Source organism: Lates calcarifer, linkage group LG5, assembly GCF_001640805.2.
Source record: "Lates calcarifer isolate ASB-BC8 linkage group LG5, TLL_Latcal_v3, whole genome shotgun sequence".
Classification (NCBI taxonomy): domain Eukaryota; kingdom Metazoa; phylum Chordata; class Actinopteri; family Centropomidae; genus Lates; species Lates calcarifer.
Genome location: NC_066837.1, coordinates 18,434,872 through 18,690,011, shown reverse-complemented (window position 1 = coordinate 18,690,011; position 255,140 = coordinate 18,434,872). Strand labels below are relative to the sequence as shown.

At 41.2% G+C, this 255,140-nt stretch overlaps 13 protein-coding genes across 17 annotated transcripts; 5 read left to right on the top strand and 8 right to left on the bottom strand.

The window, feature by feature from the left end:
• Nucleotides 1-1,584: 1,584 nt before the first annotated feature.
• On the bottom strand, nt 1,585-20,429 carry pkn1a (protein kinase N1a). The gene is given in 24 exon segments (XM_018664999.2): nt 1,585-3,409; nt 3,866-3,946; nt 4,138-4,245; nt 4,821-4,963; nt 5,085-5,161; nt 5,499-5,561; nt 6,052-6,228; nt 6,587-6,678; nt 7,222-7,297; nt 7,843-7,922; nt 8,384-8,510; nt 8,815-8,950; nt 9,461-9,536; nt 9,895-10,038; nt 10,189-10,298; nt 10,780-10,983; nt 11,267-11,480; nt 12,328-12,417; nt 12,419-12,474; nt 16,024-16,144; nt 16,679-16,827; nt 17,656-17,761; nt 19,203-19,397; nt 20,252-20,429. Coding segments are annotated over 24 exon segments (2,871 nt in total). The 5' UTR covers nt 20,294-20,429; the 3' UTR covers nt 1,585-3,205.
• Nucleotides 20,430-51,140: 30,711 nt separating this feature from the next.
• lg5h19orf67 (linkage group 5 C19orf67 homolog) lies at nt 51,141-55,930 on the top strand. Its single transcript, XM_051070705.1, is given in 9 exon segments — nt 51,141-51,307; nt 51,483-51,587; nt 51,905-52,103; nt 52,188-52,332; nt 52,834-52,934; nt 53,101-53,331; nt 53,429-53,474; nt 53,476-53,582; nt 53,734-55,930. Coding segments are annotated over 8 exon segments (1,053 nt in total). The 5' UTR covers nt 51,141-51,307; nt 51,483-51,490; the 3' UTR covers nt 53,861-55,930.
• Nucleotides 55,931-56,410: 480 nt separating this feature from the next.
• On the bottom strand, nt 56,411-92,374 carry prr36a (proline rich 36a). 2 transcript variants are annotated; one of them, XM_051070704.1, is made up of 6 exons: nt 92,243-92,374; nt 74,004-74,661; nt 73,746-73,839; nt 63,988-64,167; nt 61,147-63,822; nt 56,411-59,017 (listed from the first exon to the last, which is right to left on the bottom strand). In XM_051070704.1, exons 5-6 carry the CDS (start codon nt 62,873-62,875, stop codon nt 57,921-57,923), a joined length of 2,826 nt encoding a protein of 941 aa, XP_050926661.1. In that variant the 5' UTR covers nt 62,876-63,822; nt 63,988-64,167; nt 73,746-73,839; nt 74,004-74,661; nt 92,243-92,374; the 3' UTR covers nt 56,411-57,920. The 2 variants fall into 2 exon arrangements, with proteins under 2 accessions (XP_050926661.1, XP_050926660.1); XM_051070703.1 differs by lacking the exon at nt 92,243-92,374 and adding an exon at nt 89,455-89,739.
• A 1,369-nt stretch (nt 92,375-93,743) lies between these two features.
• mcoln1a (mucolipin TRP cation channel 1a) lies at nt 93,744-111,731 on the bottom strand. The gene is given in 16 exon segments (XM_018665072.2): nt 93,744-95,942; nt 96,254-96,384; nt 96,502-96,666; nt 96,668-96,709; nt 97,500-97,622; nt 97,818-97,919; nt 99,048-99,197; nt 99,468-99,574; nt 99,796-99,895; nt 100,430-100,526; nt 100,970-101,051; nt 103,095-103,224; nt 103,226-103,252; nt 103,920-104,087; nt 104,296-104,573; nt 111,531-111,731. Coding segments are annotated over 16 exon segments (1,770 nt in total). The 5' UTR covers nt 111,562-111,731; the 3' UTR covers nt 93,744-95,905.
• Nucleotides 111,732-112,419: 688 nt separating this feature from the next.
• trappc5 (trafficking protein particle complex subunit 5) lies at nt 112,420-115,458 on the bottom strand. Of its 2 annotated transcripts, none has more exons than XM_051070702.1 (3): nt 114,922-115,458; nt 114,095-114,385; nt 112,420-113,387 (listed from the first exon to the last, which is right to left on the bottom strand). In XM_051070702.1, exons 1-3 carry the CDS (start codon nt 115,000-115,002, stop codon nt 113,091-113,093), a joined length of 669 nt encoding a protein of 222 aa, XP_050926659.1. In that variant the 5' UTR covers nt 115,003-115,458; the 3' UTR covers nt 112,420-113,090. The 2 variants fall into 2 exon arrangements, with proteins under 2 accessions (XP_050926659.1, XP_018520681.1); XM_018665165.2 differs by lacking the exon at nt 114,922-115,458 and adding an exon at nt 114,597-114,666.
• A 177-nt stretch (nt 115,459-115,635) lies between these two features.
• pglyrp2 (peptidoglycan recognition protein 2) lies at nt 115,636-119,349 on the top strand. The gene is made up of 4 exons (XM_018665164.2): nt 115,636-115,855; nt 116,407-117,267; nt 117,887-118,097; nt 118,280-119,349. The coding sequence occupies exons 2-4, from the start codon at nt 116,424-116,426 to the stop codon at nt 118,581-118,583; spliced, it is 1,359 nt and encodes a 452-aa protein (XP_018520680.1). The 5' UTR covers nt 115,636-115,855; nt 116,407-116,423; the 3' UTR covers nt 118,584-119,349.
• A 1,943-nt stretch (nt 119,350-121,292) lies between these two features.
• LOC108875955 (lysozyme g) lies at nt 121,293-124,362 on the top strand. 2 transcript variants are annotated; one of them, XM_018665194.2, is made up of 6 exons: nt 121,301-121,741; nt 122,342-122,389; nt 122,491-122,568; nt 122,665-122,879; nt 122,985-123,135; nt 123,214-124,362. In XM_018665194.2, exons 1-6 carry the CDS (start codon nt 121,489-121,491, stop codon nt 123,348-123,350), a joined length of 882 nt encoding a protein of 293 aa, XP_018520710.1. In that variant the 5' UTR covers nt 121,301-121,488; the 3' UTR covers nt 123,351-124,362. The 2 variants fall into 2 exon arrangements, with proteins under 2 accessions (XP_018520711.1, XP_018520710.1); XM_018665195.2 differs by lacking the exon at nt 122,491-122,568 and having other exon boundaries at nt 121,293-121,741.
• A 1,158-nt stretch (nt 124,363-125,520) lies between these two features.
• On the top strand, nt 125,521-128,136 carry LOC108875858 (lysozyme g). The gene is made up of 5 exons (XM_018665025.2): nt 125,521-125,682; nt 125,849-125,926; nt 126,101-126,297; nt 126,402-126,552; nt 126,645-128,136. Exons 1-5 carry the CDS (start codon nt 125,679-125,681, stop codon nt 126,776-126,778), a joined length of 564 nt encoding a protein of 187 aa, XP_018520541.1. The 5' UTR covers nt 125,521-125,678; the 3' UTR covers nt 126,779-128,136.
• Nucleotides 126,703-135,066, bottom strand: LOC108875857 (zinc finger protein Gfi-1b). Of its 2 annotated transcripts, XM_018665023.2 has the most exons (7): nt 134,649-135,066; nt 134,412-134,454; nt 130,857-131,171; nt 130,409-130,590; nt 129,664-129,789; nt 129,390-129,555; nt 126,703-128,844 (listed from the first exon to the last, which is right to left on the bottom strand). In XM_018665023.2, the coding sequence occupies exons 3-7, from the start codon at nt 131,122-131,124 to the stop codon at nt 128,666-128,668; spliced, it is 921 nt and encodes a 306-aa protein (XP_018520539.1). In that variant the 5' UTR covers nt 131,125-131,171; nt 134,412-134,454; nt 134,649-135,066; the 3' UTR covers nt 126,703-128,665. The 2 variants fall into 2 exon arrangements, with proteins under 2 accessions (XP_018520539.1, XP_018520540.1); XM_018665024.2 differs by lacking the exon at nt 134,412-134,454.
• An 851-nt stretch (nt 135,067-135,917) lies between these two features.
• Nucleotides 135,918-170,771, bottom strand: evi5l (EVI5-like protein). The gene is given in 21 exon segments (XM_051070701.1): nt 135,918-140,725; nt 144,249-144,344; nt 144,513-144,608; nt 145,148-145,294; nt 145,643-145,819; nt 145,939-146,079; nt 146,934-147,050; nt 150,027-150,167; nt 151,379-151,411; nt 152,025-152,078; nt 152,225-152,285; nt 152,531-152,628; nt 153,938-154,027; nt 154,159-154,302; nt 154,479-154,514; nt 154,516-154,605; nt 154,917-154,991; nt 155,584-155,808; nt 156,772-156,961; nt 159,611-160,011; nt 170,328-170,771. Coding segments are annotated over 20 exon segments (2,571 nt in total). The 5' UTR covers nt 159,853-160,011; nt 170,328-170,771; the 3' UTR covers nt 135,918-140,407.
• A 1,738-nt stretch (nt 170,772-172,509) lies between these two features.
• LOC108875855 (ATP-dependent RNA helicase DDX39A) lies at nt 172,510-177,348 on the top strand. Its single transcript, XM_018665020.2, has 10 exons — nt 172,510-172,641; nt 173,541-173,748; nt 173,950-174,077; nt 174,636-174,912; nt 175,056-175,174; nt 175,585-175,716; nt 175,936-176,045; nt 176,211-176,355; nt 176,547-176,694; nt 177,087-177,348. The coding sequence occupies exons 2-10, from the start codon at nt 173,541-173,543 to the stop codon at nt 177,101-177,103; spliced, it is 1,284 nt and encodes a 427-aa protein (XP_018520536.1). The 5' UTR covers nt 172,510-172,641; the 3' UTR covers nt 177,104-177,348.
• Nucleotides 177,170-183,702, bottom strand: LOC108875856 (CCN family member 1-like). The gene is given in 7 exon segments (XM_018665021.2): nt 177,170-179,003; nt 180,020-180,201; nt 180,355-180,445; nt 180,447-180,500; nt 181,264-181,511; nt 182,271-182,484; nt 183,488-183,702. Coding segments are annotated over 7 exon segments (1,146 nt in total). The 5' UTR covers nt 183,539-183,702; the 3' UTR covers nt 177,170-178,697.
• Nucleotides 183,703-198,479: 14,777 nt separating this feature from the next.
• Nucleotides 198,480-199,495, bottom strand: LOC108875816 (C-type mannose receptor 2-like). Its single transcript, XM_018664954.2, has one exon. The coding sequence runs from the start codon at nt 199,471-199,473 to the stop codon at nt 198,730-198,732; it is 744 nt and encodes a 247-aa protein (XP_018520470.2). The 5' UTR covers nt 199,474-199,495; the 3' UTR covers nt 198,480-198,729.
• Nucleotides 199,496-255,140: the final 55,645 nt, after the last annotated feature.

Below are 255,140 nucleotides of genomic sequence, written 5' to 3'. Positions count from 1 at the left end.
TTTGGGTTGCCAAGTTGTGAAAAATCCCCCTGCAGTACAAAACTTGTCTTGGTAACTGTTAAATTCACTGTGTTGACCACTTATCTTCTGGAAAAGGACTGCAGGAAATTTGGACCTAAATCAGTTTAGTTATTATTTATTTATATTAATATCTACAAATGCAGACTCCCTACAGAATTTGACTGGCTGCTCATGCACATTCAAAACTTTAAATTGTACAAATGAGCAGAGAACAGTGCAGTTTCCAGTCTCTTGTTTAATAAAGACTCTCATGCATCACTATGTCCTGTTTAAATCAAATGTTTTTGTAATAACATGGCTGCATGTTTCTCTTCAGTATTAGAGGAATTGTAAATGTTGGCAAACCATTAAAAGGCAGTCATGAGGCTTGCAGATATAAATCTTATGACATCAATAAAGGGTCTTTGGTTTTGCCATTTCTAATGAGCCATGAACAACAGTTAGTCAGTCACCTGCAATTATAAATGTTAATAAATCACAGGCTCTACAATCCATCAAGTCTGCAGGATTTTGGTCCAGATGTCCTGCAGCCTGTTTCCAGAGGGCAGTCTAGTTGAGGGGACAAAACGTTGAGCCTGACAGTTCATCTTGGAAACAACAGGGGACCCTTAAATGTGATCACTGAAGCAGTATGTGTTGTTTTGACTCTGTACACGCTGCCGTGTTGTATCATATTCAGTAGAGGGTGTATCCCTACAGCGAACATATGTGGGTGTACTGCAGTGTTGAGAGGTATGGCCTGTTATATACACAGGTGACATGTGCATACTCTATGAACCAGAGGATGTTTTTCCATTAGTGATGTTTGCTTCTTCATGAGGAGGTCAGAGTTCGTACTACAGAAAAGCAAATACAGGGTTCAGGGACACTTCACCATATGATCACCCAAACAAATCCAAACTGTAAACTGTTAATTTTTGTTCCTCCGAAAATCCAAGAATTCAAGCTTGAGCATTATTTTTGAACTCAGTATTGCAGTATTATGTTTCTGCTTTTGATAATATGCAAAAATCACATATTGCTTTTTAAATGATGTTATGATCAGAATACTGATTTTTTGTTGGTTACCTGATTTATCAATTCATCAGCAAAAAGTTTAATAATGGTTTAATTAAGCACAAATTCCAGACATTCGATGGTTTCACCCTCTCCTCCAGTGTGAGGATTTGCTGCTTCTCTGCTGTTTGATATAATTTTCAATGTATTATTTTTGGACCTTAGATTGTTGGCTGGACAAAACAAGCACCATCCTCGGCTCAGGCAAGTTGTTGTGATATTATCACATGAAGATTCCACTGAAAGTTGATGAATGATAATGAAATGTTGTCAAACCACAGCTGAAATCAAAAGCAAGTCAGTGACAAATTTGGATCTTGACCCATTCATTCAAAATGATGCAGTAAAAATGTATTTCTGCAGTTATGGCCTTCAGTAACAAATACACTATAGACACAAATATAAACTAATGAAACAGTTGAGGTGTTATTGCTATTGTCTTTATGACTCTTTCTGTCTTCTTGAATGATAAACCCATGCCCATAACAACAACAAACAGACATGATGTTCACTCGAGGTTTTCTTTATAAAATAAGTCATCTCATACTCTCAAATGGTTTTATATTGTCATACACAAGATAAGTAAAATCTACACCGTCATACATCCAGCATCACAACAAACCTCAGAAACGGTTATGTGTCACAGATGTTTATACCACTGGCTCATATTTTTTCTAACATTTATCAGTCTGTTTCCCTCTACTGATAGTGTTCATTTAGACGTGTTGCCAAGAAAACTTGCTAACTTGGCTCTAAGGCTGTGCTCACTGCAGCGAGCTCTCTAATTCGTTCTACTGTGGAAGTGGCAAGTGAGGTTTGTTTTGCTTGTGGCGCCACACAGATTTTCAAAAAGTACGAAGATATCAATCAGTTTTGGTTAAAACAAAGATGACTTTATCACTGTGAGGGAAACCAAACCCTACAGTGACCACAATGGGTAGATTGGTGGCTTCAGTTCTTAAAAACAGACAGTAAAAAAAACAACTGCTACAGCCAGTGTTTGATGAGTTTAAAATCTGATTTAACTGTCTTGGAGGGAAATTACTTCATGTTCACAAAACTCTCATAGCATCTAGATAAAGTGGACAGTCTGTTACTTGTGCATCAAGTCTTAGTGTTCAGATTTTTTTCTGCTTACCACATAGCTTTTATGCTGACGGTCGTGTGTGTGTGTGTGTGTGTTTGCTACACATTTGTATCAAATTATGTAAATACCCAAATATCAAGAGGCATGTGCAGGGTACTGAACATTTCACTGACAGTCATCAAATATGATTCATTTGCAAATTGTTGTTGGATTTTGTCACAGAAATTAAAATCCAAGCAGCACAGATTTTAAAAAGTGGTTGACAGACGTCCCATGAAAAGTCCATTGCGGCTAAGTAAGACAGTGGTTCTTTACCCCGTAGTTAACTCATAATTTGCCTAACATCGGTCAACGTGACTGACGGCCGTCATCACACGACTACTGGACAAGCTCTGAGCACAAATTTACTCTGAACGTCACTAATTCCACTCTGACAGGCAAATCTTCTTTTTAAAAACAGATAAGTTGAGAGTATTTCTGCAGCAAGTCAGCGTCACTCTTCCTGCTGCTGTACACAAAGGGTCACAAAATAAAAACAAAACACTTTTTCTGTGGATCAAATAGAAGTATAAATGTAAGGCATCGGTATAAGAGGCCGCTGAGTGACCTCCGAACAGTCAGCGGCATGAAGAGCTCGTCCTCTTACAGCTGCACAGGTGACTACACTGACACATACGAGGATGGGAGGAGGCTTTTTATAGGCTAATGTTTTCAAGATACACAAGTCACTGGTATGTTGTACAATGATTGGAGTATGAGTTGGTGGGGACTCTGTTCATCCTTCATTTGTGATAGAATGATTTAACCCCATTAGCTATCTGTCCCAGCTTTAATGTCCTCAGTCCTCCATGTTTAAAACCCTGCAGACACACAAAACACAGACCGACTTCCTTCGGTCTCTCCACATTCATTCACAGTGTAATTAATGGCAGACAAACAGTCACCAGACAGCCAGCAGGGACTGTTGGTCCGCTCTGATCGAAACCGTCGTGAGGCCCTCTCAATTGAACATTCCTCGAAGTCTGTGGGCCGGCAGCCCGACTAGCAGAGGTCAGAGACGTAGTCAAAGTCCCGGAAGCTGTCCTGGTCTTTGCGGGAGAGCACGCGGGGCTCGCGAGGCGGTGTGAGGGTCGGAGGCTCGGTGGTGAACTCCTCGTCAAAGTTACTGACGTCTTCTTTGCTGCCGATGGAGGGGACGAAGGGAGGGGGAACCTTTCTTTGCAGCAACGCCTCCCAGTCCACATTCTGGAGGGAGATGGAGAAAAAGAGACAAGAAATAAGTAAAAAGGGTTGGTTCAGAATCTACTGATCTTCCTTAGTTCTGCATATATTTCCTTTTCAGTGTCACAAAGGACAAATAAAGCTGCTCGTTCTTTCTCTAAGGGTCTCTCTGCCTCTCTGTGTTTTGCTCAAGGACACTTATCAGATCTGTTTATGCTGCTGCTTCACATTAGAGTGGGTCTACACAATGAGATAAGGGTGATATCTGTGCTAGCTGGTCAGCAGATCAGTTTCAAACATGGCAACCAGCTTAGAGAAAGAGCTGCATGGTGACAGGTTCTTACTGCAGCTGGGTAATCCAACACACCAAGACATCGAGGGAAACGTTTTCTTTAACCTTGTCATGCTCTCCTGTGGAACAACCCTTGCACTGTGCCAGCATAAAAAAAACAACCAAAAAAACAGCATGAGCGTACTTACTCTGAAAAATGGCTGCTTTTTCACCTCCTCTGCGTCCTTCTCACCAGAGCCCAGTCTTCTCTCTGGGTTCCTCCGTAAAAGCTGCTCGAGACAACACACATGCAAGAATAAGAAATTGCGAGGGGATGTTACAGTCAAACATTAAAGTGGTGTGTGTGATTCTGAGTGAGCAGAATCACCAGTTTGTCGACTATGTTAGTGAGTAAGTGTTTTATGTATCGTGTTTGTCACTGAAGTGCTGTTGTGGATTTACTGTACGTGTGTATTCTTACCCTTCTCATGATGCCAATAGCCTCAGTGGAGAGGAAGCGTGGGTAGCGGACTTCATCATTCACAATGCTGTCAAACACCTCCTCTTCATCATCCCCTGGGAATGGAGACTACACACACACACACACACACACGATACACAAAACAAAGTACACTTAATGCAATAAAATCCATTTTAGAGATTTGAGACTCACAAATGAACATGCTAACCACAGTGAACATGTGACATATGAAGCACATTTTCAATATGCTTAATTCTTTTATTTCCCCATTTTAAGGCCACAATCTTCATGATGTTATAAATATACCTTTAAGAGACATGAGTTTGACAACAACTACTTTCCCATGCCAAATTTGAATTTGATATGCTGCACGCAACATACATTAAATAATTCTTAGACCACAGTGTCAACAGACCACTTCATCTTTTATAATTTTTGGGTCTCATTAAATTTGGTGTGTTGGACAAATTGCAAAACATTTCAAGAACTAGATGCGATCAAATTCATCCTTCATACCTCCACTGTGTCAGCTACAGTCTCTGCTGTGAAAGCTCAGTGTGACATCAGATAAACGTGATATCAAACACACACGTCTGTAATGTGTGTTCACACGAACATTCGGTCAGCTATTACCCCACGAACACTGTGCAGTCAGAGCTTTGTGTATGTGGATTAGTTCTCACCTCTCCCACCAACATTTCATAGATGAGGACCCCCAGTCCCCACCAGTCCACTGCTCTGGTGTAGGATGTATCTGTTAGGACCTCTGGGGCCAAAAACTCTGGAGTCCCACAGAATGTGCTGGTTCGGTCCCCAAAGCCCATTCCTACAGACAGACAGAGGCAGAGAGGTGAGACTGCTGGTGTCTGAAAGCTTTTAGCCAAACTGGAGTCAGATAAAATATGAGAAACAAAATGAGCCCATTTATCAGTAACATCAATATCCACCTTCTTTACACAGTCCAAAGTCGGCGATCTTCACATAACCATCTGTGTCTAGCAGCAGGTTGTCAAGCTTGAGGTCTCTGTGTGTGAGAGAGGGAAGGTGGAAAGATGTGGGTGAGAATCGGTGTCTAATCACCAAGCACAGCAGAGAGTACATAAGGAGTTTAAGAGACACAAGAAAATATCACTTAGTGTATGCATTTAATGGGAAAGGGATATTTGAAGCTGGAAATGTATTATTCAGGTCATTTCGGTTAATTAGTTCAAAAATCTCAAATAAAAAGAAAGAACACAGAGCATGGTGGGGGTGTTAAGAGATTCTCCATTGGACACCACTTAAGATTTGAGTAGGTAGGTGTTTTTTATTTAACACCTCAGCTGCTGTGCGATGATGAGGTTTGTGTGGGATCCACTCACCTGTACACAATCTTATGGTCGTGAAGGAACTGAAGTCCGAGAACCACGCAGGCCGCGTAAAACCTGAAGTCAGACCAAAGAAACTTCATTACACAGCTGTGCCATCAGCAGAATAAAATTCGAGCCACATAAACAAATACCGCCGACTCTGCTTCCAGACCACGGGCGACCACAAACAAAACCACTGTCTGAGAGCTGACAAACAGCTGCTTGTCAGCTGTTGTGTAGTTTATGTTACAGCTCTGGGAGGCACACTGGCACTACGACTGAGGGGCACTGCCTCTGTGTTAGCAGAACAAAAATGGATACAGTACCACTACGACAACCACTATTATAGCAAACACGAATCTTCAACGTTTAAGTTGTGGGCTTCTGGTATTGGCCATGACTTTTTTTTTTGATTCAATTCATTTTGCCTTCTATCAGACAGACTTGACGCTTGACAGACTGGACTAGGAGCCTTAATTTGTGGAATATACAAAAACTCATCACGCAAACAAAAAGTAAAATGTATAATACAAATAAAACAACAAACAAACAACATGTTACGTACACGGCTCGGGGCTCTGTGAAGACGTCTGTGTGGATGTGCATCATCAGGTCGCCTCCTGCTGTGTACTCCATTACAAAACACACGTGCTCTGGTGTCTGGAAACATGCAAACAGGTTGACCAGGAAGGGATGGTGCGACATGTTCACGATCTCAAAGATGCGCTTCTCGCACATCAGACTGGAGGGGGGAGGAGAGAAAAGGTGAAAAGGAGGAGGAGGAAGAGGCGAAAGAAAGTGAACACGAGGAGGAGGAAAGAAAGGCGGTGCAGGGATGTGGAGGAAAAGGCAGAGAGGGAAAAGATTAGAAAAGGAGAAATGAGAAACATATACACATAATTAGATAGTGTTTATTTTGGTCGATGAGACACCCACACACAGCCCACAGATGAACTGCAATCATGGTGGTTCAAGGCACAGCAGCACAGATTAATACTGTGCAGTCAAATGTACCACTGGGGCTCAGAAGATGCAGGCTGAAAAGCAGCAAACCAATCACAGGAACACGCAGAGTAATCATCAAACACATCAACACACACCTTTCCACCTCATCCCGGGCGATGATATCTCCTTTCTTCAGAGCTTTGATGGCGTACATCGTGCCCGTCTTCTTGTACTCTGACAACAACACCTTGAGAAACAGACACAAGCAGCAAAAACTTTGTTTAGTCTCTTAAAATGTACAAAACCTGAAGAAGTGAAACTTGTAGATGTGCAGGTTTATTGGTTTACTGAGGAGGAAAAACGAAACCTCTTTAAATTCAAATGTTTGAATAACGTTGAATTTGATGTTTTTTTGTGTTTATACTACACCTGCTTTTTGAATGAGCATAATCAATACGTATGAAACAATTTCTATCAGGTTTTCAGGCTCCTGCAGCCATGACACTTTGCATGTAAAGTTAAAAGTTTCACAAAGAAAATACAGAAGCTAATGCAGGAAAAGTGGATAAATATATTAGGTATACACCTAATGTCTTTTATTTAAATACATCAGCTGGAGCTAAGTAATTCAAAAAGTAACTATAATTGTGCACATATTGAGGATTTTAAATTCAACAACTCCTTTGTTTATTGTGTTGATGCTGACCTGTTTGGTTGATTCCAAGTTAAAGATTTCACTGATTTAAAAAAGAAAAAAGAAATAAAGGAAGACCCTATCGTGAAACTGTACCTTCCCAAAGTGTCCCCTGCCCAACACAGCAATCAGCCTGAAGTCCTGGAGGGACAGAGGACCTTTCCTCTGCTTACTGGACAGACGGACACACACAGTCAGCAGGAATATTTTACAGTGGACAGCAAAATACAAAAAAAATAAAATAAATCATATCGACCTGGTCAGACTTCATGAGAGCATGACAGTGGGAGACTGAGTGTGAGTAGAGCACTCTGTAAAGTATTCAAATATAACAATCTCGTGCTAATGGACAGGCCTTTTTCAGAGAAGAAATACTTGTCATAGGTATGAAAAGCACTGGTGTTACTAATGACTTTAACACAGGCTCTGTTCTATTAAAGTAAGTCATGACAGTGTGACAGTGAGTCAGTGACAGTGAGCAATACCAGGAACCTGAAATTGAAGAAGCTAAATGGAATTCAGCCATTATTCAATTTACCTCTGACACTTGTTTTTCTTACTATAACATCAAAATGTCATGAAAATGAAAGAGCAGAATATACACAGATCATCACATTAAACAGATGATATTGTAGTTATTATACCCCCCCCCCAAAAAAAAAAAAAAAAAAAAAGTAAATGCATATGGATACATTGTTTCTGTGTGTGAGTGTGTACCTGCTAACAGACGGGGTTCGGACAGGGCACTCGGGGGTGAGGTCTGGGGGGGAGAAGGGCTCGATGACTGGGGGTCGTTCCTGATGGGGGGACGTGCGAGGAAAGAGACGCAAAGGAAAAGATGCAGAGAGACACGTTGAGACAAGATGGAAGACAAGAGACACGCTGGTTTTATGACAACAGCTCAGACGTAACTGACAGACAGCACATTCACTGATTCACTCTTTGTCAATGTCGCTGTATTTAAAGCCTGATGGGCATGTTCTCAAATGACTGCAGCTCAAAATGTAATTTTTTGTACTTACAGAAATCCAAGCTGAATTTGTCTAACTTCAAAATACAGTCCAAACTTGGTTTAAATTGTAATTATCATGGTTTGGATTAGGGATTATTACATCCTCACTGATCAAATAGATTAACAATTACTCTTTTCTTTACTTGTGGAGGCTTGGGCCTTTAATTTCATATTCAATGGATGGATTTCCTTCATGCCATTGCTAACAGTGGACTTGATGTAGTAGACCCCGCCCCTCACACACACCTCCCCCATTTCCCGGGCTTCCTCTCTCTCCGTCTGTCTCACCGGGGTGTGTGTGTCCGTGTCTCTCCTGAAATCGCCTCTTATCGGAGAGTCGCTGTCCAGACTCAACTTCTCCACTGAGATCTCCCTGAAAGATTCACACAGACAGACACACACAAACAGACCGACACGGCGATGCAGACAGACAGATGAACAGACAAAAACAGAACACAGAAGGGTTGTTAGACGTGGGGCAGAGAAAGCATCACGTGCTTTATTCTTTGCCAGGAAACACAAGGAATAAGGTTTGAGGAATGCTGCGGCTGTCTGATAGCGCAGTCTGGCTGACAGCTATCAAACGCAGATCACATGTAGATGTGTGTGAGAAGTGTGTGCACCTCTGCAGCTTATGCAGCATCTACTTGTGCTCGTTGTGCGTGTGTGCGTCTCACCCGGAGTTGAGTGTTAGGTTGTGCGCGTTGGGACTGTAGGTTCCTGAGTTGTTGACAGTAGGAATGGCGTTTCGAAGCAGCCTCACCCATGTGCCGATGTCCACGTTCATCTGACGAGCCCGAAGGAACGCCTTGCCTGGAAACACACAAACACACGGAGAGTCACTGATGTATGTGTCACACAGCAAATCACCATCCCTTCTCATCAGTCATCTCAGTGGCTGAATGACCACTCCAGGCGTCGGCTAAAATTTTCTTCCACCTGATTAATTTCGGCTTTCTGTGGCTTTTGCCTTAATTTAAATATCTGTTTTACATCTTGTTTGAATGAGGTACTTTGTAACTTTGTTTAGATAAATGCTGTATGAGAAGATTTGTCATCATCATGGAAAAACAAGATTATTCACCACTAGAGGGTGCTGTGGTCTTAATGAAAATACAGTGGACCGAGGGCGTAACAGCAACTGTGTGCAGCTGTTTGTCCCAAAAGTTGCTCTATATAAACTGTTCTAGGGGTACAGAGGGGGAAACAAAAACAAAAACAACTAACTAAACAACAAAACTAACAAACAAACAAAAAAACACTTATTTCCCATTTCAGCTTATCTGTCTTTTTTTCCTCATGTCTGCTCTGTCTCCTCCTCACCTTGCTGCTTAGAAAAGACCTTCTTCTGCCTCTGGAGACGAGGAACTCTCTCGATGACTGGGTTAAAAAAGGTCACCTGGAAAGCACACACGAACGTGAAGCATAAAAACACAGAGGCATGGAAACTACGCACACACACATTTTATTTTCAGATATCGCACTCAGACGGTTGAACCTTTCAAGTATGATATATCAAAGCAGTGTTTTTTCAGCACAGGTGCATCTGACAGCTTGTGTGGATGTGAGTGAGTAGGTGTATGTGTGCACATTTGAATATCTGTGTGTGTATTTATAGATGGGCGTCATGAATCCACTCCACTGTGTGTGGCTTTCTGTCTTCCCATCTTTTGTTGTTCTGTGTCAGTTTATGTTAAGATTTGTGTGTGTGTGTGTGTGTGTGTGTGTGTGTGTGTGTGTGTGTGTTGGGAGTGTACCTCAGCCAGCAGCAGGCCCTGAGGCTCCAGCTCCAGCTGAACTCTGTGTTTCTGGTTGTCCAGGAACTCTTCCAGCTTCAGGTACTTCAGAGCACACAGTGAGCGGTAATCCTTCCAGTAAACCGCAATCTCCATCTCCCTCGACTAAAACACCCACAAACACCCAACAGTGGCACACAGATACACAAAAAGAGTCGCATGAAAATTTGCTTTGGATAAAGGGAAAAGAGCAGTTTCTCTTTATTTGACACTGACATGCACTGTGCTGGTTTGTGTGTGTATATATGTACTGACCCTTTCCAGCTCCACGGTAAAGGTCTGGTCCCAGGCTTGTTCTCCCACAGTCCTCCAAGCTGTCTGACCCACCACTGTGTTATCCAGCTTTAGCACGGCACTCACCTCAGCTGCAGACACACACAGCAACTTTTATTTCCTCTGTAGGTGACAGTCCAATACAGCCCTGACCAGTACAAAAATGAATGCTACTGGATGCTCACACTGCAATACATAATAGAATCTTAGTATTGATTAATGAGTGTCATTAATTTCCTTGGAGACACGACAGAAAGTGCAAGACTTAAAAAAAAAGCTTGTGCCTACTCAGGGCATTGAAGCAATTCAGCTTAATTTGCTGATGCTGCTGTGCTGTGATGTGTGGAGTGCTGAACTGCAGTGGCCAACCTCACCAACCTGAGGCAACTACTGCCCGTCTCACTACAGGAAAACAAAATCAGCCAGCTGCAGCTGTATCTTAAAACAGTACATGGTACATTATTTGTTATTGTCAATGAAAAAAAAAATCATTAACAATGTTGAAGGGGCTTATGTAATTTTAAAGCTGCTGAAATAGATTTTATACACCCTAAGTGAGTGTTCATTACACACACACTTACACGAGAAGCTCGTCTGTCTTGCTGGGTGTCTTCCCACTGACTGAACCACTCCGTCCGTAGAGTCCCTTGCTGCCCCGCATGAAAGACCTTGTGTCTCCAGGGCTGTAGCAGGGCAACATGACAGCTGTCCCTTTATTGCGACCTGGAACCACCTCCAACAACCCCACGCAGCCCAGCAGCTGCACCTGCAGGGTACCTGAAGACAGAGGGAAACAATTCAAGCACAGCTTACTACAGACCAAAACAAAGTGTTTGTATCACAGATTTGATGAGGATGTGATACCATTAACAGCAAGACTCGATTCTGAAACCAAGTAAAAATGAACTTCATCACTTGACTTTCCTGCTGAAGAAGTTTCTGCTTTCATTCAGTTGCTTTCTTTATTTCAAAAAGCATGGGGGGAAAAAATCACACTCCCTTAGTTAATAAACTGGCACTAACAGACACTAACTAGGGGCTTTGTTTTGTAGAGACGTACCAGTGAGGGGTGAGGGTTTGTTGAGGGTGCTGTATTGGTTGTGGAGGTAGGGGGCACCGTGGCGGGAGCTGAAGGCAGGGGAGGAGGCCAGGACCATCTCCTCTTTGATGACGCTGGCCTTGGGGTGGTCCTCTGGCAGCTCTGCCAGGCGCTGGTCCAGAGAGTCCCTCAGCAGGTCCAACCTCTGAGACGCCTCGCTCAGACGAGACTGCGCCTGCACAGCATCGACACAGAGCAGCTTTAATACACATTCACATCCACTGGGTGATGGCTTAAATTGTTGGGTGGGCATTAAGTAAACTATTAACAATCTATCTAATCATTTTAGTCGCATTTTACAGCAGTAAAATACTGCTTTGATATTTGCTTCTCAGGCTCATATTTGTTTGTAAAAGTACCATATTTTAAAAGTGAAACCTAGGGTGCTTCTGTGATGTGTTTTTGTTTCAAAACACTACAGGCTCAAGAGCGAGTTTTAAAAGCCAGATATCTCGGCACATGGTGAAAGAGCCGGTGTGTCACTGGATACTGATCAACAATGCTTTCAACACCAAAACAGATACAGTTATTTTAAGTGGTGAGGTAGAAGGAGTAGAAGGAACTGAGACTGTCTGTGCAGTAGCTGAAACTGTTCTGGGAAATATATGACTTTACAGAAAACTGCTTTGGATTTCGACACTGCTTTGTGCCGCTGATGGACCCATAAAGATAAAGCCAATCGCAGTGTGACACTGTATAATGTCATGATGCTGTTATATTTTTCTGTAGCACAAAAAAAGAGAAATGACACCAAAGGTAACTTAAGATCCAGATTACAGTATATGTGTAACAAATAGTTGTACAGGCAAATTTCTGAAGCAATGGAGAAACAATAGATGGGATACAGGAGTTAAAATGTTAGATAGCACAAAAGAAGATGAGCATATAATATGACTGATACAGCTGATGTCTTACAAGTGTCTCACATGTATGCTTTGAAGTGTATGAGAGGAAACTCTTTGCAGGATGTGTGTGTGTGTGTGTGTGTGTGTGTGTGTGTGTGTGTGTGTGTCCGGTCTAACCTCAGACAGGGCTTTCTTGTCCTGAACCTTGTTGGCCCCAAGAAGCCTGAGCACATTTTTGGCCCCCTCAGCGACAGCATGTTCCACCCTAGTAGTGATGCCGCAGCTCTTCAATACGCAGCTCCACCCCGCACATGTCCTGGTTACCTGCAGCAGTGGGTCAGGCAAATAACATTACTGTGGACAGAGGATAATATAACATGCAGGTCTGGCTGTGATTGAACGAGACACCTGCACTTTTTAACCAGTTATATTCTACAGTTTGATGTTGAAACTACAGTGGTTTGTTTTGGCAGCAGTGTGTTATAGGGAACCCTCCTGGGCATACTAAGTTAGGTTAATGCCTTAATGCATGTCATGCATTACACAAGAGTCAGACAAAGAAAACATCAGCAGTGCCTGGAGGGAGGTAAGCAGCCTCTGACATCTCTCTAGTGAGCAACATTAACTTTGGCTTCCAGCCTTTGTTTCCAAATGGCTCTCTCCTCCTATCTCCCATCTTTAAAAGCAAACAGAGAAATCCAAACACAACCTCTCTGGTCCAATTTTATTCTTATAAAATTTCCTGATTGCCCCCTCAGTTTAGCCAGCTAACACTAATAAGACAGATATGCAGCTGATATGGAAATTATTAAAATAACTGTAAGAAATCATATACTGGCAACAAAAAGGGCAAAAAATTGAACAGATGTTCATTGTTTGACATTATACACATTTTCATATTTCCAGTCTCTCTCCACTAGACTAATGAATCCATAAAATGCAACCACTGCCCTAGATAAAACCCTGAAAATTGCTTATTTCACCCCTTAAATGTGAGGACCTGGAAACATTAAATAGATTAAAGCAGAAAATTAGGTGTGACACAATCAGTCAAAAGGAAAAAAACAAACACAGGCTCCATAACTTAGAAAAACAGACACGGGGTCAGCCTCAGAGTAGCACCCCTGAATTACAGGTAAGTGGTTAGCTTAATGGCACAGTAGCAGCCTCTCGCAGCAGGCAACAAACACAATACAGGAGGAGGAGAGAGGAAGCGTGAGATAAGGAAAAGGACAATGGGATAAACAGCATTCAAAAAAGGTACATTTGACTTTCAAATGTCGGGTTAGTGAGGAGGAAGGACAAAAGGACACGGAGGAGTGATTAGACATGATTTTTATGACTTATGAGCTGTTCAGAGTGCTGCATGAGACAGGGGAGAAAGAAAGGAAAAGAGGGGGTGGTGGTGGGGGGGGAGTGGGGTGGAGAGGTGGATATGGATGCTTTTATCTCCTAATAAGGTGCTCTGCCTGGAGCCCAGACCCTGCTAGATGACCCCTCCACCGGGTGTGGTGCCTGGAGACTGTCTGTCTGTGTACACAATACACACAACCCTGTGTGTGTGTGTGGTTCAAAAGGAGAGAGTGAGAATCACCAAGAAAGATCCAGAGACAATGTAGGAAACAGGTATAACAGAGGACAAGTTAAGTGTTGCAGTTAAGAGGGTTACACTGAGGTCACCATTACAAGCAATAAAGTACCTGCGGAGAGACACTTAAGGTGTATTTGTGCACAACAGAAGTTAAGATTTTGAAGAATTAAACTAAAAAGAGCACTCCACCCCCGTAACATTGTCAGACCTATGATGGACAGTTTTAAAAAAAGGCTGATGCACCAGAACCAGACATATCCTCTTTTTTATTCCACACATTCTTCTTCCTTGTCAAAACCTGGCACCTACTTCACCCCACAATGCAGCCAGCTGGAGATTTGGGTTACGCTAACAGTGGCTGATGTAGCCTAGAGCTGCTAGCATAAAACAAGGATGAGGCGTGGGCTACAAAGGTCTGGCAAGCTCACTTCTTTCTAACTGCACACCATCAGGCTTGTGTAGTCCAACCATTGCTGAAGCAGTTTATCAGATATTCCACAGCTCCCCGTGGAGCCACAAAAGCCTTTAAACAATCTTTTTTCACATATGCAGTGATACTAACTGAGACCTATAAACAGACCTTGATGTGTAAAATCAGTGGAGTTCCCCTTTAACTACAAAATCATTGCAGCTCAGTCTGGTCATTAACATGTATAATGCTATTTTTAGCATATTACAGCAGTGGAAGGAACTCCAGATCACTGAAAACCTTGCAGGTTTTCCACATGCACGACACAGGGGGATAAAGTCTGGCCTTAAAAGGCCCATAAATAATCCCTCTAATGTCTTTTAAGGCCATTATCTTCTTGGCCTTAAAAGACACCCACTTTCTTACCAGCCCTCAGCTCCCTCAGTCTGACATGAGCAGAAAGAAATATATGGCCCCAAAGGGAACACGCCATCTTTAAAATCTGTTTTGTACTTCTATCCCCTCCCATTGCTCTCCCCCTGCTGCATTTAACCCACCCACCCACCTCTCATGACCGTCATCAATGTTTTCCCATCATGGCCCACAGCACTCACTGCCCTATAGAAACTCATTCACCTGCCCTGAAATGGCATTGATCTCTCCGCCACAATGTATGTGAGTGAGTGTGTGTGCGTCAGAAAGAAGAGAAACAGGACAGGAACAGGACATCACATTTGTTGGTTTGATTGTACCAGTGTAAGAGTACTGAGGTGTGTGCCTGCCTCACATGTTCTGCTCAACTGCATCAAAACAGCAACATCCATATGAATGCACTTCCACACATTGAATACGTGCAATCAACTGGCCAGACAATGTTGCTGCTCTGCCTCTACACACAGCACAATAATACTTTGTGTGTGTGTGCGTGAAAGAGACTTTTCATCTGCCGGTCCTTTTATTGGAAGGTTGGATTTTTTTGGTCTACATCTGTGAGTGAATTTGATTGATTGTGGTAATGTGCCAGGTGGGCCATTTCACAGGCTTTGTATCATTCTCACACACACACACACACACACACACACACACACACACACACACACAAATGACAGCCCATTGTGCGTCAACCCTAACTATCCTCTTCATCTTCTTCCCCACAGAACCCAGGCTGAGAGAGATGTGAAAACAATGAGACGGCTCTTGATCGATCGGTTTCTGCTGCTGCTGTGTGTCTGCTGCTGCTCAGAACAAAATGTTTGACGTGCAGAGAAAAAGAAAGCAAGACTGCAGGTCGCATGAGAAGACAAAAAAGCTCGGCGAAAGCATCCTGCCATGTCAGTGCCAGCTGCCCACTGTCATAAACCACAAAGTATAACACTTGAGTTCAAAATGTCTGCTACCACAGGCAGCGTCTGAAATGAACAGTTTAGTTTGACAGGTGAACAAAAAACTTCCTCTCATGAATAATTGCAACATGTCTGTCAAAGTTAATACTGTGAATGTTTTGTAAATACTTCACTTTATGTCTGTTCCATGTATTTTATGTACAGTATACACAGTATTTTGCCTGTACACACGCTTTTCTCCCTCTGCTATGAGACTGTTCACCTTCGGTACATGCACTTAATGCTACTTTGTGAGAAACTTAAATCCAACATTGCAAGCATTTCACATCACAACCACATACTGCACCACAGACCAAATATTGGTCAACAGCATTTAAATGTTATCTCTTCTTCTTATGTTATATTTTGCAAGACACATGGTGCATGCATGGTCACAAGTGTGTTTTGCAATACTGGTACAACATAATAACACAAGTGTCAGCTATGCTTTGTACACACTCATTTGGCCACAGTTAGTCACTCAGACTTACTCTGTGTGTCGTCATTGTGCTCAGTGGCCTGCACGGCCTTGCGGATTTGCATGCGGATGATATCGATTTTGGTCTTACTGTCCTGCAGCATCTGCTGGGCCGTCTGCAGCATCTTCTTATCCTGATCGAAACAGGAGCAAAACAATAAGCAAATTACATGATGGGAAGCTGAACAGCCACTTTATGTTGGTTTTACAAAAACAAAACACGTGACAAGAAAGTTAAATGCGTTGATTTATTGCATGGGGCTCATAATCCTCTTTAAGGGTCTTTACCCAGTGAAACACAAAAAGGAAGTGGAGGTGTGAGTGCAAGGTGATGTGGTAAGGTGAAACTGATGCTGCATTAAGAAGGGGGAGGGGACATTTGAAACAATCAGGAGATGAGGTGTGTGCACAGGGGAAGAGTTCTTGTGTGTCAGAGGTTATATGTGTTTAGAGATCAACACCCGAGTCAGCAGATTTCAAGGTTGTGGATCATGAAGGTATGCACACAAACACAGGCACACACTGTCAGCTATCAGCCTGGCTGGGGGAGGGGTATAATATGTGTGTCCTGTACCCTTCAAAACGTTTTGTTAAGCGTCCTACACTTTGTCTTGTGCTGTGTTCGGGTGCGTGTATGAGCAGGTATGGACAGAGTCAACATCCTGTACCTTGGTGGATCCATTGGCGTAGATGGGGATCATGTTCTCAACTCCTTGTTTGACTTTGAGCTCGATGTTCAGCTGTCTCTCCAGGGCAGCGATGCGTTCCTTGTGGGCTGACGTTCGGCTCTCGGCCCCGGGAGACTGAGGACACTCATCTGTGGAGAGAGGGAAAAGGTTGGATATGATATAAAAAGGAACAAGATGAGGGTTCACACAGTGTGCTCCAAACTGAAAAAGCCCTTGAGGGAATTTTATTTGATGCCAAATAATATTGTAGCAGAATGTACAAGGTTAATATCCTGGAATATGGGAACAGTTTTGATGACTCTGTCATGGTTGTCTGTGCAATTAGAGATCCACTGCAGCATTTACCAGCTGGCAACAAAGTGCAAGCCTGAAGCAATTCTTTGGCTTCTCAAAATGTGTCCCACCCAGATGGAATATGGAAGACAAGTCATCAGGTCATTTTATTTTTCCACTACTCAGAGGCAGTCCCAATTTATCAAGAATATGTTAGAAAGAACCTAAACTGACTATGAAGACCATTTACAATGTTTATTGTGAAGCTATTTAACAAATATATGCATGATTTTCACAGGCGCAAATGTAAAGTCTCATTTATCTATTTAAAAAACTTTGACACACAAGTGGGAAAATACATGGAGCAGATGGAGAGTTGTTTTATTCTGATAATTGGCTATTAGCTAAAATAAGTCCTTGCTCATGTGTGGTGTGTCCCTGCCCTGGATGAGTGAATCTGACTGGAACACACCTGTTTACCCTGCAAACAATAATATAATGGTATCCAGTGGGTTTAATACCGGACAACCAAAGGTACTTCATCACACTGATGCAAAAATCCCATTAACTAAATATTGCCCGACAGTTCTGCTCACTAATCTGAAACTTTCTGGGTTATAACAGAAACAAGGGAACACAAGGACACGGTGGATTTGACAACAGGAGTTTCTGACATAACATACCTTTATTCTCCTCTCCTCCCTTTACCACAATGTGAGCATCCAGTTCCTGCAGCTGAGCATGCAGGCTGTCCAGCCTGCGGTTTGAGGACCGCAGCTGACTGTCCACCTGTAGAGAGAGAGAAAAAAAAAAAACATTGCATGAAGCCTTTCTTTTATGCCTTATTTGGGAGATTAAATTATAACACTGCATCTCATTACCTGGGTGCAGTAAATAATAACAAATGCAGACATTTAAGAACATAATGAGAAGCAAGAGAGCAGGTGTTTGTCTTTGAATCACAAGAACACACTAAGCTTTCAGTACTTTTCCTGAAACACCAACAGATCTATTTGATCCTGAAAGTCAGTTCTGACAGTTCTTCCTATCTTGATGTAGGCTTTCCGTCTTAATCTTGTTTAACATGCTTAAATCAGACATAATATCATTCTGCAGGTAGAAGGCAGGCAAGCCCTGTTACTATAAACGCTGCTGAGTAATGTGTTGAGCAGCAAGTGAAGCTATTACAGATAAAATAGTCATCTTTGTGTGTTAAGTCACTCTAACCAAACTGGTATAATTACTATTGTGCCTTTCCTTTGGGCAATCCCGACTTTTAGTAGTAGTTTTATGCCAACATATCCTCAGACTGTCTTACTAAAGCCTTCTGTCTATAAAAATATGCCAGTATAATGATCCAGGCAGATGTCTTGAATGCTCAATGAGCTGTTGCTTCAGTCTTCAAATAAAAAAATTACAACTGCAGACAGCAGGCAGCCTTCAGGAAATACTTTTTTATTGACAATAATTTGTTTACAGAATCTAAGTAACTGCCATAAATTCCTCCCTTAATACCTAAAGATGCCCGTAGGCAAAGCATTTCATCCACCCACTGGTCGAGTGTTGCTGCTCACTTCTACCAACAGACAGAGCCTGGCACTGCTGCTGCTGCTTCCCAGCATTAGCACTGGGCAGCTCCAGGAAGTCAACGTGTGAACCGGTGTCATTGTGAGGCAGGGCGCTGTGGGAATGGCCCTGCCTCATAATGTGGAAATTTATGCTCAGTGAGCCTGTTCGAAACATTGGTCATCTGAGGATTTGAAAGCATTTTTTTCCCAACCTTCTGCAAAGACAAACAGGATAAGAACTTAACATACCAGCGTCTGATTCACCAGCCGCTGTTCCAGAGAGCGGTCATTAAACTGGTTTCCTGCGGTGGTACTGATGTAAAAGTCTATGACTATCAAACTTTAAGGCCTCAGAGAGCTTCAATGATCTTATCATTTTTTTTCCTACCCTGTTTGTTGATGTGTGATGATTTGTCTGGGGGCATAAACTGTTGGGTTTCCACCCATTTCTGTGTTTGTTCTGAAGAAAAACAAATTGAAAGGTGCATTCTCTGCTAAACTATGTTCTTCCCTGACATTCCCTGTTGATACCTCAGATCTTCTCTTACTAGTGGGAAATCTGTTTAAAAGCTTGCTTCTACTAAAAATGAGACTTTTGGTTTTGGTGTGAAAAGAAATAAAATTAGGAAGCAACAGAGAATCTAAGGGTAACTGTGGCTGACCTGCTGAGCGTTCCTCTTGTCAGTCGTCGCCCTGCGCAGATTCTCGGCTCCTTCCTTGATCTTCAGCTCCTTGCGGATCTCTCTGCGGATCCGTTCCCGCTGCTCATCCAAGAGCTGCTGCACGCCAGAGTCTGAGAAATCCGAGTTCTGGTCCAGACCGAGCTGCTCCAGAACCGAAAGCCCACCTGGGTCACTCTGGAAGGAGAGAGGGAGGGAGGAAAAAAAAAAGGAAAGAGAAATTAAGCAATGCAATTATGAACAGGTTAAAAATCTTTGTCATGAAAATACAGAGGCTTAATTTAGTTTAAACATAGTCAGCCTGGTAAGAGGAGGTGTTGAGAGGGAAGCAGACAGAAGAGGAAGAGATGGTGAGCAAGATAAGGCGGTAAGGGGAGGAAAGGGGGGGGTTAATGGGTGGTGGAGAAAAAAAGAGCAAAGCTGGGTAAAAATGAAAAAAGCTAGAAAAGGAAGCAAGAGGATGGGAAAATGGACACAGGAGGAGCAGCAAGGAATGACAAAAATCTTGTTCAGCCAGTGTTTATAATATTTCAAAACAAATCTGCAACATCAGACCTGTTTACAACAAGAGCTCTTGTATTACTGAACTTCAAGAGCACCATTTAGAAATGCCATTTTCAGGAGTGTCTTCCTGCCAAACAGGCTAAAACTCAACACTATGCACAAAAATCAAAGTGAATTACAAACATGTCCCATGACCTGTGCTGCCCATTGTTCTTTTTCTTTTTTTTTTATCACGATCCAGTTCATCTCTACTGTGAGAGAAATGCTGAAGGTTGTAACTTGATAAACACATTTTCTGGACTTTGGGACATAGTCTTGCTTAAGTTTTCTAATAATGTTTTCCTGCCTACTACAAACATAATCACCTCCAGTAGAGCTACAACTTGCCACAGAGTTGAGACTCAACAAGCCACAAGACACACAGTCAGGAACACAGCATGAGAGAGAACAAGCGAGCAAGCTAATCACTAGAAATCGCAGCCACTATTACAGGAACACACAGATCACACAAGTCAACAACACTTCACCTCCGAGCTGTCTTCATCCTCCTCGTCGCCATGCCAACACATAGTTCTCAGATTTGATAACCCCCCCAAAATAATAGTAATTGAAAAAAAAAATACAACAACAGAGGAAGAAGAGAAATCCTTGGTTCGCTCCTGAGTTTGGCCAAACAGTTAATGCCACACACTAAAAGCAAAATGGGTTGGGGGGCAAAAAAAAAAAAAAAAAACGATAAAAAGAGATAAAGAGAGGGAGAGGGAGAGTTAAGTGAGGGAGGAGGGGGAACGCCTCCAAAAGAGGATATCCGTCCTAACACCAAGCTGCTCAGGCCTTTCCTGTTTCCTCTGCGATTTTTGCTGCTGTCAGTTGAGAGTGAGACACAGAGAAGAGGACAGAGAGACTCTGTACATCATGAACACATCCTCCCTCTTGAAGGCTTTGTAAATCACTCTCAGATCTGTGGACTGTGTGCTGCCAAGTCTTCCTCTTATACTCACTGATTAATCAGATCTGGCTTGGGGTGAATTTGTGACAGCTTTTTTTTTAAAAAATTATTTTGCTCTCACTTGGGTCGGTGATATAATCTTGAGGGCGGAAATGAGGGAAGGATGCGTTTTCTAAGTATTGGATCAAAGCCAGAGAGTAAGGTTGGGACGCATTTCTTCTGCCCGCTTGACTTCTTATTTCCTTTGGGTTCCACATCTACAAATCCCAACGGTGATTTCCCTTCCCCTATAGAAAGACCATGAGATCGAAACATCTGAAACTATGATAACATCTCTATATAAGCAGCAGCGGGTGGGTGGAGCTGATGTCCGAGCACAGTGTACAGGGGCCTTTACTTTGTTCATCTTATTAAAAGATGTAAAAAATGGGCTTACAATATAATCTTGCCTGATGGCTGCTCGACAGCAGGAAAAGATGAAGGAGTGGTCTGTGACGTCACTAAAGATGACCAAAAACAGGGAGACATTAATGACAGGCTTTCCATGATTAAAGACCCTTAATAATCGCTCAACATAGTCTTTATTAGGGGTGGGATTTGATTTCACTAAGATTACTTTGATGACCAAACTGGGGAAACTGGTTTTATTGTCGAGAAAGAAAATAGGATATTGGATATATAACAGTTACACTGATAAAACAAAAAGCAGCTCATGCTGTTAAGGTACAGCCACTGACAACTTATGAGATTTGAGAAAACAGTCAAGGTTGGTGGGAAATGTTAAAAGTATTTTCTTGTCACAGCAGAAGAATTTGAGCGCACACAAAATGGGCTAATTATGTCTGTAATTTCATGGTCATTTTGTGGTTAAGTCTGTCTCTACACATGACACTGACTCATCTCTCTCTAGCCCTCAGTAGATCTGTGTTAAGCCCAGAAAAGAAATGTGACATCAACTGAGGACAGGGAGTTTTACTTCCTGTCATTTGAAGAGCCAAACAGAACCAAACAGAAGCTCTGTCAATATAGGGTGAGCAGACACAATTAAGTCTGTGGCAGCTGTCAGTTTATGTTAAGAGGTTGGAGTGTGTCAGTTTTACTGTGCATTGTTGTGTTTCTGCTAAGTTATAGTCTTACTGCCAAGTGCTTGTGTAACTAAACTGGAGAGAGATTGTTTGAGTTCTTCCTCTATGCTCTTATACCCCCTCTTATCCTGATTCAGACATCCAAAATAACTCCTCACAAAATAAGTGCTTGGTGTTGTTAGTTTAAAGAGTGACTGACACTGACACTTGAACAACTCAAGTGAGTGAATAGCAGGTTGTATCTTGAATCCTTAACAAATTGCCTTTAACTTAGAATTAGCATGACTAATTTTAAGATAAGGGACTTTCTTTGCTACCATTTCAATATATATGTGTTCAGTGTTTCCAGATTTTGGTGTTGTTTTTTTTTAAGCCATGTTAGCAACATGATTCTAAATACGGCAATGTTGGTCTGTCGGCCCACTGTTTCAGTGCAGACTGAAATATCTCAGCAACTACCGGATAGATTGCCATGAAATTTTGACAGACATTCATGTTTCTCGGAGGATGAATCCTGCTCAGTTTGGCAAAGCACAGACTTTTCTTCTAGTGTCACCATGAAGCTGACATTTCTACTTTTGGATGATTGCTGGATGAATTTCCCTGAAATATGGAAACAGACAATTAAATCCCCTCAGGATGAATTCAAATAACTTTGGTGATCTTCCAACTTTTCCTCTACCACCATCATCAGGTCAGCTTGTCCAGTACTTTGGTTTATGACCAGATACCTGCAAAACTAGAGACTGTAGACATTACGCCTCCTTAACATCAGCATGTTAGCATAGATATTGTGAGCATTTTGGTATGGTGACATTAGTATTTAGCTAAGAGCACCGCTGTATAGACTCACAGAGGTGCTACAGTGGCTGCAGACTCTCAAGTCAACTTAAAGACCACGTTCCAGTGAACTAGCCTGGCCCCTCCTCCCCTCTAATCAGAATAAACTGAGATCAACTAGGACGCTGTCACTGTGTACAGTCAAGTCATAACTTGAAGAGGAGGAAAAACAGAGTCATTTCAAAGGCAAAATATATAACATCATATATAAATATGTTGAAAGGGTAAAAAATCCACATGTATTGCTCCATGTTAATACATTAAAAAAGCTAGATATGATGATTGGACAGGCTTGAGGCTCTGACTGGGCTGTTTGGCAGTCCCATGTTCTTTCTATAAAAGGAGTAACTTGACTACACTCTTATCACTTTTGTTAGAAAAACAGAGTGTTAACCTCCCTTTTAAAACCAAATTGTACTTTTATGGAGAAATCTATCAACCCTGACCCTGACATTAAGACTGTGGCTGTAACATAGGTTTATAAGATCAAATGACACCAGAGAAGCGTACCGTCTCAACATTAGCAGATAGTCTAATGACACTAGGCTCAGTCCAGCACCCGTCAGGATGTGTCATTCGTCCAGTTGGTAGAATCACATCAGCTGTCACTCCCAACACAACATGTGTTAACAGCAGCAGATGTTGACAGAATGTCTTCTGACACATGTGCAGATGAGTTGTCACCATCCAGTCATACAAAGATGTCAACCTGACACACTTTACTCAGACTGACACCTTTTCAATGAACTGAGCTCAGCAGTTAAAAGAGAGGAAAGTGGTACAACCCTCAACTTCATCCTCTCGCTGTTGACCTGGTGGAACACTACAAAGATGGCAACAGCTAACGGGCAGGAGTGACTCATCCCACGCAGCTTGTTAGCGAACTAGCCCAGGGAGGAACATTCAGCAGCGGTGTCCAGGGAAGTAATGACGGACTAATTCAATAGATAACGGCGCCAAGCAGAACCTAATTCAATCAGACTGTGTGAGCAGCGTAGGGGGGGCCTAGGGCGGGACAGAGAGGGACAAGACAGAACTGCATGGGTAACATGTGTGTATGTGTGTGTGTCCTCAACTGTGAGGACAACGCCTGGGGTTTTCCTACTGACCCCTCCGGACAGAGATTGTGTCCACATGGAGGTCATGGAAAGGCATGGTTGTGCGAGCGTGTATGACATGGGACAAAAATAGGAGAGATATTTACTTTTAATGAGCACACACACTGATGCATGTGCATGTGCACACACACACACACACACACACACACACACACACACACACACACACACACACACAGACAGACAAAACCCCTCTCACTTTCCAATGAAACGTGAGGACATTTCTCCCAGGGAAGCCACAGAGCTCAGCCCTTTTCTGACTGAGGCCTGTGTTATTTTAGAGGGTGTGTACTCTCAGGGCTCCAGTCCAGTCATTTCAAAATCCACTTTGTTGTGTTCTTGTGCAGCTGTTGGATTTGAAGCTAGGTGAAAACAGCATTGTAACTGTTGCTCCATGTTTGCTCTGTTGTCACAGATGAAGGACAGTGGAGCTCTTTTTTTTTGGCTGTGCTCAAAGTCACAGACAATAATAGAGGAGGAAGAAAAAAAAAGAAGAAGGGAAAGAGAAAGAACTGGTTTTGGTGGCACTGTATACAGCTAGAACAGCTGATTAACCTGCTGGTGGTGCGAGAGGAAAAGTCACCAAAACTTTAAGAATTCATCATCAGGATGTCTGAACGAAACTTAATCTGAAACTGTGCTGTACTCGTTGAGATATCTGAGTCTGGACCAAAGTGGTGGACTGACTGACTGACTGACTGACTGACTGACTGACAACACTGCCATCTGTAGAGCCATGCTACTGGTACGGCTGAAAATTGTATTTCCATATAAACTGAACAGGAAAGCTATCAGGTATCTCTGACAAACACACACATACACACACCAGCACATACAGTATGACAGCAGCATGAGTCTGCAAAGTCTCAAATGGTTTTACAGTAACTTGCACATCATTTCCTGTTGACTTCTTCCACTGCCACATGGGCCACTTTGTATTATTCTGCTGAGAAGACAAACCTGCGGGGAAATAACCATTTCCTATTCTTGTCAGACGGACTGACTGAATGGCAGAGAGGTAGGGAGAGGGAGCGAGGGTAAATAAGTAAATAAGTCCCAGCTTCACACTGCAGAGTGTGAAGCCTGGAATAGAGAGTGGACAAGGAGGAAGCGGGAAATAAAACCCAAACCAAACATTCACTGCTTCCTTCATTGGGAAAGTTGGTTTAACACTGGCCTTTATGTTTGTGGAAAACACTATGATACTGATAAAACTGTTGAATTCATTCACAGTAGTTGTCTGTTGCTAGCAGCACAGAAATACTCATATGCAAACGGACCATCTGCAATGGAGAGTGGAAAAAAAGAAAAACACACACTGGCGGGAGCAAAAGCCAGTTTGTCCAGTCACGCTCATGAAAAGGACGGAGGGAGAGAGAGAGAAGTGGTTAGCGAGGGGCTGAGAGGGAGAGAACGATAGACGAGGCAAACAAAGAGAGAGCAGCATGGGGACAGGAAGAGAGGGAGGAGAGAGACGGATGAGGCACAGCTGAGAGGGTCACAGGGTTGAAACAGACAGACCAGACAAATAAGCAGAGAAAGAAAGAAGGAGATGGAAATGGGGCAGAGAACAGCAATGAATCAGCAACGACTCCGCAACTACAGCGTGCAACAACTGTGGCACTCACGAGTCAAACAGGAAAGCATCAAATCCTTGCTTGAGAAAATGATTGACAAAATAGTTGCAGGTTAATTTTCTGTCAATTCACCAATGGACTAATTGTTCCAGCTCTACGTGATATACAGCAGCAGAAGTAGGAGGAGGCAGAAAAATGCAAAAATCTCGACAGGGTGAGTGGACCCTCCTCAAAAATGTTCCACATACACAAACATGCTCTTAAGAATGAGGGCAAAGACAGCCATTGTTTTGACTTTAACCCCTTTGGCCATGTTACACACCCACATCACCTCTCATCCTACTTTTTCCCCTCTCTTTCCTTTCTTCCCATCACTCTCCATCTTCTTCGTAGACTCTGATTCTTTTAATCCAAACCATTGTTCTCCCCTAACTCCCCCTGTCTCTGCTTCCCCCTTCTTCCCGCCCTTCCATTGGTTTAAGGCAAAGTTGTCTGGCTATAAATCTGGTGTATTCTTCTCATTCTTCTGTTTCCACAATATAACCACCAATTTCTATGTTTCACCACCTACCCCCTCAACAGGAAATGCATATATAATAGGTAGCGCTTTTGGCAAGAAACATTCAATATAACAATGTCCCTTGCTTCTATTACGGCAACTGGGTCTATCATTTTTAATAGTATATTATTCATAAAACTTGGCTCAACCTGACAGCCATTGTTTTCACCACCTACTTCATTCCTCCAGGTCTGTATGAACTTGTCAGCTTGGCAGTTGTGGAAGAAACCTTACTATTTGAGCTGCATCCAATTTTTCAGTGACAGGACAAATGTGATAACTAAATCCGTTTGCCTTACACACTACTCATGAGTTCTTACAACAAATAAAAGTGGGACTCAGGAGTACCTCACACTGGCCATGCTCGTGTCATGTTATTTGATGTGAGTCAACAGATTCACAGTAGCACACAACAGAATTATCCCCTCGTAGTTGTATGTGTTCATCCTTGAGTCCAAATGAATGTTTGTCCCAGATTTAATGAAATTCCCTCTGGCTGCACTGAATATAGCACATGTGAGGAATGTGAGGTCACTGCGACCTTTGACACCATCCAAATCAAATGAGTTCATCTCTGAGTCCAGGTGAACGTTTGCGCCAAACTTGAAGGGAGTCCTTCGTGGGGTTCTTGAGATATCACGCTCCCTGGACCAAAAATGTGTTTTGTGAGTTCACAGCAAACTTGAACTTTGGCCTTCTGGCGGCATACGAAGATATATGACACAGAGTAGTCAGGAGAGAACTGCTGACATGTGTCAATCCAGGCTGCAAATACAATAAAAGTGCTGCATATCTGAAGAGATGCAACTGCAAATTATTGTCATTCGTGATTACTCTGCCAATTGAAAGCAGCAAATTCTCACCTTTGAGAACCTGGAACTATTGAAACAATGAAGTGCTTATCAAAATACTCGCTGCTTATCTCTAGCTGCCTTGTGCTGAAGCTGGAAAATAGGACTGTGGTGGAAATCTGCAAAGACCCACATCCATTGTTGCCCATTTTCTCGCTGTCCCATCAATATACAACTTTTACTGTCTTCATCCTCTAAACAGAGGCAGAACAGACAGAGTAGACCAAACTCTGCATCAGAAAAAGAGACACTGCCTCAGATATGGCTTTTTTTATCAATCAGTGCAAGTGAGTTATGGGGTGAAGTGGGAGAAGGAAATAAACTCCTCCTTTACCTCAGATATCAGCTGATAGATGAAAGGCCTGAGGGAGGAAATGGGGAGAGGTTTCGTTTGGAATTTTGTCTTTCCCCATCTCTTTCCCAAACTCTCCTGACATGTGCTGAAGCTGCTGTTTTGTTATGCAAACCTTGGGTGGAGAACTTCAGTCTCACCTGGATTATTGCTCACACGCTGCAACACACACAAACAAAACCACAAGCGAAACACGTGATGTGTGTGTGAGTGTGCAACATCAGCTGCAAAACATTCCAGTGAAAATACTTATCTGATTTTCTCAACGCAAACATAAATGGGCTGGAAAAAAACTACATGAAAGAGTTTGGAGTCTTCTGCCTGTGTGAGTTATAAAGTGTCACTGAGTCTGCCTGTTCGCTGGATCCATTCAATATGACTGTAATCAATCAGTCCTACCAGGGGAACTGCACAATGTGTTTGTTCCAAAGCATGCAAAGGGTTTCAGATTAGCGCTGAGTCACCATCCTGGGTTTTTGATTATCTTAGGTACAGACAAGAGAACAAGATGGGTTTAATAAATTCACAGATGAACTCCATACAATCTTTCAGCAAATACATCTGTAGGGTCTTTGGTGCCCTCCCATGATCCTGATCTCATCTGGACCTCACACACACACAATATGTCTGAGAAGGACTGGGAGAATCATTCTCAGACATACTTTATAATTTTATTGAAATCCATCTTATGCATTTCTCCAAGTTGAGCCCTTGGTCTTGTCTGGTGGATCCAAACCAACCTCTTTAAATTCCCTGACACAAGAGGGAGCAGAGGATATCACTCCAGGTAGATCATTGCTAATTTAGGGCACTGAAAATCTCAAGTAAACCAAAACGCATCACTGAAAAAAACATGTGAGAACGTTCTCTCCGCTCATTGGCTAGATGTGTCTGGGACTGGAGCGAGAAAGTAAACACAGGGAGAAAGTCCTGAAGAAGATCCTGTCTTCCTGGCTTAGCATCCATAACAAACACACATTGACACAGCAGAAAAGGCTGCAACAGACTCACAGCTTAACTGGTCAATTGGTCCACAGAAAGAAAAGGATTGAAAAAGCAAACTAATAAAAAAAAATAGATGACATTAGCTGCTTTTCTTTGATGTATAGTGAAGTGAATGTTTTGGGATTTTTGTATGTTGGCTGGATATAAAAAGACATCTGAATATATCACCATGAGCTGTGGGACACTGTCATAGGCATTTGCCATTATTTTCTGACATTTAATAGACAAGGTAATCGGTTAAAAGCAAAGCAAAACAAAACAAACAAACAAAAAAGGCAGATTGATTGGTAACGATAATAATCATTAGTTGCAGCCCTTCAAACAACAGATCTTAGGAGGATAAGCAGCAGGTAAGAAGAAATTAAAATCTAAGTCTGAAACCAAGGGAGGCTGACAATGTTTAGAGAGGAAGAGCAAAAGATGAATCAATCACAAAGAGACCTCTGCAGACAGAGGTAGATGTTAAACGATAAACATCCCCAGGTAGGAATGTAAACACAGTCTGTCCGGGGTGAAGTGGCTCCACATCCATAACCAATGAACCTTCCCTGGGACAGAGAGAGAGAGAGGGAGAGGAAGAGAAAGATGGCTACTTTCCTGCTTTATTCTCCTGACAATAAACACACAGCGGCTGACATTCACTCCGGCTGCATTAATCTTCCACATCAGCAGGGGGAGGATTCTCTGCACAGCGGGCCACCTGTCAATCACTATCTGTCCCAGACGTGCTTAGTGAGCGGACCAGGCACATATCAATGATTGTGCAATCCATGCCCTGCTGAGTCAGTGAAGAGGCTTTACAGCTGTCAGTCATCCTCAGGCTAGAGTCCAAAACAAGGCCCACATGCAGTGGGAGGAGCTTACAAAAAACTGTTTTGATTCTGCTGCGTAGAGATAACACAGATGTAACCTTTTCAGTAACAGACTAAAATGAATCCAGGTGGGAATGTAAACACAAACTGGCCTGAAGTGGAATATTTGGCTTTTACAAAACATCTGCATTTTTTAAAGATCTATTTATTCAGGGAGGATTTACTGAGTATGCTAACTCCCTGCTTCTCAACACCTCTGCAAAGAGACGAGCACCAGCACAGCGAGGGAAAAAGCAGCCATTAGCTTCAGTCAAACTGTCAACACTGATACTGTGTTAGAAACACGGAGCAGGTTCAGTCACTCTGATCACACAGAGATGGGTACATCCTGTATTTTGTTTAAACACAGAGAGAGAAGCATGAAGACATACGCATAGCAGTTATTTAAGACGGACTGTCCAAGATACCCATGAGGGTGTAGCTTGTGAGCAGGGCCTTCACATGACAACTTCTGTCTTGAAGTTTCAAAAATAAAGCCAAGGACATCAAGCAGAAACAAACAATGTTCAACTGAATAGCAAAACTATCCGATCAGTTTATTATTCTAATTTAAACATGGTTCTCTGATCTATTTTTTTTTAGATCGCATTAGGTTTTAGAAACTATCGTATTACAAACCGAGGTTTAGTTTCTAATTTTCATAAGAAAGGACAACCAATCAGAAGAACAATGTCCAAAGTGAGATTATGTTACTATAATAGTTTTATGACAGTGTCACATGACAGTCTAGCTGCAGATAGACTGCAGCTGCAGCTAGACTGTATCTTCATTACGTAGTTTGGTGTGTTTGTACTATCTAGGCAAATGATATCGTAGTAATACAAGCTTCTGCACGTTTGCACAGTAACCACACAGACGAAAAAACCCTGCAGTGACTCATAGCTCGCTCGCCTGTCTTAAAAAGTGGTCTCACGAAAGTTGTCCGTGCAGTTTCTTTTGTGTTACTTGATTCAGGTTAACATTTCTGAGTTATATTATTACAAATGTATCTAATATTAATCATATTATGCCAACTTTGGGACAGGAACAAAAATAATACTGGTCTGTTACTTCTTAAAAAATGTAATAACAGAAGTGTATTTATATCTATAGATAAGGAACTGAAACCAGCAAGTATTTCCAGCACCGCTTCACCCCCTGTATTTTGCTGATGCATTCTTTGAGTGCAGAGTGAGCCACGTAGTCTACTCGATTATTCAGTGACAAAATGTTCATCTAAATGTTAATCAAGATGAAAAAGATAAATCACACGTAAGAGATGAATAAACTAGCACGGGATAATCAGCTCTTTGGTGCTGTCTGTATGTACTGTATGTGTGTGAGAGCAGCCTGAGCAGAGATGTCTGGGCTAATTGCTCAGACAGGTCTGGGGTATCTGCCTAAATGAGCTTCATGGAAAGGACAGCTCTGCAGGGCTGCACCAACGACACTGATACCACTGTATTTTATATATATATATATATATATATATATATATATATGCGTGTGTGTGTGCTGACTGTAAAGTCAAGAGATGGAAATGGGACTGCATGGCTGACTTGCTGTGAAGCACTGATCTGGTGTCAGTTTGGGTTTGTCAGTCCTTATGAAAAGTATAAAAAGTAGAATGAGACGGGAGCTCTTCCTGGATCTGTTCTCTGCAGAGGGATCTGAGTGCAAAGGTTAGGTACAGGTTTCCACCTGAAGTCAAAACAATGTGTGTTTCATGCCTGTTTATGTGCACAAGAAAGGAAATGTGTCCAAGAGACTGTGTGTAAGAGAGTGTGTGTGTGTGGCTGAGTCATATAAAGAAAACATCTGGAGGCATTCCTGAGACGCCTGAGCAGTGACAACAGCCAACCTGGCAGGAGAGAAGGGGAGGAGAGAGGGAGGGATGAAGGGAAAGGTAAACGAAGAGCAGAGAGAGACGTGCAAGAGGCAGTAAAGTGATACAGTCACTGGGATATAAGTTGTTTCACTGCACTCCCAACAGTGCATCTCTACCTAATCAATCTCCACTTATTTGTATTATATTAAATTCCATGTGGATGAGACTAAACCTATTTAAAAGAGGAATGTTGTGAGGTTACTTTAAGCTACTGTAAACTGTAACCTCACCCAGTTCCAGATCTCTGAATCGCACTACACTTCATATACAGGACGACAGCCATCTCCCCTGGTTACCGAAACAAGACCAATCAGAGCTCAGTGGGTGGGATTAAGGGCGGGGATGTTATCTTCCTACATTGCTTTACTACATTGTTTTACTTACACTTGACTTGCCAGTAACTGGATGAGTTGGACATCACTCCTGTTTTTTCAGGTCATAAATTAACACAGTGGATTTTTTGTTAAATCCAACAAACCATAAAACGCAACATATAGACACTGCAAATAAATGTATTGATAAGAATTCATATAACTGTATATACATGAAAAAACCCTTATGGTGCTTACATTCTATTTTCTCCAATTATTAACTGACCCACCAGTTCACTTCCTTGTCAGAGCTAACACACACTGCTGGCCAGGAAACAAAGAAAAGAAAGCATATATTGTGTTACTGTGGGGCTGCAACTAACAATTATTCTACTTACGGATTAATCAGCTGATCATTTTTTCCTTATAGCGATTATTTTGTTGATGTTGTCAAATAAAATTGAAAATATATTGAAAACTGCCCATCACAAATTCCTATAACTCCACAGAGACGTTTTTAGATTGTTTGTTTTGGCCAAAAAAAACTGTTCATGAGTCCAAAATATTAACTGATATAAGAGAGACAAAGCAGGAAAATTTTCATATTTGTAATGCTATCAATGGTTGATATTTCCACTTGAAAAATGACGTGAATGCATAATGGATTATCAAAATAGCTGCTGAATAATTTTATTTTGATCGACTGTTTAAAATCACCATATTGTTTTCAGCTTTATATGTAATCGTTGGTTTAAAAGGTTGTAGGTTTTAGATGTAGGTTTTAAAACAAATTAAACCATTCTGACATGCTGTGCCCACAAATATGTTAAACTTTAATGAATTAAGTTAATATTATAGTGTTACATGTCACTGAATTGTTGTTTTAATTGTGCAGTTTAGCTCAATTTCAATTATCTAGATAATATCCCATGTCATGATGATTTAGGTTAAGATGACTGTTTCCTCAAAATGTTCACATCAGAAACCAGTTAAATACAAAACTCAATACTTGTACTTTTTGAACTCTCTCTGTTCCTCCCTCTGACAATACTGCCTTTTTCGGGGGGGGGGTGGAGCTTCCCCATTTGGTTTCAAGCCATTTCAAGTCCCTTGCTGACACCCCTCCTTTTCATCTCTTTCTCTGCGAGCAGAGGGAGGGATGAGACTGCAGGGAAGAGGAGAAAAGAGACCAACACCACCCTTCCCCACGAGACAGACAAAGGCCAAGAAAGCCTCTGAGCAGAGACAGAGAGACGGACTGAAGGAGGTGGACGGTCAGAGAGAAAGAGACATGGAGGGAGGGATGGGAGGAGGAGGCGAAAGGGAGGGATAGATAGAGAGACAGGGAGAGCAAGAGAGGGAGGGAGAAAGAGAGGTGGTCAGCCAAAAAGTGATAAAGAAGCAGGTGGAGGAGGAAGGGAGGGCGGTTGACCCACAGTGCTGGAGGCAATTGATGGATAAAAAGAGCATGTGAGAGCATGCTGGGAGGCCAGACTCACTGCCAAACACACAGACGTCAAGCACATGAGGGGAAGGAGGACGGAGGATGAAAGAGAGAGAGCTTGTGTTCATGGGTGGAGAAGAGTTCACCGAGAGCACATTCGGCTATAAACTAGTCTGACACACATAGAATACAGGGCTGCACATTAAATCAACTTCCCAAACAGTAAAATCAGTTTCCAGTTCAGAAGGCGCTGGAGTTTTCTTTTCTTGTGTCCAAACATGTTTTGGACTATTTCTCAAGACTTCAATTGTCCTCCTAACATGTGTATAGGAATTCATTATCACAATCACAATATTGTCTTTTGTACCTCCAAACGTGCCACAGCTCTAAGGGCAAAAGCAAGTCACACTATGTACAGTAAGAAGAAAGCAGCAGCAGTGAGTGAGATAGGCAGGGAGGGAGAGAGAAAGAGAGAAAGAGGGGAAGAGGAGAAGGATGAAGCCCTAAGAGGAGAAAGGAGAAGGCAAAGAATGAGGCCAGGGGTTCACGGCTTAGTTGAAGTGAAATTAGATTCTTTTTTTCTTCAAAATCAACATATAACTCCTTGGTGTTTCTTCTGATGTGTGTACTTATCTGGCAGGATCTGTTATAGTTTGTTATGTGACTACATTTCCAGATCAGACTTCCGATGAGTTAAGTTCACATTTGCCAGTTACATAAGCCTGCAACTGACAATTATTTTCATTACTGATTCATCTGCCAATCATTTTCCTGATTAATAGTTTAATAATTTTATCTATATAATATCAGAAAAATTGTGAAAAATTCAGATATGAATTTTCCACAGCCCAAGGTTACATCATCAAATGTCTTGCCAACTAGAATTCAAAACGTGGATATGACACAATGTGAGCAGAAATATCTAAAGCAAACTTCTCTAATGTTGAATGTTGTAAAGGGAATGCCTGTTTGAATTGCTAGTGTTATGTCAAAGTGTAGCCACTGTTTATGTCCATAATTGCCATTATCCTTATAATATGTACCTAATATGTACAATAGTCTATAATATGGTGATTTATAGTTGCCTACAGTTTGCAGAAGGCCTTTGTTTAGCTGGATGTGAAGCCTTGGCAAAGTTTCCACTATGTATACGCACACTACATTGTTCATATTAAAAATGAATATTTGGAAAATAGAAGTAACAACAGAACAAAGTGTAGAAGGGCAGAACAGCAGAGGCATGAAATTATTAATGGAATTAAATCGCTTAAAAACAGTTTCAGCTGCAACACATAAGTACAGATAAAATGTGTTTAAATGGCAGAGGGAAGTACACGACAGAGTGTAAGTGGAGTGTGTAAGAAGCTGCAGTGCTGTTGGTGAAGCAGTGGGTTTAGCTGAGGAGATTAACACACTAAGCTGTCTGATGGCCAGACACACAGGGTCTAACACCAACAAACACTGACTGAGCAAGTTAGCTCGGAGCAAAATTGTGTGACAAGCTGTCCTGATATGCGTTGTCTGATGTATATCTTCAGAGCAGAGCGTGATGTGTGTGTTATCTACATCTCAAAACAGCGGGGAGGGTGAAGTTTCCTGCTGTGTCACATGCTGCCTATATAATTTTTCTACAGCGTGTCTACAACATTCTGTATCATTTCAGTAGAGTGAGATGTGGACAGTCTGGAGCTGTCATGACAGGAGGCAGTGATACTTTCATCAATTAGGCACAGATTAGAGTGGAATGACATAATCAATGATCCCAAAAACTGCTGATCACAAAAAGTAATCACAACAAGACTTAGACACTACAGCATTGCCAGAGGCTCTGTGAAACTGCTTACAATGTCAATGCTAACATGCTGATGGTTAACAGGTACTGTATAATGTTAGACACAAGACCACAGTCATCAGGATTCCTCATCTAGGACCATGAATGTCTGTGTAGAATCTCTAGATCCAATAGCTGTCTGGACTAAAAAGTAAAGCCACCAAGTTGCCATGGTTTTCCAACAGTTTAAACAGTCAATTCAACAAAACAAAATCTCACTTACAGCACCCCTGGTAGTGTCTAGTCATGCTGATAGTTTTGGTTTTATTTGCTCAGTTAAATATATCAATGTTTTTGAATTTATTAGACAGCATACAGAGGGTTGATGACAAGGGGAAAAGAGGAAGAGAGACAGGAGGGTTGAAACGCAACAAGGGCCCCTGGTTGAACTTGTTGCAATTATATGGTCAGCATCTTTAACCTCCGGACCACCTGGATACTCCAGTTTCAGAAACCTGCGTTTCTGTTACTCTGCATAATCCACAGAAAACACTTTTAACAGATTACACCAGGAACAGTTCTTTGACAGAGAATAATTGCAAAGAAAACTGTTGATACTGAGCTCATGTTAGACAATCAAATAACATACAAAATGCCTAAATTCAAGCAAATATTACTGTATGACTGGCACAGCCCTACTTCACATAATTCAACTCCTAACCCTGGGACACAAAAATAGAAGGTGATTAGAAACAAACATTTTTCAGTTGTGAAGAAGCCAGAGTTGTATTATTTTAAGTAAAATAAAAAGGTTGTCTGTACATTCATTGGTTCAGCAGAGCCATGACTAACAGCTGACTGCGAGCAAGTCACGCCTGCAAGTTACAGCGTGTGTTTGGCACAGTGTGTGTGAAAAAGTAAGTGTGTGTATAACGGAGTGTGCGTGCATGTGGGTAGAGAGACAGAAACTGGCTATGAATACATCACATTTATGTTTTGCAAGCACCCAGGGGAGACTGAGGGTGTGCGGCTGTACATAACTGAGAAAGACGGAGCATGGAAGTGCATATTAATGTGCCACAAGAACACCCTTGGGAACTCACTGCCTTTAGTGTGTGTGTGTGTGTGAGAGAGAGAGAGAGAGTGAGAGAGAAACAGCATTAACAGTTGTGACAGTTGGGCTCAGGTGTGGCAGCAGCAGCAGAGACCAGTGCAGCAGGTCTGTAGCTGAGTGTGTGAGTGTGTGTTTGTTTACACAACCTGCAGAAACAAGTTCAGCTCAGGGAGTATGTGATCGTACTTATAGGGGCATTACTGACATGACACTAGAACCATTCATTATGTAATAAGGTTTGCATTGAACCAGTCATTTCAGCAATATTTCCCTGACTACAAATGTAATAATTCAAAGGAAAATGTGAGTTTTCAAATTAAGAATCTCTACATTTTTTATCCTAAAAATAATAAATGTGGATATATATATAAAAAAAATGAAAATCAGTGATAATAAAGGTTTTAAATTACATTTAATATATGTTTTGCATCCAGTTAAGTAGTAACTTCTGTTGTCTAGGTTGTGTAAGGGCAGTTTTGGGTACAATAAACAAGCAGCTGTTTTCAATATTAAGATTAATCTGTTACATCACTGTGGAGATGATTAATCTGAAAAAAAAAATTCCCATGTTTAATATTGTTGAAAGCACTTAGCTTTGCACAGGCTTACACAAAGCTACAGACAATAACTTGAAAGATTAAGGCTTATAAGTAAAGTCATATTTTTAGAAGCCAAGTGTTGAACAAAAAACATGTGGATGATGACAGCAACACATTCCTTGAGACAGAAGATAAAGCAGATAAATTCTCGGGAAAAAGGGTGTGTTTGCCGATAAGCAGCATAGAAGCCGTGTCGCTGAACTGAAGGTAGAGGAGGTTTGGGTTTTATATTTGGGTGGGTTTGAATCAGGTTATATAGTATTTGGGGATAATGGAAATGTCTGGGCCTGGTTGAGTAACCACAGCTTAATGTAAGCAACAGTTTAATCAAGTGGGGAGGCAAAAAGCATTTCAATCCAATCTCTAATTACATAGCCAAATATAATTTTACAGCCTACGCTTAGTTAATTGTCCTTTGAGAGTCCACTCTCATTAAAACTTCCAAAAAATAAGTGGTAAAATGTAAATGGTGTTGGGGAAGAGTGCTCTGTGTCTGCCTCTTCTCATGTAACGTTTTGTATATAAATACTAAATGCTCTACTGACTCTAAACAGGGAAGACCTCCCAAAGAAGACAGTGTGTGTGTGTGTCCACGTGTATGTGTGTAAGGGTGAGGGTGTGTTATGTGTGTGCAAATCATTAGTGCAGAAAAACTATGAGCTCATTGTGTTGCCAGCTGTTTCTATGACAGCCCAGCCTCCAGGTAACACACCAGGAAACACACCTGTCTCCTCCCTCCCCTCAGCTACCTGTTTGTCCAACACTCCCTCTGTGCGGGCTTGCTGACATCGACATTCAAATGGGCTGAATGAAAGGCGGATGACATACTGACTGAGGATCAAATGACTGAAGCGACCCGGGTTATGGAAGCTCTGGAAGAAGGCAACTTCACACTGTAGCCGTAAATGTAATGTGTGCAGGTAAACTGAGGACAAAGGTAGAAACACAACAAGGCAGTACTCTTACACATACCTGGACCCGTTTATCTTAATTCTTAAGTCTGACAAATGTTGTGAGGCGACAGTGCTAACGACTGCACCACCGTAACCGTGAGAAACCCCAGATGTTTTTTGACTCACAGTCCAAAATCAATACATAAGAGAAAAGCAGGAAAACTGATTGAAAAGTCATCACAGAAGGTTTGACATTGTTACCTGATAAATAACTTAAACCATGAATCAATTTCCTATCCATAAAGATGTTAAATGATCATTTTAGTACGAAACATCAGGACATTTTCATTTATGCCCATAACCGTTGACTGTTCTGTCCAGGTCGGTAAAAAGCTTATGGAGTTTCCAGAAAAACGAAATCTCATGTCTGTCAGGGATTCTGACCTCCCTCCCCCTGCTTTGTCTGACTGACGCAGGTAGACACACTGCCATATTCAAATGTAGCTCGTCACAGATAAGTGCTCGTACACTCTGATTTCAATTTCAAATCGTGTTGCACTTTTACGACAGCATGTTAATTACACCCTCTATTTTTTCGTCGGGGCTCAGTTCACTTCTCAATCTTTGTTCTTTTCTGTAAAAGATACTTGTCATATCCAGTTTAATAATGATGATATTGATGGAAGCTCCATGTTAAATAAATAATGAAAGTCTTTTTATATTTTTGAATGGATTTAATTCAAAGTGATTTGACTGTAGCTCCACCCAGCTATCTAACCACCCAACCATCCATCCAGGCCTGAGTTTTCAGCTCGAGCTGGTGAACCTCCCAGTAGGCCAAATGTTATCAGTGTAACTTGATCTCCAACCCATTCTAATGAGAGGGATTGTTTGTGGGGAGACTTTAATAACTCCCATAGCCTATTTATATCTTGTAAGTCACACCCTCTGTGTATGACGCACAAAAACACACACACACAAACCCCAAACACATCAAGTTTAAGAAAGGCTGACTGTACTGCTGTGGAAGATCTTTTCAATATCATGTTAGCAAATATTTGCCAACCTGACACAGTCAAAACAAACACAAAAAACTGTTTACTGAATCAATCATGCAGTGATCCATTTATTATTTGTAAAGGCTGTTGATAGATCAATATGTGCAAAATGTTTTCTGACTGTGGAAAAACAGTCTTCAGCAATACATGTTCAAAGACCAGGTTTGTACAGGACACTGATGGCACCGTGCCGACACTAATCACTTGGAGTGAAATTATTCAGCAAGTAAACCATGTTTAGCCTGCAAGTGTTTAGTCTGCCTGGCTGTCGGCTGGTTAACAGCACTTAAAAGCAAAAGTCTTTTCCTTCTAATTATCCCCAGTGGAGGACAGCCCTTGAGGTCCGACCGTACCCAAACGGGAAAACAGGAGGGAGTGCTGTGGAAGGAGAGAGGGGGGAGTGAGAGAGAGGAGGAGGGCGGCAGCAGCAGCGGCAGCAGCTGGTGCCTGGGCAGGAGGAAGAGAGAGAGATAGCGGGAGAGAGTAGAATGGGGGGAGCGGGGGTGGCGAGATAATAGAGGGGCAACGTGGTGGATCACTTTACACTTGTGGCTGTTGCTGGTTGACATCCATTCATCAGAGGGAGTTTGGTCAGGATACACTACAGAGGCCAGAAATTGTTTCCTTAGAAATGCGGAGAGGCCTCTGACACAACACTGGAAGTAAGAATCACTACACAATAATACACTAAAGTATGACTTATTAGATTCTCTTAAATTAGCTGCTGCAGCACTACAACCTGTGGCAAGTGTGATGTGAATGCAAAACTCCCTGGTACTCAGCCAGGCGTAAAACGGCCAATCATCCAGCAACATTCACAGAGGAGGACAGCTGAGCGACTCTTAAATCAGTTGGTTTTATTACTCAAAGACTTGATAGGGGCAATTGCCCTGGTTGTCCCTGGTTACAACATTTAGACCACTTCCCTCGCTGGCTGCCTGTGCTGGCAACCACTTTTCATCTTAGAAATATCTTCTGTATGCCTCTCCTTCAGCGTTTAATCTTCTGCTTGAATGACAACGCTTTTGTCCCAATGATTTACAGAAAACTGCTTTATATAGCAAAGCCAAAAAACAAAACAAAAAAAACAAGTAACTACAGCAGCACCCACATCCATGAGAGTCTGCGCTGTAGCCTGAAACGTAGGACCATGCAGATCATACATGTGAAAAGTGTGTGCTAAGAAACGTGTGTCTGTGTCCATATTTGAACTACATCTGCCCCTTAACTGTATTATTCTAAACTAATGTTGTGGAAAATACAGATAACTGAATATGATTACCATAACTGAATATGATTAGTTTAGTTATAAAGCTTTAAGAAAACTTGTGATCAAATCTGATAGGTGGCTAGCTTGTGTGACTTTGATCATCTAATACACTTGTGTAATGCAATGTTACACTGACAGTGTACAAATCTTATCATCTGTCAAATACAAGTTCCATCCTGTTCTGTGGTCACAGTAGGTGACATTGCGTCCTTCCACCACACCCATTTTTGCTGCTTGTTACCACTATCTGCTTCCATTACATGGACAAATTTATTGTAACTTTTTGTCATTTTAATTCATCATAAGAAGTCAAGGCCACATTCTGACCCCAGCCATAGTTAAGCCACAGAATTTCTAAAACTGAGGGAAAATTCTTTATAGCCCATAATTTGGTGCTGGGAAACTCCATTGTCATCTTTTTATACAGTCGCTCAAGACCGTAGATTGTCATTTAATATACACTTTGCCCACACAATTTCTTTTGTCCGCAACTGCACTGTTTATGTCAAATCTTGACAAATGTACCCAAACCACCAGGGGCTTTCTTTGGTAACGTGATAGTAAGGTTGGTTTTAACATGTGAACAGAGGGTCAGGATATTATTCAGAGGTTACATTTGCCAAACATCCTTATACCCTACAAGGGAATAAACTGCACTCTAAAGACAGTCAAATTTGCTTTTTAGAACAGTGAAGAGCCTTAAAATTACTTTTTATTACCGGTTAAATCAAAAGTTGCAGTAATACAGGTAAACAACCACAGGTTCAATGTGAAGGGGCACCCTGACTGCCTAATGAGGCTTACACAAGTGTTTTCTGGTTGCAGTGAGAGCTCTGGGGAGCCATGCCTCGTTTATCCCACTAAGTTGACCGATATTGCTTTGTTCATGAACTGTTTACCAGCCGACCCCCTGCTGTGGGGGGAAATCATCATGCTTGAATCCCCATAATGTGTGCAAAAGGATGAGAACACTGTACTCCTCGGGAGTAGCTATCAAAGCAATACCATTGAAATGCAGCTGCAGATAAACATACTTGACAGTAAATCCTTATCACAACATGCAGTTTCCTGACTATTCCTCCAGTAAACTTGTCACCACAGCTCTCATATTGCATCAGCCTGTACGTCCACAAATTTCTTGCCCTATTACGGCAAAAAAACATTTCCCCTAATAGTGAAACCCCCCTCCCAGGGATTATAGCTTAATGCTTTCTCTTCATCTAGTTCTACTAAAAAATGTCTTTGACCTTTTGATAAAAGAATTGAGAGCCTGTGACAGCTCAGTGTTGGGTTTTACATGCACCATATTGCGAGGCAGACAAAACATTTTTGTTTATTTACTGGGAGGTTCACCAGAAGAGCATTAAATTAGTTCTTTCAGCATGAATGTCACCTAGATTCTCAGCAAAATTCTTCACCCTGTTTGACTGATTTTCTGGATAAAGAAAGAAACACTATAACTGGCTTTTTCCACATCTCCCTAACGAGTATTTTTAGCTGTCAATTTATGCAGAAATCCACAGATAGTTAACCTAACAGAGTGGCTGTTTAAACAGCACGGCAGCACTGAGCGATGGGGCTGGGATCGATGTATGTGGCCCAGGGGCCCTGGGCACTGCCATAATGAGGAGGGGGTCAAGGGTCAAGGTATGTCAGAGTGCAAGGCTGCTGGTGTTGACAAGCCAGGCCTGAGTCCACGCTGAGAGGGAAAGTGAGGAATTACTGCTGTACTAAAAAAGGGAGTGGTACCAAACTTGAACTGATGCAGTCATTTCAGCATCTGTAATCTATTCTGCCTCATCGGATGGAAGACAGAGCAGAGCAGTAAAACGTCTGGTACATTTATATTTTGTCTGAGTGACCCACCCTGACCCTCTCGCTCCTGTATGTCCTTCCTGACCACTCCTGCTTTTTCCAGCCCTCCCAGAAAGTACTGGTGGGGGTTCCACTGCCCGAGGGTGATAGGTGATGTCATGGCAGTATGTGAGTTCAGTGTTTCTGGCCTGTGTGTGTGTGTGTGTGTGTGTGTGTGTGTCAGGGGAGAAGGAGTGGTCCATCTGAAGCTGGAATGCAGCAGTACATCGCTATGAGGTCATGAGAATTATGGGATGTTTGTGCAGAGGGAAACTGAGATGTGAATGAGATAGAAAAAAAAACAGGGCTCAATCCACAGAGAGAGAGATGTTAGCTTGCAACAGCTGATGGGACGCAAACCAACTATGAAACATGGTTGAAATACACGACATTTCAGTTTACATGTAGAAATGATAAGCTCACACATCCTCACCCGTCCACTGACAAAAACAAGCCAAACACCATACCCTACACTTGATATATGGGGCTTTACCATCCAACCTGAGGGTGGGCAGCTGGGTTGGATTGGTGAGGGTGTGGTCACTTACATGTTCCAGCCAGGATGAGGAAAATGAACTCGCAGTGAACTGAATGTGATCTGGGCTGCTGGTGTCAGACAATACAAGCTATTGTACTGCTGCGGCTGTGCAGCCTCATCATCAGCATAATGCCCTTTAGACCTCCCCTTCCCTCTCTACTCTCTACCCTCTACCCTCGGGGGCCCAAGCAAAGCCTTGACCGCTTCTGAACTGATCCTATCAGGGCAGCAATGATCCGAACACAGCGGTGCTTTTCACAGCGCTCAACAACTGCATTTCACTCATGAGAGAACTGGTTTAACTGAAGTTTCGTGGTTCTTCTTGCAGATGACCGCTTAACTAACTGTAATTTAAGGTACTTTTTGATACTGTCTCACTGAGATGTACTGAAGACAATACAAAAAAGTACGATATGGGGAAGTTAAAACTCCAGACATTTTCTTAATTCATTATCAAACATCAGAAAACTGTGAAAAAATGCTTGTCAGTGTTGAAGAAAAAAAAAATCTTGGGTTCAAGGTAACATCATCAAATTACTTGTTTAATCCAAGCAACTGCCCAAAATATTCAGTTTACTATAATGTAAGACAAGGCAAAGAAGCAAGCTCCTCCATTTCAGAAGCTGGATTTTTGCCTGAAAAATGACTTTGACTAATCCACTAATCGTTTAAGGCCTACTCCAAACAAATTAAATTTCCTCCAGAAAGCACATCCACTTTCATCCACACTTCAGGTGTTATGTTTTTTTTGTTCTGATGTTTTGTTGGTTTTTGACGTTTGATCGGTTATAGTTTGGCTGAAAAACAAAATTGAAGTTGAGACATCCATGACGTCGTCAACTGAGCTGACCCCTGGCAAGATCATCTTAACCCTACACTGGAAAATGGCCACAAACTGGGAAACAGATGGTCGTGGACACAATGTGGAGACACTCAATTGGAGGACGGTGGTCTAAAAGTCTACTTGTCCACAGTCAGCGGTGGTCCAGGAGATGTAAATTTTGTCACCTGCCCAAGTCTGTGAGGACTCCGTGTGTAGCCCAAAACCTGAGTCCACACAGACTGTCCACACTGCGAGCACACTGCCATACATGTTAACTGGATGTTTGTTTCATGAACCGTGCATAGGTGCTGTTTATTTCCCATCCTTGCTCCTAATAGTTGTTGAATGCAGTTGCACAAACATGTTGTTCAACCAAATAAAACAAACAAATGAGCCCTTCTTCTTGCTGTCAGGCGGTCGGCATCATATTTTCTAGTGCTCATGTGTGGAACGTGTCAGCGCACACGTACCCCTGATTGCAGTATGAACAGAAGTGCAACACTGCCCGCATCCATCCGAGTGCAAGCGGAAAGCATGAATTGGCCTTAACTGTGTCCAACACTGAGATGCAACATGGATTTTTCCTACAGCAATGGCTACGTAGAGAAGCACGCAGCTTTCCATGGTGGTAGATGGACATGAAAGCATGTGTATCTTGACTTCAATCTGCCTCAGTTTTTTTGCTTTAATTTTGAACTTTGCTGGTAAGCAAAGAGACGCTATTAACTGCTCTTATTTTCTCCTTGATTACCCTACATCAGTGGCTAGGAAACCATCATACACAGTGATGGTGAGTATTTAGTTGTGGGTCAGACAAAATAAAGCACACAGTCAGTAGAGCCAGTATGAGGTTATGATCATGTGTTACAAGCCTACAAGCCTAAATATAACATTATTCATGTGAGAGATTGTATCACATGCTAGGGAGCAGAGACTGAGATGCCACAGAAATGAATGAAAATATTAGGTCCCTCTCCAAGTCTCCAGTGGTTCAGCTGTTCCTTGATGCATTATTGTAGATTCTGTCTGCCTACATGGCCACAGGGCAGTGCTGAGAAAAGCCTACTCTGTGTGCATAGCTGTCTCCTTACGTCATGGTAAGGCTTATGGGAAGTACTCCTATGCATTCCCTAGAGTGTCTGGCTCTGGATGTGTGTGTCAGCTGTTATATCTGTGCGTTTGTGAACATGAACATTTGTGCTAACATAAATTTTGTTAAACTGCCGGAGTGTGTCTTGGCTGTCGGGGTATTTTTCAGTGAATGTACAATGTGCAAAACAACACACAAGCAAAAACCACTGCACATTCCTCCACATACTGTACAGTAAAGTGACACATCCCACCCCCCTCCATTCCAGTCTTGTCTCCCCTCTAACCTTTATGAGGAAGTGTGACGCAGTTGGGTTCAGACTTCTATTGGGGCTATTTAATATAGTCTTCCTGTGGGGGCAAACAAATGGCACGCCATGGGAAGGGTGTAGGGCTCCACTGCCCGCCACATATCCACAATAATGGAGGCTTCAAAAGGGGAAATCCAACCGATTTTACACATCAAAATCTGTTTTGATAGGTATTGGGAAGCATGAATGCATGCCACATGAAAAAAGTGGCCCCAGAGGGAGTTGCGTAAAGTCTGATAAAGCATTGGTTGGGGCTGAAAAAAAATCTGATGGTGTGGAATAAGAAAAAAAAGTGAGTTTACCAGACATTTACAGCCTGCTGCTAGTCTCTGCTTGATGCCTAGAGGCTACATTAGGCACTACTAGCATAACACGCCTGAATGTTGGCTTTTGCGAGGAAGAAGAATGTGTGGAATAAAAAAAGGAGTAAAAAAAGCTGATATCTCTGGTTCTGTTGCATTGATTTTTGGGGGTTTTTTTTTCCACTATCCATCATAACTACAACATTTGAGGAGTGTAATGCCAAACTCATGGAGAACTCCATCTAATCTCAATCTTAAGAGTGCATAGACAAATACAAAATCATATCTCAGTAGCAGTTAGCATTCTCATTTCTACAGGCTCTGTATGAAAATGCCACAAAAACGTAGCTATAGCTGTTCCTAAGCAACCTGATATTAAGTCTGGATGTGAAAATGCCCTTGTATTCACCTGAAATAGTCTCTATCCAAACCTAGCTTTCAAAAAAACTGATCTAGGTCTGCAGTCCTTATTACCTATAAAAGAAGACATCTACATGTCTGTATTGTTTCTTCAGAAAAGGTCACACAATTTACAAGAGCTACATGGAGACCCCATGACCCCGCTGACCCCACCTGTTGAGACTGGGTCTCAAGGAAAAACCTGACACCTTAAACAGATTCCCAGGCTGAAACAAAATATCCGTTAGGTGTCAGAATCATCTTAACTCAGAATACAACAAGATTCACCTCCCAGGGATGAAACTGCAGCAGCGTGATGGCCAATTCTTTGCGCTTGTTTCTGGACTAGAACGAAAGGTCCTGAGGACAAAGAGGGGAATAATGGTTTCCAGTGTCCTCAACCCAGCAGCCACTGAGAGGACCCTGTCTCCTTTTAACTCACATAACAAAGATCAATGATAGAACTTCACCTCTGACCTTCTTAGTTCTCCTTCTTTCATTGACACTGCTTCCCCCACAGATACAGCTCCTCATATGGGGGAAAAAAATTAAATGTGAGGGCTGCTTTCAAGCACCTTGTTACTGCTGTTTGTCTGCAGATTATTTCAGTTCTGCTGTGTTTTTAGGAAAAGAACATCACTGCTGCTTCTTGGGTGGGCTGTGGCAAAATCAGCTGGCATGTCATGGTGTAGGCAGATAAACACTGTGAGACTCCAGCTCTTATAGGTGGTGGTTTCAAAAATACAACTTCAATCAATGACAAATCTTCCAAACTGGTCAGCAGAGCAGGCAAATTGATGAGGCATGGCCAAATTTAGCGTTATCTGTTTGGCATAGATTTTCCAAGCCTTGTTGTTTTGGGAACAGAGCGGGTGTAAAGGCACTTTTAGATTTGTTTAGCAACTAAGCCGTCTAGCCAGCGGACATCAAGGCACCAAGGCTAGAATTAGACCTGGTTGAAGTGGCAAACTAACCCCGCACAAAGCATTTAAAGGCAGTCAGATAACATGCTGCATTTAAGCAGCATAATTAAGCACAGACTGTGGCTCACTTTATTACAGACACGTGCTGGAATTCATGACTTCCTGCGCAAAGAGGAAAAAAACTGATAAAGGAGCATTCAGTGGAGATGTCGTGAAACGTGCACTGTGACGTAACAAAGATAATCTACATAGATCCACTAATCACAACAAGCAGTTATTTACTAAATCTGATTAGCCGATATTCTCTCGATTAATCATGTCATCATAGTGTGTCATCAAAAATAATGATGATAGTCCACCACAATTTTCTTTAGCTCCTTTCCGTAAGATGACTTGAGTCTTGTTGCCTTCAGTTTGCTTGTTTTGTCTGACCAACAGTCTAAAGCTAAAATATAATTAGTTATAAATGATATAAAACAGAGAAAAGCAACAAATCTTCATGTAAGAGGCAGGGACCGGACAATATCTGTGATTTTGCTTGAAACATGACTTAAATGCATGCCTATTACTTTTCATATTGCTAATTGAAACTGATCAATTAATCAATTAATTTTTTCACCTTGAAATAGTGAATTTCATACTGGACTAAAGCCATGAGGAGCGGTGAGGACAAATACTCACATAAGGTGACTCCTCTTCTCTCTCTCTCTCTCTCTCTCTCTCTCTCTCACACACACACACCACACACACACACACACACACACACACACACACACACACACACACACACACAGAATACAGCAATGCTGGTTCTAAACATGACCTTTTCAGCCAACTATTACTGCAACCAGAACTTTTAAACCTGTTTGTTCTTAGTCAGCTAACTGACTCTGTGTTGTAGGCATCATCACCATTGTCCCACTGTTGCATTTACATGTGCACCTGCTCCTAACTTGGTTACTTACAAGGTATATCTATGCTAACTTGTCTCCTATTTCTCCGCTGTTTACTTGTCAATTGAGTGACATCAACATTCCTAAATTGCTGACAGGACTGTACGATTGCAAGACAAACAGGTAAGGCAAATTAACCTGCATCGCAATGCTAGCACACCTGCATGTCACTGACACGACACTCACTTAGACTTAAATGTCACAAGCTGTACTCGAAGAATGGCTGACTAAGTTCAAAGGCATGAATTTCATTATTCCCATCCTGCCTCCTCATTCTCCTTCATGCTCCCTGTCATAAGAATTTCAAAAATAAATGCAGTGTAGATGTTTTACTTGACAGTGCCACTCTAAGCTTAGTGTCTCTTGACAGTGAAGCAAAAATCAATTACCTGTTGCCTACATGCTACATTGGGAAATCATAGGTGTTTACCTCAGCACACAACTATTCCCTGTAAAATGCAAAGTAACTACTCTTCCTGCTTGCTAATTCTTTCATGGCGGAACCAATGCCAAATGGGAGTTGGGAATGATGTGTGTGTGTGTGTGTAATGCACCGTTTTATAATAAACACTACTGTGTGGACACTCTGCATCTCCTCAACACTCTGAAGGCACAAAGCTACAGTGACACCAAGGGACCCAGATAATGGTAAATACAATACAATCCAGTACTAAAGAGCCTTGCTGGAGCTCTGTGCACGAGCCTTCTCCAAAACCAGAAAGTGTCTCATCCTACATTATTAACAAGAGACAAACTATCCGTTTCTAATTCAACTGAGTGGTTGGTGGCTCCTCACAGTGGGGTCCTGGGGCCACCGAAGGTCCTTGGGAGTCCCCCCCCCAAGCAAATCAGGAGCCTTTCTCCCACTTGATGCTAATCCTGTTAATGCATGACATAATGGTGCTAATGCAGAGAAATGTAATTTTGTTGAGTTAAATTTCAACATAAAACTGTTCTCGAATTGATTTTTATGTTATGTGCAGTAGCTCACAATTTGGGAGGTCAGGAAACAAGATAAATGTGATCTCATGTGATGTGATGAGAGGTAATAAGTAGCTATTGCTTTATTTAAAGCCAAAAACTGGGAACCACTGATCTGTAGTATTTATTTTGGGGGTATATGACATTAAGAACTTGCTAAGGATCGCCCAACTGTCCAAGAGTAAAGGTTGCAGGCCATTATACAGACAAGTTAAATCATGACATGTATGCAGGTTTGCAAAACATCGAACTTCGTCAACTTACTTGTATGGAGTCGTTCGCCATCGTTGTCTCTGTCGCTCTGTTTTCAGTCAGTGCAGTTTCACAGACAACCTGTGCACATGTGGGATTTGTCCCTCAGGTCAACCTACTGTCTCCTTTCCAAGACAATAAGACAAAATGATGGCTGGAAAATAACCGGCTTAACGATCCTGTGGATGTTATGTCAACTTTATACAAACAGTCTGTATTGACACAAAGGCAGTCAAGAGGTAATCCGCATTGTTGGATTGCCTGGCCGCGCCTGAATTGATCCTCCCAGGGCTTTTTCAATGTGCTTGACCAACGCTAGCCCTCACTTCTCTCGCTGTTAAAAAAAAAAAAAAAATGCGTTCACTGTTTGCGCGTTTAAAATAAAAAGACAAAGTCATTCGCATAAGAAGAGCATCCAAACAAAACTAGTGAGCCGCAGACTCATTGTTAATCTTGTTCTGTGGGTGCTTGCCATTCAACAGCTAGCAGGAGCCCCATAAAATACAGCAGCAGCTCCTCCGTCATGTCCTGCTGAAACAGACTATATGAAATGAAAGAAAGCCCCGTCTCTCCTCTCTTCTTTTCCCGGTTAACATCCGTGAAACACGAACACGCCTCAGTCTCTGGGCTGTATCACATGCCACACACACACGCACAAAAAAAGCCGCCTGTCAGTCCTCCACCAGCCACTCATACAGGCACAACGAGAGACAATAGAAACCTCATCTGTCCATTAAATATCCCGCGAGCTGGAGTCAAAAACGCTCCAGCAAAGTAAAACGTCTCTCTTTGTTTGTGGGTAAAGACAGCATCTCCTCACGTTCAAACAGCGGGTAACTGACGGGAGAGGAGCACACACTCACTCACGCACACAACACTTGTACGCGAGACCCAGCGGCGCGCTCCCGACGCTCGGGCAATGCCGCCCGGGCGTTCATTGGTCCGGGGCTGGGTGGCGGGAGCGCGCCCGGATGTATCATGTGACCTGCACTAGCTGTCGTTGTTAACAGTAACTTCTAATGAACCAACTGTTGAGCAACACAGCGCTATACTCAGTGACAGAGACAATACTTCGACCGTTTACCTGAGTAAATCTGCAATACTACTGTCTAAAAACAGTCTGCTGCAAATAAAAGTCCTCAATTCAAAACTTTATTTCAGTAAAAATACTAATATCATCAAAATGTACTCAAATTATGAAAATGGCTTATTTTAGAGACAGTGTGTGTGTGTTGTTGGATTATTATTACTCTTGTATAACTATAACTCTACTTTTGTATTTATAGGTAATCATTATTTAAATATTGTAGCTGGATGAGGTAGAGCTACAGCTAATAGTCACATCTACAGCAGTGTATTTTATTTTATGAACTAACCATGTTTGTATGCACAATAAGGGTAGATGATTACAAAATTAGATTTTCTAATATAATACCACGTAATAAGGGGCAGAATCACCAATAACGATACTGACACTACTATCAATACGCAACACAAAGTAACTAGAAACTATAGATAAAGCTGTCAAAAAATGTAGAGTAAATAGGCGTCTACAGCTATGCTAACAGTTTGTTGCAATAGCATGCTAATGTTTGCTAATCAGAAATAAGAACAAAGTGCAACTGAGGCTGATGGGACTGGTATTAGTTTTGTAGGTATTTTGTCATCATCAGAGGTGTTAAACCTTAAATTTTGACCCGATGACGAAAAGTTAGAGAATCAGGATTCATCCTCTGGGAACCAGACATTTTATGAATGTCTGTACAAAATCTGATGCCAGTTCGTCTGATAGATGTTGAGGTATTTAACAGGATAAGTGAAACTTGTGTACTTTAACCTGCTGGTGGTAGTGGAGAAAAGTTCAGGGAATCACAAAAGTTAGCAGGATTCATCTTCTTCTTCTTCACGACTAGCATACAGCTCTTACCTGACACCAGAGCGGAGAGAATCGGAGAGACTCACACTGCCTGCGTCGTGCTGTTGCTCTGCCCTCTGTTTTCATCAAGTATATAACTCCACAGTTAGTTTTGTGGTTTGGCCATTTTAAGATAGATAGATAAATAGTCGACGTTTAGGACAGCCCTTATGGTATCTTCACTATTTAATGATAACTAATAGTAAACAACAACTGTCCAAATCCTCCCAAAATTCTGGATTTGAAAGAAAGAACAAAGTAGCAAACAAGACATTTATTAAGTAAAAAATCCCAGACACTGGAACTGTCAACTAAGCACCTGTCATTTTAAAGCTATTCCAATTATAGCCTTAATCTGTTTTACAGGGGTAAGACAAGAACAGGGACCCTTTTCAAGTGAGGGTCCCTGGATACTGAAGGACTTAAACCTTAAATGACTGCCCTGAGCCTGATGCACAGCACAGCTAAATAAACAACAGAAATTGGGTGTTTGAAGGATTAAATCTGAATGAGGACCAAGTTTCAAGTCTGAAGTCTGGTATTTTTGTCAATAAAAGATGCTGTTGATCTCATTCAACAGAAACACTAACAACCAGTCTGTGCGTGTGTGTGGGGGAGAGAGAATCAAAAAAAGAGAGGCAGAGAGAGAGAGAGAAAAAACTCATAAGAGGGTCAGGTGATGTTATGGTGGTGTGAGTGGGTGTCTTTAGTTAATTTGATAGAGAACTTGGACTGGACCACATTTGCGTAACTGATTTGCAAAATGATTTGCCAGCAGAGAGATAAGAAGGAAACAGGAACAGAGTAACCCCAGCACTCCAGGATACACACTACATCTCCTCCCAAATATATCACATGAAATTCTGTACATTCATAACAGAAAATAAAATGAAAACTGCTGAGTCATTTACAGTCAGTATGATAATGATTCATCCTGCTGTCAGTGAGCACATTACAAATGTATCCACATCTAATGACTCAGTCTGTGGAGATCAAGTGTTGCGAGGGTAGTAATAATTCATGATACCTGATTTCCTCAATAAATTGCTCATATTTTCAAATATTAATCCTTGTCCCATTGTTCTGATATTTGGACTAAATCAATAAGTTATTTTGTGGAAATAAAGATCAAACTGCAAATGCTGTCCTTGTTGATTACTAAAAAACACTTGAACAAGCTAATTGAACAGTGATAAAATTACAGTTTTCCATAAACTAACCTGACATTATTTCACATTTGAATAACCAAAACCAGCGGATTAAGTGCTTGATAAATGACTTAACCATTATTCAATTATTACATGGATTATTTTTCTGACATCAATGAGCTAATTTTTGATCTCAGTTCTAATCTTATTAGACCTAAAAAAAAAAAAAAATAATAATAATAATAAAAAAAGAAGAAGTTATTTTGAACCAATCATTAGTTGCAATATTTTCCTCTGCGGCAGACCCCAAACAAAGGCAAGTATTACAAATAAAAACTATTTTTTAATTTGATTTTTTTTCTTGAAACGTTGACCTTTCACCTTTCACTGCTAACTAACTGAAGTCAGTTAGTGAGGCAGCTAGTTAACATTAAAGTTAGCTCATCTGTCATTAATACGTTATAACCGACACACTGCAGCCAGGTTGGATATTTAACTGTCGTGTGGATTAATCTAGTCAACAAACCAACTAACCGACCAGTGTACTGTCCCAGTCTAAGGTTGTTTGTTTGCTTGAACTAGTTTGTACTGCTAGCATCGTTAGCATTTCCGTTAATTAGCTAACAGTTGACGAAAAGCTGACCGGTCAGACAGTATTTAGCAGCTTCAAAATAATCAGTTAAAGTAGCGTTTTACTTTCAACGGGTTTCGTAGTAAATACCGACTTATCTACAGCAGAAACCATGACAGATATCGAAGTTCAAGTGGAGCTCCAGCTCGAAAACTCACCATCCGGAGTACAAGCGGTTGAAAGCCGACAGCAGGAGGAGGAAAAGAGCGGTGAGCGGCAGTCAGACTGCAGAGAGGGCGAAGCAAACATCGAGCAAAGAGTCAAATCATGTGTCTTATAGCCTATGTGTACATGAGTGTCCACTTTCAACTCTCCACTCCTTCACTTTTAATGAGTTCAAATAAAATAGCCAAATTATCCACAGCCATTCAAGACACAGTTGCTGTTGGTAATAAAGTTGGAGATTAACGCTGTTTGAATTTTACATTTTTATATATTTCAATAGTCTAAATACAGACCATTTTTTAAAGTGCGGCCTTGTTATACTGATGTTTTGCTATAAATAATGATGTTAAATGTGTCTCAGAGCTGGATGAGCCGCTGTTGTTTTTGGCCGACGTTGCTCTGGCGCCACCCCGTGGTGAAGACACGGCTTGCAGCTGTGACTGTGAAGCCTGCAGCTGCCTGGAGGTCAGAGGCATGGAGAGGAGCCTTCAGTCCATGCAGCTGCAGCTCCAGTTCTTCATGAGCAAAGCAGATGACTTACACGACTGCCTCGTGAATGGGTAGGGTTCGCAGTAACCATAATGCACTGATTTATATCTGGGTATTTCTGCTACAGTAGGAAGTTTTTCTGTATGTTCTGGCAGGCAGAGTCATCTAGAGAGAGATGCTCTTGCCGCTGTTGTACCAAGTTTCCTGTACACCTGTCAGCCTTACTTTAACCACCTGGAAACCACAGCAAGGAGCTCCATGTCCCAGAACTCCCACCTGCCTTCTGACATGTATACAAAGGTAAATGTTTCTTTTGAAAGGGCATTTCAGTTTTGAAAGTTACACTGCAACTACATTTGTTCCATTTCTCAGTGATGTTTTCAGAGTGCTTTAAATAAAACATTCCCTGCTTGGTTTTACATGGTTTCTAAAAATATCCAAAATGTACCTTGCTTTGGCAAACTTTTGTGGACAGTTTATATTAACATTTACAGAGCTTTTCTGTTTTCATGTTAAGCTCTGATTCTGATGTATTTGGCATATTCTTGTTTTATTGTGATAAACCATGTATATATATCTATTGGCCAGTGGATTTGATTAGCAGAAAAAAATGTTCAGTAGAGTACAGTGTGTTGAGAGATGTGTGTTGTCAGAGCAATTTAGATCTGTTCCTGATCCAGTATCTTAAAGCAGAGCCTGTCTGTTGCTGATTGAGAAGACCATCTGTTCACTGTATGAAAACACCACGGTATAACTGCTACTTTAAACTTATACAATGTGTGTGTGTGTATCTGTGTGCAGCTGCTAGACTTCTCTCAGCAGCTGTGTGACAGGTTGGAGCAGCTGGTGTTAACCTACGCCAGCCACAGTCTCCTCTGTTTGGATGAAACTGAGCCTAACAGGTACACACAAACACACAAAGGAACGAGACAAGTTTCTACTGATAACTGTGTCCTAATGTCTGAACATTTTTATACGTAAATATTTTTGTTTGGTTTTCAAATATGAAAAAAAAATCAGATACAGTAGCACAAATACAACCTAACAAACAGACATATGCTTTCCCAGCGTATCTCACTTCTGCATCGGTCAGAGTCAGCTCGGCCGACTGAGGCTGACAGCATTCCGCTACTGTAAGCCAACGCCGTTCCTGGCCCGGGTCGACGTGGGCCTGTACAAACGAATGCGGTGGAACGTGGAGAGGCTCCGAGACGAGCAGCAGCATCAGGAGCAGGCAGATGGAGAGCAGGGTGGAGAGAGCGACGACAGGAGGGCAGAGACAGTTGGAGGCACAGAGTAGTGAGTCTGGATGATGCAGTTTCTCCACCCTCTATTTCCTCTGTCCTCTCTTGACTTAAAACTCTTTATCTTACTCCTGCATTCGTGTCCTTTTAAGTTACTTCCTGTGCTATGAGGACATTCCCAACGCACATGCAGGGGCTACAGGGCGACAGCCAAGGCGTCTCTCATGGCAACGTGGTGAGGATGTGGTCCATCGGTCAGTGGGTGCAGGTGAACCCAGACCCCGAAACAGAGGACATCTACAACTGGTATACTTATTTACAAGTCTTCATTCATTTCTCCGAGAATGTTTTTAATTTGGTGATTTGTCCATGCTGCATCCAGGATCCTCATTAGCATGTCTGAAACAGCTTCTCTACATGAGTACACACGGTACATATGTATGTGTTCATATTTCAGGATCATGTGCGAGGTTACTCAAGCCAGCTATCACAAGCTGTTATTCCTGGGCAGCGAAGAGCCATCTAGCTGCAGTGCTACAGACTACCTGCAGCAGCTGCTGTTGTCACATCAGACAGCAGAGTGATGGTACACCCTGTAGGAGTATGTGTGTGTGTGTCAGTGCACATATGACACCTAGCTCTCTACAGCACGTGGAATGAAACTGGACCAATTTAGCAGCTATTGTGAGATTCTAAGGTGGTTTCAGATACGTCTGGATTTTGGTGCCAAATTGCGTGAGCTGTACCTCACACGCCTGTAACGTATTACACTTTTAGCCATAGTTTTATCATCTCAGTCAGATTATGTAAAAGTTATTTTATACTGTGATGAGTCTGCACACTGTTTTGTCACTTTACTCTGTTCAGTGTGTTAATGTTAATCTTTAAAAAGATTTTATTAGAGTTTGTTAATATTTTATGTTTCAAAAGTTCACACGTTTTTAAGAGCATTTTGTTGCGCTGTAAAGAAGTCGAGAAGTGTTATTAAAAAACATTTTATTTACATTAAACATTGCATTGAAATAATTACACACAATCACAGGTTTCCATTTTTCAGAAAGTCAAATAAGGAAAATTTTACATTTTCAAACAAGCTGCCATAATTTGGGCCCCACAAGTGAGGAATGCCCGATTTACTTCATTTCAACGGGTTCATCAAGTTGTTTAAATTAGTACACATAAGCCTCACTTCATTTTTAATAAATTAATATCCAAAATGGGAGATTTAACAACTTTGAGCAAAAGTAACAAATAAAATTGTTCACTGAGAGTTCAGCCTGCTGTGTTCAGTTTGACCTTGTGACCATTCAGCTCAACACATAAAGAAAGGCATTTTACTTACAACAGAGAATAAAATCTACAATTTACAACCAACATCATTCATCCTCTACTTCAATAAAAATCTATAAATGACTCTTCAAGGGTTACTATACTTTCTAGATCTCTAAAGTACAAAAGTAAAGTGGAGTTTCCCTTCATTACAGTGATCAGTCTTTAAACAATGGACACACAAACACTTGCAAAAACACTACACAGACATGTTTTGCAAAAGCACATTTAAAAAGTCCAGCTTTGTCAAAAACGCAGGGAATATAACGTGTCCTGCCTGGAGGTGCAGGGGGGGGATTTTCTTTGCTGGATCCAGTGGTGGGAAAAGGGCAAGAATCTGTCTTAAGAGTCATTTATGGTTAAAGCACTGGATGCCAAATCTCTTCATTTCAGTTAATAAACAATTCAGCCTTTATACCGTTCAACCCTGGAGGGCAAGTCAGGCCCAAGAGCTGGCTAAATACAAAACAGATTCAAATGGACATGAATTTTCTGACAACAGTCTCTTGTAGTAATCATCATTTTTGTGCTCTCCAGTTATGATGTTAGAAAATTACAGATGCTGGCTTTAAAGAATTCCCCAATCTTTAAACTTGTGACATTAGAGTGAAGCTCAATAAGACTACTTATAGCACTGACTGACAAACACACAGCATCCAACAGACTGACATCGACATACAGCACAGATATGAACATTTACAACCAGTGAAACACACACGTTATCATACCGTAGCTCATCACAGATTCAACATTAATACACAGTTTATACCCAGATTGACCTGATATTGATACCCTCCCAGAGTCGTCCACCCCACCCCACCCCATCCCCGTAATAATACTCCTCCTCCTCATATGACACAATACAGTGACCCCTGACCTTCACAGCAGTATCGGTTAAAACCCAGAGTAATAAAGTCCTGTGTACTGAGCATTACCAGAGCAGAGGGCCGGTGTAATTACAGGCTATCATCTGTCTGTAGTGTGTGACTGAAGTAATGTCACTTAACGTGAGCGTGAGAATCTGAAGGAAGGAAGACTACACCTTTGGAAAAAGTTCACGTGCAGCTACAGATCAGTGATTTTTACCATAAGAGACCTACTTGCAAAAAATTAACCTTCAGCATCTATCAACACAATCATAAGCACGTAACTAAAACCTCGTTAGTGCCTGACTCCAGTGTTTCAAAGGGAAATGCTTGCACGTCGTACTGACCTTTGGTAAGGATGCTGGTTTCTCTGACGTCAGTCTGCAAATAAATTAGACCAAAGTAATTTGGGAAAGAGGACAACAACAGGGACTTGTAACAACAGGGACTTGTAAATAACCAGCTAAACAACATGTTAGACTGCAGGAATTTGATTAAGTGCAATCTGGGAATCAGTGTTCTTTTATCATTATTCAGTAGCAAGAAATCTCCAGTGTATCCCCACGTTTAAATAAGGTGACATGGAGGCATGTCAACATGTATGAACAGCTCTGGCTTCAGTTAAAGGGGCTACAGGTAAGGAACAGAAATAAAAACAGCCAAATCTAGCAGTGTGTTTACCTTAGGTTAATAGTGGCCATTTGGCACTGTTGGGGTGTATGTATGTGTGTGTGTGTGTGTGTGTGTTTGTGTGTATGTGCGTGCACCCATGGCACAAAGATATGGCATAAAGAAAAGTGTCCAGTTCCACCCTGTTGAGTCAGTAGCAGTGATGCATCATGGGATCAGTAATCACATGGTTTCAGGTGTGTGTGTGTGTGTGTGTGTGTGTGTGTGTGTGTGTGTGTGTGTGGTGTGTGTGTGTGTGTGTGTGGTGTGTGTGTGTGTGTGTGTGTGTGTGTGTGTGTACACAGGATTGAAATGTAATATTATAGTCTGTAAAGTTTGTGTTTGCCGTGGTGTAGGATATCAAGTGTGAGGTAAGAGAGGAGCTGAGTTTCAGCGTGCTGTTGTGTTGTGTTTGTCTTCTTAGGTTTCTGGAAGACAGAGATGAGACGCAGGTTCTTCACTGGCAGCATCACAGACTGTCTTCCCCTGAGCAGAGACTCTCAGGCAGTGTCGTAGTTAACACTGAGGACAGCGTCTGGGTCTGCGCTATTTTGGGGGAGGTTTGTGGAATTTCAGCAACCAGAGGGGAATTTACTTTCTATTGTTGACTATTGTAAGGCCAACAAAAGGTAAATGAAGACCTATATCATTGCCTCTATGATACCTTAATATGGGGAGAATAAACAAAACATATACTGAACTAAAAACTGTGTTAGAGTTATAATATAAAAAAGTCAAAAGTTAGAAAAGTTTCCTGTGCCCAAAAAAGAAAATAAAACACATGGAAAATAACATTTAGGCCTGCTTCACTGACTTACCATAACCATGGCCGTAAAACAATCTTCAACTTTCTAAGCCCTGATACTAACCATTTACATTGATGGGGAGTGGAAGTGAGTCTGGGGATAAACACTGCCTGAGAGTCTTTCTTCAGGACAAGAAAGTCCCTCAACTTTTTTTGCATCAGTAAACAGCATACATACCTAGAAGAAATTTTCAGCTGTTTAACTGTAGCACCACCAAGAATCAGTGGTGTGTGTGTGTGTGTGTGTGTGTTAAAATGTACTTGGTTTTAAAGTAAAGTGAAAAATCCCTGTGTCTTCAAAGTGAATCTATAGCAGTGGTTCCCAACCTTAAAGTTCCTGTCTACAGATTGTGGTGAAATCGTTTTTTCTTCTGGTCTTTTAACCCTCCTGCAACTCCTCAGATTTATTGTGTGACCCCTTTTAGGTTGGGAACCACTGATCTACAGCACCACAAAGTTTAGGGTCTACCTATAGGACTGGGCAGTTTATCAGGCTCATTCATTATCTTTGTGATGAACTGAACTGTAATACTCTGCCACATTCATCACTACAAAACAATTACTGATCTCTCTCTTTTTCTGAAATATTTAGAAATGACATGTTAAAACAACCCTTGACCATGTAGTACAATGTGATGAATATCTACTAAGTGGTGTAGTTTATCTTCTTTAAGAGTTTTTCCTTGTGGTTGGAGTTTTTTCCAGCCCAAATATTTACTTCAGTTTCAGCAGCTGTTCACAGCTGTTCCACAAGTAAATATGAATGTAAATTTGTGTGTAACAGGACAATAATTGTGGCCTGCTCTGCACACGTGTGTATATATATATCACCCTGTTGTGTGTGTGTGCTTGAATTCACATGTATACGTATGTGTGTGTGTGTGTTTCTGTGTGTACAGACAGCACTTGTGTCATCATCGCTCTGTGAGTGTTGTTACTGGTTAACAGTACTGCAGATGTTGTGTTTCATATCCCTCAGTGATGAGTCTCCAGCTCTACCACTGTCCACTCTCCCTGTGGGGAGCTTCCAGTGGCCTCTGGGGAGAAACTACTGACAGAGGTGACAGTGGCAGAGGGAGGGGTGAGTGGAGGCAGCAGGCTGGGCCACAGGCTGCTCTCCAGGGGGCTCAGAGTGCCTCCTGCACCCCCTGGCATCAGCAGCAGGGAGGAGCAGCCATCACCGTTCAGCAGCAGGGTCTGATTGATCAGCTGCTGGACTATGTCCACTTTCTTCCCCCAGTCCAGGTCCAGGGGAGGAGGGCGCTCAGGAGACTCAGGAGGGCACGGGGAGGAGCTGTCTCCATCCTGGGAGAGGGTGCTGGGTGTCTGAGGGGAGTCTGGGTGAGGAGGAGGGTTCTCTGTTGACGGTGACGAGTCTCGATGTTCATCTGATGTCACCCTTTCACAGTCGTCATCTATTTCTTGATTTGACGTCTCTTGCTCGGGATCTTTCTTCTCTTCTGTGAGGTTCAGCTCATTTATTCCCTCTTCTTCATCTTCAGCCTCCTCTTCATCACTGTTCTCTAGGGCTTCATAGATGGTGCAGAGGCCAGAGGAGGGGGACAGCAGCACCGTCTGAGCTTTATTAGACTGCTGCAGCTCTTGCTGCCACTGCATGATCTGCTGCCTTTGCTTCAGCTCCTGCTGTTGCTGCTGCAGTTGCAGTTCAAGGTCTCTCCTCTGCTTCAGCTCCTCTTCCTTCTTTGTCACCTCTGCCTGCTCTTTCCTCCTCCTCTCCTCCTCCTCCTTATTCCTCTTTATTTCCTCTTCTGCTTCCTCCTTCTTCCTCCTCTGCTCCTCCTCCTCCCTCCTCTTCCTCTCCTGCTCCGCCTCCTCCAGCGGTCTGCTCTGCTGCTCCCTGCGTTGCTGCAGCTCCTGCAGCTGTCTCTGGTGTTGCTCCAGCCTGCGGAGCTGGGGGCTCAGCGCCTGCCCCCCGAGGCTCCTGGGCGGGAGGTCGGCACAGGTCAGCTTCGGCGGGGTGGCAGAGGCGACGAGAGGTTTTACGATGTCGCAGTAGGTTCTGGGGTATGCTGCGTGATCGCGGCGGTGGGGGTGCGGTAGTGCAGTGAAGCCTGTGTGTGAGAGGAAGTGGGAAGGAAGAATTACAGTAGCGTGATGTTATAAAACAGAAGTCACAGGCAGCAGGACAGTGACAGCAGTGCAGAGTGAGTACAAGCAGAAGGGTGTAGAGGGAAGGGGGTGGCCTTCAGAGGCCCATACTTGCTGAAGGAATAGTGGAAGCATTGTGAAGCCAAGCCCAAAGGTCTGCCAGTAGCCTACAGCACCAAACTGACCAGCAATTATTTGTAGTTTTGTACTTTGAACAAGTGAGAGTGGGACATTGTTTGAAAGCTGTGCAGCAGTGACACATACAGCCTGTTAAGTATTCATAGTATCTGTGTAAAAAAACACAGTGAACACACCAGAAAATAGTGGCCCAAGGTGAGGTGACTGGGGGTGGTGACTGGAGTCAGGGTGGTGAAATTTGTTCAGAGAGCATCTGTGCATACTTCACGTGATTTTTCTTTTTAATATATATTTGAAAAAAATGACACCCAGAGATATTTTTGTGTGCAAAAAAAAAAAGCAGCCAACTTCCTGTATATGCAAATACTATCAACTATGGTGAGACATAAACAACCACAGAGAAGCTTATTGCGAGCGGTCATCACCCGTGAATGGAGTTTATAGTTAGTCAACCAGTGATACATGCAAAAGCTCTACATGCATTTATAGACATCCAGCATCACAAGAAAACTGAAATAATAGCTTGGCTTTAGAAGGAATCCAGTTATGGCTAGACATTATTCTGACTGAACTACATCCCGCCTTAAAGCCAAGCTATTTGGCTGACCCTGAACGAACCAAAGTAATGAGATGAAAGTCAAGTCATTGTGCAACAGTGACATGCATAAGCTCAGTTAACATTAATACATCGCTGTAGAACAGTGCAGCAAGAATGCTAAAAATAATAATAATAATAAGGCAGTAGAAAAGAGCTAAAACAGCAACACACCCACAGTAGACTGGAGGGAAATTAAAGTAGCAGCAGAGTAAGCGGTGTTGGCCCTCTCTTGAGGCCGGACAATGAGACGTCAAACTTCTTTACTGCTTCAGATGCCGAAGTTTAATCCACGGGGAGGAGAAGGTCTAGCGGCACAGATGATCGATTCGTAGCAGATTCATTCCAGTAATGTGGTTTTCAGGCCAGTCAAGTCTTTCAGGTTGGGCGTGAAGTGTTTATCCTGTCCAGTTTTCAGAGGTAAGGCCATACCTTATGTGAGTCTGTGTGAGTGTAAAGCAATGATAAGGCTGATAACTACTGTAAGTGAAAGTGTCCGCAATATTATAAGATGTATAGAGCCACTGTTTGAAAATGAATACCAGTGGCGTTGGATGATTAGTCTTACACATAGATCCACAGACCATAAATATGCCTTACACTCCCCACTTCCGAGTGCTCATTTCAATAAAACTGTACAGTGAGAGTAAATCATGGTAAAAATCTAATCTTTATTTAAAGTTTTAAGGTTCATTACTCCAAAAGATGGATAAACACAAGAAAAAAAGCTGGGGTACAATTTAAAGTGCAAGAAAAGATGAGGAGTGATGGAGGATAAGGAAGATTGCCTGTATTGTACGGTAGGAGAGCAAAAATCAAACATGAATATACAATCAAAACTCATTTTCAATTATCAGCTTTGTTCAGTAAAAAGTATAGGGATAAATACACATGAAAACATGTTAAACAGTTCAATCCACATTTCTTTTGTTATGCTTAATTTTCTTGTTTTTCCCTCTTTAAGAGCTGTAAACAGACAAGTCAAATCCATGCCAGTTCAGGGCAACCACATAATTCTGTGTTAAATAAAACAGCAACTAAAACCCAGACACGCTCACACATTAGGAGTAAATAGTAGTAGCTATTGCACATACAGGAATTTAAGCCATATACTCATAATGGAAATGTTATATCAGAGGGAAGAGCCACTGCTGTCCTCTTTTTATTTCTTCCCTTTTTTGCTCTCTGTTTTTTGAAGTTTAACTTTGATTATGTCCACCCCCAGAGATTTCAGGACAAACACTGACAACAAGAACTACAACAGTGAGATATTGGGTTTTTTTGGGAGGCTAGAACAGGGCCAGAAGGAGACAAGGGACGTTACTCGGGCTGTTAGGGAGATGATGAACTATACATTACCTGCAAAAGAGTTCTCAGTCTTTTCACAGATAGCAGAATAGTACGGAGGCTGGATGTCATCTGGGTTTTCTTCTGGTTGCTGCAAAGTGCACAGAGTTGACGAAGGGTCTGGGGCTTCCTCTGACCCCGGCGCTTCCTCCCGGACAAGATCGGCTGACTCTGCTTCCTGTTTCCCACACTCGATGTATTGCTGCTCTGCGAGGCACGGCTGGCTGTGAGGCTGCGGGATGAGACAGGGCTCCTTGGCCTCCTCGGGGAGCTCCTCCAGGGAGAAGATGCCGGGGCTCTTAATGCAGCTCTCCCCTGTGGACTGGGCGTTGGAGTTTGAAGCTGTGGTCATGGTGTCAAAGCCATAAGACGCCAGGGAGGTAGCAGATGGTGGGGTGGTGTCTTCACCTACGCAGCCCTCCTCCACCTCTGCCTCCTCTCCCTCCGCCACAGTGGACAGGCAGCGCTGTGTTGTAGGCTGGCTGTCGAAGGTAATGTGGCTGACTACTGGAGTCTCCAGGGAATCGTCCAACTGAGCTTCTCCCTCTGTGTCGCTGGCCTCGTCCTCCGTTATTGAGGATGAGGAAGGGTTGGAAGCGGGGGCGGTTGCGGTGCCCCCCAGGACTTCATCGGCCGGCAGGGTCTCTGCCTCCGCCTCCTCATCTCCATCTCTGTCTCCTTTCTCCAAGTGGATGCCCAGGTCCTGGTAGTCCAGGTCAGGCTGAGGAGACAGCACCGGGGCTTGTGTATCTTGAGGATGGAGCCTCCCATCTCGATTGTAGTCACCGAGTTCCTCGGGTGTGCTGGTCTCACTGCTCAGGGTGCTTGACAGAGACATTCCTGGGGCAGAGAGGGGAGCCGGGGCCAGGGTCTGCATCGGGGCTGAGATGGACTGATCAAAGTACATTTGGGCCTCAAGATTTTGTGGGTTATCTCTGACAGAGGAATGATGAGCCTCTTGGTTTTCAATGGCAAAAGGAGCAGAGCCTAGTTCCAGCCAGGCTTGGGCTGGAGCCTGAGTTGGGGTCTCAGAGTCTGCTTGCCAGGGATCTGCCAAAGGGCTGGCTGCGGCTGCTCCTGCCACCTGGGAGACATGCTCAAGAACCTGCTGTGGCTGAAGAGGTTCTGCCCAGGGATCAGCAAAGGGGTTTGGTTGGTCCCACTGAGCAGCTGGGGCAGAGGGCAGCAGAGGAGGGGGAGGCGGCGGTTGGACCACTCTGTTCAAGTTGTCCAGCCTTTCATCCTCAGCAAAGTCATCCTCATCTGCATTCCCATAGCTCTCCAGCCCGCTCTCCGTCACCCCCTCACTAGCCATCTCCACGTCTTCATCCTCTTCCTCATCATCCACATCATTGTCATGCCTGGGTCTCTGTGGCTCATCTGTCCGCTCTGAGCCCACGTCCATGTCACATACCCGATCGTTGTCATCGTCGTCATCATCTTCGTCCTCATCAAAGTCATTAACTGGTATGTCAGGAACCCTCTCAAAGTCAGGGGAACCTGCTGAGGCTCCTTCCATGTCAATGGCTCCTTTGAGGCTGCCATCTCCCAGGTCATCCATGCTCTCTGTGCCCTCCAGGACACCAGGGGCGCTCAACTCAGACGCACCCTGCTGGCTGCCGCTCACATCCTCAGAGTCCAGCTCAGAGAGCAAGGCTCCACTTGCTCGCCAAGCAGACCCCCCCACTGGTCCAGCTGATCCAGGACGGGACTCTTCTGTGGGCTGTGTGGTCCCACTCATTTCAGACACAGAAACCAGCTGGCTTCCCTCTCTCTCTTCTTCATCCTCGTCCTCATTTAGATTGGTAGGAGGAGCTACCTGAGGGATGGCATTTGCTGCTGCTGGGGGGACTTTAGATGTGGAGGGGGTTTGGTTTGTTAACAAATAAACAGACTCTTCAGACAGGTCTGGAGGGGAGGCCACAGGTGGTGATGTAGTCTCAGCTGGGGCAGGGATCTGCTCCTGCGTTGTTAGTAGGGGAGCACTGCTTTCTGGCTGTTCTTGGGGTGGAGATGTTTGTGGTAAGGCTGTCGTGACAGGGCTTGGTGGAGGAGAGGGAGCAGCTGCATGGATTTGAGCTGTTTCTTGAGGCACCGCCTCTGATGGGGTATCCTGTGCCAAGACTGGAGGAGGGACCTCTTCTGGTGCAGAGGCAGCAAGGACTGATCCTTGCGGTAAGGCCACCAGGGCTTCTGCTTGTGTTTCTGCGAGAATAGTTGCTGCTGTGGCAGCTGCTACCGCTGCACTGGCAGGTGCTACTGCTGCTGCACCAGCAGCACCCTGTGCTTCTACAGCAGGTGTGGTAGTATTTGAAACCCCTGTCTTCCTGGCAGCAGTGAAAGGTGGGACAGCCTGAGTGGGTTTGGTTCCACGTTTTGCCTGAGAGATGCTGCCATTTGCAGGTTTAGTGACTGGAGAGGCAGGTGGGGTTCGGCCGAGGGGTGGTTTGTTAGAGGCAGGGAACCGAACAACAGCTATAGGTTTCTTTGTGGGAGGTTTCGCAGGCTGTTGAGTTTTGGACTGTGACGCCTTGGGGTCTGTTGTCTTTGCTGTCGCAGACAGTTTGGAGGCAGAGTTGAGCTTTATGGTGGTCGTGGGTTTAGAGGGTTCAGGTTTTTTGGTAGTAGCTGTTGTTGTAGCTGTTGTAGGTCTCTTAGCAACTGCAGAAGAAGGTGGTCGACTAACATCTGATGCAAATGGAAAAACCAAAAAAATAATCAATATTAATTTGTATATTTCAGTCCACAGATGATATTTCTGAGCACACTGTCAAGTTGTCAATGCGCAAATACAGCTCAGCAACAGGGCTTCAGGACAATGTCTCTCAGTCAGAACAAGGAAAAACTTCTAACCTTTCTTTGCAGCAGCAGTTTTGGGAGGCTGTGCTGCTGCGGTCTTGCCAGTAGAGGGTGCTACAGTAGCTCTAGAAGCAGCTGTTTTTGCAGTTGCAGCGGTGGAGGGCTTAGTTGTAGCTGTGGTGGGCCTAGATGTGGTGGATGCAGTTCGAGATGTTGAGGGGAGCCGTGGCAGGCCTGGAGGCAGAGAAAGAAGGACACATTCAGGTGCCAAACAAACACTGAAAAGAAAAAAAACACAAACCGCCTCATTTTTGTTGGCAACAATCCAAACATGAAATGTGATGCTGCACCTCTACATGCATTTACAAGCATAAATAAATGAACTGTTCTAATGTAAACCACAAAAGCAATTTCAACAATGGGAACCCATTAACGCAGCACTATCCATCTATTGCCACATTAATGCCTCCTTCCTTCTCCACTCACTACCAAGATACAATGGCAGGATGTAATGTGAAAGAGAAACAGATGGATGGAAGATGGAGATGAGAACTGAGGAAATGAAAAGTGACAGGAGAAGAAAAGGAGACGGTTTCTGTGGTGAGAGTGAGGATTGGAAAAATGAGTGGTGAGCAGAAAAAAGAGAACAGAGAACAAAAGGAAAGAAATGAAGAGGTGAAAGAGACCAAAGAGACCAGCAGGTAAAATAACACAATTAAAAACAGGAGAGGGAAGTTCAGTTTGTACAAGTTCTGTTGCGACAGTGTACTAATCCAATCAATCACTCCAACTGCAGCTACAACAAGAGAAAACTCCCGTCCCCACCCTCCTCTCTTCTTCTATTAGGCTCTCCTAATAGTACACATTCTACACATCCTTGTCCTTCACATTAGATCTTCACTCAGCACAGACACACTGTTAACAGTAAACTTGACATTGTGTTAGTTCACTTAGCAGATTTGAACCAATCTTGATGTCAACACTAGCAAATGTGTTGAATGTCCAAAGTCGCCAAAAGAGTTTTTCAGTTGGCCTTAAGATTACCGACAAATCCCTGCATCTTTGTTTCCTAGCCCAATTGAACTTGACTGATCTGCAGCTGACCAGATGCTGAATTTTTATTCCTGTCACAGTCCAGAGGAGAGAAAAGAAAATTCTCAGAAAACTAAACAGTAACCAAACCCATTCAACAAAATGGACTGAACCCAAAACTTGATACATAAACATAAAATTGTAGTTTATCAATCAAAGCTGTTATTATCCAGATTCAAAAAATACAATGCATCATCTATGTTACTTTTTAACTAAAAGTTACTTTTTTGTGCACATTTCCATAACCTGCTATTCACAATGTTTTACCTTACAGAGGTAATACTAATTTGTAATGCAGCTCAACTAAAACAAGCAGAACAACAGCATGAACTATTGTCATGTGTCAGCACCCTGTTATAGTATTAAATTTGACAGTCAGGCAAAAAGACTTGAGGTGAGTGGAATGTAAAGTGACATCTGCGCATCAGACTTGCAGTGCAGTGATCTGAGAAGCAGTAACCTACATAAAAATCTGAATGTTGCTTATGCTGCACTATACTGGGCTCTGTGAAATCTCCACACAATACATTTGCCTTGTCAGGTTCCAAGAATTTGACATAGTCTTTGCTGCAATGCACTGCTGCACTAGCTAACCTACAAACAAACTCAGCCAGTTAAATGAGCGAGTCGTCAGCTGCAGGCAGTACTAAGTCCTCATTTCTACACTGGAACCCTGGTGTTCAAACACAATGCAAAACCTCAGCGCTGTAAATTATTTGTAAGACATCTGTTTCTAATCAAAGAGATTGACTTCCACCACATCTAGAGCTGCATAATCGAATGTAATTGCCTTATGGAACTGTGTGACCCCACTGCCAATTACAACAATCTCCATTATGTCTTCTTTTGGACTTGGTCTGCTGATACGGTCGAAGATGTAGACGTGAACTGGCAAAGACACGATGACTTTGATGGCTTTCAGTGGAGTAGCATGCCTGCACACAGATGCCGCTCCCACATTACAATAACCATTACAATGACCGTTTGTTTCCCTGAGATCACGCAGCCACTGCCCAGACATGGGCTCATAGCTATGGGACAGTGTAATTGGCTATCATCAGAAGAGTCGGGCTCCGATGTGAAGTGCAGCTAATTAAGGTCGTTTTTCATATCTAATCCTCTGCGTAAGCAAAATCTGGGTCGACATGACTACTCAATTATAGGAATCAAGGCAGACAACGCCGAGTCTTCCTCTAAACGCAGACTGAGGGGGAGAAATGAAGAGAGGCGTAAAGGAGGGTAAGGGGAGGTCACAGACACAATATAACCTCAAACAACCCCAACCTCTCCCTCCATTGTTTTATGATGAGTCATAACTCATAAAGGTTTGATCCAGGGGGATGGCAAGGAGGGGAACAGACAGACCCACTAAAGCCTACACTCCACACACTGCCTGTGGGTGGTGGCTGGTGGTTCTGTTGTTGGTGTATTAGTATGGATTACATTTCCTGCCAAAAGAGGGTTGAAATCAATACAAATCACAGTCCAAAGAGAGGATGAGAGGCACTATACAGCCATGACCAAACATGAGGTCTTCTTGAGGGCAAAGGTCAGCCGGGAGACACTGTTACACTTTACGGGCTTTCTTTGTTTTACAGTCAATATTCACGAACGTTTACGACAGATGCAAAACAGCACACCCGTGGCATTAACATACCCAGCAGCTGTGACATCTGTTTGGCCAAAAATCAAAGCGTAAACATGAGCCAGGGGAGTTTTGTTGAAGCCACGCCTACTCCATCCATTCATCCATGACTCTCTCTTTCCTCTCGTTCCTTCTAAAAACACAGCTGGGAGGCTAGACTCCCTTGGCATACTGGTGCCTGTGGATTAAATTTTTCTTTTTTAAATCAAGCCAAAGAGAAAGGAGAAGGGCTTGGCCAAGATGTACACTTTATGTCTGTAGCAGTGAGCTTATCCTGCAAATAAAAATGCAGTTTAAATATACATTCTTCTGTTCTCGCCACTTTCTCCTCTCATCGCCTCAAGAGCCCCCTCCGTGACAACAAATGGAAATAAAGCACCCCAATGGTGGCCTACAAGCCAAACAATACCTTGTTTGGCTTGTAGGCCATCCAAAACCAGCTGCTTTACTCCTTCCTGAGAGCAGCACGCATTCCTCGGGCTTGTGTGGGCCTACAGTTATCTCCTTGACAATAAAGAGTGGAGGCATGAATCAGCTCAGTGGAGAGTTTAGATGAAGTGCTGCAGCCTAGCAATAGCAGGGCAGACAGCGTTGGCTCTTATGAGGCCCTAGGCACCCACTGTCACTGTGATAGATGCCATGGGTCTTTTCTGTCAGGACAGTAATCCTGCTCTCTGCCAAGACTGTCGGGGAGAAGTGACACAGTTTTATCTCCAATAGAGCAACACAGACGCAATCAGGAGGCTAGACGGGGGAGAGAAACAAACAAAATAGAGAGAGGATAAAAGAAGACAGAAGAGTGCTGCACAAATCCAAGCCCTTCTTGTATTTGGTGTAATTTTAATCAGTTCTACATTACAGTGCAAATACTGTATCGGCAAGACCAAAAAGTACCATCCAACTGTGACTCTTTGAATATTAATCATCCTAAAGACTGCTCAGCAACATGAAAGCATAATCACTGCCCTTCTCATGTTATACAACTTCACACTGAATTTACCAGTCTCTGTATGCAGCTAAATGATGAGCAACATAGAAAACACTAGATGGAAGTTGGGCTGCAGGGAAGGCTTGAGGAGATCCTGGCCAAATGCCCAGCACCGTACATGCACAGACGGCCGAAAAGAGGGATGAGAGGGAAGTGAAGGGAGATTGAGAGAGGGGGTGGGGTGGACAAAGACTGATTGCTCAGTCAGTGCAAGGACACCACAACCCATCACTGGAGAAGATCGGAGCGAAGCAGGTGCCAGATTTTACAACATTTGGCTTCGACTCCAGCTATCTACAGTAGTTTGGCGCTGTGGGAGACGGCTGCCTCTCCAGTAGCTCCGTAGTTTTTTTTTTTTGCTCTTTTTAGCTCTTTAACTTTTCTTTTTTTTTTCCCTCTACTCTTCTTACTCTTCTTGTGAAGAGACGGTGTGCTTTATATATATCCTATGGATATTTTCAACTTTAAAATGCAACCAAGAGCCAGTTTCCTCACTTATTCGCGAGAGGAACTGCTGACTCTGCGCACAAAGGGCCGAGCCGGGATACGACACTCCATCCCGACGGAGCTGAGGAGGAGACCCAGGGGCTGCAAGGCCGGGGCCAAGCGAAAGGCTGAGCTTGAGGAGAATCGGAGGCGCTACAAACCATCGATTCCCTCCGTAATCATGGGGAATGTGAACTCGCTGCCGAACAAGATCGACGAGCTATCCGCACGGAACAACCAGCGGATCTACCGCGAGAGCAGCTTGTTCATCTTTACGGAGACATGGCTGAACCACCTCGTACCGGATGCTAACGTGGACCTGCTGGGATTCACTGCTGTGAGAGCCGACAGAGACACTAACGCAAGCGGTAAAAACAAAGGTGGGGGACTCATCATGTATGTCAACAACCGCTGGTGTAACCCAGGACATATCTCTGTAAAGACAGTCTTGTGCTGCCGTGACCTCGAACTGCTAGCTGTTAGCCTACGGCCATATTACCTGCCGAGGGAGTTCAGTCACGTGATCACCGTCGGCGTTTACATCCCTCCGAGAGCGGACGCAGCCACTGCCTGTGAGAAGATCCACTCCATCACAGCAAGGCTGCAGACACAGCACCCTGAGGCACTTATGATCATCTCTGGGGACTTTAACCATGTAACCTTGGACTCTACCTTGGCTGTTTTTAATCAGGTTGTAGACTGTCCTACTAGAAACAACAGGACAATTGATCTTCTGTATGTTAATGTAAGGGATGCATACAGAGCGACTCCCCTCCCCCCTCTAGGGAAGTCTGATCACAATCTGGTTCACCTACAGCCACTGTACACCCCCCTGGTCCAAAAGCAGCCGGTGACAACTCGGTCCATCAGAAGATGGTCCCCTGAGATGGAAAGTGCCTTGAGAGACTGTTACAACACCACGGTCTGGGATGTGCTGATCAACCCGCATGATGAGGACATTGAGGGGATGACACACTGTCTGACAGAGTACCTGAATTTCTGTGTAGATGTGGTCTCCCCTGTCAAGACAGTCCGCTGTTACCCTAACAACAAGCCATGGGTAACGCGGGAAGTCAAGGCTGTCCTCAACAGGAAGAAGGCTGCCTTCAGGAGCAGAGACAGGGAGGCCATGAAGGCAGCACAGCAGGAGGTGAAACATTGTGTGAGGGAAGCTAAGGACAGCTACAGGAGAAAGGTGGAGCAGAAGCTGAGGGAAAACAACATGAGGGAGGTCTGGCAAGGTGTGAAGACCATCACAGGCCACAACACAAAGACCAGAGCCATAGGGGGGACAATGGAGAGGGCGAACGAACTGAATGACTTCTTCAACAGGTTCAACCAGCCCTTGTCCCCCCCACCCCCACCCTCACCGCAGCCATCTCTCCTTCTTCCCTCTACACACCTCCCCACAGACACCACAACACCCCCCTCCTCCTCCCCCACCCCATCACAGTCTCCGCCTCATATCACCACAGACCAGGTCAGAGGACAGCTGAGGAAGCTCCGGCCCAGGAAAGCAGCAGGCCCGGACAAAGTGTGTCCAAGACTGCTGAAGACATGCGCTACAGAACTGGGGGAACCACTACAACGGATCTTCAACCTTAGCCTGCAGCTAGGGAGAGTGCCCACCCTCTGGAAGACATCCTGCATCGTTCCAGTTCCGAAGAAGAACCGGCCCAGCGAGCTGAATGACTTCCGACCGGTGGCACTCACTTCACACCTGATGAAGACGTTGGAGCGGCTCTTCCTTAGCCTCCTCAGACCCCAGGTGCAACATGCCCAGGACCGCCTGCAGTTTGCTTACCAGCAAGGTGTTGGGGTGGAGGATGCCATCCTCTACCTGCTACACAGAGCCCACTCCCACCTGGATAAGGGAAGCGGCACAGTGAGGATTCTCTTCTTGGACTTCTCCAGTGCCTTTAATACCATCCAGCCCCCTATGCTTCGTGACAAACTGAGCAGGATGGGAGTGGACCCCTATCTGGTGGACTGGATCTCCGACTACCTCACTGGCAGGCCACAGTACGTCAGGCTGAAGGACATCACGTCTGACACTGTGGTCAGCAGCACTGGAGCCCCCCAGGGCACAGTGCTGGCCCCTCTTCTCTTCACCCTGTACACCTCGGACTTCTGTTACAACTCGGAGCTGTGTCACATACAGAAGTACGCCGATGACACAGCCATCGTTGGGTGCATCAGGGATGACAGAGAGGAGGAGTATCGGAGACTGGTGGGGGACTTTGCTGCATGGTGCCACACTAACCACCTACAACTCAACACCTCTAAGACGAAGGAGCTGGTCATTGACTTTGGGAGGTCCAGACCAAGACAGCGACCAATCCTGTTAGAGGGAGCTGAGGTGGAGGCTGTGGACTCCTACAAATACCTTGGGCTGTGGTTGGACAATAAACTGGACTGGACAACACACACCAGCCACCTGTATGGAAAGACACAAAGCAGGCTGTACTTCCTAAGGAGACTGCGGTCTTTTAATGTCTGCAGCAAACTGCTGTGGATGTTCTACCAGTCTGTGGTTGCCAGCGTCCTCTTTTACACTGTGGTGTGCTGGGGGAGCAGCATATCAAAAAAGGACACAAACAGACTGGAGAAACTGATCAGGCGGGCCGGCTCTGTGGTCGGCATGAAGTTGGACTCTCTGGTGACGGTGGCAGAGATGAGGACACTGGACAAACTGCTGGATATCATGGACAATACCAGCCACCCTCTGCACACTGTCATCAGCAACCAGAGGAGCCTGTTCAGTGAAAGACTGCTCCTGCCCAAGTGTAGGACCAACAGACTGAAGAACTCCTTTGTCCACCATGCCATCACACTCCACAACTCCTCACTTGGGGGGAGGAGGAGGGAGAGTAGGGTATGGAGGACAGAAGGGAGTGGTAGCCCCCCTTAAAGTGCAATAACCCACCTGGACACTCAAGTAACATACAGTTTCAGCATATCTATATTTATTATTTATGTTAATGCCACACACAGTCCAGTATACTCTGCATATTTATCTTAAATCACCCTCAATCCAATTCTATTTATATTTATATTCTTTCCTATTTTATTTACATCTTCTGCCTGTATTTGCTGCTGGAAATGTAATTTCCCCGAGGGAGTCATCCCAAGGGGATCAATAAAGTCCGTCTAAGTCTAAGTCTAAAAAAATCAAGGGTCCTCATCAACCGCTGGGACAGAGACATACTCCTGTCATGCAGATGGATTGTGCCTCTTCATGTTTCTTAGTTACATACTGTATTTCTGTCTTAGTTACAATATGTAATAAGAAATATCAACACACAGCTGAAACAGCCCCACTGCACTGTGTATTAGAACAGATCCAGCATTTTCCTGGCTTTTCCATTATAGCCTATCAAATCTTATTCTTACTTTTCGTAGGCCAAAATCCTATTTCCAGGAGCTCATAGTCAAACACATTACCAGATCTTATTTGTCCTTCATGAATGAGGCTCTGGCAAAAGTAAAATCATTTTTTAAAAACTCAATATGTTTTCATTCCTCCCTTTAGGCCAATTGGTATTAATACTTTATGAGAGAAGATGGTCTTTCCATTGGACACAGGCAGTGTGTGCTACTACACTGGCTCGTTGTACATGTTGGCCTAACAGCAGGGATTATCATCTATGCTGTTTGCCACAGCAGGGCTATATGAACCAGATTTACCTGCAACTTAAAACATATTAATGTGGGTTCCTATGCGACAGTTTGGGCTACCATGACTGTTGTTGTCTCAGCAACATGAGAAACAATATGGCACAGCTGGAATTACAAAGACATGGCTGCAGAATTACAAGGAAGAAGAGATGAACTTGTTGTGTTGCAACTAAATAATCTTGTTGGGTGATTTGCCAAATCCTTTAATACCTAAATTCTGTTGCACGTGCTGCTATGGAAGGTCAGTGCTATTGTGTTAACTGTCACGACTAATGCAAGTCACCGCTTGAGCTGAAAGATGGTCTGTTTGTGTCGGTGCCCGACTCTGCCAGAGAGCCAGCACGAGCACCAGCACTGACTGAAATGCACACTGCTGCCACGGTTGCTACACAAAGGATTTGTCACGCTACCGACTTTGCCATAACACACAGGTGGCACGAAACACGTCATGCGTCGTCTGTCACAAGGGCAGACACCTGCTGCTGTTCTCCTGTTGTGCTCCGAGCGCCTCACGCTGAGAGGCGAGTGCCTGATGTCACGTCCTGGGGAAGAGTCACATAAGGATGATGTGCTACTGTAATCAGACTCCTGCACTTCAGATGCCTCATCTGATTAATTCAGAGGATGAGCTTCTCTGTGTACACGCCCTGACACACCTTTATAAACACATACAGAGAAAATACAGAACATTTAAAACAACCACTCCTAGCTAAACCTCTATGACCCCACAGTCTATAGGTCACATTGTTAAAAACTACATAGAAGTGATCATGGTTCTTCATGTTAAATCTTACATAGACATTGCCATCACTGTCAGGATGATTTTAATACCTCTCTGAGTTCTGAATTTATAGGTATTGGAGCATCTATATCAATGATAGAAATAGAGCTGAGGTATAGAAACTATTCACACAAAGGTATTTCTTTTATTTCTTGTAGCAAAGAAAGAATTCAATGAATCTGCTGCTTTAGAAAACAGTGACGCAGCACAGGGCAGCACATTATTCTGTTATTTAATAAGAGAACATTAAGAGGCAAGACAAGTGGAGGCAGAATCTAATCAGGCCTCTCAGTACAGAACAGCACATCCTGTGGAAAGATGCTGGATTGGTGTATTATGGACCCAACTCTAAACTCTGGAGACCGATCGCTTCATTTACACAAACAACTGTCACATTAATCATGTTCAATACTTTCAATCACTTAATCTAACATTAGAGGAAATATGTTTTGCAGCTACAGTTTTTGCCTCCAGCTGATAATTATGTTTGGTAACAGATTAAAGAAGCATGAATTTCACCTGACATTCTTGAGTTTCTGTCAACTAAAAAATAAACGCTTTCTAGCTGAAATGGCAGTTAATGACCGGGTCAACCATGAAACTCTACTACAGATCATTTGAGAGCAGAAATTGAGCAAGTCTCTCCAACTACATCACTCTCTATTCAAACCACCGGGCCAGTACGAGAGGGATTATGAGCCAAGTCAATAGCTCTCTGCCCTGGGGGGCTGGGGCTGGTTGCTGCCAGGGGGTCTGTTTGGGACAAAGCGGTAGTTCTTCAGTATCACTGGCTCTGTTAAGGCCCTCTATCTCAGGTTATTTCTGCTAACATGACTCACACTCTTGAAGCGAAATTTGACTCAATAACGGCCCAAAGACCACAATGGACATCCTTCTCCACTGCACCCTTTGAGGGCATCAAGATAAACAAAGTCACCCTCTCTTCCAGTTTGTAAGGGAATTACAAAGTTCAGATCTCAGCGAGACAGAAACACAATGAGGAGGTGGGAGAAAGAGAAGGGTATTAAACAATAAGGTCGGTTTCCCAACCACATTACTTCATTCATCTGTTCATACACAAAGTGCCATTAGGCCTGTAAACTTTTCAGCACCTGCTGCCCATTTGTGATAAGCATGCATACCTTGTGGTCTTTGAAACAGCAACACCACCAGCTTTTGTTGTGGTCGAAGTGCTGGGTTTCGGGGCAGTAGACACCGTTGGTCTGCTGGTAGTAGCTGGGGGGAGTCGGGGGAGAAGAAGATGATTATATTGCATAGAAATCAGAAAAAGAAAATGTTGTCAGAATGTCCAAGACAGCAAAAAAAAAAAGAAAAAGAAATGACAACTCTACGTCAAGCTAGGGAAATTTAATCACATTTCATTTTACATTCAGACTCACCTGTGGTCTTGGGTCTTGCTACATTAACAGTCTCAGCTGCTGGTCTCTTCTTAGTAGTGCCATTCACTGTTGTTGGTTTGGTACCATTTGTTACTGTGGCTGCAGCAACAGAGGTAGTCCTGGTAGGTCCAACAGGCTTCTTGTCAGGCACTCTAGTTTGGTTCTTGACCGTGGTGGAAGCTGCTGCTGCTGCTGCTGCACCCATGGGTCTTTTGGGTACGGCTCCAGCTGCTGATGCTGCTTTTGCTGCAGTTGCTGTTTTCTTGACTGCAGCCGCAGAACTATTGTTAGAGGATTTGACGTCATTCATCGTGCGGTGCGAGGAAGTACCTGGCCGTGAGTTGGATCCAGAAGCCCCAGCAGATTTGGCTGCATGCTGTGTTTTAGTTGCAACAGCTTTTGGTTTGACCTTAGGGTCCGCTGCCACTGAACTGCCATTGGCCTTCGGAGTAGCCCCGGGCGCTTCATCATTTGCAGCTTCTGCTGGTTGAGTTGATGCTTCTGCTGCAGCTTCAGTGGGCTCCGTGGTTTCCATGGTAACCCCATCCGGTTTCATCCCCTCCTCCTAAGGTGTGGATGCTGATGTTGCTGCTGTTGAGTACGGTCCAGCGGCGTGCACACTTCTTGAATGGGCCAGTTCCTCTCACACTTTAATGTCCTGTAGAAGAAAAGCAAAACAAGAGTGAATCTCCAGGTTCAGTGAGCACTATAATACTGATGATTTTCTTTGATTTCACACCTCCTCTTAAATGCAGAATTGAACCATGTTGCACTACTCATGAAGTCATATGATAAAAGTGTCACTGTTAGCCAAAGGAAATGCCATTTATGGTAAGGGGCCTCTGTGGAATTTGGGGGAGTCTGAAAAACAGGAAGTGAGCGGTGTGAGAAGCCAGCAAATCTCTTCTCTAAACCAGTCACTCTCCTCCACACTCATCTAACACAGAACTGACAATAATGCACCACAATACACGAGGCAGCAAAATTAACTTAAAAATCACTTTTAAAGTACCACAATAAGGGAACAGTGGAATGTTTTAACTGCACATTTTATGGGGCTGAAATACAAAAAAAAATGGATGACTTGTGACTGTGCTCCAAATGGCTTCCAGTGTCTTGGAATTAAAAGGGAAAAAGCTGTGGTTTGGAGCGCTGAAAGCCAAGAGAGGCTTCACAGTCTCCTGCCATGACACGCAGCCCACAGAGAATGAGGAGAGCAAGGAGGTGGACAACAAGCACCAAATGGCCCATTTGTCAGCCATTGTCCTCCTCTATGTCGAGCAGATGCAGATGGTAATCATCAAGTCACCCAGCAATTGCTTTAAAAAGATTTGTGTGCTGAGAAATTCCTTAATGGAGAGCACTAGTGGAAAATCTGAAATTGATGTAGAGTATAAGAGGCAGCAGTGAAGAACTGCAGAAACTGAAAGCAAGGGGGGGGCTTTGTGGAACATGTGTGTGGGTAGAGTCATATATAGGTCTTGCACTCATTAACCTCAGTCAAGGTTTCTCTAGCTCTGACTGGACAGGGCTCTTCCCAGATCTGTTACGGGTTTATTCTCCTTCCCCCTCAATCATCCGCTCCACCCACACTCCCCATTCTTCTGCCCCTCTCACCATAGTGGCCTCCCACCCCCTCCTTACTACTCCCCTCCTTTTTCCTATAGCCACTTGTTCCTCTCTTCTCCTTGGTACCATCCTCCCCTCCTCCCACTACTAATAGATCTGCTTCCAGTAAATTGCTACACAGATGGTCTAGCCAGTACAAGCTCTGTATGGCCCAGGGAACAAGCTGTGCAAGAGATGGATTGAGGAGGAAAAAAAAGACTGAGATGGATAGAAGACCTATTTAAGAAAGCAAAAGTAATGTAACAAAAGCTTTAAAAGGGGAAAGGAAGATATTTATAAAAAGCTGAAGGAAATAAGGAACAGAATGCAAACAGATGCTGACAGCTGAGAATTACTACAAGGCAAGAAAAGCAGGAGTAATAACAAGAAAGAACAAACCGTGACGGAAAAATCAGAGAGAGAGAGGGCTCTGCTCTTTCAGCACAAACTAATAAGGTCATGGCTGTAGATGTATGAATGACATACAAGCTATTAAGCCTTATTAACTACAAACATCTTATAAAAACTACAACTTCCAGTGAGCACACAGTGTAGAATAATTATCAAGGAGCACAAGAACCTAGTTATCCCTTTACAATGACAAATACAATTCTTTTAAATCATCTGTATTCATCTCTAACTGAAGCAGTGCAGCACACACTCTTGTTCTAAGGTCAGGAAACAGTTTACTCACCAGTTACACATTAACATCTGAAGTAAGGTGATACCTCCCAGAGCACTAAACTTCAGTATTAAGGCACTGGGGGCTAGCTTAGCAAAAAAACAAAAGATTCATCAATTGAATTACGTTACATTCGGGAATAACTTGTTTGGCCAGTTTAGCACTGATAACAACTGAATACACAACTTCACAGATCCCACAAAACACCCACACCTGTACATACGACCACTAAAACTCCCAAATCTCTTGTATAAAATAGTTAAGTCCTACCCCTCAGTTCAGCCATGAAAGAGTTACAAGTTGATCTCAGTGCTTGCCTTTAAACTTAGCTTTCACTCCTGCTGCTTTCTGTTGTATTTCTTGTTCGCCTCTAGTCTCTGTGGTTACAAATCACACAAAGAAATGAAGCTGAGCGGTGTAGAGTAACCTTCCTAACAACACTATGTCTGGATTGTCTCTTCTTTTGGAAAATATAAAGCCTCAAATGAGGGTGAATCAGCTAATGTGCAGAGCCCTTGGGATGGGGCTGTGCAGTTCAAATCCATTATCATCACTTCGTTTATATGGACTGGGAAGGTTATGAAGCCATTAGCAAATTGTCATCTAATTTTAAAAACCAAGTACAAATCTGTCTCTTTTCATATCACTTGTAGAGACTGGCAGAGCAGAAAAACACATAGCAAAGCCAGCTAGGTGTCTCCTGACAAGTCCTCCTAGATTTTAATTTTGATGGGTTGATGTGTTTTTATTTACATCAGGTCAAACTTGCTCTCTGGAGGAAGTTGGTGGATCTCGTCAAATAAACCCCACCCAGTTTGTTCAGACAGGAGGGAGCTGCTCCAAACACAGAGCAGCGAGACAGAGAGATTGACTGGCAGTGTTACACGCACAGCATGGCATAGTTTTGCCAGTCCAGCTACTAATGCCAGGGGCTTAGCAGTTAGCAGCATGAATCACATTCTTCGTGTGATGACCCCTTTCTGGTCAAGTAAAGGCAGCTGACCAGCTGACAATACGTGACGCGGCACAGAGAGGAAGTGAACGGATCATTAAAATCCCATCTATGCACGCACACACGCACAGATAAAGAGACGTTTTACTAAATTACAGCAAGACTGCTCTGGGGGGCTGCTGTTTGTTTTCACATCTGTCAGAAAATGTCACCTTAGTATCAATACTAGACTGAAATTTGGGGATTCTTCAAGCTGTTGACACCAGGCTGGGGGCATGATTTTATGTTCAGAAAAATGACGGCACAACAATACCAGCAGCATTTTTTAAATGGTCTGTCTGGTCAAGATGAACACCCTCATGCATTTTGATGAAATACAAAGAAAACCACCTCTATTGTCTGCCATTCTCTCAATCCACATTTGCATAACAAATCCTAGTTCACTGAAAATTTAAAACCACACTCAGCACGCAGCGTGCCTTCTTTCTCGCCAGCTCCACATAGCTAATATCACAATTAGCTCGATACCCATGGCGATAATTACAATATGCTGCAAGTATTGTGATGATGAAAACAAAAGGCACAATGGCTGAAAAGGCTGCAGCAGTACATGTTTAGAGAAAGCCGGAGATGAGTGTGTGTTTATAAATGCAGCCATCACGTTGTAAGATTGTTGGAGGGAGTCTGTCTAGACGGAGAAAGAACTCAGTGGCCTCAGTGGTATTTACATTCCACTTCTAATAAAGAAATATGGCCTTATGCGTCATTAAATCTTACCCCTGACCTGTCTTGAGGCAGTTTAATTACATCTGTTGCACTCCATCTCTCAGTCTGTTGCTCTACACATCCAGACATCAGTAGCAGAGCCTGACAAAATGGGTCACTTTTAATACTGTGTCTCATACAAGCGGAGAGGGATTTAGCTGTGTTGAGAGCATAGCAGGGGTTTGGAATGCATTGTGCAGACTGCTGGAGGTGGTGGTGGAGGGGGGCTGTTGATACTGATGCTGGGGCTTAATGTCATCTGTAGATTTACCCCAGACTGCTGCCACAAGGCTGCAATTACAAAAAGAGCAAAAAGACAATACACATTAGGAGTGTAGCAGATTGATGGTGTGCCTGAACTGCAGGTAAATACAAACACATGCCAGTGAAGGAAAATCAGTAACATATTTAAGTCGTTAGTTGATAGACAGAGACTGATTAATTATTCAAGTCATTTTTTAAACAAAAAACCGTCTCATTCCAGCCACTCAATTGTGATGATTTTCTGCTTTTCGTTGCCAGATGTGAGAGTAAAATTAATATTTTGGGTTTTGGACCTCTGGTTGGAAAAACAATGTCACTTTGGGCTCTGGTCTGTACAATATCAGAAAATTGTTTTTAAGAAAAAAATCCCTAACACAATTCTGAAAACATATAATCAAGGAAAAACTGATTAAACTGATAATGAAAACAGTCCTTAGTTGCAGTGGTAGTCTGCACATGAAAGCAGCTTTCAGTTGTCTGATGATGACTTTCTACTTTTAAGATTCATGTCAATCCTGCATCTGGTCTAAGATGATTAATAGTAGAAAGTGGATGCCTAAAGCAGCAGCAGTATCAAGAGCACATCCAACCCATCCACATTCCAGCTCTGCTGACTTCCTCCAGACTCTTCAGGGCTACACAGTGACAGCTGGCTGCGTGTGTGTATGTGTGAGAATGTGTGATCGAGCAGGGAGTGAAAGGGTCAGAGGGAGGCTAGAGAACATGTGTGCACTGCGTGAACATGTATTAGATAGAACAGGGTATGAGGAGGGGAGTGTGAGTGAGTAATTCATGTGTAGAACATTTGCATGATGTGAAAATATAATTTACACAAATTTACACACACGCACACTGAAAAACAAGTGAAAACAGTCATTTTAGAGGCCTACCACTTCCTGCATTCTTTCAATTCCACATGAGCATTTGATTCATCTCTACATACTTAGTACAGCTGCACCTTTCGACAATAAAAACAAACACAACGCTGGCCTGGGGACCGAGCTCACAGGTCTGTCTAGGAGTGTTTGCCAGACAATGTTGGCAGAGCGGAGCATGATGATGTTTACAAATGAGACATGAAGCCCCTCTGTCTGTCTGTTCATTAACTTTCCTCTGGTGTGTGCCTGAGGGAGAGGCATGTACACAGGAAGAAACAACAGGCAGTATTTAGTCCGAGTGTGGACACGTGTGTATGTCCATGTGCTTGCAACTGTGAGATTGGACCGAAAAGGGAGAGGAAGAGGGTGGTCAGTTCATTCAGTGGAATGAAGAGCAAAACAAGAGATTTAATCGCATCTGGGAAAAGAAGGGGGTTTCCTAACCTCGCGCTCGACCAAAAGAGCAGATGCAGAAAACTGCTCACTTTGACTCTAATCCCTGTCTGCTGCTACAACAACCACCATTGCAAAAACCTTACAAATTTACATTAGCAATCTGTGGTGGATGAAGAATCTAAAAGCAAATTCATGTTAAAAGGAAGAAGGGTAAATGGACTCAGAGAAATGGGATGGTGTGTGTGTAAAGGCCTGCTGCTCCATCTGACCATACAAGGTAGCAGTGCTGTTTCTGCAGTATCACCAAGTGAGTGTTTAGTTCACACACATGCACAGAGAGACATCGTGGGAGAGAGAAAGAAGAGAAATTCAATCTGCTGTAACACATACATACGTCTCAAAGCATGCTGATGGGGAGAGGCTGAGGACATGTGAGCCTAGAATTAGTGAGTACACAGCTCCATGGAGCACATAGCTGAATAGCTGCCTGCATCTCTGCACATGAAGAGTCTTTGCAGCTCTCTCACTCCAACAAACTACATCATGAGTCCTTGGGGGGGTATTTCACAAACAAGGAAATTAGAAGAAAAGGGGAAATTTAGCAACATAAATTCTTGTGCTCTGGTTTAGATCAGTCTCTCAAAACAAACTTGTGACTCCTCCAGTTGTCAGGCTTTTGTTGTACAATAACATACAAGCCAAGGAGAGGAATGTGTCATTAAAAGAAGAAAACACTGAGCAAGAATGTGTGGTGGTCTCTGGGACCAAAAACAGAAGACATGATAATGGGGTTTTACAAAGTTCTGAAAACCAAAAAAGGCAACAACACAGTTACAGCCAGAAATGTAACTTGCCCATCAAATTCAGTAGACATCTTTACCAAAGTTAGACCTACAGTCATCTGATCAGGCTGATTTCTCCATTCAACTCTTCCCTACCACTTCATACAGGTATTTTCTCAAATAGTCAAAAAAGGGTAGCAAAGAAGTAACATTTTTTCCTTCATCATAAATACTTGAAATACTCACAATAAAGGATTAAAGGAATTAAAAGTAGTTTTCCAAATTTAGTATGATTTAATGACATCAATCAATCACAGGAAATGATCATCCTCAATAACAGGAAGTGATTGATGTCCGGTTTAGCTACTTAGGAAACCATAAACCTTGAATAACTTTTACAGAAAGGTTATTTATCTGGCCCTCATACACACAGACAGTGGGCAAGATAAGTCCATCTTTGTGACATACCCACCTGTGCACCAGTAAAATGATCCAGCATTATCTGATCTTAAAATGATGGTGGCAGCTTGCAATAAACATCAAGTCAGTGAAAGATGATGTAGCTTGTCAGTTGCTATCACTGTCTGTGCAACACAGCCACTGGATTATTGACTTTTGGCACAATGTCCTGCTGGCTGTGAAGAGCGCAGTGTTCAAATAGAAAGTGCTTCCATCTATAAAAATTGTAAGGGTGAAGTTTTAGCACCCATGCAACAGGATTCATCAGGTCAGAATGGATATATGTATATAAAACAATGCGCAGATATCAGCTGTTCACAATATTTTAGACATGGCCATGGTGAGTAGACTGGAGAGGAGAGAAACCACACACTGAAAGTAAAAAAACAAACAAACAAACAAAAAAAACAGCCCCAGTCCTTGTGGGATGCAGTGAGGGAGGAGGGAGTAACGACACACTGGCGTTCTTTCTCAGCAGTGTCTCACTAAAACAAAACCACAGAAACCCATACTGTGTTCACACACACACACACACACACTATGGTAAAGATCACACAACAGCCCTTCCCACCACAAGCTTATGTCCCCAGTGGAGAGACAGTAAGAGCTACTGGTTCCTTAGAGCATCCTCCTCAAAGCATCATATATCATCCTTTTTCCCCAAAACACACATAGAGCAAATAGAGCTTACTGATCTTCATCTCCATAAGTAGTAACACATCATAATTCCTGTGCCTATGCATCTGTTGTGAACCTGTGAACTCCTACTTGTTATTGATATTTGGGAGGTGTGCCCATCCACCAGCCTCAAGGAATTAAAATGAACCAAGGTAAAATATCACTGGGCACAATATAAAGATATGAATGAGAAAATTTTTGTGGCTCCAAAAATAAAAGCATCCACTGAAAGAGACAACTACATAAACTGCTTTTACATTGATTTGTGATGGATCATTTGCTTTTGCTCTGATACAACAACCTCTGTGGTCAAAATCCTGCATAGTGGAAAATGCATTAATGTAATCTGAAAATATAAAAACATCATAAAAACAGATGGACCCTTAAGATGCACCATCCTACAGCTTTCTGAAGAGCTTCTATTTTTCTTTTGCCTCAGCATCAGGTCTTGGCCACCAATGCAGTGGTTCATTGGCTCCTACTCCTGCCAATCTTGGTATGTATATGCAGAGGGCAGAGCTGCCTACAGAGGCTCTTCACCCCCGCCAGAAAACAATCAAGAAGATGAATGGCAACCCCATGCACCTCGTTATCTGTAGACAAAGAACTGCATTAACCCTCAATGATCTTTCAGCTTGGTTGGCTTCTGTTCATCTGTCCAAATAACAAGACTGTGTGCAAGTGCTGACATGCCCCACATCACAGTTTTCCATCCCAGGACTTAATTGACAAAATGTTTGTCCTGAATAAGTTGACTTGCTGTCTGCAAACTGCAGTCTCTGTAGTAGGGCAGTAATTTACCCAAAGAGGAACCTGGCACATACTGAATCAGATTGAGCTGTTGAGCTGTTGATTCCTGATGTTGCGGCCCAACATCAGGAATCAACTCTGACTTTAACATTTTAAGATAGGCCTAGTCCCCAGAGTCCAAGCTGAATGATGATACAGTGCTGTGCCCAAAAACCACCAGCAACCAGGAACAAAATGCCAACTGTTAAATAACACTGACACATTAATCTGCAGTTTGACAAAAACAATCTATAAAATTCCTATTATGCAAGATCTCTTCACTGCTACATGTGTGTACTCTGTAAGAAATCATATTTACCACAGTGCTGATCAATCTGAACTGGTTTTCATAGGCGTATGCACCTTTCACTGAAGAGTGACGAATTAACTTAATTCCTACAAAGTATTAATAACAAATCCTTTAAACTAGGAGCCAAGGGTATGTGGAAGACATCCAACATCCAACAATGGTTATGTACTTTAAAATCAAACTCTACCTTGGGCACAAAAGGTACAATGATTAGCCCAGATTGCACCAAACGTGCCACAGCAATGTGTAACCACTCCACAAGTATGATGCAGACAAAGGGCAGGGATATGACTTTTAACTATAACTTTGATTGGATTAATGGAACGAGTCAGAGCTCCACAGGAATTAAACATCGTAATATTCTGTTTATGCTGTGTGCATGGATAAAAAACAAAACCAATTAAAAACTACTCAAAAGATGTTAGGAATGCTCTGTGGGACAACAGTCAATGCTGTTGGCAGAAAATTAAAAACACTTTCATCAGCTGGGCTTGGTGTTAAACACGCCTTTTATTCTAATCAATTCCATAAGGGACACTAACATGTGCTAAGTGACTGTAAGCTACTCAATAAGGCCATTAGGAGCAGGTGGTTAAGTGTGGCTACCAGTTAAGTGGACTAAGCCAGTTAGTCTTTAAGGGCGGGGCAATGAAAAAGGGATGGACTTGCAGCTACTGGCAGTGCAGTGATCTGAAAGGCTGCAAGGAAATGGGGTTACAATCTGTTGTAAACCTGGCAGGGTTTTCAGAAAGCACCAGATAGCACCCATTGCCATCAGGACAGGCTGACAGTGGAGTGAGTAAAGGCAGCAGGGTGGTATGATCGCCTATGGGGGGAAGGAGTGAGTCTGAGTATTTGTGTGTGTATACAGTCAGAGAGGGTCCAAATAACAAACAACAACAACAACAACAACAATCATCTCAAGTGCGTGCTGAACTGAGTTTAACGTTAGGGTACCATGAGGGGGAGGGTGGGCAGTACAAACCCTATTGTCTGCACTTTGAACCATGTAACCCCCCTCAGGCATGGTGCTGAGGGGAGTGGGGGGTGGGTTCTGAGTGGATTAACTGGTGTAACGGGACGGATGAGCAGCTGGCACGGCAACTTCACCCAAAAGACCCCAGGGATATCAAACAGGCTGTAGGGCGAAAGAGGGAAGGATGGGTGGTGCCTCTTCTGTACAGTAGATGTGCATTTGACATGGATCTACTGCTTGATTTAACCTATTCTCTGAGGTCTGCCAGCCTGTAGTAGCTAAATGTTTGCCTAAAAACACCATTCAGAGACTCAGGTCTGTAGATAGTCCCATACACATCTCTGCTACAACATAGCATTACAAAGTTGCATGCTAGATACATGGCATCCAACCTCATTTAAAAGAGGATGTGTGATAGAAGTGAGAAGAAAGGCTGGAGGAAGACTGCTATAAATGGATAAAAAATAAACGGAAGGAGTTCTAGAATGAAACTATGACTATAAAATAGATTTAGACCAGGAATATTGCAGTATAAACCTCATACCAGCTTCTTGCCAAGGACTTTTGTCCCATGTTATCTCCTTCTCTTTTTCCACATTTCCTGCTGCTTTTCACTGTCAACTAATAAAAGTGGATAGGAGCTGGATAAGCTGTGCAGACATAAAAAAAAACTGAAACACTACCTTGTATCATTTTTGTGTTAAAAGCCTTTGGCATTTTCAGTAACTTGAATTCAACATAAAAACAAAAGAACCAAATTAAGCAATTCTGTCAAGGATGGCTGGCTGTAGAGAAGCCAACGCTGACATCAGTTTTCCTATATTAAAGCCAGCCAGCGGCTACTCTCCTGTGCACCAGCCAACTGGCTATAGACAAGCAGGCAGATAGTCAATATAATGCTGGAGAGCCTGAGGGCCAGATCAGTTACCATGCCACTGACTGAGCAGGGTGAGCTGAGGCCAGATGGACACTGATCCCACACCTCGTCTGCCTGCCTCTCTGATAACCACCCAAACCCACAGCCACACCCCTGGTCTGTACAAAATACACACACACACACAAAACAATTACTCAACACACAGGATTGACTTTCTCATGCACATGAAGAGGCAGCGCAAAGGATGATAACAGGATATGCCCAGCCTGAGCAACACAAACAAACGCACACCCTCACAGCGGCTGTGCACTTTGATTTAACTCAGACAGACATGGATCAATAACCAAATAGATCATAATGCTGCTTCAGTAATAACAGCTGCTACATATGGTAAGTGAGGCCAGGTTAAGGAAATGTTATTGTCGTTCAACGTACTTATGCATTGGTAACATTGACAAGTCACAGCAAAATATGTCTATGGGGTGGCATTCAAGGCTACCACCGTGAGCTAACAAACAGACTTTGAAAGTGCTGAGTTACTCTTTCAATAATTACAGTGCAGTGAGCCCAGCTTCACAGTCCCAGACAGACTGAGTGCCTAAAAATGCAGCGCCAGCGTCCACCACTTTATCCTAATGGGCAGGAGAGTGCCAGCCTCCAAACCACAGTGACGAGAGTTACAGCACCGCGCCGTCTCAACATCCCACAGCTCAACAGCCGGGAGTAACACAGGAGATGCACAACAAACCTGGAGAGTCAACAGTGAAATATAGTTTAACCCTGAATGTTGCATTAAACAGATGCAGCAGAGCAGGCAAGAGTCAGGATTGAATTTCTATGGGTGTGGGACTGAGACTGACACTGGTTACAGGCTGTAAAAGCAGCTGACTTCCAAGCAGATGCAAATGCTCTGTGCTGTACAGGGGTTGGGCTTTCCATTCAGCTGTCCTGACTTTTGAGTGTGTCCTCAGACAAAAGGGACAGACTGATGAAGGCCAATGTCCCCGTGGTACAAATAAGGACCATAAACCAACCTAGAACGGAAACGAGCAGTAAATGATCAAATGACATAAAATTCAATCAGCAATCTTGATTTTCTGACATCTTACAGACCACAGGATTAATCATAAAATTGATCAGTAGAATAATCAATAAACACAAGTGAAATGCAACAATAAGTCGACTAACTGATGAACAGGAAATTAATCGACAACCATTTTGCTAATAGTTTAGTAATTGTTAAAGCTAAAAATGCCCAACACTGGATGGTTACAGACTCTGAAACATGAAGATTTGCTGTGTTCTTTGTCTCATGTTACAGTAAATTCAATAACTTTTGGTTTTGAACTCATGGCCAAATAAAACAAGACATCTTATTATGTCACAGAACGCTCTCAGAAATTGTGAGGGGCATTTTTTAACTGCTTTCTGATATCTTATGAACCAAACAATTAATTGAAATAATCCTTAGCCACAGGCCCAAAGTAAAATGTCAGGCAGTTTCTTGATTGCTTGAGTTTCTATTGCTTGCACACAATTAAAAAGTTTAATGTCAGCATGAGCTAGAGACAGATCAGTTCTGATAATACTGCAATAACCTTCCTTTTCCTCTTATTTAAAATAAATTACTTTTATTATCTCTCAGATGTGACTAATTTTAGCTTTAAAACCTGCTCCACAATGACTATAAAAATACCAAAAGACTGATGCCCGTTGAAGGCAGAGAGTAAATGGTAAGTACATTCTGTTCTCACACTGCGATTGTGGTGGACAGGAAATCTGAATCCTTGACCCCGACACCCATAACCACCATAACCTCTCACAGCTGCTGCACTGATGCACATGGACTCATGCAAAGCTGAGAAAAAAAATGCACAAATCGACAACTGGATGTATTAATCCTGCAGTATATCACACCACAGGATGAAGCTGGCACCAGAGACGGTAGACAACTGTTCGCAGGCCTGTCATCTCAGATAAAATCTTCAAGCCTGAAACCAGTGTTCAAATCCAGACGGTATTCAGAGTGCTGGAGATATTTCAGTGAAAACACAGAACAGGTATTTCACTCACTCAGTCACTGAGCATCATTTCCCAATCTGTGGCATCCATTTTTAAGTCATCTGTATTTCTCTCAGACTATCCGCCTGTAACAAACAACTGCAGTCACCCCATTAGGCACCACAGACCTGCATGAGTACACAAGTACATACCAGGACTGACAGATGTCATACAGTGAACTTTAACCTAGTCAATGAACACATAAATGGCATTAAATTTTCATCAAGATTAAACATGGAAACCAATTCCACGTTACACCTCCTACTGACAGTTGTAGTTGTTTTAGTTTCTGCACTACGGGTCATTTTATGAGTGTGACACAAACCCTGTTCAGAGGAGAGAGAATTTAAAAGTATGAAACTCTTTGCATAATGCAGTTTCCTCTTCACCCATGAAAAAAAACATCTTATCCAGCCCCTTGAGCTTTCTCAAGGTTACTGAACACACTGAAATGAGAGAACTATTTTGAGCTGCTCTTCTGGCTTGCTTTGGCCTTAAGGAAGGGGAAAGGGAAACAGAGGTGTGGACAAGGGAAGTAGCTGTGCAGTATAAAAACAGGCTGTGTCCCAATTCAGAGGCTAGATCTGGCAGAGGATGTGGGTATTTCACAGGACCTGAAAGGCAAGCAGAACCTGCGCCTGCTCCTATGAAAGTAAGACAGTCTACCCTCAGAGAGACCTAAACTGATGGGTTACTTGGATGGATTAAGATGCTTCGCTAAACCTTAATATTCTGTTTGGGGCCCTGGAGACTCCAGACCCACTTCAACCATTCAAAAACCCTGCTTAACACGATTTTATCACCTTGACACTTAATTACTTTGCATCATTCTATAAGAATTGTTAATAAATATGATTCTAAGTCTGCCACATACAATGACACATTACTTCTGTTTGTGGTCACCTATAAAACAAGGTTGAATACAACTGTCATGTGGTCAGTGTCTATGATTGGTGACAGTACTTCTTACTCAGCACTATCTGTCCCAAATCCCATAAGAGGTTTAACAGGAAGTTAGGCTCCTCTAGGGTCTAACCAACCCCAAACATAAGTAATGTCACGATGTAGAATAACACACTGCACATAAACACAAGGGTTAAAAAAAAGAGCTAAAAGAGTAAGTAGTAGTAGAAGTTATGAGATTTCACTTTAACGCATGGTGGATAACTGGCACCAGTAACTGATGACCACATGTGCAAATTCCAGATATAATGTGATCACCTAATATTTTCTAACTTTATTAACTGGCACATATTTTCTCAATGCACCATTAGACTATTGATCTGTGCACAATATATTGTGGGAAACTGAGGGATACAAACAGGCAAAAGAAGAATATATGTCCCTGCTGCATTTGCAGGAACCTTTTAAATGGGTCAGACTTTGCAGATGTTGACGATTCAGCCCCTGAAATGCCACACAGCAACAGTGACTTTGCAATGAGCCTTCAGAGATTAGCCATAATGTAAGAAAAAGCAAGAGGAGAGAGAGTGAGAGTGAGAGAGTGAGAGAGAGAGAGAGAGAGAGAGAGAGAGAGAGAGAGAGACCATGTGCATGTGTCATTCACACTTGGTTTCACACCCAGGTGACAATAAACTCCTCAGCAACAACTCACACACCCTGGCAGCAGCAGTGGCGCGAGGGTTTTTAGGATCTGACACACACACACACACACACACACACACACACACACACACTCACTCTCACTCTCTCTCTCTCTCTCTCTCTCCAGTGAATGTCTGCATGTCAAATCCCTTCTTTAAGCCAAGGATGGAGTCACTGCTCCTACGCCCAAACCCTGCCCACCACACCCACACAGCCCAAAACATACCGATTATGTAATGTGGACTCAGAGCCAAAACCTGAATGATAAACAGCATCTATCTCTGCCATGGAGATGTGCAGACGATGCCGTCTGATAGTCTGCCTCTGGGCTCTCGGTACGCCTTCCTATTCTCATACTGCTCTGCCAAGTCCGGAATGAGATCACGATGTGCAGGGATGCAAATATGAAAACAGAGATGATGGTAATCTTGGTTAAAAAAAAAAGAAGTCAGAAGGCATTAAAACACTACGCAGGGAAAAAATCCAAAATGCAAGCTAAGTCAACACTTTTCAAATCAATGATGCATGCTGATACAGGAGTTTCTGACTTCAACTGATCTCAAATAAACAAAAGGCATAACCTCCTGGACCTCAAGAAACTTAAAAATCCCTGAGGAGATCTTTCATCTTTCTGATCAGTACATGTGCAGGAGTTCTTAAAACTGTAAAAGGCATGGGAATTTTTTCATGGATTTTATTTTTTCCATCAAGTGGTCAAATATTTCCAAGAGTGTCAAACTGATCCTCCTGTTGTTTTGAGACCCTGTCAAGAACCCTCTAGGTGGTCCCTGGACCTCACTATTGGGAATCATTGTTTTACGAGTTTCTGGGTGTTTTTCCAAGCCTCAAGTGGAGCTTTAATAACACCATTTGTCTCGGGGAACAAACACGCTGAATTCACCCTAGTGTAGCAATAGGCCCAGTTCAGCCTCATAGAACAATAGCGGTGTGCGGCGGGGCGGCTCGGTGAGAGAGAAACACATGAGGACAGTCAATAAACCGAACCTGATACGACCAGGACCGTGCCAGCTGAGCCACCGTGCACCTACAAGAAATGTTCCTGGTGGAGTAAAACCCCACGTTGAAACCACCGCCGAGCCGAGTCGTTCCGTGCCACGCTAACGTTACACATCCATCATCACACATCCAGCCACAAACTGGCCACTCCACATTACAAAGAGGGCGTCTTAGCTTTCACAACACATGATGTTTGATTAATTTACATAAAGCACGCCGAAAAGATGATGAGCCTCTCTGAGCAGAGCAGTAATTTTCGAAGGCAGTTTACGGTTAAAATATTACAAATAAAGGAGATTTAATATCATTTCGTTTGCGCTGGAAACGTTACAACGTTGTAAATTCTCCATACCTTTCAACCGCCGCTTCTGCTCCTGAAGACTCCGGGAGAAACAAACAGTTCCTCCCTGTGGGTCCAGCACGGAGGTAAAATGCACTAAATATGTCGACGGAGTCGTAAATTTCACCGGACTAACAATAGGCGTCCCTCTCCGTGTCCTTCCCTCCACGTTTGAGCAGCGGCAGGCGGCGGCAGGCTGCTCCCCTTCATGAAGGATGTACGCGGGCGGGGGTGGGGTGGGGTGGTGATGGTGGTGGTGGTTGTGGTGGGGAGGGAGTGACCGAGGAGTCCGGCTAAAGGATTGAAGGGGAAGCGTGGTGGTCAAAAGAGAAAATGCAGATTAAATCCCGCGAGCGGTCCAATCAAAAGCGCGAGATTGGTGGTTATGCAAAGCAGGGGTGACGTCAAATTCAAACCAAGCTCGAGCGCTGTCCTGTGGCGCGGGTTGAGAGAGTCAGGGTCCCGAAGTGGGGTTTAATCAGTGATAGAGGAAGTAGCTACTCAAATCCATAACTTAAGTAAAAGCATCGGTACAATAGCGTAAAATTACTTAATTACAAGTAAAAATCCAGTATTAAAATCTTACTTGAGTAAAAGTACATAAGTATTACCAGCAAAATTATTTTTAACTACTTTATTTACAGTTATGTAGTTTAGCCCAGTGGTCCAACCTAGGGGTGGGGCCCCTTCATAGGGTCACAAGATGAATCTGTTGGGTCGTGAGATGATTAGTGGGACAAATTTATATTCTTTTTCTTTTCTTAAATTTAAATGAAATCATGTGTTAACTTTTGTAGAGATCCTCACATCTTAGAGGAAATGTGACAAGGAACCCCAGCTATGCACTGCGTTTTTCACAGTCTAATCTTTATGTAGTGGAGTAAAAGGTACAATGTTACCCCCTGAAATGTAATGGAATAGAAGTGTAAAGTAGCATAAAATGGAAATACTCATGTAAAGTACAAGTACCTCAAAATAGTGCTTAAGTATGGGGCTTGATGTGATACAGCTTTGCTTTTATTTTACCTGCCATGGGTGAAAATACTGAAAGGAAGAAACGTGGTAAATATTTCCATTAGTCTTTCACATACAGAAGTGGGGCCTGTGGGACTCCACACAATGAAGAAATAAAGCCAATCTCAACAAAACACTGGTTAAGGGAGCTAAAAATGTTTATGAGAATTTCTTGAACACATCATCGTTCACTGGCTCCAGAAACTGATGACCACCCAAGTTCAAATACCTGATAATTTCCTTTCTGGGGTTAGAGATAAAACTGGTAGAGGAGTAGAATAACAAAGTTTGAGTGCATGGTTCCAATGTGGTATCTTAAAATGTAAGGTGTCCCTGTATAGTTTAGTTCAATAAGAATAAGAAAAATATCCTCAAGTTCAGCTGTCAAACAGGAAGTCATCAGTAAGTGTTCACAGGGGTGCTCCAGAAATGTACTTTTACTTCCACTAAGATTCTTGTGACTCACAAGTCACAAGGTCAAACATTTAAAAAGGCAGACATGTCCTGACTTTTAGTCTATAGTATGTCATAGAGCTCCACAAACACATGATCCTACATTTCCCATAATGCAGCTAACTAAATTATTTCATTGCCATGCCCAGTAAACGTCTGCATCCTTCCCTGTGCCCAGTTTGTAACACAAGCCCAAACTGAGACGACCCTGATCCTCCTGTTTGCAGAGGACTGAAATAAAAAGAGGAAGTGAGTCGGTTTCACTAGTTTGCAGATACATCCTGCAGATCTACAGCTAATATTCATATAAAAACATCTCAATGCAGCCTTATAATACATAAGGCAATGTGCCTAATGTGCCATTTTACATTTTCATCTGCTTTGAGCATTCTTTTATTCTCCTTGTGTTTTATAATTTCACTTCTTGTTTGTGTTTGTGTTTACTTTTCTTCTTAGTTTTGTTCATCTTTTGTAAAGCACTTTGCAGCCATGTTAAAGTTCACTATTATTATTACTCTGCTGGTAAAATCATGTGGAACACCAGGTCCACCATGTGAAACAGCTCAGGGGCAGTTTCTTATGGAAATCAGGAGTATTTTAACAGTTAAGTTTTTCCAATTGTGCTTCAGTGTTTCCACCTTTCCGTTGCCACCTGCTGTTTAGGTCAAGCGTGTGATTCTCTGGCAAACAAGGTGGAAGAGCAATGCAATCTCATCAAACGGGTTCCCAAGAATTGTCTGTTTGGGAACTCTAGGCATGAAAAGTTCAGGAGCTGTGACTCCATTAAAGCAGTGACACTCCACACACTCCTCGCCCTTTTTCTTCTGCTCACATGTGTTTACTCTCTGCACTTAAAATGAAATTTTAGACACCAAATTGCATGAGTGATGTTCTTCTTCCATCATACACACAAAGAGTTTTCTGTTTCCTGAGATTTGGACAGTTGGGGGAAACAACTGAGTAAAAACTCAAAACTCTAATATTTACACTGCTCTTTTTCTGCACTCTCAGTCTGGTACAGTGTCCACTTCCCTATGGTACAAACCCACAATAGCTGTGAGTTGAATGCTTTTTTTTAAATGTTGAGCTGCAGCTGCGGGCTCCACAATAGAAAATCAATGAAAAGGGAGAAGACATACAAAGACTATTGCAAGTCCCAGAGAGCGAGAGAGAGAGGAAGAGTGAATGGGTTAAGACATCTGACATCAGCTGTTGTTTTCTCTAATAAAGCTCAGGAGAGGAGGAGGAGTAAGAATGGCGATGGGTAAAAGAAAAAGCTTCGGGCAAAGAGAAATCTAAAAATCTGTGAGCGAAGGGAGGAATGAGGGCTTACCATAAATCATCAAACATGGACCGGTCGGTACACAAGTTCTCAGAGTGGCTCAATAAAGACTGAGAGTGTGAGAAAGAGAGAGTCATGTCTCAGCTCTGCCTCCACCTCCATCCCCGCTCTTTACAGCACTCTGGCCGTTGTTTCATCAGCAGCCTGTCAGCCTTTTCCAATCGGCAAGGGGCCCTGCGCCAGAGCGAGGGGGGAAAACCCAAAACTATCATTGAAGTTTCACTAATTCTTCAACTTAAACTCATTGTTAGCAAGCCTGTTAAAGGGCTAAAAATGTAGCTGTAGCTTCTAAAAGCTTTAAAACAGTTTAGCTGATATACACTGAATAATTTTACTTAATTTGTAGCAAATCTGAATCCAGAAAGCACAAGTGAGATTCCTGCAGCAGGAAGCCGGCTCTTGGGTGTGGATCTACCAGAAGTATGTCAGTAAACCATTTTAGTCTCCTTCTTTAATTTGACTAAACTCAGCACTAATGGCATCCATCATTATACCACAGAGCTGCAAAAGCTGGTAAATCCCCTCACATCCTGCCCGTCCATTTCAGATTGCTTCATAATGTTGTTACTCAAGGGCGTGGCTCAGTGCTAGTGCGGTAAAACAGCATTAGAATAGACTGATAATCTAAAGGGGCTGTTATACACAGACTTGTCTTCTTTAAAATCTGTTTCTTCAGTGTGGTCTGGATCACCCATCTGCCCAAACATCTCACAGTCGGAGGCAGCTGCAAACACTGCCTGTGGCACAAAACACACTCTGCAATCCCCTCCAACACAGACAGACTCATACACATATACAAACAAACGGACTGACACACCAAACACAAACTAAGGCGGGTGCAGATTCAGTGACTCAGTGAATAACATATAAGACAGGAAGAGGAAACAACTGCTGCTGCTTCTGCTGCTGCACGTCTGTTTTTTTAAATCTGAGGTCCTTTGTTAATATAAAAGACCCGAAAGTTCAAATAGCAAGTCACAATCGAGTAACTAGAGCACATTTCAATTCAAAGCGGTGATCAAACTGGCATTAACAAAGGACCACACCTGACATCAGCACACTGAAACTACAACTGATTAGAGAACAAGATTTTTCCTCTGGGCTTTCTCTGTGCTTCAAAAGCAAAGCAGTTCTACATATACACACACACCATGAGAAAAAAATGAAAAAATTCTGTGTTCTAGGAAGATGAATGAAACATGTTTATGAGATGCATTAAACTATGAGCTCAACCTCTGCTTCTCCCACAGACACCCAACGTGAACCACCGAGGCATCGTCAGAGGAGTACATAATGTATGATGATATTAAGTTAAGTGGGTGGAAAGTGAAGATGTGCTACATCAGCTGCCAAGCCTCGCTTGGAAAGCTCAATAACCAGGAAATGAGCTCATTGTATTGGACTGTTCTGAAGAAAAAAAAGAGAGAATTGTAATTTCCCTCCTCTGAGCTGCAGCATCTCAACTAAAAACATGCAGGAGATTCACAACAGCTGTGTTTGACCACTTGTTGAACTGAAGGATTTATTAGGAAAAAAAAAAAAATCAAGACTCATAATTTCTTTTAAGTCCTCAATACTCTTTTTTTCATCTGCCATGTTTTTCAAGTAGAAAAATAATTGTGTAGTCCTTTAGTATGGTGTTACATGAATCAGTATCTGGACACATGAACTATTTGCTCCTTCTACTGACAATCTAAAGGAACTGCGTTTGAATGAAAATAGCACACATCTTCTTTACAGTCTTGGATACCCTGTTTTCACACCAAAGATGATCCGGGAAATTTGAATCAGTAGATTGACAACATATATGACGCCAAGTAGATAACTTCATATTGCATTTACAAGTGTAGATTATTTATATAAAAACATGATATCTTCAAACTGTAGGAAAGGTACATCTAGGTAACACTAGATAATATATACATGCATATAATAACATTTAAAATTAAGGCCATGGATACATTTGGCACACATTTGCTATCATGATCCAAAGTCTCTCAGAATAATCAGCTTAACTGTGACACTGTTTGCTTATTAGACAGAATATGAGATGACAGAAATAATACTGCCTTCTCACACTCAATTCACCTATTAATGCTTCAGAGATCCTCGCTATTTGACAAAAGAAACTATTTTCCTAAAAACACCTTCTGGAGTCCAGACAGTCAGACTCCCTAAACTATTGTGCGTTTTAATGCGGTACACAGACAGAGAAAAATTAAGTTATTCAAGCATCCACAAAAGATCCAGTCACTGGGCTACAGTTTTAGACAAGGCATGACTATGAGGACAACAAATGGCAATGGCAAGGGCAAGGCAATGCAGAGCAACAAATATGTTTCTGCCATCATTACATCTTGTTATCTACCCTAAACTCTGCTCTGTTTTGTAAGGCAATTCAAGTTAAAAACAAAAAACAAGTCTGATACAATTTGTTGATGGCCATCAGAAATGGATAAAGAGGGCAACGTTTCTAACTTCTGAACGACTGACATACTTTGGCATCATTAAAGAAACATGTATATGGCTCTGGAGAACAGCTTTCCTTGTGGGAGCAGACCACAGGCAACGCTGAGTGCTTCATTAGTGAGTGACTGCATCCCATCGTATCGATCGTTACTCAGATAAATGCAATACAATCTACTACAGCAATCGAGGGCAACAACAAAACAAAACAAAACAAAGGTCCAGATCTGAAGGCAATGTGATGCTTGTGCAGCCTGCTAAAGAAGCTGTTTGAAACTTTATCCTGCAGATGCAGCTCGCAGGAGAGCAAACAAATCAAAGTCAATTCAATACCTGAAACCACATTCTGTACATCTGTTTGTGGTCCTGTTTTCTTATATTCTGTCATCTCCCTGATTGTCTAAAAAAAAGTCAAACTACTAGAGGGTGGATTTCTTTCTTTCATTCTGTGTAAATGTACGTGTCCCAGTATGACGCTCGTGTCCTCTGCTAAGTCGTTTTTGCAGTAAAGGACTTTATGTCAGTAGAAAGTAGAAAGTAGAAAGTTGGGTCTAAGTTAAAAAAAAAAAAAAAGAGAAGCTGCTGGATATGTTTTTGGAGAGAAACAGATATAAATGCCTCATTTTAAGAGCCTTGTCCACAAGAGGTAACTAATTTTGAAATTCTAAAAAAGTGAACACAAAAAAAGTGAACACAAAAATAAAAACAGTCAGCACCATAAATGCACTTCTGCAGTCTTCATCATGGCACTTGTACCCATTTATTATCTTGACAACAGGTCCTGTTCCTGGTTCAGCATTGTGCATTATTAAATACATAAGAAAAAAAATACTAAATTGTTTTAAATACCAACAAAGAACAGAGAAATGTCTTTGCATTAATCGTCCATGATTCTGCATCTTCTTCTGAGTCACAGAGGACAGATCCCGGTCTTCATCAGCCTTCAGTTTCTTCTTCATGGAGTCGAGGACAGAAGAAATGAGAGGTCCAATAAAAAAAGACTGTTCTAACATATGTCTTCTGCAGAGTGCTGGTCCAGCTGATGGTGACTCCTCCTTCAGATAAGCACTGAGGTTTGACCCACCCCCCGAGAAACAGTATGTTGGTGCAGAGACGCTGAGCGTCAGGAGTGTGCAGTGTATCTCTGCGGTCAGCAGGGGAGGCTAGTGAGGTCTAGTGAGATCCACATCAGTTCACTCGCAGGACATCCTCGTATGTCGTGGTTCTGGGCGAAATCAAAGACAGATGGCTCTAATTAATGATTTTCTACAGTCATGACTTTTTATATCATAACCATACATTCTTATTTAGAGTCATTTAAATGTGGTGTTTTCTTAACAGAATCCCTTCTTTCTTTAGCTGCTACGGTCTGTTATCAGTCATTCCTGCTGCCATGTTGTTTAGATACACTTAAGATATAATTATTCTGAAATAATTATTCAGTCCTTGTTGATCAATCATCTGCTGTATCCCATGAGACCCCACAGAGAGATGTTTGTTGTGTTTGCTTTTTCATGTCTGCCGTCTCCTCCTCACCTGTCACAGCAGCAGAAGATCGAGCACGGTGAGGTCTCCAGACCCCTGAACTTCCCAGAGCTCGGTGCGTCCGTACACTCCGCTATGAACGCGTGTAGGTCTGTGATGTGGATGGGTTCTTGGGTTTGGTGCTGTGGAAATCAACAAGCATACATTGTTGTTGTTTTTTTTAATTTTATTTTTCACTCTGACACCACTCTGGCAATCAGAACATGATAATACTGGAGTAAGTTAACTCCATTTCCTACCTTAATGGTCTCATAAGCTCCTGTGATGAGAGCAATAAACAGCGACAGCACCATGTAGATGAAGAGTGAGATGAAGGTATACAGGTAGACTTGGCTGAACAGCCACACCAGAGTGCTGCTTTCCTGCATCTCAGCAAACGTCACAAACATGTCGTCCCCGTTAATGAAGGGAGAACAGGCACTCTGACACCATGGACAGGGAACGGAACTGAGGGAGAGAAAACATTACACAACATCAAACCTCTGAAAATGTCAGGAAATAACAATGATCTGAAACAAGCTAGGAGCATCTAAACTATGATCCACAATTGGCACCAAGAAAACAGCCTAAACTGAAGAAATCTGATTCAAGCAATTTGTTGCACATAATACACCAACTCAGCAGGTCTATGAGGGGAAGAGAAGGACAAAAGCCATGAGTGAGTCCAGTAAAGGGAAGTGTCCACAGACAGTACAGTTTCATAAGTGAACAAGATTTCACCTTTCACAGCACCTCAGTTGTGAAAAATGAGGATGTTCATCTCTTTAACATGATTTTATTCAGGCTGACAAGATGGGTGTATTGTCAAAAGAGGGCCATTCGAAATAGAAACTAAAGTAAAGAATCAATGAACGTACTTAAGTTCAGAGAAAGCCAATATGACTTGAGGGAAATATGCATGTAAAAGAAATCAAAGATGAAGGCAGAGGAGACGACGCTGGTATTTGTATGGTGGAGATAGATATAATTTTATGTAGGTTTGTAAGGGGGTAATTGCCTTTTCTTTTTTTTTGCTTTTTTTTTCCCACTCTAATTGTTTGTGTTATTACTAACAGACTGAAATAAATCATACTTTTAAATGGAAATGTAAATATTTAAAAACAGGCAATAAGTATTATCTGAGCTAGGCAAAGAGTTGCACGTGAAAGAAACAGAAATACACTTACACTATACTTACATAAAAACACACATTTTCAAACATTTAACTTAAGTTAACTTAAGTTTCTGTTTTGTTCACCTTGACGTGGTATGGTCCGAGGACGATCCAGCCACAGAAACAGTAGCCGAGATAGATGACGGCCACACAGAGGCAGAACCGAATCACATTGGGGAACGCTGCTCGAAGTGTAACGATCAGGATCTATGGGATGCACAGAGACATCGGGCAGATCAAATTAGAGTGTGAGAGAGAGCAGAGAGAAGAGATTAACTGGATTTATTACATTACATCAAACCATTAAGAAGAACATTTTCTCACCTTCTGACTAGTTATTAAATCAGCAGCGAGTTACGACAGTACTATTTGCTGATGTGCAGCCGTGCATCTGTGACTTACATTGTATTTCTGGAAGAATGTGAGGTAGCGAATGACTCCCACCCACACCAGGAGTGTGGAGGTCCCTAACAGGATACCACAGAGGTCATAGGAGGACATATTCTGTCAGGAGAAAAGAGGACATACTTACTTTGACAGTGAACACATAGCATGATAATCACTATACTGATCGACTCATCTATAATTTAAAACATTGCCCACTGCTAAACATTTTTAGTAAGGGCAATACCTACACTCATGACCACTGGAAATTCTGGATTCTCACTGGTGATTGGACATTTTAACTGCAATGCCTATGAAGCAGGTATTTGTTTTCTGTTTTAAATCATTGCACCAGCATTGAACTGTAGGGAAAGATAGCGACAGCTGAGCTTTGGTTAAAGAGACCTTTAGAGATATGTGTGCAACCACCAGCAACGTTCGAAAAAGAGGATGAACAGCTTCTTATTGAGAACCACAGAAAAGTAAATGTAAATGTGTAGCCCATCATATCTGTGTGAGTATGGAAGTCCAGTACAATAGGATGAGGAAACTTGACTAGTTAAATAATATTAGCTGCAGTGAAGCTGGTAACCTGAGACTGAGGAACAGCTGCTGCAGAAGCAAGGAGAGAAAACCACAGAAGAAATGTGACTACAACTTAACAGAAAATAAGGAGATTTGGAGAAGTAACAGGTGAGAGTGAGAGAAACAGACAGTGAGTCTGTGACAGAGAGAGAAGAGATCCAAAAGAGATAAAAAGCTGTGTAACGTTATCTCCACTGGACAGTTTTAATAATATCATATATTAGAAAACATCACTACTCTCTGTTGTGGGAGTTGACAGCAATCAGTGAAAATTTCTCTCTTGATTTTAAAATTTATCAGGATTGTAAAACTCCTAGTCGAGCCTCGTGAACCCTGTTTGGCTACATGTTACCTAGCAACACAAACAACAGAAACTTTGAGGATTGGGAAGTATATTTTATGATGTTTAAGACAGGAAAGCTAAATCTGTTGTATTCAAAACTGATCATTTTTCTTTGCACTTGGCAACTGGCCGTGGTATAAGCAGTAAGGTAGGTTCACAATTATAATGGATGATTTGGGGGGTAAGAAGAACCCAAAGCAAAGCAGACCTGGTCAGGTATCATCCCCTCACGTATAGCATGTTAAACTGTGTGCAACTAACTACAAGAAACACTACAGCAGATATTCTAACTGAGGAGTGTGGCGTTAAACAGGACGCACCTTAGATTCAATGCCGACTTTAATGATGCTGCCAGTGATGGTGAGGATATCGCTGATGATAAGGAGGATATACCAGCCATTAATGAACTCCAGCCGATCTGCCCAGCACACTTTACGATCTAGAGTTTCTTTAAAGAACTGAACAAACTCCTGAAAAACACACAGACAGTGAGAGGAATTAGCCAAACTTGAAGACTGAGGGGTATATATATTAAGAGGTTAAATACACACATCCATTTTAAAATTCGAATATTATTTTCTTCTCGTTTTCACACTTTTTAGACACCTTTCCCCTCGATTTTAGTTCAGCATTCTTACAATCTAGGGCATGATTCTGCTTGCACTGACCTGATGTAATGCTCAGAGCTCTCATTCTGTTGTATGTTTTCCTCAGCTTTGGTTTTAACAGACTTTCCTTACCTGTTGCAGTATGATGCCTCTCAGTATGGAGCGTCCACAGAGCAGCAGCGACACCGTGCACACCAGGGCCACGATGATATCAAAAGCTACACGTGAGTAACTGTCAGCTTGCGGTTTAAAGAGAAAAAAAATAGAGCTGTCACTGTAGTACAAGTACTGTTGTATTAATAACTTCATGTACTGAAACGTCCTGTTGGTAAAACCATTCTAATTTGTAATTTCTAACTATTTCTTATATTACTGCTGCAGTATTTTGGTGACTGCTACGAGTCTTATGTTACATGCTGCTCGACTCTTTTCCCAACCATCCACTTATCTGGTATCTCACCATGTCCAGAGACGCTCGGGTCTTTACACTCCTTTATTGTTGCCTGGTTTTCTAATCGGATCTTCACCTTCCCACTGTGAGCCTTATTATCCAGAACTATCTGTAGGAGAGAGGAGGCCAACAGACAAGTCATATCCTTTGAAGATGTACTTTCTTTTTTTTCAACAAATATTTTAGACATTTAAGCCATGTATAATCGAACATAATAGTTTCATTTGTTTACAAAGTTTGATATATTGATACAAATTTGAACAGTGAACAACTAAACTAAATATTAGTATAATTAACATAATAGAATGACTTTTTTATGGGCGTGACCATATGCCCAACCAGGATTGGAAACCCAGGATCGTCTATATGACAACCAAGAAAATTGACCAGAAAACTCAGATTCAGTTTCATTATATTACATAGGAAGTTAAAAAAAAAGAAGAAAAAAAAAGTGTAAAATAGCACAGATACTCCATCCAGGACTTGTACCGTCTTTGTGTAATTTTCCTGTAAAGGTCACTGTGCTGGAAACCAAACAGTCAACTCTCTGGGTACAAGGAAGCCTCTTGAATCAACTTCTTCTTCAATCTTTTACCTTTGGATCAAGGATTTGTATGTCTTTGCCTGTAAGATTAGTGCTCACCGTTATGTAAAAAGTATAGCAGTCTGGGATCTCGTTGTTGATGATGGTCTGGATATTGATTGCCTTCAACTGGAACTCTATGGTGACATTAATGAGCCTTGAAAAAGATGAAAGAGATAAATGGAAATTGAGAGGGAAACTTGGTAACAGCTTACTTTAATGCTGGCTGGTAGTACCAGCATACAGAGATTCAATAAAGTTGTCTTTTGTTTATTGATTTATTGTCAGTTTGAACAGTTGACTCTGGTTTTGATATCCCAAACATCTATTCTAATAATCAAGCAATCAAACCAAAATTCTCACACTTGAGAAGGTGGAACCAGCGACAGCACACACACATGAAACTGGACAACGAACTATGCATACCTCTGCGTTTTTGTATTTTAATCTTTGTCACCGGCCTTGTACACATGCTTTAGTGTGCGTGTGCAGCAGCGATAAGTGAACTGTTGAATGTCATCATCAGATACTACAGAGATAATCTCAGCAGCAGAGGCCAAACAAGGAGAAGCCGACGCCATGCGAAAAATGAAGCCTTACTTGTGGAACTTGAGGGTAAAGTTCTTGTAGCTGCTGCTGAGCGAATTTGGTGGGACTGACAGGGGGTTCACACCGACACACTCTGAGGAAGATAGTGGAGAACAGGCAGAGAGATGTCATGGGGAGTAAATATTGGCATAAAGGGATGGGGTGGGGTGGGGGGTTGTACACAGTGAACACAAAATAAAGACATATATGAAATCTGGTCAGCATTAGTGGAGGCAGCAGCTCACAAAGAAACATCTGACATATATGTGATAAGAGGTGAAGAAAGATTTGAACATGGGGTTGTTTCCAATGTTGATCTTACTTCCTCTCAACCTGGTAAAATCTGACTCAAACAAACATTAAAATGAGGAAGTAAGAAACTTTTAAGGGTATGCAATACTGCTTCTAACTGGAATTGTAGTAAATGTACAAATATGCTGGTGACAAATATGAATCGATAATACTTTAACTCACTGTACTTATAAGCATTATTTAACATTTATTAAATGGTTTATAGTACAATACAATGTGTTGTAAACCAGATAAGGTAAACTTAATGCACCTTTACAAGCTTTGCTATGAAGACAAATGAACATTATTACAGCTGTGTTTTACTTTCATTATCTGTTTATACGCCACTGACAGGTGTCCACATTAATAAACACTTAAAACTACTAACAATTACATTATGGCGTGTCATAAACCGTGTATTAAATATTTATACACGGCTTATAAATGCTAAAAAAAGGGGTTGGGAGGGTTAAAGTAAAGTGTTATTAAGTGATCAGAATTTCACTTTAATTTTTGCCTTTGTTTCACTCATGGTGAGGCCAAAACTTGGATATAATGATAATAATTAGAGTTCTTGTGATTTTTGACAAAGGGTTAGCTAATTCAGATGAAATGCCATCACAGGACAAAAACATATGAGAACACAGTATACTGGATTACAAAAACCACAGCACCTATTCTACATGAAGTCAACATCTCAAGCAAGAAAATGCCCAAAATCCACACCTGGTGGATTGGTTGCATGCACATTACACTCAGCAAAGAGAAACATCGGACCTTACTTATCATGTAATTATGACTTCCGTATCTCATAATTACAAGATCAGGTGCTACACTGTATTTTGTAACACATCAGATTCAAGGACTTGATTAGGTGCAGTGGCAAATTGCTATATAGCCACTGCAAACATTTTGAAACACACTGCATCGCATGCTTTATCACCACCACACCATTTCTGATGTATCCAATGAGCATCCCGTACTATTTTCACTGCTCCTGAAGGAAAACAGAAAACCTTCCTGAAGGTCAGAGTTATTTATTCTGAATATATAATTATGAGATACAGATCTTGTAATTATGAGATATTTTCCTGTAATTAAAGTAAGTATGATAGTAGGATAGTTTTGAATCTGATATTTTTTTAGACTCTTGGATTGTGCCTGTTTATTCCCTAGAGTAAAAAAGCCTTGGTAGTACTTTTGTTTGAGGATACACTCCAGCTCTCGCAGCGACTTGAGTCAGAACCAGATTGTGTCCTCAGACATTCCTCCTACTCAGACGTTTCCCTCTGAAGTGATTGTTTGTGTTGACCCCTGAGGCAACAACTGTCACCCTGGATAGTCTGCGAATAACTGTACTCTGCTTGACCTCTGAATTTTTAAAACCCAAACTATATGCAACCTGTGCACGAAGCACCCTTCTGAGAATGATTCATTTTTCGTGTGGTCTGTCATTCTCTTTTTTCCCCCATGTGTTTGTTTTAGTGGAAAACGGAAGGTGCACTCACGTTTTCAGTGGCCCTGACCTAATTATCAGCTGCTCTGGTTAAGGTGCAGTGGCACAAACGCTCACGGTGCACCTCATGTGATGTGACAACTGAACTGAATTATAGCTCAATCCAATTCTCACATAAACTGTATAATTCAACCAGTGTTCTTCTCCTTTGATGTGCTATTCATATCCACTTAAGCCCCCACTATTAATGTGTAATTTCACAGAATCCACAGCTTGTCACAGAGAGAACAAGTTCACACAGCTTCTTTCTAGCAGAGTTGAGCGATGTTAATGGAAATCACGGGCCAATCACAGGTGTGTCCTTCACACGGTACAGTGTAGTTCACGTACCTGTGATGATGTGAGGGTCTATACTGAAGGTATCGTTGGCCGGGTCGATGCGTCCCTTCTTGTAGTACTGTTGGCAGAGGGAGAGCGCGCTGCCATTCACACCAACATCGTAGACGTATGCATAGCGTCCCCACTGTGGTCTCTGGTAAGGCCAGATACTGGAGGGAGGATGAGAGGAGAATAACTAAGAAAAGATGTGCGTATCCTGGGGCTTTGTGAATCTGCTTAATGAACATACAGAGATGGGAAGAAAAAGGAGACACTGGAGGAAAAAACAGAAAGAAACTGAAGTTTCTGGTGAGTTCCAGAAGGTTGAGGCAAAAACACACTTAGTGGCTGTTTCTCATGGATAAACACAAGCTGTCCAATCAAATTCGTGCAAGGTGATGCAAGGTGAAACCTGGCTTTGCTCTCTGTGTGAACACAGTAGGGTTGTGTTATTTCATAATGACATGTAGATACACTTCACTGTCTTTGCACTCTGTTCTGTATTTTCCCCAATGTGTCAGATTTTCTGTCGTCAACTTTACACAACTCATCATCTAAACTGAGCTCGTATGTGTGGCCTCTGCTTGTAGTGCCAGAGTCTATGGTGTGAACCCTACCAGCCTGTATCGGGAATCAATAAAATGCTCTTTTGTTTATTCATTTACTGCCTTTTACAGTTTAAGCTGTTGGCTCTGGTTTTGATATCTCACGGGTTGTTATGACTGTTTGTGGGCCGATTACAAGAAGCATTTCCAATAGTCATCACATTCAAGTCATCACTCAAGTCAGGTCTAAGGCAGCAGCTAACAATTATTTTCATTATTCTAACTCTCATACCTGCTCCACGGCGTAGAAGATGTGATCGTAGACGTCGCTCCGCGTGTAAACGGCAAAGGAGTCATCTGAGGACTCATCGTAGTCTTTGAGGAAGAGATGCTTGAAGGTCATCGTGTTCTCCTCCTTAAAGGTCACCACCACCTGGTTACTGAGGCCGAACAACACCAACTGCAGCAAAGAGAGGAGGGTGTTGAAAAAGTTGCCACGTCAAAGAAAAGGGAGAAGATTTAACCAATGGGGACAGAAAAAGAAAGACTGATCAAGAAAGCAGATTTAAATGTAGCTTACAAAGACATAAATTTAGAGACCCTGATGAAAAATAATGTTGTGGTGAGGAAAAAAGAAATTCAGGGTAAAGACATAATATACGACGTACCTGAGCTGTGACAATAATGATCTTTAGCAGCTGCAGGAGCAGCTTATAAGGCTTGCGTCCCTTGGCGTGATATTTATCACAAGGACTCATGAAGAAGTATTTCAGCTTCCTGCGAAGAGCCTCTTCTTCCTGGTCAGCCCCAACCCAGTGACCTGGTCTCGTCGTGGGAAACTGATGGTTGCTGTGGTTGTTGCCGTGACTGTTACTGTGATGGTCATGCTCGCCGCTGCTGTCCGTGGAGCCGTAGCCAGTCACCAAGCAGGACAGGCCTTCTCGTTCTGGAAGAAAACAAATTGAAGAGCGTTTATTTTTTTGTCTTTGAAGAACTTAGTCTCAGTCAAAAGGAAAAAAGGACTGAACAGACTGAGAAAATATCCATGTGACCTTCAAGTTCCCACTGAGCTACTGGTAACAAAAGTCCTGTATGTCAACAACAGTAGAGCCCAATCAATAAATCATCCTGACTGACACTAGCTTATCACAATAACACTAGTATCAGCAGATATGCTGGACAATGAGTAACATGAGATTACAGAAATGCCAAAGATATGTTTGAGGTAGTTTAGTAACAGTAACTCAATACATATCTTGGCAGCAAAGAACAAAAGGATCCTTCGTATATGTGTATTTATGTTATCAGTCCATGTAAACAGTTAACCACAAACTACCCGTACCACTTTAATGCATCATTTAAACTCTCAAATGTCAATATTGGTATCTGCCTTAACAAGTTCTACATCTTCGGATTTATATTTTCTTTATTCACCCACTACATTTTCTCTGAACACTGGTATGTATCTGCATTAGTGAGCACAAACCACCAGCGCAGTCCTTTTTCAGTAGTTAGTGACAGAGAGATTCCTCTAAATTAGCGTTAGCGTCTTCCCTCATCATTATGACCGATATCGTCTTATCTGTTTTACCTCATTAGGGCTGGTATTTATCTGGTGTGGCACAAAGTCAATACTGTATTCAGGGTTTCTCCCGACAATCTGTTCCACCCTGATCCTGATGCATCTCATGTCATGGTCAATTTAGTTAGTGGATGATGACCTTAACAACAACAGCCACACTCATTAAAAGAACGATGGCATCTGCCGCGTGAAATAACACCTGTACTTGTTTCCTCAACAGGTTTATATTGTATTTGAGTGTATGTTTTGGTCACGCTAGAAATGGCTCTGAGGATGGCAGCGTTGGTCAGACCACCCACTTTGGTACTGACTGAAATATCTCAACAACTGTGAAATGGAGTTCAGTGAAATTTGGTACTTTCATGTTCCCCTCTGGATGAACTGTAATAACTCTGGTGATCCTCTGACTTTACATTGGGTCAGATTTAAATTTTTTCAGTGACCAGAAAAAGGTAGGTGAAAGGTGAAATATTATTAAAAATTCATAAAGCCATTAGGTAAAACAGAGAGAAGGACGAGGACAAGAGCAAAAGAGACAACAGTTTGGACTATAACAACTAGCTGAGCAGGAAAGTATCAATCATATGAATTGAACTGGTCTGAACCCAAGTCTAGCCATTTCCTGAAAAACTCCCACCTTCCTCTCACTGGCGCAGGCGACTTCCAGCAATGGCATCCTGTCAGCACCATGGGTGTCTTCAGCTTTCACTTCTGACACCTTCTCTTTGTCTCTCACGGTATACAGCTTCACTCCTCTCTGTCCCCTCTGGCACTTTGAACTTGTGCTCAACTCAGCCACACGTGTGATTTAACCCTTTAAACTCCAAAGCTAAAAGTACTGACAGAAATGAATGTTGCTGTGGACAGGGCACAAAAACAGCTAATATAGGGTTGTTACAATTGTCTTTTGAGTGTTAATGATTTCTAAAGACAGTGTAACACTTCTTATCTTATTAAACTTAGAGATGAATCATACGTTCCCTATTCTTTGTTCCTCTTTAATTACAGGAAATTGTCTGAAGCCAAGTTTGAACTATGACTCTAGAAATTTATTTCACCCAGTGGCAGTGAAAGGGAGAAATCTAGTGTGTCTGCTAGTTAATGCAGACACCAGTGTAGACTAGAAGAAGTGAGGCAGATTCCTGGGATGTTTTGGTTTGAGCTGAGAGATCTAAGAAGTCTGGATTGGCTGGGTTTGACAAGAGTAAGAACATAAAGTAAGGAGAGTATGTCTATGTTTTGGACATAACATGTTGTTCATCAAAATGTTCTCCACAGCATGACAAGAAGGGCTTTTAAGTAATATTAAGAGCCGTTGATGCATTACTTTCCCCTGAACATTTTTCCAAAAATAAATCCTATTTGACAGTCTTTGGATTTATTGTTGAAATTACACTGATGTGATGTTTGATTCTTTTTGGTGAAACTGTTGTACACTGTGGCTTCTATTCAAATATTTTCTATTCTCATTTGGTCATTACCACAAATGCTGCAGTAATTCCTTGTTGTGTACTTCTGATTACTGAATAAGGAAGTGTTGGATTCCTGCACACAGGTCACAGGCCCGTGTCAGGCATCTAATTTCAAACAATAAAAAAGAGCATCTTTACACTTGAGCTGCACCAACCAATCAAAAACATCACATTAAGCACAAAACAATTTTGACTGTATATCACTACAATTTCTTAGATATAATTGATTGTATTAACGTGATCTGGTCCTAGATAAGTGACAGAAAATAGATGAATGGATTTAAAAATTCATGTTCATGTAAAATCAGCACTGACAACAATGAGTTGCTGCTGCTGCTAACAGCAGTAACAGTGTTTGCTACAGGTCCGATGGTGCTGACTGAGACTCTGCACTGAGTAAACAATCCCACTTTTAGTTCACAGGTGTGCAATGTCTCCCAGCAGCCTCACAATCTGACACAAAAACATATTAAAACTAACAATTCTGCCTACTGCATACCCTCTGAGAAAACAGAAATCAGTGTTTTTTTATATACTTCCTATGTGTACCTAAGTACTGTTGAGAAGGAAAATACTCACATCCTCATATGTAACTATTCTAGTGTTTAAAAAAATACTGTTGCGACTACAAGAATTTCAAAAAAAAAAAAAAAAAAAAGATTTAGTGGAGAGAAAGTTAGCAAGAGACAAACAGATGGACAGACAACAATTTAACATACATTAAAAGACTCAGAAAAGTGTGACTAAGCTGACAGAGCAGGCAAATTCATGGTTGGAAACAAATTTGGTCGATGTGTCACCTTTTTGCAGAAACTGACCACACCTCATAGGAAAACCACAAATCACCAGGCAGTCCAATCATGCTGTCACATGTTTTGAGCTTGCTAAGACCTGCCCGCTACAGTATAAACAAATAATAAAGAACGTGGGTCCCTCAGTTTGTTCACTTCCTTTACCTTCAGGAAATGACAGAAAACTGGACACAAAAAACATGATTTCACAGCATGTGTTTACTGCTCCTTATTCCAAAGACTTGGTAAACTTATTCAAGTATTACTCTGTAGTCAAACTCAGCATGTCAAGGTCAGATAAACTGCTGAGTCAGGATTCACCCAAACTCAACTGACACTATAAGTCAGCAGAGCAAACCGACAGCTTAGCAGAGTAGTCCAATGGAAATGAGAAGTGAAACAGGAGGATTAAACCACTGGTGTTCAATATGAATCAGCACTAACAATAAACAAGAATTTCAACAGAAGAAGAGTTTGGGATTGGCATAACTCCAAATACTTGTCACGCGTTTTTCTCTAGTCACTGAAATCAAAGTAAATGGCATCTGTCATGTTTTCCTGTTTTTCAACATGGTGCAACACACAACTGAGTAATTTCTTTACACATAATTTAGTTTGTAAGATCAGTTTGGCAGCTGTAACTAAAAGGAGAAGACGATTTATGTAGGTAATAATCCATGACATGACATGTAAACAAAAGCCTCACCACCATAACAATCAAACTGGAGCAGGTCATGTTTTTTCTTTTGTTCGAAATCTGAAATATGGCCGGGTTATCCGGGTAATTTAATAATTCTGCTTAATGAAACATGTTTATTACTGATGTAAACAAACATTTAAGAGTTTCAAAAAACATTCATCACTGAGATTGTGCATTACAGAACCAGTTGATCTGTTTGGGAGTGACCGTAGGTTCCAACCCTATGTTTTGGTCTTTGTTGGTTTGTTATAAAAAACAAATAAGAAACAGAAGCTTAATCTGAATATGACTAAAGGATAAAATGCCCATTTCCCATCTCAAAACTTTTTGATTTTGTATCTGAATATGGTCTAAAAGAGAAGTCAGCTGATTTAGCACTACATTCCTACGACACTGTCAAACTTGTGATAGAAAGGTAATAGAAAAGGATCAAAATTGATGCAGCAGAACCAGAAATATCACTTTTTAAATCTATTTATTCTTCTTCCTCTTCAAAATCTGGCACCTACATCAGCCAAAACAAAACTCGTCTGGTCACAGTTTGGTCGGAGATTCTGGCGTGTTACATTAGCCTCAAATAGAGATGGTGAGCAGCCTACTGAGGTCTGGGAAGCTTACCTCTTTCTTACTACATTTTTTACACTTTCAAACAATCCTCAAGTCCAACCAACACTAACTCAAGTGACTTTATTTAAGATATCATCGCAGAGAAAGCTTTATACAACTTTTTGTTCATATGCAGTTGTGTTCCTCAAGACCTTTAAACACAATTTGATGACAAAGGTTGGTGCAGTTCCTCTTTAAGGAATGTGGCCAGAAAAAACAAACAAACAAAAAAGAGCCTGTGCCTTTAATTATGCATAACTATAACTATCTATCTCAAAGTTTCTGCAAACTGAGGTAGTTTTAGTTTTAACTGCTCACACTCTTATTACATATAAGTCTTAAATTAAGTCTCAATCTCAGTCTTAAGTTTAAGTCTTTGCTCAACATCTGTGAGCCATGTTTGGCTGAAATGTATTTACTGTGCCTGACTCACCTTAGGAAATAGGTTGCAGCCAGAGATTTTATGATAACCATGTTTGTTTACCTGCAGTAAACCAAACCCATATTCACAGAGCTTCCTTCCCACATTCACCAACACCTGTTGTTAACCTGTGAGAATTCCTGGCTGTTGATATCGCAATATGGATAACTTGGCTTCAACAAAATTAGCTGAGAGTGACAGTGTTTTAATTAACAAGGCTACAAATGAGGCAGGTGAGGTGCTCTGGTTTTGACAGGGGTTGCGTGCCTTGGTGAGAAGAATGAAAAACAGTCAAAAGAATCCGACCACTTAACATTTCATGCGGACAATAGGTGCGAGACGGAGTGCACACATATCTTTGATCTGAGGAGTGTGTCGATCATCACAGCAGATTGTAACTGCACAAACAAAAGTAGGTGCAGGCCATTGACCGTGCCAGCAGGTTTGACACTTAGTGTCACTCAAGCTGAATACATTTGTGAAAATATCTGGCTCTTCTGGTTCACCGCCGCCTGCGGAGGGGTGGCAGAAACGCAGATGCAGCTGCCTCTCTGTCAATCAAATTCCTGGCGATAACTAGAAATCTGTCAACAACTTGGTATCAGTGCATGGATCTAGTCTGGCAGTCCACAGCAAAAAGGCCACCCACAGACTTGAGAGTCCAAGACTTACACTTGTACCAGAGCTGGAGGAAATGTCTTGACGAAACAAAGATGATACACTGATAAACCATGTTCTGGGTTGTCTGTAGGTAAGAGGTTATACTTTTCATGCACTGAAATGCATCCTTCTTTTGCAGAAATGTGTTTAACATCACTTCTCTCTGAGCTTTTAGTTCAGTTTCAACACAAGAGCCATCATCAGGGGAAGAGAAAAAAGCCTAAATGGTCACCTGCATCACATATGTCTACAGACCTAATGTAATATACTGGGTCAGAATTATCACCTCTGCACATCACATAGATACACTAATGACAGATTTTCTGTACTTCTGACTGACCTTTAAGCTACTGTGTGGTGCTACAGAGCAGACTCTACATGTGGTTTCAGGCTTTCATTTAACGACATCTCACTGTGTTAAAAAGACTTTAAAATCTTCTCTAAGGCCAAGAATAAACCTCTCAACTTCTCCCTCAACTCAGTAATCCCTTACAACATACCCATCAGTAATAATCAGCAAAAAAAAAAAAACCCCAAAACTGCACACTCAACCATGCATGAGAGGAGCTTATGAAAGAGCTTTTATAATGCATGATCGAGTCAGGCAGTTTAGACGTATTTGATGAAGTAGATTTGCGGCATCTTGATGGGTGAGAGTCTTAACAACAGACTCTTTTAGACCGAGAAGTCACACAACCACCACAAACCTCTGAAACTGGGGCAAGTACTTTACATAGGGGCTGTTGTAGTAAAGTTCAGCACTACTGTTAAGTCAGCTGATTCAGCTTTAAGGTTTGTTATGTTATAGACTGCAAAAAAACAAGCTATCACTTTGTCCATCACAAGTTCAAAAAACCCAAAATGCATCATGAAATGTCTTGTTTTGTCTGACCAACAGCCCTAAACACACAGGTATTAAATCTGTAATGATTTTTAAAAAGTAAAAAATCATCATGTCTCTAAATTTTAAGAACCTGGAGACAGTGAATCTTTGGCATTTTGCATGAAAAAACAATTAACTGAATCTCAAAATGATAATAATATATATATTCTGCCAGGCAACTAATCAGTTACTCAGCTAATTGCTTCAGTTCTACTAAAACCTCTTTCTACTCTGTTCTATCTCCCATTAAATACAAAACCTGTGGTTGTACACCAGCTACAAATATAATATTTTTATGTTGTAAAATCACTAAGTCTTTGCAGGCTAACGTGAAGCCTTGTGAAGGATTTGTTGCAGTAAAGAATAGTTTAAACCATTCTCCAGCTGGTATTTATCAGGTTTTACTGCTAAAGTCATGTTTCGACAACCTTTCTGTTGTTGTGCTCCAAAGTTACTGTAATAAGAGGGGAAAAACCAAAATGCAGTCATCACAGTATAGAGCCGATGTTGGCACAGCTGGGAAAACACGCTGGATGATAATGACAACTGTACCTCAGCATTAGATGACAGTGCACAAAACACAATGAGATGACCGTAATGTTGTGGATGTTTCTCAACCAAAAAAAGCAGCTTCATTTAGAAACCAGAGTGCAGCTGTAAAACCACATAAAGCACCAGAGAGGACCGACAAAACTGTGAGTTAAACAACTGTGAGCAAAACATCAATCTCTACTTGTTAAAAGACGAATGAGTCTTGAGTTAAAAGTTAAATATCGGCACAACGTTACCCGAGGAGTCCTGGTGTCCTGTCGAGGCCATGACGGTAAACTTTTAAAAGATAATAAATAGTTAAACTATAAAGATAAAACTAAAAGAAGCCAACTGTTTTTACTCCGGCAGTGAATGTTTATGAATGTTAGAGCAGACTACAGCCCGGCCGTGCTGCCTCCTGTCTGTCTTCCTCTCTCAGATCATGTGACCAACACCATGTGACCACATCAGTCCGCTCTGAGATGAAATGTGCTGTTGGGGGGAGAAAAGCTTACTGAATTTCACAAATCCCCTAATATTCACAGGTTCTGCTTATCCTTCAATAGTCAAAGACTTATTAATATATACTCTAAACCTTAAGAAAGCAGCCTTGACAGCAGCTTAAGCTGATTTCATACTTTTGCTCCTCTTCACATCTAAATGAGGTGGTAAAACATTACAGTGGCCCAATGTCTGTGTAATTTCTGTCGTCATTACAGGACTGTTATGCTGGATTACATTACAATGTACGTGTTTATATTTTACTGACCACTCAGTGAAAAGGTTAGCACTCTACGTGATTGCATTTATAATGAATTCCACCATTTCTACAATTATTTTCTGTCACATTTCAAGCAGTAAAAACTGCAATCAGTAACTGAATTCAATGCATTCATCTAAGATTGTTGAAGTTAAATTCAATAGTAGGCCATCTCTTGCGATTGAATTCATCTGTAGCATCAATCCAGTATGTTGCCATTACACATCTGTGGTACACAGAAACAGGAACAGCGTGAGAGGTCTTCGTTTTTCCTCTCTCAGACAAATGACTCACCTTCCCTCCGTGCTCTCCTAACACTTCATTTAAAATTTAAAATTTAAATACGGTTATTTCAAGAGTTCAAGAAGAAATCTTTATCCAAAAACATCTCTTAATGCCTTTATTTACATTTTATCAGAAAAAATACAGGTATTAGCATTATTTTTCAACACATGCCAACAATAATGCTTTTGTTAAAGGCTTAATGTGTGACATGAGTAAAGCAGCCCTGCCTTTTGAACACATCCCTGCTAGACCATGTTGCAGTGTTGTGTTGATCCCTCAATACAAACATGCACAGACAGTCTGACAGGGATACAACTATAATCCCTCCAGGCCTGTCGATACAGATGCAGTCACATGTTTTTTGGGGAAATGGAAGATTTTCCATCAGCTGATTGGCTTGGAAGTTTTTGGTGTCAGCCTGATGTGATGCACTAAAAAAAACAAAAGCCTCAGATGCAGCACAACACGCTGTAAGACATTTTCTTGTAATGTTTACATTCTGAATTTGCCCTGGAAATCCATTGCAAAGGAGTGGAATCAGTAATAAATAAATATGTCTGAGTAACAGATACTTTCAGTACATTCAACACGGTATACTTTCCCTTAGCACTGAAATGATTAGTTAATTAATCAATTAGCAGAGTGATAGATGGTGAATTGACAACAATTTTGAGAATTGATTAACTAATTTTTAAAGCAAAAAATGACAAATGCCCTTTTTATGTAGACCTATGAAAGTAAACTGAGTATCTTTCTTTATCAAACCTCTCTCCTATCTGCCCTCCAGTGCCTTGTCTCTGGCGATCACCGCCTCGTCAAACTTGATCATGAGCGTGGTGCCCTTGTGCCAGTGGACTGTGACCTTGGCGGGGAAGCCGCTGTGGGTGAGGATGGCCTCTACGATCCCTCCGGTAAAGGCTGCACAGTTCAACGTGCTGTTCTCTTTAGGAACGGAGATGTACGTGTTGACGAGGGGCTCCTTCTCGATGATGTAGTAGGTCTTATCGTCGTCGTTGGCCTGCTCCAGCTTGTCTGCTTCCTTGCCAAACAAGGCTCTCCAAACGGATACCTGCGGAGTATGAAGCAAACAACTGAGGAGTATTTAGGTGGAGGTTCACACTGCGATTTCACTTACTAACGCTACACCAAAAATGTATTAAATACCTACGTAAAGTACCTCAAAGCTGTTTAAAGTATTTACTTAGGTACTTTCCAACATGACAACATAGATATACATCATCAAAACATACTTATAGTGCTAAAGGCCAAAGTACTCATTATGGAGTATGGCACATTACAGAGTAATATATATTAACAAACTGTGTTTAATGATGTATTAATGTGTGAGCATCATTTTAATGTTGCTGCTGTTAAGGGTGGGACTAATTCTACTTTATTCTGTATACTACTAAAGAAAATTCATCATAATTCATTTACTGATTATATTTTGTGCTAATAATCTGAATCTGCACAGTAACTAGTAACTAACACTGTAAAATAAATGTAGTGAGGTCAAAATGAAAGCTTCCTAAAAACTGCACTAAAGCACAGTATTTGAGTAAATGTACTTAGTTACTCTCCACCTCTGCAGCTCACTGGCCTTTGGTACGGGCTCTGTGCCTTTCCTGCTGTGACAGACCAACATGTCCGCTGATACAAGAGTCTACATTCCCATTCAAGAGCAAATGTAAGGGTTTGAAAACAGTCGCTCTTTTAATACCATATCTACAAACACACACTCTGTCTCTCTACAGACACCACAGAGCTGTCGTGTACCTTGATGAACAGCAATATGTTCAGGACCTTGGTCTCCCTCTTGCCGTTCTTCTCTCTCAGCACCAGCACGTCCAGCAGGCTGCCTCCGACGCGCTGACCCAGCTCGGCCAGACGAGCCTGCAGCTCGGACACCGAGTACACCCGGCTCTGGCAGTACTGCACCACCTCCGAGAAGAGCAGGGCGAAGGCGCTCACACTCACCTCGGTTTTAGGTCGGCTCAGAGGCCGCTCCAAAATAGCAGACTTGCCTCTGGTGAAGCGAGTCTCCATAATGATATTTATAATGAGCGTCTGTAGCGGTGCAAAGACACAGAGAGGTAAAATGAAGTCAAGCTGCTGGACCTCAGGCTAGCAGGGCAGTGCTAACCAGACCTAACTACTGCAGTCATGAGCGGGACACCAAAATAACGTCTGTAAACGAGAGCTAGGGAATATTTTTCATTTTGTCTTTCGCAAAACAGACTGTAGCTACGGTCAGAGGTCATATGATTCCTTACTACACCTGCTTTGTTGTCGTTTGGTTTACTTCCTGCTCCGACTGGTAACGTCACCTTGTCACATGACACATTGGATCAATCATAAAACTCAACCATGATTTAAAAAAAAAAAAAAAAAAAAAAAGACGTTTACAGTCACTGCTCTGACTAAACTCTGAGTAACATTTTTTACCCAATAAATCAGAATTATATGATATTATCAGATAAAAAAAGTCAATTTTTATTTTTAATCTGCATCCTTTATCTCTTAATTTTTTATCTAGTATGTCATAAATTTGACTTAAAGTCAAAAGTGAGATATCAATTCAATGGTTTGACTAACTATCTCACCTTTTGTAGAGGTTGGTGTAACTCAGAGTGACTTAAAGACAGCTCCTCATGATTTTGTCCCTTGTAGTCTGGTGTCTCCATGAATGACTTACATGAGTGTAAAACTTCTTTAAGTGCATTAAATTACTCAGAGGGGGCTGTTTTCTTGAATTTGTGAGAAGTTATCATGAGTGCATGTTTATGTAGCCCACTGATTACAGCTTTAACACCAGTTTTGTGATGCCAGCTTCATCATGGTGTAAAAAATCCAAACTCCACCTCAAATCAGGACAGTTCTGTTTGTCTGTAATCTCCCTGCATTTAGAGTTCACATAGAGTTGACTGATCACCAGTGACTAAATATGTTTCCTGGCAGTGGTGAGCAGACAAACAGATCCACGCATCACATGAGATGGTAAACATTAACCATAAATCTGTTTTATCTTTCACTTCAGTTGTGTTTACCGAATGACATACTGTACTGTATAATGAGTCTGTGCAGGGCTGCGTAATGAATGGGGAAAGAGAGACAACCCCAATATAATTTCAGGAAAAGCATTATTTGTACTGAACCTTACTAAGAGGCTCAGACTTTGTTTTGCTTTTGTTACACTTTAACGTACTGTAGGCCAAATCAATACTTGGAGCCATCAGTGTACAAAGAGTACTCGCCCCTATTGGGTCACAACACTGTAGTCATGCACATACGCCTGCACAAATACACCTACACAATTCACCTTAGAAGTTGCAGGGACTGTGCCACTCAGTTTACATTTGTGTTTAGGTTTGTTCACTTTGCTGGGAAAAAGCCTGATTCTGTTTTTTTTTCTGTTTAACAGAAAATAGTTTTATTTTAGGAAGCAGCAACTAGGAGATGCAACATGACTTTCATCTGGACTATCAATTTTTGTTGCGGCTTTGTTCTGCTTCTTTCCTGTCTACAGCAGGCCAACAGGTAAATTCAGTTATTCAAAATATGCCAGTTTTTGTGTTTTGTTGACAATATTTACAATGACTATCATGAGTTAAATTTTTCGTTAGGCTAATAGTTTCCTTTTGGTATGCTGACAAGGAATATTTTATGCTAGGAAACCTTTCATATTGTGATTATGAACGTTTACTATTTTTTCATTATTCAAATATTGAATTTTCTGAATACAGATTTTAAAAAATATTTTTACATATTATTCATCCATCACACATACAATTCAGACAGGGTTGTTCAGTTCAAAGAAGAGGCAAGGGAGCGTCTTGAATTTTTTCCCCACTATATTTGACGTTAGCCTCTCCTTGCCAAATAAACTCATAGTGTAATCAGTTAAGTTCAAAAGTATTTTGAGGTAATGGTAAAATTCAGAACATAAATCCCAGCCCTCTTCTTCACCCCAGTTACTTTCTTCCAGTGTTTAACTAAGCTCAACAATGCCATCATGTGGTCTTTTTACTCATACAGCAACTCAGTGTCCCTCCTTCACTTATTATTTTCCTTATTTGTGTTGTTGTCAGCTACACACCTGCGTAACATGGGCAGCTTCATCCGAGCCGTGCAGCAGGTGGAAGACTCCAACCCTGGTCTGTCCCCTTTAGCTCTGGTCAGGGCCCTGAGGAGGACCGCCGGCCATGACGATGTGATGACCATCCATTTCTTGGGTGCATCCTATAATCTCACCGACACTGACGTCCTAGAGACGGCCATTCTCAACGCCTCATCCTTCAGCTTTTTTGACAAGGCCACCCACCACATTGTAACAGACCATGGAGAGGAACGAGGGGTGGTTCTCGCTCCAGACGGCACCACAGTAGCCCTCGCGCCCTTACTGCTAGGGATTGAGTCAGGACTAAAAGCAAAGATGGAGGGGACGCCAGCTGTTGGACTCTTCCCTCTTACCTTAGGCAGGACGCTGGGTCTGTCCTTCCTCAGCCTCCAGGACTTCCCATCATCTCTTCGTCTGGGGCCTAATGGGTGCTGGGACAGCGTGGAACAGCCTAAGATGTTCAAGCTGTCTCGGCCTGCCACTCTGGCTACTGATGCTGTTATTAATGGAGGCATGGATGGAGCAATACTGGGCATGCACCTAAGCAAACTAAATGGATCTGAACAGCCGCAAGCCCTCAGTGAGATTTTGAAAGGATACTATAGTTTTACTTTGCAGGAGGGACAGGGTCTTGATGCTGTGACCAGCCATGTCAGCCCGAGGCGAAGGGAGATCTCTAGATCCATTCTGGAGCCACTTAATCTTCATAGACAGGTGATGGAGACGCTAACATTGGTCTGGAAGTTGGAGAAGACAGAATGGATTGCAATGGACACTGGAGTGGGGAAGGCAGTGAAGGATGGCCTGCAGGCATTTGTGCACAAGTACTGGGGTGAGCTATGAAGTATACTTGGGTGCAGGGTTTGGAGTTGCAACCATGGCCTGTAAAATGTTTGCAAATTGTAGAAGATAATCGCAAGTTATATCCACATTTGAGAAGCTGGAGCCAGTGGATTTATGGCATTTTGCTGAAACAATTGCCCATAATAATCACAGTTATTGCTGAATAATTTTGTGATAGTCAGCTAATTGATTAGTTGACTTGTTGTTGCAGCTTGAGCACATAGGCTAATCCTTTGGTTAAAGAATCCTGAATTGTCACTCTGTGTAGTTTAGTGACTCTCAGATAGAAGTGATAACAGGGTGTACTGACACACCCAGACATACATTTTACATCACTGCTCAAGGTGAGCGACTGTTTTGGTTTTATGGTCTGCAACATTATTGGCATCTAATCTCTGATAAACCCACTGCCCAACCTGGGCATATGCTAATGCAAAATATCAATCAGCTAATATCGGCCTAGCCAATTGTCCAGTCCAGTTTTCATAGCCAAGTGATGGAGACGCTGATGTTTTCACTGTTGTAAACACAAGTTTGTGAGTATGATGTAGCAAAATCTGTGGTGGTTTTAGTATCCTAACTCTTGTCCTCTCTCCGCCTCTCCTCAGACTGCCCTCAAATTATCCCTCGCTGTCAGTGGGGGGCAAAAGCCTACCAGAGTACACCTATCCCACTGTCTCTGCCTGTCGAATTTCTTTATATTCACCACACCTATGAACCATCCTCGCCCTGTTTATCATTCTCAAAGTGCTCTCGCGACATGAGGGCCATGCAGCGTTTCCACCAGGAGGACCGCGGTTGGAGCGACATAGGATACAAGTAAATAGCATTTAAAGGAATAGTTTTACATCTTGGAAAATAAATTTATTTGCTTTCTTGCTGAGAGTTAGATGAGAAGATTCGCTGCATTAAGAATGGACCTGGAGATAGGATACATCTGTACTTACAAATTAATCAGGCATTGTACATTGCATCCATTTATTGTATCTTTGTGTCCTCAGCTTTGTGGTTGGCTCTGATGGTTATGTCTATGAAGGCAGAGGATGGAGCCAACTTGGCAGACACACCAGGGGGCACAATGCTATCGGGTATGGCGTGTCAATCATTGGTAACTATACTGCCACCCTGCCATCTCGCCATGCCATGAACCTGCTGCGCCATCGTTTAATCCAATGTGCAGTCAATGGAGGAGGACTGGCTGCCAACTTCACCATCCATGGTCACAGACAGGTGGTGAACTACACCTCCTGCCCAGGAGATGCCTTCTTTTCAGAAATAAAAAGCTGGGAACACTTCAGGGAATGACAGCTCCCACTGCCACTTTGGGATTCTTACAGTAACATTCATTAATGGTTCACCAGGGTATGATAACTGTTTACTTAATTTTTAAAATAGTTTAACTGTATGAAATGGACCTTGAGTTAATCCTTCAGACTGTGAAGTAGTTCATTGTTTTAATGTAAATTCACTCTGTTCAGACCCACCTATTTCAGTGCAGGAACCAAATGGTCATCCTCATGTGGGGCACCAATGGGTTAATAATGAGACTCAGGCAATAGGAGACTCAGAACTGTACTGTAAATCCAACCATTATCAGTTTTATTAGTTGTAGGTGTGTTGCTAATGCTAGTATGATGCTTGCATCAAAATGCAGTTCATCTGTTATGTCAACATGATAATAGCTCTGACAGAGGCAGCAGGAATAGATTAAACCAGTAGTATTGGCTAGCCAAACTATTAACATAATATTGTGTTTTTGTATGAGCTCTCTCATGGAATATGTCACATGCTCCTGGGAGTCCTCTGGTGGCCACATGGGCCCAATGCAGGACTAAATTAATTTTAATCCAATATACATCAGAGGTGCAATGATCCTCAGGATGGCATGTAGGATTAACCATTTTAACCCATCAGCTGTTTAATAGGTGGTGGTTTTAGGAACCTTTCTGATTCTCAATCTTAGTTCACAATCATCTTATTTCTCCTCCTATGATTTTACAGGAAACTGACTCCTCAAAAACAGAGCAATAAAGAGACTGGCCAACTGTAATAAATGTGATTGTTTCTATTATCTGTCTTGTTCATTTGCATCATGTCTTCCACCAACAGGATTCACTGCCAGGTACATCTAGTACAGCTGAGACACGCACAAACACATTTTCTGTATTTGACAAACATTTTTTCATTATTGATATCCATTCGGACTGCATAGTGATTGCTTTACCACAACTTTAACTTTACAAAAGACAAAATTACTAAAAGAGATGTCTTTTAATCTTTGTACTCCAAGCATACAATGACTTATTCCTATGCAGAACAACACCACCATTCCTTGCTAAAGGCATTTTAGTGGCTGTAGTTCAAGTAGAATCAATGCAGCTAATTAGGAAAGTGACATTGACCAGTGGTGAAATAATCTGGTGGTAGAAACCAGGCTGGGTGTGGTGTCAGACTGAGGTGTAAATTGAAGACCAGTAGAGAACAAAAACATACAATCTAAAAGCATTAAACTCCATCCGAGTAGAGTCTAAGTACATGCAGGATGATGGGTGGATGGAGTCAGTTGCATCTACTCACGAAGAGAAAAGAGGAAGACTTCAGTCAGTACGAAGCACTAAGTCAATACCACAATAAGTAAATAGAGCCCTTATAAATGACGCACACAGTTACTGACGAATCACTCAAATCTCAGTCAAAGGTGCAGATGCAGCAACAACAAATTTTTTAGAGATATCTGACATTTTATATCAAATAGATGAAGCCTCCCAGCACTGAAAGTTACAGGACAGAGCTGCTATGAATAACTGTTTTCATTATTGACAATCTCCTAAAATCTTAAAATCAAACATCCAATCTTCAAATGTGTTATATTGTCCAACTGTTAAATACACAAAAACAATCATATAAAACAAAGCTGGAATTTACAGGGAACAGTAGAATAATGAAAAGACGTGGATTAATTTTCAGTTTCAATGCAGGGGTCCAAGGCAGCAGATATGGGGACACAGAAGTAACATTTAGATTTGCAGTTCCACTAATCCAAGATCACTGTTATAACAACCATTTTCTCTCTCATCTCTCACTTTACAGTGACCCACTTTCCTGACACACTGACACTAAATGACCTGAGCTGCTACTCTCAACAGACTGTTTACTTTGTAGAGTTCATTGTACCATGAGAAGGCACCACGGATGAAGTACAGAAATAGACTCCAGAACACTACAGACGAGCAGCCACAAGCGCTAGTCTGACAAGACACAAACACAAACACAAACACAAACAGCCCGTGGCTCAGGATGACAACAAAGAACGCCAGACAAAGTTCACAGGATGGCTGACATGAATATTTGATGGTATATGATAACATAAAGTGGAACAATGGTGCCTTGATATGATATATAAAGAGATCCCAGATGTTATTAGAGAACAGTTGTTTACTTTTAATAACTCTTGAACTCTTGAACAACTCTTTAATCCTAAAACAGTAAGATAACTCTTTTTCACTAGCATTAAACAAAGATCTAAGGCCGTAACATCTGACTTAAATAAATCATGTTTATCAGCTGTAGAACTGGTATTAAAAGGTTTTACACTTTCAATGAGTCATTACATTAAATAACAACGCCTTCAAGCCTGAGACTGAGTTATAGCATATGTTTTTGAGGTTGTGATTTCACTAACACCAGCCCCATCTGCAGGTGATTACTGTTTCAGAACCATCTATGGTCATCTTCTGTTAGATTCCTATTATTTTTTAGATTAAAAAAAAAAAAAAAAAACGTTTTAGGCAAAAACATAAATAAAATAGAAAGGTTTGGTTATTCTGCACCTGGATTACATTTCTGACAGTGTAGACTTATTTAGACCATATTATATTTATAGAGAATATAACGATGAACAATTAAGTGTGTGATCAGATTAGACTAACCTGTCTGGAGTTCTGTTGTTGACTCCTTATGTGCAATACAGTTTCAGCAGATCTACACCAGTAGGAGGTGGAGGGGGATGGGGGGTGTTCGGGGTAAGAAATGTCGCCTTTTTTTTTGAGATTTTGCAACGACTTCCTCAGTCAGCAAGTTTCATTGCACGCCTTCTTCTTCCGTCTGGTCCTATGTCCTTGTATAGTCTCCTTCGACTCCATCACGCAGCATCACAGTAAAAACAGCGCACAGCAGCACAGTCTGTAGTCCTCTTGAGTGACTGGCAGTCATGTCTACCAAGACCGTTAAATCCGCTTTACGCGACATGCTGGAGGACTTGGATGAAAAGCAGCGGAAAAAGTTCTGCGCCGCGATCCTGGACCGCAGAGAAGAACCGCGGGTCAGACGCGCAGCTCTGGAGAATAAAGATATTGTAGACATCACAGATGCTCTGGTCACACATTTCACGGAGTCCGGAGCTAAAGAAGTGGCTCTGCAGACGCTGAGAGAGATCGGCTGCAACGCTCAGAGAGAAAGCTTCGGTGGGTTCATTTGCCCTCGGATGTGTTCACTGAATTTATTTATTGTATCTAATATTTATCATGTGCCAGCAAATACTCATCACCTACACTGACCAGAATACTTCGTAGAGTCATCTGACCAGGTGTTTATGGCCTTTTGCTGTGAACTAATTTTTCCTAACAAAGTTGTTCTTCGAGAATAAAGAAGTGGGCATTACCCAGCATGCTGTACAGCATCAAGCATCTAGTTTTACGTCCACGAGGACCACAGGTTGAGAAAAGTTCTCAAGCTTCTTTAACATTGATACTGAACATATTCACATTCATATATACCGGCTATCATATTTTGTCCCACACACAAAGAGCTGCGTTTTTTTTTTAAATCTCCATGCCCAAGAGACAAAAGTGCATCACAGTCACAGTCAGATATTTTACAGCAGCTTTTGCAGTGTTAGTGAATCAGTGATGAATAGTTTCTTATAGAAATCTGGTCATTTGTCAGTTTCACTTTCATTTTGAACATCCAGTTCACTTGTTGCCTAACAATATTAATATACTTACAGAAGTCTTTCAGTGAATTACATCAGTGTTATTCATCATTATGTCTTCATGTATTTCCAGCCAAGGATGTAGGTGGAGGATCACTGACAGGAGGAGGATCTGTTTCCAGTGAGTGAGCGTTTTTGGATGATGTGAAACACCATCATGTCCTCATGCTTTGAGCATGTGTGTAGATAAAAAAAATAATCTGATAACCTGAATGTTTGTAGAGTATGGAGATGTGATGAAGATAGAAACTAATGGAGCTTCATGGCAAACAGCTCAGCAGGACAAGCTGAAGTACTCAGGTATCTATCTATCTATCTATCTATCTATCTATCTATCTATCTATGCAGCGTGACTATACCCATGCCCTCCTGTCTCCCCTCGATTCTTTTCTAAAGGTGTGAAGGCCTCACATGCCATGGCAGAGAGCGATCTGATAGAAATGAACAAATACAAATCCATCATCAACAGTGCTGCTCGTAAGAAAGGAGTCGATCCAGCTCTCATCGCTGCCCTCATCTCCAGATCGTGCCGGGCTGGAAAGACGCTGGCGGGAGGCTGGGGTTGCTATGATGAAAAGAGACAGAAGTATAACACCTTTGGGCTGATGCAGGTTATAAAACATCCGTTTCACTCACTCGCTCTCAGTATTGTTGTCACATTACAATACAGTAGAATCGCTTTCAATCTAAATTGAAATAACCTGTGTTTCCTGTAGATTGATGTCAATCCAAATGGAGGAGGACACACTCCAAAAGGCTCATGGAACAGTGAGGAACACCTCTGCCAAGCCATCGACATCCTGATTTATTTCATCATACGCATAAAGCATACATTTCCTGAATGGAGCAAGGAGCAGCAGCTGAGGGGTTTGTTTTACTGAACCGGTAAATGTTCACGACAAAACTCCCTCCATGCTTTGTTCTCATGTGTGTTTGTCTCTGCAGGAGGGATAGCAGCCTACAACGCCGGAGATGAGAACATCCTCTCCTATGAAGAGCTGGACTCCATAACCACAGGTGGAGACTACTCCAGTGATGTCATTGCCAGAGCTCAGTGGTACAAATGCAATGCTGACTTTTAAAACCTGAAGCTGCCGTCAACCTCTTAAAAATCCAAATCTAACACGGACAAAATCACGACAACTGCCCAACTGTGGACTTATGTAACCCCTGTTAAACTCAGTGACTCCAAGATCAAGTTGATATTGCTGCACTTGAGTCCAACATATCTCAGTTTGAGAACCAAAGAATATAAATGTATTGATTTTGGTATGTTGCAGGCGAAACAAATGAGCTTTTAACTGTAAGGTGCTTGGATCAAGACTGAGACGCAGTGTATGTCAATGGAGAGAACAACACATAGGTTGAAAAACAAATTGGATGTAAATGAGGGAATCTGAAAACTATTTAAATGTGGAGATAAAGGAGAGCCACAGGAGGAAAATTCAGGACAAAACTCAGGGGAAGGAGGCATGTTTTAAAATTTGTGGCTGTGGTGTAACTTTTCTGTTTTTGTGCATCTTTACTTTGTGTTCTCATATGCTTTATATTGATTTTGGCTCTATATGTAAGGGGGGTACTGAGGGATATTAAGTGTGTGTGTGTGTGTGTGTGGCATTGAGAGTGTTATGTTGCTGAATAATGGAAATTCAATAAAGACATTGTTAAAAAAAATTAAAACAATTTGTGTCTCAGGAAGGTTATGCAGAGCATATTAAAAAAAAAAACAAAAACTGACAGTGTCAGTTCCCTTACTGTGTAGTTTGTTTTGATTTCCTGTTTTATTCTTTTGGTTTTCCTTACTTCCTGTTTGTGTTCATTTTAGGTGTCTTGTCTTCCCCTGTGTGTGATTGCCCCATTGATTTCACCTGTGTCTCATTAGCTCCTCCCCTCCTGTGTATATAAACCGGTTTCCCCAGTGTGTCTTTGTTAGATTGTCTGTGTCCTAGTGTGTAGCCTTCTGGCGTTTTCCCTGTGATTAGTTCTTTGTGATTTTGACCTAGTTTGTTTCTTGAGACCTGGTTTTTGCCTTGCGATTTTGTACTTTCTACTGCCTGCCTTTACTTATTCTTGTGAATAAACCGCCTCACCTCATCCTACTGTCTCTGGTCTGCTCTGTGGGTCCAGTTTTGTCTGTCTGACTCTGACAGACAGAATCATGCAAAAATTCTCTTTTAGCTCGTTGTAGCCCTAACTGATGCCATATGTTTACACTGAGTGAAATATTCAAACCCAAGACTCCATGTTGTTTAATTTTTTTTTTTAAATAACAATAATAAATAGAATTATTGTAATGTGCATCATGTTGTTCACATGAAATTCAGCCTGACATTTATTGTCTTTGGAAACTTTAGGAGGGTCAGTGAGGTTTAGACAATGGATGACATATAATGGCTGAGAACATAAATAGATTTTAAAAAAAAACAGAATATGTGAGGGAGCATGCCCAGTCCCTTTTATCTGTGTGTGTGTGTGTATTTTTGCCCTCGTGTAACTTCCTAAACTATGTATCTAGTTACACCCTGTACTGTTTCATTTCCCCTCTGGTTCTGCTGTTAAAAACAGTCTTCCTGTCCCAAGCACTGAAGAAAGACGATCAGTAATAGAGGATACACAATATGTTGATACCTGTTTGATATACATGACTTTGACCTGTTCCACTGTGGCATTTCCAGAGGTGCTGTCTAAAGTCTGGGTGTTACAGTTTCATTATCCTTCTCAGGGCAGATACCCGGGTGACAGTGACCTTTACAGAGCGTCCCCATACTGTTTACAATGCTGAACTTCAGACTGCTCATCATCAGAATACATTATAATACTGAAAATGAAAGAAAAAGACTGAGACACCTTTTCTTGGGTCTAATGTTAAAAAAAAACCCATGCTCAACACTGATGAAATGTAATTCAGACCGAAAGTGAAAAAAAAAAAAAAAAAAAAAAAAAAAACCACATATAATGTTGATGACTACACTCTGCAGTTTTCAGCACCTGATCTGCAAAATGTGAGCTCATTAACATCTATCAAGGTATAAAAATGAGCACAACTGTTTGAGCTGTGTGCCTTCTGAGAGTAGCATAACTGCTACACATTAGACTGCTGACTGAGCAAACAAACAAAGGAAACACAGCTGTAGGGTTTCTGTCACAAAGAGTCCTGTGCCTGTTCCAGTCAGTGAAAGCTTGTTCTTGTAAATCAGCTGTTTTCTCGAGTGATGAAAAACCCGAGTGCTTAAAAAGCCCCCTGCAGATGAACAACAGAATGACAGACGAGACAAGGAGGTCATATTGAAACTGAAAGTAAACGTGCTGTATAAATACAGCTGCCGTACGTGTTCACCCCGAAGAGTGGACAGAGGAGCAGTGTGTTACATTCCAGTTACCAGATAGCCACCAGAAGAGGAAACAGGAAAATGGGTGGGTGCTTTTACCTTCTTTTACTTGACTCTCTGTGACCGTGCTTAATTTAGAATAACTTTAATGTTTGCCTTTGACAAGGATAAACTGCTTGCGATAATGACTGACTAATGTTAGTGTGCAGGTGTGTAGCAGAGAAATAATCTATTAAACTGAACTGTTGTAGGTTATGGAGACATCATGAGGGTTCAAACTTCTGGAGCTTCATGGCAAACTGCTAAACAGGACAGGCTGGGATACTCCGGTAAACACTGCAGCAGAGAAATACAGGAAGTGATTTGATCACAATTTGTAGAAAAAACAGTCATCTACCCATCTGTATCTACAGTGTTTCTGTAACTATGTACTGACAGACAAACAGATTCATTTATTGCACTGGTGCAACAACCCTGTTGTCTGTTGGATTTCTCCCTAAAAGGTGAGCGTGCATCACACACCATGGCAAAGACTGACAGGGACAGAATGAATATGTACAAGTCAGCAATCGTCAGAGTGGGAAACGCACATGAAATCGATCCAGCTCTCATCGCTGGCATCATCTCCAGAGAGTCCAGGGCTGGAAATGCACTGGTCGGAGGCTGGGGAGACCACGGCAAAGCCTGGGGACTGATGCAGGTTTGTAACAACTGCTGTTGTTTCACTCACATTCTCTTAGGAGAGCCTCATGTTACAATACAATAACAGGAGGGTTCAACCCATTTTTATTCCCATTTCTGTAGGTTGATGTTACTCCAGGTGGAGGTGGACACACCCCTAAGGGTGACTGGAACAGCGAGGAACACCTCCACCAAGGAACTGAGATCCTGGTTTATTTTATCAACCGGATCCGCCAGAAATTTCCCGGCTGGAGCAGAGAGCAGCAGCTGAAAGGTTTGTTTTACTGTATCTGCCGACTTCACATATGCATCAACTTTCTTCACTTGTTTTGCTGACTTTGTTCTCATTTGTATTTGTCTCCGCAGGAGGGATAGCGGCCTACAATATGGGGGATAGAAACGTGCACTCCTATGACAACGTGGATGAAAACACAACAGGGAAAGACTACTCCAATGATGTTGTTGCCAGAGCTCAGTGGTACAAAAGCAACGGCTTTTAACAGCTGAAGCTGTTCACAACTAAAGTTTCTGAGGGATCCTCCTGTGACTCATAAATGAAACACTGTAATGTGTGTCTTATGTCAAAACTTACATTGCATAAACATAACATAGAGCCAAAACAAACATGACTTCTTTGTTCATTTAGCTTAGTTGTCATGATTTCTGTCTCAGCCCTGTTTATTGGCCTCCCTGTCATACTCATCCAACCAATGTTCCCATACCTTCTTCCTGTTTCCAGGTCCACCTGCTTATCCACTGTCCACTGTGTTTGCCTTTGGGCTGCTAACACTGTAGACTCCTCTTCCTGCTACCTGTATGTAGTAATCTGTTGTTTGTACCTGTCTGCCTGCACTCTGTGCCAGTTACAGTCAGGTGCCATTTCTTGTAAATGAGGTTTCCTTTTTTCTCCTCCTTTTCCTCTAAAGCAGAGGAGGTGGGGCTTCTGCTGGGGGAGAATATACATTAAACACACCCATCCTGCAGGGTGAACAGAGGGTCAGTGTGCAACAGCACTGCTGGTGATAGCTCTCCATCGAGTTCTCATTGCTGGCATCATCTCCAGAGAGTCCAGGGCTGGAAAAGCACTGGACAGAGGCTGAGGAGACCACAGTAAAAACCTGGAGACTGATGGAGGTTTAACAACTACTATTGTTTTACTCACATTTCCCCAGTAGAGCCTCATGTTACAAGGAGGGTCCAACCCATTTCAAGCCATTTCATTCTGGGACAGTGAGGAACACCTCCATCTAGATCTTGGTTGAGTTGAGTGAAAAGATACAGGAGAAATTTCCCAGCTGGAGCAGAAAGCAGCAGCTGAAAGGTTTGTTTTACTGAATCAGTCGACTTGTACATGTATCAACCTTCTTCACACTTTGTTTGCTGACTTTCTCTTTTATTATTTCTGCACGAGGGATAGTAGCCTACAGTATGGGGGTTTGGAAACGCCCACTCCTATGATAAAGTGGATAAAAACACAACAAGTGGAAACTACTCCAATGATGTTGTTGCCAGAGCTTATATGGAGTTTGACAACTGAACAAAAAATCTCTGAAACTTAAGCTAAATAAACACAACACAAAGCAAAAGAACAAATTATACATCTATGTATTGGGCTCAGTGTGAACTCTTGCTGTGATAAATTGTGGAAACTGTGGACTGCACTGCTTCTGGATTTAGATCATTTAGCTGACACTGATGATGCTTTTAAAGTGAGAGATGTTATGAAATCATGTAGTGTCACCTGTTTGTGTTAAAGCTATAATTCTACACTGTTGAATCAGTTCACTGTAGAAGTTCAGCTGCACATAAACATTGGAGTTCTGCCCTTTTTTATACAATATATTTTACTAACTCGTCAGCGTTTTGTGTTTTTATTTCATGTGCCCTGAGTGTTAGCAGGCAATTTCCCCCACACCCTAAGATGACCACAGATCACACAGAAGAAGACACACCATGTGGGAAATATACAGAGTCTCTTATAAACTGAATTCAGTGGCTGTCATCTATAATAACGGCAGTCATTATTTTGTCAAGAACCAAACGATGACATGTTATTTCTCAGCTTTAAAAAGTCAATAACCACGAACCACCTCGTATATAAATATAAAACACATGAGAGAATAGTGGCACTTGGATTTTTACAATTGAACGAGTACACTGTAGATTCGAGGTGACCACAGTCACCAAGTTTAGCTTTTCTGCAAGAGGTATGAAATAGTCTACTAATACTGTGTTGAACCTGCGAACACTGTCTTTCTAACACGTAAACTACTATTGCTTTGCATAAAAGATTTGACTTGGTCATAAAAGCAACACAGTCAGTAGTTTTCTGTCCTGAATGTGTTTACCACTGCTTATTGAAAAAGGCTGACTCAGCTGTGTTGGAGTCAGCGGTAGGTGCAGTGGTGGTCCTGGTGCTGCCGCAGGTCCACTTTGTGCTGGAAGCTGTAGAGGCAGCGGGGGCAGCGGTAGGGCCGGTCGTCCTTGTGTTTGCGGCTGTGGGTGATGAGGTTGGAGCTCTGGCTGAACGCCTTCCCGCATATCTGACACACGTGGGGCTTCTCTCCTGGCAAACAAACAACAGCACAAGTCATTTGAATACACAGCATACTCAAACTGTATAGAATAAAAAGATTTTTGAGTAGCACTAACATGGTTAAATATATGATATTATTTAATACAGTTACAGATCATACATGCTGTACATCTTAAAATAACTTGCTTTGTCCAATTTCAAAACTCAAAGTTATTTAATTTAAAATGACATATCTGAGAGGCTGAAAACAATGGATGTGTGGCATGTTTGCTTAAAAAATATAATTTCAACATTTTGGGAAGTAATTTCATGTATATTATTCCATCAATGTTCATTATGTTGTGTGTTATGTATAGTATGTTAAGTGTGGATCCAAGGAAGATTAGCTGAGCTAATTAGCTGCTAACCATAGCAATGGGATCCTTTAAATAAACCAAACAAATCACTCTCTGTGTCTGTGTATGTGCTGGAGGTATTAGTGATGTCTATAACATGAAACCGCCATTCAGTTTAATAATTTCATATGACTGATGTCAGCTGTGGGCAACTAAAGGGTATACATACAGTAAACCCACCGGTGTGTATGAAGGTGTGTTTCTTCATGTCAGACTTCTGGTGGAACCTTTTGCCACAGTACTGGCAGGGATACGGCCGGGTGTCTGAATGTATGAGCAGGTGAGTGGAGAGGGTGGAGGAGCGCTTGAACACTTTTCCACACACTGAACAGCCAAACGTCCTCTCCTGAAACAACAGGCACTGAGGTTACGGACTCAGGAGTGTTCCACATCATGTATGCATGTGTCAATAATAATAATAATAATTCAGTATAAAAAGAAAAATGACACTGACTTTGCCCCTGCTTGGTGATGGTGGAGTATTTGTCCTCCTGGGCTTGATGTGTGCTGCTGACAGAGGCGCTCTGCTTCCATGACTTTTGCATATGTGAGTCTTCAAACTAGACAGACATGAAAATATCTGCAAGGACAAGATGAACACAGTTTAACACTGACACAACTAAAGAAATAACTGTAACAGGAAATGGGAAGGTGGGAAACTACCTCTAGAAATTACTGGAAGCATTACATGTCTTTGAACTACGATCTCTGCACATCTTACATCTGAAAGCAATGTTTACAAAATCCTTAGGTCTTTTTTTTGCTGAAACTCAGAAAGAACTATGGTCCACAACACTTCAGATGTGGAAAGTATGCTAAAAGGTCTAGTTTGGCAGCCTGACTACAGCTGAAATGAATGTATTAGAGAAAATAGTTGAGGTTGCATGTAAAATCCACTCTTACCCAGCATGCTTTCCTCTGTGAGGAAAGCAGGGAGCAGGTGAAAACACCTCTTCTGTTCTGTATGAACTGTAATAACTCTGCTGCTCCACTTTCTTTTCCTCTAGCACCACCATCAGGTCAAAATGTTTAACTCGTTCAACACTTTGGTTTCTGACCATAAACCTTCAAAACTAACGACAGCTCCCATCAGCCTCAGCTGTACTCAGCTGTAATAATCAAACTGTGTTCTTCAAATATAGCAAGTATAAATCATAAAGTGGAGTTATTGTTATTGATGTAATGGAGGGATGTCATACTTTGCTACAGAGTGGACACTGTTGCCTCGGAGCGCTGATCTTCGAGCAGCTGCTGCTCCTGGTCTCCCTCAGGATCTGAGGACTGGACCATACTGCCGGTGTGGGAGAGCCAGAGTCGACCTTCTCCACGGGGGTAAAAGTATTTGAGTTGACAGGACTGCAAGGCTCAGCAGGTCTACAGTCTGAGAAGAAAGACAGACAGACCTGTTAGAATCTGCAAATTTGGAATGATACACCTTTAAATGATTTTATATCTTATGTTAGATCATTAGAATTAATTCAAAATTATATAATGCTTCACAAAATTGTTAAACAATTGTCCTGTTTCTCCTTTAAACACATCATTTTTTTTTTAAAATTGTAGTTATCTAAGAAGCATTTCTTACTTTTTTTCTGCCTCTGTTAACAGAGAAAGAGCAAAAGAACATGAAGCTGCTCTGTTACCCACCATAAGATTTAGGGCTCAATGGCTGAAGGTGCCCACTCCCATCAGAGTGACTGGTAGCAGGAGGGGCCTGCTGCAACAACAGTGTGATGGACTCTGCGTTATTATCTGGTGTTTCTGCTTTGGAGAACTCCAGGGGTGTATCCCAGGACCCCTGGATCTTTTGATGTAGCTGGCTGAACATCACTGGGGTTGACCCAGGGCTGGGGCTTCCTGCTGTGGGCCGAGGGTGGTGCAGCCCTCCTCGCTTCACCAAGAAAGAACGAGGCATCGCTCATAAGGGAGGAAGACCTGCTCTACACCTGAAATCAAAGTTATCTAGAGGGTGAAAAAAAAAAGAATTCCAGTGTTAATGAGGGTGTTTAAAAGTACAGCTATGTTTAACTTGATGTTTTATCTGAATCTTACTGGTTACATATTTGTACAACAATTTTAAAAAATGATTATTTTTATCCTCCAATATTAGTAGTTTATAAATGCTAACTAAAGGCAGGCACTAAAATGATGGAGCAAAGGGTTACACAAGATGTTTGTGTTGGCCAGAAGAGGGCAGCAACACTGTACAAAACTGGTTTAACATTTACTGCAGATTTGTTGCCACTGTTGAGCTGAGAAAAAAAAGTGTTATCATGTTGATACGATATATGACATGTTGATTATAGTTCTGTTTCTGAATGTATTGTGACCCTTTCACCTTTTTCACATTTTTTTCACAGATTAATTCCCAAAGAAAACAAAAAAAGAAAAGCTACCAATATTTGACAAGATGACATGTATAGATAAATAACAACAAGTGAAATATAGTAAAACTGCCACGCTAAGACACATCTGATTTACTTTGAATCTTTGCTCTGTGTGATAGTGTCTGTGATCTAGATGAGGTTTTCCTCGTGGAGCTCTCTGTGCTGCTCTGACCATTGTTCTGTGTTCTTGACCAGTCCACCAGCCCCTTGGGATCACTTGGCATTTAAGTCAATGAAGTCAGCTTTTGTCACATCAGACCTATTTTTCCTCTGGTTCAGTTGCTTGACAAACTCCAGGTGTCAGATGACTTTCTGCCATCGGAGGCTTACTTGACATTAAAGGCTACAGAGGTGTTTTTTTTTTCTTTCCCTCTCTGGCAGACTCTCTCATATTTGGAACCCTCTTCTAAAGTGACATTCACACAGCAGGTGAAAGTAGCCTGAAGTGTGATTGAAGCTGACATTTGAACTTAGATTTCCTACAAACCTGGTCTGTGATAGTGAGACAGAAACAGTCATATCAGAATTGCAACTATGTCATTTAACGGCAACACATTTCATGACTCAGTGCTCGCACTTGAGCAAAGGTGACACTGCAGTGGAGGAGTTCAGTGGAGGACACTGACGCGTTAAGACCATGTAACAAAAAATAAAAAAAGTGACATGATTGCTTGCATGTTTAGACTTCCTAAAGTTTAAGAAAGAAGCTGTTGTTAAGTTGTTTAAAAAAGTATATTAGTGCCTACATATTTAAGGGATTGACTCCCTTATCTTCACCTACTGTCACCCCTGTAGAGAAGATGACAGTAAACCATCACTCCACGAGAGGACAGATGTTTTTGCTTTTATAAAATAATGGTGGGCAGTTCCTAGGTCTCCTCAGAAGATAAAAAGGCTTGTGTGGTTTAAGGACATAAATGACGAGATTACCACAGAGACTTCAGACAAATGTGTAAACATAATAGTGAGTAATGATGAGGTTTAAAGCCTGTGCTCCTGATATACCGCAACATGTAACATGGAACACGGAAGGTCCATTATTTCTTTTTCTTTTTCTGCACTGCCAGAGCGAGTTTTAACTACTTCAGATGCATTTAAATAGTTTAAATAACTAACTAACTAACTAAATAACTAACTAAAGCTCTCCTGCACAAATTTGTACTTATGTTTAAAGAAACTTTTCAATAACCTGTGCTTTTTCTTTGGGTAATTTTACCTTTTCGAGCTCAAACAGTCGTTGAAACGAAACCAGACATTTAAATGCAACCATAGATATGTGAAATGTGACCAGGGGCCTTTTGTAAGGGATCACAAGCCAAAAAAAGTTAATCTTTAACAATACATATTGTAATCTAGATTTCCTTCTGAAATGGTGCCTGAAGTATAAAGTAACTTAAAATGGAAACATTCAGGTAAAACACAAGTATCTCAAAACTTAGTTTATAGTATAGTACTTGAATGTTTATGTCTGTACGTCTGTGTACGCCCTTAACTATTTATCCATTAAAATCTTTTTCTCATACACGCAAACTAAGCAACACAGATAAGAGAATAACTATTGTCTCCTTATTAGAAGCAAAACATAACAGCCCAATTTTGGAAATCGGCGAACAGACCAACTCTGGTTTGTTGGTCTCTTGCACTCTCTTCCTCATGAAAAACGTACATGTATAATAAGGGGAGTAGACGTTACCCTGGAGAAAATATTGAGTTCTTTTACAGAGTTTTTAGAGGGGAAGAAATCTGTAGTGGCCTTTTCACCTTGTATTATATTTTGATTACGAAGTTGTTTTGTATGCCCTGCCAAAGTGTTGTTAGATCTTGTCTTGGCATGAACGTTCTTATGTGCACCTCACTGGCTTGTTCATATGTGTGTTTGTACATCCACATTCATACTTCTTAAACCATAAATCCAATAAATTGTTTGAAAATTGAAGCTGTTGTGACTGGATTAAAGGGTTGATTTTATTGAATTTATTTTCTGCATAGTGATGCATATTCAAATACTCATTTCATCTGTGTGCCTCTTTGTTTGTTGTGTGGTATCACATCTTTGATTTTTGTATTGTTTAGTTCAGAGGAATGACATATTCAGACTGGTACTCAATATTGACTAGACTGAACATTACAATGCCAACAGTCAAACAAAGTTAGTGAGCTGTGATCGTAGCTTCAAAGCGGTTTGTATTCTCTGCCACACTCAGTATGAATCGACAACAAGCTAAAGGAAGGTGGTTTAGACTGTGTTTCATTTTATAATGGCTGAGCTTTCAACGATTTGTCTCTACAGTGACGATGGGCCGATATACAGACAGCTGCACAGACTGAATATCAGGGCTGTAATTATGATACTCTCTCAGCGACGAAAACAGAACGTCCTTAAATTAGATTTTTCTGAAGCTCAGTGTGAACAGATGTTTTATTCATTTTATTTTGTTTGATTTTTTTTTTTAAAGAATGAGGAATTTAAGAATTTGCTTTTTGGTTTGCTTGAAAAGTTCATGAAATGTGTGTATTTGTGTGTGTGTGTGTCACTATATTTACAGAAGAGCAAAGATGGTGGGATAAAATTGACAGCTGTCTTTTTTGAGCCTTTTGAGCTGCTTTAGTAACAGCTCATAAACGATTGTGTACATGGACTCTGACAATTACTATAAGACTGCTTGACTCACTAACATAGATTGTTATTATTGTTATTAGTATTATTTGCTTTTATAATAAATGAATATAAAACAATTATTGACATAGTCATGTGGAAATGATGACAAAACATGTTGATTGTTATCTGAATTCCTTCTAAAAGACAGATCCTTACTTATGAAATGATGCAACACAACTTGCTGCTGTCTTCTCTTTATCTGAACATCAAAGTTAGGAAGAAAAATCTACATTGGTTAGACAGCTCAAACATATTTCTTTGAATCATCATGCAATCATCAGGAAAAATAAACTAAACATTGATATATAGATATAGATGTCAACAAACCAAACCAAAACTGTAGTAGCTCTCTAGAACCAGATAGTTTTCAGAAATAAATATGCAAATACTCACCAGTTTTCACATTCCCCCAGTGCTTCTTAACGTCACACACAAACGTTACACTAATAATTTTACTGAGATAGGAGTCTTATATCAAGTTAACTAAGACAATGTGAAATCTGAGTCACACGTGAGGTCAGCCAGCTCTGAGTTGGACTGTGAGCCGTTGGTGTTCTCTGCAGGTCGGAGTGATGAGAGTAAAAGAGGACGAGGAAGTGTTTTCAGCTCTGACACCTTTGAGCCAACACTCTAACCACACAGCTTCCTCACACTCAAAACCCAAACACTGCACACTCGCAGCAGCTCGAAACCTGTCCGGCTCTACTTTTTTAAAAACCCTCTTGTGCACTCTGTCTAGATGTTGCAGTGATGCACAAACTTAACACGGCATCAGATTAATCTAGTGAAGACAGATAAAGCCTATGTGAGAGGAAGAGGATGGGTGACAGTGCTGAAAATTCTTCAGAAAGTGTTGACACAGTATGTTGACACAGTTGTATTTCAAAATAGACCACTGAGGTCAAGCTTAAAAAGAAACAGGCTGGTGCAACAGCAGATTCCCTTCTGTAGTATTCAATGAAACCAGACAGTTTCAATGAAACCAGGTCTGGTTTCCTAAACAGAAAGATGCACAACATGAGAAAACATGAATAAATTCGAAAATAAATAGGGGTGAAAAACCTGAGGATGCACTGTGGACGATAGGATGATTATTGCTTGTATTTTCATCTAATCAACTTTATTGTTTCTATTCTCAGATTTTATCTTACGTGAATCAGCTTTCTAATTATGGTTCCCTAAAAGAATAAGACAAACACAGAACAAGTCAGATAAAAACATCAGAATCAACATCATGAACTGGTCCTACTAACAGGCCTAAGCACTGCGTAGCTAAAGTCTGATATATATAATTCCTCTCACCACTAAAAACACATCAACTAGTTACATTGTTGCACTGTGAGAGCTGTTCCTTCATTAGGACGAACATGGGCACTGTAGTTTATTTTGAGTCAATCCCACGTACACAATTGTGCTGATGGAAAGACTCACTACCAGACCAAATGCACTATTCACTCCTGTCTGACTAATGTCTGCCAAAAAAACTACAGTGCCCATCTGTTTTAGGGACTTACCTTTCCTACAACCTTGAACCTGCTTCTGGTCAACATGGACCTGAGGGGAGACAAGAGCAAAATCTATTAAGCACATGTGCATTTGCAATTTATGAGGCTTTGGGATAAATATGATCACCCAGTAATAAACACCAACAACACAATCAGGCCTTTGCAAAGGTGCAATGTCAAAGTTTATTTTGTATCATTCATAGGATACAGAACACTGAAATGTATTTTTTCCCTATCATACTGGAATTTATATAATCTTTTCTGTCATTTAATATATTTGACAACAACATCAGTTGAACTGCAAGAGAGAAAGAGAGAGGGTGGATAAGGTTCCTGGGTACGATGCTGTGGATATCAAACAGCCGTCACATACAGCACATAAATCAGAGAAATCCTACACCAGACTAACCAGGATGAGGACTGTCTGTAAGGAAAAACTCTCATCGTTTAGCACTGCATCACTGTACTCCCCGTCTTAAATAAGGGAAAATGCGTGGGCGTTCCAGTTTCAACACGATAAATCTGGAGCAGCACAGTGTGATCGTATTTCATCCGCAAAATTAACTGTAAATTACATGACTGTTTAATGAGGGGCTGTAGTGGCTGACTTGTCAATGAAACCCCTGTTAAACATACATGAAGTCATAGTGTAAATCTACCTACTTTTATGGCACGTTATGATGTCTCATCATTATCATCTCATGAAATGCTGTTAGCAGGAGAAAAAGCAAAGTACTGGTGGTAATTATAAAAATAATATTAAGGATGAGAGCTAGTACCATATTCAAAAGTAATTTACAAACTTATCAAAGTTTCATCACAGTAGATAGAGTTTTATTTAGACAGTGGTGAGAACAGAGCACCATCACTGAACAGCAGTGTACATGTCTTTGTGTGCTGAAGGACACTAAGCACTGATCTGGGTCCAGATTAGATTTCATTTTGGAAAGGAAACTCAGTCATGAACGGAAGCTTCCTACAAATATGTAGTATGTATGTGGTTTTTGACTGAAATGCAAACTGAAATACTGAAGTTATATTCAGTCATGGTAGATTTGGCAAAACCTGTGGTTACTGGTGGTAACGACTGACACATTTTACTAATACAGGTCCCAGAGTTAAGTTTGAAACATACTCTGTCAGAAATGTGACAGAAGAAGAGCAATTTGTGCCTATGGTTACAGTGCAGCCAGACAAATAATATATTTCAGTAAAGAAGACTAAAGAAAACAGTTAACAATAGTTGGGTTTCCATCCACAAATGCAAAAAATTTTAACCAAATTTCCCAAAAATCATCACAGGAGAACACAAATCAGTGCTGCATATTTCCAGTCAGGTGACAGTAAACCACTGCAGGACAAGATGATGTGATCAAAGGAGCGTCAGTCAAATCTAAAACGGTGGAGAACAAGCTAGATAACATGATGGAAATATGGCATGTATGTATTCTTTGTGTATTAATGAGGAACATTACAGTTTCCTCGTCACTCTGCACAGATTTTATGCTTATGTCTGCTGCAATTTTTCATTTCAGCACCTGATGATTTATTGACTAGGTCTGTTTCCACCACACTTTGTCACATTTTGCTTTTATCGATACACCAACTTTTCCATATCAGCCAAGTGTAATTTCCTCTAAATCCTCTGAATCTCGCAAGGGAGAAACGGGCTTCGCTGATGACAATGAAAATTTCTGTATAATTTTTGTATAACAGCAAAAAGGGGGTTTAACATAATGAAAATCGGAAAGATTTTAACTCTAAGGGACGAATTCAGCCAATTTTGACCCAAAGTAAATGAATTTAAGAGCTTAGATCTCATGCCTGTAAATGAGCTGACGGCAGTCTACATTCTGTACATACTAAGAACTAGAAGGAACTGAGCTGAAACCATTTGTACAACACTCACATGGTCGGACGATGTCTGAACACTGATTCCCGTGTAGAGATTTCAGTTGCTGCACCCACAAATCACCACTAAAAAGCTGTTATTTGCAACAGCAGGGTAGGAAAACCAACATCCTCTTTAGCTAGATGGCCATTACTGGAAGATCTAGTTTCCTTATTTCTGAGAAGGCAATAATGCTTTAATGCTGCTTAACCATCCTTTGATTTGTATTTAGCAAAAATGCCAGAATTATATGAAGCATAAAGTGGGCCATTAGAGAATTTTAAAAAAAATCTTCAGTCTGAGGAATAATGAAGCACAATACAAAGTAAGGATGGTTAATGTTGGAGTAAAGTATTTAGATCACGTCAGGGTCCCTTCTTCTCGCTGCTTAATGTCATGAGCAGAGAGTTTCTCTTTCTCTGTAGTGCAAAAAGCAGAGATCATTGCTCTACATGCAACACCCTGTCTGATAAACTATACACACTCGCCTGCTCATCATCTTCAGTGAGACTTGACTGACAGTAATACAGCTTTAAATCTTATCTATATACTTTTGTTCCTGTCACACTGTATATTTCATATTTCTCCATACATTTTACACCTTTTTTTTTTTTACACAGAATATATTAATGTTTGATATGTAAAATATTTTCCACCTACACGCTCTCGTGTCATGACGACAGTCATTACAGTATGAACTGATGTTCCCTCCACGTTCATTGGCCCACATGCTGCAGTTTTAGTTGTCAGATATGTGATATAAGCACGTGAACTGGTGATTCCAGATCAGCACTGCTACCTGGAGGTTTCTTTTTGCTCGTATGGGACACTGACTAGTAACGGAACAGTCTGACATTTTGGAAAATATGCTTTTTCGCTTACATGAGAGAAATGACACCACTCTCATGTCTGCCTGTTAATTATGAAGCCACAGCTGTGAGATGTTAGCTTAGCTTAGCTCAGCTTAGTTTAGCGTAAAAGACTGGAAACATGGGGAAACAGTTAGCCTAGCTCTGTGCGAAGGTTAAAACAATTCACCTTCCGGCACTTCTAAAACTCATTAGTGACTAAGAAACTTTTCATAGAGGAAATCACAAATTCCCTTATAAATTAAAAATGCAATAAATAAGCAATAAATGCATCCTTGCTCAATTCAGTACTTTCTGGGGTTTTACTAGCTGGTACAGCCTCACTTGGTCTGGTATGACCACCAGCTTATGTTGGCTAATTCTAGCTAGTGCTAGCTAGATATTGCTGTGTAACTGACATCACTGACTCGTTTTTACTTGAGCCAATGTTTCAGAGTGGGTGACGTGCTGGACATTTTTTTGACTGTCCACATAAAGTCACCAGAATAAAACACATAACCACTCGGCCTCCCGATATTCTAACTCTCAGACAGACCGCGAATAAACATAGTTCCAAAAATATCGAACTTTAACTCACACATATACAACCATAGTGTTTGGTTTTGGAAGAAACCACGCGATTTCCATCATAGATAACTGCTGAGAAGCTCCTGGGAGGAAATCACGTTAAACTGCTCACAAAGATTAAAAGAAAAAAGAAAAAAACAAAACAAAACAACAGAAGAAGTAAAATTCTAAATCATAGCAGCACGTTTTCCATCTCTGAAACACTCAGTGTCACAGTAAACCTGTAACAGATGACTAGTTGGCACAAAGGACGCTGTAGAAAGTTTGGCCTCTGTCGGTATCTCTACGCTCCTATAGTTTCATATAGATATATAAAAAAATAAAAAAAATATCAAAATAAATTACAACATATAAATAATTTTAAAACAAAAGATTTGGCAACATTGAGTATCTTCCTTCCTTTTTTGTGGGTCATGGTGAATATGTTTTGACATGAGCTCTTGTATTAACTTACTTGCTTTCTTGTTATCTGCAAGCCACACAGACACAGACAACACACATATTTAGTATGTTAAAGTGTTCATGAATCACTTATGAATGCCATCTTGTGATAAGCCTATAGTTTGATGTGTACATGTTCCTCCCCTGTACCTCTCCCTCTCATACTCATCACCATGTTGAATTTTCTTTTGTGAACGGATGACTGATACAGGTTTTTTTTTTTTCTGAAGGCAGTGAAGATGGATGTGTGTATTCCTAAAGAAAGGCATAAAAAGGGAAAAGAGGGGATAAAGATGTATTTAACGCTGAACCAATCAGGAAGGAGAGTTATATAAGGGTAGACAAAGCATACAGTGTGTCTAGTGTCTATTATTCAGTTTACAGGTAGAGGGAGGAGTTCTTTACTATCTGTCTACCCATGTTTCACTCCCGGGCACGGTCACAGATTTGGGTCCCGTGGTTGATCCCACAAGCAGCGAGCAGCAGCAGTCTTGCTGGTCCAGACTCTGTTTGTTTGTGTGTCATATGTTTTATGTTTGGATGGATATGTATTTTGACAGACAGTTTCTGGCGCAGCTACACATGGGGAGAAGGAGAGAGGCTTTATATTACCTCTTTGACAGGGAACAGGACAGTGTGGGGAACAAGGTGGTGGAGGCAGTAACAGGAGCGGAGACTACAGGTAGTGATGACCAAAAGAGGTCCAATCAATGCCATTATGTCTGCATCAAGTAAAAGGTAAACACTGGAAAAGCCGAGGAGGAGGACTGGATTGGATAAAGCAGTCCCGGTTTACAGTAGTACAGTCCCGTCCTGTGGAGCTCCAGCGTCTCTTTAGGCTAAAGAAATCCAATGGAATCATCGCACCCGCTCCAGCTCTCAGTTATCCAGCCCCTCTGCGCACACCATGCTGCCGTACAGCTGCTGTGGGTCCGGGTGTGTCTGCATGCGCTCCTCAGCCTCGCTGTCCGTGCTACCCTCGCTGTCGAGACGGGGGGACGGGTGACACGGACCGGACAGGCTGGGGTAGAGGGCGTTGGGAGGCAGCGGGCTGGGGAGAAGGTCCTCGTCTGAACTCAGGTAGTCTCCCTCAGCGGAGGCGGGGCTGGCCAGACAGAGATCCTGGTAAGTGGTACTTACACCTCCACTATTGACCCTGGAGCTGGGGGCCGCCTTCTGCCCTCGCAACTGCCTGATCTGAATACAGAGAAGAAGGTTTTAATGTTTTTAATGTGGGGGGGGGGGGTCCTACGGGTAAGTTGTGTTTTGATTTCATTCAGAAATCAGGGAGGCCTGGATTTGAAAGGATGACATTATTAGTCAATTTTTGTGTTAATAAATCCAGAGAAAAGACCAAACAAACACTGTTAGTCCGCTCCTCTAAACCTTCTCCTTCCCTACCCCATTCATTCCAACTGAAGAGGCTAATCTTTAAAAATGGCTCACAAATACAGAGTTACACTTTTACAAAAGGTGAGCCTTTTTCAGAAAAAACTGCATAACATATTACTCAAACAGGAGAAATTTATTTATTTGCCAGGAACTTGTCTAAACAGTGGATTAATACAAAGTTGGCACTCTAGTGAGTATTTCCAACAGCAAGATGATGCTTATATACAGATAAAATATATGAAGACATGTCGGCCAGGGCAACAGTGTATCTCTTTTGCTATGCATTTTAAACAACTTTTTGACAAAAATTTATCATACAGTTAGTGTCAATGTGAAGGAAGAGGAAGGAGAAATGGGAAGCAGAAGGCTTCTTAAAACGTTATTTGATGGTTTTGTGTAATTTTTGTTTACTTCAGGTTAAGTAAACAAGAAGGCAAAGCTCATATTTAGAGGAGGTAAAACACAAAAAGAAGCTCAAAGTGTAATGTTTAGTTTTCATCATCTGCAAGGATGATGATGATGCCTTGTAACAGTACATCAGTATAGCTACACTGTATATGAGGTGAGGCAAAAGTACATCCCGGCTCCTCATGTGTCTCTATTGACGTTTTAAAACTCTAAAAAGTTCACAAGTAAGTTTCAAAACATCAACTGTGAGTTGCAAGAATTCGAAGATTTGGGACTATACATTTCAAATCAAAAATAATGACAAACTACGAGGAAATAAGTCTATAAATCGAGTTCAGTCTGTTAGAGGTGCTTCTGCAGAACCATTAAATGTCAGGTGCTGGGAATTTTTTTTTAACAGGTTGTTGGGTGTGAAAGAAAGAAAAAAAGACTGTGAAACCCACTGATCTGTATCCTGCTTACCATTGAGAGGTTGTGCAAATAGGGCAGTGGGGTCTTTACAGCTAAATCAGAGCACTGGAGGTTTCTCACCTGACTGTGACGCCAGATGGGAGAACTAAATAAAAAAACATAGTGGTCAATAAAAAAGTGGACAAGGTTTAAAAATTATTTTAAAAGTTTGCATGTTACTGTTTGATCATGTCCAGATTTCAGATTACGGTGGGTGCTCTCGCAAGACAGAACAGCTCTGACCACAGTTTATCTACACATGCGTGCTTTTCGCGTGTTAATCTTGCATGTACCACAGTGACTCATGACAAATCTCAGAGGTTTTTGTTTTCCCCCTATCATACACTCAGGCGAGATGAAGGGCGGGGGGGAGGGGGAAACCAGTGGTTAACCAATGGAAATGTTTTGACTGTGTCTGACTGCTCTTCGAGCTAAAGCAAATTCAAGATGACAGGCCAGACTTTTTTTGCTTTTAATTATTTTGTTTTTTGAAATGTAAACTAATAATTATCTAATAAAATTACAAAATATCAGGGAACTGTCAACATTTGCTAAATGCTATTTGAGTTGAATCACTATAAATAACACGTACAATAGAAATATGTGTGTAAAATCATCCTAGCTGCATTATATAGAGTCTGCCATTATGTACCAGCACTGTTATTTTTGATGGTGATCGCGTGAAGCACTATACTGAGATTTTTCTAAATGGTTCACTGCTTCCTCACAGCTGTACTCATGCAAGTTTCGGTCTCATTTATAAAACCACTGCTTTGATGAAAGCAAAAAAGGTGGGGAGAGGAGAAGAAAAGAGAGGAGAGGAGCGGTAAAGGGCAGGGCAGTCTCATCACACCCCCTCACTTAAAAGTTTGAACAGCTCCCTCGTAGTCACGCACAGCCACTCTCTGAATGAACAAACCCTGAGCATATGTCGGGTAAGAACCGTGTGTCTCCACAACAGGGTTGGAGAGATCTTCAGAAACCTAAGACGTCATTGAATTTTTTCAGACCACAAGCAGACACCAATTGAAATTACAACATGGAAATCTGCAAAACTCGAGTTACCCTGTCTATAACCCCCCCCCCTGCAGTGAGAGACTGAGTGAACAACTCTGTACTGAGGCCACAACCCTGTGGGTTCACCTATGACAGGGGAAAAAAATCTGACTGTCCCACACTTTTTCTTTTGAAACTCACTCATCTCATTATCACTGAGTTGTTCACTGAGAACCAAACGATGAGAAAAGAATTGTTAGGGAAGAGCAGCGGTCCCTTATTACAAGAAAGACATTTTCACAACCGTGAGTGCGTCGAGGTGGAAGTGGTGTCTGCTGTGAGGCTGCGTGTAGATGACAAGATTTTTTTTGTGGTGGTTACCAAGGCTGCAGAGTATCTATGTGCATGTTAATGTACAGTATACACGCACTGTATCTGGCACCATTTGTGCCTATTAATGGCTGCCAGCTGGAGAAACAACTAACCAATCAGAGCTTATTAAATGAGATCAAGAGAGGAGAGAGGAACTAAACTCATAGTGGCAGAAAAATGTCAAGCAGCTGTACAAGTTATTGTACATAGACATAACCTGTTATATCCGTCTCACATCCGCAAATTTATCCGAACAATGTGAAAAACGTCGGGTTGACTGTTACCGCAGCCTTTGGGTCGACTGAAAATTACGTCAAGGGGATGGATACGTCACTCGCCGCCGACTGGTTAGGGAAAAACAAAACAGAAAAACCCCGCCTACGTGCCAACAATAAATTAGCCAACATCAATACAGTGTAGGACTGAATGAACTAAGTGACACAAAATGGGAATTCAGCCTGATTATCAGGCTGTAAATGTTTATTTTGTGTAAAACCTATTGTTGTTTTTCCAATGTACTGGAGCTTCTGACAGACTAGGGCTGTGACTACTGATTATTTTCACTATAGATTAATCTGATGATTATTTTCTCCATAAATTAATTGCCCTACAACATATCAGAAAATTGTGAGAAATCATCACAGTTTCCCAGAGCCCAATGTGACATTTCAATCTGCTTGTTTTTTGTCTAACCAACAGTGTTGTTATAGAGTCGGTTTACAAATGTAGAAAGCCATGTAAGAAGCAAATCCTCACAATTGAGACTGGAATTTGGGAATATCTCCCATTTTTGACTTGAAATATGACTTCAGTTTTTCAAAATATCAACTTATCAGTCAATCAACGTTCAGTTCTAGGAGGGACAGACAAAACAAAGGGACAAAAAAAACAAACAAACAAACCAAAAAAAAAACCCCAAACATGCACAGAGATGTTGTGAGACTGACACTACTTTGTGTTGTTACAATGGTATTAATTGTTTTTAAAACGGAATTATAGTAATATATTTGGAAGTAGTTTTAATGTTTAAAATGGGTTTATTCTGCCACATGCTATGACATCTTGTAAACAGTGTAGTTTTTGGTTGAAATGTGTGTCCAACCTCATTCTTGAGCTCAGCAATCTGGTCCCGGAGCTGGGTGATGTACTGTCTGGAGTCTGAGTGGTTCAGCTGGCCCTGGATCAGCCCTTCTTCCTTCTGAAAAACACATTTGACACTAACAGGTTTAAAGTCACGGTCTCTTCACTTTTACAATACTATTTAAAAAAAATAAATAAATAAATCAGTTCATTGACTCCATACACAGATCCGGTACGTATGTACAAGGATGCATACCTGCAGACACAGAAGCACAGAAACACACACCTGTATCTCGAGTTCAGCGATCTTCTGCCTGAGTTCTGCCATGGCAGCCATACTGTCTGCTTCCCTCAGTCGCACTGCCATCACCTCCTCTTTACTCTACATGCATGAGGGGAGTCGAAAGAAAGAAAGAAGGAGAGAGATGACATGTCATGCTTAACGGCTGAACACTGTGGATGACAATGATATACTGGATTTCAGCGAGGGTTTGATGATGCATCATAAACTGTCTCAGTCCCTCCATCTACATCCTGCTCTGTCAGGATCGCTCATTGCAGACATCCATCGTTCCATCTGTCCTTCTTTTGTGGATGAATCCCAGACTTTATAGCCAGGCTCTGCCCATTTCTTATCTACTTTCTATTTCTGTTCTACAAAATCTATCTAGTTCTCCCTTCTTCTTTCCATCCTCCTGTCATCCCCCTTTTTTTAAATCCTCTTCTGTTCTCTGATATCCCTGTTTTGTCTCATTCATTGCTGTTTTTCCATCCAGTTATTAGTGTCCTATCACTTTCATCTATCTTTTACAATTCATTAAGCTGAACCAGGAAAATGTTCCTCTCCCTGTCAATCCACCTTTCCCTCATGTGCCATCTCCCATCCCCCTTTTTCCTCCTCCCTCTCCACACCATCCAAACCTTGCAGTCAGACTCGGCTTGCTTCCTTTTCATCTCGTTGAGTTGGGCCTGGAGAGCTTTGTTCTGATTGGCCAGCATCTGGAGCCGGTCCTGCAGGGCGGAGCGTTCCTGCTCGTGGCGACCAATCAGCTTGCTGTGGATCTGGTTCTGGAGAGAAGGAAGTCAAAGGTGAGAGGGTGAGTAGGACTCCAAAAAATGTTTTTCCTGATTAGTTTTTTGTCCAAGACCAAAAAATATTCAATTACAGTGACCAGTGAATATTCTGCATTATGGTTAGTTAAAGACTCACAATTAACTTATTATCAAAGTTGTTGTGAGTTACATATCTGTTGATTTGACCAGAGAGGAGAAAAACATACTGTATGTCATATATTATTATTTCTTGCATTATCCTGACACCACAGGGATCAGTTTTATTAACAGGGCTCTGCTAAAATGCATGAAACAAATTAAACAGCATTGACTTTTGCAACATATATCTGTGTATGTAAGAACCTGGCTCTCCAGCTGCAGGGCTTTTAGTTTGACCTCTCGGAGCTCAGCTTGGGCCTGGGCCTCCCTCAGTCTGACTGTCATCAGTTTGTCCTGCAGCTCGTTCATGGCGTTCTTCTTTGGGGATTCCTTCCAGTGGCCGCCCCCACCACCAGTGCTGCTGCCACGGGACATATGATGCTGCAGAAACAGTGTTATAGAAGTTAACTCTCCTGCTGCTGTACAGCTGGAGCACGTGATCACGCACACACGTGTATTTTACAGAGACACAGTAGTGGTTTGTGTGTGTGGTGTGTTACCTGCCAGCGCTGGTTGAGCTCGGTCACGGTGTCCTGCATCTCTCTGAAGGAGCGCAGCGTCTCCAGCTCCCTCAGCTTCATCTGCTTCACCTCCTCCTGCAGAGCCACCACGTTGTTCTCATCAGGCAGGCAGCTGCTCCTCTGGATGGACAAACATTTCATGATTACAGTTTAACAACACTAACTACTCCACAGCCATGGCAGTGACTCTGTGAGGTTGTCGTACGAGAAAGAAAATGCACTTAACGCAGATGTTAAAAACACGATGATGTGTTTTGGTAAGTAATACTGAATGTAAACATACAGCTTCAGGAGCAAACTGTGCAAACAGTGTACCTTTAAATATCATACCTACCATGTTTGATCATCATGTTAGCATGCTAACATTTTCCATTTAGCACTAAATGCAAAGTCTACTGAGGACGTTAATTTTGCAGGTATTTGCAGGTCATTAAGTATTGGACCAATTAAAAGTTTGATGTGATGATGGCACTAGAAGGGGGGAAAAAAGTTATTACAATTCATCCTGAAGGGAACTGATGCTGCTCGAGGAAAAGTTAGGGGACTGAAGTCAGCAGGAGTCATGACCATGAATGCCTGTTCCAAATTTCATGACAATCCATCTAGTTACGTGAATGGTCAGTCAGTTGTCTGACCATTCACGTAACTGAGAGCATGATTAATTCATTAATTAATATTAATATTAAAAACTTGTGCAAGCAAACAGACAGAGACATGTTTGCCTCTTCTTGCTCTCACTGTTGTGTTACAGTAAAATCATCATCATAAGGAACAAGAGCTGTTGTGTCCTAACACCTCTCAAAAGCTGTGAAAACCTCAAATGTGTCTCTTTCATCAACTGGAGCAACACTTTTACTATTTAGTTTACAGTAAAATAATCTTTGACACATTTGTAGACCCACACCTGCTGTCTCTGCTCAGTGTTCACATTCTGTTTTCTCTCACACACTAAAACTGCATGTCTGTTAGCCCACCTTCTCCAGGTCCAGCACCTTGTCTTGCATTTCCTTCAGCGCTCCAAGCAGCTCGGCCTCTCGCAGCCTGGACTGCTCCAGCTGGGTCTGCAGATTGCTCACAAACTGTTCTGTGTACTAGAAACAAACATCACAGGTGTTATACAGGTACACTGTATACCAGGTCAGAGAGGTTAGACACCAACTGTGATCATTTTGTTGATCAGCTTTCTGTTTTCACTTTATTGCCATATGCAGACTACTTGATGGGAGCTTGTTGTGGCTAGGCTCAGCTCAGCTTGGATTACCACAGTGCGTCAATGGGTGTGAATTTTGCCACAAGTCACCTTTGTATCTCTTTCGTCTCGTGAAAAATGTCCTTGAGTGCCCTTTCGTCATTTTTTTTTCAGCATCGTCATCAATGTAGAGATGCTACATTTGGGGAAGGCAGCAGGAAATTTGCAGCAATATATCTGATTGCTTGGCTGCAGCCACAAAGCAAAGCTGAGTTATTAAGTTACTCCTCATTTCTGTAACAAATAAATCAAAAGCATCATTTTTCAAGATGTCATGATCATCTGCTGCTGATCCACATACAGCAACAAAACGAAAACTGCTACAGGCCTTTAATTTTGTCTGAGGCCCAAGCGATGTCAGTCGATTTCTCTGGTATGTGACTGATGTTCCGAGCAGTTGAGCTGCCCAACTTCAAAACTGCTGATGAACTAAATGAAGTCGGCATAAGTGACAATCTTGCCCCACTGACTAAGAGTGATGTCAGAGTATAGAAAGCTACTGTACATTTTCATGTCACCACATCAAAGTAAAACTACAAAGCTCTAGGTGTGAGAGCAGCAGAAAAGAAAAAGAGAGAGGGCTGAGTGGAAAAATACTTTCCTATGAGACAAAATACAAAAGCTTGAAATTGGGCAAGTACATAGCGTGAGTATAAGAGTCTCGATTTGTCATTTTGGGCATCTCAGTTTGGGTTTTCAAAGAGATCTATGAGTGTCTGGGGGTGTGTGAACTCTGGTGAGTGGTGGGTGCTGGCAATCTGAGCTGGAATAAAATCACCTGTCACCATGGCAAGATTTGCTTGCTCTTAATTCTGTGTGAATGTATGTTGCATTGACAAAAAAGAAGTACAATGTATGAATTTTGTCACACATCATATTGTCACAGAAGAGTGTGATTCGCTGAGGTGAATTTTAACTGTTAACTAAAGAACACTGGGGCTAAGATAAGTGGCATTTGGACAAACAGAACATCCATTCTTTCTATTACTAACATATTCATTATAAAATAAATGAACAGAGCAAATCATACATAGGCAGGGAAGATTATTCAGTCTCCAAGGCATAAACAAATATTCACATATCCACGGGTGGAGAGACTTTTCAGATCCTTTACTTTAGTAAAAGTAACAATACTAGCAATGTAGAAATACTTGATTATGTGTGAAAATCCTGCTTTGAAAATGTTACATAAATATTATTAACAAAATGTACTTCAAGTATCAAAAATAAAAGTAGAAAGAAAGAAAACACTGAATATCAGAGGCTACCAAAAATTAAGTTTTTGACCTTCAAGGTATTCCTCAGGCCTTATACAGTGAAGTCTATATGTATCTTAACAGTGTAAGTCTAACATGTTTTGGCTCTACTCCAGCATAATGAATTTCAAATAAAACAGTGACTATGAGGATAAAGTGCTGATCTTCAGCTTCACCAACTCACAGCCCTTTTTCCTGATGTAAACATTCAACAGTTCAATTAAGAATAAGCACAATAACCTAGTAGGTGATTCATTTAAATTCAGTGTGTTGGAGAACAAAACCAAAATAAGGCCTGTCCAAACATTGCACCCATTTGCACTGTACCAGTCTTGGGGCACTGAACTGCAATAACCCAGTTCCTCTAAGCTTCGTGTGGAAACATGACCGTGCGAGTTATCTCTTTGTTGAGTACAAATGAGAATGCAGTGAGGGAAAGATGAAAACCAAACTCAGTTAGAGGTCTAGTTCTAGTTTGATTTTGGTAAACTGGTGCACGCTACCAGCCACAACTTCTGATAATAGTATAGGAATATTTCCTTGCTGGAAAGATAGTGTACGCCAAAAAACAGAGAAGAAACTTTTAAGATGACGGGTTGCTAATGACAGGTTGTTTTCTCTGACATATTTGTGATGTGAAAACGTCATATTTTGTGGTTACTTTCTCTTTTTTCCCCTCTTTCTGTACAACACTTACTACTCTGACAAGCTAAATAAATAAATAGCACTGTATGTGAATCAAGTTTATAATTTCTTTCCAATGGAGAAATTAATTGAACAGATCATAACAGCTGTACCACTGCTGTATGTCAAATACTGTATATGAGGCAGCCTGATAAACATTAATGTCTAACATGCTCAAACTAGGAGACAGGGGTGCACACACACAATCTGTGTATTGAAAATTTCTGGTGTTGTTGTCAAGACAAACCTCTCGTGCAGCTGGATTGCAAAACGGATCTTGAGGTGGGGACATCTAAACTTCTACAAATTTCACCCGAAGTCTGGAGTCAATCAGTGTCGCAATTAGTTCATTCAAGTTGAACACTGACTGCCCTAAATCTGTGTTGTTGGATGACTTGACATCTTTTAAGAAAAGTCAGAACCCTCTTAGGCATAAAAATCTGCCATTGTTATGTTTCTTATTAAGGGAATAGTTGAGAATTTTGGGAAGTACAAATTTTGGTTTGCTTTCTTGTTGGGAGTTAGATGAGAAGACTGATGCCACTCTCATATCTAAATGTTAAATATGAGGCTGGAGCAAACAGACGGTTAGCTTAGCATGAGGACACATTCACACCATCTGAACTTTATAGTTTTGCATTTTTCACAAACTGGAATCAACTGAATCAGGAAGTGTGATTTTGCACACAAATACAGGCCAGATTTTGAAATCACTTAACTATCCATGGAGCTCACGATGACTCATTACCTAATGGATTAAAAAGAGAGCAGATTAACTGCTTCTGCCTTGAAAGAAATTTTATTGCATAAATCCCCCTATTCTACATTGTTTATAGTGCTACCATTGTGTTGTGCAGAGAATCTGGGTTGGTGTTTACCCTCTGTTGCTGCAGCTCTCTGATGGTGTCCTGCGCTTTCTCCAGGCTCTCGCTGGCTGTGTTGCACTGCTGCCTCACCACTGCCAGCTCACGCTTGATCACATAGTTCTCCTCTGCCTCCTGTGCCCTTGTCACCTGACCCTGGAACAGCAGGTCAGAGCAGGACAGGGGTCAATATCAGCTGTGGAGTTTAAACTTTAAAAGCCAGACTATATACCAGTATAGGGAAAGGGATCATTCTGGGCATGTAGGGACTGTAACATTGTTATGCTTGGAGGAACCTTGCTACATGGCAGTTTTTTTTAAGCCTTAAAGGAACATTTCCACATTTCATAAAATAAGTTTATTTGCTTTTTTGCCAAGAGCTGATAAACTAATGCGTGATAGCCTGAAATTGTCTTAAGGTAACAAAATTCCATCTACAGGAACCTATAGCTTAATAATAATAAACCACCTATCCGTTAAGGGTTGCAGGGGGTGGGGGACTGGAGCCCATCTGACCTTAGGTGAGAGGCCGGGTACACCTGGACAGATCACCAGTCCATTGCAGGGCCAACACATATAGACAACCATTCACACTCACATTCACACCTACGGGCGATTCAGAGTCACCAATTAACCTAACGTGTATGTCTTTGGACTGTGGGAGGAAGCTGGAGTACCTGGAGAGAACCAATACAGGCATAGGGAGAACATCCTGGGACTGCCTAGGACTACAGCCAGCCAAATAATAGTCATAACAGCTGCCGTAAAACCAAAATGTGCCATTTTAATGCCTTGGTTTTTGTACAAACCTAAACAAACAAGATATAACATGTTAATTAAAGAGCATTATGGGTGCTAATAGGTGGATTTTATTTGCTTTGGGTGAAGCCAAGCTAGCTGTTTCCCTGTGTTTCCACTCTTTATGCTAAGCTAAGCTAATTGTCACCTGGCCACAGCTTTATATTAAATATACAGACATGCACTCCTTCTTATCCAACTCTTGGCAAGAAAGCAAATAAGCATATTTCTCAAAATGTCTAATATATGAGATATTTTATTGACATTTTGGTAAACTACAGGCATTTGTAATAAAATTGTGTAATAGTAATAGTAAAAACCTTTACATGCCACATGCAGGGATTGTGCAACCTCATATTAAATTTTCAATTATGGATAAATAACAGTACATGCATTCAGGGATTACAGGACGGTTTTGTGGACTGAACACATAAACAGCACAAACAATATTCTTTCATGCACATTTGGTTGGTTATTGTTAAGAAGAGGAAGAGAAGCAGTGCAGGAGAACAGAAAGAGGAGGAGGAGGAGGAAGGAGGTCAGTGGGGAAATGGTTTACAGTACTCTACCTGTATCAGTCTGTCTGCCAGAGCAGCACTCTCCTACAGTGCGACAAAGGAGACGAACAAGAGGATGAAAAAAAGAGATGAAGAGAGTGAAAGACAGTGGGACACCAAAGAGGATAAACCACAACACAACCCAGGAGGAAAATTCAAGGAAAAGAAAGAAACAGGATCATAGATCGAGGAACCAATCATTCGAGATGAATGTAGAGTGTAGAGATGATTGTGAAGAAAAAAAGAGGCAGCAGTGAGATCACTCAGGAAAGAAAGTATTTCACAGAGGAGGAGAAGATTAAAAAATGCCAATCTCTCTCGATAGTGGAGTGCTGGAGCAGAGGGAAAAAACCTTGCGTGCAAATTGAACCAATCACAAGCACACACACACACACACACACACACACCCACACACACACCCACAAACACACACACACACACACAGAAGAATAAGCACTTCTGGATAAGAAAACCAACAACAGAAAATGAGCTCTCAAATTTAAACCTACAGCATTATCTTGTTTCAGTGTTTAACTACATCTCATCAAAATGTGAAGAGTGCTCTGCTGAGCAATCTGGTTGTTTCGTCTCAGTGATGCTGCATAAAACTGATTCACATTAGCATTTAGATAAGCTGGAATCAACGCCCATCTCTTACCTTCTCCAGCGTCTCAATCCTCTGCTTCAGGAGCCTGTTTTCTGTGCGTAATCTCTGAGCAGAGACAGTAAGAAGGGAGAAGAGAGGTGCACAGGAGTCATTTTGTATGGTCTATTCATTTTCATACTAAAACTGTTTAATATAATGTCTACATTATGCACAAATGTACGAAATATAACCACAGCTAAGCATACACACACCTTGATCTCAATTTGCTCCTCCATTTCTTTGTTCTTGATTGTGGTGTATTCTTTCTCAAGTCTGATGAAAAATAAATAAAAACATTAAAAACTGATTTAAAAAATATACTGCCTCTTCCTGGTGTGCCATCCGCTCAAAACAACACTTAAACAACAAAACAGTCATACATTAAACACTGGATATGAGTATGCATTGCTGTAAAAACCTCAGCATTAGTAAGACGGAAATACAAATCCTCCTGGGCTACATGAAGCCTGTCCAGCCCGAGTCTCACTAGCTGTTAGTTGAGTAACAAGCACTCTTACTTCTTCATCCTCTTGGGGTTGTATTTGACCTGGTAGGCCCTGAGGATCAGCTTGTCTGGGCAGCTGTCAAACTGGTGAGGGATCACCTTCTGGAAATGCTGGCAGACCCAGAGGGAAACAGACACGAGATTAGAGAGCTCAACACTGACAAAGATGCTCATTCATTCATATTTTATGAACAAGAAGGCAGATACATTTTAGAGTGAACGAGAGCAGTGAGGGATTTATGCTGCCTTTCAGGCAAGTCAGCAGCTGCTGTATTTTTGGAACTACGATTGTTTTGCTATTGTGTGATTCACAGACAATACACCACATTTGTGTTTCAAAAATAATTAAAAACATGATAAATCATTCAAAGCTATGATTCACTGCATCATATCACCTGAGTTACCACTTACACCTCAGGCTGCTGACATGAAGTTCACAGACACATTTATTTTGGGTTATAAAGCAGTGATTCAGTTTGTGCCAGAACAGTGAAAAGTCTGTGACCAAAATCTAATGACAAAATATGCGGTGAAACGCCTTTGGCAACTGTTTGGACAGGACAGACAATAAACAAATAAATATATAAATAAATTGTTTATCAGCATCTGTGAACCCTTTAAAGATTTTATTAGAGCTGAATCATTATTTGATTGATCAGTGTGATGATGGAGACAAAATTACTTAGCGGCAATTGAAAAAAACAAAAGTTTTTTTTAGGTTTCCGCTTCCCTGATTTGCTGATTTTCTTTGACAGACACAATAATAAACTGAGCATCTTTAGGTTTTGGACTGTTATAAATAAAACAAAGAACATAAGGATGTCACCTTCCCTTTGGGGAATTATAAAGATCATTTTGTTATACAGTTCAGTTCAGTTAAGTGAATAATCAACAGATATATCAGTGATGAAGATAGTAATGATAGGTAGGTGGTAGCTGCAGCCTTATTTTCTACTTTTTTACTTCCTATTACCTCAACACTTAAGACAGAAAAGAAATCAAAAAAGGATATAAAGAGTGCTTAAATGACAGAAATACACCAATTAGAAAATCTTAAAATGCAACCTATAATTTTTCTCAGGTTTTGTCTTTAATTAGAAATCACAGATTTGTACAATGCATACAAATCAAGATTTAATTCACCAGTTTTATCAAGGAGCAGCAAACTTTTTTTTTTCGTGTTAATTCTCTCCCTCGTATACAAGCATGTCATTGCATCATCAAAACTGTGCTGGTTTATCTTTTCAATTACTGTAAGAGAGCAAAGTCTCTTTTTTCTTTTCTTTTTTTTTTTTCAATGCTCATCTCTAGTTCAGAGGGCTTTGCATGCAAAAGGAAATGTGGGGGCCTGTGACTTGTGGCTGAATCTGTACACGAAACTCATCTCTGCACAAAGTGGTATAAAACTGTGGCTGCTAACCTGTGACATGCCCTCCATGTCCAGCTGAATGAGGTCAGTCTGGTTGTACTGCAGGATGGCCAGGCCCACACGGAAGATAATCTCTAGACCCTGCATACAGGTTGTATATTTTATTACATATGCTTAGTAAAGTGAAATAACAGATTAGTAAACCAAATTTACATTGACAAACATAAAATACAGATTCAGATATTTAAAAGACATGCTCAAATGTCTCCTACCTCATACATGAAAATATCAAAGATTCGAGTGGCGACTGGCAAAGGGAGGAAGGTGAGGAAAAGGGTGAGGAACCAGGACGAGGCGTACATGGACGTGTGGAAACTCTGGGACCGGAAATGGACGTTCAGCTCTGGAAGTTGCTCCTGAGGTAACAAAAGAGCATGATATTTAACCTCAGATGACTAGAATAAACTCAAAAAAGCCATGTCAAAAAAGGAAGTGATGTGCTGGAGATATAAATGAATGCTGCCCCTCTGTGGGCAAGAGTCACACTGCAATCGTCATGTCTGTTGATAGACTCTCCTGTTTTCCTCTTTACCTGAAGCAGATATTCAAACTGGTAGATGCAAAGGCCCTAGCTCAGCCATGCTGGGTTTGAACAGCTCCCTCAGACGGTACTCCTGCATCAAACGCACAAAAACACAAAACGCCTCCTCCTCCGGCATCTGGGAGGAGGTGAGGTGGGTGAGCAAAGCTCCCTCATTAGTTAGAAAATTAGACATTTACATGGAACTGTCGATGACACAGTGACAGTGATATCTCACCAACCACTGACTGAACCTCTGGAGACAACTTAATTGCCAAGCAGTTATGGAAAATATGCCACATAGTCAACCATTTTTGGTTGCATTAATCATGGAAATCTAGTGGGGCAGATTAGGATGAACCTCATAACTCCCACAGTGACATGCTGCACAGAGCTTTTAGGCAACATACCCTCATTATAGATAATTCCCCTGAAATATTTCTTCATTACCTGCATAAGCAGCAAGCCAACGATGAATGCACTGCCTTGGCAGTAGCCCACCTCTCGATCCACAAGAGAGTATGCCTGAAAGACACACACACACACACACACACACACACACACACACACACACACACACACACACACACGTTACATTTGCTATGCTCTGTATTTATAGAAAGCAGGACAGATGACATCTGTAATCCTGACAGAAGACTGTGATCAACAAGGATCAACAAGTCACCAGAGGTCCTTTCATTTCCTGAGCAGCTCAGCTACCAGGAAACTTGACTGGTGTGCAGACGGTCAACAAGCTTGTTTGTGTGGTGGCCAACAACAAACTGTCACATTTCCTTGTTTCCCTACAGACACATCAGGAAGGTTAAGACTCAGTCTGGGAAAACTGAGATGTTAATTACAGCCATTCATATCTTTCCAGTACACTGCATCTTTTTCCTGAATGACTGCAGGAAAAAGGCACTCTGAGTTAACTGATATATTTTCCATTAGTGCTGCTTGGTTCTTACCTGTCATGCTGAAACAAACAATGAATGTTTTTGTGTGTGTATATGCATGCACAAAAAACATTTATCCCAAAAGACACCTTTTCAGAAATACTAAATATCAAACTGAGAACTTCAGACCTTGCGGTGATGTGAAACACTGCAGTGCTCACCTTCATGACATTGAAGAGGACTTCCTGTCCCAGGCTGTCCTGGCCTTTGAAGAACTCATGCTCGGGGTAGGTGCGGGCGATGTCTCTGCGGATGAGCTTCTCGCAGGGGGAGGACATCTTTAGCAGCTCCGAGTACTGGTTCTTCACCGGCATGTCAGTGGCGTTGCCTAGCAGCTGCCAAACGATGGCCCGGAAATGATGAGGGATGCCCTTTCTGATCAGCTCCTGGAGGGCAGAAAGAAAAAGAGAGACAGAGAGAGAGATTAAAGAGGATGAATGATTAATACCTTGCTCCTTTACGCAGGGAGGGATGTGATTTAAAACATCTTCAAGCATCTCTTGAAGAACAAAGAGCAGGCAGATGAGAGAAGAGGAATCAATTGATGGAATGATGAATAGATATATTTACAAGGACCATTTAATATAATTTCATAATTACAGCCACTCAGTATCACTCCTCACAATAACTCTTAACCTAATGTTTTTCAAAAGCCAATCATTAAAGCCAAACTGTGTCATTTTTTGTGTCTATAGAGTTTGCAGGCAGCCAGTGTCATTTTACTTGGTTTGTCTGCTCTATCTCTATTTTTGCCCCGACTCATTCTTGTTGTCCCTCCTCTCATCCATCTTCTCTTCCCCTGGGCTTTCTCTTTTTGTCACAGAGGACACAGAGACACACAAAGGGGAGAAGAGGGGAGAACAGGATGACGAGAGAGAGACATATTGGTGCAGTGCAACTCAAAGGCGTTGATGTAATCATATTAAAACTACTGGCAGCAGATTCAGGCAGAGATCGTGAAAATTTCCTTCCCAAACTGTTCAGCTGTAGGGGAACGTCAGCAAAAACAAACCAGGATCTCAGACGACACTGAGCTACATGTTTCTGACACACACATGTGAACAGCTAAAACCGAGCAGTGACGAAGTCTGTGAGGCTGCCAACCAGCCCCTGCATAAAAAGGTGCAATGAGTCAGGGATTTACAGTGCCCTGTTTCTGTTTTGTTTGGTAAAGTGATCCATAAAACCTCCTCTGAAACCTGATCTACAAGGTGTAAAAATAAAATGAGGAGGCTGATAATCTTCTTATTGTGTTCTCGTTTTTAATTACAATCAGTGACTCATTTTAAGGAAAATGTTACATCTTAACTTTAATCTTTAATTTCCCATCTCTAGTCCCTGATCCCTACCTTCAGGAGTTTGTCCTTTTTGCGTCGCCACTCTTCCCACTCATTGACGATGCGGCCCCACAGTATCCAGGTATCCTCCTCCAGGTGTGACAGGTTGGAGGAGGCCGAGGAGCTGGACACCAGTGAGGAGCCACTGTTGCGCCGTGAACCGCTCATCGACCGCATGGACTTGGAGTCGGCTTCCAGCAACCTGCGCGAAGAGACGGTTTGTGAGGACAAAAAGCTTAAATTACATTTGATTATTTCTGATGGGAGAGGCACGTGACCACACCGAACAGCGGGTTTGTCTCATACAGGACGGTGCACACACTAGAGAGTGACAGGGAGGCTAAGATGAGCATTAAGAGTCATGGCGGGCAGATGTGACATTGAGGCAGACTGTGACATTGTGGAGATCAGTACGGTTTGTGTGCAGACACACCAGAGGCCTCAGGGCTTGTTACCTTAAATGACAGAATCAGAGGCTGACCCATGAGGATGTTACACACACTGCTGGATGGCTTCCAATGTGACTATTACAATTTTAAATTGACCAAAAAAGCAAACTAATGAAGAAGTTTTTGTTTTTTTGAGGGCCAGTTAACTCAGCTACTAGTGAGTTACATCGATGTCCCACTTTATCTTTTATATATTACAAGCAGCGATCTTTGTTTCAGCCCATTACATTGCTGCTTTTATTGGCACAGAAATCCCAGTATCGGATGTTGAGCACACATAAACAATATAAACAAAAAGGTACAGCAAACAGGAGGACAGTCAGTTATTTTTGATGATATCACAGTTGACAAGTTGGTTTAAAATACTGAGGAGGCCATATCTTTAATGCAATGATACTTTGTTCCACATACAGTACAGTGAGTCCATCTTGTAAACAAGGAGGTAGGTGGAGTATCTGTGGATCAGCTGCAGCACCACAGTTTAAACCCTGTAAAACAACAAATTATCATTTTTGTGACCTTTAAAGGTACTACCTGGATTTTGTAATCTGTGGACAGAGGCCAGCCTAGCCATTTTCTCCTGTTTCCACTCTTTATGCTGAGCTAAGATAATATGAGAATGGTAATGATCTTCTCGCCTAATGCTCAAAAAGAAGCAAATAAGCGTATTTCTTCAAATATTATTCATTTAAATATTATTCTTTTTTTTCATCCTTGTATTCCTTGGAGTCTGAGGCAGCAGGACAGCAGGAAGCAGGGATGATGTGATTAAAGAGAAAGCGCTTTACCCCCGCGGGTGTCAGGTTCGGTCCCACTTTGACCCCAAATGTCCGCTTCCTTTTAAATCACTTGACTCCTACGTCCTGCACTCTGACCCCTCTGCTGAAACATATGATGGGTGGATGAATAATTGTACAACATGTGGCTTGTGGAATTTTAAATATCACATTGCTATTCTATCTTTTTTGTCTTGCAAGTCACTGCTGGAGTTGATAAAGTCTAATGACTTTTTTTGGTGGGTATTTCAGTTGAACATGTGATAAATTTTTTATCCTGAACTGATTAAATAATGAGCTTCCAGAGAGAACATACAGCAACATCTGTAGTACATGTTGTAACATTTCTTTTAATATGCAAATTGTAAAATCCCCTTTCAGATTTTCTAGCTTATATCTATCACACTGAACAGCGTGAAAACAGGAAGTTGTGCTGGGTGTGAAAATTTCTTGAGTTTACGGACATTGTTACTCTCATAAAAAAGTCTCTGGTTGATGCTAATTTTTTGAGAGTTTTTGTACTTTTCCTTTTTGTTTTCAATATTAAGTGCCTAAATCTCTGTGCAATATGTAGTCCCAAGTAGTCCTCTGTTAAGTGTTTACTTTGTTTTAGTTCTTCTTTTGTTGCTCTGCATCTCATGCTCACTGGTATTTTTAAACTGTTGAAATAAAAAATTGAAAGGCCCAGCACCACCACAGGATCATATTTATAAACCTCACCTATTCATTGTTTTCTAAAACACTAACCTACATTTTGTTACCCAACGTATTTCTTGCAAATACAGGCCATGGAGATTTGTGATTCTGGGTCAAACTGACATCGGCTTGTGGTGATAAAGTGATACTACATGGAGAATCAATTTTGAGAATTAAACTCAACCACTTTAGCACAAGATGGCTGTAAAACATTTAGCTTCACCATTTATGGAGCAGCTGCAGTCTACTTGGTTTCATGACAGTAAGGTGGAAAAAATCAGTGGTTGCTATGTATGACACAATATTTTGCTTTTAATGTAGGAGATGTTCTTTGTATGTCATCACATCACACACTTCCATGTTCCTGGATGAAACTTTCAGGATGATGAATACCCATCTAGTTTTCTGATAACCTGTAACACTATTTTCATTTTTAAAGTGGCCTCTAGAGATTGTATTTTTTATCCATGAAGTTCTAATTATCTCCCATATTGGACCATCTCATTAATTCGTTGCTGTTTTAATGCTACCTTCAACACAGCACTTCAGCACACAGCAGCTGAAGTCAAACTTTAAGTACACTTTTAGCTTGACCTATTTGTCCATTCTTTCATGTATATTCTTGAGTTTGTGTTCCTGTTTGATCAAGAAATTTTACTTCAAACATTAATTATCTACAGTTTACAGACTTGTTCACTGGGTTCTTTGGTTTCCAATTGTACTGCACAGGCTAAAACTGTGTTGAGTGACACATTGATTACTTATATACAGTGTATATACAGTATATATATATGGGTATATACACACACACACACACACACACACACATATATATGTGTGTGTGTGTGTGTTATAATAGACTACTTTATCACATCATATAAAGTAGATGATTTAGAGGTTACACACAAGGAGAGCAGCTACTGGTCTCACCTGTTCTGTTCCTCCAGTTTGGCCAGCAGCTCCAGTTCATCAGGACTCAGGTTCTCTGAGTCTGCTGGAGAGGCTGCTGGTGCCGACAGCACTGCATCGTGGGAAGATGAGTCCGGGCTGAGCACTGGGCTGCCTGTCGATGGGGGGTCTGGATCCATGCCGGGAGGGGAAGAAGGGCACTCTAGCTGAGGGAGAACCCCACTGGAGCCCTCTCTCTCTGGGCTGCCGCTGGGTAGAGACATGGTGGTGACGATGGAGTGGGATGGGTGAAGCAGTGCAGGTGCGGTAAGAGGGTCTTTCCAGTCTCACTCACTGCTGGTCTCTCTCCTCAGTGAGCCTTGCTGTCGCCTGACTGGCTCCCTGGCTGGCCGTGGAGCCAATGTGATCAGAGGTCTTCAAACCTGTCATGGGTGCAGAGACAGAGTGAAAATGAGTGAAAACAGATAATTAAAGAAAATGCATCAAAGCAGTAACATGTCATCAGCTTAACTGATAAATATGTCCTTGAATTGCACAAAACTTGTGGCAACACAGCACGATATGTCTGGCCTCGTTAACTTCAACTCTCAGTATAACACAATACAATTCACCTGTACCAGAGAAACTCATATAGCTTCCAAAATTACCATAAGGTTAAAACAACACCTCCCCAAAACCTTCATGAAGGTCAGATTTATTGCAGGGCTGTTGTGTTAGACATTCAGTATTTAGCAATAGCAATAGCTAGGTATATAAACTTGCAACTGAGTGTAAAGCAATCAAACAAATGAAGGAGACTTCATTGTCCTCCTTATGTACAAAACTCCTTAAAATTAGGTGGAGCAAAAGACGTAAGATGTCATGTTTGGCTAAATGGACTGAAAATACATAAACAGTCAAACTGCTCCAACTCACACTAAGATGCCAATAATGCCCCTCCACACCCTGGCTCAAATAACTGCTTCAAAGGAGTGGCCCTTAGTCACTGTGATGACATCATTTTGACTGAGAGCGTCGTGGCCTGTCACTGCAGACACACACACGCATCAGAGAGCTGTTTTTGTCCACGCTACGACAGACAGCTGCCCGGTGATGCCTCGCACAGGAACAACGCTGCTGATGTGACACTTAAATAAACCCTTCTCATCATCATAAAGAGGACTGAGAGCTAACCTGTAAGCAGTGTTACAACCATACCGAGTAGTTATTGCTAATGACCCGATACACGGTTGCTCAATTAATCTCACACCGTGTGCCTTTCAGAGGGGTTGAGCCTTGGCCACACGCCTGTACGATTCATGTGCTTTCAGAGGTGGTGCTAGAAAATGACTGATGGGAATTTATTTAATCAGACTAATCAAATAAATCAGATGAATAATTGAGTGAGTTCAGAGAGATAAGGCAGGCGTCACGCAGCTTAGGAGCTGAAGCCACTCCACTACCTAGGTTCAGAAGGGTTATGGCAGCTTTTAATTGTTCTCCGTCTCATGGAAACCTTTTCATAGCAGGAAAAAAGCTTTTTCATCCAGCGGAAAATTGATGTCACTGTCTGGGGGTTTTATAAATACTAAAACAAAAAACAAATCTGTGTATGTGTTTGAGTGTGATCAGGTTAGATTGGTTACTTCCAGTGATTAAGTGCATGCAAGACATCTGTGCCTTGAGTGCAACATTCAACTTGCTAATGTGAGATAGCACATCTAGGCCCTGTGCTTTGCTTACTCACATCATTTTCATCTTTATGAATACATGCATAAAGACAGACAGCTGAATATGAAGGGACAGTGTGAAAAGAAAACAAACCTCACAGAGCATGGATGTTGTGCCGCATACTGTATAGAAGCTATTAAACCTTCTTATCAGGGAGGAAATAAGATGAAGACACAGTCCACACACACACACACACACACACACACACACACACACACTGTATACATATACTAACTCTGCTTTTTCTCTCACTGTGCTGCAGCTAGCAGTCTGAGAGATGAGGGAGTTCCCACTGGTCAGGGGAGTAAATGAGTCAGAAGGTCCACACACACACACACACACACACACACACACACACACACAGAGTAACAACAAGAACAACACAGTGAAATACATAAACATATACCATATCACATTGTCCTTGTATTAAAAAAACTGCCAAAAACAATGCAACACAGAATTGAGAGAGACACATTCACCAGCCTGTATAATATGAAGCATATGACGCAGACATACACAACAAAACAAGGAGAGCAGAAACATAGCCTCCAGCAGCAGAGGAGAGGAGAGGAGCATGATAACAGTCTGAATGGGGGAAAACACTGCATCGGGAAGAGACAAGGACCACATTCATGCACAGAAACCAGCCCAATCAAAAGAGCCATTAACAAGCAAATGAGACCAATCACATTTGTAAAAGGGCTTGGTCAGAAGACAGATTTGAAATAACATCATTTTCATCTTATAAACTAATGATAGAACAGATCTTCCAAATTACAGCAGTTACTTACTCAAGGTAATCTGATAAAGCTACTATATCTGTATCTGAATTTACTGCAGCAATCGCAGGACTGACAACGCCAGTCTGTCTTTTCTTCAAATCATCGAACAGAGGGGCGAGCCTCAGGCAGTAATACATCTGCCTTGTCAATCACATATTCAATACCAGCAGTGAGACTGACGTGAGCCCTATTATTGACAACATTTATAACTCTACTAGACACCTTACAAGTGGACAACAAAGGTGGATACACCAGGCATGTGTTCATCATGCTGACCACTCTCTCTGGACGAATGCTCACTCACTGCTGCTTTTTGGATTTCAGAAAAATGTACAAATCTCTACACAAGATTTTCATTTGGCCAGTCTGCTGGGTATGAATTATTGTTGGGGGAACTCTCTTCTGTAGCTCCACGCTAAAATTTATACTGGAAGAATTAAATTTTTCACTGAGCTGCCACATCGTCTTTTACTCAGTATAGTACAATGCACATTTGGACTACACAGAATCACAATTCCTCTAGAAATGTGTGATAATATTTTTGCAATAATGAATGTGAATTCAACCAATTTCTGTATTGCTCAAGAGCTTGCAATTTTGTCTCCTCACAATATTTTGTAAAAGAATATTGGTGGAATGCTGAAGAATTTCACCATTCATAGCACTTAACTGAATCAGTTGAGACCAGATGAAATTGGCAGCTGTTACTGCCAAGCTACAGTATGTCTCGCTCCCAACAAGCAGTCAAATCTCAGCTTACATTTTCACCTTAGCTTACATCTTAACATTGAAATCAATAACATAATAGCTTCCCTTTATTTATGGACCATAAATACAGAGCCAAAGAGGAAATGCCACAAGTGAGACAAGTACACAGCATGCTAGAGCTGTGAGGTACTAACAGTAGTTTGTGCTAATGCAGATATGACATGAAACAGTGTTGACATATAATGTTCACTATATTCAATCTCAGTTTTGTGTTAACATGCTAATATTTGCCAATTAGCAGGGCGCCCCCATAACCAAATGGTTAGGGTGTGTACCACTGTGGGCCCTAGTGGCCTGAGCAGGCGGACCCTCGGTTCAACTCCCGATCTGACTGGACCCTTGCTGCATGTCATTCCCCTACTCTCTCCCTGTTTCCTGTCTCTCTCACTGTCCTGTCAATAATGGCAAAAAAAGCCTGAAAAATACTTTAAAAAATAAAAATAAATATTTGCCAATTAGCAATAAACACAAAGCATAGCTGAGGATGATGGGAATGTGATTGGGCTTGGAAGTATGCTAACAGTGTGGCTAAAACTTTAACTCACATCTCAACTTTTTAAAAAGCTTCTACACTTTTGGTGCAAAAACACAATAACAGGAATCTGGGCTTGATAAGAAAGAATTCGATTGCAATTAAAAAATTCAAGTGCCATGAAAAATCTTGTTAAGCATCAACCTCTAAGGGATGACAACACAAAGAAGAAATGCTTCAGAGAGGTTTCAGCACTACAGAGGAGAGGTTTCAGCACTACAGAGGGCTATTGAGCTGTGCCACACTGGTCAGCCCACACTGTAAAAGGTGTGAGTCATGCAGGACTACAGAAGAGTGGTATTAAAGTGGGATTCTCTCTCTCTCTCTCTCTCACACACACACACACGCACGTAAATGGAAGGACACTGTGAAGGTCTCTGACGAAGCAAAACAAGCCAGATTTCCTGAGCTTGGCTGTTGCTCTGTATATGACAGCAGTCTCACTCTAATGTCATTGCGTACTTGGGAGAAACTGCAGAGAACTGAGAAAGAAAGAGAGTGGGGGGTTGTATTGTTTTCCACTCATATTTGTGTTTCTGAGCATGTTTACTGTGTGTGCGCACAACACGAAAGGTCACGATTTAGCATGTTCACTGACATACGCACTACCATGTTTATACTTAAGTTTCACGTCAGTGCGTTGTCATGTATGAGCACCGTTGTGTGTGTGTGTGACCTGTGAAGAAGTCCTACAGGGTGACAGAGGGACGTATGCACAATTCTTTGTGTTTATGTTTAGTCTCTCTCCTTGACTGAAATCCCCATGCACAAATATGGTATTGTACAACATCTATGCCTGAACTCATCCTCTCTGAGCTTTTGCAGTCGACATAAACAGACAGTGCTATTGTCTCCTCCTCTGACACACACACACACCACCTCCTGTTATCTAGTCCCCTTTGCCCCTCCATGTCTTGAATGTTGCAGCCGTGGTTTGCATGCAATCCGTAATGCAGAGCGTGTCTGATGTACAAAATCCTTTTTCTAATTGGTGTAAAGCTTTTCAGGGTTACCATCTGGGCTTCCTGGTGTAAAGAGTGAGCTGGCCTGGGGCAATGAAAATAAGGAGGGTTAAAAAAAAAAGGTAGCTAATGCTGCCTTTGATCTTTGAACACCCACCAAAGACAGATCCATCCTTATTTCCCCTTTTGCAAAAATAAGCATACAGTAATATGCTATCACACACATTCTGTGGTGCAAGTGATATCCCCAGTGGCCAAGAAAAACATAGAAGCACAGAAATGGAAACCAGCATCTATGAAAAAAACAAAACAGAAAAATCATCTTGTTTTCATAGGAACCCCAACCTCGCTGATGGGTCACACCCTCCCTCTTCTCCTCCCCCCTCTGTCTGTGTGCATCTTGCCCCCCGGGCCTTTCAGCCCTAACATAAAAGGCGACCCCTTCGTTAAGTAGCTGTTAACCTCGCTGTTGTTGCAACTCATGATCTCATGGTTACTGACACGTGGACTGTTCATTTCCACACTATTCATCTACTGTATCCACTGTCCTTGTGACCGCTGCTGGGCTCCACGTTGCTGAAAGCATCTCATTGTAATGATGTGTTTTTTTCCTTCTGATATTGCTGTTCAAAGCTCTCTCCCTCGCTGTTTGTGAAAGCCATAACTGGGATGAGAATGACTACATTAGCTAAAAACCAATGCATGGAATTAGTCTTCACTGCACTGATGCTGACATATTGACACACTCTACATATATCGCAAAAGGGCGACACTGTGTAAAGTAGATCTCAGTCAATTTGTGTAGGATGAAAGCTGGCTTTTAAATGATCTTGCAGCATCTGTCTGACAGTAATGGAAAGTACATTTACTCAAGCACTGAACAACTCTGATGTACTCTTACTTTACTTGAGTATTTCCATTTTACTTTTCATATAAACATTTTACATATGAATTATATTATCAGTTTATGAAATACAATGCATTGTTCACATACGAGTGCAGTTCAAATTTGACCAACTGCATCATTTAAGTACTGCTTACATATTAATGTAACAATAGTAACATCAACGCTAAGAATGTCAATTGTTATATCAATACTAATAATCCAGTATACAGCAAACTGTATAACAATATAACACTCAAAGGAGTAACTCTGAATTATAAGCACTGTGCATTTACTTTGCCATTACTATAGAGTGCAGAACTTTACTTGTAAGGAAGTATTTTTATGTTTTGGTACTGGCACTCATACTTAAGTAAATGAATTGGATACTTTACCACTGCTGCTTGAGTTATTCTTTAGTGAATCTGACGGTGCTCTGATGGAACAACGGTTTATGTTCATGTCTCTGTGTACTGTGAATGGCTACCTATTAACCCAGAGAACATCAGCTTTCCAGCATCATCATTACAGTAACGATGGTCTGTTCTCCAAACGGCCCTCATGCGCAGCCTGCACTGTATAGATTATTGAAATGTAATTGCTAAATCTGATATGTTTGTGCCCCTGCAGCATATGTTTTCTGGCATTTGTCCAATAAGAACTAACTGTAGTGTGACAGTGAGCCAGAATGAAGGGGAGACACGTTCGGAACAATCTAAGAAATGCCTTGAGAAATGTTTGAGACATTTTCCTTAAATCTACTGACCACTTTGTATGACTAATGCTTTCCTGCTCTAAATTTAGTTAGTATCCCTCTCCAGATGATTCGGCTCCCCTGAGTGCCACTGTGAGAGGAAATCGTCTAGAAATAGCCATTACCACAACCCATCAATTACTTTAAAGTGCAAGTGACTGTTGTGCTCTTTTCTGCCCCTAAACAGTCAGTGCATTAGTACTAATACTGGTCAGATTACTTAATATCTTACAACTAAAAATATCATGATAAGACAGATGCCACTAATCAGCACTAACCACATGCTAATCTCAAAACTGGATTACGTGAGAATGCCGTGCTGCAAACTGGGTGATGCCACAGGCACACAGCCATTGCTTAATGTGTCACTAAAGCCATGACTGATATTAGTTTTCTTGATGCTTTCATAATATCATCTATTAATTTCAGATTATCCCAACAGCACCGTCGCAAACACTGATCAGTATCCGAGCCGCTGCTGATTAAACAGCAAACATCTGTTGTTTGCCTTAGAAATGGCTGTGAGAGGAAACAGTCAAATCCTCAAACAGCATCTTAAAAATGAAACTCATTAGATTTTTTTAAACCAACCAACCTGGAGACATTTCAGTGCTGCCTAATTTGAGCTGCAAGAACCTTTTAACTTCCACAATGTTCATTCCAAAGCACAGGCTCACTGCTGGTTCATTAGCTCACAGGACACATTATGTTACAGGTTCATTATGTAGAGGAATCATCATCGACAGTGCAGTGTGACGACACAGTCTCTCACTCAGTAACATGTCTGTGCTGTTAATCATACTTCCTTAGATAAACGCTGTGGTAAATCATTCCCTCATCTCCATTTTAAACAACAATAACTTGACTAAGCTGATGCAATTCTCTGACCTTTTGTACAGAAAAGCAGCGGGTTTCAGAAACCACAGAAATCCTAGTAATTAAAGGCATAAACAGTTTGCAATGCCATACGCTTGGAAAATATTTATCCTTTCTTAATAACAGTTGGCAGTTTGTCTGGGGAAACAATGTTGGGCATGGAGACAGATCAAATTACCATTAAAACAGGTGAACAAATAGAAAGGAAGGAAAAAATCAGAGCAGAGCTAAAGTGATCTGAAAATGGCCCTATGTACATATATGTTTCTGCCTCATTATTTGAACATCATTTGCATGCTGGTATAAATCCAACATGCAGCAGTCTGAAAATGAGATCACGATTCAGTTGGTGTAAAATCTGCCGGGTTACACAGATCCAGTTACAAATCTGCAGCCTACGGGAACAATAGGCTAGAGAGAGGAGAGCTGTGGAGGAGCTGCAGTCATAGGGAGCTTGAACCGTGGCAGCCAGGTCATCAAGCTGCTCCCTGTTTCCGTGTGTCAGCAAAGAAGATGAAGTGCAGAGCCGTGCACCAAAACAGTCCACCGGCAAGCCAGCCAGGAAGACGAGCATGGGCCGGGGCAGATGATACTTGTGAGGGACAATATTTTGTTTTAAGAATCAACTGCATTAAAACAGCTAAATCCATATTTTCACCACCGCTGCAGGCTGCAGCTTTTCGGGTGTTAATATTTTCTTCTATGATAGCAAATTCAATATATTTGGGTTTTGGACACAAAACAAGACCTGAAATGTGATAGGCACATTTCACAGCTTCGTGACATTTTATTGCCCAAACAATTAATTGATTCATCTATAAAATAATCAGTAGATGACACTGACTTTGACCAGGAAACATGCAATATTCATAGACTTTGCCCAAGTCAAACAGTAAGCCACCACCAGGGAAAACATCTACACTAAACTGATTACTTAATAAAACGACAGGGAAGAGTTGCACTCCAGTTGGCCAGACACTGGACAACACACAAACAAAATTAATCCTGCAGAGAAACAAAATAAGACTCAGGCTCTCACTTTAGTGATAGAGTCACTGATGTGTTCAGGCAACTAGAGATGCAATAGTTAGTTGATAAATAAATTAGCTGATCGAGGGGAAATTAATTTTTTAACTATTTATAGTTGAGTCATCATTTCTAGTCATTGTTTTAAGAAAAAAAAATTCTCTCCAGAATCCAGATCATCAAATGTGTATAAGCTGGTTTTCTTGGTCATCTATGACAATAAACTGAATATATAACTTTGAGGAAATTATACTTAATATAATCAACGGATTGATAAATAATGAAAATATCCATTAAGTTTGCAGCCATACAGGCCACACTGTGTTGAAGCTGAAAATTATAAGTGCATACAAATGGACACTGAGCATATGTAATAACAGCACTCAAATGTCATACTGATTGCCTACACAACTACAGTTACAACTGCAGTATATTAAAAAGTCATCACGCTCCTCTCTGATTATGCATCTCAGGGTTTTTTTGCTGGATTAAGCTACTAGTGTAGAGGATGTTAGATCTCACTGCAAGCGCAGGAAAAAGAAATGGCATCGCCTTTTATTCACACAATTTATCAAAGGCAAATCTTGCTTTGGGCATGAGGGAAATCAATCAGCCTTTCCTTGTTATGACCTGGACATGTGGCTCCTGTTTGTCACCAACGTCTCTGTTCCATGACCAAACACAGACTATAATAAACCTGGACAGCAGCAAGCAGGCAAACTGTACAGTAAAGGGAGAAGGCTGTGAGATGATATCCCTCCTCCTGTTCTTGCTGGAGGCTACAAACACACGCATATGCACGCACATACACACAGACACAGACGAGCGTACACACAACTCAGAGACTGTTTATCCTGACGACACTTCCAGATCCTATTAGCTTACCACTCTCTCACACAGATGAATAATGTGGCAGCAGCAGGCAGCAGTAGTGAGTGCAGAGGAAAAGGTTAGCTGGAATAAGCTGTGGCGATCTCGCTCGTCACAGATGTAGTGTGCTGTCTTTTGTGCATGTGTGCGTGCTATTGTGTGATCAGATAAAGAAGTTTTGAGGCTCAGGCACTTAAAAACAAGGTCACCAGGATGTGAGAATCAGATACCTGTTTCCTTGATGGTGAAATGTGTGAGGTGTCTTTTGCATGGTGAATGGCTTTCAGAGATAAGCCTGAAAGCATTCTCATTGTACCTCATATGAAGATATGATGAACCCATTACTCAGTGGTTCGTGTCGAGTCATGGGGCATTTAAGGCTTAATTACAATCAACAGTGAGTAAGATAATTAAAATCCCCCTTCCCCCAAAAAAGATAAGTGCCTAAAGGAGTGCTTTCATTTTGTGACAAGTCAGCAGTATCCTTAATTCTTCAACATCATAGCCCCAAAACTATGTCAGTTCCCTACTTTTTATCCCACTTGGGAGGTAAAAAATTATATGTGCCTGGCCCAGATTTAAAACACAGAGTCATTCAACTCAGTGGTTTTCTGTTCTGGTCCTCTGGTTTTTAGAAGCTTGTTGAGCAAGGATTTACCTGTAAATCACATTAGATGAATGAAGCAAAAACAGCTGGATTTCGGGTCAATACAACACTAAAAACTATTGACTTAAATGACAGTTTTATCCAAGGTGAGTGATGAACTCGGGAGGGGGGGGCTCAGTATCTATGGTGTTCATCAGTGCCAGCTCAACAAACATCTGGATGGAGCTACAGATGCACTCAACACAGCAACCACTGTGCCATCCACCCATCCACTGTAGAAACCTGGTATATATGATAGATGAAAGTGACTCCTGTAATCCTTTCTCCTGCACTTTCATACTTGAAAAGCCTGTAATCCTATTGACTGGGGTTGTCTGGACATGACAGCTCGTTTATTCCCGGTCAGACCCGGCCTGCTCCTGCTCCTGCTCCTGCTGCTGCTGCTGCTTGAGGATGCCTGAACAACAGGCCTACACGCTCTGCAGTCGACTCATGGCTCGGCTGGATCAACATCTGTGGCCAAAATGACACATCATACCCCCCCCCCCCCCCTCTTTGCGGCACCAAATATCCCGGCTTCCCACGACAACACGATTGTGTAACGACATTAAAAATGAGGACGGGACGCTGAGAAAACACAATATGGTCAAAGCACGCAGCGGCACGCTATACCTTAGCGATAAATACGCTTTATAGGCTAATGAATGGGCCGTGTCTCCTTTGGCATGCTGTACAATGGAATTTTACACTGAGATAAAAAGAGCAGACGGATGAACCCGCTGTTGATGGGGCTTCAACGACCAGGACCAGCAGTGCTTTGCTATGTGGGCCTTGTTTTAGCTTTTACGTTGGATTGACACAAACTAATAAGCTCGTGGGGCCCGTCAATAGACTCCACGCGGCAACATTGATATTCCATTTAAAAATAAACACCTCATATCAACAAATACAAACCCTAAAAGGCTTACCTGGACTCCTTTTCCATAATCGGAGCGGTGCGCTTGTCGTCGCTCCCACAACAGTCCGTCGTAAATGTCAAACGTACGTTATCAGCTAATTAAAATCTTAATAGACCGCCGAGGACAAACACGGAGAGACCGTCCAACGCAGTGCCATCCTCCTGCCGCCGCTCAACCGGGAGGCAGCGCCGAGTAGCACAGCTGCTCGCGAGCCTCTCAACGCGGTGGAGACTCGTGTGTGCGCGCGAACTGAATTACTAGAAGAGGGAAATGTTTCTGGTGATATCCGTTAAAATAACCATGACAGCCGTGCAACGTTGCCTGCGGTTCAACGGGGATGTGGTAGGATATAAACGGCAGCATCAATCATTACGAGTAAATCACACAGAATGGCTGGCGTTCGCTGCCTTCTGTTGAGCACGGAGGGACAAACCAATCACGTTGCAAAATGAGATATGATTGGCATGTTGCGGACCAATGGCCTTAACGGACCGCGGGATCCCTTTGGAAGGACAACAAAGCCAGCCAATCGCCGTACAGCTTTATTCTGCGAGTAGGCGGGACTCGCAGGTGTCATGCAGCGGTGTCAGCTTTAATGGATTTATGTGTGTATGGCAACTAAACTATTAATTATATGCCAAAAATGTTGTACGTAATAGTTTCCGTCAATCTCTGGCTCTGTAACATATTGTATCATAGCAACCAAACGTAGTCTTGTCATAACCACAAGCGCCTGCACTCTGTGTTGCTATTTTGTGTGTTATTTGTTTGTAAAAAAAAATAAAATAATACCAATTATAACCTCATTTACATCATTGTTATTGTCATGGATTTTGTCCTACAGCATACATCTAAAATTTGAAGTACCTGTTCTATGTAAACTGACAAAAACTGTCCTGAGATGAGGCACCCAGAAACCAACCAATTCGCTAGAGCTGAAATGATTAAGCTGGTTGATTGATCAGTAGATTGGGAGAAAATGTGGCATGGCATGAAACTGAATACAATAATATACATATATGTAATATCACACGTTCAAAAAATGATGTTTCAAAACATTCATTTCCCTCACACGTCATATTATGCTGGATACAATATTCTCCAGTATTCTCCTGTACACGTGAAAGGAATCACATGTACAGTGATGGAGGCTAACACACATATACTGCAGTAATTTTAAAGATGAGGTTGATAAGGCAGTCTTTTCCAGAAGAAAACACCACAGTTACTATCATAACCCCCGTAACATAAATAGGTATATGGGACCTATAGTTCCTTTCATTTTGGCCCATAGAGACCAGTTCTTAAATAAAACAGGCACAGAAAACCCTACCTGTCCAACTTCAATATCAGTGCTGCCAATACTAGAATGCATCCAGTTCTGTCACAGTAGTGTATGAGGTGCAGGATGATCTAACTGCAGGAGATGAAGTGCTGCAGACAGCCTATGCTGTGGGAAAGCCAGAGGTATTCACATGCTGAGATACACCAACAGGAAGCTGGAAAGAAGAGGAGCATGGCATAGAAAAACGAGTGGGTAAAATGAATGATTTATAGAGAGACATTTTATATACACATATAATATGACCAAAACATTTTTAATAATAGACATTTGTAAGCCACTTTGGGTGGTCAGTTTTGTGTACTTTACAAGAGATAATCTACAATAGATAATACAAGATGTGTTGTTGATATGATCACTATAAACGTATTACAACATAATTTGTTTTACATACATAAAAAGGCATTACTCGGTTTCATTAAATATCAGATCCCTGACCCTTTCTCCTGACTTCTATGATGCTGTCCAATCACAGCTATAGAACACTCGACGGTGGTGTTTATGCCCAGGCACTGATGTCCAGCGACTGATGCCTTCAAGTGTTGTTTCAAATACCGTAATTCTGATTTATGACCGGACTATTTGGTCAGCCATTTCTATAAATTGTGGGAGCATGGACATTTTTGATTTTGTGCTGCCCATAAGTCAATTAATGTGGCGGAAAATCTGAAATCCCTGCCACCCATTGTTGTTAACAACGAAATTAATCGTGTATGAATTTTTCATGACAGTCTAACAGTCTGTCCTTTCATGACATAATGTATAAAACTAATACATTTGTTGCATGTTCGTTTTGTTGTTGTCGCGCATAAGACCTTCCTAACCATAGTCCTAATACGTTGTTATTACAGCTGTTAGTTCAAGGTTTTTCGAGGTGTTCCTGAACATACCATACATGTGTGCTCACTGTGCTGTGAATATTTGCTAGCTCGCTGATATCGGGCACGCAGGCGTCGGCGGGACTTAAAACATTAAAGCAAGGTAATATTGCAGGACCTTTGTACTTTTCATACCAAACTCGCCACTATATAAGCACTTCAGTTGTAATTAACGGCGATTTTAAAAAACTTACTTTGTCGCAGGAGCTAAAGTTGGGGCTTTCGATATTCGCCTCGCTAGCTAACACGCTAGCCACAATAACATTAGCTTCGTTTTGATAGTCAGTTTTTACTTGAATTAGTTTAAGCTATCGTGCTGATCAATAACTGTTTTCTTTGTCTTACTACCGTCTACCTTAATTTCCACATACGACACCTGAGAAGTTGGTTAAAAGTAATTCGTGAGTCTCGTTCAACTGCTAGCGGTTAGCTTGCTAACTAGCCGGTTTGAATGAAGAAGAAGGAAGAGGGATCTATTGTTGATGAGTACGCTGTCTCTGCCGGGTCACACACTGACCGACAATCGCTTTGAGTCAGGGCAGTTTTAAACGGTCAACTGATCCATTTCCCGCGTTGTTTATCGAAGACTGTACATGACCGAATCATTGATTCATTTTTGTTTGAACCGCGCATGCGGCCTGCTAACAGAGTGATTCTTGGACCTTGATGCCGAGTTAGACAGAATCCGCGACAGCTGATTAAATTCCCGATCATGGTAGAATCAAATTCTGTATCAACACTTCGTTCTACTTATTCCATTCAGTAAAAAGTGAATTCATAACACACAGGCAGTTCCCAGATTAACTTTTTTATGATATCACTGAAGAACGCGCACAAGTATGTATAATAACAAGACATTAACAGATATTAGAATCTCTGAAGAATTACAGCCGTTTATCGATCGAGTAATATTTGAGTTGCTTGCACAATAAAGGGTTGTAAACACGGGCTATTGTTAAAGAAAAGTTGTGAGACCCTCTAATTTACTTGCTGTCCACACAGATGGCTGAGCACGACGTTGATAATGAACTTCTGGACTATGAAGAGGATGAGGAGCCCCAGGGAGCCCCCGAGAGTGGGACCCCAGCAAACAAGAAGGAGGTGAAGGGGTCCTATGTATCCATTCACAGCTCAGGCTTCAGAGACTTTCTTCTCAAACCAGAGTTGCTCCGTGCCATTGTGGACTGTGGTTTTGAGCATCCCTCAGAAGGTGACTGGCAGTTTTGGGTTGTTTAAAAGTCATAATAAACTCCTAAACACAATCTCCATTTTAAAGCTACAGCTTGACACATTAAATTGAGATCTCTGTCTTTTCCTATATTGTTATTATCCCACGACAATATTATATTGTAATCTTAAAGTGTTTTTTAAATTTTTACTTACTTACAAATGCCATCTGTTTTATTTACAGTCCAGCATGAGTGTATTCCTCAGGCTATCCTGGGCATGGACATCCTGTGTCAGGCCAAGTCTGGTATGGGAAAGACGGCAGTGTTTGTTCTGGCCACCCTGCAGCAGATAGAACCTGTGGATGGTCAGGTGAGTTGTTTTTTAGGCTTTTTTACAAGCTTATCATTCACACAAAATTATTATCAGTTATACCTCCCCAGCATGTCCCCTACACAGCCTTTTGTATCTTGTAAAAACTTGTAGGCTCAGTTATTCACAGGGCATGACATCTATAAAGGCAGACTATGTGCGCTCTTTGTGCAAAAGAGAGGAACGCCCTGTTTATCAGGTTCTTAGCTCTGTCTGCACAATAATGTGGAAAAGCAATTCTGTCAATACTGACAGGTCTGCTTACAATTATTGAATCCAAGTGGTTTAATTATATTAGCATTACTTTATTTTGCTCCTTATACATTTTTTTCATAATACTCAACTTGATCATTGAGTTTTATGAAAGAACTATATGATATTGTGATAAATGACCAAAACAACAAACATTTTCAAACAGCACCAAAGTGTAAAGTCTATCAAGTCCTGTAGCAAACCTGGATTAGTAGAACAGGTTAGCTGGTATTCCAAAAGCACAACACACACTACATAAGGATGAAGCAATTGATAAAACTGATGTCCTCATTCCCTGTGTTCCAGGTGTCTGTCCTTGTGATGTGCCACACGCGAGAGTTGGCCTTCCAGATCAGCAAAGAGTACGAGCGCTTCTCCAAGTACATGCCCAGTGTCAAGGTGTCTGTGTTTTTCGGTGGCCTGTCCATTAAGAAGGACGAGGAAGTGCTGAAGAAGAACTGCCCTCACATTGTCGTGGGAACACCAGGACGCACCCTGGCCCTCATTCGGCAGAAGTCCCTCAGTGTGAAGAACATAAAACACTTTGTGCTTGACGAGTGTGATAAAATGCTGGAGCAGCTGGGTGAGTGAGAGGAACAGAAATGTTTTGTAGAGGACTTCTAAGAAAGTAGTTTTGGTGAAGGACTGTGGCTGATGTGCAAGACAAAGGGGGAGCAAAAGAATGAAGATTTAGTTTTGGGAGTAATAATTGTTTTCTTTCCACAGACATGAGGCGTGACGTCCAGGAAATCTTCAGGCTGACACCCCACGAGAAGCAAGTTATGATGTTCAGTGCAACACTAAGCAAGGAGATCCGCCCTGTTTGCCGCAAGTTCATGCAGGATGTGAGTTATCATCAAGATTCACTGAAGTGGGTTGAAATTTGACCCACTGTGCTTAATTCAGCTATATGTAAAACATTTTTTACATTTGACTTTGTTTTTAGCAGAGATGAAAGCTGAAAAATATAAATTTAAATTTGTATATTAGCAATTTTTGTATTAATTGGTACGCCATTGGCCTGATAGATATGTTTTCAGTAGAAGCAATGGTCAACCCCTTGTAGCTTTGCCCACTTGTGGCTGTCAGTGTCATAAGTGGCCATATCAGAGGGGGAAAGTGAGCCTCCTTGGTACATTTGGCTTGGTCAGGACAGTCACTCCTCCTGGCTCTGCTGCAGTCCAGGAGAACAGGTTCAGTGAGATTTGTTAAAAGTTAAGAGACTAACGTTTGGCTCCTGTACCTTGCTATACAGCCGATGGAGGTGTTTGTGGATGACGAGACCAAGCTGACACTCCATGGCTTACAGCAGTATTATTGCAAGTTGAAGGATAGTGAGAAGAACCGAAAGCTGTTCGACCTGCTCGATGTACTCGAGTTCAACCAGGTACAGTTTGCAGTCATTTGAGCTGATTAATCCAAATCAGTTATGTGCTTTTTAAAGTTTTTAAAATTGTTGTCAATGGGCTCAATATTAAGAAAGATACATTCATAGCTTTGTTCTTTCACCAGTAATTTTAAAGTTTTGTCTTTTGGCCTCTAGAGGGAGATAGTTATGTTAATTCCAGCCTGTCTGTCTCATTTATGTCTATGCGGTTCCTGTTAGGTGGTGATCTTTGTGAAGTCAGTGCATCGCTGTGTGGCTTTGTCTCAGCTGCTGGTGGAGCAGAACTTCCCCGCTATAGCCATCCACAGGGGCATGGCACAGGAGGAGAGGTAGATTATTTCTTTACGATTGTAGTCTTTTTGTTCACACTTTGAATTCCACAGTAGCTTTGCTGTTTTCCATATCTTCAACATGACAAAGCAGCATGACTAATTTGTTTTTAGGCCAGAGTCCCCACCTTAAAATTTCCTGCTGTTGCTCATTCCTCCCCCCAGGTTGTCACGGTATCAGCAGTTTAAAGACTTCCAGAGGCGGATCTTGGTTGCAACCAACCTGTTTGGCAGAGGCATGGACATTGAGCGAGTCAACATTGTCTTCAACTATGACATGCCAGAGGATTCTGACACCTACCTTCACAGAGTCAGTCCAGCTGTTATATCATTTTATGTTCATTTCCAAAACAAACAAACAAAAACATACACATACAGGGGGCTGTAACTTGCTCACCTTTGCCCCATGACAGTAAACCTTTCTTTAATGACTTGGTGGCATTTTTGTTTTCCTTCTGACAGAGCCTGTTTTGAGCTCAGTATTTTTTCTCTGTTCCTCAGGTGGCCCGTGCTGGCAGGTTTGGGACCAAAGGTCTGGCCATCACCTTTGTGTCAGACGAGACTGATGCCAAGACCCTGAATGAGGTCCAAGACCGCTTCGAGGTCAATGTAGCAGAGCTACCAGAGGAGATTGATATTTCCTCCTACAGTAAGTTCTCTTGTCACGTGCACTTGGCCAGAATAAACTTACCACTCAGTAACTAGTTTGGTTGTATGAGCACTTGTATCACAATTAACTTTTGAGTCACCCATTTGTGTTTACACATGTATACGTCATCTCTTCACTGTTAACATGCTGGATGCATTAAAGCTAACTTGAAGACATACTTGTACAGTGTTTAAAAACATAATTAACATAATTACAGTGCATCTCAGCTTAAACTAGTCATGCAACTGGGAGATAAAATTCATTTAATCTACTGAAAACCATTTGATGTCTCTACATAAATGTAACTGTCTCATTTAATAGGCTGTGAATGAAGGTACAGAACATATCCTTTGTCCAATTTATGTTAAAACCTGGTCTTTTTCTCTTTGCAGTTGAACAGTCCAGATGAGTCTTCAGTGTTTTTCCAGTGAAGATCGTGTGTGACCCTTGGTGTTGCTGTGTTTCGGTGGAAGCAAAAAAAAAAAAAAAAAAAAAAAAAGTCCCCCCTCCCACCATATTTGTTGGCAAGTTTATAATGATAAAACATTTCATTTTATTTTATCATGTCTTTGTGGGGCGCTTGTTTTAGTGCTTTTCTTGTTAAAAACCATGGATATATTGTTTTGGTTAAAGAAATAAACTTTTTATACATCACTCAATGGTGTTGTGTTTAATTTTGCACATGTATGTCAAGATGTTACATTAAAGATAAGCTGACACAAACGTTATCATAAAATAAAAACTTTGTGGTGTCACTTTTGATTGTAGGTAATTATTCTCACAAGCAGAGGGCGCTATTGTCATAGTTTGAAGACACAGCCACTGTTTTCACAAACAGATGATGACTTTTAACTTTCTGCCAAGTGGGATAATTTGAAACTGAACAAGTTGAGTTAAAATAAAACCTCACATGAAACTTGAGCCCAGCAGCCAGTTTTATCACATGGATGGGCCAACAAAAACTTGTGACAGCTACATTACGGTGTCTCAATCCACAGAAGTGAATAAATGTGACCGCAATACAAACTTGGATCAAAATTAAGAAGCTGCATTAGAAGAATACAGTGTGATCCAAAATAAATTCAAGGAAAACAGGTGTGTGTAAGACATTTCTCTAGGCTGCATTTAATGCACAAACAAGAAATCAAATGTCTTTGGGAAGTGCGTTGGCATTGGTCCAGTCCCTGTTGACGCTTGTTTCAGTTCCAGATAATTCCTTATCATTTATATTCTGTGTTTCAAGGAAACACTGTCATTCATTGCTGTGTGTAAAGTTTTAGATGGCTTGACATGTCATCATAAAAAAAAAAGCACAGTCGGTGCCGTCTGTGTCAATGTTTGTAACGTGCTGACTTTAGATATTCCTAATTAAAAAAAAGTCTTTGTCCACATTTTGCATTATACTCTGGAGTTTTCAACATAAAAGCTGCAAAAAAATATTATTTTGCTGCCTGTCACTGAGTAGTTGCAATGCATTGTGGGATATAGAGTCTTTACCATCACAGTAAGTGAGGCTATTGATGCAAGTGATCCTTGTGCACTGCTGTCAAAGCTATAGCTCAGTAAATTTCAGTGCTAAACAAAGTGCTTTGTTGCTCTGGTAGTGTTTCTCTTCTCAGGCTGATCTGAGGGGTTCAAAAAGAAAGGAAGAAAAAAAAATCCTCCACACCTGAACCAGCAATCAGTCCAGAGTGGAGGAAGTCCAAGGCCGCTTCTGGGCTCTAATTTAGGTCCCACGTCTGTTTGAACAGGAGCAGGGAAGTGTATAATCCACTCCGGTCACACATATTACATTACGGGTTGCCTTCATGATTGTGAATAAAACTAAGGCCGCCCTGCCTGCTGTCTTTGCAGTCAGGTGGGTGCCTGTGGTCTTCACTTAGTTGGAGCCAGATGAGAAGAAAAAAAATGGCCCCTCGTCTTGAAGCATTTTCTTTCATCAAGAAAGTTGACCTCATCACATTTATATCAAAAGAAAAAAAAAGAAAAAGAACTCCTCAGTTCTAGTCTATGAACTTGTGTGTGTCCCCATACATCCAGTGCTGCGGGGGGAGGGCCACTTCATTGAGGTGGCCGCAGTCATTGCTGCATTTACATGACTGGATGAACATGGCCGACCTCTGGAAACGCTCTCCGTCCGGGCAGGTAAAGGTCACAGGTACGGTGCGTGTGCGGCGTGGTGAGCAGCACTGTCCGTCTGTGCACACGCCACAGTAATTGGGCCGGTAGAGGCGCACGCTCACGCACTCTCCGAAGGACAGGCGGACAGGCTTTGGGGCTTTCTGGGTTGGGGAACACCTCTTCCCTCTCTGTGATTGGATGATGAAAGCAAGGAGATGAGTGACATGGTGTGGATTATAAGGAGTGTTGTTCCTAATTGGCATCAGTAGCAAACTTCATCAAAACATGAGGATTTTCATAACATGCATAAAAAAAACCCCAAAAAACTAATAAGCTTTGACTTATCGGCCCGGTCCTCTTACGTAACAGCAGATTTAAGCGGCTTTGAGCTCAAACTCATTAGTTTCATATTAAAAAGAACCAGACTTCAACTTGTTATGCCAAAACAAGGGATTATTTTTAGATTTAAGTGATTAATTTTAAGATTTAACGTTTATTTAACATTTAAGTGTCCCTCTCTTTTAAACACCGACACCTGTGATTGTTCTTAGCAGCAGAGCCTTTAACTCAACAGAGTAGAAGAAAAAAAAAAAAAAGCTCTTAATGTGTGTGTGTCCAACATGGAGGATTAATATAGACACACCACCTCCCAGGACTCTGAGTACACAGACGGGGCCTAGCTATGGACAGTTGCTTGGCAGGAATGCCGGGGGTGGGGGACTATATTTAAAAAGGCGCCTGCCTGCCACCAAAACACTGCTGAGTAAATCAGCACTGCCCAGTTCCCACTGGATGTGGAGCTTCCCGAAAGTACCGCTAAGATAATCTCCGTTCTTAAGCTCGGGATAAAGATGGCTTTAGCACTAAGAGCATATTTACTCAGGGCTGGAACATCTAATTTTTTTTTTACTCTGCAACACAGATTTGACGTTTTCAGCCTCTGCTCTTTAGTTGAGAGAGGGAAAAAGGAAGCAGAGGAAAAACCAGCAGGTATTGTTCTCCCCTGCGTGGTCAGACATGAAAAGATAAGAGGTGAAATAATTCCTTATTGATAAGTGTCACAAGGCTTCCAGGTTTCACTGTGTAAGAGATAAGTTGCTATGATAAGAAGCTATCTGGGCAGTAATGTGGATATTTGACCTTTGCCCTTCGTCTGTCTCCCTCCTCTCCTCCTTTAGTTCAAGTCAAATTCAGTCCACCTCACCTTGGCCGGGACGGTCAGGCTTTGGCATGGCCGTATGGTGCAGATCCTCATCTCTCTCTCCAGCTTACACTGGGGGTTCTTGTTGGTTACTCGAGAGGAGACGCCCATCCCACAGCTGCGAGAGCAGTGGGACCAGTCTGTGGTCTGCACCTGACACTTCTTTTCCTTCAGGTGGTTCCACACTGCGGAGGATCAGAGACACAGAGGAGGGTGGAGGGGAAGGAGTGCAACAAAAAACAAAAAGTTAGAATAGTGGTTCCCAACCTCTTTAAAAGGTACACCAACCAGTTATAATAAATACAGAAAATTGTCCACTAAGTCCCTCTTTCTCTCACCTGGCACGTGTTTGTAGCCATGTTTGCTCTCCCAGCCGCTGGACTTAACATCTGCCAGCTCATTGGCCAGAACCAGCTCGTTTTCAGGTCCGGTGCGGAACTGGATGGTGCTGAGGTCTGGGCAGGTGTTGTTGTGGTGGAGGCACCTGTGATAACAGATAAGATGAGACGGTGCTTGTTTGTCTGGGATCCATCTGTGCTGTAGCTGTATGTCTATCTTTTGTGTGTTTTTCCTCAGCCTTATCACCATGACTCCCTGATTATCAAAAGGGGTTACTGCAGGGCAATTGGTCAACGAGAGCTTTACTCCTCAGTATCTTCATGAATTTTCGTCATGATTTAAAGCACCTGAGCAACTGTATCTAGTCTGTGTAAACAGTTACACTCTTATCTGGCAGAAAGATTTAGATGAAAGAAAATGAGATAAAGAGAGTGCCCTGATGTCTACCTTCTTTGCCTCATGTCCTTGCATGGAACTGAGCAGCACATATTTATATTAACTGTATCTAAAACCCTAACATGCTATAGTTCAGAGCTGGTCAATCAATGGTCAATTGTCAAAAAAATAATGTCCAACTATTTTGATGCATTTTTCCTGAATTATTTTTGCAGAATGAATAATTGATCAATTAAGAAAATAACTGGTAGAAAATTAGTTGCTGTAGTTATTAATACTATTGTCTAATTAATTGGGCTTATGCTACTTATTTGTGGAAGTGTGTTTCATCCTAATCATCTTTGTTTTCTACCAAAATAATGTCACAGTCACAGGCGATGAATTGCACTGCCACAATTTGATATTGCTCAATATCACAAGTCCAGTCTAGTCTATTGCGTGTAAACAACCTCCATAAAACAGTCTGCCAGTCTCTTCAAACAGAGACATTAGTCACTGTGTTAAAAACACACCTGATGCTTAGGTGGGAGGCGCCAGGTGCCCTTATGGCAGTCCACACTGAAGCAGCACTGCCCAGGTATCCTGACCAGCCGCGGGTAGGGGCAGGACGATGAAGCTGGCGGCAGCTTGTTGTTGCAGAGAGGAGCGCAGCCAACGGCACCGTCGATGCAGGTACACTGGTGTTTGCAGCCCGCACGGAAGCTCTCGCCGTTCTGGTAGATCTTGCCGCTGTACTCGCACGTACGTCCCTCAGATTTAGCTGGAAAGACACACATGGTACTGAAACACAACATTTAATGACAGGAAAATGAAGGGTAGACTGGCTGTTGCATAAACCAAAGAGCAACAGGGATATTCTGAACACAGTCCATGGGTTAGGTATGTCAGAGATGCATCTCTTTGTACAGGACAGGGCACGCTTTAAAGCGACCAATGATAGAGCCTGTGCTTACATCAGGTATGTTAAGAAAAATTCCCCATATTATCTCATGAAATGAACCCTGTTGAGCAAAGCCTCTCTTGACTTTATACCAAAACAAATGCAATGTCTTCACACCACAGCAGCACGCAAAATCACACAGGGGACTGCTAAGATGGAAAGGTCAGTGGAAATAAGGAGACAGGAAGTGTCAGACTCCTTGTCTCCTATGCATGGAAGCTATTCATAGTTTGTGGGGCAGCACTGGCATGGTGCAGATGGGAAGTGTTATTTTTATCTCTGAAACCCCCTGTCGCTGTCATAAAACATACACTACTCATTAAAATATCCCCCTCGTCCTGCTCCCGGATGTGCAGGGTTACACGTTCCTTGATCAGTGAGTTGTGACGGCTTTGACTTTATGTAAAGGAGGCTCGATTAATAACCATTTCCTTGACATCTTTTGTATATTGTTGCACAGGTTTCATTGCCTTTTAGCTTCTATAACATATCACATTCACCATATTGATTTTAAATCTAGAATACCTCATGATATTCCTTCCCCTGTAAACACACATGGTTCCCTCCTTCCTCTCTCACCTCGACAGATGCCCCAGGCCATGGTCACATCGTTGCCGTAATTACACTCCAGCCCTTTGTGGTGGTCACAAGGCCTCATGGGGCTGCAGTCCTGGTTGAGCTGAGCGGCACACACCTTGCAGCACCCGCATCCGTCCGACACAGCGCTAACCCCCGGAGGGCAAACCAGGGGGTCTGCAGGGCACTCGCACACTGCTGGGCAGCTAGCGGTCACCTGAAGGGATGAGGGGAGGAGGAGAGAGGGAGGTCACATACAGTATACAGTCAGGCAGGATGCAGATGATAAAGTGTCTGATTCTGACATTTTTGCAGCTCTGAAGAGAAAAAACATCAAAACTGGAGACAATGAATCCCACAGACTTGTGCATCAAACATCTACAATTCTTTGCCAAATTTTAGAAGGTCTAGCAACACCACACACAGAGCACTTGACTGGAAAATTCATGCATATGGCAGCAGGCAGCTTAAGTCATCAGCAGGGGTGTTCAGTGAGACAGTTTCAGCTTTTCTTCCAGCATCAAAGTGTGTGGAAGAGCTCTGGTACACTCATTTTTGATTCTGTATCGTCCCTTAGGAACCTCAGTGTTTGTGACTGATTTTAAATTCTTCCACAAACAAAACACTGCGGCACGCCTCTACACTAAGTCAAGTCACTGCTGTCCAGTCATCCCCCGAGTGTCTAGACAGCTCAGGGTTTGTACCCAGTCCACTGCTGGCTTGTGATTTGAGTCATCGCTCCAGCACTAGAGCCAACTTGTTCCAGTCTGTAGGAATCAACATGTCACTGTACTTAAAAAAAGGTAGGCATGAGTAGACACGCTTATTACCAGAAGGACAACCAACTTATTCATTATTATATAAACACAGAATGAAGGGGAGTGACAACCCCACCTATAAACTCTATTTATCAAACTTTTTATTCTAAGAGTTTCTCAGGCAGACAGAAACCTTAGGTAATTACCATTAATCTGATGTTGGCTTAATGGAGAAGTCTTTAAAGAGGAAACATGGCTGAGAGCTTTTCTAAAAATACATTTGAGTTTTGTTTACACCAGGAGATGTTTATGCTGTTCATACCCCTGGAGGTGAAAAGTTTAATCACATTTTCACTCGCAGTAGCATTATCCACACACAAAGCTAATCTTCATCTTGGGGCAAGCACACTTCAGGCTCACACACAGCTTCATGAGCCTCTGTCAGGAGAGAAAACATCTTACCTGTGTGGCGACGGCTGTTGTCAGTACAGTCAGGTAGATCAGAAAAGCCATGATTAGCCTATGAAAAGGTTCTATAAAATACAAATAAATACAAACTAGTATCTTTACGCCTCACTCCACTGGATGGTTGTTAGTTTCAAGTAGTTTCACACTGAGTTTCTGTCTCTCTTCAGACCTTGGTCGTTGTTTTTCTACTGGAATCCACTCTGTCTAAACTCTTAATTTATAACCGCTGTGAGCCTCCGAGAAACCCCGCCCCTAACCAAACTTCCAACCAATCCGCATTTCTGAGTGGGCGTGACCTTACACGGGGGTTAGTTTGCTGATTGGTGGGCGTGTTTTGAAATGAATGCAGCCATTCATAAAAATCGCAGGACCGCTCTGTATTTATTTTATGGGTTTAAAAATTAAAATGTAACAGCCGCTTTCAAGTCACACTTGGGCACATTCCTGCTTTTGTGGCCACCACTCTCCAAACACTAAGTAAATATATTCAGCTGGGCCAGACAGCACGGTAACACTAATAGGACCTCCACCTCTGGAGGGGGGGGGGGTTCCCTCTGTTTTTCCAGACCAATGTGCATGCCAGGACAGAAAATTAAAGTGGAGCGTATTAAGAAAATAGTAAGATAATAGCAGTTGTCAGAGAGAGAACACACCTCTCTTTGTCGGTGTCCATCACTGTCTGAGAAAATGTGTTTCCATAGTTTTTTAAAGGTAGGTTTTGATTGTTTTGCTCTCTGTATGCTTCATCTTGAATTCAGGTGGCCTGGCTGTTCCTGACTGTTATTTCTAACCACATGGTGCTGACATGGGAAGGATGAGGATATGATCACTTGGAAAGAATGGTCGAGTCGAGGGTGAGAGCAGGATTATTGTTTTAAGGGCGGCTCACATGAGGGCTGGCCTCCTCCTCCTCCTCCTCTGCTGTCTTCCTTTTCAACCACAGGTTTTCAGCCACACCTGCCCTAACACAGAGACCTCCTTTGATGAAAGAAATGTAATACTGCAGAGGTTTGGAAGTTAGGTCCCCGCTATGATTGTCCACACTTGCAAAGTTCTGGCTTAGATTTAAAAAAGCCAAACATCTCACATGGTTTCCCACATGGGCTGTGATTATGTGAGGTGCTGGGAAATCTCTGTGCTAGTGAATTAGGCCAGTTTAAACTAGCTCTCATTCAGGAGGTAATGATCAACACCCCATATTCAATTTCAGGCTTTTAAAAGCAGATTGATTCTCTTATACATTGCTGATGGCCACCAACAAGTTGAAACAGATGGAAATGAACTTTTAGCTATAACTGGTGTAATAAGTGCATGCTATAATGCATCATCTGTGTTAAATAAACAATAACATATCTCTCCATATTTCATGTGCTGTTTTCCATCTCCACTTTTAACTTGTTTGTTTACATGCTACTACTTTCTGTATTGTACTTTACATTTGCTCACTGGTTATCTCCTTTTTTGTCTAAATATACTTTTTACAATGTTCCCATTTCAAATGTATTTGATATATAGATAGATAAAATAGATATAGATTAGATAAACTGAATTAACATAATAAATTTTCATGACCTGTGCTGTAGATGGATGCCTTATTCTTCTTGACCCAGGTTTTAGACTGTGCCATGTGACAGATGTTAGGTGTTTACAGTTCCTTGCCAAGCAATGCTCCTCAGTTTGAGAGTAAAGCAGCAAAGCCCATGGCGATTTGGCAGGTCTCATCAATGTCCTATTGCAGTTGCTACAACATGAACACTCCTAACAAGGGAGAGACAGATGAATATGAGTTACAGAGACAGCAAACAAACCCCAGCTGTTCATCTTTCCTGTTCCTCCCCTAAATAAATCTTCACCAGCCTTTGGCAGATTTGCAAGTTTTGTGACTCACAAAAAATATTTCAATCCCCCCCCCCAAAAAAAACTCATGTTACCCTCACAAAAACAAAGTACAAGTATTTGCAGTCATTTATCAGTCTTAGTCATTAAAGTGGGATGGAGCTTCTTCAACCCACCAGTGTACAGAAAAAAACATTGCCCATGTGGCAAGGTGGTTGAGGAAGCACTTAGCACTTAGTAGTTTAACATTTCTGGGAAATACATGTATTCTCTGTTTTTCAAAGTATTAAGGCCTGGTCAGACCAGGATTTAAAATGTCGATTTTAAATTTCTGTCTGCTGGAACAGCAGAGAAAAGCTGACTTCTCTGACTGACAAGCGCTAGCTGGAGTTACCTGTTAGCTCGTTAGCTACCATCTGATCACCAAGCTTGCATTAATGTCACTTTGTGGTGTGACTGCTGCTTTAGATGAGAGGATTGATACCACTGTCATGTTTGCACTGTAAGCTACAGCCTGCAGCTAGCTTAGCTAAAGCAACAGTTGCCAGACAACCAGCAGAGACTCTGGAAAGTCACTGCTCCCAGCCAAGAAAAAATACAGCATATAAACCCCATAAAACCACAACATTTGGGGTTTACACTTTTTTTGTACAATGATAATGATACACAATGCATAGAGGTTTAGGGGTGTCGGTCGGGAAATTTTGTTACCTTTGCACAGAAACAGGCTAGCTGTTTCCCTACTTTTTCCATCTGCATGCTAAGGTAAGCTAATCATACCCTGGTTACAGCTTCATATTTAACAGACAGATATGAAGGCATGACACATGTTGAAAGAAAAAGGCAAACTGTTCTTTTCACATTACATGTAACCTCACAAGTTAAAGAACACCTCATTCTTTCCTTGAATCTACTTTGGCTTTAAATAAATCAAACTGGCTGGTTAGCCCTCTTTCACAACCAACATCCATCTTTGTTCTGCAGCTACCTGTCTGACTAGTGATTCACTGAAAAACACATCAGAGGCTGTGGACTGGAGTCATGACTCTCAATTTAAAAAAGGAAACCACCTCAGGAAGCTGTCAGTCATAGCTCTAATGGTGTGACCATGGAGACAAAGTCATGGCCCATCTATTTTAATCCACCGGTGGTCACGGTACAGGGGGAGTTCTGAAAGTCCTGTGACTGTTTCTGTTTTCAGCTTCTCCACTGATGCTGAACGACACAGATCAGAAGCACCAGATTCTCAGTTTTACAGAGATGTAAAACTAGTCTTGTGTGATGAAGTAGTGAAGTCATTTTTAGACAGGAATATAATTTACTGTATATACGCAGTTGTCTGTGAGAAAATGTATGGTTATTACTATTGTGTCTGCACTATTCAGGAAGATGTGAGTAACTTTTCTTCAAGCTGAGATTCAAACCAGAGTCTGAATTGCAGTTAGGGTGAATTTGCTCTTAATTTAATCAGGAAGTGGACTATGGTTTTGCCATCATAAGGTTTATACACTTAAACTAATACTATTAGTTTAAGTGTATGAGTATCCAGGTGCTGTACCTCATTACAAGTAAACCTGTGTTCAAAATGTAGTAGTAAAGTAAAGGTATAGAAGTATTATTGGCAAATATACTTAAGGTATCAAATGTGAAAGTGCTATGACTGAGAAACATATGTAGCACTATTAGACTGTTAACACTGATGCATTAGTGTATAAGCAGTATTTTAATGTTTAATGTTGTAGCTGGTTGAAGTTGAGCTAGCAACTGTTTTATATACAAGTCCATTGGTAGTAAAATAAATGTAAAATATTTCCCTTTGAAAATGTCACAGAAAAAGAAAGTTTACTCAAGTAAAGTACCTAAAAATGATACTTAACTACAGTCCTAAAGTAAATTTACTTAGTTACTTTCCACCACTGAGTAAAAGTGTAAATTCCACACTATAAAAATACTTTACTACAAGTAAAAGTCCTGCATTCAAAGTTTTCATCAAGTAAAAATGCATAAGTATTAGCAGCAAATATACTTTCATTTGCACAATAAATTACTTATCATGCCAAATTGGCTCTTACTGAATGCTATATTACAAAAATTACTATATGTTATAATGTTATTATAACTGATTATTTATCATTATTATTATTATCATTCATTTACTAACTAGTAACTTAATCTGTCAAATCAATGTAGTTACGAAAAAACACTAGTATAACCCTCTGCGGTGTAGTGGAGTAGTACTAGAAAAGTACTAGAAAACAATGTGATATCAGAGGCTGAATGGCCTGATACTGTGCTGTTTCTCTCACACGACCTGTCACCTGAGATGGAGCAACATGATACACAAAGAGAGAGACACGACTTTATGAAAAAGGTCTGATGTAGGAAAACAGGAAACGGCCGGAGGAAAGAACGTAAAAAGTAGGTAAGAGGGTGGTGAGAGAGAGAAAGAAGAAAGAAGCAAAGGAAGTGGGGAGGAGGAGAAGTGCGGAGAGGAGGAGGGGGTGACAGGTGTTTCATGGTAAGAGAGTTTGTTTTTTCAAGGGGAGGAGTGATCAAGTGCCCCGCTGCCTGGTCTGGTCTGCCCCAGTGGGGTTCTGGCAGTCTGGCAGTATGGTATTTCACACAAAAACGGACTGCTGGTATTTCAACCCATACCACTTTTAAGGTCACATGAACCAAATTACATGATACTAAGGTCATATATCTTAAAATACATAAATACATTCAGACAGACATAAAGAAATACATGTTACATAATATAATTCCAATGCAATTATCCAAATGGGAGCGAGAAACTGAGACTTATGGAGAAAAGTCATGTCCTCAGAGAAAAGGGAGGAAGAAAGAGTGCAAGTGGTGATGACAGGGTGATTAAACTGGTTTCTCTGCTGCTACAGTGGAAAAAGTTAAGCGTATGGGAACCTCAATTATGTGTGTGTTTGAGATGACAAAAAGGAAAATGGTGTCTGTGCTTGTGTGTTATTCTTAAAGAAATAACAGATGAGAGAAAGTAAAGCCTAGTAAAGCTCTGAGTGAAACTGTGTTTGTGTGCATAATCCACATGCCGCACTCCTCATATAATATTATAATGTGTAATGAGATATGTGCTAAATCTGGCATCAACATATGGTTCCTGTGTTAATGAACTGTGCCGTTCAAACTTACAGAGTATCGTAAAGTTACATAAGAGAGCAGGACTCAGCTCTGTGGAGAGAAGAAACAGGCCTGGCCATTGAGTCACAACCAAGCAATTTCTCCCCCTGGTGGAAGTTTTAGAACAAAATAATGGACTACACATTAACCATGTCTTAAAGGTCTGGTTTCTAAGAATATAACTGCTGATAACTATTTAGATTAAGATGAAAATCTGTCTTACATCAGCCCTCCACTTCTGGGCTTTGATCTTCTTGCTTTTCAAAGACACAAAATGTGACAGCTCTATCCCTGTCCTAACATCAGCGTCTATCAACTTCTAAAACTTTTTCAGTGTTAATTTGCTGCTCATTAAAAACTGACTTTTCTTAAACTTCCACAAGATGGAGCCAAACACCGCAGTTTACAAAAAGTATAGTCCTCAGGGCAGGATTTAATCCAATGCTTACTGTGGGGGTACTGAGCTGTGAAGTCAACACTGGCAATGCAGACATATGAAAACCCAACAGAGAGCCAGACCTGCTGCTCACCACAGCTCATCTCACCTTTTTCAATGAGTCTGGTGTCTGATGTGGGAGTTCAGACCAATTATGCGCCACTGAAAGACAACAGCCACACTGGCTGATTTAGTACTCATTCGACCAGAGAGACTTATCAGAGAAATGACCTGAGTTGTTTGGAGTGAAATATGCATCTAATCTACATTATCATGTCCATATCCCATGATTTAATGAGAATACTGACCACTACATCACTGTGAAATATTTTGTTGCTTTAATCTTTCTTCCTTCACTCGCTTGCCATCCCTGATCTTTAATTAAACTCTTATCAACAGACTGTGAGTAGGTGGTGGAGCTACTAAGGGATACTAATTTCTCCTCTTCCACCCTTTTTTTCTCTGCCCCTTTCCAATTCATTTCCTCTTACTAAACCTCTCTGACTCCCTTTCCCTTCTGCCTCTCCCTTCCTATTTTCTCCATCTTTCTCCCTCTCTCTCCTGTCTCTCTCAAGACTGAGACAGCAGGGTGCAGCCGCTTTGAACCTGGTTTTATTCGGAGCACGCTCTTGTCTCCCATCACCCATGGTCTCCTGATTAGACTGCCCCCCCCAACCCTTAGCAGTCACTGGGGCTCGCAGCAGCTGACTGACAGGGAAGGAAAAAGCTTTTCCCAGGTAGAGTAGCACCACTGCCTGAAGACTTGTAAGCCTAAATATCCTGCTCGTCTGGGAGATGGGGATTACCCTTTGGCCAGCTGCTCAATCCTTCGTTTCCCATATGGGACGATTGGATTTGAAAGGCACAAATATGGAAGCTTGTGCCACATAAGCTGCTGTGGGGAGAGATGTATAATGTACGTCAGGATTTTAGCCCTCAGTACTTAATACCCAGTTACATGGAAATTTATAGAGTTACACTGGAAAACAAATCATCTCATGTTGGTTGGAGACATATGTTGGCCTGCTGGCAACTGTGCTGCTCAGGCCTTGCAAGAAATGCTGTGCAGCCTCTCAGCTCCCTAGAAGCTATGATTAGCCATGCATTTACCTGCCTCATAAATACAGTACACTGTGTAAGAACAACAGATTCTTGATGGATATACCCTTGTGTGAATACAACTTCATCCATGTGACCCCAGGAAATGTTAGTTAGAACTTCTCACATTTTGCTTCCATATCTTTCTCTTTCCATATACAGTAATCTCCATGCTGACCATCAAACTCCACTCTCTGGTTCTTAACACCTCCCTCTGCAACTGGGTTCAGGACTTTTTCACTTACATGCCCCAGAGCTCTTTCATCTTAGGCTAAGCACAGGAGCCCCATCACTGGTGTGCTGCCACCTCCTTTTTTCCCCCCTTTGCCCACAACCATGTGCTGTGTTCTCCAAGCTCCAAACACCATCATTATTTTTGCAGATGATACTACAGTGCTGATGGGTCAGCCCACAGGGAGGGTGTTGAGCACCCTGCAGAGTGAGGCTCTAATATCAACCTCAACTTCAGTGTGAGCAAAGAGCTCATTGTAGACTTAAGGAAGTCTTCACAGATCTACAGGGACAACATCACAGTGGACCCATAGCATCTCACAAGTAAATATGGTCCCTGCTTAACATCAGCATGTTAGCATTGTCATTGTGAACTTGTTAGCATGCTGACATTAGCTTTTAGCTCAAATTACTGCTGTGCCTAAGTGCAGCCTCACAGAGTTGCTGGCACGACTGTTGAGTCTTGTCGCACTACTGTGAATATTCAGTATTTAGTGTAAACAACATTTTAAGTATCTTGCCTCTTCAAAATAATTTTGTACATAACTTTTACAATTATTTATTTTGTAATTTTTAAAAACTATTTTTAGCAAGTTGTGCTATCTTGGAGTGTTAATATCTCTCCTTGTATGCAAATGTAATGACAGTAACGCTAAAGTGAATTACATTTCATGCTCCCAAGGCCTCTCCTCCCTCTCCATCTGTTCCCAGCTATGCGTCCCACCCTCTCTTGCTACTTCCCTCCTGTTCCCCTTCCCCATCCATCACCTCTTTCCATTCCTCACATACACACATCCTTTTCTCTCCCCATCCCCATGGAAAAGCACTACAAGCTGACAACGAACACAGCCTTCCTTCAGCAGCGGCAGACTAACGCAGATATCTCAGTCTGCAACATTTACAGATAACCTGCATCTCTCTCAGCCCTCCTCCCTCCATCCTTCATTTCTCTCTCCTCTGTTTCCTCTTCCTCTGCTTCCTCCTCGCCATGATGGAATGAGGGTCTTATGAAGATAAATGACGCCTCTCAGCTTCCTTACCCTGCTCCCATCTGCCTCCTTTGCAGTTGTGGTGGGGAATTCCCTTGGAATTCTCCCATTCCTCAGGGTGTCTTGCCTGACAGGTTCACAGCATAATTTTCTGTCCACGAGGAACAGCGGAAAAAGGCCTATGCACGACTGGCTAGAGCAGCTGAAGACATTAGGCTGCCGTGATAGTGATTTAGAAGCTTGAAGCTCATCAGATTTCAATTACGGAGGAAATGAAGTAAAACAAGAAGAGGCTATTTGATAATCAAGGTTACTAAATATTTTTCAGGCACTACACCTCCGATATGATTTGCAGACAGTGCAGCTCAAATAAGATACAACATGTTACTCTTTGGTATTAGATAGAGCAGTTAAAGAACAGTTTGACATTTTGACAAATGCACTTATTTGCTTTCCAGGGGAGTGTTATGTGAGGAAACTGATACTTCTCTGTATGGTTCAATTAACTTTACTGCCAGAAGCTGGTTGGTTTATTTTAGCACAAATGCAAAGCGGGGAAAACAGCTAGCCTAGCTCAGTCTGAAGATAACAGTCTTCTAGCACCTTTAAAGCTGAAATGTAAAACAACACTCTCCAGTCTTTATGCTATGCTATGCTAACCAGCTGCTTGCTATTTAACAATGAGAAAGTGGCATCAATCTTCTCATCTAAAACTCATCCAGAAAATGAATAAGCGTATTCCCACAATATCAAACTATTGCGTTAACATGAAGGAGCTAGTCTGAAGCTGGAAACTGAAGGGCCTCCATCCGCCTAATGGTTTTTCAATAAGATTACACAAGACTATGATGGCGTGCCTACAACCAATAACACAATAAAACATATTTTGATGTAAACCAGTAGTGTAAAACACAGTCCGTTTCTGAATTTTTGGAACTTCCTTGATGTGGAGAAATTATAACCAGATTCAATGTAAGTAATTCATCATAAAGCCAAGCTTTCAGATTCTGGACCTTCATTACGGTAAATCACATTTCTTTTTCCTGCTCCAATCTAAGACCAGAATGGACATGGCTAACTCCACAGAGACCAGCAGGAGCAGTCTGAACCTTAAGCCAGAGGATTCAAGACACAAGGAGTGAACACTAACCACAATCCATCAAACATCTTAATATCCATGCTTATACATCCTAAGAACAACGCAGGAAGATAAAACTAGGGTTGCATATGGTTATCACAAAAAAACAAACAAACTAACAAACAAAAAAAAAAAATTAAAGAACACCAGAAACAGACACAATCAGCTGTATGTGAACACCAGGCCAAAACTAAAATCAACTGGGAAGGGGTCAGGGGTCATCAACTGGGAATCAGCTCAAACAGCAAAAGATGTACTAGAATCACACAGTGAGGTGTTTTCTGATCTAACACCCCCTACTGGCAGGACAGCATTATTTATCTGTACCTTCCAAATCCGTTACAAATTACAGCTGAAGAATAAATCTGTTTTAGGCTTGAACACAATGATCTTTAGGAAAGATCATTGTTTGGGCTAAACTAAGTGCTGCGTTATGGGTAATTTAGCATTGTGGTCAATCGTGGTCATATTGAAAACGGGAAACAAACGCCATTCTCACCAATCCCCTCCTTATGCATACTTTGTTGCTCTTTACGAGCATCACCTGTCTCCACCCGAAATCTTCCATATTCATAAAATGATCTGAGACCATGTACTGTACCTGAATTCAGTTTCAAGGCGAATTTGATTCTTGAACAAAGGGATGAAACAAAAATTGGCATGTTGTTACTTTAATTCCCCTTTCCACCTTTTGAGCAAAAGGGCATGAATAAATCAAAGAATGAGCAAACTCCTTACAAGTCTGTAGTCATGGGGGCTGGTGTGCATGTGAGGGTATGTAAGCGAATTTATGAGATGGAGAAGGAATGTTTAATTTACAATGAAGACAGAGAACAGCCTCAGTCTATTCCACTCCACTCACCCGGGCAACTTGAGCTGCTTATGGAGGCAGCAACCCTGAAGCCCAAAAATGTATCAAGAGTGCAGTGCAGCCTTCTCTTGCTCACCAAAAAAGTGATACACAGTGATGAACCAGCGGTCACTGCAGTGTGATCAGTGAATATTAGAGGTTAACTGGCTTGATGAATAAAAAGCTTTTCTGTGTTGTGGACAGATAAAGATGGGATCGATGCAATGGTGTATTCGTAAGTTCAACGACAAAGCACCCTCTTTCTCCCTCACACAAACACACACACACACACACACACACACAAATCTTTCTTGTCCAGGTGCTGAGCCCAAACTGAATGCTGATTTCTGTTTCCCAAGGAAACAGATGTTGTGTCAGGTGTGTGTCATTCAATTCAAAGTTGTTTGTCTTTAGTTGCTATTTGTGCATGACTTTATTCTTTCCTTTTTTCATTTTTCTCATTTTGTATAATTCTTTGACTTTATTCTGAGTGATATTTTCAACCTATTTCTTTTCCCTTGTGACAAATTTCCAGTGTACACAATGTTAGTTTGCATTGCACTACTCATATTTTATCCTTAATCTGGCTTCGAGATGTGCACTGATCCTGTGGTTGTGGTGGAAGGAACTTTTTTCAGTTTCATAGTGAAATCACATCAATCCAGTGGAACTGTCGTGATTACTGGATCTCCCCCGAGAAAGCAAACTGACCTGACCTTTGAGGGGATGGATTGGAAGCAATTGTAGCTTATTAGCTGTTTTGCACTCTTCTTCAGTCTTTGTTTTGAATTACGTATGTGGACTTACTGTCCCATTAGGGATCAAGCTAAACTAAGCTTGTTAGTCCAGAGAGATTTATTTTTCCTCTTCGTAAACTTTTTGTTGAACAAAATGGCATGCAATGTGGTGAACAAAATGCCAGCAGGTAGTAAACGGAACAGTAGAAAAAGTAGAAAATGGACACGTGTCGGACTGATGCCTGTGCATTAAATGAAGAGCCAATTAGTTAACTAATTAATTAATTAAATATCAGCATCCTATTGAATTGCAAGTCCTTGGGAAGCCGGTTTTTTTTTTCTTATACTCAACCCACATATGAGCACACACACACACACACATACAGGTTTAATTGGATGTTCAGGCCTTGCACAGCTGTTAGTGCAGAAGTGAGAAAAGGAATGAGAGGGGTAGGACTGGGAATTCAGGGTATGCTGACCACTGTGGATAATGGTACCACTCAGTGGGGGCACTGAGATCAATATTTGAAACATGAAAATATGAATTTGAATAGAGTCATTTGATTTCCTTTGATGTGAAGATCTGATGTGTAGAAGTTCAGAAAGTGATGTTGGGCTTGGAACAAAATGTTTGATGACTACTGTTGTTGTGCTTTTTGCAAAAAAAAAAAAAAAAACGTGGGCACGCAATCACTGGGATGATGATGGGCTGAAAAACACATTTCTATGTCTGTAAGTGCAATAGAATTTAACACCATGAAATGGCTAAGAAAAGTGTTTCACGGCATTTATTTTGCACTTGCACAAAGCAAAAAAAGAAGAAGAAAGAACTAATGCTGAACTGTTTGATCCCTATGTCAAGGCCTCTCAGGCCAGGCAGAGTAAGAGGAGAGAAATACATAACGTAGATCTGTAGGAGGTGGACCAAAGGTGAATGCACACAAAAACTGAAGTAATAGCTGAGTGTTGACACAGAGGAAAGGAGCAGAGTGAGAGGGGATTTCCAGCTTCAGAAGCTGCCAGTCAGTTTTCTGTTGGGGCAGATGTTCCATCTGATTCCACATGTCTGAAATCAATGAAGATAGTGCAGCACAGCATTGTCCAACAAATGCAACCTTTAACTCGATTTTCTGTAATTTAGGGGCAGCCATGAACAAGCCACTTATTCAATTCAGTTTTGAATGAAGCAAAAACAAACCTGAGCTCTGAGTGAATGTAGCAATGAATTCTTTAACAGTTAATTCACTCAAACAAAGAAGAACATATTTTCTTACTTACCCCTTGTGGTATGTAGCCACGCAACGGGTTTTGGTTTTACTGTTTTGGCTGAGGTCTTGTGTGGTTTTTTTTTTTTGTTGTTTTTTTTGTTTAACCTTTTCTTTGACATCCACTGAGTTATACACATTCACAGTTAAAACCAGTACAGTACATATACAGTCTGACTGGTTGGCCACCGAGCAGCTTCACTAGAGCAGCTGGGAGTTCAGGGCCTTGCTCAATGGTGTCTCAGCAGTGGTAATGGGCCAACCAGCCTTTTTCAGATTAGATCTTATGCTTTTGAATGAGGCTGTGCTATACAAATAATTCTTGACCTGGAACCTTAAGAGGGAAGGTAAAGCAATGCAACAGTCACAAGACCAATTCTCTGAGCTGTAGGCCACCACTACCTGGCTCCACTCCAATACAATGATGAATTGACTGGTGCATGTGGTGCTTTTTGTTATGTCATTTTGTAGTTCAGCTAGGTATTTCTGAGCTACAAAACAAAACAAACAGTAAACTATAACAACTAGAACAAATGAACTGCTAGGAGAAATAACAGGCTTCTCTCCCTGACTATGCTGTCGGTGATTTCCATAAACAAAGGTGCTGACACCTAACCTCTGGAGGGTCAAACATCTCTGGAGCTACAAACTGAGAGTGGTGGTTGCCATGGATGCTTGTGGCTCCTACACAACTGAAACACATGGTTTAATGGTTCATATTTGTGCGCCCTCATGCAGCCACATTTAATGTTTAAAGCTTACTTACAGTATATACTGGACTTACTAAACAATATAACACAGTAAAATCATTACAAGGACCTGTCAGCATGTGTCTTTGTTCAGAAAAATACACATCAGGCATTGTGGAATGACGGCAGGTTTTCTGATTTCACCGTATAACAATCATCTCCTGATGGATGCTGCTCACCAGGTGTTGAGTGACATTTTAGAAATTATTTTTCTGTATCACAACACAAGGTGTTAAAGGGTAAGCTAACACTGGAGTTGATTTTTCCACCAACAAACAGGAGCAGGAGTGGTTTTGTGCATTACGTGCTCACACAAATTCTGGTGGCCTTGACAGTTTCTGTCAAGTCTATCATTTATTTGATGGAAGAATATGTTCAATTTGATCTCCCACAGAATTCTTTTATCTGTTCTTGAGAAATAACCTAAAAGGTTTACAGTGTTTTGCCAGACATAGTGCTTGGAATTCAGCTCTGTTTAGCCTTACTCAGTTAGGCTGGACGGCCAACTCTTCCATTTCTCACTTCAGGGGCATCTCACAATTGAGGTCACTGTGCTCCTGGGAATACCTAGAGCTTTAGAAATGTTTGTATGCCCTTGAGACTTTACAACTTTTGCTAACTAAGTAGTTTTGTACCTTAAATTAACTACAGAGGTGTAAACAGATTTTTGAAACAGCAGTAGTGTCAGTAGTGACAGAGATCAGATCAGAAAATGCTTGTCTATGTCACTCTGGAGGCCATGAACCAACATCCTCTTTTGTCATGTTCTGAGCTCTGAGGCCTTAGGCACTGACAGCTTGATTAGACCAATCAATATTCACATTTTCACAATTCATACACAGATTATTATCAGTGAAATGTTGCTCTTTTACAAACACTGTAAACACCATAATGCCATTCTTGCACTGTACCTGCATTATTGAAATGTTGTCCTGTATTCAGCTGATTTCTTGGAGTTGATTTCTGGTTTCTGCTCCCATATCTGGAGACAGCTGGACTCCTTGACTCCTGGCAGTCAGCCAGGCCCAAAGTGGCTATGGTTTCCATTGTTGCTGTGCTTGTTTCGATGGACATTATCCTCTTGTAAAGTAATCAAGTCTTAGTAATTGCTTGGATTGTGTGCCACATAAAAACTCCTCCATTTGACTTGAATTACTGTAGTTTGGTGTAGCTTGGTGTGCATTTACGCACTCCAAAAGAAGCTCAAGTGTAAGTCTGGGTTACACAAAGCAAAAGCATCAATAAAAATCACCTGCTGATGTCAATGGAAATGATTAGCACTGATACTATTTAATACAATAGTTTTACTACTAAAAACTACTCTATAACTTAGTCTTTTCTATTAAAGCATATTGCTTGGATGTGCAGAACCTGCTTATGGCCAATTTTTTACAAATAAATATATCCAAAAGTGTATTTTAAAGTAAGGTTCAGCTCAGTCACTCCAACAAATAAAACAAAAACTATTACAAGCACTACATATGGCTAGCCATTTTAAATCAGGCATTTCCATCATTTCTTTTCTATTACTGATATATTTTCAGATAACCAGTGTAAATACAGTTTTTATTATTATGAATAGATACAACACAGCACACTGCAGTTACTGATTTCACTGCAATAAATTTCAGTCACAAAGCTCTAACATTGCATTCAGTGTTCATGAGATGAGTAGAATGAAAAAAGACCTGATATAAAATCAGTCCAACTTAAAGTTAATAAGAGCTAATTATAAAAGTCTCTAAATGTCAAACAAATGAAAATGTGAACATGTTTATATATTTAAGGGGATGCTCAACAATAACTTTTGTTACATGCCAATATCTGGTATTTACCGGCTTATACAAGCTTAACAAGTAATAACATCTGTGAAGGAGTTGAGTACAGCATATGGAAACCAAACTAAGAGATGGTGGTCAAGAGTGAAAATATAACTCTGCAACAGCAAGTTTGCATCATTTACTTCCTCATCTGATGTTTAGGTGACAAAATTGCTTTGGTTAAAATTACTGAAAGATTGTAGTTTTTGTGAAATGTAAATAAACATGCTGTATTTGAAGTCATGTGAACTTTTTTCTGTATTAGACCAGACCACAATCTTTTCCTAACCTTAACTAAGTGCTGCAAGTGCCCAAATATAACTATAATAAATATTTCAGTACATTTTGACATATTTATGACTTGCCAAATACACAAACTCACAACATATCGTCATTACATTTGTAAACGACGTAATCCAGCCACAATTACATGCCCAACAAAACTACATTTGCTGTTGCTGTCCAGGCATTTTAACTGGACAATAACCAAAACATACTGAAAAGGTCAAATGTTGAACAACAATTTTTAGCAAGAGGACATGCTAGCTGTCGCTGTATCGTTATTCCAAAACAACATAACATTCATTTTCCTAAGGGTAATTAGGGCTACAGAAGAAGATCAAAAACCTGATGATGTATGCAAATGTCAAGTACGAGACAAGGTCACACACTTGGCACCTTCAGCAGTCCAGGTACAGTCACTAAATAAGAAAGAGAGAAAGGATAATAGCATCACAGAAAAAAGCATTACATTATTTCTTCCCTTGACATTTCAATTGAATATGTGCTTGTACTAGTTACATTTTGTGATTGTTGGCAATTACTGGCCTCAATATTCTGTATGTAGCAGTTCCTTTCTTGTGATGGAGGACAGTAACAATGATGGATTTCAAGCCATTTTAAGTAAATTACCAGATATCATATTGTGAATCTCTCAGACGCAGATGAAACTGAGTTTGTCCTGGCAGTTCCTGTTCTCCCATGTTTCACTTATGGTTACAGCACCACAGCGTTTTTGTATTGGGCACTGGTGGTCCTGACCTTCTCCTTGGGGCCAGTCCTCATATTCCAGAGAATCATTGTTCACCCACAGCCAGTGGTCACGAAGATAACGCAGGCCAATCCACACTGAATCAGTGATGTGGATTTCTTGGATCACACCCTGGACTTGAAGAAGGTCTGTCTTAGAGAGCAGGCTGGGGAGATTAGTGCTGTTGTTTCTGCAGTGCTCCAAGGCCTCCTCCCATGACTTCTTCTCCTTCTTCAAAGTGATACTGACGCAGTAAAAAGGCAGGGGTAATCTGCCGTCTTTATCATTCCAGTATCCATCATTCAGGAGTTGTACGCTGTCCTCTACCTCTGCATAATTATCTGGTTGTTTGGGACCCCAGTTTTCATATGTGATGCCTCCTCCCGCTGACCACTTCCAGGCAGTATTGTTTTTGGGATCTCGACGGAGACCAATCCATCCCTCAGTAACGTTCCCAGTTCCTGCCGCTTGCATGAGCTCATCTTGATCACTCTGGCTATTTACAGAGGAAAGATCAGTGTAGTGTTGTCTGCAGTATTGCTGAGCATCAAGCCATTTCATAGCAAAATTAATATAATGGTGTTTTCCTACTCTCCCTTCAACCACCATACAAAGAAAAATGAAAAGGATGGCTCTCTCTATGGTCATTGCTCTGTAGCTCAAGCTGCTATTGTTTTCTCTGATTGTCCCTTCTCTGAAATGGAATCACTTAAGTCTCAGGGTTGTGAAGGGTGTGTTTTTGCATGTGCATTTGTTTGTGTAGACAACCAAAATGTTCTGACCTACATGGCAGACTGAGCACCCAAAGAGAAAAACAAATGACTTACACAAAACAATACAAATGACATTGTAGTTTTGTCATTGCAGCTATTTGTTTAACACTACCTTCCTTCCTACCACTTTTACACAAAATATATCACAGCTTTGATTTTAATGAAAGTGCCATACATTTTTTTTTTTCAGAAGATGCACAACTTGCACACAGTTCCACTGTAGAGACTTCTGCACCCACTGCTTTGCTAAAAGCTAAAAGCATTGGATACCACCACCATTTTTTGAAAGAAATGTTTAGCTCTGCGTAATTGAGCAGGTTATCAGGCGTTATTTTATAGAAAAGAACTGCTGGAAACAATGATTATGAAAGCACTGAGAATGAACCTGTGAATGAGACACTTATGGGCTGGAAAATCAAAATAATACCCTGAAACATTCTTGAAATGCTCTGCGGGAGTCAGGGAAACTGCAGAGTCAGGTCATGATTCTCTGTGGGTTCATCACTATGAGCGACTTCTTTGACATGCAAGTAATACTGTGATCCATTGTTGATATACATACATTATTTGGTGAAGCTTTAAAGTGATCCTCCAGTCTAAATCTTAACATTCACCTTAACCTTACTCTTTTGTTTACCTAATAAACAGCTTTGCTGACCAGCTTTGGGTGCTCGCTGACATATATCAGTATGTAATGTAGTGCACATTTATGTAGTGAGGACAGGGTATGAATTACAAAGTTGAGGAAACAAATTATTCCCAAAATAATTTGCCTTATTCCTGCTAGACCAGGGGCCAGGGACAGTCCAGAAGCTTCAGTCAGCACAATCATAGATCAGTGCGTGGGAGTGTGTCACTAGATTAGTGTCTGTGATTTGGCATGTATCGATTTCCACATTCACAAATGCACAAAGGAACAGAAGAACCCACACTGATATCACTTAGGCCATCTCGTAAAATGAACACAAGTGGCTCTGGCCAGTGTACCCGTGAGCTGTTTAATTCAACACTGCCTCTGTTGCAGCTGTCTATTCCTGCTCCACCTGAAGGACAGATAATCCTTTTGGAAATGGAATGCACAAGATCAGATCTTACACAGTTTGCTTTACATAAATGAGTGCATTAAATGTTATTGTTAATACTATGTTTTCTTGAAGAGTTATGTGTGTCTATCCACAGTCCTGCAAACATGCAGGAACAGATGGCTATAAAGGCCCGAGTTTATTTTGCTACCAGTTGGTCTCAGGCACTCATTAGGCCTCAGGGATTTTAAGGACATGACTGTGATTATCCATGACTGTGGACTATTTACCTGCAAGTCCATCCAATAACAGGTACCCTTTGGAGTTTTTGACCACTAGTAGTGCTATGGAGCAGTGCTTGTCTTAGACCTATTCCACTAATGAAAATTGGTGCTGGTAGCGCACTAAGAATTGTAGCAATGTGCCTAAAAACTGAGAGCAAGTAAACACGTACAATGCAAGATATACAATATTAAGAAAACGGGCTTTACAAATCTTCCATGTCGAAGGAAATGCATTCACTGAATTTGAATATGACTTTTGTTTGACTTCAAGAAAACTCCACTAGCAAACTCCACTAGCAAACACTCTGGCATCTGGCATGTCAAATTTACAGTAGAACTAGTTCATCCTTTGACTTTAGCCTCTGTGTTGGAACATTTACAATAATTGTGGCACCATTATTAATACACATTGGTCATAAAGTTATCATTACAACATAATTGCCCTACACTGCCCTGAAAAAAACCTATACACTTAAAAAAAAAAAAAAAACATTATCTCTAAGTTTACCCCATTACTTTGAAGTGTCCACCAACACCACTGCCATAAATATACTGTACAGGAGGAAGAAACCACTGCTTAAGGTCTCACAGTCTTGGTCTATTAATGTGACAAGTAAATCACTGGGGTACTATAGGCACTTAAGAGGCTCATGCTCTGCTCTGGATTTACAAGCGAGCCAGGACCTTGTACAAGAAATTGATGTTCTCCTGCTCTCTGGAAAAATAATTATGAATAATGGCTCATGTTGAGGAATCTCAAAAACAGCAGGTGAAAAAAAACCCAAAAAAAAAAACATGCTCACAGACAACTTTTAATAATGGAGAAAATCTAAGATGAATAATTGCAATCTGACAGATGTGGGAAGTTTCGCTTATGGGAAGGAACACAAAATACATTAAGGTCAATAAAATGTAGCCTGACACCAGTGATGTTAAGACTTATTACCCCTGTGCTGCAGTAATAATTCTGAAATAATTACTGTCAAAGTAATCTATATACAGTACACTGAGTGAATAAGTTACATATGTCCACATATGTGAAGCGTGAAAGGCACTAGGAGCAGTTGCTTTTTGACCAAACAAATTATGGGAAACCATAATCAAACTGTTGCTGTTGACTATGCTTTGCTCTATGTGCAATTGATTTGTGAAAATAGATCCCCAGAGGTCAAATAGGATGAAAGCACATTGTATAAAATAGGTGCTCTGAGCTCATGGATCTGAAGGTTGACTCATAAGCGTATGTATTCCTCTACTCTGCCCTTAGAGCCGCCAAAGTGCTGAGCATCTGTAACAACGACATAATGATACTAATTGGGTTTTCTAGCTGAAATCATAATTGTATTGACCACATTTCTATCTCCTGCTCGGACAGGAGTTGTGTTGCACTTGGGGTGAAAAGGTCAGTTTAAAAAAAGAAGCAAGATGAAATGACTGTGGGATAAATAATCACTCTTTACCTCCTGTTTCTGTTTTTTTTTCTTTGCCTCCACCTAAGAGGGGCACAGCAAAGATAATCAACTGTGAGGCAGGTGAGTGTGCCCATTCATTATGTTTATTTATGAGTGAGTTTATTTATTTTGTTCTCATATGAGTATGAGTATGAGTGTGTGTGTGTGTGTGTGTTTAAGGAGTGAGAGGGTCTCTCTGGCCCCTGGGCCAACTGCATTATTCAGTATAGAGATAAGAGACTCCACACTCTGGACCTTTCTGATACTGCTTAACCTAAGTGTGCTTATACACACATGTACACACACACACTCTACAGTGGCCATCTGATAGCCTACTGAATAACCTTCAAAGGCAAAACATTGCATGAAGGACATGAAGGAATTCAGACTCTGGATGCTTTCCTCTTAAAGCTCATCGCTATTCCCATAGTCAGTAAAGGCAAGCTAAATTTTTACAGGAAACACACTGAAATTAATTCAAGAAAGAGCCACAGTGAAAGTTGACTAATTGTGTTAACAATCTGTCGAGGTGCTACGACATTGCTGGTCACACTAAACATGATAATTCAACTGCTGATTCATCCACCAACAATTCCATAAACTTTTATCAAACAGGCTTGGACAGTTTGTTGACAAGTTTTCAAAAATGGTGTAACTGATCAAATTCACACTGGGTATATATTTTAAACCACATTTAGCATCATTAGCGGAGCTTAGACAACAAGATGAAGAAGACTCCAGATAGCATTTAAATGGATTTATACATTCTTCCAGATAGTGGTGCATTGTCTACTGAAAGAAAACACTGCCCATGGTACCAAGAACATATAAACAACGCAACAAATAACATCTTTGGTTGACCCGAGGCGACAGGGTCAGAGTGTGTGTAATCGCAGGTCCAGTGGAAGGTTAAGTGGCTTTTCTGTCCCAAAGGCTCCTTTAAGGTCAGATAAGCTTCACCTCATTAACAGGCAACTACAAACACACACACACACACACACAGAGGGAGAGAGAGGGAGTGCAGCATGGGGCTAAACCTCTATAAGCTGCCCTGATGAGCATCATTAGGCCCAATCAAAGCAAGTGATTGTGCTCGGTCTGAAGCCACAGAGTAAGACAGAGGGAGACTTTAAAGAATTACTTGTACATTAATAGTATTAATGAGCACAACAAAACAAATACCAAACACCAAATAGAAGACAGTGGAAAACCTCAGATACATGGTGGGCCCGCTGTCTCCCACCTAGCTATGCAGTACGTTAGCTCACTAACAGTTGTGTCTCATCTGATAAACCACAGTATAATCCTGAGATGCACATCTCAAAATGATGAGGTGTTCATAATCTTCTGGATACAGATACAGATCTCATCTTTCTCATGAGAAAAAGTAAATGTGATTAACAGCATTTGAGAAGACAAGCAACTGACAAAGCATGGCATTATATAAGCACATATACATGTCCATAGGGTCATCTGTGTCAGCAGCTTATTATGTCCCATAGCAAATGGCCATAGTTATTATGACAGGAGCAAAGGAGGAAGTTGGGTGATGCAGTATAATCAGTGACAAAGTACTGCATTGACACAGCAAATGACTTTCATGCAGGAGACCGCTGTTCGAATTCTGTTCAAAACTACTAGTCGTCATCGTTGGTTTTAACCATGTCCGTTCTTCAACCTTAACCACATGTTTATTATTGTAACCATGACGATGAAGGTCCTCTAACATTAAGGAAGTAGCCAAGAAGTTTTTGTGCCTAAACCTAACCAAACCATGACCGTTAATAAACTGACCATAAGCTTAACTGTGTGTCTATTATTCTGACCATGGTGCAATGTCAGGAGGCGCTCCTTGTATATGGTCATTCTGGTTGGCATTTCCTCCCCTTAATATTTTTTCCTAGATACAATTAAACTGCACTTTATAAAAATACATAAAAAGCTATTACATAGATTGGAAATAATGACAGAAGCAGAGAAAATACAGTCGTGTTTTGCTACTTATGAACAGCCATTGGAAGGTGACAGCCTTGCCGCACCCTCTGTGAAACACAAACTGTAGGCTCTGCTCACATGCAAATGACTCCATTAACATGTTGAGCCCTGCATTTGCTTACAAGAAACACATGAAAAACTTCTAAATGACACAGAGCATATTAAAGGCAGCAGGCTGAAATCCCTGCCCTCCTTGAGGTAATGTGTTCAGTCACACAGAAATTATTGATGATTACTTGATTAATGTACATGTAAGCCTGGCTCAGGATTGAAATATATATATATATATATATATATATATATATATTATATATATATATATATATATATATATATATATATATATGTACATACATTATACATGCATCTAATACCGGGCTCATCGTAGTACTTCCCCCTGGCTCATTTGTAATGATTAATCACTCTTTGAGGGGTTGTGGGTAATTACCTTTGAAAATATTCATTTGCAAGGTCACAGGGTGTTCCCTATATACTAAGAACATTAACCATTAAGGCTAATATATACAGTTCTTGACCCAATGAGAAAAGATCATATATGTAATAAGCTACATAAGGTTTTATGGTGTGAGGAAATCAGTTGGGAAATGTAGCAGCTGAACACAAAAATGTCTTGAGACGGGAAAACTGGGGGGGAAAAAAAATCTTTGAACTAAAGTGACATGACGAGATTAAGTATGAGAGAAGATGTGAGTGATCTAAAAAAACATTTTTCATTGTCACATGCTGTCACTTTTTCCCTTTTCATCTTTCAGTAATCATCCTGTGCTTCAGCTTTTCTACACTGTGTAGTAGCATCAGAGGAAAATTCAAGCTGCATTTGCACCAAACTAAAGTAAAACATTGGCTCACGGTATCTGGAAACTTTTGTGTGAGCGGAAACAAAATAAAATAAAATAAAAAAAAAAACATCCTGCGGGAGGCTGTGACATGATCTTTTTATTGAGGGCACTGTGAAAATGGATGGAAATAGAATGGGAGATGTTCCCTCTACATACATATAATCTATGGTTCACAGCCATCTCTCACCTACACATACACACACACGTATGACACACTGTGTCCCTAGCTAGTCGCAAAAACCCCTGCTGAATTTGAAGGATGACTGCAGCTTCCCCTAAGAAAGCTGTAGCTTTGTTGCTTTTCACCACCTGCTCCTCCACAGTCCCGTGGAGCCTTGGCAGAGACAGATCGACCGTCCAGATGTATCATCATCTGGGTTATATCCAGTACCTGCAGGCAGGCCAAATAAATTGTTTGTGTTTCATAACTTGTATGTTATTTGAGGCTTAATTCATGGATTGTACCCTGTATTGTATCCTCACCCTATGGCCAAATTAAAGCTCTTTAACACTGAAGTTAAAGAAGACACCACTGAAGACACTGCTGGTTCTGAGGACAGCGATAGCTGCAGCAGCTGTGCTCATGGTGACAGCTAAGGATGCAAACCATGCAACTGACTTAGACAAATAGGTCTCCATATCCCTGACAATCACTAGACTGCATGAAAATCAGAAAATGCAAAAAAGTAACTCCAAGATTTGCAACCATTCAGACTTGAGGTGAGTAACACCTCCTCTGCCTCTGTCTGTGCCCTTTGTTAACTCTGTCCTCTGTTTTATTAGCCCCTGAAACCCCTCAAGAGTGAACGTGAGTATAACAAATTGCCCATAAACACAACAGACTCCATCTGATTAAACTCCTTCCTCTTCCATTTATTCATCTTTCAGGCCAAGGTATGCTTAAGACCTAACTAGTTCATATGACATGTTGTTCGCCCATGTCTGAACGCAAAGTGTTTACACTGTAGCTGTTCCAAATGACCAGCGGTGAGGTGAAAAGTCTGTCATCATAGAGAGGGGACGAGATACTGTAATCCTTCAAATGGAGTCAGTGACGTATACTTTACCTCCTCAGTGGCACTCAGTGTGTTTTCACACAGAAAAACTGGCATAAGTTTCTATGTGAGGAATAACTTTAGTCTCATTGGCCAATTGCTCCAAAAAGTAGAATTGTCGGTTTTGGGAAGTCACAGAAATGGCCCCCCCCTGAGTCCTGTCACTGGGCGAGAGGCGGGGGTACACCCTGTACAGATCGCCACTCCATCGCAGGGCCAACACATATAGACAAACAACCATTCACACTCACATTCACACCTACGGGCAATTTAGAGTCACAAAGATTATCAGGGAAATCTGGAGTTATAAATTGACTGTTATTTTTTATGATTTCGAAGTGGATTTACAGATGTTTATTAATGACAGACATATTATATAATTATAATAACTTTAGGAAGTGTAAGTAAAACTGAATCTAAAAGTATGTGTATCACGTCTGTGAGTTCAGATTGGAATGAGTTATAACTCCAAGAAGAAGCACAATTTTGACACAAAAATGTAGCAGCCAGGTTCCAAGTACCATAATTGCCTCTATGAGCTGTATGTCACAGCCACTGCTGCAGCTCCAACTGCTGACTGTGTTGATATGTGGGCCAAATCAGCTGCCAAACTACAATAATTCATTTCCTGTTGTTCTCAGAACACTGACAGGCACCTTTCCCTTTCACCTCACAGATTCTTTGCTTCAGTTACAAAACCTTTGATCTAGACTACAGTAACAGACTGAAAGACACACCAATTGTTCCATTTACAGGTCAACACACAACTGTTACAAACATCTGTCAGCAAGGTTTCTTGATTTCCCTGTTTTATTTTTGTTGGTATTTACTGACACACACACATGTAGTATATAGACAGATGTGGCCTCTCCTTTATCCACTCTGCTTCTCTCCCTTTTGTGCTTCCCTACCCTCTATTCTGTCCTGCTCTGATAGCCCTGCTTCTGTTAATCACTTCATAGCGCAGCCTCACACACATATACAGAGAAAGCCAGAGACACACACAAGGGGCCTAGGAAGGCGAGTAATGAAGCTGGCTAAATGTTTTCAGCCGGGCTCTCCATCATGTCTCACCAAGGCGACCTTGGCTGGAGCGGACGGGTCAGCCTCCTGGAGACTGACTCAGACTGAACAGAAGGGGGGTTGGAGAGAGGGATGTGTGTCTACGTGTACATTTGCTGTGTCTGGACACGAAAAGAAGTATGTAGAGCGCAAGGAAGTGAGGAAAGGAACAGATGACGTGCGTGCATTTGTGAAAGGAAGTGATAAAGAGTTCCTGGCCCTGTTTGTGTGTCTAAATGATTGTGTGTGTATTTTAAAGATGAAAATAGAGAGAACGGAGGGAGGGACAACAATGGGGTGAGATAACCTATAAACAAAAGTCTAATGAAAAAGCTCAGAGAGGGAGAATAAAAGGGTAAATAAAAAGGAAGTTAGACAAATTGAAAAAGTGTCGGATGATGGAAAACAGAAAACAATAAGATGACAAGATCAGGAGAGGAGATAGAAAGCCTTGGGATGTGTTTGCAGTGTGTTTCTGAGAAAGAGGGCTGACAATGAAGGATCCATAAGGAATTCAAATGACTCCTTGCTGCCCCAACTTTTCATAAACATGCTCTTGACTTTGCTGCTGATGGTCCAGCTATTTCTAGCAGGAGGTCCACGGTGAGACACTGAACAGTTACTGTATACCCCCTACAACCTTTAAGCAGAACCTTAATATTCAAACTCTGAAGGTCTTTTGCACCGGGGGATACAGTGTATTTGTGTTTTGCTGATGTTTGTGAATGTTGCACCTGTATTAGTATGTATCCCTCTTTCATCTCTACCTCATATATAGTGAGCACAAAAGCTTTTTTAGCAGGTGCGTTTTACATTCAGTGCACACATGCACACAAACACCTCTTATTTGAGTTTTATAGGTTATATTTATTGTGTTGTTTGTTTGAGTTGTTTTAATGGGGCACAAGACTCATGTCTTTGACATCTCCAGCGCAATGTCTGCACTCATATTTATGACTGCTTTAGCCCTAATGTGAAGAAATAAACTTCCTTCGCCTCCAGCATCTACCTATAAAAACACACCAAAAACATAAATTCAGCAATATAACTAACTAATGATAAAATAATATGTGTATATTTTCAGCTCCGAGCTTGTCGACTATTACTTTAAATGTTGCTTCAGAGTTTGTACAATTAGCTCCTGCCAGAATGAATCACTGAAACTATTTCAAATGCTGCCAAAGTGGATGTCCTACTTCTTCAATGCTTGGTACGTTTTTGTTCTGCCCCCAAATACTAATGTAATACAATATAGCTGTCTGGTTTTATCTTCTGGGCATATAAATTTCTCTTCTGTTGCTTGATCCTCTACCTAAAGACAAACTTTGTTTCTCAGTATGCAGGGCGCTTAACACCCACCAAACACCAATAAAGCCTGTATACCAGCAGCAGCTCCAGCCTCAAGCCTAAATAAATTTCCCTTGATAGCCTCCGTCTCTCTCTAAACCAATATACGTCCATCACTTTAAAGTTTCTCTTCTTTCTCCCACTTTGTGTTTACGTTTGGACACATTCAAAAAGAGAGAAGCTTAGTACCCAGTGTGCTTTAGTTTCTGCAGGGAGTATACACTCACTGAGCACTTTATTAGGGACACCTGTGCACCTGACCACATGCATCCCTTCACAATTTACCATGTACTACTGGCTACTTCCAGCATGATAATGCTCCACGTGTCAAAGTAAAAGCCGTTCTCAAACTGGTTTCATGAACATGACAATGAGGTTGGTGCACTTCAATGGCCATCCCCAGTCACCAGATCTGAATCCAGCAAAACACCTTTGGGATGTGGTAGAACAGGAGATTGGCTGCATGAATGTGCAGCTGACAAATCTGCAGAAATTATGTGATGCAATCAGGACAACATGGACCAGAATCTCAAGAAGAAGAATCGAGGGTCTGAGAGCAAAGGGAGGCCTTACTGAGCATTAGTTCGGTGTTCCTAATAAAGTGCTCGCTGAGTGTATCTGTGCATATAGCTGGGGCTGTACTGTATACGTGAGCTACAGTCTAGATTGGAAAGAGGTTATTAAAGGGAATTGCAGTCGAGAGGGTAGCTGGAGTATTTATTGTGGCTAGGACAGGTCATACAGAGCCTTCACTGGAAAGACATGTTTCATAGTGGAATAAACTGTAATGACTTTGTCCTCTGAGGGGTGACCAGGAGGGACTAGATGTGTTTATGTGCCTGTGTGTTTGTGGGTGTGTGTTTGTCTGGGCAGACAGGGTATAATACTTTTTTCTGCAGGTGCATGCACACCCTGTACTCACAAACCATGTTGTGTGCACTGTAGCGAAAAAAAAGGACACACAACCATAGGTGCCATTTGTTAAGAAAACTACTCAAACCACTTGTATTTAGATTGTTGACTTGACGAGTTAAATGTCTAAGCAGTATTTGATGGATAGTGATCATTTTACAGTACACATAGCACTGTAGCGCAGTATCCCCAGGAATTAAGTCCATGTTAGCTTTAACAATTTGTTCAGTACTATCATAAAAAAACAGTGTGCCCTTTATGTAGTCAGAAAGACAGAGCTGTGATGGTGGAGGATGGATATGTAGCATGTGCTTTTCAAATTAACAGCATTTATTAAAAATCTTGTTATCTTTCCCCAACCTTAGCCAAGTATTTTGTTGTCTAATGATCAATATACCATAACCATAGTTTACTGATATGACCACAGTGTCTTCATCAACTTAACTGTATCATAGTTGCCATGTGCAGATACTGTAAAAAGCCTGACTGAAAAATGTTATTGTGAAACATAATCTAGGCCCTTTAAAGAGTGACATCCATTGAAAATCCTGTTTTTCTCATCTCCAGTGGTTTAACGATTTCACTGTTGGGTATGGTTACACGTGCAACAGACAACATTTCTGTCCACACTCAACCACACCCTGAGTGAGGTCAAAGGTGAATCACGCTTGAAACTTTCAACCAGGGAGGGCAGCAAAACACTGCTTTTCAGCCTGGTGTTAAGTTACGCTTTAATAGTGTACAGATAGAACGTGAGAGGAAACTTGCAACAAAGGTCTCTCACAAGAATCAAATCAGGGATATTGCAGTCACATTATATAGTGTGTGTCTTAACCACAAGAACACCAGGACAGTGATGGGTTTTTTATTTAGCTTTCTAAATGGATTAATTAGGCATGGAAAAAAGAATATTCTAAGAACAGTGCAGTGCCTCTATGTAAGGTGCCCATGCTAAACTTCTACTTTCGTGTCATTCTCTGTTGTGCCTTTCCCCAGAATAATTTCAGATGACATGTTGCCTTTGGCCAATCTGACCCCTGTTGTCCTTGAATTACATCACGACACATCTCTTACCTCTAATGGCTGAGCTGATAGTGAGGGGAGAAAGAGTCATACAGTGTGTAAAACACACTGTTAGTTCAACTTAAAATCACGCTGGAATGCACGGGATATTTGAAGTCAGATGATGACAGCCTAATCCACAGTAGAGCTGACAGTAACTGCATATAAATAGGGAGATATTGGGTGCGTGGGCTGCAGTGAGATATGATAAATAAAGCTAGGGAAAGAATTGAAGTCTTTTTAATCTTTTTATAGGATGTGACATTAAATGCTTTGTATAGCTGGATGAACCTGTGGTTAAAACAAAGCTGATGTAGAAATATGAAGCACACATCTGAGTGCACAAACATATGGTAGTAAGAGAGTAGACATTAAGATAGTAATCTGATCATGTAACTTGTTTTCATTATTATTATGTCCTATAGACCTGCATCACAAACTGACTAAAAATCATATGCCACCATAGGTCTTTCTTTTTAAATGGCATATTATCACTTTATAAAGTTTTTATGGCAAATATAGTAGCTATTATTATTATTATTATTCCATAATTGGCCATTAACGTTTACAGCAGATACAAGTCAGCATTAACATTCACATAGTTGATGAATTTAAGTCCAATATTCTCTCTCCTTGTATCTCTGTTTTTGGTCTCCACCAACTCCTGAGGGAAATATTTGGCTCTTTAGTTGCTAAATGTTTCACTATTTTCACCAGCTTGTTGCAAACTGTTTCCATCTGCCATTTGGTGCTGAGCAGGTGATGTACAGTAGGTTTATCAGAGCTTCTTCAACGAAAACTGCTGCCTGTTCCTGCTGAAAATGAGGCTGATAATAGTGGTGGGACTTAACCAAAACAGTAAAGTTGTGGGCTTTAAAACACTTTTCATATTACATGCAATCATTTGATCCATTGGTAATATAAAAGTACTGAGTAGTGGAGTTTTAATCATTTATTTTCCCAGTCCTTTTTATGATCAACGCTACAACTACTACTGCTACTACTTATTTTTTATGTTTTGTTGTCTCTTTTGTATTTGGACTTAATTGAAGGAATTCATAGCCTAATGAGATACTACTCTTCTCTGTGTCATATTCCCTGTACTACGATGCACAGTGCTTGCTGCCTCACATCAATGACTGGCCAAACCAAGAACTTATTTTTGTATTTTTTCAACTTGATTTAGGTCAAAATAAAGAAATCTCTTTAGCTGGATGCCCCCAGGACTATTACATCCATCGTGAACAAGCTTTCATGTGGTCAGCAGGCCACCGGTCTGTGAAATCTTTTGCCTTCAGCAGAAAGCTGTTAACTGTCCTCTTCAAAAGACTAACATTTGATGCCCCGGTGAATGCTCCAGTTGGCCCAACTGTGCCAAAGAAGAGAAGAAACAAGAAGGGGATAATCATGGAGAAGGCCACCAGAGATGCCCTGGATCTCACAGGTCCATTTCCCTTGAAGTCTGAAACCTTCCACTAACATTTAGTGCCTCATTGGGTACTCCTATTTTCCCCAGACATTAACTACAAAGGAGTACAAAGAGGAAAAAGAAAATCACACTGGAGGAGCAGGTGGCCAGTGCCTTGTTACTTTTATCTGTGCCAGAGAGGAGAAGGAAAAGAACTGGGGTGATTAATACCATGGAGACTATACGGATGGACAGTCTCTTTTTCTTTTCTTCATTACACCAAAACCACTGTCATCTTTCTACTACTACTATTACTATCTACTATTTGGGCAGCACTATACCTGGTACTACTATAGACAAAAAATGACATAGATTATTTAAAGATAAAACACATTTTTACTGTGTAGTCACTGATGTTAAACTGCTGCAGCTGGCTAAACAGTATAGATGTCCTCTTATTCACAGAAGGTTGTTCAATGTTGGACTTCTCCTATAGGTCAATCTTTTTCTCTTCCCAGGAACAACAGAAAGGTCACAACTCAGGTCAGTCCTGTGGCTGAGCACCATGAGAGAAAGATCCCACTGACTGAGCTCTTCAGGAGATCTCAAAACCTGTGTACCTGTCAGCAAGTACAGCAATATTTGGAAAATCTGATTCAAACATCAGGTCTGCCTGAGTTGTGACATTTGTAGAGATGTGCCCATCTGATGCTCAGTTGGTCTAATACTTAGATTTACTATCTATTTATCACACTCAGTGTCAAGATGTTTGATTTAAAAAAAAAAAAAAAATCATTTGCCTTACAAAATATTTCTCTGATATTTTTGAGAATAGTTCCCACTGATGTTTTTAGTCTAAACTCTTAACATAATCTAGGGAGAGATCCCAAGAACAACAAGAAAACAAGAACAAGAAAGAAAGAAAGTACTTAATACACATAATCTCTAGTAAGGAGAGTTACATACCGTCACCTGCTCTCTGAGTACAAACATGTGCATCCATGATGTGCTCGTGTGTCTGTAAACATTCTCAGGACAGTGATGTATGTTGCGCCTGTCTACTCCTGTCATTTCCACTCATCTGCAGCTCTCTACGCCTTCGCCTCCTGTTGAGTTACTGGGACAGATCGAGTAATGGAAAAGAGAATGAATCCAGACACTGATCAGCTCCCCCACTGGAACTGAACAAAAACTCTACTAAACTGTATAAAGTCCTACTACTCTAGTGAAGAAGTCCAACCCTGTTCATTGGGATATCCATTTTAGAAACTTGGAGGAAAAAAAGATATAAATTGAGTGATTATTCTGCAGAAATGTTGAGTGAGTAAGTGGGTCAATCTGCCTTTATATATTTGTTCTTAGAAAAAACACAACGTATGTGTTTGTTCATTACTTTATCTGTTGCCTGTACATTGATGAATAATGGGTTTTCTAATTTGCACAGTTTGGACTGAACAGACCAGCAGTGTGCTTTAAACGTGCAAATGTTCAGTTTTTTTTTTTTTACAGGTATACAAACATTCACTTGTATTGAATTCAGTGAAGGCTGCTTAGACTTAAAAAGCATTAAAATTTAGAAACACAATGTTAGTTTATCAGAGGGTTTTAGGTATTCTAGGTCCTATTTTTTTTTAAAGCTGGTTAATTGCTTTTGCTAATATCAAATTGTTCTCTTATTTTAAAGACACTCATCAACAGGCCACTTAGTAAATGCTTGTTTTTGGCATCTGTTTTAGTAATATTTTTATTTAGAACTTCAGACATCTCCACAGAGACAAAACAAAATAAACTACAGCCTTGCAAATGGCTAATGAAGATAATAATGTTCAGTTTTTGTTGTTGAAACTGTATAAGAGAAAACTTTCTGGTCATTTTGGAGGCTATAGTTTGTGGTGCTGTTAAAATTATATTGCTTTATAATGAGAGGGGTTTTGTCCACCTCATTTATATCGGATGTGTGTGGGCTCACATTCGATACACTGACCTTTTTTCACAGCAATCATTGTCACAGTAGGAAAAGCACAGGTGTTACTCATAACATTAATGATGGCTCTGCTCTATGCAAATGTCCCAGTAAACTATAACAGTGTGACATTGAACAGGACACGAAAACTGAAGCAACTGAGTGGAATTCAGCCACCATTAATGTTATTATTTACACCTGTGCTTTTGTTACTAAAAGTAAAGAACACCTGCATGCTCAATAGATGCTCCAAAAAAGGCTTCACCTAATTCAACCCTACTGTGCTACACATTGATACCACTGTTATGTTGCCCTTTGATATTAGCAATTTCAAGTTCCATTTTGGGAAACGCTTTCTTCTGTCATTAATTTCATTATTTTATTTTGGTTTTGTGATGGTCTTACATGTGAATTTATTTTATTTTTTGTCATTATATATTTATTTTCATGTTTTTTTCTTTCTTACATTTTATTTCATTTCCATGGTTTTTGTATGTTGTTGTAATGACATTAGCACCTATATTAACTGTCTGAGATTGTAAAGCCTATTTTTCACATATGTATATCATTGTTAATCACGAGACAAGCTATGTATTTTAAGCCTTTGGCCTATTGCATATTTCCACGAGCCTAATGAAGTGCAGAGGGCACTGTGTTGCTCTTGTCACTGTTCATAATTATATTTTTTAAGTGCTGAGCGTGCAGTCTCTACCGCAGACGCTTGTGGCTAGTTTTGTCTTGTTATGTGTGTAAGGCAGTTCATCAATCAGTAGGAGGTCATTCAGTCTCCTCGGTTGCACCACCCCCGTGGTTTGGCAAAAAAACATGCACCATTTAGCATGGCAGTGTACCTCCCACTAGTCTGTAGCCAGCTACAGTGTGGGATCATTTCCATCATCTGTGCACATGACTGGGTTTAACTGGGCTGGTGGTACAGGCCTGGACTGCAGTGCTGGACCTGTTTGCCACTGTTGTGATGCTGATAAGTGATAACTCTGTTCCCAATGGACCAACACTAACATTACGGTCAGTGAATGAATTTATGAGCTGCACATGTGTGTATGGATGTGAAAGAATGATGTACAGTATCAGGGTGCTTTGTACTGTATGTGTATGCATATATGTGCGTGTGATTCTGCTTTGTGTGTTTACTGCAGACTTAATTTCTACAGAGGAAAGGTGTGTGCATGCATAAGTGTGTGTGTGTGTGTGTGTGTGTGCATGCATGATCAGAGTTTGAAGGCCGTGTAGTATATCTGGATATGCTACTGACTTAATCAGCTGGCTGGTGTCCTGCAGAGAGCCTTACTGAACATCAGAGGCAGTTGCTGTGGTGATTTGTCACCATGGGGACAAGTTTCTGCTGTGGGGATCCTGTAATAAAATGAATCTCTACCTCTGCTGCCCCCCTCCCTCCCCTCTTTGCCCCTCTCTGATTCTTAGACTCTCTTTTTCTTTCTCTGGAGTTCTGTAATGAAATGAATCTCTCTCACCAGGATATGGGTCAGTCCACCTCCATCTTCCCCTCACACCACCTCCCCCCCTCTCTATACGATCTGGCTGAGATGGACTGCTCCATCACTGTCACAAGGTGCCCAGATTGGGTGCCAAAGCCACTAATAAAGACAAGAAACACATTTCACTGCCTTATAAATACTTCTGCTTGGTCTGGCCTCTGTAGATGGAGATATATATATATATATATATATATATATATATACTGTACAAGCTATAATACTATAGCTTCAAATAATTCAGCCTACCCACACACATACACATGCATACTGTTTGTGTCGCCTTCAGCTTACTGCATTTAAGGTTTGCTAAAGTACAAAAGAAAACACAAATCGCAGCTAAATACCATCTTAGCTTTGGGCTCAAGTAGAAATAACCCTGTCTTCCTTCATAATCTATTAACCTTAGAGCACAGCCACGAGAAAATACTAACAGGAGACCACATCGGGTTCCACTCCTGTCAGCCAAGAACAGAAATCTGAGGCTGCAGTGGGCACAGGCTTACCAAAGCTGGACAGTTGAAGACTGGAAAATATGCAGACTTGTCTGATGAATCTGGATTTGGGTTGAGGCTTGCAGATAGTACAGTCAGAATCTGGCATCAGCAGCATGAATCCATGGACCCCATACCCAGTATTAGTATGGTGTTCCCAATAAAGTGCTCAGTGAGTGTATATGTGCAGACATACTGAGTATGGTAAAACAACTCTGCATGCCTCCCTGAGGTATTGCTATTTCTTTAGAGTCATAGTGAGGTAGGGATGGATATTTATATATAGAGTTTCTTGAGTCTATAGAGAAGAGATTACAAGCTTCAAGTGATGATCAAGAGTCTGCAGTTTCTCTTCAGCCCGCTGAGTGAATTAACGTATTAGTTACAAAGCAGAGAGTGGCTCATTCATGCACACTGAAAATCACTGATTTCTATTATGCATGTCTTAACTTACTGTACATCTTGTACCTGCTATTGCTACAGAGCATTTGCTTCTGTTACTTGTATAAATTCTAAATAGATAGAAAAAATAAAGCTGTAATACAGATCATTATCTATAAACCACTTTTTAAATGACTTATTAAGCACTCTTAAAAAAGAATATTAACATAATGTAAAAATATCAAAGTACAACAAAACAAAAACAATAATACTAAGTAACTGCATGCTTTTTAATTGAAGCCCCCTGGCAAAAACACACATCTCAACCTATTTCTCTAAGTAAGCGACCCCAGTAAATACTGCTGTTTAACAGCCTAACATCAAACTCTGGCTCTGACCTCCCCATCGCACCTTAACTGCAGGTCAGTGGGGTTTTGACTGGACAAATTACAAGTCAACCCCTATTTACTTGATTAGTTTCTCCTCCATGGGCAGAGTGCCACTTGGCTCTCGGAGGGTCCTGCTGCCACGATCCAAGTGATTACAGGAAATGGAGTTTTGGAGATGAAGTCACCCTTGAACAACTATAGTTTAATCAGCAAACCAAGATGAGATTGCTAATTATCGTGCTGTTTAGCTATCAGAGCAGTCGTAAGTACTCGAGTGACACTTTTGCCTGATTGGACATTTGTAGGATAAAGAGATGTTACATTAAGTCATTATGATACAGTTTGTGTTTATCTTATGATTGAAAACCCAACATAAATATTGGATGCTACTGTGGTTCTCAACAGTGGCTGTAAAATAGACAAAATTATGGTACAGCTAAAATGCCTGTAACAGAGCTGCCATTTTTTCTGAAAGGTTCTAAAGCTTAAAAATACAACTTTGTTGACACTAAATTTACCACATGCAATGAAATATACAGTACTGTCTGACACTTAGCACAGTCTGGGTCTATCTGTGACATTGTTAGTAAATGCCTCAAGGCCATAATTAGAATGCAGACCCTGTGGACTGTGACAGTTGGGCATAAATGGCGCTGTACAGCAGTTGTGCTTTAAACGCTCTGCGCACTCACACAGGCCTTTTCTGTTATTCTGGCTGATTACGTCTCTCCTCAGTTTTGAAGTTTAGTGGAACTAAGGCGGGAGTTTACTGAGGTCACTATAAACTCCATTTACCTGAAAGCACCACAAAGGTGTAAATTATCTAACAGGTGCAATAAAGCTAAAAGAGCTGTCAATCAGACAGTCTGTACACACTGAAACAACTCTGAGAAGCAGTCTAATCAACCAAAATAGGTGAAAACACCTGTGTGGATAGAACATTGTGCTGCTTGTGAAGTTATTCCTGTTGGCAGATTGTTGATGATGATATTTATAGCATCCTTGGATCCCATTTTGAGAGGAGTGATTTTGAAAATGTCATAGTTCCCGTGAACAGGAGTGTTTCTTTTGTATCTCTTGGTTCTCCAGAAATACCGCATGAGAGCAAGTGTGGAACAATTGTTACAAAACAGATTGGTCTGGCTGTGGGGATATGTATGCGCCTGAATGCATCAAAGAAACTGGAGATGTGGTAAAAATTTTTGTGTTGGTTTTCAAGAATTGTTTTCACAGCAGTAGTGAAAATAAACTGAGCGAGATGGGCAGAGAGCACCGAAAAATGAGGAGGAGTGGCAGTAAATAAATTATCACAGCACAAACAAAAGGTGAGCTATTGTTTATTTATAATAGTCTTATGTCTATTCAAAACATGAAGTTTTTTGTTTTTTGGCAATTTGTTGTAAGATATGTGTTAATTTACATACATAGTAGTAATCACACAAATAAATGTACTTGCTGAGTTGTTTCTGTCCATACAGTTTAGTCAGTGGTGATGCTGATGAGCTGTCTGGATTGATCAACAGCAACAACAACTGACTTGGGTTTTCACTAATTAACAAGTAAAAGGAAAAGTATTGCTGAGGTTGTATGTCCCACTGACATTTCAACGGGAGAAAATATCTTGTGTAACTCTGACCATTTGTGAACTCACTGGTCAAGTGTTTGTTTTTCTGTTCCTTAATGCTGAGCTCGAGTTGTGTTTTTATCTCTTGTTTTTTATGTACTTTTTATCTACTTTCATTTTTCTCTAGAGATGGGGGTGAACTGTGGCGTTCAGTTACACCATCTTCCAGGTAGATCTCTCAACAAGATGACCAACAAAGGTTGGAGAAAGAGCTCAAAGAACCCAATGTGAAGAACAAAACAAAATGTTTTGTTTGAAAATGATGTAGACAAACTCATCAGAAACAGCATATAAAATAATACAGTCTGATACAGATATATGCATAAAGTATAGCCTCAAACTATACCATAGTGCTGAGTTACCACAAAAACAACTACAGTGGTGCTTTCAATAAAACTGAACATTTTAATAAAGTAATATTGCAGTGTTGCTACATTGCATTGCATTACATCATACAGGTGTTTCTGTCTTATTTCTCTGTTCACTCAGTGTATGAGCAGCGTAACGGTGTAATCATCCTGTAATACTCCAAATCCTCCCTCTAAATGCCTCACCTTGCCATGTGCTAAATATCCTTTAACACCTGTTCACACAGTCTTTACCCTCTACTCCTTTTGCTGGCTAATGATATAACAACAGAGAGGTGCAGAGTAAATGAGAAAGGGAAGCTAGCCGCCTCTGCACAGACAGGAAGATCTATTTTTACCACGGCGACCTGCTCCCAGTGGTTGCCAAGACAACCACTGCGCCATTGTTTAATCAGACAAATTTATACTGATTGTGTAAGGACACAAGTATGCATGGTGTCCATTCCCATGAAGAGGAGAAAGGAAAGGAACGAACAACGTTTCATCTATTCCAACATCATGTGGTTTGCTGGTGAATTAATTTTTTCTTGAAACTTTCCTTCTCCTCCAAAGTGAAAATTTCATGCTAATATCAAATTTGCTCCAAGTGTCAAGGTATACAGGAGCAAACTGTCTCCTGATTGAGCTGCACTGAACTGCTCTCAAGAGCTACAATACTGTGATGAAAACTTTAAGCTTCATTAAGATTGTTGCAGCCCTGCAGTGTAACCAGGTCCAGGTTACTGCGCGGCAGTGCTTCTCAGCTGGGGAGAGGCACCCTGGGTGGATTAGCACTGGAGGGGGCATGTTGCTGAGTTCAGCTGTGAATTTCTTTTTGTAACACACCCCCGGAATCAACCCCATTTTTTTTACTCTTGTACAGTCTCCAGCATCATTTAGTTCATTTACTGTACATTAAGTATAGTAGGCGTACCTTTCACTTTCATTTATAATAAGTAATAAACCTAACCCCAGTTCATTAAATGCCTCTATGAACCTGGTATAGGTCACAGTATTCCACAGTGGATCACGGCAGATTTGCATCGCCTCATCTGAAATAAAGACAGCCCATATGACGTCAAAAGACATTATTACTCTTTTATGAAATATGACATTAATCTTCAGGGAAGCTCTTTATTATACAGTGAAGGGCAGAGCTTACCACCTCCACTGCACAAGCTCCTGGACCAGAACTCATGTACTTTGTGTTTCACAAAGAATCACAGGAGTCATCAGTCCCCCCCGCCTCCGATGGGGAGTTTAACGAAGTTAATAAAATGTCACAGTGAAACAACAGCTCACCTGTTCATCACCTTTTAAAAGCAATAGTTCAATGTTTTCACTTTAGCTGTAATAAAGTGGAATGACATTTGGATTTAGTTTTGACAGCCAGGAGCTCATTGTGAGTCTACTGAACTCAGTTCCCTGTCAATCTCAGTTACACTACTTGCATGAGTGGAGAGGCTGATTTATTGGAATATAACCTAACTTTTGGAGAAAGTGGCTGCTGATAGAAAATGAAGCCCAATTTTCACAACATGCCCTAAATTAAATTAAACTAAAAATTAAATGAAAACTAAATAAAAAGTAGCCCAATAGGAGTAAAAACCACCCTGCCTGACAACAGTGCCTGGGCAGATGTTGTTTGTCAAGAAATAGCCCAAGCACCCAGCTCCCCCTAAAACCACCAATTTCCATTTGTACATTAATATGTGTCTACGGATTTAACACTAATGTAATACAACATTTTCTTTTTTCTTTTTTGGACAAGCTACCTCTTTCCCCCTATTTCCAGTCTTCATGCTAGGTTAAGCTAATTGCCTCTTGTCTGCAGCTCCATACTTACATAACTGACAATCAATCTTCTCATTAAACTCTCAGAAAGAAAGTTAATAAGTGTGTTTCCCAAAGTGCTGAACTATTCCTCCAACTTCAAATATGCTGTAGATGAATATACAGAGTGTCAGGTCATGCATATTAACTGGCTTTTATACTATACTACATGTATTTACAGTGACAAGAATATAATGCACCAGCCAAGGACATAATACATTATATGAGGACACCAACAACAACACTCAGAATTATGATTAAATTAATTGAATGCAGCCAACATTATTTTTGGCTTAGAACAGAGGGGGATCAGTAAATCAGTGATATTTGATTTTAATGGAGAGAGAGAGAGAGAGAGAGAGAGAGAGAGAGAGAGAGAGAGAGAGAGAGAGAGAGAGAGACTGTCATCAGTTTATGAGCCAGAATGTGGGTGGTGATATTGACTGGTGTTTCATTACCCTTGAATAGGCTATTGATCAGCCTGTTATAAAGCTTTGTGTATTTCTGTAACACACACACACACACACGCATGCGCACTGTGCTGACAATAGCCTGTCTGTCATCGTAATGATTGATTGGCAGACCCCCTCTCTCTCTCCATCACTCTGACACACACAGATGCCCACACGCAAACGCACAATCAAACTGGCGTACAAGAATCCTCCCACGCCAACACCCTGTCTCTTTCTCTACCCACACACATAAACACACGCACATACACACGCAACACAATACCTTCAGTCTCTCTCATCTGCAGCCTCCCATCACAATGCTATCTCTGCTCATTATGTCTCCTTTGTGTCCCTGCCCTACTGCCAAGAGCGATGAGGCCAGAGCTCCTATTGTTCCAGTCCCTGTCTATCAAGCCGCACTGCCGGCTTATCAAAATGAACATTACCATAACACTGGACCCACTGGCATCTCAGACAAAAAAAAGAGGAAATACCAAAGGTGAGCTGAGCAAAGACCACAATACAGCTCCACATAATGGTGTCTTGACATTTCCAGAGACAGGCAATAGAAGGCTAATAGCTTTCTTGGTCTGTGAGTGTGTTTTTTTTTTTTTTTTTTTTTCCGGGTCTATGCTTGTGTGCACATATAAACATTCATGTGGATACATAGAGTATATAGTTGTTGAACCTGAACTTGCAGTAGCAGGAGGACTCGTTCCTATGACACAAAAGAGGAGAACTGATGGTGTCCTAAACCCCTCTCTCAAAGTGATTGTCCAACCATAGCTTAGCAACCATAACTGTAAAAAAAGTATAACAAATGCACTGAAAGGTGTGCTAAGGTAAACTGCAATTGCTAATATGTCCAGCTAACTAGCCTACTCCCTACAGTAGTAACCCAAAGCCAAGGGTTAACATAAACTAACTACACTGGCCTTACATTTATGATTAAAAAACCCTGTTCATGACTAGTTAGTAGTAGAATTGAATATTTTGTATGTAGTATCTCCCCACTATGTGGAAGCCAGTGCTGTCAGAGTTTAGGGTAATGGTAATGCTAACAACTCCGCCCTGGGAAGTAATCCCAGCCAGCATTACTAGACATATTTATATCATGTTTACCCAACTGGATAGTCTTTATCCTAAAAGCTCTTCTGAGATTTGAGGTGTAAACATACAGTTTAAAAGTATAAACAATTCTGTAGGCTAAACAGCTGAACAGGATTATGTTAGAATGAAAAAACAGTCTGATCTTCCATTTTTTCTTCATACTTCATCATACTTGATGATACTGGGACCAACAAACTCTACAGTGCAATATAAGAAGAGAGATGAGACACAGCATTTATATCCAACTCACTGAGCTAACATTAGATTAATCAGCTAGATAAGTAAAGCTAATGAAATCTGCTAACGACAGCAGTAATTTCAACAGCAAAATCAACAGTCACTAGACAAGAAATAATCTTTATCTCTGTCTGAATTCAACAACATTTTGCATTAAATAATAATAATAATAATGATGGGAACAGCAACTGTAACTAAGGAGGAGGGGCTTAGTGAACTGTCAGTTGAGGATCACCATTAGGTTGGTGCCCCACGGTGCTGGGCTGTGAAATGATACACATATTGTCGATCAGAACTTGAGCCATTTGGTCCAGTAAGATTTACAAAAATGTAGAAGAGCCATATGATTATTTTATTTGATCCTGTTCAGCCTGACTGGAGAAGGACTCCAGTTCACATGGTCTATGGAGCCTGTGGAAACATGGAGTATATGCCAAGTGAGTAACTTTCATCAGGATGAAAAGGACGCCATCTTTGAAGTTCTCCTTAATACATCCAGGAGGAGGAGATTTTAAAAACACGACAGAGTAAGAATGATAGCTGACACTGACGAAGCTGATGTGTCTCTTCAGCTGCTGATGAAAGTAAAGACATACAAGAATGGATGGCTGCAATGCATGTCAGTGAGAGGATACAGTGTGCTGTAAATGTGCGTTCATTTATAACTTCACATGAGTGTGTTTTTCTGCACACCTGTCAGTCAGTGTTTGTGTTGTCATGTGACTCTCTGTTAATATTCATTGATCTATTTCCCTCCATGCAAATTTCATTTCCAGCAACAGAATGTGTATATGCAGAATCTTTTTCCATCTCTGTTCACACAAACTAATGTGCACGCACACACACACACACGCGCGTGCACACACACACACACGCTGGCAGTGATCACCCTTCAAAGTCACTTCCATCCAGCCTTGGACAGGAGAGTGTGATTATACTTTGCTCTGTCTCTGGCTTGACACACACACTCTCTCTCTCTCTCTCTCTCTCTCTCTCTCACTCTGAGTCTGACTCCCATCTGTCTGTCTATCTTCTCTGTGCTGCCTCATTGTTAATCAGTCCCATTTACTCTCAGCACTCACTAAAAGACCTCTGGCTCTCTCAGTATGCAGCTCTTAGTGCTGGCTTTGCCTGGATGGAGGGGCCAGTGCAGACATGACTGAAATGGGATAAGGTATGCAGACATAAAGGAGGACTCAACCACATGCAAATACTGTATACGCACATATTGTATGAATATAACAATATACACAGACGCACCAGTTCTACTTACTTATGTTACGTAAATGTTTTTATTCAACCTCAAAGGCGTTCGTTCTCCATATTCGCACTGCAAAGCTTTATTCTATTTTAGCCAAATTCCATCCACACTGTGCACACTCTTATGGCCAGCTCTGATCCCTAAATAAAGACATGCAAAGTCATATACACCGACCTGCAGTGTGGACATATGCCCAGAACATATGGAGGTAGAGGTGCATTAAATGGTAAACTCACATACGCAGATGCACAAGGACCCAGATACAATACACACATACAGATGGACACTCACAAGAGTGCATCCCTGCATGCCAGCACAATTACATACACGTACCGTGTGCACACACAGGCACAGAGGTACAAAAGCACACACAAGGGCATAGCATAACAATCCTCTTAAGTCTCCCTGTTGCCCTGAGCTTTGATCAGTATCCTCCACGGTCCAAGACCACCACCACCACCACCACCACACACACATACACACACACACAGCTGCAAGTATCTCTCTCTTTAGGCAGAACAATCACAGTGGAGGTCACGCTCACAAACAATTCAGGCTTTGTGGGTGGATGATAATACAATTATGCACCCCTGCTTGTTGGTCAAAGTCACCAGATACATACATTTCCATATTCATGCTTGTTATTTCCAGTTAAAAAGGTCATCTGCTCAGCAGCTATTTGCATAGTGGAGGGGTACACAGGGAGGTGAGCTGCAGATGAGTCACAGACATGGTGCCAGGAAGGCTTCAGATGCCTTAAGTTTTTGTTATCTTCATCCTCAAGCTGCGTCTGTGCCAGCATTGTGATGTTCTTCATTAGAAAATTCCTGAAAATAGTTGTTGTCCAGGAAATGTCAGATTACAAATGTGGCTAATGATGGCATGGCCACTGTTTCTAAACTATTCTAAACATATCTTTAGCATTTATCTACCACAATTTAATATACTTATCTGCCGAAATATATCAATTTACAGTATCTGTGATAAGTCAATATTGGGCTGTAATTATTACATTTGTTAGAACCAAGTACTTGAGGGCAGTAGTGTTATATTTGATTCAGCTGTGATCTCTGAAATAACTGTGTCTGTGCATCTGTCTGTGTGGCACTGAAAGCATAGAGGAAACGACATCGGGAGGCCACAAACCACCAAGGACCACCGAGTAAATTAAAGAGGCAGAAGGAGAGACAAAGAGAAAGAGAAGATAAGAGTGCCTCCCACAGTAACCTCTGCAATACCAGAGGGGAATTGAGACCCCGTTTTTGTTGAGCTGGCCTTTTCTCCTGCCTGCCTCAAATGAGGTCTGTTAAATCCTTCCCATATCAGGCAAACAAGCCTAACCAAGAGGTTACTATATTTCACAGGAAACCCCCACAGAAACACTCCCTCTTTGCTTTTAACACATTCTATTTTAAAATATCTTTTCCTTAGCCTTCTTGTAAGCCCTTGAAAGTATGTTCTAACACTGAAACTCCCCGATGGCTAATTCTATAACTTCAAGGATTAAACCAGAGTAAAAGATAAACAAAGAGTTATAATCACCTATCAGGAGACTGTGTTGTTTGGATCAATAATCACATCAGTGACATTGGTGGATTTTTCCCTTTTCAACTAATTCTGCTGCTGGCAAAGCTCTAACTAGAGTAAGCTATTGTCAGTTTCCACACATAAATTATCCTTTGAATTTGAAAAAGCTTGTTTTTAGGGCTCTTTAACTTATCTAAGCTCCTCCATTAGACAAACTGGACCGAGGCAAGACAACAAAACTAGATCTGATTTGATTATGAGGTTGATCAACATTATCATCTAGGATCAGATCCACTCGTAGCGCTATTTGTGCTCTGCTGTCCAAGATGTTCAACAACCAGCAATGGATACTTACTGCATGATGTTCTCACAGCCAAAATGCACACCCCATTTCATCACTATAGTCATTATCCAAACTGAAGACTCACCCTGCCAGCCAAAACTTCAGCCTGCGCTCCATTAGCCCGCGTCGCCAGCCACTCCAGATGGCCACTGACGGGCTTAGCCACCATGTGGGCCAGCTTGGACTCATCCAGACAGAGTGGATCATTTCGCCATTCCTCTCTGCATCCATGCATGGCAAACACAAACACACACACATAAGAGACACACATACTGTGATGAAGACAAATGGTAGATTGTATCAGGGTCACCTTTGTTTAGAATCACAACTTTAAGTCCTCTGTCTTACCAGTGATAGTGAGACAATATGTCCCTCAATAATTCTTCAACATGTTTGGTTATATAATGATATACAATGACATCTGAGATTTTGCCATACCTTTTATATTGTGGTATCTATCCCCTAAAGATCTTTTAATAGCTGTCGTCACTGTCTGATTATTGCATCCATAAACATCCATTGATTTTCCTAGAAAATGTACTATACCACAACATTTATTCACAATGTGATATAATATTACTCAGTCTATACCATGATAGAGGTTTTTATTCATATTGTCCACTCCGTGTCCATCCAAACCTCACTCTAAGCACACAGTTTATGGCCAGTAAAAGCTGACTCCTTTAAATACATTACTTGGCGGTTATGGTACATTCAAAAATAATGTACATTTTATTTATTGATGGAAATACAGCACATTAAAAAAAAATCATTCAAAGAACTGTGCTCAAACTCAGCTTTTCTTGCAAACAAGATGTTTGAATAGTTGCAGTAGTAGTTGACTTACAAATGTATGCCTGAGAAGCATATATTTTCATAATTTGTGACCCAGCTTGACCTGTCTGTTGGAATTCGCTGGCTGATGTAGAACCATTAACAACAACTGTTGTCCATTGAACCCATGTGGCGTCAGCCGCAGAGAGCAGCTGGAGACTTGGTAAGTAATGAGATAGATTAAAAAGAGGTCACATGGAGCCATTTGAAGGATGATGAGTTGTGTCAGGACTAGGGATAGACCGATTAGATTATTGGCCGGGCCGATAATCAGCGCCAATATTCGGCATTTTTTTTATTGGCATCAGCCTTTTTTAAAAATCCGATGGCTAATAAGAGATCAATTTAAAACTCTGTTATTTTGGCTCTGATGCAGCTGTGCCGCTCTGTCTGCAGTCACTACTCTGTCTCCAGCATTGTCCCACCCACAGCATCGTCTGATCGTTACACACAGAGCCACAGCACGGGTAACAGCCAATCAGCAGTGAAAGTTTATAAGAAAACTTTATAAGACATGCTGCTGGGCCTGGGAGCTCCCTGCACTTTTTGTTTTTGTTTGAACTTAAAACAAAGATAAGTGAAAGATAAAATAGCATTTCAGTTATATTGAAATTTTGGAAAACTTTATTTACTGTAGAAAAGTTTAGGGAGCTATTTATTTGTTTAAGTTTTCATTTAACTTTATAAGACACGCTGCTGAGCCTGGGAGCTCCCTGCACTTTTTGTTAGAATTTCAAAACAAAGATGTCTATTGTTTAAGATAAAAAAAAAACCTTTAACATGTTGCAAATCTGAAGCTGTTGAATAAACACGTTTAAAGGCATTTAAACAAAGTTAAGTGTTGGAGTTTGTATTATTCAAAATTTTGACCGCAATATTTTCACTTTTACTGCAAATGAATATCGGCTCCTAATATCGGTTATCGGCCTCCTTGTCTACCAATAATCGGTATCAGTATTGGCCCTGAAAAAAACATATTGGTCTATCTCTAGTCAGGACCTCTAAGAAATGTTCAACGCTCCACATCTATAACTTAGAATGCAGAAACTACTGTGTGTAACATCTACTAATCTTGATTTCAGTAGCTGACATTTGAAACAGTGTGGACAAACAGGGAGAATGAACAGAGCTGATGATACTCATGAAATCTCCAAGTACTGTATGTGGTATCTTTTGTGGTTCACTAAGCAACAATAATGTCTTAGCACTACATTTCAAAAGACAACATAAACTTGCCAGTCTGTTAGCACACACTTGTGCAACGTAAAGCTAAATTGAAGTCACCAAACTCAAAGACAGAAGAATCACAGAGATCTCAAACATGACCATCCAATTAGACATTACGCCCTCTAACTATACTGTATGTTCCAGCAGTAAACCATATGAGCTGATTCACACTGGTAAGAGTTGAATTCTTTTATGCACTGTCTATGTGTGTGAGACAGAGAGGGAGAGAGTGAGTGTGTGTATAGGCACGGATCTAATTAGGATTCAGGCAGTTAATGGGCAGAGGCCTGATGGTGTGTGATTGCCTGGGTCTAATGCGTATCAGACACTGGGGGAACATCAGCCTTCATGTCTACACACACTTTGGTAGAAAGCTGCAGTGGTGGAGAAGTGTTCACCTCTTATTCACCTGTTTTTTTTTTCTTCTCTTGCTTTTTGTTTTCCTGTACTTTTCAGTTACTTTTACGCAAAAACACTCACATCAACTTTCTCTCTCTCTTACGCACACTCTCACTGCCTAATGAATAATGGCTGAAGTCAGGGGCGTAGAGGTTATTCATTTACAAAGCACTTCCTCTGCTTTCATCTCCCTGTAGGGGCATCACTTTCACATCCCAAGAGACACAGAAAGGTAGAGATGGAGAATTTAATATGCTTAATATATTATGTGCTGCTGATGAGTCAACTAAGGCGCACACACACACACACACACACACACACTGTGCTGGTATCAAATGGAACTATTCTGGCGATTGTCTTTGACTTAGTTTATTGCTTTAGTACAGTATTTCTTTTTCAGTTGGTCCCAATATATATTGCTAAAGATCCCAGAACATAATGTAGACATTGTCCACAATCACTGTGTACACGTCTGTACAGTGTTGATGTTGTTGTTGTTAAATGTTGTATTTTGTTAGCACAGAGGGATTTGATTATTGAGTTTGTCTAATGGCAGAGGTTCATGAAGATATTTTGATGCCATCTGGTTTTGCCAGCCTCCGTCCCACAGCACGCTGCACTCTTGCAATAAACTTACAGTTTTAACATGGCCTTGCCTGCTGACATACAGTACAGCCCACAGACTACATGGACTGTGGCAGCTGAATTTAATCAAGATTCTTAAGCCCTGGTCACACCAAAAAGTGGCACAGTAATGTCTTCACAGAACAGGTGGTGCTGCAAATTTGGTGACGTTAACTGAGAGCACCGTTTTCAGCTCAGCTGTAATTCACAGTACGTTTCTTGCTCATTAAAAGCATATTAAAAGATAGTGAAAGCCACAGAGACAATCATAATCTGATCTCGGTCATAAATAATACGCTGCTGAGCTATTAACCTTGTGTACAGTATAGTATAACGGCTTGGACTAGCAACAGACTAAATAAATGCATTCACATACTGAGGTGAATGAACTCAAATCAAGTAAGTTTCTTAGGTAAACCTCTAGTTTTTACTCTATACTGTATACTTTGATACAGTATGTAGTACCGTCTGTTTTGGACTTCCCATCAGAGATCAGCAATGTCAGGTTTACTACTGTGTCGTGATTCAATGCATAGAGTTACCAGAATAACACACCACACTCTGAGGGGAGCAGGAAGAGCAGATGCAGGGAATAAAATTCTTAAATAACAATTAATCAGTTGTTCACTGAGCAGTTTCTAACATTAGCTCACTATTTTGTATTGCTTGAAGTGCCTAACCTTTGACCAATCTCCAGGACCACATAGCCTTGGACTTTGAGCAATGCATGCACCACTGTAAATCCACCATTGTCTTGGTTTTGCTTATTCGAGTATTCTCCTGAAACACGTGTAAAGTGTGATTCTAATTTTGAGTTTGTCTCTTCTCTACACCATAGGTACTACATGATGCTCATATACAGTAAATGACCATTTGCTACTTCCTATCATTCACTGTTATAACACACAGGGAAACTGAAGCACTGCAGTTTATGAAAGCCTCCGGCAATCATGGATATGGTGTGTTCACATTTGACTTTGCTTGCAAAGAATAAAGGAAAAACTGTATAAGCACCAATACCCAAAGTGACTCAATAGAAAAAGAAAATGGCTATGGCAGCAGGGAGAACTTAGCACCAAGATAACTATGGATAAACAGAGGATTTAAAGGATTACCGAGAATAAATGCAGCAGGGAAGTTTGCACAGAGGACAGGGAACAAAGAGCTTGTTAGCAGAGAGCAGAGCAGGGGTCATAACTTCCACCTCTATTACAGAGTTACATGAGAGGACTCGAGGACGATCTGAGCCAGTGGAGGGGAAAACGATCTCTGCATCTCTGCAAAAGACAAAAACAAAGACAAATAAAATTGTCTCGACACTAAATACTGACCTTCAGATGATCTGGATCACTGTGCTCATATTGCCATGCTGATAATAAGACACATCAATACAAATGTTTCTAAAGCTGGAGACCATATGTGGCATTTTCTTTTTCTCCATTGAATGAAATGCATAAGGATGCTCTTCTTCCATTCGAGTCCTTTGCTGTCTTTGTCTCTAAGTCTGCCAGTAGAACATTATTTGCCACACACATGCACACGCACTCGCATGCACACATAAAAGCACCTTTTCCCTCCCCTGCAACCCTGCCTGCTGCGCCAATGTGTTGCTGTTCTAATTAAAGGCAAATTTCCACTGGGGGACAGCGACTGAGTTCATAACACCATCTGAGTGACAATGGAAGTGACGGTGTTGTAGCACCATCAGTATGCCATGCAAAATTGGACTGCCATCCCCCACAGAAACACAAACACCTAGGCTTATTAATAAAATTCCTGTGACTGAGATGGGGGGGGGGGGGCACTGTTTGTGTCTGGTGTTTATAAGTTCACATAATTAACGTGCGTGTACGTGTCTGGTGCTGATAAGAATGTCTGTGTGGGTGTTTAGGAATAGTTGCATGTTTGTGTGGATACGTGCATGTGTAATTAGGTGTGTGCCAAGAGCTGCTGCATGTCTTCACTCTCATTAACATACTTCTCCATCAGAGCAAGATCAGTAACAGCTACATGAAAACCAACAACAGCTCACACACAATGGTTTTCATAACACTGCGTCTGTAAATTGTCATCAAAAAAGTCAGTCAGCTGTAGCTAACACAAGTACATGTTGATCACAATTAAAAAAGACAAGAAATGGATCCACAAGGAAAGAAAAAAAATCACCACTTAACAAATAAATGGAAAAAGAAAACATGATCTGACATCAGGGTGTCAGATGGATAGATACAGTCGATGGAGGTCAGATAGAGGTAAGCCTCAGTGTGGTGGCACTTTGGCTCTGCAAAAGTGCCACCACACTGAGGCTTACCTCAGAAACGACAAAATAATAACATGGATTACATGATGTCTCAGCAAATACAAGAAATACAAACAGTTCTAAAAAAAAAACAAAAAAAAAACATCACCTAGACAAATTGTAATTCATTCAGATTCAGTTATTGTTTCTAGTGTTGGTATATGCATTGGCAGGATATCTAAATGGGTTGGTAAATGGACAGTATTTTGAACTTCTATCCAGCATACACACACATACACACAGAGTCTTGTCTTCATGACTTGAGGGGACGCTACATTGACTTACATTATTTCCCTGAAGATTTAACCATAACTACTAGTTGTCTAATATTGACTCATATGCTTACCTTTACCTAAACCTAACCTTAAAAAATACCTTCACCTTAAAATTTAATGATTTATGTTACAGGGACTTGCCTTGTGTCCCCATAAGGAAGACAAGTCCCCATAATGTTACTGTGTAAATAGATGTACTGTAGGTCCCCACAATGTCAGTAATACCTGGATCACAAATATATATATACACACATACACACACACATGCACACACCTATGATGGCAAGCTACCATGCTATCATAGCTGAACATTGGAATCCTCAAAACTGAAACATTATCATCAAATCACCGCCAACCAGGGGCCAACCTATGTGACCTTTAAACCTGCTCTTCGTAGCAACAACAACAGCGACAACAACGAGCTTACTTTGCTTCATTTAGAGCACTTATAGAATGTTGCATTCTGTATGACAGAAGTGACAGTGTAAACAAAACATATGGTAAATAGCTGGGCCATCTGCAAGGGGAACTGAGAAAAACCTGAGACATGCATTGATGTTTGCATTTCCTTGCCCCCCCATATAATTCAGTATAAAGATAATGCACTCTTAGTTGTCCCAGTGCAGGAAGATGATGGATGAGACAAACTTTTAAAGAATGTTACGATGTGAAACAGTAGCATTATATATAAGTTCCCTTCCATTAAATCAGAGCACTGTAGTGGGACACCTCATCATGCACTTTCTAAGTAGGCAGACGCAAACACATTGTACCGTTCCACTCCGATCATATGAGATGTGCACTGCTGCAGCATGACAGTTACCTGATGTTTCCACAGACTGTTTAGCTTGCTTTAGATGTGATGGTGACATGTTGTACTGTGAGGCTGGTTATACATCATTAAGCAACAAAGGGCTTCGCAGCAGTCTTGCTATACCAGAGCAGACTAACTGCTCTCTGTCTGTTCTTTGTCTCTTTTTGCCCATCTGTCTGACTAGCTCTCTTTCCACCAACCCCTTTCTAACTGAATCCCTCTAAGACCCTTATTGTTCGTAGTATGGCGGGCTCCACAGTTTATGGTGTGGGATCGTAGTCATTTATAGCACCCCGGCTGTGCGTCACCCAAACTGGGACACGTTTCAGCAGAGCTGCTCAGTGAGATTAATCTGTTGAGGGGAAAAGGAAAAGGGATAGGAGAGTAGCTATAAGTGCAAGAGAAGTGAAGTGTCCCTCCAAGGACCCCAGCTGTGCACCTGTCCTCCTGAAGTGATTTATTTTGTGGAGGGATGATGATACAATTATAATATAGGGCAAAAAGACTATGTGGTACCATCTGACAAGTCCTTGCTGAAAAGAGAAGATAGTAGCAAGAGAGAGAATAAATGTATACAAAACTGAGACCAAGAAGCGGTTGAGATAGCTACTGCCTTTTCATGACTTAATGGTATTCCAGATATCAAGCTTTGTGCACCTCCATTCACTTTATATCCTTATGGGTGCTCTGTGGAACAGGAGTTACATTATGTTTGCATTCTGTGTTTCTCACCAAAAACCATTGCATGTATCCTTGAGGTAAAACTAAAATACTAATTGTATCTCCCTCTACATGAGAATTAGCAGAGCTTATTTTTAAAATATTTTAAACCTGACATGACACATCAGTGCCACCCAGTCAGTGGTCAGTGGTATAAAATAAACTCCCTGGTAGGACTAAGTATTAATTTTCTTATGTGCTTGAGTGAGTACATGCACGTCTTCTTGCGTAGGAACAAAGTGGGGACCAACTAGCAGTCATCAAACTCCAATACTATCCTTCAATACTGGTTAGGTTATAGTTTTCCTATAAGGACAGCACAGGTGCTGTATGATTTATAGCTAAAGTGACACACACTGTTGTTGTCTACTTTATCCCACTTGCAGGTAGGTACACTATTTCATCATGTAGAGGACACCACCATATGTGAAATCCTTAACAGCCTCCAAATAAGTTGTGTTTGTAGAGCAAAGAGGAAAATAACTGGATTTCCTTCGCTAAGTTTTCCTTGTGTTGACACTAAGCCACGTCGATTCAACATCAAAGTATCCTGCTAAGACACTCTGCAAAGTGCCCTTCCAGCGCGGAGTCACCGTTTGTTCTGTTCGCTCTGTTTAAGTAAACAGTAGCGCCTTTGCACATTATTTAAAATACACTCAAGTCATGATGCACACATCACTGCACATACAGATGTACCAGAATGCTGCATACCATGTGGGTGCATGTGTTTTTAGATTTACATTAAAGATGCATAAATACACATGCACACACCTCACTGTACAGTGCATATGCATGAGCACGCACTTTGACACACAAACACACAACTACCTATGCTGACACTTTGTTCCACTGTCTGAAAAAAGAAGCCTGATGATCGGCTTTCCAGTAAAATACATAAGAGGGCAAAGTGGTGAATGGTGAAAGAAAAAGATGAACATCCACTGCGTTTTAATCTGTAGACAAAGACAATGCTGCTTAAAGTCAGAGCAGTGACATAGTTCCAGTGATACCAGCCATGTCTTAGTGTACAGTATTTTTTGTACACTACAAGAGAGTATACTATAGATTTATTGTAGCAATACCTCCAAGGTCCAGGAGACCCTAAATGGACATAAGCAGAAGGAGGAGAGGAGGAGGTGATGGGGCTCGAGGATAGATGGAGGACAGTTCTCGTCTCAAGTGATTTTTCACACTTCAACGGTTTTTGTCCTTCCTGTCATCTGGCTTCACTGCAGTTGAAAAGCTTTTCGCAGCTCGGGCTAAATGTGAAATACAGTGTGTGTGTGTGTGTGTGTCAGAGAGAAAAGAAGTGGCAGAACTATCTCCTAGCTATACCAACCAAATCTCCTAGCTATACAGATCAGTGTGTATCCAGCTGTCCACAGACACCAAAACACAAGTGCAGCAAAATACAATCCTGAACACTTCCACACACACAGACACACACACACACCTCATCCTTTCATATCTCTGCACCGACACACACACACACACACTCTGCAACTACTCCTGTCAATCAATCTGCAGCAGGCAGGTGATTGGGTTTCATCTCTATCAGTCTGACTATCTTGGTGATTTGCTCTAAGTGGACATTCAGCCTCTGTAACATCTGTGTTTACTTTGCTCACTGAAAGCGGAGGGATCAGCCTCCCTCTGCTGCACTGAAAGGTCTCTTCACAGGAGGTGGCTGTAATCACTATGGAGCCCACAGCTCGTGGTCAGATGAATCCACAGGGTGCCACATGCTGTGTGTGTGTGTGTGTGTGAGAGAGAGAGAGAGAGAGACTGTGGAGAGATGACATGATTGACACAATGTTCCCAGGGCTTTTAGTAAGGTATTTCCTGTTCTACATATATACTACATGTTGAAATGTTGATGGGGGTTGATTAGGGCTGCTGGGTATGATCGGTAGCAATATTTTACCTATTGCTAAACAAAGTGATGAGATTTATGTAATGTAAAGACACTCCTTGATCCCCCCCCCCCACCCACTTAAATTGTCAACTGATTTCTAAGGGAGGACAGGCCTACCTGTGAGTAAGAAAATTTCTAATCCATCCATCCATCCATTAGCTATACCACTTACCTTTGAGGGTCACAGAGGGATGGAGCCAATCCCAGCTGACATTGGGTGAGAGGCGGAGTACACACTGGACAGGTCGTTTCTAAAGTCATAAAGGCAAAAGACAAATAGACAAAAAAATGTTTTTTTCCACTGTGTTTTGAATGGTGGTTTATCAAATCATTATACTTCAGTTGGGTCTCTGTTCTGCTTATGTTATCATCTGGGGTTTTTTCTTATCAGTGTGAGTTTATCAGTGTGACAATGAGACTTTCTTGTTTAATGTCAACTTCAGCATACCAGGGAATCTGTGCCAAAGAGAGGTATGATAGATAATTAGTCATATTTGTCATGGGTCTCATAATCATAGGTTACTTAATATTCCTTTCAATGGTGGTAAATATGGAGAGACAACATCTACTGTAAGCCTTAGCTGTCCTGATTGCTCTCTTCATAAGTAGTGTTGACCTCCTTCCTTCTGGGCACCAGTGCAGGACCTGTGGCAAAGGCAGCAACAACCCTCTTTTACTTGTGAGCTCTCTTTTTTTCCTTCTTTTTTTGAATTTCATGAAGGGGGCTACTTTTTGTTTACTTTGGTTTGGACTCAGAGATAAATGATTCATGTAAAAACCATGTTAATTTTTCAGAACTGTAGGAGGCTTGTGTAGTTTTCCCCAATATATGTTGTTCTATGTGAGTCCACTTCACCCTGGATCTCTACAGTGGAGGTGGAGAGTGCTGTTTCACTATTGCTTCCAATAAATAGAAAAACCTGGTTTTAATTTTCAAGTATTTGTCTGTAACATTAATTATTTATGATTAAATAAGCATTGTTAGCTTAATTAGTTCACTAAACTCCTCCAGCTAAAGTTGTCATTTCTGATGGTAAAATGAAGAGACCAGTTTTCTCTACCTCTGTCTGACATCAAAAACATTGTTTGAAAAATTTCTTGTCTGAAAGGTCTATAGTTTGCTTTATCTGTGTTTATTTTTTATTTTCATTTGATCTTTCTCTGTATATTTTACATCTTTGTATTCCTTATATTTTATATTGCTTTTATATTTTTGGCTATACTGTAGATTGTTGTTTTTGTGATCTGTGTTTGATGCATGGATGTAAATCAAACTTTGTGATAATACAGAAATAAACCTGAAGATCGACAAATCTAAATGCCGTCTTGGCTACATCAGTGAAAATAAGACATTAACGGAACAATGGATAAGAAAACCAAAATAAAGATAAAGGTTGCTTCAATACACACAAAAATAAAAGCTACAAAAAAGATCATTTACGATTTTGCACTTTCATTGTGCTCCTTAAAACCTTTCCTGAATTTCTACTGTTATTCTTGTTGAACAATATTCAGTATCTGCCCCTCTGTGACATCATTATTCCAGCCTTGGCTCCCATAGCCACAAATCCATAGACAAAAGTGGGAAATGGAAAAAAGAAGAAAAAAGAGTGGGCTTCTCTCTGATTGAAGGACAATCTGACAATTGAAGGAAATTCAGAGGAGCACTGGTGGCCTTGAGGGAGACACAAGAGCACCATCACCAACAGCTGAGGCCTCTTACGAGGACAAATGTGTCTTTAATAGAGCAGCAAGAAAGAAAACCCATATTTTTTGCTGGGTTTGTTCACTCAATAGTGATATTCTACTTTATTGTAAAATTGTACAAATTATAGTATCGTATTGTAGGAGAGAAGAAGTCGGTTTTATTTGTAAGATAAACAACAGACTTTCAGTGGTTAGTCACAATATGGCTGCTATTCACATGGTCCTTTCTCACATTCTGTCCCTTTATAAACCTGTCATACACCGTACATACAGTATATGGACTTGACAATGTATGGAAAGTAAACACGCTTTTAGCTTGAATAGAAACTGAAGCCACAGTGAAAAAATAGACTGTATATACTGTATATGAAAGTAGAAAAAATAATCTTTAGAATTATTACATTTACAGCAGGAGATTGATAAGTTGTGGGCCCTAAAATCAAAACAGAGCCCAGGGGAAATGCAGTGGCAGGAAATACATCTCTGCGGGTTCATCACTAAAAATGACTACTTTCATATTACATGTAGTAATTTGACCATTTATTAATATAACAATATTATGTGCAGCTCTAAAAACATTTCAGCTGAGATTTCTTCATTTCCAAGACACCTACACAATCACTGAACCAAGTATTTCCCATGTTTCATCTTTCCAGCAAAAACTGTGATAATAAAGACGTCCTTACATAATTGCCAAACATTTTAATGGAATAATTGGCTGAGGAGATTCATATAAAGTCTTGCATAGATCTCTTTATAAGACAGTGACCTTGAAATCCCTAGCAAATAAGCATATTATTCAAGTACCACATTCTGTGTGCCAAAATCTTTCTGTTGCTCTGTTTGGATGAATGTCATCTTGTGAGGGCAGCAAGGTGCAACTACGCCCGAAGGCCTGTATCGCAGTTGTTGTCTGCACTGCACTGCTGTGCCACAGGGAGCTTCCTTGAAGTGCCACATGGTCACCTGGATCTCAGTGACTGTTCTGTTTCAAAAGCTGTAACAGCGGTAAAACCTTCTGGGGTACCTGCTGGCCAACAATATCACCTTCCCTGGAGCAACAGAGGAAGAAACATGAGGTGGGCATTCTGTAGCCAGCATTCATGGCAGATGACACTCCTGTGTCGCTCAGTGAGAATCATCTCTACATTTGCCAGACAATCTCGCCATTATTACCCACATTATTTACAGTCATTGAGCCACTGTCACATGTTCTCTGTCGGGGCCAATTCTGAATTAGAGATCACAGCTTTGGTAATGGCCAAATACATGGGGATAGTGGTTAAACACCCCAACCTTATTTTCACACAAATACAAAAAGGAGAGGGTGAAATAAGCTGCAGCGTGGAGAGGGCAGCCGGTGTCTGGAAACACCAGTTTAGATCTCTTAGCAAGTTGGCCTACCACTGAACACCACCACATGCTGTGCTGCTAAGGACGTGATAGGATTTCTTCATGATGTTGCAAGTGAAGCCAACATCTATGTGTCAGAGGAGGACTTTGTTCATCTCTTTCTTGACTTGTATGCAGACAGGTTGAATTATTTAGTAGCTCCACCTCCTACCTGGACTTACTTAGACTCCAAATAAAGCATTTAAATGGAAATATTATACTGGCTCTAGTTTGAGCTTACCAATTTTATTCTTGTATTCCTGATACATATTCCCTTTATTTTGTTTTTTTGGCAGCTATTCATCGTGACTGAGACCTAGCTGTGCAGCGCTGTGCCCCCTGTTGAGCTTAAAAGACTTAAAAAGCGCCCAGCTGCACTTCAGGGGAAAGTTGAGGAGGACTTAATGCAAATAATCTTTGAGACGCAGCGCAAGCATCAGCTAGGCAAGAGCCAAACATTATCTTCTCCATTCCACAGAGTTGCTTATTAACTAACCTATTCACTAACTTGAACACATTACTGGGGCATAAAGAAAGAAGGCCATGTGGAAAAAAGCACAGTCATTGTTGGCAGACATGTCAGAAAACAACAGTCCAGTTGGAGCAGGGTATGTAAACTACGTGCTCAACACAATATACCCCCAGAACTGCAGATACCGGCAGCTTCTTTGTATTTGTATGCATGAATGCATCCTAAGTTATCAGGGAAGGGGGACCTCTCTGAATTTTCTCTCCATGCTACTCCTCTCTTGACAGTGCTGGTGCTACTATTCTCAGTAAAATTTTCTCTTTTTAAACTTGTCAGGATTTTAAAAAAAAGTCCTGGCCAAGCTTTGTGAACCCTTCCCTGTTTAGTTATATGTGCAAATATACAACTGGTTACTTTTAATTTGGTTACATATAGCATTTTCTCAGCAACTGGCCATGGTATTCTGTGGCGGCAAAACACTGCCTGCCTTGTGTCACGTGGTTCTTAGCCCTTTAAATCCTTTATATGGAACAGGCAACTTGTCAGGTAGTACACCTCCCCATCCCTGCTTTGTGCTCACATCTCACAGTTTGACAATTTCTGATGTGTGACAAGTGTGATTGAATAATTGTAGCATTTGACTAAAATGCATTTTTAGCAGTCACGTTGCTTAACAGTTCCTCTCCTTCATGGATCAGTATATTCAAAATGAAATCACAACATATGTTCCTGATAAGATAAGTTACCAAATGAAAGCTGACAGCCAAGTTTGGACTGACTGACAAAATGAACGAGAGTCATCTGTTGCCAAATAAGAAATTAATATTCAGTGTTTAAATAAAGAAGCTTGTGACTTTTTGTTCAGGATTTGAAAATGCTATTCAGGAAAAGTAATCCTATGGAGAAGATATCAAGTCAACCAAGGTAAGGAAATGCTTCAGTAAAATTAATAAAGAATTGACAAAGTAAGATTCATATTCAGAGTGCAGCTTTGAACAAAAAAGAAAAAAAAGGAGTGAGATCTCATCTGTGTATATGTCCAGAGGGAATGACAGTCCTCAGGCAAATGAGAAAACGAGGAGGCAGTGCCAAGCATGTCAAAGACTGCGCAGTCAGTCAGAAAACTTTGACTGAGAGAAAATACTCATTGGGATTACAGCCACCCCTCTGAAAAGATCAGCTAGGTGCATATAAAGGGAATTTGGAGTTCGATATTCGTTGTGTGGCATCAGCTCTGCAGGCTTCTGATTATTTCCCGTATCTGTCTCACAAACCTCCAGGGACGGCAAAGGGCTGGGAGCAGAGTGTAGTGAATGGAAAGGATAATGTGATAGAAAATGAATTGTCTCGGGTGGTTGGCTTTGTCTCTTAGGGAGGAACGGTATCCCAATATTGTTTTTCCACAACACCAGTCAAAACCCAAACTCAAACTTTCCTCTGAGAATTGAGTGCTACAAATATCACCACAGCATGGTAAGTCATTTTGTGCAAATTATACATGTTTGTCAAAATTATTTGTAAAATAAAGTTACAGTAAATTAGTTCGATGCAAATTTGGGCTAAATGTGTCATAATCATTTTACACGCAAAATACCTCTTTGAATGTTGAACAAGACAGAATATTGGGCTCTTTGTTCCTTCAATAAAGCCTATCAGGCAGCTGTCTACAGGCTGCCAATCACATGTGCGTCTTTTTTGCAATGATGTAACAGTTAATTGGGTAACATTACATAATACAGCCTGTGAAGTAAGTATTATTTATTTTTCCTTTTCTCTAAAATTCCCAGTTGTGACTCCATGTACCAACATTTAAGTAGCAGTAGAAACTCACTCAACTGGCCAACATTCAAATACTGAAGGAAATAGCAGTTAAAAAGGATGAAGTTTAAGTGTCAATTTGATGTAAGCAGTGAAAAAAGTGCTGAAAGGAGATGAGGATTAAGGTGTCAACTGTGCACTGTGCAAACTGTACAGACGTTAGCCTTGAGCTAGTTAGCAACGCAGGCGCCAACTGTATCTATGGGGGTGAGTCTGTTCAGCTCATCATCTGACTGACTACACTCTGAAAGAAACTCTGCTCCTTTCCCTTGGGTCCCTCTCTCATTTTTCTCTCATCTCTGTATGTTTATGAAGCCCACTGGGGTACACAGAATTTTTTTCACTCAGTTTCAGCTCATAATGGACGTCTCTGTGTCAGTTTGTATGTAATTACGCTGCCAGTGAAAGCCCAGACTTTCTTCACATCATGTTGATTGAAAATCCCTCATTATGCCATGTCAAAGTTGAACTTACGGCCTGAGAGCAAACACTCCATGTTTTTCCTGTTATGGCAGTGGTACTATGATCAGAAATTTTAGTATTTATGAGCACTGTTACTGAGGGAGCAGCACAGTGGGGGAAATATAGAGGAAATCCAGCAAGGAATTGAAAACAAAGTGGATCTGATCAACAAGGCTGCACATGTCCTTCAGTTTGTTGTTGGTGATGTTGGTGATGTTGGCTGTGTCCGCTGTGGCGTCTGTCAGCTTTTATGGGTTTGAGCAGACACTGTACATTCTATCCAGGGTCATTTGATATAAGTATGTGAGGAATCTGACAGTGAAAGGCCTTTTCACAAACATGGTAGTGTAACTTTGACAATGTCAATGCCATTCATTAAGACTGAGGCTTTCTCTGCTTGTTCAGAGGATGCTACAGAGCACAGGGTTAACAAGAGGCATCTGCCTGGAAATGGAAACATGGCCTTCTCTGTGTCACTGTTTGATATCCTTTATCCCAAATCAACGCAGTGACCAAAGCCTGCTGAGCCCAGAGGTTGCCAACTGAAACTTTGATTAGAGAGTTTAAAGGAACGAAGGATTATCTGTAGCGGTACAGAGACACAGAGATACAAGCGAGATATCAGGAAGTACTTCAGAGGGAAGCTTTCCCACCCTCTGATGCTGCTCTCATCACCTTAAAGCAAAGGCTGGTGCACCCGCAAAACCTTTCTGACTCCTCTGAGATGTGGGAAAAAAAAAAAAACCACTGTACAGAAATTGAAATTGGATGTGTGCTACCAAAAGGTTGTTGACGCAGAGGATCTGAACCTGCAGGTCAGGCTGCTGTTAGGAAACTCCACTCTGATGTCGCTACACTCTCTGAGATACTGCGATAACCCTGGAGGGAAAATATTGTAGATCTGAGTATAGTTCTCTTGACTGTTTCTCACACTCCCTGTGACAGTTGCTTCAGGTGAAAGAAGTTCTCTCTCTATTCTGAATCTTATTAACAAAAAAAACTTTCATCCAAGTCACTAGAGAGGCTGTCAACACCAGTGTCTCCATTGAGGATAGAGTCAGAGACTCACTACGTACACAGAGTCTGTGATCACATATGCAAAGACCAAAGCTCAAGTTTTGATCGTCATCTTTAAACAATCTTCCATTCTGTGTCAGCCACAGTCCACATACATTAAAAGATTCACAGAGAGACCATACAGGAGTGTTATGGGAGCCTCCACATCAGTAAATACACTGTTAATGCAACAGTAGTGAATCTGTTCTCCTGCTCAGGTAAATCATTTGTTGCACTGTCACAACAGAGGAGAGAGAGAAAAACATCTTCCTATCCTGTCAATACACAAACATGGACCACTGGGCAGCTAATGTGCACCGTGCAAAAATGGAAAATATTTACATACTGGGACAAGCTATTGTTATTCTATGGTTCATGGGAAGGATGAGGGAAGGCTTATGAGAGGTAGACTTGCAGTATCTACTGTATGTTCAGTTTGTTTGAGGACTTTACCATTATGCTTTTCTCATTGTAAAAAAAAGAAAAAAAGAAAAAGCAATTACTGATACACTGTTGGCACGCAGTTACAGACAAACTGAATACAGATTCATATTAGGGATGCCACATAAATATGAATCCTTCAACACACTTGTAAATGCACACATATGCCCAGTTGACAGCATGTATCAACAGGAATAGGCTAAAAAACAGGAACATCTCTTTGTATAATACGATACATTTCAACAGCACCATAAATTGGACCCTCTAAAATGATTGTACAGTTGAATCAAAACCTATTTGATAAAAACTGAATATTAAAGCCTTCATGAAGGCAGGATTGTTATGTTAGACTGTGTTAGTTTTAGCTAGGTGCACCTAATAAACTGGCATCTGAGTGAACATATGTATTGAAACACTCAAAGTATTCTAAAAAATAAACATACAGTTTGCAGGTTAAGTCCACAGCAGCTACAGACTACAGAAAGTGATGATAAAGTGTAATGTGAGCTTATATTCTGTGGCATTATTCTCCACCATCTGTGTTGTTTGCTTATGGTCACATTGTATAGTTATAGGTTGTGTGTTGACATTTATTACAGGCTTTTTTAATGAAGAAAATGCAAAGTGAGAGCAACCAGCTGTCCTGCTTTGTACTGAGGCAGAGGAACTACAGGGAATACTTACTGTACAGACAAATAGCCTCAGGCTTTAATACACAAACTAGCTAATTAAACACTTGTGTTAATATCACCTACAATGAGTTTCATTAATGTTTGTATCAATTACAATGATTCAGTGCCTGAAGCACTTATGAGGCAGGGTCACCTCAAGAGAATCTGAAATGTCAAATTTGAGTGAGTGGCCCCAAAGCCAACTTTTAGACCTCAGAAAGAAAGAACTTCAGTCAATAAAAATGTGACCTTGAAGCCAACACTAGTGGGGTTGCAGAAACTTTCTTTTGAAATATAAACACTGGCGATGGTTATGAATAGAGAATTTGTTCTGTTACTATATGGCAACGTTTTGGGCCGACACACAAGGGGGTGCTCCATCAGTATCATGGGGACTACATTTCTGTGCATTTCAACATAATCCAAAAAAAAGTATTATATGGGTATTAAAATGGTATCCCCATGACTAGAATGATGGCACTGCAGCACTATTTTATTTTATGTTGTTTTCAGTGTTTTGTGAAATACGTGCAGAGTTACATGAGGAGATTGGTACCATTCTCATGTCTGTACATTAAATTTGGAGCTGGAGCAAAGAGGCTTAGCATAAAGACTGAATGAGCTAGCCTAGCTCTCACTCTAATATTTTTCTCAATCCTAAATACATTATATTTTGTTTGTTTATTTTGGACAAACCAAAGTATAACAATAACATTTTGGGATTTCAGAGGGACTTACGTTTTTTTTTGGAAATCGCTCATCTTGCACTTGTGCGCAACATCTCCATCTGTAGTGAAGGCATAGAAGAACAAAAAGCAAATAAGCTTATTTCCCAAAAGTTTGAACTATTTCTTAAAGGTCAGGAAAATGTAGTAGTCATGATAAGGGTTGGGGAAAGATAGTTTTACTGGTTTACTACAAATCACAAAGCCTGGTTTCCAATGATGCTAGAAGTTACCTTTGTGTTAAAAAGTACAAAAACGTTACGCTACTTTTAAAAGTTGTTTGCTTTAAGCTGTTTTAAACCAATACTGCTGTCCTATCAGTATTACCACTAGTTTAAGTCATTTAAATAGTCAATCAATGTTGTTTTTTTTTAAAAGTTACAACAGTATAATTTAGAAGGTACAAGGAGCTGCATTGCTGAAGAGAAACATAAACTGATTTGGGTTTTAGTGAAACTTTACAAAGCAGAACTCAGAAACAATTACTAACATCACTGCAACTTAACTACAGCGTGTCTCCAAACAAATCACTGGGGAACTTTTTACTAATGTTGACATTAAAACATCATCATTTGTTTGTTCAGTTGCAATTCTACTGGTCCCCTATGTACATTAATAAATATATAAAAAGCTGCTGTCATCTCCTTTTGAGACTTCATAAATGATGGAGTTTTGCACAATCCAGTTGCTACAGCTGAGTTTTTAACCATCTGCTGTTTTTTTTTCCTTTATAAAACAGCATGAGCACAGAAAAGCCTAACAAGATCTTACCCTAAAATGGTGTTTAATGTTTCTGTCAGCCGGGAGAGGGATTGGCTCTTGAGACAAAGCTAATAGCGGTAAAGGATTTAGTTTGTGAAGTTTAACAGAACAAAAGTAAAACTCAGAAACTGTAAACAACAGATTGGATTTTTAGCAAAGCCCAGGTTCCTCAATTATACATTCAGAGCATACTTTCACTCAGTTACTCTTTGAAAAATTGTTATTATTCTCCAGTACATATTTATAGTTAATGTCCTATAGACTATAATGCTGTATGGTAAGTAAATATACTTTATATATCATTCATATTGGCTCTCTGTGTCCCCAGTGGCAGTTTGATGCCTCCAAACAATCTCCTCACATCCATCCTGTACTGTCATGTAGAGATGTATAGCTTGACTATTTGTGTCCTATCCTGTCAACTCAATCTTCAAAATCCTTTACACATCTCCTGAGGTTTACATGACCATGTTTTTATCTTTTATGTTGAATTTACAGTATGCATGAAATCATATGTGCATTATGAGAGGAACAGAGAGCAGGAATCAAAGAGATGAAGCAGTCCTGTTTCTGATAATAAACCACGGCAGACCAAGGCTGCTGGAAGTGTCTAGTGTGTGTGTGTTTTTTCCAGTCCAACTGTATCTATAATCCACTATTTCTCTTTCTGTGTTGCCTTGGGTTGATCAAAGCTCCTTTCTGCTGTAGAAGAGTCCCCTGGGTCCTTGCATGAATAATACTAGATAGACACACCACACACACACACACACACACACACACACACACAGTCACACATCCTCTGATTCATAACAATCGCAGCTATAATTAAAAACCTGTGTCTATTTTTTAAGCAGCGCAAACATGTCTTGCTGCAGTATTTCATAAACTAGAGGTCAGTACTCAAAATAGGCCATGAACATGCTTTAAGCCTGCATGTAAAATTTCATAGGCAGTGGTGGTGGTGGTGGGGGCCTTAAAAGTGTTCCTGCTGGAACAAGTTGAAGAATCACTTGAGGTTTTACACTTATATTTCCAAACATTTCGTAGTTCTAAAAATTCCTCTTGTAAATCCTGTTATGTGATGTTCACTACATTCCAGCAATTGACTTGATGTTGTATTTTATATATATATTTGGTAAACTGTCTTTCCTGTAATGTTTACTGCAGTGATTTTATACGCTCTCCCTAAGTGATTCTTACACAGTAGCCTAAAATAGTTACTGGAAAGAAGCTTCTGTGCTTTGATTCCAAGGGACACCAACATTACTGTGTGTTTTAGACAGTCAGACTTTATCCACCATAATCCAGTGTAGCCGCACTAGAAATATCTAGAATGATGTCACTATTTGGCCTATAGACATGTGGAAGAAACAAAATCTCACTAAACAAAGAAATTGAAATGTTAGAAATGTCTCCAGTATCTGTTTTTTACAATTTAATAGGGTGAATGATTCTTTTTATGTATAGAACATTATGGTGCGGATGAGGAGGCTGCACAGTAGGTATGTCGCATTCAAATCTCTCTCACAGTTGGTGTAATTTCTTACTTTCTGCTTGATTTATTCTTCCCATTCGGTCTGATTACAGTTTGCTCTTACTCCATTCATGCAACATCAGGCAGAATGGGATTAACGGGAGAAATACCCCCTATTCTGACTTGTGCTCATTATTCTGAGGTGGTTAACCCTAGTATTGATCTCACACCAGATAAACAGCCTAAATTTGCTTCTTCGGTTGTGTTATGTATTTGTAGCAGTTTGTCACCAAGTGAAACTAGATACATATGGTGCTTAACTCCTATAAAAATGGCCAAATCAATTGTATTTGTGTGTATTTTAATTTAATATCAGTAGTGGTTCATCTGTGGCTATTCTGCTAACAGTCTGTTGTGTCAGAAACTCCTTGTATCTCTGACTCTCTGAGTTACAAGTCAGAGGCTCATGAATGTCTTTACCTGATTCTTCCACTCCTAAGTGAAGTTTAAAGGTGGTATATGGAAGTTTTTGCCATTGCTACATAGCCAGCGTTAGCATTAACGGCCGTTTACTTAAGAGCTTCAGCTGTTGTTGCGTTTACAAGACAATAGGATAGCATACTCCATCTCTAGTGCTACTACTTCATCCTCTCATGTTGGACTGAGGGCAGACTGGATGCTACAGTGGACTCACTATTGCAATGTGGTATTACAAGGCAGGGTGGGCTAGGGCTAGCTGGTTAGCATGCTAACTTCAGTGGAAGACAAGTGATAGAAATAACAGTTAAACTCAGTGATGCATTTCCACCACTGGACACAGCTCTTGGTGAGTAAAGGAGGGAAGTTTGAGGCTGAACTCACATTGTTTCTTCTTGACAGATAAGTAAACAGCTCTTACTGCTAACATTGGCTATGTAGGAATAGCAGTGGGGGTAGATGATAGACCTTAGTTTGCAATCATCATCAGAGACCACCAGACAAGTTTTATCAGTAAAAATTATAATTATATAACTTCTAATGTGCAACAGTAGTAACCAGAGAGTTGGGGAAGTGTCAATCAACAATAGATTGTAGCATACATATCCACACACTCCTGAGAGGAGGTCTAATCAGGCAGATAAAGTGAAAACTCTTTGGTGTATAGCAGCATTAAAGGTGAAACAAGGTGAAAATATAACATATTACAACATTCTCATTAAAATCAGGTTGTAGCTGCCCTGAACACCCCCACAGATGTTTTCACTTGGTCTGGTTGATTAGATCTCTGTTCAGGTTGAAGGTGGACGGAGCTGTGCTGGAAATTATGTGAGGTCACCTAACTCCATGTACTAACAAGAATAGTAAAATGTAATTTGATCAACCCTAGCATGCGCCACAAAGCAGGAGAGTCAAGAGGGTGTCACAGGCCTTTTTCTTTCTTCCCACAGGTGTCGATAATAAAATGAATGTCAGCTGAATCTAATTTAGCTGCTTCATTTTCAGGGTCTTGGTATTATGCATGCTTTCATACTGTCACGAGTTTTTGGGGCACTTGAACAGAGACATTGTTAGTGCTCTCAGTAAAACCTGTTTTTATTCTTCTGCAACAAGTTTCAATGTCTACCGTGAAAAAGGCCTGCGAAACTCAGTCTAGGAGCTGGATTTACAAGAATTAAAACCACCTGTGTAGATGTGCTATGGGTTTTCAGGTTTACTCTGTATTGATTGAAACAAAGCAGTGAAACTCAATACCATAATAGCCACAAGAAAAGCAGGATTAACTGACACAATGAACCATTTGCATCACCTTAAAATGTTTTTCTGTGTGTCGTTGTGTGGAATGCTAGAATGAAATAGACAAAAGATTTACACAAAATGGTCAAAGCAGCCATTAACAGGATACAAAACTCTAGAGATGAAAAGTTCAGCTCTAGAAAAGTTAAACTCTGGGTTCTGCAAAATATATTTTACAAACTCTGACAGATGCAGCAGAGAAAGATGAAGGAATAAGATTTTGGATTTTCTGATCTGAGGAGGTTAATCTCTATTAGAAAATATGTGTCTATGTTTAAGAAATAGTCTGACATATTGGGAAATTTATTAGAGTCACAGTCACATCACAAACCTAAGAAGACTGGAGGATATAACTGTAATATAAGGATATAAGGATAGGGATTTGGGAGGTGTATCTGGCAGTAGGTAAGCCTGCAGGAAAAATGAATGAGATGCTGACATACAGCCTGGCTGACATAAAACACAAGTTCATGTGCAGCCCTGCAGGTTGAAGTTTGATCAGTACAACTCAACATATGGTCTTTGTTTACTGGGGAATTTTTTTGACTCCTCTGTGAGCACTTTTCACGTGATAACTTCCTTCAGGTAATTGCCACTTTCTATCTTTGCGTGTCTCTTTATTGCTTGCTCGATGTCTTGCATATTTGCTTTCTTGTTATGTGATCTGGTCAGTGTGTGAAGTGACGGGCGTTCAAGGTTGATTCTGACATCAGACAGGAAGTGTTGGATGAATGTTAAAAGACGCTCTCACTCCCATCCTTTTTAAAGGGGCCTCTCTTCATCTCCACAGCCCGCCTGCTGAGCACCCTCACAGGGCAGGGGGAAGCTCAAGGCCAGCCTCTCTACCAGCTCTTCGCTCCTCCGCCATCTTTCATCATCCTCTCCCTCTGTTTTTCTGTCTTCTTTTAAATGAAACATTTACTGCTACAAGATGAGAGGATAAGAGGAAAGAGACAATTAGCAAATGAATCTTCTTAACTCCTCTCTTGGTGACTGAATTGACCTTGCGTTTTATTTTGAAATGCATTTGTTTTGAGGCTTGTCAACCTCAGACGGCACATTTAACAAGAGTCAGGAGCCCCTCTCCTCAGACTGTGTTGTGACAAATTGCTACAATGATGCATTAGTGGCATTAGCTGCAGAAACAGTTTGTACAAGGAAAAGCTTTGTTTGCCGTTTGTAGTTTTTGGACGTGTACCACACAACTATGCATCAAGAGACTCAATGGAGGGTAAACCTACTTAAACCCATTTTACTGAACAGTTTACAGTTGCTACTGTATTTTTTTTTCCCCAATAAGCATGGATTTGTGGATTTATAGGTCAGATGATGTCTAGGCAGTTTTCAACACACATAGTGGTGGTCTCTGATGTTGTTTTTTATGCTGCTGTGATTGGGAGGTTTGGCTAAAGTGATTTCAAAATATCTGTCAGGGGTTGGGATTGGAGGTGCGCATCAGGGTGTTGGAATCCGCTGGGGTTCTGGTACCTTGTCAGTGATCCTGTTTGTGATTTTCATGGACAGGATCTAAAGGTGCAGCTAGGGTGAGGTGGTGATGGTGGTGGGGTGGGTGTCCAGTTTAGGTGTCCACAGAATTGCTTCTCTGTTTGAAGATGATATGGTTCTGGCTTCAGTGGATCCTGACCTTCAGTGTGCACTGGGGTGGTTTGGAGCAGAGTATGAAGAGGTTGGGATGAAAGTCAGCACCTCCAAGTCTGATGTCATGGTTCCCTACCCAAAAACGGTGGATTGCTCCCTCCAGGTCGGGATTGAGTTGCTGCCCTGAGTGAAGTATCTCCAGATTTTGCTCACGATTGAAGGTGAAATTGAGCCTGAGGTGGACAGATGGACTGAGCAGTAATAACAGGTGTGTTACTGGACTGAAGAGGGAGCTGAGCCTGAAGGTGAAGCTCTCAATTTACTACTTAGATCTGCATTCTAACCCTCATAAGCTTTGGGTATCGCCCAAAAGAATGATATCATGTATACAAGTGGCCAAAATGAGTTTCCTCCTTAGGGTGGCTTAGCTCACTCTTAGACACAGTGTGAAGAGCTCAGATAGTCAGAGGAAACTTGTGTCAAGAGGAGCCAGTTAAGGTGGTTGGGGCATCTGATAAGGACGACTTCTTCAAAGCTCCCTTCGGAGGTTTGCTGGACATGATCAACTACTGGGAGACAGTGCTGGGGAGAGGGACATCTGGACTTTCTTGCTCAGCCTGCTGCCACTATGACCAATCCCAGGTAAGAACTGGATGGACTGATGGTATCAGTTTGGATTTCTATCCGCTGCCGTGCCTTTATTAATACAACTAACCAGGGGCGTCAAAGTTGGAAATTTCCAAGTTCTAGACGCTGAGCAAAAAGTCAAACAATGCTGTTGTAGTGAGTTTTCATTTGAAAACACCACCTGAAAGTTAAACTTAATCCACAAGTTTATTCAACACTGCATTGCTACATGTATCTTATTGTGCCCTAACTACCACTGCTGAAACACCTCTTTTTGAATCAGCCTCTTCTTCACACACACACACTCCTTAACTAGTTCTCTACCTCATTACCACAGCTCCCCGAGGGGATCCTTATCAGTTTTACGTTTTTTTACGCCAGCTATGAAAGAGGTTGGAGGGAAGGAGGACAGATGCAGAGATGGAGGGATGATGGAAGAAGAGTTGGAAGGAGGAGTGAGCAGAAAATAGAGGCACACTGCAGGTAGGGAAAAATGTGGTTAGAGAGGAGATAAGAGTGGAGTGTTGTGTGGGGATGCTGGGCAAGAGAATACAGAAGGAGGAGGGAGGAATGCATGCAAATAAACAAAGAAGCACACCCTGCACATTGCTCCTAAGGTGTTATCTGCACATCTTATTGTTCCACAACGCTCTGAGCCACTGCCTTCTTATTTAATGCTGAGGGGAAGAAAGACAGAGAGAGCAGGGGGATGGAGGAAGAGTGATTTTCTCTCACCGCTCACCCAGGGTATCTGTCATTGATTTGCTGCTCTTTAAATATTTGAGCAGCTCTTTTATTTACGCACAACTTTATTTATTCAGGCTCACGTCGACGCTCAGTAGGAGTCAGCCAGTTACCTATGCATTATTGACGAGGATGCTGTCGACCTCTTGTGGCTCCCATCTCCTCCTCCTCCTCCTCATTTTCTTCCTCTCTCCTCCTTCTCCCCTTTTACCCTCTAATCCTCTCCTACTTTCCTTTCTTCCTTCCTCCACCCACCACTCCTTCCCGTTCTAATTTGACTGCAACTTCTCACCTCCTCCTCATTTTATTTCTCCCTATCTTTCACTCTCCTAGTGGGTCGAGAGGCATTTTACTACTACTAACAAAGGTGAATCACAGCTCCACCTTATTGTGTTGGAGTCTAACAGTGACTTGTTCACACACTGCAAATTTAGATTTCCCTATGGTTCTCAATTGCTGTCAACCCCTGGCTGCATAAATGCGTGTATACCCATGTAAAAATTCATGCCGCTGCTTCATCAATACGGTCTCCCAAGTTTGAACCCTCTTAATCTCTAGTATTGGCGCAGCAGGGGAGATTTCTTTTCAGAGGGAGAGACTGAGATAGCAGCACATCTGAGACGAACAGGAAACAGACCCACTCCACCTTGATGCCAGCCCAGCGGGGATCTGACCACATGACTAAAGGCACTGGATGCATCCTTCTCCTCCTCCTCCACTTCAAAAGGATGTCGGCTTCATTAAAGAGCCGCGCCAGGAAACATGAGAAAGTACTACAAAGAGACGAGTGTTTGTCTTCACATCTGTAGGCGAGCTCACACTTACAAACACACACACACACACATTCACATTCCCCAAAAAGCTTCCACTTACTTCCAGACATCAACACAGCGGTGCATACATAATCACGCATGAACATGCAGGAAAAAAACACATGAATGTATATGAAAACAACTGTGCTGTTGTATAATCTGAGGCTGAATGGGGATGGCGCAGTATGCCGAGGTAAAAACCATGGGAAGAGGTAATTAGGGCCACATGTACTGTAGCAGCTACAGTGTGAAAACAAACAAACAAAGTGTGTGTCAGCAAGATGGTTGAGCCAAAGGTTTGCCGGGCAAATTGGACCTCTGAGAACCTTTAGAGAAATGATACACAAAGCATGCACAAAAGAGAGAGGAAGGAGGAAGGAAAAGGGTGAAAAATGAGAGTCTGGATTATGGGTTGAAAGTGAGTGTGAGTGGGTGAGAGCGTGTGTGTGTGTGCAGTGAATTTTTAAAGGCGAGACTGCGTTCCTCAGAGAGATGTAATGAGTGTGTGTATCTGTTGATCTACTATATGTGTGTGTCTGTATGTGCAGGCTACTATGACCACACGTCCATACGTTTGTCAGTCTTGAGCAGAGGTATGGCAGGTTCTGACAAACACATTTCCTTGTGAGTTATATATTTATTATTGTCATTGGCTTAGTAATTATTCAGCTGTGTACATCAATCTGTTCCTGCACTGATTAATTATTGTTTAAACAGCATAAATAATATGCTTGGATGTGGTTCTAATTCAAATTCCTTAACAGCTGACAGACCAAATAGGACTGATAATAAGCTCATTAATGCGGCTTTGTAGATACAGTCGCCCACACAGCCTGGAAACACTGAAAACAGACACAAACAAAAATAAGATGGAGATATGAATGTGGAGTTAGAAAGACAGACTAGATACACAAGTACAAGTTCTTCAGATAGTTAGACATACTCATACTTTAACTGAGTATTTTGATGTTTCTTTACAGGTTAAGATTTTACCGTATATATGTTGTCATACACAGGTGTATGGCTGGCACCACAACAATTATTTTCATTATTGAATAATCTCCAGATTGTTTCCTTAATTAATCAATTAATTACTGTATTCATAAAAAAACCCCCACCTTATCATTACTCAAAAGCCCATAGATATTTCGTTTAATATCATATAAGATTAAAAAAAAAGCAGCAGCACAATTCTCATAATTTAGAAGCTGTAACCAGCAAATGTTTTACATTTTTGGTAAAAAAAAAAATACTCCGAAGATTGATCAATAATCCAAATTGGCTGCCAATTAATTTAATGAGGTTGTTTAGTGTCAACTAAAAAACACACGTAAAAAAACACATGCACACTCTGGCTGTTCAGAGACTGACAAACAGGAGTCAAGGGTGTTGAAATTTTATTCTACAAATCTACAGGCAAGTCAAGTTCTCTCTGCTGTTGACTGCCAATATCTCTTCACCAAATTGAATTCAAAATGTTTTTTTTTTTTTTTAAATCAGGTGCATGAACCGTGAATCACTTCTTTCAGTTTTGCTTTTCACAAGCAACTAGAAGAATACACAGTTTGCCGCCGAGCATGTTAAGCGTAATTATCACCGTGGAGCCTGATACAAACAATGAGATTGGAAATTAAAAATGTGCATGTGCTCTTCTCTCTGTTGGAGAACAAAAAGCAGCATCAGAATAAATGTTTAGTGAGAGTCTCAGTCATACATGAAGCTTTTTTAAACAGAAGGCAGATGAGCAGTTCTCAGTGAAGAAGGCTTGATTAGGCATCACCCTGCAGTGATCAGCCATTCTCTGTGTAAATGTTTCCCACTGTGGATTCACTGGGTATATCTGGCAATCATATATATATATATATATATATATTTTTTTTTTTACCAGTCTTTATACTGAGCTATGACAAAACTGCTAACTGATCCTAGCTGCTGCTGGATATTCTTTATGTTCTGAAGTTTATAATTTACCTCAGTGAAGGTGCAAAGAAATGTCTATTTGCTGTTTTTATCAAAGGCAGAGACCAAATGAAGACCAATAAAGTGGCTGGGACTGACATTTTAGTGACGTGTTGTTTGTGCACTATTTGTTTCTTCTGATTTATTTGCTTAAGTATTTGGTTTATCTTATTCTGTGTGGATGGATTGTAGAAACTAAAAAAATATTCAGCTTGGATTGTAGCTTGAGGGTATTTTGACAACTGCTTAGGCTCATGCTGTGCAGCCTATCTTCACACACACACAGTCTTGTCTCCATGACTTCAGGGGACATTATATTGACTTACATTAATTTCCTGGAGACTTACTCCATAAATACTACTTATCTAACCCTAACCTTAACCTAAACCAAACCTTAAAACATGTCTTCACTGTAAGATGTAATCATTTGCATTATGGGGACTTACTTTTTGTCCTCATAAGGAAAAAAGTCCCCATATTGTGACTGTGTAAACAGATTTCAGTCTCCACAATACATTGAGTAATTCCTGGACCACACAAACAGAGACACAGACACACTCACACACAGTCTGCGTCCTTCAGAGGCATGTCAAGAGGGGTTTTTTTTTTTTGGGATGGGGATCTGACAAAAGCAGGAAATGCAGCTGTTGGAAAAATTCTCTATCTGGTTACTAGGCTGACATTTGTATTAAGTTTGAAAGTCACCCTGAGAGCAGGTAAAGACTCACAGACCGAGATGGAAAGCTCTGATTTTATAGGCTAAAAATTTATATGTGATGATTGTAATAAAACCTCCACTGGTTCAGTTTCATGTGCATACCTCCACAGTACAGTAGGCAGTCCCACACAAACAACACTGCAGACATCAAACCACCTCTATGAACCTTGTTTCTTATGAGTCATGACGCTAATTTGCATCACTAATGTATATCTATGGCTTAGCAGGAAGTAGCATGAAGTTCAAACAGTGCAGGTAAAAATAAAGGTGTGGATGTAAACGGGCATAATAAGTGTTTAATTTCTTCAAAGTGGGCGTCTGTTCAGTCCTGTATTGTACTGAAAGCCATTGTTGATATTTTAGCAGTATTTGCTTTTCCCTCAAAACATATTTTGCTAATGCATAATGTGCTCAGCTTTTAATTCATATGAATGAATGACTTATCATCATCACACATTATGCTCATAGATGTGACATTGGAGGCTTTCAGTTGGCTGCTGTATGCTCTTATGTGCTGTGTCCACAGAGAGGAAGAGCTGATTTTCTGTATGGGGCCTAAGTGCTTTTTTATGATCATTGTAAATATTTCACTCAAGTAGATAGATGAATTGTGGAGATGAAAACTATTCATTGCAGTTTGAATTGCCTCTGGTGTTAAATTGAAATCACAGTGAGCTGGTGAATGAGGTGACATTTTTTTTCCCCATGCTAGTGCAGGTCAATGAGGATTTGATGATTCTACTTTGGCATTCACACTTGTGATTTATTATTCATTGAATTCTGCTTTAGTCACTGGGATTCAGACCAAATGCAGCTCTGTTTCTCTAGCCACACACACACACACACACACACACACACACACACACACACACACACACACACACTATGTATGACACAGATCATCATTTATTACTTAATAAAGGAGCTGTGTGTTGATTATCTTTTTCTTTGTTGTTGTAGTACCACCTGGCTTGATAAAAACAAACAAACAACCAAAAATCATGAGATGCTGTTATTACTGAAACAGATTTCTACACCAAATACCAAACTGAAACTACTTTCCGCACTAAACTAGATCCTCTTGATGGTAATCTGATGCTACAAAATGTAACCATTTTACATAGGCCTGATGTAGAAACACAGAAGACAGAGGAGATGTCAGATCTGGGACTCCTGGACATGGAGCCATATCTTGGGACCGACCTGGACAAACCAGAATGTCTGGTCACCACAGACACACTGAATGTCTCAGGGGAACCCTAGGTTGGAGGCCAGTGTGAAAACATGTGGTGT

Bases quoted from the DNA above. Each gene is read 5' to 3' on its own strand.
- trappc5 (XM_051070702.1), bottom strand. From the start codon at position 115,002: ATGGAGACACCAGACTACAAGGGACAAAATCATGAGGAGCTGTCTTTA. The intron at 114,386-114,921 runs GTGAGATAGTTA...GCACCGCTACAG, and splicing joins TACACCAACCTCTACAAAAG to ACGCTCATTATAAATATCAT. The intron at 113,388-114,094 runs GTACACGACAGC...CATACTCCGCAG, and splicing joins ACATATTGCTGTTCATCAAG to GTATCCGTTTGGAGAGCCTT.
- LOC108875955 (XM_018665194.2), top strand. From the start codon at position 121,489: ATGTCTACCAAGACCGTTAAATCCGCTTTACGCGACATGCTGGAGGAC. The intron at 122,390-122,490 runs GTGAGTGAGCGT...GAATGTTTGTAG, and splicing joins AGGAGGAGGATCTGTTTCCA to AGTATGGAGATGTGATGAAG. The intron at 122,569-122,664 runs GTATCTATCTAT...TCTTTTCTAAAG, and splicing joins GGACAAGCTGAAGTACTCAG to GTGTGAAGGCCTCACATGCC.
- LOC108875858 (XM_018665025.2), top strand. The intron at 125,927-126,100 runs GTAAACACTGCA...TCTCCCTAAAAG, and splicing joins GGACAGGCTGGGATACTCCG to GTGAGCGTGCATCACACACC. The intron at 126,298-126,401 runs GTTTGTAACAAC...CCATTTCTGTAG, and splicing joins AAGCCTGGGGACTGATGCAG to GTTGATGTTACTCCAGGTGG.
- prr36a (XM_051070704.1), bottom strand. From the start codon at position 62,875: ATGAGTGGGACCACACAGCCCACAGAAGAGTCCCGTCCTGGATCAGCT. The intron at 59,018-61,146 runs GTAATGTATAGT...TCTCACACACAG, and splicing joins GACTGAGAACTCTTTTGCAG to GCTTCACTGCACTACCGCAC.
- LOC108875857 (XM_018665023.2), bottom strand. From the start codon at position 131,124: ATGCCTCGTTCTTTCTTGGTGAAGCGAGGAGGGCTGCACCACCCTCGG. The intron at 130,591-130,856 runs GTGGGTAACAGA...CTTTCTTCTCAG, and splicing joins ATTGAGCCCTAAATCTTATG to ACTGTAGACCTGCTGAGCCT. The intron at 129,790-130,408 runs GTATGACATCCC...TTGTCCTTGCAG, and splicing joins AGTGTCCACTCTGTAGCAAA to ATATTTTCATGTCTGTCTAG.
- LOC108875816 (XM_018664954.2), bottom strand. From the start codon at position 199,473: ATGACCATAGAGAGAGCCATCCTTTTCATTTTTCTTTGTATGGTGGTT.
- pglyrp2 (XM_018665164.2), top strand. From the start codon at position 116,424: ATGGGCAGCTTCATCCGAGCCGTGCAGCAGGTGGAAGACTCCAACCCT. The intron at 117,268-117,886 runs GTGAGCTATGAA...GCCTCTCCTCAG, and splicing joins ATTTGTGCACAAGTACTGGG to ACTGCCCTCAAATTATCCCT. The intron at 118,098-118,279 runs GTAAATAGCATT...TTGTGTCCTCAG, and splicing joins TGGAGCGACATAGGATACAA to CTTTGTGGTTGGCTCTGATG.
- LOC108875855 (XM_018665020.2), top strand. From the start codon at position 173,541: ATGGCTGAGCACGACGTTGATAATGAACTTCTGGACTATGAAGAGGAT. The intron at 173,749-173,949 runs GTGACTGGCAGT...TTTTATTTACAG, and splicing joins TTTTGAGCATCCCTCAGAAG to TCCAGCATGAGTGTATTCCT. The intron at 175,717-175,935 runs GTACAGTTTGCA...GGTTCCTGTTAG, and splicing joins ATGTACTCGAGTTCAACCAG to GTGGTGATCTTTGTGAAGTC.